The sequence below is a fragment of the Cyanistes caeruleus genome, chromosome 28, assembly GCF_971803275.1.
Source record: "Cyanistes caeruleus chromosome 28, bCyaCae1.hap1.1, whole genome shotgun sequence".
In the NCBI taxonomy this organism is placed as follows: domain Eukaryota; kingdom Metazoa; phylum Chordata; class Aves; order Passeriformes; family Paridae; genus Cyanistes; species Cyanistes caeruleus.
Window position 1 is genome coordinate 4,834,361 of NC_141728.1, and position 285,811 is coordinate 5,120,171.

At 48.2% G+C, this 285,811-nt stretch overlaps 6 protein-coding genes and 1 pseudogene across 8 annotated transcripts in view; 3 read left to right on the forward strand and 4 right to left on the reverse strand.

Moving 5' to 3' along the window:
* The first annotated feature begins 1,851 nt into the window (after nt 1–1,851).
* On the forward strand, nt 1,852–6,718 carry LOC111944814 (serine/threonine-protein kinase pim-1-like; annotated as a pseudogene).
* Nucleotides 6,719–26,404: 19,686 nt separating this feature from the next.
* On the reverse strand, nt 26,405–37,994 carry LOC147649093 (uncharacterized). Its single transcript, XM_086865001.1, has 8 exons — nt 34,152–37,994; nt 32,375–32,728; nt 31,163–31,462; nt 29,617–29,804; nt 29,093–29,213; nt 27,800–28,454; nt 27,391–27,504; nt 26,405–27,020 (listed from the first exon to the last, which is right to left on the reverse strand). Exons 1-6 carry the CDS (start codon nt 34,663–34,665, stop codon nt 28,384–28,386), a joined length of 1,548 nt encoding a protein of 515 aa, XP_086721127.1. The 5' UTR covers nt 34,666–37,994; the 3' UTR covers nt 26,405–27,020; nt 27,391–27,504; nt 27,800–28,383.
* Nucleotides 37,995–79,773: 41,779 nt separating this feature from the next.
* On the reverse strand, nt 79,774–191,569 carry LOC147649094 (uncharacterized). 2 transcript variants are annotated; one of them, XM_086864982.1, is made up of 11 exons: nt 190,946–191,569; nt 189,065–189,117; nt 182,706–183,349; nt 180,990–181,343; nt 179,778–180,077; nt 178,230–178,417; nt 177,709–177,829; nt 176,418–177,068; nt 176,009–176,122; nt 175,411–175,638; nt 79,774–80,104 (listed from the first exon to the last, which is right to left on the reverse strand). In XM_086864982.1, the coding sequence occupies exons 3-8, from the start codon at nt 183,217–183,219 to the stop codon at nt 176,998–177,000; spliced, it is 1,548 nt and encodes a 515-aa protein (XP_086721108.1). In that variant the 5' UTR covers nt 183,220–183,349; nt 189,065–189,117; nt 190,946–191,569; the 3' UTR covers nt 79,774–80,104; nt 175,411–175,638; nt 176,009–176,122; nt 176,418–176,997. The 2 variants fall into 2 exon arrangements, with proteins under 2 accessions (XP_086721108.1, XP_086721106.1); XM_086864980.1 differs by lacking the exons at nt 189,065–189,117; nt 190,946–191,569 and having other exon boundaries at nt 180,990–181,463; nt 182,706–183,245.
* On the reverse strand, nt 82,517–89,273 carry LOC147649095 (uncharacterized). Its single transcript, XM_086865040.1, has 5 exons — nt 88,723–89,273; nt 86,939–87,292; nt 85,727–86,026; nt 84,179–84,366; nt 82,517–82,666 (listed from the first exon to the last, which is right to left on the reverse strand). The coding sequence occupies exons 1-5, from the start codon at nt 89,234–89,236 to the stop codon at nt 82,535–82,537; spliced, it is 1,488 nt and encodes a 495-aa protein (XP_086721166.1). The 5' UTR covers nt 89,237–89,273; the 3' UTR covers nt 82,517–82,534.
* On the forward strand, nt 129,268–138,701 carry LOC111944065 (uncharacterized). The gene is made up of 8 exons (XM_086865021.1): nt 129,268–129,860; nt 131,289–131,642; nt 132,555–132,854; nt 134,215–134,402; nt 135,895–136,015; nt 136,647–137,307; nt 137,603–137,716; nt 138,087–138,701. The coding sequence occupies exons 1-6, from the start codon at nt 129,347–129,349 to the stop codon at nt 136,715–136,717; spliced, it is 1,548 nt and encodes a 515-aa protein (XP_086721147.1). The 5' UTR covers nt 129,268–129,346; the 3' UTR covers nt 136,718–137,307; nt 137,603–137,716; nt 138,087–138,701.
* On the reverse strand, nt 175,086–237,343 carry LOC147649096 (uncharacterized). 2 transcript variants are annotated; one of them, XM_086864995.1, is made up of 9 exons: nt 236,740–237,343; nt 234,959–235,312; nt 233,745–234,044; nt 232,197–232,384; nt 230,596–230,716; nt 229,294–229,955; nt 228,885–228,998; nt 227,875–228,514; nt 175,086–175,143 (listed from the first exon to the last, which is right to left on the reverse strand). In XM_086864995.1, the coding sequence occupies exons 1-6, from the start codon at nt 237,251–237,253 to the stop codon at nt 229,885–229,887; spliced, it is 1,548 nt and encodes a 515-aa protein (XP_086721121.1). In that variant the 5' UTR covers nt 237,254–237,343; the 3' UTR covers nt 175,086–175,143; nt 227,875–228,514; nt 228,885–228,998; nt 229,294–229,884. The 2 variants fall into 2 exon arrangements, with proteins under 2 accessions (XP_086721121.1, XP_086721120.1); XM_086864994.1 differs by lacking the exon at nt 175,086–175,143 and having other exon boundaries at nt 227,819–228,514.
* A 45,241-nt stretch (nt 237,344–282,584) lies between these two features.
* LOC147649097 (uncharacterized) overlaps nt 282,585–285,811 on the forward strand; it is an 8,196-nt gene continuing 4,969 nt past the window's right edge. Inside the window, exons 1-3 of the mRNA XM_086865019.1 lie at nt 282,585–283,188; nt 284,529–284,882; nt 285,795–285,811. The exon at nt 285,795–285,811 is cut by the window's right edge and continues 283 nt beyond it. Of these exons, the coding sequence (XP_086721145.1) occupies nt 282,675–283,188; nt 284,529–284,882; nt 285,795–285,811 (885 nt within the window). The 5' untranslated portion in view covers nt 282,585–282,674. The remainder of the gene's footprint in view (nt 283,189–284,528; nt 284,883–285,794) is intronic.

Sequence of the window (285,811 nt, forward strand, 5' to 3'; positions counted from 1 at the left end):
ACTAAGAAAATTACTTATTTCTTGCTGTGAGATATGGATTAGAACAAGAGCAAAACAGGCATACAACTTAAAAGGGAAAAAAAAAGAAAGTTTATTGACAAACTACAATAATAAGAACACCAGAATAAACTTCCAGAAAAACCTTTCCATCCCCTATCTACCCACTATTTCCTTGTTCACATGACAACAGAGACAAAAAACTCTGGAACTTTGATGGTTAAAACAGTCCCAATTCTTGCTACCGCCTCTTCACCAGTCTTTATAGAGAAACAGAAGTTTGTTCCTGTTAATTTATGGAGTTTCTCACAAGAAAACTATTTTTGTTATAGTTTTCCATTGCCCTAATGTTAGCTGCCCAGAGCTGCTATTATTAGAGTTCACTCCTCCCATTTTCACATCCCTCTGAAGTGTGTATGGGCCATGAGTCTAGGGATAACATTTTTAATGATAAGTTATTCAAAGGGAAAAAAGTCTTCATCATCTGTTTCTGTGAGCTTCACCAGAAAACAGTTTTCTCATTGCCTCTCAAGGCTTCAAATCTCCCAGCACTTCACTATACCATAATTACTCTACTTTTTACTCAAATTTACACTTTGAACACTTTATTCCTCCCTAGATACTGTATCATGAATTAAAGGAGTTCTTTTCAGGACTTCATTGTCCATCTCCATAGTTTTAACAGAAAGATATTTCAGCTTAATTAAAGCATCTTCTTAATTCTCTACCTTTCCTGAAGCTTATTTTCTTTCCTGTCACTGGTAGTTTATAAAGTCTCTTTTCATGTTGATTACTCTCTTTTTCTCTCTCTGGATAAAAAGATTAATCCGCAAGTCTCATCTGGGTAATGAAAGAGTTAAAATCTTGCCCAGGCTTTTGTAGCTGGTTCGGTGATCTCTGCTGAGCAGGAGCTGGAGCTGTCTGTGATAGAAGGTTCCTCATAGCTGCTCTGGAGAGTGTGGCTGTCTCTGCTTGCTGCAGGTTCAGAGCCCCTTTCTTCACTCGGCAGTTTCTAGTGAATTAGTTACAGCAAAACCTGCAGCCGAGCCAGAGATCGGCTCGGCCCGGCCCGAGGAAAACCTTCCCCAGGCCCCCCCATCTCCCGGCCGGGAGCCGCAGCAGGCCCGGCCCCATCCCCACCCGGCCGCATGGCCTGGGCAGGGAACGGGAGGCCTGGAGCTCTGCCACCCTTCACAGCCAGGAAACAAAGAGAACTAAAGTGCCCTGACTTTACATCTTAAGGTAGGGTTCACAAGTTGATCTCCCTTTTCAATGGTTAAAATTGCTGTCAATTCCCAGTAATGACCAATAATTGGTCAGGAGAAGAGACTCCTTTCAGTCCCCAGCAACTTCAACTTCCTTAGCTCTCACAACCACCTTAAATGTAAAGTCACCTCATGACACAGGGAGAGAGTCTCCCCCTGATTTCTTTACTCGCTTGATAAGACTCAAATTCCTGAAGAAAATCAGTGAACCCCACAAACATCTGCTGGCTGGAAACCAGAGTGAAGAGAAACCTCATCACTCAGCCAGCCAGGCCACTCCAGGAGCTTTGAGTCAACATTTTTTTGGCCCAAATTCTGCCTTTCAGCGCCGAAACTCCCCCTTATGGGTCTAAACTTCCCAAATTCCCCTGTTTTGGTCCAAACTTCCCATTTGGGCACCCAAATTCCTATTTTGTAGGCCAAATTTCTCCCTTTTAACACCAAATTTCCACTTCTGGGTCCAAATTTCCCATCTGGGCACTCAAATACCTATTTTTTCTCCTTTTAATTCCACTTTTTGGGTCCAAATTTCTCACCTGTGAAACAGAGAAATTAAGAATTAGAAAGAAATGCTTGACTAAAAGGAGTGTCTGACAAAAACCATACCCTGACACCCTAATCCACAAGAACAGGAGAAAGAGCCAGACTGCAAGATGAGATAAGGAGCTGGAATACACAAACAAGATGCAAAGACAAAGGCACCACAAGATAAAGGAGATTCCTCGGACCCTAAGCCGGAAGAAATGGATTTGAAGTCCCAATAAGCAGCCAAAGGACTGAAAGGGGAACGGGGCTAATTGTAATATGAAGTGAAGGCAGGCGGGGTTAGGAAATTAATATGTATTAGGCGTCTGGTGTAAACCTAGTCTGTAAAGGATAAAAAGGGAAAACCCAATCAAAAAGGTGTGCATGCTTTTGGAGGAGATATCCCCATGCACCTCAGCACTGAATAAATTCATACCTGCTCTTATAACTACTCTGCGAGTTATAGGGTTCCTTTTATTCCGCACTTCAAAATTAATTCAAAAACTTCAAATGAAACCTATGCTGTAGCTGTTACCATGTCTGCAAAGGGCCCTTGCAGATAAAACAACTGAGAGCAATTTCTATATTTTGAATTGAACGGAAAAGGGTGAATTGTTGCAGTAGTGTCACAGTGCAGCTGGTCTGGACTGGCCAAAGAAAATCTAGACGTAAGTCAAATCTAGTCTGGCTAGCCTCATTTATGTGTGAACCACTGCACACCACTGGCCAGGAGGCTGGGCAGGGAAAGAAGCATCAGCCAATGGCTTTCTAGCCTGGGAAATTTGAACTGAGTATTTAAGTGAGTTGTAAATAATAAATGAGGCTGTTTGTCTCATGAGCACCTGGAGCGTGAGTTGTGCATTCTTTGTCTCCCCATCCACGACCATCACGTTACACACTGCCACTTCTTCCCAAAGCTCCTTCCAGACAGCATCTGCTACAGACACATCCCCCACTGCCATCCCTTGGCCAGGGGCCTCGTGGCTCATGCCAGACCCTTCTTCATCCCAAGGAAGCCTCCTCCCAGGAAGGGGGGAGCCCCCCCAGCCCAGGATTCTCCAGCTCAGCTCCCCTAGTGCCAGGCCTCCTTCTGAGCCCCACATGCCCTGAGCCAAGTGGGGATTGGTGGCCATCATTGGTGGCCACAGCAACCACAAATAAATTGAGGTTCAAACATAGGATAAGAGAGAAAGGGCCAGCAAAGCCTCAGCTCGTGGCATGAGGAGAGCAGACTTCAGGCTGCTCAGGGAACTGGTACGCAAGGGCCCCAGGAAAAATGTCATTGAGTGTGCTGGGCTCCATCATTGCTGGTCACTTTGGAAACATCACCTCCTGTGGCTGCGATGTGCCACAGTTGTCCTGGCCACAGCACTGTGGCATCATTGCCTTGTCGCTCTACAACACGGGCCAGCAGCCACAGCTGCCAGTGCAGTCGCGATGGGACGTGCCGGAGTCATGAATGACGGTGTTGTCCTGATGACTGTGCTTGTCCTGCTGCTGGCCGCTGTGGCTGTCTGCTGGGCTGTTGGCCACGGGCAACCACGGAGGCAGTAGACATGGAAGCCAAAGCAGAGCAAGCGCTGCTGGGTCTGGCCTAGAGGCTCACGGAGGAAGCGAGGAGCCTCTGTGGCTCCGAGATACTCCAGGCCCCTGGTGGCCCCTGGCAAGTGGCCACGTGCTCCTGCGATCCCTCTGGACAGCTCCTGCAGCTGGGGCTCCTGCATGGCAGTGGCCCAGGAGCTGCAGGAACTGATGCTGCTGCTCTGGGATCGCAATGGGACGTGTGTGCCGCTCTATCCTGGGACGTGGCAGGCACCCTGGAGAGAACTGGAGGAGCTGGTGAACCGAGGCCACCTGGCCTGCTGTGGCTCGTCTGGCTCCTCCAGAAGCCTGCATCACCCCAAGAGGCTGCTCCCAGGAAAATTCTCCAGCCCTGGGAAAGCCTCAAGGCCTGCAAGGATGGCACACCAGCAGAGACCCACCATCCAGGCAGGAACGTCAGGCTGTCAGAGAGCCTCCATTCTGCCAGGAGCCTCTGCTATCCCTGACAGCCTCCATCCCTCGCAGAGGCTCAGGGAGACCTGTCAGCCTGCAAAAGGTGCAGAGCCCACGGACAGTTCTTCCAGCTCCCTTGGACTCACAGACTTCAACAAGAAGGCTACAACCCTGACCATTGATGTGGCCAGCGAAAGCCCAGAAGTCCAAGTGGGAGCCCAGCCCAATCCAGGGGAGCCTTCTCAGGAGCAGCTGGCGGAACAGCAAGCATCCTGGAAGCAGCAGTTGTCATCCCACAGCTGCCAGAACACTGTGCAAGTTGTGCCAGCTGGCAACAGCCTAAGCCTGGTGGTGGAGACGACCCTCAAAACACCAAGGAGGTTCCTCCATCTCCAGGAAGCTGCCCCAAGACAGCCCTTGACTACCGCCAAGGCCTTTCTAAGAGCAGGTGAGATCTCCTGAGGAGCTGTCTGAGGCTGGCCCAGTGCTCTTGAGGGACACCCCAGGCCAGGCCATGGCCTCTGAGAGCAGCCCAGTCCCTGGCTGTTTGCAGTGCCAGTTCTGATGGCACGGCTTCAAAAACCCGTCTGGTTTGCAGCTGCTCCTGTGCTCCCCCTGTGCAAAGCTTTGGGCTGTAGCCCCGGCCGTTCTCAACAGCAGAGTCCAGCCCACAACGCCGGGGACAGTGACGGTGCCATCCAGCCACACTGCACTGCGGCTCCTGCAGCCTCTGCGTGCTCTGCTGTCCCAGCTCTGCTGTCCCAGCTCTGCTGCTCAACAGCCCGACGGCTGCAAGGCGGTGGCCACTGCTCGGCAGGCAGCAGGAAGCAGGTCAGAGCAACATGAGCCACACTGGCCCAGCCCGCTGCACTCAATGTGGGCATTTGGGGAGGTTCCTGGGCACAAGGCTGATGGCTCGCTCTTGGTGGCAGGGCAAAAGAAGAAGCTGCAGGAGCTGTACCAGCTGGGTCTGCAGCTGGGGAGTGGTGGCTTCGGCACCGTTTTCTCAGGCATCCGCCTCTCGGATGGGAGCCCTGTGAGTGGCCGTGATGGCCGGGCGTGCGAGGAGGGTGAGGGATGGGGCGGGGCAGGACTTGAGCTAAGCCTCTCTCTCTCTCTCAATGGCTTGCAGGTGGCTATTAAACGCGTGGCTCGGGACAGCGTCCTGCAGTGGGACGAGCTGGTGTGTGAGCGGGGGCCAGCAGGACAGAGCGGGGCACGGCTGGCAGGGATAAGCCCGGGCTCCCGGGAGTGGGAGGCGGTAGATGGCTGGGGGAGCGGGCATGGGCTCAGCGTGCAAGCCATCGGGGCATTGTGGGCCCAGAGATGCCAAACATGGACAGTAGGGCCGGGCAGGGGGCACCTCCAAGCAACCTCTGGGCAGGAGGAATGCCAAGCAGCAGGGAGTCTGCCCAAGAGGGCACTGGGGCATCCCAGGCAGGAGGCAGCACAGCCACAGCTTGGCAGAATCCGGCTTGCTGGAGGCATTGTCTCTTCCTCACAGCCCGACGGCACCCGTGTTCCCGTGGAGATCGTGCTCATGAAGAAGGTGGGCTCTGGCTGCCACAACATCGTCCAGCTCCTCGACTGGTTTGAGCTGCCTGACAGCTTCCTGCTGGTGATGGAACGTCCGCAGCCATCTCAGGATCTCCTACACTTCCTGCTGGAGCAGGGCTTCCTGTGTGAGGAGATGGCACGCTGGCTTTTCTGCCAGGTGCTGGGGGCCATGCGGCACTGCACTGCCTGCGGCGTCCTGCACCGAGACATCAAGCTGGAGAACCTCCTGGTGGACCTGGAGAGCGGCGAGCTGAAGCTCATTGACTTTGGTTGCGGCACCTTTCTCCAGGAGCAAGTCTTCACGCAATTTGCCTGTGAGCCCACAACCCGGGCCCTGCTCCCAGTGCCAGGCACTGCACGGCCCCATTCCCTCCTGGGCTGCAGGCTGCATCCTTCAGCTGGCTGCTGGCTGCCCTTTGGCAGCAGATGCTGTGCCCCAGGAGCTGGCTGCTGGCCCTGCCCACAGGGGCGGCTGCAAAAGCCAGCTCCTGGCCCCTCAGCTTAGCAGGCCCACAAGGGCTTGGGCTGCTCTGCTGGCCTTCTTTGCCTTGCAGAATGGTTTCTTGGCTTTGGCCAGTTGCCTGGGGGATGTGGGGTGGCCTCGGGGAGAAGTTGTGTCCACCGCTGCAGCTCCTGCCTCTGCCAGGAGGCGGCCACCAGGCGCTGAAAGCCAGCAGCCTGCATGTGGACAGTGCCAGCCATCTCCCCTAGGAACACACGCGTACAGCCCACCCGAGTGGATCTGCCTTGGCATCTACCATGGCCATTCAGCGACCATCTGGTCCCTGGGCGTGCTGCTTTATGTCATGGTGTGTGGTAACCTCCCCTTCCAGGAGGACCGTGACATCAGGTTGGGGCAGCCCTTCTTCAGGCAGCAGATCTCTCCAGGTTGGTATCTGGCCTCAAGTAGGCAGACTTTTGCAGATGGCAGCATGCAGCCCAGCATGGCCCTCACCCAGCTCCACAGGACATGGATCTGCCCTCAAGAGCTGGCTGCAGGAGGTGGCCCGTGCAACTGAAGGAGGTGCATGTGTCCCAGCGTGCCACTCTCCCACACAGGGCAGAGTCCCTTGGGAGGCTGGCGCAGCTCTGAGCACACGCAGCGCGGCCCGGGCCCTGTGGGCGCCATCAGCAGCTGAGCAGGAGCCTTCTGAAAATGACCAGCACTCTCTGGCTTCTCTCCCCAGAGTGCCAACATCTGATCCGCTGCTGTTTGTCCAAGCACCCCGCGGACAGGCCAGAGCTGGAGGAGATCTTGCGCCACCCTTGGGTGCGGGGCCGGCGTTTCTGATGCCTTGCTGGAGCCTCTGCAGCACCCACTTCCTGAATCCCATGCAGGACTGAGGACCCAAAAAATAAAACCATAAACCATAAGCATATTCTAGGCTGTCAAGTCTGGTTCTTGTTAGCAACTTCAGCTAAAGAGACCTCTTGGGAAAAGGGGTGATCAAAGGCACTCCCTTCAGCCTTTGTCAAGCTTTGGATGCCTTTCCTCCAGGATGGTACTTTTGCGTCTTCAAGCACAGGCTGTAGTACAGCTAGGAGGGTGTTTAACAAGCCAAGAAGTGCAACAGTGAAACAACAGCTGCCCTTTCAAACTGTCCAGCTTCTTGGTGTCTTCTGAAATGAAACTAGGGCTGTGTGTGCATTCCAAGGGCCAGTGGGTGGCAGGAGCCGAGATGTTCCTCTGCTACCAAAGCTGTGCTTCTGGAAGCATCAAAACTTCCTTTCTGATTGAGCCCTGATGAACTCTTCCTCTTTCTTCCCCTCAAATGGGAGGCAGGGCTGGGCCTTTGACCAGCTGGCTCCACAGCTACCTAAGTCATGCACATGGAGCTCAAGGGAAATGTTGAGATGCTGGAGTCACTCCCATGGTGCTGGGTTCCGTGCACTTCCCCAAAATATCTTCCTCTGCCATAAAAACAACTCATAGAGATGGAAAGTGCAGTAACTATTCTAGTCACAGGAAAGAACCCAGTTGCCTGCCCTGGCCCTGGGGGCAGGCGCCATCTACTAAACCTGTGCCACCTTCTGTCTACTGCACTCACCTACCAAAACAGGTGTCAGGAAAATTAATCCACAAACACCAGAGGTTTATATCCAAAAAGGAGACAGAGGAGTCCTTTTTCCTTTATTCGAATCAAGAGAGAGGCCATGGGGCATTCCCCTGGGGTCTCTCAAATTTTTGGAGGGCGCAGCCTCCTTTTTATCCTAATTCCCGGCCGCTTGTCCCTTCTCTCTTTCCCCACAGGCTGAGGTACTTGACAGGTACAGACTGCCCGGAACGCCTGATACCTGCCATACCTTCCCCGCAACCCCCAATGCATAATCCCTTCTTCATTCTTTACTTTTATGGAATTCATAGTGTCCTTTCAGTGCCTCTTTGATCTTTTAGTGGAATCCATCCCATTGTTTCTGTTGTCTCTCACTGATAGCTGCTTCTTATCTATCTCATTAGGGACTTTTGGATTAGGTTCTTTTTCCCTTGGAACTGAAGATTGATGAGAGGGAGGCAGTTTTCTCTTGTTCAGTCTCAGTTGTTTATTCTTTTCTTACCAGCATTACAAGGTACAAGGAGCTATGTGCACTATGATAGAAAAGGGTAAAATGGCTTACAAAGATCCTCTTCAAGGTATTTTATATGTCCATTTACCCAATTAACAGATGTCAACTCAATTATTTTTCTTAGTGACCCAATGGCCCAACACCTGTGCGCTGCACTGTGGCATTTTTTACCCAATCACTTACTACTACCCAAAAACCCCTCGGAGAAGAACATGAAGAAGAAAGGAGAAGGACAAGAGACAACACCCTAAATCCTCCATCTTGTCTCCTGTTCTCTAAACTACTTTTTCACCCAGTGATTTAAGAAACTTTCTAATCTACACACTTACACTTTTCCTATCTAACTTTAACATTTGTTTTCATGTATCACCATGAAAACATGCTCATGAATTTCATGTCATATGAAATTCAGTGTTTCTTTGACTCCTAGAACTAAGTATTAGAAACAAGGGCACACACTCTGTATCTCAGACTCCAACAAGTCCTAAGTTTTGTTCCATACCCACCAATTCACTTTGTCTGCTTCCATTCTACTACTGCTTGCAGTGTTCCATACCCCTGGATCTGTTTCATTTTCAGAGCCTCCCCACTTCATGCACCAAGGGGTATCTGCCATATCTTGGAATTTCTGAAGCACTCACTGACCATGCACTGTTCCACGCTTCAGCCCGATCCTTTCTTTCCTGTCTTTCATACTTCCATTTTGACACTGGAATCTTTTCTTTAATAACCTTTGCTATCTCTTCATAACACTATCCATAATTCCCTAATCTCCCATACCAGCCTAGTTTTGCTTCATCCTTTCCTCCATTTTCATGACAATGCCATAGAGATGAAGACTTTGGCTTCACAGCATTTTCAAACACTGTCTTCTTTTGGTACTCGTAATCTATTTGCAATACACAGCTCACATTTTCACTTTTATTCTTTTGTATTTCAGGAAATTTTGATGTTATAATTCCCCAACTTATTAGGTCTCCTGGTGCCTTTGGTATTGGCAGACAGGCAGTTATTTTGCTGGTGTTTTGCATGTTGGCAAAATCTTGAATTAATCCAATCACCACATTTTCTGCCTGGATAGTATTAGAGACTTCTATCACTTGTGTTTCTGGCTGCACCCCCACATCCCTCTTCATTCTAAAATGAAGAGTTGTCAGCTGATCCTTTTGCATTTCACATCTCAAGGTAACATTGATTCCAACTGATGGCACTAAAGGCCATCAAATAATCACCATTACAGTCACTAGCAACCTAGACATTTGAAACAATCAAACCCGCTTTATCTGCAGCTCTGTTGGCCCTACAGTTTGTGCAGTCCACAGTGCAGGGGAAACCTTCTTCACTCTGGTGTAATGTATGCAGGGATCCAGTCCAGCTCCTTTGACTGCTGTCAAGGTAGTTAACAGTACCTGATAGGGTCCATTCCACCTTTCTTTTCATGGTTCTTCCTTCCAGCTTTTACCGTACACTTCATCTCCCGGGGGATGCCATGAACTGGAGTCTCAAGAGTCAGCGGCCTATTCCACACAAGGGTGCTCCAAAGTCAAGCTAGAGCTTTTCCAAGAGACAGAACATAATTCTACACCTCTTGCTTCCCTGTAACATGTACATTTGGATTAGGTTCAGGGGATTCCTAGGGTTTCCCATACAATATCTCATAAGGACTGACTGACATCCCGCTTCGAGGCTTTATCCAAATCCTCAGCAGTGCTATTGGTAAAGCTTGTGGCCACTGCAATTTAGCTTCTTGGCATATTTTGCTGATTTGCCTCTTCATGGTCTGATTCATCCTCTGTACCTGTCCACTGGATTGGGGTCTCTATGGTGTATGGAGATCCCAAGATATTCCCTGCAACCTACTCATCTCTCCCACTGCCGTGGCTATCAAATGTGGTCCCCTCTCTGATGATATTCCTAGAGGCACCGCAAATATTGGAATGATTTCTTGCAGTAACCACTTGACTGTCTCCTTTGCTTGATTTGTGTGACAGGGAAGAGCTTCTGGCCATCCTGAAAATGTGTCAGCCCCTACCAATAGATATTTATATCCTCGAGTTCTTGGTAATTCTACAAAATCTTCTTGCCAATAATTTCCTGGTTCTACTCTTATCCCAATTTTCCTCAATTGTGCCTGTCGTCTAGCCACTGGATTGTTCTTCAAGCAAATTTCACATTTTGACATTACTGATTTTGCCATTGTTAACATCTGTACTGAAATTAAATTTAGTTTGACCAATTTCACCAATGCCTCTGCACCCCAATGACATTTGTTCTGTTTAATTTGTAGAACTTCTCTCATTCTCAAGGGGGGTACCACTACTTGTCCCTGTGTAGTCACCTACCATCCTTCTGAATTCTTCTGTGCATTCAGTGAGCATCCCAATTTCTCATCCTCTATTGAATATTTTGGTTCTGGAGGTAAATTGAATTGAGATACATGAGTTTTTAAAGGTATCAATGCCATTGCAGTTTGCACTTCTCGAGCAGCTTGTCGGGTTGTCCAGTCTGCTTTCTGATTTCCCTCATGAATTTTGGAGCTTCCTGACTGGTGAGCTTTACAGTGCATGATTGCTACTTGCTCAGGCTTTTGTACCGCTTTTCTTAATTGCAGGACTGCATCTTGATGTTTAATGTGTGTGTTTTGGGAAGGCAGCAGTCCTCTTTCTTTCCACAGTGCCCCATGTACATGCACCACTCCAAAAGCATATTTTGAATCAGTCCAGATATTTACTTTCTTCCCTTCACTCAGCTCTAATGCCCTGGTTAAAGCAACCACTTGTGCTCGTTGGGCAGATGTGTTTGCTGGCAAGGCCTTTGCCTCCACCACTGCACCTGTTGTTGTTACTGCATATCCAGGGTATCTGGTCCTATTCTCCACAAAACTGCTTCCACCTGTAAACAGCTCCCAGTCTGCCTGTTCCAGTGGGACATCTTTCAGCTCTAGCTGAACAGGTGTGTTCTATCACTGCCACACAATCGTGTTCCAATGGGCCTTCTTCAGTTGTGGTACCTGGGAACAAAGCTGGATTCAAGAGGGTAGTTGTCTTTAGTGTGACATCATCCTGCTCAGTCAGGATTACCTGCAATTTCATCACCCTGCTTGGAGATAGCCAATGGCTCCCCTTTTGTTCTAAAACAGTGCTCAGCATGTGTGGCACACAGACATCTATGTGTCTACCCATCGTGAGTTTCCTAGTTTCTTGTGGCAGCATCACGGTGGCTGCAACTGCCCCCAGGCACGAAGGCCATCCAGCACTCACGTGGTCAAGTTATTTGGAGAAGGAGCTTACCAGCCTTTTCCAGCTTCCCAAACCTTGGGTCAGCACTCCCAGTGCTAGGTGCAGTCTTTCATGCACAAACAGCTGAAAATCTTTGGATAGGTCAGACAGTCCTAATGCTGGAGCTGTTGTCAATGCCTCCTTCAGTTTGAGGAAGGTCTCCTTCTGTGGTTTGCCCCAGGTAAACGGCTGTGTCTTGTGGGCTTCATTCAGGGGTTTTGCAGTTAGTCCATAGTCCATGATCCACAGGCAGCACCATCCGCACATCCCGAGGAAGACTCGCAGCTTCTGCAGGTTCTGGGGTTCTGGAATGGCACAAATAGCTTGAATATGATCAGTATCCAGCTTTCATTGCCCTTGTGAGATTTCACATCTCAGGTAAATCACAGTCTGCTGGGCAATTTGTGCCTTCTCTTTAGACACCTTATATCCTCTCATACCAGCTGATTTAAAATTTCAATTGTTACCTTTATGCAGGTTGTCTTTTCCTCTGTAGCTATCAGTATATCATCAACATACTGTCACAGCAGGTATTGCTCCCTCGGAGATTTCCCATTCTCGGTCCAAATCTCCAGCTCGTTAACCAGCTGGCTTCCAAATAGGGTTGGACTGTTCTTGTATCCTTGTGGGAGTCGCGTCCAGGTGAGCTGGGTTTTCCTTTCATTTTCTGGATTTTCGCATTCAAAGGCAAACAGTTTCCTACTTTCTTTGTCAAGGGGTATGCAGAAAAAGGCATCTTTTAAATCAATTACAGTAAACCATTTCTATTTCTCTTTCTCTTTCACAGATGTTAACAATGTGCAAGGATTAGCTACCCCTGAGTAAATATCTTTAGTTATTCCATTTATTGCTCTCAAATCCTGTACTAGTCTGTACTCACCATTTGGTTTCTTCACTGGAAATATTGGTGTATTAGATTCTGATTCACATTCTTCTATAATTTGCTACTTCAAAAACTTTTCAATAATCTTTACTATTCCTTCTCATGCTTCCACCTTTATAGGATACTGTTTAACTTGTACAGCTTTTGCTCCTTCTTTTAATTCTACATGTACTGGTTGTGCCAATTTAGATTTTCCTGGTATGTCTGTTTCCCATACAGAGGGAATTACTGCATCCTCTATTTCCGAGGGATAGCAAGGACTGGTTTTTCTTTTATCATTAAAATTTGTCCTGTCTTTGATTCAGGTATTTTCATTCAGATTTCCCCTTTTAGAACTTTTCCCGTTCTACCCAGAACCGGAGCAAGCTGTGACCGAGTCCGATGGGACACCAGTGTCGCTGATTTATTATCATATCCCCTGCTACTGCTATCCTCCTCCCCAGCATTTTTCACATTTCCTTGTATCACGGTTAGATCTTGATCATCTCCCGGAGAAGAAGGATCAGGTGAAGGCAGTAGAGAAGGATAAAGAGGGAAAGGTGAAGTAGGATTAGGTGAGATAGGGTTGGATGAAATAGGATTGGGTGAAGTGGGGGCAGACGGAACAGAATTGGGTTCTTTTGGTTCTGCTGAAACCACTTGTAAATCAACATCCATCTCTTACCCCTGACACAAATTTACTTTTAATGCCAAGTGCTCTAAACAACTTTTCCTTTTATACAAACCTCACATTTATCACTCACACATGCCTTAACTGCCATCAATCCACACTCAGCCTGCCATTCTGGCTTGTCTCTCAAATAGAAAAACAAATCTACATATGGAACTTCATCCCATTTTCCCTCTCACTTACAGAAAAACATCAACTGTAAAATGGTGTTATACTGCAAAGATCCATTTCTCAGCCACTTTTCCCCACTGTCTGGGTCGTATCCTGGCCACCATGTATTACAATAATCAATCAACTTTACATAAACCTTGCCCAAAGTTACCCTGTTTCCAATGTGCCAATAAGCCCCCCAAAGGAGAAGTACGTGCTATAGGGGCATTGCCACCTCAAATCCCTTTAAGCTTCTCCATGTTACAGTTACAATACACCACACACCACTGCTGCCGAACCTGCAACGCTTTCGCACTTGTCTGACAGACGGCGCCTGGGCAATGCCAGGAATTCCTCCAGCCCAACCCTGCGGAGATTTCGCTGCGTCTTATCGGCAGGCACCAGAGCAGACCGAAAAGCACCTCACCTCTCTCAGAGGGACGTTGTGAGCAGAGGAGACGCTCACGGCCGGATGGGCTCCCCGAGAATCGCTCGGTGCCGGCTGGAGCGTGATCGGGTCATGAACTCGCTCAGCAGCACTCACAGGGTCCCATCTGGGTCACCAAAATGTCAGCGTTCAGGAACACACATAATCACAGATTGATTATATGCAGGTGCCTTATTGAAGTGTGTGGGAACTAGGGGTATCAGCAACCCAAATCTAGCTCCATCGTCTTTGTCCAAAGTGCACGTATTTATACAATTTCAGCTGTCGCAGTGATCACTATAAGAACCTTATCAATATTGCTTCATTAATATTGCATCATTAACTTGATCGATATTGCTTCATGATAGTTAGCTCATCCTTGTACGAACATGTACAAATTTTATCTCTAGGTGGGTATCTTGGAAACCCCAAGCACCAGTTCCTGTTACTGTAAAGATTTTAGCTTGCTAGACCATCCCTAATACCAAACATTCTTGTGGCCTAATTCTACATGATTTTCAGAAACATTATTCAGAGACATTTAACCCCACAGTAACAGAAGGACTAAGGATCCACTGTGACACTGCAGAGCCCAAAGAACCAAGGATCCACTGTGGCTCCATGGAGTGTCATGGAACCGTGGAGACCATTGTGACACTGCAGGGCCTCATGGAACCATTCTGACACAAAGCTGGCTGGGAGTGTGGATGTGCTGGAGGGCAGGAGGGCTCTGCAGAGGGAGCTGGACAGGCTGGATGCAGGGCCCAAAGCCAACAAGGTGAGGTTGAACAAGACCAAGTGCCGGCTCCTGCACTTTGGCCACAACAAGGCCTGCAGTGCTCCAGGCTGGGGCCAGAGTGGCTGGACAGCGGCCAGGCAGAAAGGGAGCTGGGCCACTGATGGACAGCAGGCTGGACATGAGGCAGCAGTGTGCCCAGGTGGCCAAGAAGGCCAATGGCCCCTGGCCTGGATCAGGAATGGTGTGGCCAGCAGGAGCAGGGCAGGGATTCTTCCCCTGTGCTGGGCACTGCTGAGGCCACACCTCGAGTGCTGTGTCCAGTGCTGGGCCCCCAATTGAGGAAGGCCATGGAGGGGCTGGAGCGTGTCCAGAGAAGGGCAACAAGGCTGCTGAGGGGTCTGGAGCACGAGTCCTGTGAGGAGTGGCTGAATGTGGTGGGTTTTAGCTCTAGCTAAAATCACCAGAGTACTTCCTTCTTTCCTGCTGTGAGATATGGATTAGGAGAAGGGCAAAACAGGCTTAAAACTTAAAAGGAATAAAGAAACTTTAAGAACAGGTCTACAAGAATAAGAAACAAGAATAAAACTTCTAGAAACCTTTCCTCCCCCTACCCAACTTTTCCTTTCCCAAGTGACACGGCAGAGACAAAACCTGGGATGTTAAAGCAGTGCCAACTCTACAACAGTCTTTTCATCAGTCCATGCAGGGAGAGGAGTTTTCTCTTGTCATGACATGGAGAGTTCCCCACAAGAAAGAGTTTTCTCGTGCCTTTTCATTTCTACAAATGTCAGTCACCCAGGCACAAACTCTGCCTTCTCCTCCCATTTTCACACCACTCAGAGGTGTGTTCATGGGCCAGGAGCTCAAGGGGTATTATTTTAAGGATGACTTATTCAAAGGCGAAGGTTCTTTTCATCTCTGAGAACAGAGGTTTTATTCTTCTCTCTGTGGGGGCAAAGGGTCTTCATCAGCTCTCATCTCCCTCTCTCTCTGTTCAAGCTCTCATGGGATCACAGCTACTCCACCATCTGCTTGGCTTCATCAATGGATACCTTTGCCCAGATCTACACCTTGAATACTTCAATTCCCCCCATACTCTTTCATGAATTAAAGGTGTTATTTTTCAGAACATTATTTTTCATCTCCATGGCCCTAACAAAAGACTTTGGTAATAATAATTTCACCTTATTAGAGCATCTCCTCATCACCTTCCATCTGAGGCTTGATTCCTTCTTTCACTGACCTTGATGTTTCACGTTGTCTTTTTCCGTGTCACTTGGTTCTTTTCTTTTCCTGGAGAGAGGATTAAAGTCTGCAGGTCTCCTGTGTGTAGTGCAAGGGTTAAATGTGTCCCAAGCCATGGCAGGCAGTGGTGGTGTGGGATTTCAGGTGTGGCTGGTGCCAGCTCTCAGGAGCTGTCTGTGCGGGCCGGGGGGCAGGGGGGGTGTTGGCGAGTGTCATCAGCCGTGGCCTGGCCCAGCCTGGGGGCCGGGGGCTCCCCTGGGAAGGGCTTTGGCCACCCCGCTGGAACGGGACCCGGAGGGCTTCCCGGGAAAGCCAGCACCGCAGCAGAGCCTGGCCTGGCCTGGGGGGGATCCCGCAGTCTCCATCTCCCCCCGGGAGCAGCTGGGCTCCGGCCCAGCCCCCCCCAGGCCGCACAGGCCACGGGGGAGCGGGGCCAGCCACACCACAGCTCTGCTGCCTTTCAAGGCTGCAAAGAAAGAGACCAGTTCCTGGCCTTGGGGGTTTAAAAGGTGGCATTCCCAAAGGTGAAGTTACTTTTCAGTGGTGCAGAATGCTGTCAGTTGTCAGAACTGGCCAGCTATTGGCTTGATCTCAAGCACAGAAGGAACTCCCCACAGCCTCTCTCAGAGGAATCACTGCTGTGGGTGTTTCCCTCTTCTTTCCCTAAATGCTAAACTACCACACCCTTTGACCATAACATAATTCTCATAACTCACAGCTGTCAAGGCCTTATTTAAAACCAAAAGTGTTTCTCCAGTATCATCCAAAAATTCTACTTCTTTTTCTTTTTTGCCTCAGTTTCATTTTTATAAGCAGGGCATCTGCTGGGGTGGATTCTCCAGGTCCCCTTCAGTCTTCTTGCAGATGTTTGACTGCAACCACCCCTCCTTTCCCTTCTTTCTTTTGGCCATCTCACTTCCACTTTGGACACTCATTTTTCCAGTGGCCAAGTTCTCCACAGTACACACATTGGGCTCTACCCAGTCGAGACAGGCCTCGTTTGGGTGGTCCTTGTCTGTGCTTTCCTTTCCCTTTTCCTTCCTCCTGTACCACTGCTACTAGCTTCTCCATTTCTTGCTTATATCCCTCTTCTCAATTGCTGAAAACTCTCCATGCCTCTTCCAATAAGGCTTCTAAATTTCACCCATCTGCCCCCCAAAGCTTTTGGAGTTTACACCTCATGTCCCCCGTGGATTGTTCCAGAAATAGATGAACTAGCTGCTGTATTCCTACTTCAGAGCCCGGCTCCAGTGGTGTGTGTCTGCGCATGGCGTCCTTCCAAGGATCTGGGAATTCCCAGGGAGATTCCCAGGGACCTTGTTTGATTGCATATAAGGCTGCCCAGTTCATGGTTTCAGGTCCAGCCCTCTCCACTCCCTTCACTCTCCACTCCTGGCAGCTTTCTGACTTTCTCCTTGCACTCGACTGGTTTGGATCCCATGGTGGGTCCTGGAGAGGAAAGTATTCTTTTCCATCCATTTGTAATGTTTTATAATGGTCCTTTGCCAGGTGCCCTGCTGGTTTTAGAACCAATTGTTTCTCAGTTTTGGTTAATGCATCTAATAACAATTGTGTGTCCCTTCAGTCTGGGTTATGTTGTTTGACTATATATCGTAAACATTTGGCAGTGTTTACTGGGTCACTTGGATAATTCTTTGTGACCTTTTCTCAGGCCTCTGTGTTGAGAGGAGAATAGGGTTCCTTAACTACCATTGTCCCTTCTGGTCCTATTGCTTCCCACAAGGGTGCCTGTAGTCCCTGCTTTCTGCTCCGGGATGCAATCGGGCTACCTGGGGGTGTTGGGGCTGATGCCCCCTTAAAGCTGTCGGGAGGAGGTGGAGGGGAAATGGAGCTTGCAGGTGTGGAGGGGGCAGAGGGGCAAATGGAGCTTCCAAGTGCACCTCTTCCTCCTGCTGCCTCCTAAAGGGAGGGCTGATTAAATGAGTACAGTTCTGTTCTTGCTGGGCTGCTGCTGGATAGGCCTTACTCAACCTGGTGCACCTCTGGCCGAGGCTGCAGCTCCAACAGCACCGTTTGAGCTTCCCTTTGTTGGCCTGATTTTCTTTCTCAAGGGCCAACACCAAAGGATCAGAGGGGGCTTTGATCCCACAGTCCCTCTGCCATTCAGGGTTATTCCAGAGGGAGAAAAACATATCACAACCCAAAAGCTCATCCCACTTCCCCTGGTGTCTTGTCGCTATCCAGCTCCCCGATGGGACCCCTCTGTCCCACCCCCTGTGGAGCCTGCTCGTCTCTGGGCACAGGCGGCGGAGGGGGTCCTGGAGTGGATACAACACGGACTCAAAGTATCTAGACACAGGAGGCTCAAACTTGCTGGAATAATCCCGGGTTTATTGTCTGTCGTCCATCCGGGGCAAGAGAGAGAGCGAAATGCTCTGGATCTTATCTCTTATACCAGGGGGCAGGGGTGATTAGGGGATGCAGGGAGGTCACAGCCAATGGGAAGGGGGGGGAGGGAAAGAAGGTTTTCAGGTAGGAACTAACATTACACAAACCAGAGGTGAGTTTTACCCTTGGGAGGTACCAAGATTTCTAGATGCACTACAACACCTCACCCTTTTCTGTTATACAAAGATGAGAAACATGGATTTGAGTAAGAGGTAGGTTATTTTAAAAAAGAAAAAAAGGAAACAGAAATTTTTTAAAACATATTCGCAGCCAAAGTATGCAGGTCAGGGGCTAGAGAGGTTTCTTTTTGCTCTCTTCAGCGGCGTCTTCTCTTGGAAGCGACAGCCACTTGCTTCTCTTCTCTTCTTGCTGGTGCTGGATTCTTTGGAATAAAAGGTTTTACCCATTTCTGAGGGATCCATCGGGGGCCTGAAGGGGTGGATACACACGCGTAACCTCGCCCCCAGGTGACAAGTTCATAGGGGCCTTTGGTTTGCCAAGTTTCAGGGTCCCTGATTAACACCGGTGGATGCTGTGACAATTTAAACTGATCACCACTGTTAAAATGCCGAGTTACAGGAGGATTCATGTTTTCAAATGAACAGTTTAGGAAATTAATAGTAAATAGAGCTTTACATAGTTTCTGTTGGGGAGACATCCACACTGCTTCGCTACCTTGCCTGGCTAGGACTTGTTTGAGCGTCTGGTGTGTACGCTCAATTACAGCTTGACCTGTGGGGGAGTGGGGGATGCCGGTTTTATGTTCCACTCCCCACTGCTGGACAAATTCCAGGAACTCCTTGGATTTATACGCTGGGCCATTATCTGTTTTAATTTCTTTAGGGATTCCCAATACAGAAAAGGCCTGTACTAAGTGCTGTTTAGCATGCACAGACTTTTCTCCTGCATGAGCAGAGGCATACACCGCTCCTGAGTATGTATCAATACTCACATGTACATACTTAAGGCGACCAAAACTGGGAATATGAGTGATATCTGTTTGCCACACTTCACAGCTCTTAAGGCCTCTGGGATTAACCCCGATGCCTAATGATGGCACTGCCTGGAGCTGACAATTGGGACAGGTAGCCACGATGGCTTTGGCCTGATTCCGTGTCAGCTGGAACTGACGAATCAGTCCTGGCACATTTTGATGATATTGTTGGTGACTTATTTTTGCCTGCTGAAACACATCAGAGAGACATACCTTTTCGGCTGGGGCAGCAAGGGAATCAGCCTTCCGGTTCCCCTCAGCGATTTCACCTGGCAATGGGGTGTGCGATCTTATGTGCATCACATAGAAAGGTTGTTCTCTATTCGAGACCAAGTAAATCAGTCTTGAAAGCAATCTAAAGAGATGTTCGTTCTCAATGTCCTTGAGAACTGCCTGTTCCGCTCTGGACACCACTCCTGCTACGTAGGCTGAGTCAGTAACCAAATTAATTGGTTCTGAAAATTTTTCAAAGGCTCTCACGACCGCTGCTAGTTCAGCTATCTGGGGTGACCCCTCTACAAACTCAACATCAGCTTCCCAAAGCTGAGTCTGTGGATTTCTCCAAGTCATCACCGACTTGTTGGATGTCCCAGATGCATCAGTGAACACTGTGAGAGCTTTGAGTGGCCTCCGGCTCCTTTTCTCACGAGGAATGAGATGGAATTCCTCATGAAACAATTTGTGTGATGGTGCATGAACTGAAATTTGCCCACTATAGCTGTCCAGAGCTAACTGGAGGTTAGCATTGCTCTGCAGCAGATGCTCAAACATCTCTTTGGTCAGTCTCTCAGGGGAGTTTTTCCCTTCTCCAGAGAGCCTGACTGGGAGGTGAATACACATAAAGTCACAACCTGCCAGTTCCCGCAGCCTTACCCTGGCCTTTTGAATCAGCTGAGCCATCAGCTCTTGTGGCTTGGTGATAGTCTTGGGTCTTTGATGGGAGAGGAAGACCCATTCTATTATTAAGAGTGGGTCTCTCTGCCCTTCAGCCCATTGGAATATTAACCCATGTAGGTGTGGCAATTTTCCCAGGACAATAAATTTGAAAGGCAGCTCAGGTTTGAAGCGGTGTGCCTGTCTTTCTGTCAAGGCCTTTTGTGCCTTTTCAATTACAGTTTTCGCTGCTGGAGTTAGCACTCTGGGAGACAGTAACTCTCTCTCCCCTTTTAATAAATTGAGTAGGGGGCCCAGGTCTTCATTGATGAGACCTAGCCAGGGTCTGACCCAGTTTAGTGACCCGCATAGAGAATGAAGATCTGCTTGAGTTTTAGGATTACCAATAATTTCCAATTTTTGTGGAACAACAGTCCGTGCTGTAATTTGCAGGCCCAGATATTTCCAAGGTGGCATCCTCTGAACTTTGTCTTCCTGCAATTGGAATCCAGCAGAGGTTAAAACTTTAACCACTAGGTCAAGGGTATCTTTCAGTATGTTGTTATTGGGACAGCATATTAAAATATCGTCCATATAATGCAAAATGATAGCCTCTCTCTTTTCAGCACGCACTGAGGACAGCAATGACCCCACATACCACTGGCAGATGAAGGGGCTGGCTTTCATCCCCTGAGGTAATACTGTCCAGTGGTACCGTTTCATTGGGGCTTCCCTGTTAATGGTAGGAATGGAAAAGGCAAACCTTGGTGCATCCTCTGGATGCAGGGGAATTTGAAAAAAGCAATCTTTAATATCCAGTACTGCTAGTAGCCAATCTTGTGGTAGCATGGTTGGGGAGGGCATTCCTGGTTGGAGAGATCCCATGTCTTGTATTTTTTTGTTTATTTCTCTTAAATCTTGAAGGAGACGCCATTTATCTTTCCCTGGCTTTTTTATTACAAACACCGGGGAATTCCAAGGGCTGGTTGTTTCTACTATGTGTCCCTTAGCCAATTCTTCTTCCACTAATTTTTCTAGCGCCCCAAGTTTTTGTTTGCTGAGAGGCCACTGGTTCACCCAAATTGGATCATTATCTAGCCAAGATAATTTTTGGACAGGACGCTCTACAGTGGCCTCTATCAAAAATCCTGAGGTGTCTCAGGAATATTGAGTTTTACCCCCCACTGCAACATGGTATCTCTCCCCCACAGGGGGCACTTGTAGTCAATTACAAAAGGTCGGACACTAGCTATCCTACCATCAGGACCTTCGATCTGGACGATATTTCTAGCAATTTTTGCCAGTTTCATCCCTCCAACACCTTGTATTTTTCCTGCCACTGGTTGTAGTTCCCAGTGTGAGGGCCACACCTTTTCCGGTATGATGGTCACATCTGCCCCAGTGTCAATTAACCCTTCTACATGGAGATGTTCTGATTTATGTGTTAAATTGCATCCTATAATTGGCTTGTTTTCACCCACTACTTCTGCCCAGTAAACTCCCGGTGCTTTGTCATCTACTGGGACTTCTGTTGGAACAGGGATTACCTGGGCTATTACCTGCCCTTTGTCTATATAGAAAGGGGGTTGGGGGCACCTAGCTAAGAGAGTGAGGTGTGTTAGGCCTCCCGTGATTGTCATGGGAGCCACCTCAATCTCTATTGGTGTGTGTGCTGTGTCTCCAATAACAAAATACCTACTATCCAGTCCAGCCAGGTCTTGTGAATTATCCTGCAAATCTACTCCAACAACAGTCCAGCGGTCAGATCTGAAACAAAAAGCTTTAGAAGTTACAAGTCTGAATCGCTTTTGCGGTTGCCAGACCTTATTAGGCAAACGTTTTTCACAATTATAGTTTTGCAGTTTTTCACCCCCCTTTTCCCTTTTTATTAAAGGACAGAGATTCGTTTCCACTTCATTTATGTCTGCACGCTGAGTGGATAAGCGCTGTGATGTAAGTTTTTTGGCAAGCTGGTATCCATGTGTTTCTGTTGTTTTAAAGGACAGTTTTTAGCAAAGTGTCCTGGTTTTCTGCAATAAAAACAAATTCGCTGTTACTGGTCAGGCGTCATCTGTTCATTCCTTGTCTCAGATGAAACTGCAGCAACAGGTCTTGGGGTGGTCCAGGGAGGTCTCTTTTCCTGCGAAAACATCTCTGCTTTCCTTGCACAGGCTGCTGACATCTGTGCAAGGGTTGGAGGGGGATCCACAGGCAAACCTAAAATGACTCTACGGCAAGATTCATTAGCATTTCTCTGAGCAAGTTCTTTGATTAACTCTGTCTGTACCACGGGGTCTTCTACCTGACGGGAGACTTGTTCTCTTAATCGGTCTAAGAATTGCAGGAATCCTTCTGAGGGCAGTTGTTTTACATTAATATAACTGCCCTTAGTGTCAGCTGTAGGTAGTTGTGTGAAAGCCTTTTCTGCAGCTGTAGTGATTTTATCTATCACAGCTTTTGGCAATGCCCTAGTTTGGTCTTCAGGTTTTTCCCATACTCCTTCACCACATAAATGCTCTAAAGTAATAGGATTATTTAATAAATCCACATATTGGGGATTAGTTTTTAATAATTCCACCAGTATGTTTTTTAGAAACCGCTTCCATGTGTTTTCCCATAATTCAAATTCAGATGGTGTAAGCAAACACTTAAAAAGATCTTTAATATCTGTAGGAACTAAATCATTTGAAGTTAATGTTGTTTTAACAATGCTTTTAAATATTTCACTATTACGGCCAAATTCTCTTTGTACTTTGCAAATTTCTTTTTTGTCTTGGTATGAAAACGGTTTGTAAGTACGGTTTTGTGGTCTCATTCCAGTAAAAGTGACAGGAGCAACAATGGGGAAAAAGGCTGAATTAAAACCATTTTGTTTTCCATCCCCAGTTGTATTGACCTGGGAGGGGGGAGAGGCTTGTCCTGCTCGGACATCGGGGAAGCCCATATTCCCCCATCCCCCAGGGGCACCATGTGGCTCCACACTGGGAGCAGGCTGTGAGGTTCCACCTCTCCATCCCCCGGGGCGTCCCCCGGGGCCATGAGGGCAATTTGCAGCAGCACAACCACACCCGCCTTTGGAATGTGGTGAGGCAACCTCACCTCCCTGCTCGGTCTCGGCCCCGCCCCCCGGACCGTGGGAACTGGGCGGGGCCCCGCCCCTCAGCCCCCACTCGGCCCCGCCCCCCAGACCGTGGGAACTGGGTGGGGGCCCGCCCCTCAGCCCCCACTCGGCCCCGCCCCCAGCCCCGCCCCCACAGGAGCCGGGCGGGGGGGCGCTCCCCCCCACGCCGGGCCTCGGGGTTCCACCCCCGCGCATGTCGGGTCTCGGGTTCTCCCCCCCTGCCATGCCGGGTCTCGGGGTCCCACCCCCCCCCACACCGGGCCTCGGGGTCTCCCCCCACCCCATGCCAGGCCCGGGAGGCTGGCACCCCCCCATCGGGGGGCAGAGCCGGGACACCCCTCTCCCTGCTCCTCTGCAGGAGCAAGGGGTGTAACTCTCTCCCTCCCTGCTCTTCCTCCCCACGGGACAGGGGCCGGAGGAACAGGGAATAGGGTTACAGCCTCGGGGGGCAGGGTCACAGGGTGGGGCCAGGCAGGGCTGGGGGGGATTATGGGTAGGAGAAAGGGGATACACAGGAGGATTCACCATGTGGCCGGGTAACACGTGGCCAGCGCCATCTTGGCTCTCAGCCATGTGGGGATAGAAAGATACATTTTCTGTAACACTGACAGGGTATAGGGAGGGAGCCTTGATGGCTTGTGAGGCAGGACTGGGTGACTGAGAGAGACACACCGGATTAGAACTTGTATTGTTTGTCTCGGGTATCTTTTCTATTGGGGGAACAGAGGTTTTGGGGGAAAAGTTAGGAAAGTTAGGTTCTTGTTTGTCTTCCGTTTTTATTTCTCTGTTAACTAATTCTTTTCGAATTAAAAGAAAAACTGGGAGGAATTTCAGGGCCGATTTGTCTCCTCCTTCTATTTTTAAGGTTAATGAATTTCCAATTTCATCCCAGGCAGTTACTGAATCTAATTTTAACAATTCGATCTGTTTACTTTGCTGAGTCAAATATGATACAAACTGTTTTATCTTATGTTTTGAAATTTTTACATTTGTGGTTTTTAAAAAATTCTGTATTTGTTGTGTATGACTCCTTTCTTGTGTGCATAGCCGGGATCCCATTTTTGGAGGTCACAGCAGCTCTGCACACAATCTGTCTATTTTCCCTACCACAGAAAACAAGGTTGCACCAAAAGGATTACAATTAAACTCACACTGTACAAGCAGCAGGGAGAATTCCCTCTCCCACCCCCGCTCCGTCTCTGCCCACGGCTGGGGGAACCCCACACGCTCGGGTCTGCTGCCGCTGGGAAGGAGTTACACGGAACACAGTCCCCCGGGGTCTGTTTCACTCTCCACCCCTCCCAGCCCGGTGTCCGATTTCAATCTTACCTTTTTCTGTCGTTTTCTGGCGGTGGAAGGATACTTGTTGCCCTGGAATCGGTCCTCTGGTGCTGGAGGATTTTCGACTCCTTTTCAGAAACTTTTTTGCTGTATTTTTTTTTAACTGCATCCAAAGTCTCCAAAGAACGGCTCACCCTGGCTCCGATAAGCCTTTAACGTGGGCTTGTTCAGCCCCAATGGTCGGGCGCCACTCTGTCACAATCCAGCTCCCTGATGGGACCCCTCTGTCCCACCCCCGTGGTGCCTGCCACTGGTCTCTGGGCACAGGCGGCGGAGGGGGTCCTGGAGTGGATACAACACAGACTCAAAGTATCTAGACACAGGAGGCTCAAACTTGCTGGAATAATCCCGGGTTTATTGTCTGTCGTCCATCCGGGGCAAGAGAGAGAGCGAAATGCTCTGGGTCTTATCTCTTATACCAGGGGGCAGGGGTGATTAGGGGATGCAGGGAGGTCACAGCCAATGGGAAGGGGGGGGAGGGAAAGAAGGTTTTCAGGTAGGAACTAACATTACACAAACCAGAGGTGAGTTTTAACCTTGGGAGGTACCAAGATTTCTAGATGCACTACAACACAGGATCAATGGGCATTGCTGCTATTTGCATGCCTTAGACAACAGAATGGATGAATCGGATAAAACATGGGATGAGACAAGGCAGAAATAAGAGCCCCATTCTTTTACATCATATTAAATATCCTCATTTTTTCCACCAATCTTTCCCTAGACAATTCCCCCCAAACAATTGATCCCAGCAAGAAGCTTGAAGGATAGAATTCCGTGTTTGAACCGCTACATGTGCCACTTGCTTCATTTCTGCTGCAAAGTTTCTTATGGTTTCTCCATCGTCATCTCTTTCTACACAGCATTCAGATTCATTGAACTTGCTGCAGACTCCCCGTTCTTCTGCTAACAAGTAGTCCAAAGCAATTTGCTTCTGATACACAAATGCTTGCATTAGTGAATGCTGTTTAGCTGATAACTCGAGAGCATCAGAATATGATTTGATACAATTTCTACCATGGCTTGAAGTCTTCCTAGTCGGTTGAATAGGTAAATTGGGCTCCTGTATCCCCAGCTCCCGTCTTGAGCCCAAGTTGCTGGGCTATTGCCAAGCTCTTATCCTCTCTGCAGGCCACTCATCTTGTCCCCACTTCTGATTCCCTCCTGCTTTTGGAAACTCAAGATTCAGCTCTCTTTTTTCTCTGCCCAGGCTCTCATCTAGGGGTGCTCCTAATAGTTTACTTTTGGACTTTGGGAGCAAAAAGGAGGGTCAAATCATTCCCAGAGTGCAGGATCCTTTCTACCTGCAGGGTAATTCACTGGATGCTTTTTCCCCACATATCCAGTATATTCCATCAGGTGCTTTCCATTGGTCATTTACAGTTTCTGCTTTATCCCAGGAATTCTTTAAGCTTTTGAAAGATCGGTAACCATTAGCTCCAGGACTTTTGTGCCAACATAATTTGATCTGATCGTTCCAATCACAATTTGTCTTTTTTTATTTTGTTTGACTCCAGTATCCAGTGGGGGTTTCTGGTTGCCAGGCTTTGGTGTTGTTCTTTGAATTCACTGTTCAAGTGAATGTGCAAGGAGTATATCCTACTACTTCAGTATATCTTTTTCCTTCCCTGCTGATACCAACAGTTCCAATTATTTGATGATCTAAAACCCACCCTTGGGGTCATTTTGATGTTTTGGAAATTTAGGTATGATTCCGTTTTAGAAGTTGCTCTGGAGCTAAGCTCTCACCTTTCCATGGCCATTTCTCAGCTGATTTCAGCCCTCCACAAATCCAACAATTAGATCATCCTAATTCTGTAGCCAGAATTCCCTGTGGGAAGGACATCTTCCACTCCCACAGCAAGGCAAGTGAAGGGGAAAGTGCAATCTCTCTTTCCTGGAAGGTGTTCAGCTTTGAACAAACTAGTTTTGCTGAAGATGAGCCCAGGCAGTAGTGAGTTAGAGCATTTGATCCAACTCCCAGAGTATCCTCACATCTGTTTGGACACAATTTCTCTTTGTTTTTTCATGGTGAATGCTTTCTCCTGCCCCGCTGCCTCCTGCTTGGAGTTGTACGCGCAGCAGAGTCCCAGAGTTTTCTCAGCAGGCCTGTGCAGCGAGTTCTGAGCCAACGTGTGGCTCTGCTGCCATCCCAAATCTGCGCTTTCCTTGCCCAGCCGGAGCGCAAGTGGGGCATGTGCTGGGCGTGGCTGGAGATTTTCATCACCAAAATCCTCCAGCGTCAGGGCATTTCCATCTGCCCATTGCTTTGGAGAGCACAAATCACAAACCACCCATCTCAGCTGATAAATGTCATTGCTTGCAGATTGCTGCAGCCGCACAGCTGAGCTACAAATACACATGAATCCATTTCAGTTGAAAAATGTCATTTATTACAAATTGCTACACCTGCGCTGACAATACACAACTATCAAAATCTCCATTAAGTTCAAAAAAAGTCATTTATTATATTAGCACAATAGTGCCATGTAAAAATATACAAATACCAATTTCAGTTAGCAAAAGCTTCACTTATTGCTAACCTCAACAAGTCAATATAGACAAAGATTAATGAGGTGTTTAACAACTTAATTTATTACAGATTACAACAAGCTTACAGCCCATATAGAAATACAAAATTATCAGTGTCCCCCTCTAAATAACCCTGTACTAAGAATTCGATAGACAGAATTATACAACTATAACTCGTCATACATGTTTAAATAGAACTAAATACCTCTAGATATACATATAGAACAATCTACAGATGGAAATACAGATTAAATATTACATATTTCACACAATATATATACATATAGATATATAAAACAAAACTATCTAAAAATATACAAATGTCACTGTCCCAGTCTAAATATCCATACAACTACATTTGAACAAATCAGCCGCCCCATCTTCAAAGCCTCTCCCTCAGTGTTTTCCTGCCATGCAGAGCAGCTCTCCTGGACAGGGACAGCAGATGGGACATCTGGGAGGCAAAGGGAAGAGCGAGTCAGTGCTGGGACCTTTCCCTTGGCAGCAGCTGCACTTCCAGCAGGGAAGCGAAAATCTCCGAGCCTCCCCAGGAGGGTTGGCAAGAACAAGCAGGCCGAGCGGGCCAGCGTGTGGCGAGCGCAGGCGCGGCGGGACTGTCCTGCAGCCCCCGGCAGCCCGGCACAGCTCCCGGGCCCTGCCGGCACAGCTGCCTTGCCCAAGGACAGCCCCTGTGCCGGCCGGGGCAGCAGCGCTGAGCAGCCCCAGCACGGGCAGGGGCCGCTCCTGCCCGGCCGGGCAGCGCCCACGGCCAAAGCCCACGCCACCCTCAGCCCTGCCCGGCCTCACCGGCCCTGGGGCCTCACCCAGGCTCTCGCGTGGCCCCAGCACATCCCTGCTCACTGCTCTTGCTCCAGGCCTTCAGCTTCTCCCTGCTGGCTCCTCTCAGTGTCTTCCTGTCCTCAAGCTCTTCAGCACAGCTGTGGTGGCAAAAGTGGAGGCTCTGGAATTGGTTGCAAGGCCTGGCAGAGCTGCAGTCCCTGAGCTCCGTGTGCTCCCTCCTGGCCCCCTCCATCCCCTCAGCCCCGCCGTCCTCTCGGCAAAGCCCCAGCCCCCTCTTCAGTTTCTTGGGCCTCTCCCAGGCCTCTCCCCCCGCTCAGTCCCTTCTGAGCCGTTGTGTCCCCTCAGAGCCGGCACAGCCCTCAGCCCGTGCCTCTGTCACCTCCGTGCCACCATGGCCCTCTGCTCCCCCACAGCCCTCAGTGCCCCTCACACCTCAAGGTTTGCAAGGTCCCTTCAGCATCAGCGCCTCCTCAGCCCCCTCAGTCTCAGCGTCCTTCAGCAGCTCCTCACAGGACAGTGCCTGGGGCCAGCGGCAGCTCCCACCGCTCCAGGGACAGCCAGGGCTGCAACTGCTGCTCCGCCTGGCCCGGCCCCAGCTCGGACCCAGCACAGGGGGACACAAGGGGCACAGCGGGAAAAACAAGAGATGAAAAAGGCAGCCAGGGGGGAAAGAGGGAAAAATGCAGCCTAGGCCTACACAGCTCCATCTATGGACCTCTACATCCATATAACTCATAGCTAAATAACTATGCACATTTAGAAATGTAACTGTGTGCATAGAAATGTTACTCTCTACATATAGAAATACAAATTTGAAAATCTATAAATCTAACTGTATACATAGAAATAAAATCCTATCTCATCCATACGATACATACAAACTCTACAGATGTAGAAATAGATACACCTATAAATACAGCTCTATCAATCTATACATGTAACTATATAGATAAATAAATCAAGATAAAAAATCTCTAACTACATCTATAAACAGAGGGATGCCACCTGCCCGATGGTCACAGGCTCTCCCTCTGATCCTTCTTCCCACGCAGGGCAGCCCTTCTGGCCAGGTAGATCACATGGATATCTGGCAAGGAAAGGCAACTCTCAGTCAATGCTGGCCTCCGTGTAGCTTTCCCTTTGCAAGTAAACTGTCCTGCTAGCAAAGGCTGTCAAAGATGGCCTGAAAGGCACACTCTCACTTGAGAATTTGAAGCCTGCTCTTTCAAGAAGAGGGATCCTTCCAAGTTTTCCAGTCTTGTGAAGTTTTGAAGTACGCCAATCAATTCACAACACTCCCAGTGCAAATGGCACCCCCGAGAGCTTGAAACACAGACAGTGCCAGCTGCCACAAAGAAGCCCAGCCTTGTTCTTTCTCTGGGCTGACGCAGAGACGTCAGTCCTCACTGCAGTGGCTGAAGCTGAAGGCTGCTGTGAGCTGGGAACCAATTGGGACATGCAGCTTGGTGACACAACTGCCAACAGCTCAGGTTTCTTGCCGGCTCTCTTGCCACAGCAGAGGACTCGGTGTCAGAGCCTCTGGAAAAGCATGGAGGGGCAGGGCTCGGGGAGCTTGTGCCAGTGCAGGATTGGAACTAAAGGCACCAGGAAGCACCAACCCTGCTGCAGACAAGAACTCAACTCTTCTGATCTCCCTTCCTGCCAGAGGCAGGCTCAGAGCAGCTGTCTCCCATCTCTCTAAAGCAGGCTGGGCTCACTCCTTACCAAGCTCCTCGGGCTCCTGGCAAACGTTCACACAGCTCCTGCAAGCAGGCAAAGCTCCCTCTGCTGCAGCCTTGTTCACAGCCTCCCCTCCTGAAGAGCCACAGGCAACACTAGCATTGACCTGAAAAGAAAAACAGAAAGAAGGAAATGCAAAGATCAACCAATAGATTCTGCAGGGGTACAATCAGAGCCTGCCAGATTTCCTTCTGTGCACCAACAAATTGCTTTTGAAAACTGGTATATACGCGGGAGTTTGCAGAAGAAAAAGGCTCATCGCGCTTGGCAAGAAGATATGGGCAGTTCTTCCCAGAAAAAGGAGCATCCAAACCTGGCAAACACCTCTCATTCTCACTTAAGGGCTATCTCCCCTTTTCATTCCCTCTTCCTTAGCAAATCTTGCTTGAACAAGCAAATCCTTCCGTGTCCATTCACAGCTGAATTCAAGAAGCCTTTGCTTCTCAGCCATGCAACAACATTCAGAAGCTCTCAGTCCAGCCCCTCTCATCCCTGTCCAATGGAGTTACCTGAGCAGAGGGAGACCTTTCAGGCACAGATGGTGAAAGCATCTCCTCCAGTGTCTCCAGAACAAGGTCCAGATCCAGCGGTGGCAATTCCTCTTCCCCAGGAGTACTCCAGACCCAGCTTGGGGCTCTCCATGCTGCATAACCAGCACTGCCAGCTGGAGCACTGGGGACTGAAGTGCCTGGGGCAGCTGGAAGAATCCAAAAACATCGGTGAGGCTCCAAAATGAGGCTTTGGGACGCAGAGCTTTATTGCTGCCTTGGATCAAACATCACAGGAAGCGCACAGCAACCTCAACTCCAGAAAGGTATTAAAAACTTCCCAGGGAATTGGAAGAGTGAGCTGTTCCCCTTCAAAAGTATTATCCTAATCAACGTGTACATAGATTAAAGTATGGCTTGGGAAACTGATCTAGACATACACACAGACATAATCACCTTGAATCACAGCCTTTTGCATCTTCCCAGCAGCATTGGCATTTGGCTGCTTGAGTTTCTCATCACAAGAGACCACAGAAAGTGCATTCACCCAGGAAGAGGCCAGAGGTGCAGATACACATGCTAAACTTCAATTGCGAGTTTATTCTAAGGAACAACCATGGAGGTGAGGCCATGGTCTGCAGCTGCAACTGTTCTGGGGACTCCCAGCGTGCACTGAAATTTCATAGCATTATTTGCGGGAGAGACTGTTGGAAATGGAAAATCTGCAGCCTTAGAAAAAGCCTGGATTGATGGAGTGATGAAAGTACACAGACATTAGGTAGAGTAATTACAAACCTATGTTCTTACAATTGCAAGTAAGAATATGCCTAGAGTAAGTAAGAAATTATATTAAGTAAAATAGTTGGAGGTATAAAGTGTAATAGTGTAATTTAAAGTAAGTTAGAGATCTAGGAACTATAACAGAAGTGTGTGTGAATACGTGACCTGTTAGCTCGTTGGTTAAAAGACAGACGCAGTGTGGCAAAATCAAGTAAAGGTGATAAGAGCTTAATAAGTGAAAACAAACTTGGTGTCAACTGTCTACTGGACTAAAAAGTTATATATTGCCATGCGGAGAAGAAACTCGTAACTTCCTCGAGCTGTGGTTGACTTGCTGCCTGTAAATCTCACGCCTCGGGACTGATCTCTTATTGGGCTACTTAAGCAATAAATCATCTCAAAGCACGGTGGTGCCATCCCTTGTATTTCATCTCAACAAAAGACAATCTGTAAACTCTGCAATATCCCATCAGAGTCCTAGTTTGGCTTCATCCAAAGAAAAATGGGAGTTCACCTGACTCCGACCAGTGGTGGAGAAATGTTCTTTGCCTCGTCCTTTGACCTCTACACAGAGGCTGCCTGGAAAATGGCCAGAACATCCTCCAAATCTGCAACAAGAACGGGAAAAGCAGTCAGAGATTGTTTTGATATTCATGATCCTGCTTCCTAGTACCCTTGACACCTGATTGTCACAATCAAATGGACACGTGACAGAGCACGGTGGCAAAAAACTTCAGTCACTTTTTGTGATCTTTCTGAAAAGCCAGGGGAGAAACACATTCCGTACCTGATGGGATGTTGGCTGGCAAGTGCTGCTCTGGAGAAGTGCAGCTGCTGCTCTCTGGAGAGGCCGCAGAAGTGCTTTGATGGTGCGCAGGAAATGCTGGAGTCATGAGCTCTGGCTGGAATTGAAATTTGTGTGTGCCTGGCTGGCCTGATGAAACCCCAAGTCCAGATGCAGCAAACATTTTCTTGGCACGTGCTGGGGAAGCTTCACGCCCTTGAGGGTCTGGACTTGTCCTGGAAGGGCCTGGAGGCAGCTCTGAATCCTCAGGTGAGGCAGCACTGCGCTTCTGGCACCAAGGAGCTGTGCAGCAGGGAGGGAAGAAGAAAGGAAGCAAAGGGAAGGCTGGGTCACTACAGCTCCTCAGCTCTGTTTCCCTTGGCAGCAACTGTACTTCTCCCAAGGAAGACAGAAGCTCCCATCCTCCCAAGTAGGGTGAGAAGGAGAAAATTCCCCACATGTTCTGAAGCTTTGCAACAACCAATTCCTTGTCTACTCAGCTCTCCCGTACTTATTCATCTGTCTGGGAAAAGTGTCCCGCCGCCATTCCTGGGCAGGAGGCAACTGCCAGAAAGCCAGCTGCCAGCTCTTCTCCCTTCTGCTCCAAAGGCACACAACAACTTTAGAATCCCAGCCTTCCCTATCTCCCCAGCAGCTTTTAGATTTGGCTGCTTGAGTTTCTCATCACAGAAGGCCACAGAACGTGCATTCACCCAAGAAGAGCCCGCATCTTCAGGCACACACTGAGAAATTCAACTGGGAGTTTATTCGAAAAGCAACCTTGTAGGTGAGGCCATGTTCTGCAGCTGCAGCTGTTCTGAGGCACACAGAGCTCATTTCAATGGCACGGCCTGATTTGCAGGGCAGCCAGTCTGAAACATCTGCAATATCCTATCACCGTCCTAGTGGGACTTCATTCCAAGAAACAGGGGAGTTCACCTAACACTGACCACTTGTCTGGCGGGCAATATTTTTCACCCTGCCCTTGCACCTCAGCAGAAAGGCTGTCTGGAAAATGCCCAGAACAAGCTCCACATCTGCAGGAAGGACAGGAAGAGCAGAGAATACTTTGGCATTCACAGTCCCACTTCCTAGTACACTTTCTCCGTGATTCTCACTTGAGATCTAGCCATGACAGAGGACTCAGGGAAAACACTTGAAAGGCTCAGTTGCCAGGAACTATTGGAAAAGGAAGGGTAGAAACTCTTTCCCTACCTGATGGGTGGCAGGCTGGGCTGTGCTGCTGAGAAGATGAGCAGCTGTTGCTCTGTCCAAGGGCCCTGCAAGCAGCTTCAGGGTCGACTGGTGTGAGGCGAACCATGAGCTCAGGATGGCGTTTCAGGTCCAGGCGAACCAGTGGAACCATGAGCTTGCGGAGATTAAATCTCTGGATGAGCTCTCTTGATGGTTCCACTGGTGAAGCCCCAGCAAGTGCAGAGGTGGCACAGACTTTCTTGGCAGGTGCTGGGGAAGCCTCACTCTCCTGAGCACCTGCACTTCTCCTGCAAGGGCCTGGAGGCAGCTCTGAATCCTCAGGTGAGGCAGCATCGCGCTTCTGGAGCAAGGGAGCTGTGCAGCAGGGAGGGAAGAAGAAAGGAAGCAAAGGGAAGGCTGGGTCACTACTGCTCCTCAGGTGTGTTTCCCTTGGCAGCAAGTGTGCTTTTGTCAGGGAAGACAAAAGCTCACCTCCTCCCAAAACAGGGTGAGAAAGAAAAATATCACCACATGTCTTGGGGGGTTTGATGCCTATAGAACTTAAGTCAAACTTACAAGCTGCTTCTATAGGTTGAGTTAGAAGATATCAATAGAACCTGATAGATCTGTATCACCAGATATCAATAGAACCTGAATCATAATTTCATGGATCTATTTAACCTGATAGAGACTAGTATAACCTGTACTGGCTAGTATATGTTTAATTGGTTGCTCAGTGCTGGAGAGAGGGGAAAAAAAATGAAAATCTCATCAGGTGGTCAGTTTCAGAGAGAGGTCGGTACAGTACTAATGAAAAATTAGCAAACGTCAAGCCAATTAGCCACAAAATAAAGCAATTAGACTGGTTAGGACCAGACAGACCAAGGAACACCGTAGCTGTGCATGATCTGAAGAAAAAGTTGAAAAGTTCAGATGCAAAGATGACTTTGGAAGCCTTCGTCAAAGACCCCCAACGACCCCCAAATTGGGGAGGCACAAGCACAGTGAAAAAGAACTATCTATAGCCATGAGATTATACTATGTAAATTCGTTCCAGAGTCTATAATATACATTATAATATATTACATACGATCAATACAATACATTATATTACATTATAATATACAGTATAATATGTGTATATTAGTTCCATATGTTATAATGACATAGTAACACCAAGCAATAATTACTAAATATATCACAGCAATTGAGAAACGTGGATGAATTAGGAGAAGAAATCCTCCTCACCTCCAGCACTGAAATAAACAACTCTACACACAGGGGTGTATGGGATTTTATTCACTTTGCAACAAGCAGCTCCCTGTCTACTGAGCTCTCCCCTATCCGTTCAAGCCTTGGCAGGAGGCAGCTGCCAGAAACCCAAGTGCCAGCTCTTCTCCCCTCTGCTCCAAATGGGACACGAGGCTCCCTCTCCCGCTGGGGCTGAGCACGCCCAAGCCCTCGGCTCAGCCGCACTCCCGGAGAGCTCCCCGAGCGTCCCAGGGCCGCGCAATGAGCAGCGCCAGCCACGGCACAGGGCCGGGCCGGCTGCCGGCCGAGCGGGCCAGCGTGTGGCGAGCGCAGGCGCGGCGGGACTGTCCCGCAGCCCCCGGCAGCCCGGCACAGCTCCCGGGCCCTGCCGGCACAGCTGCCTTGCCCAAGGACAGCCCCTGTGCCGGCCGGGGCAGCAGCGCTGAGCAGCCCCAGCACGGGCAGGGGCCGCTCCTGCCCGGCCGGGCAGCGCCCACGGCCAAAGCCCACGCCTCCCTCCGCGCCCGCAGCTCCCACCCCGTCTCACCGGCTCTGGGCGGCTGCCCGCTGGGGAAGGCGGGCAGCGACCGCTCCGTGGGGAGCCGCTGGAGGCGGCTGGGCTGGCGGCTCCGCACCTCCAGCCCCGCCGCCAGTCTCTGCCTGTTGGCCCTGGTCAGGCGTTTGATGCGGAGCAGGAGCTCGGGGCGGTCGCGGCGGAAGTTTGGGTTCATAAAGTGCAGCCAAGCCCCGGCATCGCCCGGCACAGCTGAGCCAAGCCATGCCGGCACCTTTTGGAAGCCGTAGAGGTTGAGCTGGCGCACGAAACTGCCAAAGTGCGTGGCTTTGAAGGAGTCCGGGGCCGCCCCCGCCCCCTGCCCCCCCCCTCCGTGGGCGCCGGCCGGGCTGAGCAGCTCCCGCTCGAAGAGGAAGCGGTCGATGAGCAAGCCCTGGGCCTGGCTGTCCCAGCGCACGGAGCGGACGCGGGGGCTGTTCACCAGGCGCCACAGCTTGGCGGGGAAGGTGCTGGCATTGAGTCCGGCGGGCAGCGGCAGCTCCGCCATGGCACCGATCTGTCTCCGACTGGCGCCGCAACGGCCGCGGCGCAACGGCCTGAGGGGGGCGCTGCGTTCGGCCCCGCGCGCGCCCGGCGCGGCCCCGGCGCGGGCCGGACTCGGCGAGGACGAGCGGGGCCTGAGGGGAGATAAGGCCAGGTAAGAGCAGGTGAAAAATGCATGTGGGAAACGAGAAATTACATAGGAATTCCACTAATTGACAAAGTTTCTTACTGTAATAAATGGAATTGATTTTTGCTAACTAAATTGCACCTGTTATTCAAGTTATTTTTAGAAACAAATGTCAGGAAAATTAATCCATGAACGCCAGAGGTTTATGTCCAAAAAGGAGACAGAGGAGTCCTTTTTCCTTTATTCCAATAAATATTTGACCCAATGACCCAACACCTGTGCGCTGCACTGCGGCATTTTTTACCCAATCACTTACTGCTACCCAAAAACCCCTCGGAGAAGAACATGAAGAAGAAAGGAGAAGGACAAGAGACAACACCCTAAATCTTCCATCTTGTCTCCTGTTCTCTAAACTACTTTTTCACCCAGTGATTTAAGAAACTTTCTAATCTACACACTTATACTTTTCCTATCTAACTTTAACATTTGTTTTCATGTATCACCATGAAAACATGCTCATGAATTTCATGTCATATGAAATTCAGTGTTTCTTTGAATCCTAGAACTAAGTATTAGAAACAAGGGCACACACTCTGTATCCCATATTCCAACACCAGAGTGAGCTAGTGAGGAAAATGCCTGGCCTGGCTGGGCAGGGAGCTTTTGCAGGAACTCAGGAAAAAGATGAGGGTGCATCACCTTTGGACAGAGGGACAGGCAACTCAGGAAATGTTTAAGGATGTCATTAGGTCCTGCAGAAAGAAAAGTAGAGAGGTGAAAGCTGAATTAGAGCTTATCCTGGATGCTTCTGTGAAGGAGAATATATCACATCTCACGGGAGCTGATCTGGCTCTGTCACTGGGGCCTGCACAGGAGTGGGTCACACCCCAGGAGCAGGATGAGCCCAGCTGTGACTAGAGTACTCTACGGGTTTTAGCTGTCACTCTGCTCTGAGGAGGCAAGGACAAGAGGGAGGTCTTTTGCATGGGATAATAGAGGATTTATTGCTCTGGGGAATCTTGGGGGCAAAAGACAGAAAATGCAAGCGTGCAACAGCTGAAATAGGGAGGTGGTTCAAAGGGAGGGTCCAAAGCATCAGCTAATCAGAGATATCCTGGGGAGGGTAAAAGGCAGGGTTCACAAAATCATCATCCAATTGGGGCCCAAAGCACCAAGGATCCACTGTGACACTGCAGGGCCCAAAGAACCAAGGATCCACTGTGACTCCACGGAGTGTCATGGAACCATGGAGACCATTGTGACACTGCAGGGCCTCATGGAACCATTCTGACACCAAGCTGGCTGGGAGTGTGGATGTGCTGGAGGGCAGGAGGGCTCTGCAAAGGGAGCTGGACAGGCTGGATGCAGGGCCCAAAGCCAACAAGGTGAGGTTGAACAAGACCAAGTGCCGGCTCCTGCACTTTGGCCACAACAAGGCCTGCAGTGCTCCAGGCTGGGGCCAGAGTGGCTGGACAGCGGCCAGGCAGAAAGGGAGCTGGGCCACTGATGGACAGCAGGCTGGACATGAGGCAGCAGTGTGCCCAGGTGGCCAAGAAGGCCAATGGCCCCTGGCCTGCATCAGGAATGGGGTGGCCAGCAGGAGCAGGGCAGGGATTCTTCCCCTGTGCTGGGCACTGCTGAGGCCACACCTCGAGTGCTGTGTCCAGTCCTGGGCCCCCAATTGAGGAAGGCCATGGAGGGGCTGGAGCGTGTCCAGAGAATGGGAACAAGGCTGCTGAGGGGTCTCGAGCACAAGTCCTGTCAGGAGTGGCTGAGGGTGGTGGGTTTTAGTTCTAGCTAAAATCACTAGATTACTTCCTTCTTTCTGTGAGATATGGATTAGGAGAAGGGCAAATCAGGCTTAAAATTTAAAAAAAAAGAACTTTATGATCAGGTCTACAAGAATAAGAAACAAGAATAAAAGTTCCAGAAACTTTTCCTCCCCCCCCCACCCAACTTTTCCTTTCCCAAGTGACACGGCAGAGACAAAACCTGGGATGTTAAAGCAGTGCCAACTATACAATAGTCTTTTCATCAGTCTGTGCAGGGAGAGGAGTTTTCTCTTGTCATGCCATGGAGAGATCTCCACAAGAAGCAGTTTTCTTGTTGCTTTTCATTTCTACAAATGGCAGTCACCAGGGCACAAACTCTGCCCTCTCCTCCCATTTTCACACCACTCAGAGGTGTGTTCATGGGCCATGAGCTAAGGGGTTTTATTTTAAGGATGAGTTATTCAGAGGCAAAGGTTCTTTTCATCTCTGAGAATAGAGGTTTTCTTCTTCTCCCCCTGGGGCCAAAGGGTCTTCATCAGCTCTCATCTCCCTCTCTCTCTGTTCAAGCTCTCATGGGATCACAGCTACTCCACATCTGCTTGGCTTCATCAATGGATACCTTTGCCCAGATCTACAGCTTGAATACTTCAATCCCCCAATACTCTTTCATGAATTAAAGGAGTTATTTTTCAGAACATAATTATTCATCTCCATGACCCTACCAAAAGACTATTTCAGCATATTAGAGCATCTCCTCATTCTCCTTCCATCTGAGGCTTGATTCCTTCTTCTACTGACCTTGATGTTTCACGTTGTCTTTTTCCGTGTCACTTGGTTCTTTTCTTTTCCTGGAGAGAGGATTAAAGTCTGCAGGTCTCCTGTGTGTAGTGCAAGGGTTAAATGTGGCCCAAGCCATGGCAGGCAGTGGTGGTGTGGGATTTCAGGTGTGGCTGGTGCCAGCTCTCAGGAGCTGTCTGTGCGGGCCGGGGGGCAGGGGGGGTGTTGGCGAGTGTCATCAGCCGTGGCCTGGCCCAGCCTGGGGGCCGGGGGCTCCCCTGGGAAGGGCTTTGGCCACCCCGCTGGAACGGGACCCGGAGGGCTTCCCGGGAAAGCCAGCAGCGCAGCAGAGCCTGGCCTGGCCTGGGGGGGATCCCGCAGTCTCCATCTCCCCCCGGGAGCAGCTGGGCTCCGGCCCAGCCCCCCCCAGGCCGCACAGGCCACGGGGGAGCGGGGCCAGCCACACCACAGCTCTGCTGCCTTTCAAGGCTGCAAAGAAAGAGACCAGTTCCTGGCCTTGGGGGTTTAAAAGGTGGCATTCACAAAGGTGAAGTTCCTTTTCAGTGGTGCAGAATGCTGTCAGTTGTCAGAACTGGCCAGTTATTGGCTTGATCTCAAGCACACAAGGAACTCCCCACAGCCTCTCTCAGAGGAATCACTGCTGTGGGTGTTTCCCACTTCTTTCCCTAAATGCTGAACTACCACACCCTTTGACCATAACGTAATTCTCATAATTCATAGGCATCAAGGCCTTATTTCAAACCAATTAAGTTGCTCCGGTATCAACCAAAAATTTTACTTCTTTGTCTTTTCCCCCAGCTTCATTTTTATAACCAGGGGGTCTGTTGGGGTGGACTCTCCGGGTCCTCTTCAGTCTTCTTGTGGATGTGTGACTGCAACCACCCCTCCTTTCCCTTCTTTCTTTTGGCCATCTCACTTCCACTTTGGACACTCATTTTTCCAGTGACCAAATTCTCCACAGTTCGCACATTGGTCTCTACCCAGTTGAGACGGGCCTCGTTTGGGTGGTCCTTGTCCATCCCTTCCTTTCCCTTTTCCTTCCTCCTGTACCACTGCTACTAGCTTCTCCATTTCTTGCTTATATCCCTCTTCTCAATTGCTGAAAACTCTCCATGCCTCTTCCAATAAGGCTTCTAAGTTTCACCCATCTGCCCCCAAAGCTTTTGGAGTTTCCACCTCATGTCCCCCGTGGATTGTTCCAGAAATAGATGAACTAGCTGCTGTATTCCTACTTCAGAGCCCAGCTCCAGTGGTGTGTGTCTGCGCATGGCGTCCTTCCAAGGATCTGGGAATTCCCAGGGAGATTCCCAGGGACCTTGTTTGATTGCATATAAGGCTGCCCAGTTCATGGTTTCAGGTCCAGCCCTCTCCACTCCCTTCACTCTCCACTCCTGGCAGCTTTCTGACTTTCTCCTTGCACTCGACTGATTTGGATCCCATGGTGGGTCCTGGAGAGGAAAGTATTCTTTTCCATCCATTTGTAATGTTTGATAATGGTCCTTTACCAGGTCCCCTGCTGGTTTTAGAACCAATTGTTTCTCAGTTTTGGTTAATGCATCTAATAACAATTGTGTGTCCCTTCAATCTGGGTTATGTTGTTTGACTATATATCATAAACATTGGCAGTATTTACTGGGTCACTCTGATAATTCTTTGTGACCTTTTCTCAGGCCTCTTTGTCAAGAGGAGAAAATGGTTCCTTAACTACCATTGTCCCTTCTGGTGCTATTGCTTCCCACAAGGGTGCCTGTAGTCCCTGCTTTCTGCTCCGGGATGCAATCGGGCTACCTGGGGGTGTTGGGGCTGATGCCCCCTTCAAGCTGTCAGGAGGAGGTGGAGGGGAAATGGAGCTTCCAGGTGTGGAGGGGGCAGAGGGGCAAATGGAGCTTCCAAGTGCACCTCTTCCTCCTGCTGCCTCTTAAAGGGAGGGCTGATTAAATGAGTACAGTTCTGTTCTTGCTGGGCTGCTGCTGGATAGGCCTTACTCAGCCTGATGCACCTCTGGCCGAGGCTGCAGCTCCAACAGCACCGTTTGAGCTTCCCTTTGTTGGCCTCATTTTCTTTCTCAAGGGCCAACACCAAAGGACCAAAGGGGACTTTGATCCCACAGTCCCTCTGCCATTCAGGGTTATTCCAGAGGGAGAAAAGCATATCACAACCCCAAAGCTTATCCCACTTCCCCTGGTGTCTAAGGAAAACCATGAACTGCTATAGATGTACAAAACGCTCGCAGTGAGAGAATTCTCCAGGGTCAAGCTGTTCAGGTATAAGCAATTTATTATTTGGGTAGAGGGAGGAAGAGACCCGTTTCTGCTGCCAGCCTCGGCGTACACGTGGTCAGGGAGGGAGAGAGACTGGAGAGGGGAGAGCAAGAGCCAGGGGTAAGAGAGTGGGGAGGACAAGAGAAGAGAGCTTAAAGAGAGAGAGGGGGGAACAAAAGAGTGAAGTTCTTGTTACAATACATTATATCCTTTTCAATAGTGAATGTTCTAATTCCCAATAACCAACCAATGCAAGATACGCCCACTAAAGAATTTTCATATAGTCTTTATGAATTACTACATTACCATACAGTGTTACATTTCAAACTGTAAAAGCATTTCAAATTCCTCTCTTCCTGCTTGACTTCTTGATTCTCTGTCTGCAGAAGGACATTGTTTCATCAACAGGGATTCTCCTTTAGCTGGCTAAGCTATTGTTCTGTGGTTATACACTAACTAGTACTCGGCATCTTATGACTCAAAGCAAGCTTTCATTTCTATTTCCATTCTAGGCTTCATATTTTCAGAATCTTTTGCTAAACAATCATATTCATAAGGTTTCCCTGTTTCATCCTCCCCAACAAACTGCAGCAGGGTGTTGTACTCTGCTGTGCTACTGGGGGCCACCTTGCTCCGTCATCCAGGCGATCCAACAGCCACCAGTGAGAACAATATTTTATTGAACTCTTTTTGTTCTCAGTTGCAGGAGATGGGTTCAGGAATCAAGAGACAACTCAGTATGAGGTAGCTACTTGTTCCACTTTATTGCAGTTTCAGCTACAGTTTTATAGTATTTAGTAAGGTAACACGCCACACTTGTTCTATTATGATTGGATAATTGCCATTATTCACGCATCAGTTTCCACATTAGTATTGGTCCAGCTCATGACACCCGAGCTCCATAAGGTACTTTTAGCAGAACTCATAAGATACATTAATCAGGCTATATAAGATACATTTAGTGGGCTTCACAAGATCCATTTTGCAGATTTCACATTCACATCCTATTCACTGCCACAGTAGCACTTAGTTTTCCTTTGATCTTTAGCACAATGTTGTGCCAAGGACTCACGCTAACTCAAAGTCAGGGTTGTGCAGGCCTTCCAGGGAGCAATGGCCACGAGAAGCAAGGCATTCTTTGACACTCAGTGTCCCCGTGCTTGTGATTTCTTTCCAATGTGCTAAGACACATAAGACACATAAGGGCTGGCTCTCAGTACTCTTTGCTCTGTGCTGCCCCCATTATCTTCTCCTTCTTGTCTTATCCCATTTCTACCCAAATTTTTCCTCCCAATTTCTCACAGTCTTTTCCCACTCTTCTTTGTGCACAGCCCAAGTCTGAAGCACAAAATGGGTCCTTCCACACACAGGCTTTAAGATCTCAGGCTCACAACCAACCTGTCCTCACTCACACTGCGGGCACCCCCTGGGCTGTTGGGCAGAAGAGCAGTGCCAGCGTGGTGCACAAACCTTACACTGGAATAATACCCATGCAAAATGTTGTCCCTGTTGTGAGTGAAACACCCCAATAGCACAAATACACACTATTGCTGGCATCCCTTCTGTCCCTTCTGGCATTTCCAGATCTTTAGGAGAGGGCTGTTCCCAGTCCAAAGCTGTGATCTTTCCGGCAGAAGTTTGATAAACTCCCTCTAATAACACCCGCTCGTTCCCTCTGTCTGTCCAGTGGTGCCCTGGGTTTACAAACTCCCAAGGGTCCAGACCAAACCTCTGGGGCAGAGGTAGTCCTTTAATTTGCCTTGCCAGGCTTGTAGCGTTCTTTGAGCCCTTCCATCACTTGTTATGACTAATAAGATTGAACACCCAGCGTATCCAACACAGAAAGCGAAGGAAAGTTACCAGTGTGCTGGGATTGTAACTTATGACACAAGAGAGCAGTATTGCTACAGAAATACACACAAATCACTAAAAGCTCTGCAAAAATACACAAATGACTGCTGAAAATCCTACAGTGAAAGAGAGAAAAACCCAGAACTATACTCTTAACATCATGCACTACACTTCCAATTGTTTTAACCAGGTCTCAGCCACCGTCTCAGTCACTCACACACAACCAAAAGTCTGGACATAACACACTTCACCAAACAGCAGCATTAACACAGGGGTTCGTTCCAGCCACCCCCAGAATTGCCAGTGGCCAATCCCTTTGGTCAATGAACCCCCCTTTGCCGGCCCCAGCCGGTCCCCTCCTGCCGGCCGCGCAATCAGCCCAAGCGGTCCCTGCACCGCTCACTGACCCATGGTCACTTGCAAGCCCACCTTACCCCAGCAGGGACGAGGCTACGCGCAGGGACGTCTCCCTGCGGCTCAGCAGCAGCAGCCCTTTAGTCCAGACCCCCCGAGGCTGGATTATAATACAAACCCTTTGATCCACGGGCAGCAGGTTCCTCGTCTATCCCTGCGCTGAGCGCACCAGTTGAGGAGTACCCCGAGAAGATCCCGGGGCGCGCCTTGGGGAGTCCATCCCCCGTGTGCTCCCACAGGGGGATAGAGAGGACTCCTGCCTGGCTCCCCAAACCTGACACATGGAAAGACTCTAAAACTGCAGGAGTTTGAAAGTGGGTTTGATTATTTATTATTGATAGGTGCCAGGCACACGGGGGATTGATCCTCCAAAGACATGTGCAAACGTCACAAGGTGTACATACTCTTATTTATCCCCCAAGGTATTACATATGCATAGGATTGCACAATGTGCTTCATGAATATTAATTTCTTGGCCCCTCCCATTTCCATTCCATATGGTAATGAGCTCCACACCCCTCTGGGCATGCGCAGTTCACTCTGGTGGTCACTGAGGGGTCTTCAGGGATGAAGGCTCTGAACTGTCCAAACCCCTGGGTCAGCTCTGTCCAGCTCAGGAGCCTGAGGGCCTCTTTCATCTCAGTGTTTTATCTTTCCTAGATCACTAAGTTAAAATAGATGTTATAGCCACTCTACAGTGGAGTAAATAATTCTGATTAAGACTCTGTTGTCGAGTCATAATCCTAATCAATCTTATCTATATGTATATAAATACTTCTGCTTTGCTGTTCATTTTGAGAGACAAAGTTGTACAAAGGTTCAATTCCACCTGTATAATCCTTTACACAAAAATCCTTTGCAAATCCTGGGGCTGGGACTGGATCCAGCCACTCCCAGGCTCCTCTCACAGAAGGAGTTTAGAAAGCCTGGGGGTCCTGGCTTGGGGGATCTTGGGGTGTAATTGGGGTGTTGGGGGTCCTTTCTGCACCTGGTGACCCAACAGCAGCTTCTCTAATAACCTTTGCCTGAAGCTCCCACTGTGCCCATGACAGGAGCCCCTGGCAGTGTCGGTGACATCCCGGCTCTTTGGCAGCCTGGGCACTGCTGGGATGTCACCCTGGAGCCCCTGGCAGTGTCAGTGACATCCCGGCTCTTTGGCAGCCTGGGCAATGCTGGGATGTCACCCTGGAGCCCCTGGCAGTGTCTGTGACATCCCGGCTCTTTGGCAGCCTGGGCACTGCTGGAATGTCACCCTGGAGCCCCTGGCAGTGTCGGTGACATCCCGGCTCTTTGGCAGCCTGGGCACTGCTGGGATGTCACCCTGGAGCCCCTGGCAGTGTCGCTGACCTCACTGTTCTTTAGCAGCACAGGGATGTCACCACTGGACTCCTGTGACTGCCTGTGACTAATTGGCTCCTTGGTAGTGTGGAGACACCTCTGTTGTCACCCTGGAGCCCTGGGACTGTCACCTCACGACCCTCAGGAAGATGAAGGAGCCCTGGGATGTCACCAAGGAGCCCCTGGGACTGCACGTGAGCTCACAGCTCTTCAGCAGCCTGGAAAGCCTGGGATCTGTTCATTCCTGCTCTGCTGAGGATGGATCCTCAGCAACTTGGAGGGAGGTTCCCTGATGAGTTTTACTTCTCCAGAGGCTTGTTCCGTCTTCAGCTCTTCACTCCAGGAATTCAGTCCCAAAAACTCATTAAGAATTCAAATCTTAATGCTCTAACAAAACAATTCCCTGGGAATAATTCAATGTTAAGTCTTCAGTTCTGCTGTAGTTAATTATACAGATTTCAGAAGTGTATTCAAACAGAATATACTGTATTATTAATACAGCTGAGGTTTTTTTTATCCTATTTAGTTTTCTGTTTATAGATTGATATCAGCAATCTCCAGTTGATATAGATCCTGAGCACCTCCTAAATCACTCTGAACAGATGTGAAAATCAAGTCCCTTGATGGCTGACAATCCATCAGCCTTTGTCCCTAAAGCCCCCCCTCTCAGGGCTGGGGTCTCATCCAAGGCCTGGCCCCCAGAGCAGCTGAGGAATGGAGCCACATCCAGGGGTGTCCCCAGGGCTCAGGGCTGGGGCCAGCTCAGTTCAATCTCTTTATTGCTGCTCTGGCCCAGGGCACCCAGGGCCCCCTCAGGCAGCTGCCAGGGGAGCCCAAGCTGGCTGGGAGTGTGGCTGTGCTGGAGGGCAGGAAGCTCTGCAGAGGGATCTGGGCAGGCTGGAGCCATGGGCCCAGCACAATTGGATGAGGTTCAGCAAGGCCAAGGGCCGCGTCCTGCCCTGGCCTCACAACCAGCCCAAATCCCTGGCCGTGCACTGGCCCTGATCTCCACAGCCTGGCCTGTTCCCTTCATCCCTGCATTGCCAGGGACTCTGTGGGACACGGCAGCTCTGCTGTGCCCATGGAGGGAGCTCCAAGTGCCACCACTGCACTGGGAACCACAACTCAGCGCCTTTGTGTCCCTTGGGGCTCAGCAACTGGGGAGACTCAGAGGCACAGCAAGTTTCTCTTCATGGCCAACAGAAAAAATGGAAACGTGATACAATTTGAAAAACATCAAAACTCTTCCCTCAGCAATGTGAGACAACCCAACAGCATCTGACGTGCCCACTATCCACCAGGGATATCCATACAAAACCATTTTTAGAGAAAGGTAATTGTAAGAGCCATAAACACAATTAAGATGTTTCATGATGAGTTATTTGAAGTTCTGAAAGACTGGGCAACTCCCTGAAGCTCCAAGTGTGAAGCCACTCAGTTGAGAGCCATTGGAATGCCCAGAGTGCAGCTAGAGGAGGAAGTCTGGGAGCAATGGGAAGGACACAGATGCAGCTGCTCTCGTTAAGAGATGTCCTTAGACACGGCCATTTAAACAGGAGAGATGGAAACTCGTGAATGAGGAAGAACATGAAATAAGAGACAGAATATTGGTAACACAAATTGAGGGGAAGATCAGTGTTCCTTCTCTTGACATGGTACAATTCCAGGTGGGAAAACTTTGACATTATTTAGAAGTACTCAACTGACCCAGCTGATGAGATGTGCTCGTGCCCTCACAAGCTGCATGCCGCCGTTCCTCGGTAGGGCAGCCTGGCTCGAGGACGACACAGCGGCTCCCTCAAGCCCACTCGGACCATATGCACACAGACACCAATGTGGTGCATGGCAAAATGGCGTTTTTTAGGTAGCTGTTCTGCTTCTTATTCCATAAGTTGGCAGCGTCACTTCTGCCTGCTCCCGTCGAGCACTGACCGGGACGAGAAGGGTAGGAGGGAGAGAGGGGGGGGAGGCACGCCCTGTCTCCTCGTACAGCACGAAATCTTCCAATCGGTGAGTCTAACTCCCTGAACTTCTCCACATTTCCCCCCCTTCCCATGATGTATTAAAAACTATCTAAAGTGGTAAACTTTAAGAACTACAAAGGGGACTAAAATTAGCACTATAAATTGCAACAGGTAGCACTGTTATAAGAATTGGAACTGTTAGTTGCTGAAAGCCTAAAACACAGTTAAAAGGTGATGAATGTCCAAAACTTTTAAAACTGAAACTTAAAGTAACTGCTGGCATTGGACTAACATAACATTAACTGTTTCTAGGCGTCTTTTGATAAAAGCTGTTAGTTTGTTTAACACACAGGGTCCAAAAGTCAAACTAAGACTAGCATTGAAATAGGTCCAATCAGGGTGGATATTAGGGTGGTCTGCCACGGGGATTGGTTGAACCAGGATTTGAACCAGCTTTGTTGGGCTTCTCTCTCTGCCTTCCGTCAGGTCAGTCTTTCTCGTAGTTCCGCCATGGTGTCACTCACAACTTCGGTGTGGTGTGCATAGAAACAGCACTCTTCTTTCAGGGTGAGGCAGAGGCCTCCTTGCTGCATGAACAGAAGATCAAGACCCCGCCTGTTCTGTAAGACAACCAGAGAGTGAGGAGACTGATTTTTCTAGAAAGGATATAGATTTTTTGATCCTTTGCAGATATTCGTCTACAGTCATCTGTAATTGTGAAAGACTCCGACTCTGGGTTACCAGGGCTGAGACACCAGTGGCTGTGTCGGTCACTCCTAGTCTGAGCAACATTGCTATTGATAGTCCTGTTAGCAGCTCTCTTTTCTGAAGGTGGCTGGCCTGCTCAAGGTATTGGTTCATTTCTTCTCCGGAATGGTATAGGACCCTGGGGATGACAGCAGCTAGCACACAGAAGTCAGCCGGAGCGTTCAAGTTTTCGGTAAAAACACATGGGCTTTTGCAGCCCAGTGCAGTGGCAAACCCATGTGCTGGACAAAGGGGCGATTGCCCATTTCTTGGATCTGTCTGTTTGTATGGTAGTTGCACAAACCTCTTCGTCAGCGGTGGTTGTTTCGCCCAAGCACACCCCCCGCCCGGTCATGCGACTAATAGTGATCCTACAAGATGGTGATCCGCCGCGGCATTGGAGCGGGGCCTGAGCGCTGGACCACAAAGGTAAACTGTTAAGAGCTACAGCCTCATAGAAGGGGGGTTGTGTATCATAGCATAGCCAACAAGACTGTGTAGCATTGGGGTTAGATTGATTTAAAGGCAAAAAGGTAGCGTCTAGCATTTGGTAAAGCGAATGAGAAGCGGTTGCTCTAGATTCGTTGGGAGAAGATTCCTGTTTAGGCAATGGGTACAAATTGTTGAATTGTGAGTTTTCTGACTGTACTACAATGTTGGGCCAACTGCTTTAGGCCTCACAATTGGGAGCTGGATAATTTGTACCACTTCGCTGGGATCTTTGCCTGGCTTATTCAAGAATACTGACCACATTCTTCCTGTGGTCCAACTTGCGTCAGCTGGCTGTAAGACCTGCATGATCATCCGATGACAGACCTTAGACCGGTCATCGTAAAAGCCATAAAACACCTGTCCTATGAAATTAAAACTAGGCTGCATACAGCCCATAGGACCCCAAGTTACCTGCAGAAATTCATCTGCTCTTGGTGGTGCCCACCTGTTACTCAGGACTATTGTTTCACACCCCCAATAGCCGCAAAACCAATGTCCTAGCTGGTAACAATAGTCTTTGCCAGGCTTGGAGGCTAAACACCACACCAGTATGACTGCTACAGCTCAGAACGAGGATGGATGTCATGTGTTACCACGCTGGGGAAAATATCTCGAATGAGCACAGAAAACCTTGGGGTGCCTGCTGTAGTGACTTCTTGTATTACTCTATTGTTCACGGGATCGCGAAGAGCCCATCGGTATGGCTGATGGAAATTGGGATCAAACCTGGCTTGTGCCACAATCAGTGGCCACAGGACCAGGATTGCACAACAGTACCAGGGTTGCATGGATTTTACCAGGGGTGAACTCCAGGAAGTGGCCAGGGTGTTTGCAGGCTCGTTCTTCATTTTCTCCGCTCTGGAATACAGGTTATAGCAGCGTCCAAGGGAGTAGTCCTGTAAATAGAAACTCAACATTTCCATTAGCATCACCTTGTGTATTCAATTTAAGGTCTGGCTTAATGGATTTCAGAGGACACCATTTAATCTCGCCTAATCTTTTTTAACGGCAGCATACCCATGTCTGGCTAGGACCAATTGCCACCCCCACTCCCATTTACCTAGCTCATTTTTGATGGTAACTAGCGGGCCTTCTAGCGCTTGGGTAGCCCAATGTTTCTGGGCAGGGCTACTTTTACTGTCTCCTCTAGAAAACTGATTTAATGCTAATAGGGCAGTGGCTAACAAGCATGCTTGATCTTTGGCCGGAATGGCGCTGGAAAAATTTTCTGACTTAGCCAGCACCTCTAGTTTTGTCTTCAGCACCTGGTTGGCACGCTCAACTATGGCTTGACCAGTGCTGTTATAAGGGATATCGTGGACTAAAGTGATGCCCCATTTAGAAGCAAACTCTTTCGTGGAACTAGAGACGAAATTTGTTCCATTATCAGTTTTTATACAGCTCAGGATGCTGAGCCATGCCATGGCCGTCAGCCAATGTTGGATGGTCACTTGAGAGTTGCTTTTCTGGTGCTGCGTAGCCACGATCATTCCGCTATAGCTGTCAACGGTTACGGCTAGCCAGGCTTGGGGCTTCAGCAGTTAACAAAGTGTAAAATCAGTCTGCCACAGTGCTGAGGCCATGAGGCTTCTAGGGTTGATTCCACAGGACCATAGCAATGCTTTTTGGCAATGGGAGTACGTGGCTATTATATGTTTCACGTCGGTGGCAGAAATTCCACATTTCTTGACTAGCACCTTGGCCCTGATGTGGAGTAATTCGTGAAGTTGGTGCGTGTCCTTGAGGGTCCACAACCCCTTGGTGGCAGAGTCCACTTTATCATTTCCGGCTTGAAAGAATCCTTTAATAGGGTCATGACTGTTAATGTGGATAACAGATATGGTGCCTTTCCTGGAATACAATGCTTTTTCCAGCATTATGGCGGTTGTGGACATTGCTACTCCTGGCCCTGACATGGACAAAGTTTGGCCACAGACATTGAATCGATGTTGAGGTGCTCAGTGGTGAACAGTCTGCATGCCAGGACCACGGCTGACGCCTCTAGCTGTTGAACTGAAAGATTATAATAAGTCATCTTTACGCAGTGCCACTGCTCTTTTGACTGCCACACTACGGCTGCAGTCGAGGTAGTTGAAGATGCATCAGTGAAAACCATTGGTCCTGGTAAGGGCCAGTCCTTGATTTTCTGTGGAAGGTCGATGTCTATGATTGTTAAAAACCGTGTCCAAGGTGGTTTGATGGCATACCGAATCTCCCCCCCAAATCCTGTAAGGGCTAGGGCAAAGCACTCTAATACCGCAGGTGACTGTGCTGGGATCTGTTTACGAACAGGTAGGTATATGGTGGATGGCTCAATACCAAGATGACTCAGAGCAAGTTTTCTGCCCCTTGCGACCAAATTAGCAAGGCGCTCAACTCCGGGGGAGAACGTGCATGATGGCTTTCCCAGCACTACCCATTGTATCGGCCGAGCCTTATCGGGGGGCCCTTGGGCTAATGCTCCCACTCCCCCTCCTGGGAAACGCTAGAAAGCGTGCTTATGTGTATCTGTTGTTCGATGTAGTCTAGGGAGCTAGTTGCCTCCGGTGTCAAAGTTTTCCATTCCCATGGGTGCTTTCCTTTCAGGAGACCGCACAGAGGGGCCATGACCTTGGGGGGTACCAATACAATATTGCAGAGCCACTGTAAGGATCCTACTAATTGCTGCATGTTGTTGAGGGTTTGAATGTCTCTCTTGATTTTTATCTGGGGGGAGGGGGTATGTAATAGTCTGTAATTCCGACCCCCAGAAAGGTCACACATGGTCCTCTTTTTATTTTGGCGGCAGCAATCCCGAATCCTTTCACTTCCAGTGCTGCTGAGATGGCTGAAATAAGTTGTTCTACTTGGGTCACTGATGGGTGAGTGACTAGGATGTCATCCATATGTTGTATGATGGTTGCAGCTGGGTCACTACTCCGAACCAGTGTCAGCACTCGGTCGACTGTGATCTGGCAGATGGTGGGCGAGTTGACCATGCCTTGAGGTAACACTTTCCACTGGAAACGCAGGTTTGGACGCTGGCCATTTGGGAACATGATGGAGAAAGCAAACCGTTTCCTGTCTTCTTCATGCAGCGGTATCGAGAAAAAGCAGTCTTTAATGTCCAGCACTGCGCAGGGCTGTCCCTGCGGTATCATTGAATTCATAGGTAACAATGTCTGTACAGGGCCCATGGGTTCGATTGTTTTGTTTACTTCCCGTAAGTCATGCAACAGGCGAAAACCCTTGCCCGATCGCTTCGGGATGACAAAAACTGGGGTATTCCATGGGCTTGTGTAAGGTTCAATATGATCATGTCGCAGCTCGCGCTCAACTAACGTGAGAAGGGCGGTCATTCGAGGCTTGGAGAGGGGCCACTGCACGACCCACACTGGGTCAGACGAATTCCATGTCAGCTTGATTGGCGGGAGTGGGTCTTTGGCAGTGGCCCTTAAGATAAATTTGTCACCTTAACTCTCAGCTGGCTCAACGCATCTCTTCCTAGCAGGGGCGGAGTCTTTGGCAGGACATATGGGAAGATAGTGATGGTTTTTTCAGGCCCTTTCTCGGCGTGGATTGTAATTGCAATTAGCTGAACACTTTTCCGTGCCCAGGATGTACCCCCAACTCCACCCACCATAGCAGCCTCTTCTAATTCCCAGCATGTAGGCCAGTGGGTCTCTGAGATAACCGTGACATCCGCCCCGGTGTCAATTAAAAATGGAACGCTGATGGTGACAAGGTTCGGGGAGTGTGTCCAAGGAGGTGTAGGGAAGTCATAAAGACACTAAATCCCCCAAACCACAGGAGGGTTATCACAGTTTACAGCCATGGCCACCCAGGGGCTGGGGTGCTGGGGGCTGGTCTAGCCTTTTGAGGCATGAAGGGGTCCGCCTGGGCCGCTGGCATCGCTGCAAAATTGGCTGCTTCTCATGGAGGCATTGGGTTTGGAAGGTCCCCACCCCAGGGTGCGACGTAGTTGGGCCGCTTCACATTCCAAGTGGGAGGGGGCTGCACGCAGCCCGACTGCCCCCTCCCCTCCCTCCCCTTCCCGTTTCCTTGAAAATTGGAACTTCAGTCTTTAGCAAAATGACCCTTTTTCCCACAAGCCCAGCAAGGCCCCCTGGGTCGGGTCTGGCGGGGGGGATGTGAGGGGCATGTAGGAGGAGGTTTCTCTGATTGGGGACAGTTGATTGCAGCATGGCCCGACTGACCACAGTTAAAGCAAGCCATGTCGTTAACGACTGCCGTCTGCACAACTGCCTGAATTGTGGCGAGATGTTCTTCCCTCGCAACATGTTTGGTCATGTCGGCGACGCTGGCTCCGGCCGGTAGGACCGCAAAATTTCTTTGGCGGTTGAATTGCACTGTTGGCGAAGGCATTCTGCTACGACCTGGCCTTTCACTTCAGCCGGCAGGGCCGAAGAGTCAACCGCTGCCTGCAAACGGTCTGAAAATTGAGTGAAACTTTCGCTCTTGCTCTGTCTTATAGTAGACCATGGGGATGGTTTGGCAACAACTCTGCAGGCTGAGCAGATAGCTTCTCTAGTGGCTCGGGTGGTTGCCATGATTCCTGGGCCCGCAGGCCCTCGGCTTGCACTTGGGGGGTGAGCATGTTTGGGTCCATGCCCATCAGGCACTGAAGGTTGGAGCCATGAAATGGGTGATCTGCTCCGGTTACTAAAGCTAGCTGCTTTTTCGCAATTTTCCTCCCACTCTTGCTTAAAAACAATCATCCCTGCCCCATCAAAAATCAATCTGCAAGTCTGTTTGATGTCAAAAGGTAACATGTCATCTCCCCTGAAAATGCCATCAATGAGGGTGGAGACCACTGCTGAATTAATTCCTTTGTCTGCAATAGCCTTAATGACAGCCTGTATGTCTTTGGAAATATGTTCTCTGATTTCCGCCTTGCCCTCCTAATCGGACCGGAAACGCCAGTTGGGCCAACAGGGCCCAAGCGGCACAGGAGATTCTTATCTTTTTCCAATCAGTAAGGGGGTTTCCTATGATTCGCCCTTTACTCGCGGAGGTGAGGGGGAGTTGCCTCTTAACTCGATATGCCCTTGTTACTTCCCTCTCCGTATCAGAGCTTGCTGTGGACCCGCCATCTGACCACCCGCCCTGACTGGTGTCTGAGTCAGAGCCAGAAGTCGACTGACTCGACATTTCCGGACTCCAGCATCTTTTTTCTGGGCTCCGGCCCTGCCTACCTCCCCTTTCGGGAGTGGAGCATTTCTTTTGCCTCGACTCGCCCCGCCTCCTGCTCACGGGGGTTCTGGCCATATAAAAGTATGTTTTTCAACGGGCACCCTGATTGGCTCTTTTTCTTTCACACGCATCCTCCCCCTTGGCCCAGCCGACCTCAGCGCCCCCCACCATGCAAATTTCCACCTCCAGTCGCTTGCGCAAGCTCGCGATGTCCATCGGTTCTGCCTCTCCCCCACCACCTGCTTTCTCACTCCGCCCTCCCTCTTGGTATTCGGCGCCATATTGTGGTGCGTAAGGCGGAAGCCTTTCTAAAACTTTTGACTCCAAGTCAGCTTTGGAGCGGCCAGTCTTGACAGCCTGATCGCCTCAAGGGGATCGAGCCTGTTCCGGCATCCCCATGGGAGTGCCAGGGCTTGGAGAGGGTATGGAGCACGCCTGCTCTTGTGAGGGCAGGGACTCAGTAGGGTCACAGTCAGCTGCCTGCGTGGCTGCCCCAACCCCCAATTTTGGGGTGATTCGGAGGCACATTTGCACGGCCTTCCATGTTTCCTGTTCCTGCAAAGCTTTCCGCAATGCGTATACAACCCTCCCCCATGATTTGAGCGATTTCCCACTGCCCGAGGACATAGTGTCCTCTGTGAGGGCGTCAGTGCACTTTCTCCATACTTCAGGGTGGAGTAAATCCACCGGATCGATAGCTCCTACCTGCATCAATCTTGTAACTGCAAGGATAAAATCCTTGGGCTTGTAGTCGATCCCCCACTGCTTATGTACCTGAGTTACAACCTTCACGAGCGCCTCCATTGTCGCCGTGGGTCCGGGAGCATCCTCCCCGCCGGGCTGGTCCCACCGCTCCAGCCATCGTTCACTCGTCCAGGTGATTCCCATCTCCTGGGTGATCATCCTGGGTTTTGGCACCATTTGAAGCCATTAAACCAGCAGGGCGGCCTGGCTCGAGGACGACACAGCGGCTCCCTCAAGCCCGCTCGGACCATATGCACACAGACACCAATGTGGTGGATGGAAATACGGCGTTTATTAGGAAGCTGTTCTGCTTCTTATTCCATAAGTTGGCAGCGCCACTTCTGCCTGCTCCCGTCAAGAACTGACTGAGACGAGAAGAAGGGTAGGAGGGAGAGAGGGGTGAGGGAGGCGCGCCCTGTCTCCTCGTACAGCACGAAATCATTGGATCCATGAGTCTTAACTCCCCGCATTTCCCCACAGCTGCAGGTGCCCTACAGCCCTGGAGGGCTCCAGTCCCATCTGCTCTGCTCCAGTCTCAAACAGGGACCAGCACTGTCCCAGGATCATCAGAGAGCTGAATGGGAAAGGATCTCAGCAAGTCTGGAGCCCAAGGTGTCAGCAAGAGGCCCAGAGCAGGTGGTTCAAGGCTTGATTTGGTGTGGATTGGCAAACGGCAAAGAACAGGGAGGGGGCAGCATGTCAGCACCTGGCTGAGGCCGTGGGAACAAAGGTTTCCTGCTGTCGTGGCTGCTGTCCCCTCTTTCCCCTTGCCCCCATTGTCTTTTGTCTCTGGCCAGCCCCCGGTGAAGAGCCTGGCTCTGTGTTCTCCATCAGCTCCTGGGTGGCAGTGCCAGGCTGGGATGAGGAGCCCCTGAGCCTTCCCTGCTGCGGGCTGGACAAGCCCAGCTCCCTCAGCCTCTCCTCACAGCCCAAGGGCTGCATCCCCAGCTTGGAGGCCCTGGTGTGAGCCTGCTGCAGCTGCCAGACATCTTTCCTGCCCTGGGGAACCCAAGCCAGGCCCCAGGGACCGGGATCATGCATGTCCTTGATGTCCTGCTCACACAGCCCCGGCCCCTTGTCCCCGTGCCAGGCTCTGGGCTGGATCCTGTGCAACATCCTTAGGCTGTGGCTCCAGGAGCACCGGGGGGACAGCGGGGGACAGGGGACCCCACTGGGCATGGACAGTGTTGGACTTCTCTGGGGGGGTCAGTGTGAGGGGGGGCTGGGGCAGAGTGACCAACGCAGTGACCTCACACAGCCCCCTGTGATGTCACAGCCTGCTCTGTGACGTCACACAACTGCTCTGTGATGTCACAAACCACTCTGGGATGTCACACAGCCACATTGTAATGTCACATGTTACATGTAATGTAATGGTTCTGTGATGTCACAGCCAGCTCTATGATGTCAAATCCAAATCTGTGACGTCACAGACATTTCTGTGATGTCAGATCTCCATCCTGTGATGTCACAGCCTGGCCTGTGACATCACACAACTGGTCTCTGATGTCACAAACCACTCTTTGATGTCACAAAGCCACATTGTTATGTCACAGCGAATTCTGTGATGGCCTGCTCTGTGATGTCACACCTCCCCACTGTGATGTCACAGCCAGATTTGTGATGTCACATCCACCTCTGTGATGTCAAAGACAACTCTGTGATGTAACAGCCTGCTCTGTGATGTCACGTAACTGATGTCTGATGTCACAAATCACTCTGCGATGTCACAGAGGCACATTGTAATGTCACATCCTGCTCTATGATGTCACAGCCTGCTCTGTGACGTCACACAACTGGTCTATGATATCACAAACCTCTCTGATGTCCCACAGCCACATTGTAATGTCACAGCCACCTCTGTGATGTCACAACCTGCTCTGTGATGTCATAGCCAACACTGTGATGTCACAGGTATGGACTGTGATGTCACAGCGCATTCTGTGATGTCACAGCCAGACCTGTGATATCACAACCTGCTCTATGATGTCAGATCTCTATCCTGTGATGTCACAGCCTGTTCTGTGATGTCACAAACACCTCTGTGATGTCACAGCCAAATCGGTGATGTCACAACCTGCTCTGTGATGTCACAACCTGCTCTGTGATGTCACACAAATCGTCTATGGCGTCATAGTGTGTTCAGTGATGTCACAGCCAGCCTTGTGATGTCACAGCCTGCTCTGTGACATCACACAACTTGTCGATGATGTCACAGCGTATTCTGAGATGTCACAGCCATCTCTATGATGTCACAGCCTGCTCTATGATGTCATACCTGCACCCTGTGATATCACAGCCTGCTCTGTGATGTCACACAACTGGTCTCTGATGTCACAAACCACTCTGGGATGTCACACAGACACATTGTAATGTCACAGTCTGCTCTGTGACGTCACAACCGACTCTGTGATGTCACAGCTATCTGTGTGAAGTCACTGCCTGCTCTGTGACGTCATACAATTGGTCTCTGATGTCACAAACCACTCTGTGATGTCACACAGCCACATTGTAATGTCACAGTGAATTCTGTCATGTCACAATTTACTCCATGATGTCACAGCACATTCTGTGATGTCACAGCCATTTCTGTGATGTCATAGCCTGCTCTGTGACATTACAGCCTGCTCTGTGATGTCATAGCCTCTTCTGTGATGTCACACTCTTTTATGTCACACAGCTGGTCTGTGATGTCACAAACCACTCTATGATGTCACACAGCCACATTGTAATGTCACACCCTACTCTGTGATGTCACTGCCTGCTCTGTGACGTCAGACCTCCACCCTGTGATGTCACAGCCAGATCTGTGATGTCACAGAGACAGCCCATGATGTCATAGCTGCTCAGTGACCTCACAGAACCGACTCTGTGATGTCACAGCCCACTCTGTCACCTCATGTCACCAGATGATAAATTGTCTACCCCAGGTGAGCACACACTGCTCCTTCTCCAAGCTGTAGTGGTTTAGATTTGCCAATTTCTTTTTCCTGGCCAACGCACCAAATAAATGTTGTGGTTGTAAAGCAGTAACTAAAAAATCACTAGAAAACTTACTTATTTCTTGCTGTGAGATATGGATTAGAACAAGAGCCAAACAGGCTTAAAACTTAAAAGGAATAAAGAAAGTTTATTAACAAAACTACAAGAATAAGAAAACCAGAATAAACCTCCAGAAGACTCCTTTATCCCCCACTACCCACCATTCCCTTGTTCACATAACAACATAGGGACAAAAAACTTTGGAACTTTGGTGTTTAAAACAGTCCCAATTCCTGCTAGAGTCTTTTCATCAGTCTTTGTAGAGAAACAGAAATCTTCTTCTGCTAATTTATGGGGTTTATCACGAGAAAACTATTTCCATTATAGTTTTCTATTTCTTTGATGCCAGCTGCCTGGAAATCCTGTCCTCAGTTCACTCCTCCCATTTCACATCACTCTGAGGTGTGTTATGGGTCAATGAGTCTAGGGATGTCATTTTTAAAGATGAGTTATTCAAAGGCAAAAGTTCTCTTCATCTGTCTCGGTGAGCCTCCCTGGAAACAGTTTTCTCATTGCCCCTCAAGGCCTCAAATCTTCACTTCACTCTGTTTCAGCATCTCACTGGAACAGAGTTTTTGCTCAAAATCCACACTTTGAACTACTTTATTCCTCCCTATAGACTCTGTCATGAATTAAAGGAGTTTTTTCAGAACACTATTGTCTATCTCCATAGCTCATCTTATAGCTATCTTAAAGGCAAAGTCACCCCATGACACAAACCCACTGGCCCATGGACACCACACAATGCCCATGGTAGAAGGAGGGGAACTGGAAGTTCTCCAGCCTCAGTGTCCTGCCAGCTCAGCCAGGCCCACTGGAACATTGGGCTCCAGCCCCAGCAGGGACCAGCAGAGAGACCCCAGCACAGAAGAATGCATGTGCAAAGGGGAGGGGAAATATGTTCATCATTTTGGGCTCATGATTACCATATGTCTGTTTAGTCTGGGACAATCAATGAATGGGGGTGTGCAAAATACAGAACAGAAACAGAAACTTCCCTGTGCTCAGCATGCCCGGCTTTGGGAGGAGCTGTCCCCCCGAGCATCCGGCCACATCAAGAATGCTGCTTCTCAATGCTGCATTGGTGCTGAGGAGTTTTGATTTTAGGGAATTTTGGGCACACTCCCAGTGCCAAGGAAAGCTGTGTCTCCTGCTGTTCACAGACAGAGAAGGGCTGCTGGGAGATGTGGTGGTCAGAGGCTGCCTGGGGTACAGTGACCATGGAATAATGGAGTTTTCAATATTCTGGGACAGAAGGAGGGGCAGCAACAAAACTTCTACACTGGAATTATGGAGGGCAGACTTTGGCCAATTCAGGATGCAGATTTGGGCAGAACTGAATCAGGTACTGATTTTTGTAAGGGAAACAGCCCTTAAAAACAAAGGGGTCCAGGAAGGATGGACACACCTCAGGAAAGTAAACTTAAGGGGGAAGGAGCAGCCTGTCCCTGTGTGCCAAAAGATGAATGAGTGAGGAAAATGCCTGGCCTGGCTGGGCATGGAGCTTTATCCAGGAACTCAGGGAAAACCATGGACACATCACCCTTGGACAGAGGGGCAGGAAACTCAGGAAATATTCAGGGATGTCTTTAGGTCATGCAGAAAGGAAATGAGAGAGGTGAAAGCTCAATTAGGACTTAACCTGGCTGCTTCTGTGAAGGATAATAAAAATAATGTTACCAATATATTAATGGCAAAGGAGATTAAGTAAGGACATCCTCCATTCCTTATTCGGGGGGATAAGGCTACCAAAGATGAGGAAAAGGACTATTGGGATCAGAGCACACAAGGCCAACTGAGTGATGTTAGAAAAGGTATTTTATTGCATAGTCCATCAGTCTCAGGCAAGGGTGAGACACTTAAGGTGTTACATTCAACACCATCACCTCAGAAACCACCTAAATTCTAGTTACAATATCTTTTATACACTTTTTAACCAATCAAGAGGTCACACAAAAGCTCAGCAGCATCTTCAGAAACCAATCATCAATTGCTTCGTCTCACACGATGCTGCTGCAATGTGTCTTTTCTTATCCAACCATAGAACACTACAGAAACTTACATTGCTGTATCTGTAATTCCTTACTGACTTTAGAACATTTTGTATGTGAAATTTCAATATCTCTATTATCCTAATTAACATATTTATTCACTTCTAGAAAGCATATTTCTAGTTTCTGAAAGCATGTTTCAAACATATTTCTACTTAAATTACAAGCTCCTATTCTTAATTCATGTCTATACAGCTTCATTGCTCTAAAGACCCAAGCCTTCCCCGTGGTCTCAGGTCAAACTCTGTGTCCATCTCTGTCTCTGGGCCTGTATGCTCAAGGCCCTGAGAGCTCTCTGTGCCTGCATTTCCCACACAGCCCAGCTTGGGCTCCCCTGGCAGCTGCCTGAGGGGGCCCTGGGTGCCCTGGGCCAGAGCAGCAATAAAGAGATTGAACTGAGCTGGCCCCAGCCCTGAGCCCTGGGGACACCCCTGGATGTGGCTCCATTCCCCAGCACTCCTCGCGCCTGCCCATCCAGACAGATTTTGAGCCGGGGAACAGATGCTGCAGAGGCTGTTGGATCAAGTTGCTGGGAGCAATCCCAGCAGTTTGGGATTAGTGCAGCTGTGGCTCTGCACAAGAGAGCTCTTCAGCCACTTTCTCTCTTTTCCTCCCTCTGGCCATGGAGGCAGCTCGTGACTTCAGCGTGTGCCTCGTGTGTGCAAAGAGCAAATCTGGGCAGAATCGGGGCACGGAGCCTTTGGGGCATCTTGGCACCTGTGCTGGGCACAGAAGATGTTTTCCATTGCACTGAGACTGTCTGCTGTGCAAAGTGGATTGAATATCCAGCACAGGAATGACTTTTGTTTGGATGGAGCTGTGCCTTCCCTTGCTTTGTTTGCTGACAAGGAATGAACATCCCTCTGTGTCTGGGGCAGCTCCTTCTGCAAGGAAAGCAGGTGGGAGTTGGAGCCAAGGAGCTGAAAGCTGCAGGCACAGCCTGGAGGGGAGGGAGCTCAGATTTGCACAAGGCTGCTCTGAGTGCCAGGGCTTGGATGAGGGAATTGGTGGCGTGGGGGTAGGGACAAAGTCTGATGGATTGTCAGCCATGAAGGGTCTTGATTTTCACATCTATTCAGAGCGCAGGAGGAGGTGCTGGGGATCAATATCACCTGGGGATTGTTGATATCAGTGTATAAACAGGAAAAGAATAAATGGGGGAAAAAATCCTTCTCTCTCTGTATTTTTTTAAAATGAAATATGTTGTTACAAATGGAGTGAAAGTTTCACCAGGTCCTGCCTATGCTCAGGTTTCTGGCAGTAGCTCTGTTTCAGGCCACCTGCATCTTAAACTGCTCTTGCTCCCAAGTTCTTTAGAATGGCCCATTAGGTCGAATAGAAAATGAATTATTTACTGAATGAACTCAAGATTAACAGACAAGAGACTTTAGACAGACTGCTTCCTCCACAGGATAACCCAAAGAAGTGCTAGTGGATACAAACACAGTGCACAATCAAGTTCCCTATATTACAGCTCGTGAAGAGCTGGCACAGATTAGGAGTCAATGGAACTCAGCACCCAATTGATGGTGGAGCACACCTGGAGCCCTTTCTTTCCCTCAGCTTCCAGAAAGGAAGCACCAAGATGCATCCAGGCTTGGCACAGAAGCCCTGCCCGTTTCCAGGGGCGATGCAGAAGAGTTGTGCTTTGTGCAAGTTTTGTGTAGCTTTTCTAGTTTGTAAAGTGAAGTGTGTGTCAGTCCAGAATCCAAGGCTCATCTCCCTTCAGGCTGCTCTCAAGGCAAGATGTTTCTGGGCAGCTGGGAACTGCAGCTCCCTGGCAGCAGAGAGAAGTCAGGACAGGACAGATGTGCGGCCTGGGTTATCTCCCCAGTTGCTGTGAGGGGGAGATGCCCTGAGTTATGGCCCCAGCTGCTGGACAGAGCAGAGGAGCCCTTCTGTGGCCCAGGGGAAGTCCTGCTCCAGGAACCTCCTGGAACCAAGGGGCCCTTGTGACATTGGGATGCCTGATGGAGCCAAGGGACCATGGTGACACCAATGAACCTCCTGGAACCAAGGGGCCCTTGTGACACTTTGGAACTACAGAGACCATTGCTGAGGACGGAACCTCATGGAACCAAAAGCCCATTGTGACAGATCAGGGCCTGGTGGAACCAAAAAGAGCATTGTGACACCGTGGGGCTCCAGGGAGCCAAATATCCACTGGGACAGTGCAGAACCTCCTGCAACCCAGGGGCCTCTGTGCCACTGCAGGGCCTCAGTCAAGGAGTGCAAAGGTCTCAAACATTCCTTGCAGGGTTCTGCCTTGGGGAAGGGGAACCTCCTTGGTGGCACCTTGGGCTGGCACACACTTGAGGAGTGCGTCTGTTTTCAACAATGGAACTTAGGAGTGTCAGATTGCTTAAAAAAAAAGGGAAAAACCTCTCTTTCCTGAGTACAGGCAGCTCTCCAAGCAAAGCAGGTCCCAGGTGAGGGAGGACACAGAGGATGGGCTTGGGGAATGTGGAGCAAGGTTGTCCACACTGGCTCAAACCTTGTCCTGGGGTGACTTTATGATACTGGTATCCCCAGTTGTCTGGTTTATGTTATGTATTAAGTTCTGCACCTTTAAGACTGGCTCTGAGAGCGAAGGAGGGGGAAGAAGAAGTGCACAGTTTTTGTTAGAAAAAACATCACTCCCCCACACCCGGCTTCTGGACTGTGGTGTCTGTAGAATGGATACACTGCAGGACAGAGCTTCTCTCTGGATTTTAGTTAGTTTTAGTTAGTTGAGGCAGAGGAGTTCCCTGGATCTTTGTTTCCTTTTTTTCCTAGATCTGTGCAAACCTGCTCTGGACTGAAAAACACCCAGACAAACCCCGGGAGCTCACGCCTGTGGCCCACCGGGGCCTGGGCCTCGGCACTTTCCAGCGCTGGAGGGACTGATAAGAACCTGAGCGAGCCGAGCTACACCACATGAAAAGGACTTTTCTTCCTGGATTTGCCATCCCATCGAACAGTGAGAGGTTTTATTATTTAATATTATTCAATTTCTGTTAAATAAACAGCTTTTTCCACTTCTCTCCAAAGAAATTTTTTTTTCCTTTCCCGGACCAGTTTAGGGGGGAGGGGTCATTTGAATTTTTTCTTTCCTGGAAAAACCCCCATTTAGAGTTTTTCTTGCAAATTTGCCCTAAACTAGGACAAATACAGTTCTTGGCGCTCAGCGCGTGGAAAGAGAAAGTGTAAAAACCTGTAGTGATTACTGATTGTATTTTGGTTGTACTTACTCTGTATTGGGATAAAGCAGTCAGTAGCCGTGTTGTTTGGATGCATAATATCTCTCGGGGTGGAGGCCTTCATGTGGATCTGCTCCCTAGAATTTTTTGAAATTTTTATACCTGTCTTTTGCCTCTTTTACAGTAGAGGGGCACAGATTAGAATGGTTATTGTGCTGGGCTCGGTGATAATTATTTATAGGAAGTTCATAAAACTACTGAAGTTTCTGCCAGGTGTGTTTGGCTTCTGGTTTCTTCGACCGACCCTGCCTCCCAGTCCCAGTAGCACATTTTGGGAGTTTATTGGTAATTGCACCCAGTTTGTTAGAGGAAGAGCAGGGGATGAGGCTTTTCAGCCTTTTCTTTCCTTCTTCTCCTTTGAATCTCTTATGTCCCTCTTTGAGAATACCCAGTTTCCCCTGAGTGTTAAGGATACCACTTTCCTGCTCACTTTCCTGGTAGTTCAGCTGTTGAGCTTCCTCTATATGATCTGCAACTTCTCTAGAGTGAGGGCTGAGATATCCAGAGGAGCCAACGAGACCCCTGCCCCAGAAGTAGACTCAGGTGTGAGAAATCCTGAGTGGTGTAGAGAATGGGAGAGAATGGGCCAGACTCTGAAGAAATTTTCTGATCCCCCAGCCTGGGAATTTTCACGTGAACAAATTTAGAACCCAGATGAAGTAGGGAAATATCTGGAAGAGAATTGCTATGATGATTCTAAGGAGAAAAATCTCATTGCAATAAACTGGGCCCTAGCGTATGCTTATGGCACGGTGCTAGATACTGTAGGGCAGGGAGATAAATCAGCAGCTACCCCAGTGACTCAGGCTAAACCAGACAGTGAGCCCAAGCCACCAGCCAAACCAGACAGTGAGCCCAAGCCAGCAGCCAAACCAGACAGTGAACCCAAGCTAGTGTCTGTTGCTCCTACCACGAGAGGCATGAAATTCAAAACCAAAACCCATCAGCCAGTAGATGATGATAATGGTGATGCGGGGGAAGGACCCTCAAGACCAGCAACTGACCAAAAATCAGAAGGCACTGGTGAGCCTTTCTCCCTGAAGGACCTTCGTGGCCTGAGAAAGGAATACACTGGATGACCTGATGAGTCTATAATTAGTTGGTTAGTCCGTCTGTGGGATGCTGCAGGTGAGGCTACAGTTCTGGATGGCACTGAAGCGAGGCATCTGGGATCCCTGTCACACGATCCGGTTATCGACCAAGGAATGATGAGGGGGGCTGACCCTTAGAGTCTCTGGAACGGGTCCTGAGAAGTGTGGCACAAAGATATCTGTGTGCAGACGATCTCTATATACAGCAAACTCGTTGGAAGACCATAGAACAAGGGATTCAGCGCTTGAGAGAAATGGCAATAGTAGAGATTGTCTTTGTGGGTGACTTAGGTACTAGAAATCCAGACTTGGTGCCATGCACATCTGTGATGTGGCGAAAACTTGTTGGACTTGGGCCACAAGAATACACTTCTGCTTTAGCAACAATGAAGTGGAATGACAGGGAGGAGACTGTGCTGGATATGGTGAAGAAGCTCTGAGCATATGCAGAGACCGTGCATGGCCCCATACAGGCAACAATTGCAGCTGTGGGAACACGTATGCAAAACTTCCAAGACAAAATGGAGGAGAAATTCAAGAAACTCAGGGAGGACCTTCTTCCAGTCTCGGCAGTACAGACCAGGAGCCCTGGTACACAAAGCAGAAGTTCTCCAGATAAAGAAAAAAAGCTACGAGCTGAGCTGTGGTTTTTCCTACGTAACTGTAGAGAAAACATAAAAAAATAAGATAAAAAATCTACTGTTGCTCTGGCAAAAAGGATGCTTGAATTAAAAAACAGCAAAACTCAGAGAAGATATTTCACCAAAAAAAAAGCCGCTCCAGTAGCCTGTAGTCAAACTTCCAAGTATGATGATGATGATGATGATGATGATGATGACATGTCTGATTCCCTTGAAGGAACATCCAAGACATATACCCAGGAAAAGAAGGATAACCAGGCTTAGAGGGGCCCTGCCTCTAGCCCGGCAGAGGCTAGGGAAAATTGAGTCTTTTGGACTGTATGGATTCATTGGCCTGGCACATCAGAACCACGAAAATATGAGGCCTTGGTTGACACTGGTGCGCAGTGCACGCTAATGCCATCAAGATATGTGGGGGCAGAATCTGTTTCTATTGCTGGTGTGACAGGGGGATCACAGGACTTGACTTTAGTGGAAGCTGATGTGAGCCTGACTGGAAATGAGTGGAAGAAACACCCCATTGTGACAGGCCCAGAGGCCCCATGCATTTTGGGCATAGACTTCCTCCAAAGCGGGTATTTTGAGGACCCAAAGGGACTCAGGTGGGCATTTGGGATAGCAGCTGTAGAGACAGAGGGCATCAAGCAATTGAACACCTTGCCTGGACTGTCAGAGAACCCATCTGCAGTAGGACTGCTGAAGGTGGAAGAACAGTGAGTACCAATTGTCACCTCAACGGTGCACCGTCGGCAGTATAGGACAAATCGAGATGCTGTGATCCCCATCCACAAGATGATCCGAGAGCTGGAGAGCCAAGGGGTGGTCAGCAAAACCCACTCACCCTTCAACAGCCCCATCTGGCCTGTGCACAAGTCTGACAGAGAATGGAGATTGACTGTGGACTATTGTGCATTGAATGAAGTGACTCCACCTCTGAGCGCTGCCATGCCAGACATGCTGGAGCTCCAGTACGAGCTGGAGTCCAAGGCAGCGAAGTGCTACGCCACTATTGACATTGCCAATGCATTTTTCTCCATTCCCCTGGCAGCAGAATGCAGACCTCAGTTTGCCTTCACCTGGAGGGGAGTGCAGTACACCTGGAACCGACTGGCCCAGGGGTGGAAGCACAGCCCCACCATCTGCCATGGACTGATCCAGGCTGCCCTGGAAAAGGGTGAGGCTCCAGAACATCTACAGTACATAGATGACATCATTGTGTGGGGGAACACAGCAGCAGAAGTGTTTGAGAAAGGAGAGAAAATCATCCAGATCCTCTGGAAGCTGGTTTTGCCATCAAGAAGAGCAAAGTTAAGGGACCAGCTTGTGAGATTCAGTTCCTGGGAGTAAAGTGGCAAGATGGATGGCGTCAGATTCCTACTGATGTCATCAACAAGATCACTGCAATGTTTCCACCAACTAATAAGAAGGAAACACAAGCTTTCTTAAGTGCCATAGGGTTTTGGAGAATGCGTATTCCTGAATACAGTCAGATTGTGAGCCCTCTTTACCTGGTCACCCAGAAGAGGAATAATTTCCACTGGGTCCCTGAGCAGCAACAAGCCTTTGCTCAGATCAAGCAGGAGAGCGCTCATGCAGTAGCCCTTGGCCCAGTTAAGACAGGACCAGATGTGAAGAACGTGCTCTACTCTGCAGCTGGGAGCCATGGTGGGTCCTGGAGCCTTTGGCAGAAGGTGTCTGGTGAGACTCGAGACTGACCATTAGGATTTTGGAGTCGAAGCTACAGAGGATCTGAAGCCAATAAGACCCCAACAGAAAAAGAAATTTTAGCAGCCTATGAAGGAGTCCAAGCTGCCTCAGAGGTGATTGGCACTGAAGCACAACTCCTCCTGGCACCCCAACTGCCAGTGCTAGGATGGATGTTCAAGGGAAAGGATCCTTCCACCCATCATGCAACCAGTGCCGCACGGAGCAAGTGGATTGCTCTTATCACACAGCGCGCCCGTATTGGTAAACTGAATCGCCCTGGGATTTTGGAGATAATTACAAAGTGGCCGGAAGATGAAAACTTTGGTCTCACTGATTAAGAGGAGCAGGAACAAGTGACACGGGCTGAAGAAGCTCCACCGTACAACCAACTGCCAGCAGAAGAAACGCGCTATGCTCTGTTCACTGATGGTTCCTGTCGCATCGTAGGGATGAACCAGAAGTGGAAAGCAGCCGTATGGAGCCCCACACGACAGGTCGCAGAGGCCACTGAAGGAGAAAGTGGATCAAGTCAACTTGAGGAACTCAAAGCTGTTCAGCTGGCTTTGGGTATTGCTGAAAGAGAGAGGTGGCCAAAGCTCTACCTCTCCACGGATTCATGGATGGTGGCCAATGCTCTGTAGGGATGGTTGGAGAGATGGAAAGAGGCTAATTGGCAGCATAGAGGAAAACCAATTTGGGCTGCTAAAGAGTGGAAAGATATTGCTACCAGGATAGGGAGACTACCAGTGAAAGTCCGCCACATAGATGCCCATGTCCCCAAGAGCAGAGCTAATGAGGAACACCAAAATAATAAGAAGATAGTTCAGGCTGCAAAGATACAAGTGTCAAAACTAGATTTGGATTGGGAACAAAAGGGAGAGTTGTTCCTAGCCCGATGGGCTCATGATGCCTCAGGCCATCAGGGTAGAGATGCCACCTATAAGTGGGCACGAGACCGAGGGGTGGATTTAACCATGGACAGCATTTCTCAGGTTATCCATGACTGTGAGACGTGTGCCACAATCAAGCAGGCCAAGCGGTTGAAGCCCCTCAGGTACGGTGGGCGGTGGTCCAGATACAAGTATGGGGAGGCCTGGCAGATTGACTACATCACACTGCCCCAAACCCGCCAAGGCAAGCGCTACGTGCTCACAATGGTAGAAGCCACCACGGGATGGTTGGAAACCTACCCTGTGCCTCATGCCACTGCCCGGAACACCATCCTGGGACTTGAAAAGCAGGCCGTTTGGAGGCATGGCACCCCTGAGAGGATTGAGTCAGACAATGGGACTCATTTCAAGAACAGCCTTATAAATAGCTGGGCTAGGGGACATGGCATTGAGAGGGTGTTCCATATCCACTACCATGCACCTGCTGCTGGGAAAGTGGAGAGGTACAATGGACTGTTAAAAACCACCTTAAAGGCACTGGGTGGAGGATCTTTAAAAAACTGGGAGCAACATCTAGCAAAGGCCACCTGGTTAGTCAACACCAGAGGTTCCACCAACCGAGCAGGTCCTCCCAGTCTCAGTCTTTACAATTAGTAGATAAAGTCCCAGTGGTACATGTCAAAGATCTGCTAGGGAGGACAGTTTGGGTCAATTCTACCTCAAGTACAGACAAACCCATTTGTGGGGTTGTCTTTGCTCAAGGACCAGGTTGTACATGGTGGATAATGCAGAGAGATGGAACAACACGATGTGTACCTCAGGGAGACCTGATCATTGGGTAAAAGGTTATTGCCATTGTCTGTACCTTAAACCACGCAGACATGAAATAGAAGGAAATGTGTAAGTCTTGAAGGTATGAGCAAGTGAAAGATGGTGTTTTGAGTGAGTGAAATGACAGAGTGGGGAATCCTGCAGCTCTCCAGCGTGAGGCCTAGATTCAATATCTTTGTGTGAGACGTGACAAGAGTATGATAGATATATTGCTTGCATTTTTTGGGTGGAGCAGAGAAGAAGTTTTTATGTATGTAAATGTGTATGTAAATGTGTGCAGATTTAGAATGTTAATTTTGGCAGTAAGTTGACGCTATGGGGATAAGAGGTGGAATGTCCTGGGTTGATTGTGATGTTAAATTGTATCCCCATTCATCCATCCAGCCCAGACACAGGTTTTGTATTCTTAAAATTTCATCTAAGAGTAAAAGTGAGTGGAAAAGAAGCACTGAGTCTGGTATCAGAGACTGTACCTGCTCCCCCTGCATCGGGAGTTTTGACTACAGCACAGACAGACAAGAAAAGACAGATCACCTTGGCTTTCCAGATCCTTGGAAGGACGCGATGCACAGACACACACCACTGGAGCCGGGCTCTGAAGGAGGAATACAGCAGCTAGTTCATCTATTTCTGGAACAATCCACGGGGGACATGAGGTGTAAACTCCAAAAGCTTTGGGGGGCAGATGGGTGAAACTTAGAAGCCTTATTGGAAGAGGCATGGAGAGTTTTCAGCAATAGAGAAGAGGGATATAAGCAAGAAATGAAGAAGCTAGTAGCAGTGGTACAGGAGGAAGGAAAAGGGAAAGGAAAGCACAGACAAGGACCACCCAAACGAGGCCCGTCTCAACTGGGTAGAGACCAATGTGCGAACTGTGGAGAAATTTGGTCACTGGAAAAATGAGTGTCCAAAGTGGAAGTGAGATGGCCAAAGTGAACAAGGGAAAGGAGGGGTGGTTGCAGACGCACATCCACAAGAAGACTGAAGGGGACCCGGGGAATCCACCCCAGCAGATCCCTGGATATAAAAAAGAAACCATGTGAAAAAGAAAATAAGTAGAATTTTTGGTTGATACTGGAGCAATTTAATTCGTTTTAAATAAGGCCTTGATGCCTATGAATGATGAGAATTATGTTATGGTCAAAGGGTGTGGTAGTTTAGCATTTAGGGAAAGAAGTGGGAAACACCCACAGCAGTGATTCCTCTGAGAGAGGCTGTGGGGAGTTCCTTGTGTGCTTGAGATCAAGCGAATAGCTGGCCAGTTCTGACAACAGACAGCATTGTGCACCACTGAAAAGGAACTTCACCTTTGTGAATGCCACCTTTTAAACACCCAAGGCCAGGACCTGGTCTCTTTCTTTGCAGCCTTGAAAGGCAGCAGAGCTGTGGTGTGGCTGGCCCCGCTCCCCCGTGGCCTGTGCGGCCTGGGGGGGCCTGGGCCGGAGCCCAGCTGCTCCCGGGGGGAGATGGAGACTGCGGGATCCCCCCCAGGCCAGGCCAGGCTCTGCTGCGGTGCTGGCTTTCCCGGGAAGCCCTCCGGGTCCCGTTCCAGCGGGGTGGCCAAAGCCCTTCCCAGGGGAGCTCCCGGCCCCCAGGCTGGGCCAGGCCACGGCTGATGACACTCGCCAACACCCCCCCTGCCCCCCGGCCCGCACAGACAGCTCCTGAGAGCTGGCACCAGCCACACCTGAAATCCCACACCACCACTGCCTGCCATGGCTTGGGACACATTTAACCCTTGCACTACACACAGGAGACCTGCAGACTTTAATCCTCTCTCCAGGAAAAGAAAAGAACCAAGTGACATGCAAAAAGACAGCGTGAAACATCAAGGTCACTAAAAGATGGAATCAAGCCTCAGATGGAAGGAGAATGAGGAGATGCTTTAGTAAGGTGAAATATTCTTTTGGTAGGATCATGGAGATGAATAATTATGTTCTGAAAAATAACTCCTTTAATTCATGAAAGAGTATTGGGGAATTGAAGTATTCAAGCTGTAGATCTGGGCAAAGGTATCCATTGATGAAGCCAAGCAGATGGTGGAGTAGCTGTGATCCCATGAGAGCTTGAACAGAGAGAGAGGGAGATGAGAGCTGATGAAGACCCTTTGCCCCCAGGGAGAGAAGAAGAAAACCTCTATTCTCAGAGATGAAGAGAACCTTTGCATTTGAATAACTCATCCTTAAAATAAAACCCCTTTAGCTCATGGCCCATGAACACACCTCTGAGTGGTGTGAAAATGGGAGGAGATGTCAGAGTTTGTGCCCAGGTGACTGCCATTTGTAGAAATGAAAAGCCACAAGAAAACTGTTTCCTGTGGAGAATTCTCCAATGCATGACAAGAGAAAACTCCTCTCCCCGCACAGACTGATGAAAAGACTATTGTATAGTTGGCACTGCTTTAACATCCCAGGTTTTGTCTCTACCATGTCACTTGGGAAAGGAAAAGTTGGGTGTGGGAGGAGGAAAAGTTTCTGGAGATTTTATTGTTGTTTCTTCTTCTTGTAGACCTGACCATAACGTTTCTTCATTCCTTTTAAGTTTTAAGCCTGTTTCGCCCTTCTCCTAATCCATATCTCACCGCTAGAAAGAAGGAAGTTCTCTGGTGATTTAGCTGGAGCTAAAACCCATCACACTCAGCCACCCCTGACAGGACTTGTGCTCCAGACCCCTCAGCAGCCTTGTTGCCCTTCTCTGGACACGCTCCAGCCCCTCCATGGCCTTCCTCAATTGGGGGCCCAGGACTGGACACAGCACTCGAGGTGTGGCCTCAGCAGTGCCCAGCACAGGGGAAGAATCCCTGCCCTGCTCCTGCTGGCCACCCCATTCCTGATGCAGGCCAGGGGCCATTGGCCTTCTTGGCCACCTGGGCACACTGCTGCCTCATGTCCAGCCTGCTGTCCATCAGTGGCCCATCTCCCTTTCTGCCTGGCCGCTGTCCAGCCACTCTGGCCCCAGCCTGGAGCACTGCAGGCCTTGTTGTGGCCAAAGTGCAGGAGCCGGCACTTGGTCTTGTTCAACCTCACCTTGTTGGCTTTGGGCCCTGCATCCAGCCTGTCCAGCTCCCTTTGCAGAGCCCTCCTGCCCTCCAGCACATCCACACTCCCAGCCAGCTTGGTGTCAGAATGGTTCCATGAGGCCCTGCAGTGTCACAATGGTCTCCACGGTTCCATGACACTCCGTGGAGTCACAGTGGATCCTTGGTGCTTTGGGCCCTGCAGTGTCACAGTGGATCCTTGGTGCTTTGGGCCCCAATTGGATGATGATTTTGTGAACCCTGCCTTTTACCCTCCCCAGGATATCTCTGATTAGCTGATGCTTTGGACCCTCCCTTTGAACCACCTCCATATTTCAGCTATTGCACACTAACATTTCCTGTCTTTTGCCCCCAAGATTCCCCAGAGCAATAAATCCTCTATTATCCCATGCCAAGGACCTCCCTCTCGTCCTTGCCCCCTCAACTTCCAGAGGAACACTTCCCTGTGGAGGACTTTCCTGCAGCCCCTGTCCAGTGGACCAAAGGAGGGTGAGTGTACCCCAAGTTAGGCTGAGGGTGCTCACAAGTTGTGGGAAGGGTGCATTGCTCCCCGGGGGTGCTGGAGGGGGGGCCACAGGCCAGGATAGTTGGCTGTGGAAAGCACCCTGTCCCTGAGACTGGCCCTGGAACTTTGATCTTTAGTTTGTTGTTTCTTTTGCTGAAGGAGAGGGTGGATTTTTGTTGTGCCGGCAGCTTAACATCAAGGAAAATGGGTGTGAAATTGTCAGCACAGCAGAGAGGGATCTATTTTCAAATTTTGGGTACCCTGCAGGGTGGTGTAATAAGTGGAATTAATTTGTGCTAACTAAATTGTAACTGTTATTAAAGTTATTATTAGAAAAAATCAAAGGAATCAGTGTTACAAGGCAGATGCACCCCTTTACAGATGTTACATATTAAAATCAAGGTACAGGATGTATTTTGGAAGATAAGTGATGTCCCAAGAGAAAAATGGCCTTGAGATGGACAAAATTAGAACGACTTTAGGCATTGGCCTAAAAATCAGTAAATATCAAACTAATGAGTAGACTTACATAACAACGCTTAGTACACATGCACAAACCTGAAAGGTTATCCAAAGGACAATGAGGAAGAGGAGAAGCCTTCACCAAAAGACCACCAAAAGAAGACTGAAGACCCCCTAGCAAGTGGAGCATGTGCCGTGAAGAATAGTGTCGTAAAATCAGAAAAATCAGTGTCGTTCTGATTGGGAACGGCTATAAAGAACGTCATGGACTCTCAAGGGAGTTTCAACATGAGAATTCTCTGGTTTATTACTTCAGGCCTGTTTTATAGACTGGTACGTGGAAAGTACAGAAAAGAAACTCTTATTGGTTAACAAAGTGCTACATCACCATCATTGGTCAGTGGGGCTCACCACCCCCCTGACTCCCTCCTGCAAGGAGAACAAGAGGACAGACAAACAGCACCTGGCAGTTGTTTTCTGTCTCTGAGGATTGTTTTGAAATCCTCCTATGAAATTCCCAGGCTAGCTTCTCAGGCAGGACTGAGAGGCCATGGGCCTGCAGTTTCTGCAGCTCCTTGCAGCCTGTTCCAAAGCTAGCATCCATAATTCACCCTTTCTGTTAGAAAAAATAAAAAAGCAGTGTTTGTTACATCCTGCTGGGCCCTTGCAGGAGAGAGAACAAACACAGCTCAAGAGGTTTCTTTACTAGAACTTTGAATGGATGCTGATTTAGAATTTTGGTTTACGTTTTGATGTTTAAGAATTGTCTTCCTTGCAAGGACTTGATGGTTGAGTCTAATATTTCTAATTCAGTGAATTAGTACACACACTATATAAAACACTGTTAGTCTGTTTAAACTGACAGTCTAACATGTCAATAGAAAAGTTTGAAAGAACACCAAAGTGATAAAAACAATGCACAATGCAATTTATGATGCTTTGATCCCCCCTTCTCATTTCTTTTTTTTTTTTTTTCCATTAGATTTTCTTCTCAAATATAATTGAGGGGCTTTTGAGGGATTTATAAGGTTTACATGGTGGTTGTTGTTGTTCGTCGGGTTTTTTGACTGGATTGTGTTGAATGAGGAAGTTTATGGAGGTTTTACTAAGGATGGATAGGATGTAGACTCGTTTTAGGATGATTTTTGGCTGTTATAACAGTAGTTCATGAATTTCAGGAGGTTCAGGGAACTCGAAGTTACCATCTCCTCGCGGCTGGTTGTCAGCTCTGTAAACACAAGACTGAAAAGGTACAAGGTGAGTAAATTTGGGTCCCGCAGGGGTTGCAGGACTTTGGCTTGGCTCAGGTCGCTGGAGGGCTTCTTGCCCTGTTTCTCTCCCCCGCCACATTTATGGGTGTGGGGGGGGGGGGGGGGGGCACTGGTAGAACTCGGATCGGGAGCGCAGCACGGTTCGCTCTTCTCCCCTCCCGCGCCTCCCCAAGTTGCTGCTAAGTCGCACGCACTGGTATTTCCCGCAACTAGCTCAGTCCACAGGTGGTCCCCTACTGACCACCAAATCTCAAGGTCAAACACATCATTCACAGTCATAGCAAACTCCTGCGCTTTCACTCAGTGGAACAAAGCGCGTATATCTTCTTCAGGAACAGAGAGTCTCATGCTCAGCAATTCAGGAACACAGAGTCTCATGCTCAGCAAGGCATTTTGCTATGCAAGGCAGACCAGCTGCTCGTTAGTTAAATTACAGTTCTCCATTATGAAAACTTTATCTTGGCGGCTCCGCGAATGCAGTAATGCACACGCTATCGGCTCTGACCCGGGACTTCGAGCTCTGCTTCACCAAGACAGCCGTTCCAAGCCCGCTCACTGGCAGGCTCTACTATCCCGTTGGTTTCCAGAACCAGCTTCCTCTAGGAAAGCCCGGGAGAATTCCACTTACCCCTCTAGGGGGAAGGACTGGCTTTTTCCCGCTCGCTACTTACCCTAAGGGGATTAGCAGGTGTCATCATGTCAGTTGCTTTCTGACCTCGGGGGTCGGCTGCACATTACGTCGGGTTACTGGACCTCGCGGGTCGGTTCAACACCACGTCGGGGTCACCATATATCGTTCCAATTGGGAACGGCTAGGAAGAACGACACAAACTCTCAAGGGAGTTTCAACACAAGAATTCTCTGGTTTATTACTTCAGGCCTGTTTTATAGACTGGTACGTGGAAGGTACAGAAAGGAAACTCTTATTGGTTAACAAAGTGCTACATTGCCATCATTGGTCAGGGGCACACTACCCCCCTGACTCCCTCCTGCAAGGAGAACAAGAGGACAGACAAACAGCACCTGGCAGTTGTTTTCTGTCTCTGAGGATTGTTTTGAAATCCTCCTTTGAATTTCCCAGGCTAGCTTCTCAGGCAGGACTGAGAGGCCATGGGCCTGCAGCCTGCTCCAAAGCTAGCATCCATAAATCAGAAATAGGAGGAAACTTATGGCAAATATGAATGAATATGTATAAGCATACAGTATACAAGTTTCGCTTGAAGTGCTTTGTTTTGTAGGTGAGGCAGGGTGGGAAGCCTCCGTACCCCGGTCAGTTCTGTATGTGAGGTGGGGTAACAAGCCTTCCCCATAACCCGGTTTATTTTTGCTTATGCTTTAATCATACTTAGTTACTGGAAAATTATATATATATAAATTATAATTTTTTACTAAATTGTATTCTTTTACTACACTATATTCTTTTATACCAAATTCCTATTCAATTTACTAAATTGTATTAATTTTTAATTAAACTGTTCTTAGCTCAAGGGACCTAGTTGTCAAAATTCTAATTTCATTTGTCATAAATGATTAGCCAATTTGATTAGTAAAAAGAAGAAATTTATTCTAGAGTCAAATTACAATCATCAAAAGGAAACCATAAGCAAAAATCAGTTTGATGCTGTGCCAGGCGAACAGCACCAGGTGAGACAGGGAGGAGGCTCTGCAGCACTTCCCCACCCTGCTTCACAAACTGCAACTGTCCCAAGGTGCTTTTTATATGTTTTCAGGCTCATCAGGGCACCTTTGGAATACACTGCTTGCCGACAAATATTCATGCTGTTTTGGGCGTATATGTTGTCATTTCATCAGGTTTCTTGGAAATACACTTCTTGCAGATGAATATTTATGAGTGCATATCGTTCTAATCTTATGGGACGGAGGTTTCTTGGAGATATGCCCCTTGCAGATGAATATTCATGTTGGCCTTGATGCATGTCACTAGAATCTCGTCAGGGAAGGTTTCCTGGAAATATGCCAGGATTCTTATCAGACAAGATTACAACTTTTGCCCGATTTTATTCATGCTATGGATCACAGTCCCCCCGCTTTCTTTATGAATTAATTAATTTGTGCTTTTAGGATAAATTTGGATACAGTTCACTACTTTCATAATCAGTATTTACAAGGAATAATTTTTGATAAGATTGGTTATTTTAGTATTTGATTCTTTTGTTTGGGTGCTTAATTGTACATCAATGCAGGTGCCTATTGTATCCTGAGCTATATTTTGGCTGTGCAGTAGCTTCATGCTACTTGTCAAATAGTTGTGTCTGAGCTTTAAATCTGGCCTGAGGTTCAGCAGCTCTGCTCTCTTTCTTTTCTTTCAATTCCGTTCTTCTAGATATTTTGGGTATTCCCTTGGATTGGCCAGTTTTTATTGGAGCTAACTCAGGATCAATGGGCATTGCTGCTATTTGCATGCCTTAGACAACAGAATGGATGAATCAGATAAAACATGGGATGAGACAAGGCCGAAATAATAGCCCCATTCTTTTACATCGTATTAAAGTCCTCATTTTTTCCACCAATCTTTCCCCAGACAATTCCCCCCAAACAATTGATCCCAGCAAGAAGCTTGAAGGATAGAATTCCATTTTTGAACCGCTACATGTGCCACTTGCTTCATTTCTGCTGCAAGGTTTCTTATGGTTTCTCCATCGTCATCTCTTTCTACACAGCATTCAGATTCATTGAACTTGCTGCAGACTCCCCGTTCTTCTGCTAACAAGTAGTCCAAAGCAATTCGCTTCTGATACACAAATGCTTGCATTAGTGAATGCTGTTTAGCTGATAACTCGAGAGCATCAGAGGTGTGATTTGATACAATTCCTACCATGGCTTGAAGTCTTCCTAGTCAGTTGAACGGGCAAATTGGGCTCCTGTATCCCCAGCTCCCGTCTTGAGCCCAAGTTGCTGGGCTATTTCCAAGCTCTTACCCTCTCTGCAGGCCACTCATCTTGTCCCCACTTGTGATTCCCTCCTGCTTTTGGAAACTCCAGATTCAGCTCTCTTTTTTCTCTGCCCAGGCTCTCATCTAGGGGTGCTCCTAATAGTTTACTTTTGGACTTTGGGAGCAAAAAGGAGGGTCAGATCATTCCCAGAGTGCAGGATCCTTTCTACCTGCAGGGTAATTCACTGGATGCTTTTTCCCCACATATCCAGTATATTCCATCAGGTGCTTTCCATTGGTCATTGACAGTTTCTGCTTTATCCCAGGAATTCTTTAAGCTTTTGAAGGATCAGTAAGGATTAGCTCCAGGACTTTTGTGCCAACATAATTTGATCTGATCATTCCAATGACAATTTGTCTTTTTTTTTTTCTTTGACTCCAGTGTCCAGTGGGGGTTTCTGGTTGCCAGGCTTTGGTGGTGTTCTTTGAATTCACTGTTCAAGTGAATGTGCAAGGAGTATATCCTACTACTTCAGAATATCTTTTTCCTTCCCTGCTGATACCAACTGTTCCAATTATTTGATGATCTAAAACCCACCCTTGGGGTCATTTTAATGTTTTGGAAATTTAGGGATGATTCCATTTTAGAAGTTGCTCTGGAGCTAAGCTCTCACCATTTCTCAGCTGATTTCAGCCCTCCACAAATCCAACAATCAGATCATCCTAATTCTGTAGCCATCTCTTGTATTAGATCTACAAAAAGGTTCTTGTTTGAGGTAGGTAGGTAGGTTCCAATTACCATACTAGTTACCAAGTTCTAACTCTTCCTATGGTTCATTTAATGCTTTTAGCTGTTCTTGTTCTATTTTTTTTTTTTGCCTCTGCCTTTTTTTTCTCTGATTCTTGAGCTGTCTGTTTTCATTGACTTTCTGGATCTACTCCTTCTCCATCTCTTGCAGACCAGAAAGTTGTACTGTATCATAAGCAAATTCGCTCATCATTACTGTCGAGAAGGTTAGTTATTACGGGCTCATTGCTGAGAGAACCTATTTGACCATATTTCAGATTTTCTCCAACCCAATACGTTTTCCCTCCCATCCTACACACTTTTGGTTGGCTGTGATGATGGCATATTGCACTAATTTGAGAATGTGCCATAAGCATTGATTCCATTCTCCCTCTGATCCATACTGCATGCTTACATTTGTTCCAAGTGGGAACAACAGGCTCTAATCCAGCAGCTCATTTGTGTCATGCATGGGCCAGGATTTTCTTCCTTTCTGCTGTAGATTGCACCTCTAACCACTGATTTTTAGCTGTCACTCTTGGGTCATGGCAGGTTACTCTTTTTTTGATTTGGCACATTTGATACCGAGTGTGGTTATGCTCACACTCCCCTATTTTGCTGCCCATTTTGCAGTCCTAGTGTGTGCCATATGCCAGGGTTTCTGTGAGCCTTTGTTTTTCCAGGGTGTTTTTAAAACACTGCCTACAGTCTTGGGTTGAGCTTTGCTTCTCAACACTGGGGTAACTCCTGGAGAGCAGACTGATAGTTCTGCCCATGATCAGACTCAGAACCACCAGGGTTCCCCACACATGTACTCCTGTGCCTCTGCCTATGCCCACAGGGTTGCGGCCTGCGGCGAGGGAGTTCATCTTCTCGGCAGCAGGGCTATCCTTCAGGGGATCCATGGCTGGAATCAGCTGCAGATTTTCTCTTAAAGGCATCCCACCCTGATCTTTTGACTGCATCAGCATCACAGGGTACATTGTTTGTTCACCAACACTCAGTTAGAAGCACTTGTGCCTTTGATCTCAGTTTCCCTCTTCCCCCTTCTTGATCCAATCCATACCACTCCAGGGAATCTAATTCCAATATGCCCAAGTTAGTAGTGACCACTCATGAATTGCTGGTTCTAGAGGTTTCTTCTAGCCAGCCCACTGGACAAAGCCCTTTCTTTTCCTTTTGCTCTCAAACCAGAGACTTAGATGGAATGGTATAATAGAAATATGTTTCCCTGTTGTCTATCAGGATGGGTGTGAAGTGCCACCACATCCAGATAGCACGGCACTGATTTCACTTCCACCGTGCAAATGACTTGCAGGAGCAAGTGAAGTAAATTCTGTGCTGGAACAGTGAAGTTCTATCACACTAAATCAGGGGGATGTCTCAAGGGTTTTATACCAACTTTGCACCTAAGTTGGTGCTAAAGAAGTTTCTAAGGTCCAACATAGACCTAAGGTTTGCACAGCAGAGTTTAGGCTGACAGCTAAGGGAGCATCAATTCCATGGTCTTTCCAAGCCAAAAGACTGATGAGAAATGTTGGTATTCCTGCTCTCCTTGGCTGTTTACACTATAGCAACATATTGGATGAGATTTTGGAGTTGCAGCTCTGAATTGTGGCCAGATGAAGACACATGAACGGTTGTGCATTTTTCGTTGTGGAGGTCAGTATCAGTGTAGCTGCTTCTGATAATCCAAAAAGCTCTTTCAAGATACTTCTTCAAAGAAATGTCTTTTCATTCTTAACTGCACAGCCTCCTTCAAGATGTACAGCCAAAATGTTATCTGGATTGTCTTTTCACAAGGACAGGAAACTCCCCCTTGAATCAGCCTGAATTGACAATTCTCAGCTGTATGAAAGAATTTCACTTAGAGTCTGCTGTAAATAAGTGATTTTTGTGCAATGGGGTTGAGAAAGGACAAACCTGAATGAACAAGAGTGGTGTTTGTTAGCGACACCATTACTCATCACACACTTTAAACAACCCATCCCATCAAGCCCAAACCTAATATGGCTCCTTGTTAAATATTTCTGATGGATTACATATCCCCGTGTGAAGAGGGAACAAGGATTTAAAGCCAGTCTTTATGCATCTATAAGCATTGGACATGAACATTGCATATTCAGGATGAAAACCAAATATCACCTGTACAGGGGAAACACTGCAGTACCATGAATACACTTCTGCCATCAGATTCACAGGCAGCTTAACCAGCTCTGTGCTTGGCTATTGTGCAAATCACCTGTTCTGGCATCTTTTGGGGCACTGAACCAGGGAAAATCACCCATAAATACTGCAGGACCATGAAAATCTCTCCAGATACAAACTAGTCTCCAACACGGGACTACAGAAACCTCCAATAATGTGGTGGAGGGACCCAAGTTGACTGTGTGCTCTTTGTCATGATGGGCTTGTAATTGAGACTCAGAGAGGAACTTGAGTTGGAAGGGACATTGGAGACCCTGTAGATCTAGCCCCTCTGCCATGGGCAGGGACACTTTCCACTAGATCAGGTGGCTCAGAGCCTGCCCAAGCTTTGGCAAATATCCAAGGGCACCTTGTTCTTTGTTTTACAAGGTCCTATTTCCATGCTCCTATTCCCAGATGGCTCCAGTCTCACACAGAGCATTGCTGCCTTGGTCACTCCTATCTCCACAAGCCAGCAGAGCTCCTATTTTGGATGGCTCTCACTGCTCCCAAGGCCCCAGGGACGGCTCCTGCCTTTCCTCCTTCCGCTTTCCCTTCCAGGATCAGTGATGTCCTGCCACTTCCTCCATGGCTGAGACAACAACAAGAGATAAGGGACTGAGGATGCCGCTTCTGACAGAGACTTGGTGACACTCAGCTGAGGATTTTCTTCTCTTGCCTAAGAGAACTGTCAGGCTGCCTATCCAAAACTCCTCCTGCTTGGAAAGGGGCTGGTGTGAGCAGCAGGAATTGTTGTTGGCTGGAACATCTCAAAGAGCTGCACAAAAGAAGTGTTTTGTGGAAGGCCGCCAGCTGCCCTTTGTCAGCAGCACAAGGTGGGAAGGTCCCCTTTGAATGCCAGCCCTGCACAAGGACAGCCTTCTCCAGTAGCCACAACACCTTTCAGGCTTTCGGGCTGGCCTCGTCCCTCACTCTGGAGGAGCAGCTTGCTGTTGGAACTCACCCAGCCACAGTTTCTGCCTGCATTACCGTGTCTTCCCACCAACAGCCCCGGAGACAGCACTACATAGAGGCTCCTTGGAGTCAGAAGCACAGAGTGTGTGCCCTTCCCTTTGATAGCTGGCTCTGACATCCAAGAAAGCACTGCATTTCATAGAACACCATGAAAACAACTGTTACAGTTCAATAGAAAAACTAGGAGTGCAAGTGTGTCAATTAGAAAGCTTTCTTAAGTCACTGGGTGAGAAAATTGAAATGGAAGGTTAAAGCTAGTTTAAGAAAGAAGAGGCAAGATGGAGGAATTAGGGCGTTGTCTCCTTTGCCTTCTTCATCTCCTTCTTCATCTTCTTCTTCTAGAGGTTTTTGGGTAGTAGTAAGTGATTGGATAAAGAATGCCGCAGTGCAGTGAGCAGGTGTTGGGTCATTGGGTCACTAAGAAAAATAATTGACTTGGCGTTTGTTAATTGGGTAAATGGACACATAAAAAACCTTGAAGATCTTTGTTAGCCATTTGGCACCTTTCTATATCTTAGTGCACGTAGCTCCTTGTACCTTGTATGCATGTAATGCAGATAAAAGAAGAATAAACAACCGAGTGCGAACAAGAGAAAACTGCCCCTCTCTCATCAGTCTCAGTCCAAGGGGGAAAAAGAAGCCAAGCACAAGTGTCTCATCAGGACAGAGGCTCAATCTCCAATCAAAGGGGACTTTGTTCCAGCTTTTCCCTTGGAGCAGCGTGCAGCAAGCACACCTGGGCCTCATTCAGGTCTCTGTGTGGGCTGGCAGGCAGCTTCTGTTGGGAATTTAAAGCTTTTCCTCTACTTTCCACAGCAAATAAGGGACCTCACCCAGCTGCACCAAAGCCCAAATTTCACTCCAAAAAGAACCATTTGCATTTTCCTCCATTCCAGCCCTGAAGAGAACAAACTTCACTTGCGGGAGCTGGCGGCACGGTGTCCTCCAAGCCCGTTCATGAGTAGGACAATATTGCAGGGGAAGAGCGGCAAAGCCAAAGTTCACTGATGCTTAGGAAGCTTTGCAAAACCTTCCCACCTGTGCTGGTGTTGCACCCTCCTGAGCTCCTGGAGCCCTCACTCACCTCAGGCGCAGTTTGGACAGCAAGGGGATGGTTCAGTTTGTGCCAGGTGGGGACAGGAGAAGGGAAGACTTTGCACACACTGTCACCAGGGCAGGGCTCTTTTCCTTTATGGTGCCACGCGGTAGCACATAATCTTTGATTTCATGGGAGTGAGGGAGGTGCTGAAGGGCAAAAATTCCCTGTGGGAAGGACATCTTCCACTCACACAGCAAGGCAAGTGAAGGGGAAAGTGCAATCTCTCTTTCCTGGAAGGTGTTCAGCTTTGAACAAACTAGTTTTGCTGAAGATGAGCCTAGGCAGTGGTGAGTTAGAGCATTTGATCAAACTCCCAGAGTATCCTCACATCTGTTTGGACACAATTTCTCTTTGTTTTTTCATGGTGAATGCTTTCTCCTGCCCCGCTGCCTCCTGCTTGGAGCTGTACACGCAGCAGAGTCCCAGAGTTTTCTCAGCAGACCTGTGCAGCGAGTTCTGAGCCAATGTGTGGCTCTGCTGCCAGCCCAAATCTGCGCTTTCCTTGCCCAGCCTGAGCGCAAGTGGGGCATGTGCTGGGCGTGGCTGGAGATTTTCATCACCAAAATCCTCCAGGGTCATGGCATTTCCATCTGCCCATTGCTTTGGAGAGCACAAATCACAAACCACCCATCTCAGCTGATAAATGTCATTGCTTGCAGATTGCTGCAGCCGCACAGCTGAGCTACAAATACACATGAATCCATTTCAGTTGAAAAATGTCATTTATTACAAATTGCTACACCTGCGCTGACAATACACAACTATCAAAATCTCCATTAAGTTTAAAAAAAGTCATTTATTATATTAGCACAACAATGCCATGAAAAAATATACAAATACCAACTTCAGTTGGCAAAAACTTAACTTCCTGCTAACCTCTACAAGTCACTATAGACAAAGATCAATGAGGTGTTTAACAACTTAATTTATTACAGATTACTACAAGTTTACAGCCCATCTAGAAATACAAAAATATCAGTGTCTCCCTCTAAATAATCCTGTACTAAGAATTCGATCGATAGAATTATACAACTCTACCATTTTATACATGTTTAAATAGAATTAAATACCTCTACAAATACATCTATAACAATCTACATATGGAAATATAGATTAAATATTACATATTTCATACAGTATATATACATATAGATATATAAAACAAAACTATTGGAAAAGATACAAATGTCACTGTACCAATCTAAATATCCATACAACTGCATCGGTACATACACATGTAAATATTCACTTAATTATCCCTGTCTGTGTGCAAGGCCATCCATCTCTAAACAGAGCTATAATCAGAGGGATCCCAGCCGCCCCATCTTCAAAGCCTCTCCCTCAGTGTTTTCCTGCCATGCAGAGCAGCTCTCCTGGACAGGGACAGCAGATGGGACATCTGGGAGGCAAAGGGAAGAGCGAGTCAGTGCTGGGACCTTTCCCTTGGCAGCAGCTGCACTTCCAGCAGGGAAGCGAAAATCTCCGAGCCTCCCCAGGAGGGTTGGCAAGAACAAGCAGGCCGAGCGGGCCAGCGTGTGGCGAGCGCAGGCGCGGCGGGACTGTCCCGCAGCCCCCGGCAGCCCGGCACAGCTCCCGGGCCCTGCCGGCACAGCTGCCTTGCCCAAGGACAGCCCCTGTGCCGGCCGGGGCAGCAGCGCTGAGCAGCCCCAGCACGGGCAGGGGCCGCTCCTGCCCGGCCGGGCAGCGCCCACGGCCAAAGCCCACGCCACCCTCAGCCCTGCCCGGCCTCACCAGCCCTGGGGCCTCACCCAGGCTCTCGCGTGGCCCCAGCACATCCCTGCTCACTGCTCTTGCTCCAGGCCTTCAGCTTCTCCCTGCTGGCTCCTCTCAGTGTCTGCCTGTCCTCAAGCTCTTCAGCACAGCTGTGGTGGCAAAAGTGGAGGCTCTGCAATTGGTTGCAAGGCCTGGCAGAGCTGCAGTCCCTGAGCTCTGTGTGCTCCCTCCTGGCCCCCTCCATCCCCTCAGCCCCGCCGTCCTCTCGGCAAAGCCCCAGCCCCCTCTTCAGTTTCTTGGGCCTCTCCCAGGCCTCTCCCCCCGCTCAGTCCCTTCTGAGCCGTTGTGTCCCCTCAGAGCCGGCACAGCCCTCAGCCCGTGCCTCTGTCACCTCCGTGCCACCATGGCCCTCTGCTCCCCCACAGCCCTCAGTGCCCCTCACACCTCAAGGTTTGCAAGGTCCCTTCAGCATCAGCGCCTCCTCAGCCCCCTCAGTCTCAGCTTCCTTCAGCAGCTCCTCACAGGACAGTGCCTGGGGCCAGCGGCAGCTCCCACCGCTCCAGGGACAGCCAGGGCTGCAACTGCTGCTCCGCCTGGCCCGGCCCCAGCTCGGACCCAGCACAGGGGGACACAAGGGGCACAGCGGGAAAAACAAGAGATGAAAAAGGCAGCCAAGGGGGAAAGAGGCAAAAATGCAGCCTAGGCCTACACAGCTCAATCTATGGACCTCTACATCTATATAGCTCTAACTAAAGAACTATGCACATTTAGATATGGAACTCTGTGCGCATAGAAATGTTACTCTACACATATAGAAATGCAAATTTTAAAATCTATAAATGTAACTGTATACGTAGAAATAAAATCGTATCGTATCCAGAACTACACATACAAACTATATAGATGTAGAAATAGATACACTTAGAAATACAACTCTATCAATCTATACTTGTAAACTATATGGATAAAGAAATCAAGATAAAAAATCTCTAACTAGATCTATAAACAGAGGGATGCCACCTGCTCGATGGTCACAGGCTCTCCCTCTGATCCTTCTTCCCACGCAGGGCAGCCCTTCTGGCCAGGTAGATCACATGGATATCTGGGAAGGAAAGGCAGCTCTCAGTCAATGCTGGCCTCCGTGTAGCTTTCCCTTTGCAAGTAAACTGTCCTGCTAGCAAAGGCTGTCAAGGATGGCCTGAAAGGCACACTCTCACTTGAGAATCTGAAGCCTGCTCTTTAAAGGGAACAGGGATCCTTCCAAGTTTTCCAGTGTGTGAAGTTTTGAAGTACGCCAATCAATTCACAACCCTCCCAGTGCAAATGGCACCCCCGAGGGCTTGAAACACAGACAGTGCCAGCTGCCACAAAGAAGCCCAGCCTTGTTCTTTCTCTGGGCTGACGCAGAGACGTCAGTCCTCACTGCAGTGGCTGAAGCTGAAGGCTGCTGTGAGCTGGGAACCAATTGGGACACGCAGCTTGGTGACACAACTGCCACCAGCTCAGGTTTATTGCCAGCTCTCTTGCCACAGCAGAGGACTCGGTGTCAGAGCCTCTGGAAAAGCATGGAGGGGCAGGGCTCGGGGAGCTTGTGCCAGTGCAGGATTTGAACTAAAAGCACCAGGAAGCACCAACCCTGCTGCAGACAAGAACTCAACTCTTCTGATCTCCCTTCCTGTCAGAGGCAGGCTCAGAGCAGCTGTCTCCCATCTCTCTAAAGCAGGCTGGGCTCACTCCTTACCAAGCTCCTCGGGCTCCTGGCAAACGTTCACACGGCTCCCGCAAGCAGGCAAAGCTCCCTCTGCTGCAGCCTTGTTCACAGCCTCCCCTCCTGAAGAGCCACGGGCAACACTAGCATTGACCTGAAAAGAAAAACAGAAAGAAGGAAACGCAAAGATCAACCAATAGATTCTGCAGGGATACAATCAGAGCCTGCCAGATTTCCTTCTGTGCACCAACAAATTGCTTTTGAAAACTGGTATATACGCGGGAGTTTGCAGAAGACAAAGGCTCATCGTGCTTGGCAAGAAGATATGGGCAGTTCCAAAAAATCCCCCTCCCCACCTCCAGTCTGCCCTTCCTCAACAAGAAATCTACCCATGCAATGGGTCTGCATATTAAATGAAAGAAGAGAAATTCTTTGGCAAAGTTGTAGAATAAGATGCAAAAAGGCCTGTGCCAATGCAGAAACTGAACACCCCGGGCCAGTCTGGGAAGAGACAAGACTGAAGAAAAAAGGAAATCCAAAGTCCAAGGGGGAATCTGTCAAACACAAGGACTAATGGGCCCTGGTTGAACTGCTCTTCAACACAGGAGGAGCCCCTGGGCTTCAAGGAGTCCTTAACCATTTCATGGCCAGCACCAACCTTGTCCTTCTCACCAATCACACAAGTCATGGCGCCTCAAAACCAAGACATCTGCCCCCTGAAGACTCCACGGCTCACACACTTAATCCCTTCTTAACAAGGAGCTCTGGGCCCCAGAGGCCTTCAACTGTCCAAAACACTGACTTCTCCAACATGCTCCAAGAGCTGTCAAGGCTGACAAGGCTGTTGAGCGTGGGGATGACACTCAAGCCATGGAGTGGGCGCTAAGGATGGAGTCCTGCTAGCTCCTGGCACAGGGATGTGCTTTTGCCACCACAGCCCGAAGCACAACAGTCTCATGCAGGCTGCAGCTTTGCAGGGACTGTCTGGCAACACACATCTCTTCTTCCCACAAGGTGACTGAGCTCTGGAACATGGAGAGCAAGACTGGCCAGTTTGCCCAGCTGAGCATTTCCCAGCTGGAAACTGGACTGCAGGCACCAGGTTCCTGAGAGGGCAAGACAGCTGCAGCTCCAGCCCATCCCCACACACAGCTCTGGCAATGCCCATCCCCACACACAGCTCTGGGAATGCCTACACGCACAGCAGGGCTCACACAGCAGCAGCAGCAGCTGCAGGAGCAGCTGCAGCCCAGCCCTTGCTTTGCCTTGGCCTTCCAGCCCAAGAGAGGCAGAGCCCACATCTGCTGCTGGCACCTCTTGCATGCCCTTCCCACTCTGCCTTCAGTGGCAATTCTGCAAACGCTCTTATTTCCCATCAAACAAAGCCTGCTAGAACCCACCAAGCTTCCACTTCCTCCCCACAAATGCCCCTGCACCAGGGATTCTTCCCAGAAAAAGGAGCATCCAAACCTGGCAAACACCTCTCATCCTCACTTAAGGGCTATTCCCCCTTTTCATTCCCTCTTCCTTAGCAAATCTTGCTTGACCAAGCAAATCCTTCCGTGTCCATTCCCAGCTGAATTCAAGAAGCCTTTGCTTCTCAGCCATGCAACAACATTCAGAAGCTCTCAGTCCAGCCCCTTTCATCCCTGTCCAATGGAGTTACCTGAGCAGAGGGAGACCTTTCAGGCACAGATGGTGAAAGCATCTCCTCCAGTGTCTCCAGAACAAGGTCCAGATCCAGCGGTGGCAATTCCTCTTCTCCAGGAGTACTCCATACCCAGCTTGGGGCTCTCCATGCTGCATAACCAGCACTGATAGCTGGAGCACTGGGGACTGAAGTGCCGGGGGCAGCTGGAAGAATCCAAAAACATCGGTGAGGCTCCAAAATGAGGCTTTGGGACGCAGAGCCTTATTGCTGCCTTGGATCAAACATCACAGGAAGCGCACAGCAACCTCAACTCCAGAAAGGTATTCAAAACTTCCCAGGGAATTGGAAGAGTGAGCTCTTCCCCTTCAAAAGTATTATCCTAATCAACGTGTACATAGATTAAAGTATGGCTTGTGAAACCGATCTAGACATACACACAGACATAATCACCTTGAATCACAGCCTTTTGCATCTTCCCAGCAGCTTTGGCATTTGGCTGCTTGAGTTTCTCCTCACAAGAGACCACAGAAAGTGCATTCACCCAGGATGAGGCCAGAGGTGCAGACACATGAGCTAAACTTAAACTGCGAGTTTATTCTAAGGAGCAGCCATGGAGGTGAGGCCATGGTCTGCAGCTGCAACTGTTCTGGGGACTCACAGCGTGCACTGAAATTTCATAGCATTATTTGCGGGAGAGACTGTTGGAAATGGAAAATCTGCAGCCTTAGAAAAAGCCTGGATTGATGGAGTGATGAAAGTACACAGACATTAGGTAGAGTAATTCTAAACCATTGTTCTTACAGTTGCAAGTAAGAATATGCCACGAGTAAGTAAGAAATTATATTAAATAAAATAGTTGGAGGTATAAAGTGTAATAATGTGATTTATAAAGTAAGTTAGAGATCTAGGAACTATAACAGAAGTGTGTGTGAATACGTGACCTGTGAGCTTGTTGGTTAAAAGACAGACGCAGTGTGGCAAAATCAAGTAAAGGTGATAAGCGCTTAAGAAGTGAAAACAAACTTGGTGTCAACTGTCTACTGGACTAAAAAGTTATATATTGCCATGTGGAGAAGGAACTCATAACTTCCTCGAGCTGTGGTTGACTTGTTGCCTGTAAATCTCATGCCTCGGGACTGATCTCTTATTGGGCTACTTAAGCAATAAATCGTCTCAAAGCACAGTGGTGCCATCCCTTGTATTTCCTCTCAACAAAAGACAATCTGTAAACTCTGCAATATCCCATCAGAGTCCTAGTTTGGCTTCCTCCAAAGAAAAATGGGAGTTCACCTGACACCGACCAGTTGTGGAGAAATGTTCTTTGCCTCGCCCTTTGACCTCTACACAGAGGCTGCCTGGAAAATGCCCAGAACATCCTCCAAATCTGCAGCAAGGACGGGAAAAGCAGACAGAGATTGTTCTGATATTCATGATCCTGCTTCCTAGGACCCTTGACACCTGATTGTCACAATCAAATGTACACATGACAGAGCACCGTGGCAAAATACTTCAGTCACTTTCTGTGATCTTTCTGAAAAGCCAGGGGAGAAACACATTCCCTACCTGATGGGATGTTGGCTGGCAAGTGCTGCTCTGGAGAAGTGCAGCTGCTGCTCTCTGGAGAGGCCGCAGAAGTGCTTTGATGGTGCGCAGGAAATGGTGGAGTCATGAGCTCTGGCTGGGATTGAAATTTGTGTGTGCCTGGCTGGCCTGATGAAACCCCAAGTCCAGATGGAGCAAACACTTTCTTGGCAAGTGCTGGGGAAGCTTCATGCCCTTGAGGGTCTGGACTTGTCCTGCAAGGGCCTGGAGACAGCTCTGAATCCTCAGGTGAGGCAGCACTGCGCTTCTGGCACCAAGGAGCTGTGCAGCAGGGAGGGAAGAAGAAAGGAAGCAAAGGGAAGGCTGGGTCACTCCTGCTCCTCAGCTGTGTTTCCCTTGGCAGCAACTGTACTTCTCCCAAGGAAGACAGAAGCTCCCATCCTCCCAAGTAGGGTGAGAAGGAGAAAATTCCCCACATGTTCTGAAGCTTTGCAACAACCAATTCCTTGTCTACTCAGCTCTCCCGTACTTATTCATCTGTCTGGGAAAAGTGTCCCGCTGCCATTCCTGGGCAGGAGGCAACTGCCAGAAAGCCAGCTGCCAGCTCTTCTCCCTTCTGCTCCAAAGGCACACAAAAACTTTAGAATCACAGCCTTCCCTATCTCCCCAGCAGCTTTTAGATTTGGCTGCTTGAGTTTCTCAACACAGAAGGCCACAGAACGTGCATTCACCCAAGGTGAGCCCGCATCTTCAGGCACACACTGAGAAATTCAACTGGGAGTTTATTCGAAAAGCAACCTTGTAGGTGAGGCCATGTTCTGCAGCTGCAGCTGTTCTGAGTCACACAGAGCTCATTTCAATGGCACGGCCCGATTTGCAGGCCAGTCAGTCTGAAACATCTGCAATATCCTATCACCGTCCTAGTTGGACTTCATTCCAAGAAACAGGGGAGTTCACCTAACACTGACCACTTGTCTGGCGGGCAATATTTTTCGCCCTGCCCTTGCACCTCAGCAGACAGGCTGTCTGGAAAATGCCCACAACAACCTCCACATCTGCAGGAAGGACAGGAAGAGCAGAGAATCCTTTTGCATTCACAGTCCCACTTCCTAGTACACTTTCTCCGTGATTCTCACTTGAGATCTAGCCATGACAGAGGACTCAGGGAAAACACTTGAAAGGCTCAGTTGCCAGGAACTATTGGAAAAGGAAGGGTAGAAACTCTTTCCCTACCTGATGGGTGGCAGGCTGGGCTGTGCTGCTGAGAAGATGAGCAGCTGTTGCTCTGTCCAAGGGCCCTGCAAGCAGCTTCAGGGTCGACTGGAGTGAGGCGAACCATGAGCTCAGGATGGCGTTTCAGGTCCAGGCGAACCAGTGGAACCGTGAGCTTGCGGAGATTAAATCTCTGGATGAGCTCTCTTGATGGTTCCACTGGTGAAGCCCCAACAAGTCCAGAGGTGGCACAGACTTTCTTGGCACGTGCTGGGGAAGCCTCACTCTCCTGAGCAGCTGCACTTCTCCTGCAAGGGCCTGGAGGCAGCTCTGAATCCTCAGGTGAGGCAGCATCGCGCTTCTGGAGCAAGGGAGCTGTGCAGCAGGGAGGGAAGAAGAAAGGAAGCAAAGGGAAGGCTGGGTCACTCCTGCTCCTCAGCTGTGTTTCCCTTGGCAGCAACTGTGATTTTGTCTGGGAAAACAAAAGCTCACCTCCTCCCAAAACAGGTTGAGAAAGAAAAATATCACCACATGTCTTGGGGGGTTTGATGCCTATAGAACTTAAGTCAAACTTACAAGCTGCTTCTATAGGTTGACTTACAAGATATCAATAGAACCTGACAGATCTGTATCACCAGGTATCAATAGAACCTGAATCATAACTTCATGGATCTATTTAACCTGATATAGATGTCTTTCTATGCATTGTGGTGGCTAGTATATGGTTAACTGGTTGCTCAGTGCTGGACACCCAGGAAAAAAAAATTAACACCTCCCCAGGTGGTCAGTTTCAGAGATAGGTAAGTATAGTACTAATGAAAACTTAGCAAACGTCAAGCCAATTAGCCACAAGATAAAGCAATTAGACCGGTGAGGACCAGACTGACCAAGGAACACCACAGCTGTGCATGCTCTGAAAACAAAGTTAAAAAGTTCAGATGCAAGGACGACTTTGGAAGCCTTCGTCAGAGACCCCCAATGACCCCCAAACTGGGGAGGCGCAAGCACAGTGAAAAAGAACTATCTATAGCCATGAGATTATACTACGTAAATTCGTTCCAGAGTCTATAATATACATTATAATATATTACATACGATCAATACAATACATTATATTACATTATAATATACAGTATAATATGTGTATATTAGTTCCATATGTTATAATGACATAGTAACACCAAGCAATAATTTCTAAATATATACCACAGCAATTGACAAAGGTGGATGAATGAGGAGGAGAAATCCTCCTCACCTCCAGCACTGAAATAAACAACTCTACACACACGGGTGTATGGGATTTTATTCATTTTGCAACAAGCAGCTCCCTGTCTACTGAGCTCTCCCCTGTCCGTTCAAGCCTTGGCAGGAGGCAGCTGCCAGAAACCCAAGTGCCAGCTCTTCTCCCCTCTGCTCCAAATGGGACAGGAGGCTCCCTCTCCCGCTGGGGCTGAGCACGCCCAAGCCCTCGGCTCAGCCGCACTCCCGGAGAGCTCCCCGAGCGTCCCAGGGCCGCGCAATGAGCAGCGCCAGCCACGGCACAGGGCCGGGCCGGCTGCCGGCCGAGCGGGCCAGCGTGTGGCGAGCGCAGGCGCGGCGGGACTGTCCCGCAGCCCCCGGCAGCCCGGCACAGCTCCCGGGCCCTGCCGGCACAGCTGCCTTGCCCAAGGACAGCCCCTGTGCCGGCCGGGGCAGCAGCGCTGAGCAGCCCCAGCACGGGCAGGGGCCGCTCCTGCCCGGCCGGGCAGCGCCCACGGCCAAAGCCCACGCCTCCCTCCGCGCCCGCAGCTCCCACCCCGTCTCACCGGCTCTGGGCGGCTGCCCGCTGGGGAAGGCGGGCAGCGACCGGTCCGTGGGGAGCCGCTGGAGGCGGCTGGGCTGGCGGCTCCGCACCTCCAGCCCCGCCGCCAGTCTCTGCCTGTTGGCCCTGGTCAGGCGTTTGATGCGGAGCAGGAGCTCGGGGCGGTCGCGGCGGAAGTTTGGGTTCATAAAGTGCAGCCAAGCCCCGGCATCGCCCGGCACAGCTGAGCCAAGCCATGCCGGCACCTTTTGGAAGCCGTAGAGGTTGAGCTGGCGCACGAAACTGCCAAAGTGCGTGGCTTTGAAGGAGTCCGGGGCCGCCCCCGCCCCCTGGCCGCCCCCTCCGTGGGCGCCGGCCGGGCTGAGCAGCTCCCGCTCGAAGAGGAAGCGGTCGATGAGCAAGCCCTGGGCCTGGCTGTCCCAGCGCACGGAGCGGACGCGGGGGCTGTTCACCAGGCGCCACAGCTTGGCGGGGAAGGTGCTGGCATTGAGTCCGGCGGGCAGCGGCAGCTCCGCCATGGCACCGATCTGTCTCCGACTGGCGCCGCAACGGCCGCGGCGCAACGGCCTGAGGGGGGCGCTGCGTTCGGCCCCGCGCGCGCCCGGCGCGGCCCCGGCGCGGGCCGGACTCGGCGAGGACGAGCGGGGCCTGAGGGGAGATAAGGCCAGGTAAGAGCAGGTGAAAAATGCATGTGGGAAATGAGAAATTACATAGGAATTACACTAATTGACAAAGATTGTTACTGTAATAAATGGAATTGATTTTTGCTAACTAAATTGCACCTGTTATTCAAGTTATTTTTAGAAACAATTGTCAGGAAAATTAATCCACAAACGCCAGAGGTTTATGTCCAAAAAGGAGACAGAGGAGTCCTTTTTCTTTTATTCCAATAAATATTTGACCCAATGACCCAACACCTGTGCGCTGCACTGCGGCATTTTTTACCCAATCACTTACTACTACCCAAAAACCCCTCGGAGAGGAACGTGAAGAAGAAAGGAGAAGGACAAGAGACAACATCCTAAATCTTCCACCTTGTCTCCTGTTCTCTAAACTACTTTTTCACCCAGTGATTTAAGAACCTTTCTAATCTACACACTTACACTTTTCCTATCTAACTTTAACATTTGTTTTCATATATCACCATGAAAACATGCTCATGAATTTCATGTCATATGAAATTCAGTGTTTCTTTGACTCCTAGAACTAAGTACTAGAAACAAGGGCACACAATCTCTATCTCAGACTCCAACATCTGCCCCTCTCTTTTTTTAAAAAAAACAATAAAAATAATCAACCCAAATCTTTTCTTGGATTACTTTTCAAGAAGGGTTATTTTTCTTTCACTCATGCTTTAACAAATGAGGCTTTACAATATTAATTTTCCCACTCTTTCACTTGAAACCCAAAGTCCATTGCTCTTGCATGTGGGATCCAAGCTGTTCAGCTGTCAGCTGTGTCTTGATACAGTTCACATCTGCGTGCTCGCTCTTCTGCTCTTTGGGCTGTCTGCTTGTCTCTGCAGCTGAGGAGTTTCCATGTTCTTTGCTAGGAAGTTACTTCTGCTTTGAACCTGTGAATACACAAACATAGACTTTCCTCCAAATTATTAATTGAAATTAATTTTTAATCTTACTTCTGAACTTTTGTCCAGGACCAAAGAATTCTCTCTCAACTTTGCTTGAGTACTGTTAGAACAATACCTGATAATTGATGGAATTGGCTTTGTAACAGACTTGTTTAAAAAGGACTGTTCAAGAATTATTTGTAATAGATATAAGATCTTTACACTTTTTCCAAAAATTTAAGATATATAAGGTTTTTATACTTCTGAGGCATAGCCTTGGTTCCCCCCACCCTTTCTTATTTTTTGTAATTAAGTAAGGTATTTGCATTTTTTTGTTATGACAATGAAAAGCCATCAAATTGAAACACTTGCACATGTATACACATAGGAAATAACATTTTTACAGAAATCAAAAACTTTTGAAGAAGCTGCATAATTAATATTATGCAATATTAAACTTATCTGAATAATTTGTAACATGAATTGCTGAATATACGAAATATATACTCTCATCCCAGAGTCTGCCACAGCTGATAAATCAATGGAAGACTGGAAAATCATGTCTTGATAACAATTTTCCAAGCTCACTGTAAAATCCAGCTGCTATATTAATTCATTAATTGCCAAGTCAAATTGACCTGAATATTGTTTTGATGCTGAAAACTTCTGGGTTTATTGGTAAATTCTTTATCCAGCTAATGTGAGGGCTTGGCCAGAGCCTTAGGCCTCATCTGGAAAGATGTCTCTTAAGTCATTTTCAAAGCAAGGGGTTTAAGAATAGCAGCCATAAGATGCTTAAAACACTGTAAATTTTTAAAAGGCATTTGTATAAAACAAATGATCAGATGTCTTAGGTAATTGACTAATTCAACCATTCAGCAGTTAATTTAATCTGAAGTTTCTTTCATAACACTTAACTTTCAACCATGACACTGTTAGCGTTCAGGATCACACATAACCACAGATTGATTATATGAAGGTTCTTTATTATATTATATATATTATATATATATATTATATTATATATATTATATATATATATATATATTATTTATATGAAGGGCTCTGGGTGTCAGGGGTACACATACCCAAATCTGACCCGATTTGCTTTGGAGTTGAACATGTTTTATACACTTTCATTATAAATCTTACATATTAATTATTAAAATTACATTATTCTATTGTATGCATTGTTTTTATCCAAGCATGGATTTCTCCTGATCCCCCCTAGATCCCTAACATTGTTCCTCATGTTCTTTAAACAATAATTATATCTAATCACATCTAACAATTGTAATATTTATCATATACTGACTACACAGGTGCAGTTTGACCTGATCTTTAGCAAGCACAAGGCCTAACATTTCTCAGGGCCTACTTTTCCCAGGGCTTTCCAAACCTAACTTTCTTTCTAAGTCTCCGAATTTTCTAAGATTTTAGAACCTTTTACTATCATTCCACCCTTTGAAAGCATTTTCACTTCACTATAAGTGCAAATGTTTTCACTTGATAGAGTCCTTTGTTTCTGAGTTGATACTTGGTGTTCTTCAAATCCTTGATTGATGTAAACACTGTCCTGGATGTTGTCACGAACTGGAGAACCAGAGGATGGAGGGTGTGGGTCTCGTGTCAGTGCCTTTATTATTTTCTGGTTCCAGGATGTTTTCTTCTGTATTTCTCCTTTTAAAATGCTGTAAACTAACCAAATTGCTAAAAATACAATTAGTAAGATTATCACACTCTCAATGATAGATTTAATCCATGAACGCACATTCTACCCTAACCCTTTGAAGATTTTGCCTAATCAACATGTAGTCAAATCCTTTTGCTCTTCCTGTGCTCCATGCTCTGTTTGTTGCAACTGATTGATGTCATATTCTACATCTTCAGTTACATTTGGGATGTGGATGCAGCATTGATCAATCTATCCCTTAAAAAAAACCACACACTCCATGTTCTTTCAGGAGTAGCAAATCTAAGGCAAATCGATTTTGTAAAGTCATTTTTGTGATGGCTTGTAATTGTACATTTAGTTTTTTAAATCTTTCCCAGGTGACTTTTGCTAGTCTATTTACCTGACCTGTTTCTCTATTCTGATAATTTGCTATAGGACCGAGCAAAGACTCTAGGGCCCACCTAAATCTCACTTCACTAGATGGTTCTTGCTAAGTGTCATCTTGATTCTATTCCTATCTTAATCCTTCCTAGCTGTGCCTGTGTCTAGCCACTGAGTTGATTTTGCCATTGTTAGCATCCGTACCGAGATTAATTTTTGCTTTAGCAATTTTACCAATGCCTGTGCACCCCAAGGACATTTGTTCTGTCTAATTTGTAGAACTTCTCTCATTATCAAGGGGGTTAACACTATTTGTCTTTGTGTAGTTACATACCACTCTTCTGAATCCTTTTGTGCATTTAGCAAATGTCCCAGTTTCTCATCTTCTATTGAATATTTTGGTTTTGGAGGCAAATTAAATTGAGATACATTAATCTTTAAAGGTATCAATGCCATTGTTGTTTGCACTTCTCGAGCAATCTGTCGGGCTGTCCAGTCTGCTTTTTGATTTCCCTTTACTCAATTCTAGTGTTCTGGTTAAGGCAACCAGTTCTGCCCTCAGGGCAGATGTATTTGCTGATAATGCTTTTGCCTCCATTATTGTACTGACTGTTGTAACCGCATATCCAGTGTATCTGGTCCTGTTCTCCACCAAGCTGCTTCCATCTGTGAATAGCTCTCACTCTGGTTGCTCCAGTGGGTTGTCTTTCAGGTCTTCTCTTGCTGAATAGCTGTACTCTATTACTTCTACACAGCCATGCTCTAATGGGCATTCTTCAGTTGTGGTACCTAGGAACAAAGCTGGATTCAAGAGGTTAGTTGTCTTTAGTGTGACATCATCCTGCTCAGTCAGGATTACCTGGAATTTCATCATCCTGCTTGGAGATAGCCAATGGCTCCCCTTTTGTTCTAAAACAGTGCTCAGCATGTGTGGCACATAGACATCTATGTGTCTACCCATCGTGAGTTTCCTAGTTTCTTGTGTCAGCATCACGGTGGCTGCAACTGCCCCCAGGCACGAAGGCCATCCAGCACTCACGTGGTCAAGTTGTTTGGAGAAGCAGCTTACCAGCCTTTTCCAGCTTCCCAAACCTTGGGTCAGCACTCCCAGTGCTAGGTATAGTCTTTCATGCACAAACAGGTGAAAATCTTTGGATAGGTCAGGCAGTCCTAATGCTGGAGCTGTTGTCAATGCCTCCTTCAGTTTGAGGAAGGTCTCCTTCTGTGGTTTGCCCCAGGTAAACGGCTGTGTCTTGTGGGCTTCATTCAGGGGTTTTGCAGTTAGTCCATAGTCCATGATCCACGGCACCACTCTACCATCTCAAGGAAAACTTGTATCTCAGGTAGGTTCAGGGATTCTGGAATGGCACAAATAGCTTGAATATGATCAGTACCCAGCTTTCATTGCCCTTGTGAGATTTCACATCCCAGGTACATCACAGTTTGTCGGGCAATTTGTACCTTTTCTTTAGACACCTTATAACTTCCCATTCCCAGCTGATTTAAAATTTCAATTGTTACCTTTCTGCAGGTTGTCTTTTCCTCTGTAGCTATCAGTATATCACCAACATACTGTCACAGCAGGTATTGCTCCCTCGGAACTTGCCCATTCTCAGTACAAATCTCCAGCTCTTTAACCAGCTGGCTTCCAAATAGGGTTGGACTGTTCTTGTATCCTTGTGGGAGTCGTGTCCAGGTGAGCTGGGTTTTCCATCCATTGTCTGGATTTTCCCACTCAAAGGCAAACAGTTTCCTACTTTCTTTGTCAAGGGGTATGCAGAAAAAGGCATCTTTTAAATCAATTACAGTAAACCATTTCTATTTCTCTTTCACAGATATTAACAACGTGTAAGGATTAGCTACCACTGGGTAAATATCTTTAGTTATTCCAATTATCGCTCTCAAATCCTGTACTAGTCTGTACTCACCATTTGGTTTCTTCACTGGAAATATTTGTGTATTAAATTCTGATTCACGTATTTTAAAATTTGGTACTTCAAAAACTTATCAATAATCTTTACTATTCCTTGTCGTGCTTCTGCCTTTATAGGATATTCTTTAACTTGTACAGCTTTTGCTCCTTCTTTTAATTCCACATGTACTGGTTGTGCCAATTTAGATTTTCCTGGTATGTCTGTTTCCCATACAGAGGGAATTACTGCATCCTCTATTCCCGAGGGATAGCGGGGACTAGTTTTTTTTTATCATTAAAATTTGTCCTGTCCTCGATTCAGGTATTTTCATTAAAAGTTCCCTGTTCTCAAAAGTTATTACTGCATCAAGTTTTGCTAATAAATCTTGTCCTTCAAAGTTGAATTGGACACTCAGACATATATGAAAATTCATGTGTTAAATCTTTGTTTCCAAATCACAAATCCAGGGGTTGCAGGAATGGTCGATTCTCCTCCTTCCCTGTGGCTCCAACTATTGTTGCTGTTTTGTCTTCAATTTGCCCTTTTAGATCATTTAGCACAGAATATGTAGCCCCTGTATCCACCAGAAATTTTACTTCTTTATCTCCCAATTGTATAGTTACTAAAGGTTCCTGTATTGGTTTTTGTTCCGATTCTAGTCAGCTGCTGTACTCCCCCAGCACCATTAATTTCAAAGTGGCTTGATTCTGGTTGAACTGATTGCCCTGGTTAAACCGATTCAGGCATTCATTTTTCCAGTGCCCCTCTTGTCTGCAATAAGCACATTGATTTAACCCTAATCTTGGCAAAACCCATCTCCCTTGTCCTCTGCCAAGTCCGCCCCTCCCCAGTCCACGACCACCTCTGCCATGTCCTCTGAAACCTGGATTCTCTCTTCCTTGGATCACTGACAAAAGATTTTGCTGCTGCTTTTTACTAGCTTCTTTTTCTCTTTTATTGTATACTTTCCAAGCCACTTCAAGAAATTTATTCAAATTCCTTAAGTCGTCTCCATCTAACTTCTGCAATTTTCCCCTAATATCATCCTGTGACTGCCCAAGAAAAGTGAGAGCAAGCTGAACTTTCGCTTGTTCTGTTTCTAGTTGAAGATCTGTATCCTTTCTCACTGCCTCCTTAAGCCTTTCAAAAAATGCAGCAGGGGATTCTTTCTTTTCCTGTCTTACCTCATACAATTTAGACCAATTCATAGCCTTAGGTACAGCATTCCCAACCCCTGTCTGGAGCCACTCTTGATATCTCTTCAGCCTCCGCATGTCCCCAAAGGCATTGGGATCCCACCCTGGATCCTCGGTCAGAAAGTTCTCATCCAAAGTCCCGGTCACCACCCTAATTCTGAGATCTTCTCTCACCTTCTCCTTGGCTGCTCTAAGCATCATCTCTTTCTCAGCAGAGTCCATTAAATTATCCAATATTACTTGTATATCTTCCCAATCTGCATTCTGAATTTTCATAATCATTTTTACCACCCCTGCTACTTTATCAGGATTTTCTCTATAAGTTCCAGCTGGCTGTTTCCAAATTATCAAGTCTGCAGGGGAGAAAGGCACTTTTACAAACACCAGCCCCTCTACTCCTACTCCTTGTCTCAAGGGGGCAATCACAGTCCGCCTTTGTCTGCCCAAATCTTTTCCCGTTCTGCCCAGAACCGGAGCAAGCTTTGACCGAGTCCGATGGGACACCGGTGTCGCTGATTTATTCTCATCACCCCCACTACTGCTATCCTCCTCCCCAGCATTTTTCACATTTCCTTGTATCACAGTTAGATCTTGATCATCTCCCAGAGAAGAAGGATCAGGTGAAGGCGGTAGAGGAGGATAAAGAGGGAAGGGTGAAGTAGGGTTAGGCGAGATAGGGTTGGGTGAAATAGGATTGGGTGAAGTGGGGGCAGATGAAACAGAATCAGGTTCTTTTGGTTCTGCTGAAACCACTTGTAAATCAACATCCATCTCTTTCCCCCGACAAAAACTTTCTTTTAAGGCCAAGTGCTCTAAACAACTTTTTGTCCTTTTACACAAACCTCACATTTATCACTCACACGTGCTTTAACTGCCATCAGTCCACACTCAGCCTGCCATTCTGGCTTGTCTCGCAAATAGAAAAACAAATCAACATATGGAACTTCATCCCACTTTCCCTCTCACTTACAGAACAACATCAACTGTAAAATGGTGTTACACTGCAAAGATCCATTTCTTGGCCACTTTTCCCCACTGTCCAGGTCATATCCTGGCCACCATGTATTACAATAATCAATCAACTATACGTAAATCTTGCCCAAAGTTACCCTGTTTCCAATGTGCCAATAAGCACCCCAAAGGAGAAGTACGTGCTATAGGGGCATTGCCACCTCAAATCCCTTTAAGCTTCTCCATGTTACAGTTACAATACACCACACACCACTGCTGCCGAACCTGCAACGCTTTCACACTTGTCTGACAGACGGCGCCTGGGCAATGCCAGGAATTCCTCCAGCCCAACCCTGCGGAGATTTCGCTGCGTCTTATCAGCAGGCACCAGAGCAGACCGAAAAGCACCTTACCTCTCTCAGAGGGACGTTGTGAGCAGAGGAGACGCTCACGGCCGGATGGGCTCACCGAGAATCCCTCGGTGCCGGCTGGAGCGTGATCGGGTCATGAACTCGCTCAGCAGCACTCACAGGGTCCCATCTGGGTCACCAAAATGTCAGCGTTCAGGAACACACATAATCACAGATTGATTATATGCAGGTGCTTTATTGAAGCGCGTGGGAACTTGGGGTATCAGCAACCCAAATCTAGCTCCATCGTCTCTGTCCAAAGTGCACATATTTATACAATTTCAGCTGTAGCAGTAATCACTATAACAACCTTATCAATATTGCTTCATTAATATTGCATCATTAACTTGATTGATATTGCTGCATGAGAGTTACCTCATCCTTGTATGAACATGTACGAATCTTATCTCTGGGTGGGTATCTTGGAGACCCCAAGCACCAGTTCCTGTTACCGTAAACATTTCAGCTTGCTAGACCATCCCTAATACCAAACATTCTTGTGGCCTAATTCTACATGATTTTCAGAAACATTATTCAGAGACATTTAACCCCACAGTAACAGAAGGACCAAGGATCCAGTGTGACACTGCAGGGCCCAAAGCACCAAGGATCCACTGTGACTCCACGGAGTGTCATGGAACCGTGGAGACCATTGTGACACTGCAGGGCCTCATGGAACCATTCTGACACCAAGCTGGCTGGGAGTGTGGATGTGCTGGAGGGCAGGAGGGCTCTGCACAGGGAGCTGGACAGGCTGGATGCAGGGCCCAAAGCCAACAAGGTGAGCTTGAACAAGACCAAGTGCCGGCTCCTGCACTTTGGCCACAACAAGGCCTGCAGTGCTCCAGGCTGGGGACAGAGTGGCTGGACAGCGGCCAGGCAGAAAGGGAGCTGGGGCACTGATGGACAGCAGGCTGGACATGAGGCAGTAGTGTGCCCAAGTGGCCAAGAAGGCCAATGGCCCCTGGCCTGGATCAGGAATGGGGTGGCCAGCAGGAGCAGGGCAGGGATTCTTCCCCTGTGCTGGGCACTGCTGAGGCCACACCTCGAGTGCTGTGTCCAGTCCTGGGCCCCCAATTGAGGAAGGCCATGGAGGGGCTGGAGCGTGTCCAGAGAAGGGCAACAAGGCTGCTGAGGGGTCTGGAGCACAAGTCCTGTCAGGGGTGGCTGAGTGTGATGGGTTTTAGCTCTAGCTAAAATCACCAGAGTACTTCCTTCTTTCTAGCGGTGAGATATGGACTGGGAGAAGGGCAAAACAGACTTAAAATTTAAAAGGAAAAAAAAAGATTAAGAACAGGTTTACAAGAATAAGAAACAAGAATAAAATCTTTCCTCCCCCTACACCCAACTTTTCCTCTCCCAAGTGACACAGCACAGACAAAACCTGGGATGTTAAAGCAGTGCCAACTATACAATAGTCTTTACATCAGTCTGTGCAGGGAGAGGAGTTTTCTCTTGTCATGCCATGGAGAGTTCTCCACAAGAAACAGTTTTCTTGTGGCTTTTCATTTCTACAAATGGCAGTCACCCAGGCACCAACTCTGCCCTCTCCTCCCATTTTCACACCACTCAGAGTTTTGTTCATGGGCCATGAGCTGAATGCGTATGATTTTAAGGATGAGTTATTCAAAGGCAAAGGTTCTCTTCTTCTCTGAGAACAGAGGTTTTCTTCTTCTCACCCTGGAGGCAAAGGGTCTTCATCAGCTCTCATCTCCCTCTCTCTCTGTTCAAGCTCTCATGGGATCACAGCTACTCCACCATCTGCTTGGCTTCATCAATGGATACCTTTGCCCAGATCTACACCTTGAATACTTCAATTCCCAATACTCTTTCATGAATTAAAGGAGTTATTTTTCAGAACATTATTATCCATTTCCATGGTCCTACCAAAAGATTATTTCAGCTTATTAGAGCATCTCCTCATTCTCCTTCCATCTGAGGCTTGATTCCTTCTTTTACTGACATTGGTCTTTCACGTTGTCTTTTTCCGTGTCACTTGGTTCTTTTCTTTTCCTGGAGAGAGGATTAAAGTCTGCAGGTCTCCTTTGTGCAGTGCAAGGGTTAAATGTGGCCCAAGCCATGGCAGGCAGTGGTGGTGTGGGATTTCAGGTGTGGCTGGTGCCAGCTCTCAGGAGCTGTCTGTGCGGGCCGGGGGGCAGGGGGGGTGTTGGCGAGTGTCATCAGCCGTGGCCTGGCCCAGCCTGGGGGCCGGGGGCTCCCCTGGGAAGGGCTTTGGCCACCCCGCTGGAACGGGACCCGGAGGGCTTCCCGGGAAAGCCAGCAGCGCAGCAGAGCCTGGCCTGGCCTGGGGGGGATCCCGCAGTCTCCATCTCCCCCCGGGAGCAGCTGGGCTCCGGCCCAGGCCCCCCCAGGCCGCACAGGCCACGGGGGAGCGGGGCCAGCCACACCACAGCTCTGCTGCCTTTCAAGGCTGCAAAGAAAGAGACCAGTTCCTGGCCTTGGGTGTTTAAAAGGTGGCATTCACAAAGGTGAAGTTACTTTTCAGTGGTGCAGAATGCTGTCAGTTGTCAGAACTGGCCAGCTATTGGCTTGATCTCAAGCACAGAAGGAACTCCCCACAGCCTCTCTCAGAGGAATCACTGCTGTGGGTGTTTCCCACTTCTTTCCCTAAATGCTAAACTACCACACCCTTTGACCAGAACATATTTCTCAGAACTCACAGGCATCAAGGCCTTATTTAACACCAATTAAGTTGCTCCAGTATCAACCAAGAATTCTACTTCTTTTTCTTCTTTCCCTAGTTTCATTTTTATAACCAGGGGGTCTTTTGGGGTGGACTCCCTGAGTCCCCTTTAGTCTTCTTAAGGGTGTGCGACTGCAACCACCCCTCCTTTCCCTTGTTTCTTTTGGCTATCTCACTTTCACTTTGGACACTCATTTTTCCAGTGACCAAATTCTCCACAGTACACACATTGGTCTCTACCCAGTCGAGATGGGCCTCGTTTGGGTGGTCCTTGTCCATGTTTTCCTTTCCCTTTTCCTTCCTCCTGTACCACAGCTACTAGCTTCTTCATTTCTTGCTTATATCCCTCTTCTCAATTGCTGAGAACTCTCCATGCCTCTTCCAATAAGGCTTCTAAGTTTCACCCATCTGCCCCCCAAAGCTTTTGGAGATTACCCCTCATGTTCCCCATGGATTGTTCCAGAAATAGATGAACTAGCTGCTGGTATTCCTACTTCAGAGCCTGGCTCCAGTGGTGTGTGTCTGCGCATCGCGTCCTTCCAAGGATCTGGAAAGCCAAGGTGATCTGTCTTTTGTTGTCTGTCTGTGCTGTAGTCAAAACTCCCAATGTGGGGGAAGCGAGTACAGTGTCTGATAACAGACTCGGTGCTTCTTTTCCACTCACTTTTACTCTTAGATGAAATTTTAGGAATACAAAACCTGTGTCTGGGCTGGGTGGATGAATGGGGATACAATTTAACATCACAATCAACCCAGGACATTCCACTCCTTATCTCCATAGCGTCAACTTACTGCCAAAACTAGCATTCTAACTCTGCACACATTTACTTAAATAAAAACTTCTTCTCTGCTGCACCCAAAAAATGCAAGCAATATATCTATCATACTCTTGTCACATCTCACACCCAGCTACTGAATCTGGGCCTCACGCTGGAGAGCTGCAGGATTCCCCACCCTCTCATTTCACTCACTCAAAACACCATCTTTCACTTGCTCGTACCTTCAACACTTACACATTTCCTTCTATTTCATGTCTGCGTGGTTTAATGTACAGACAATGGCAATAACCTTTTACCCAAGGATCAGGTCTCCCTGAGGTACACATCGTGTTGTTCCATCTCTCTGCATTATCCACCATGTACAACCTGGTCCTTGAGCAAAGACAACCCTACGAATGGGTTTGTCAGTGCTCCAGGTAGAATTGACCCAAACTGTCCTCCCTAACAGACCTCTGACATGTAACACGGGGACTTTATCTACTAATTGTAAAGACTCAGACTGGGAGGACCTGCTCGGTTGGTGGAACCTCTGGTGTTGACTAACCAGGTGGCCTTTGCTAGATGTTGCTCCCAGTTTTTTAAAGATCCTCCACCCAGTGCCTTTAAGGTGGTTTTTAACAGTCCATTTTACCTCTCCACTTTCCCAGCTGCTGGTGCATGGTAGGGGATATGGAACACCCACTCAATGCCATGGTCCCTAGCCCAGCTGTTTATAAGGCTGTTCTTGAAATGAGTCCCATTGTCTGACTCAATCCTCTCAGGGGTGCCATGCCTCCTAAGGGCCTGCTTTTCAAGTCCCAGGATGGTGTTCCAGGCAGTGGCATGAGGCACAGGGTAGGTTTCCAGCCATCCCATGGTGGCTTCTACCATTGTGAGCACGTAGCGCTTGCCTTGGCGGGTTTGGGGCAGTGTGGTGTAGTCAATCTGCCAGGCCTGCCCATACTTGTATCTGCACCACCACCCACCGTACCTGAGGGGCTTCAACTGCTTGGCCTGCTTGATCGTGGCACACGTCTCACAGTCATGGATAACCTGAGAAATGCTGTCCATGGTTAAATCCACCCCTCGGTCTCGTGCCCACTTATAGGTGGCATCTCTACCCTGATGACCTGAGGCATCATGAGCCCATCGGGCTAGGAACAACTCTCCCTTTTGTTCCCAATCCAAATCTATTTTTGACACTTGTATCTTTGCAGCCTGATCTACCTTCTTATTATTTTGGTTTTCCTCATTAGCTCTACTCTTGGGGACATGGGCATCTACGTGGAGGACTTTCACTGGTAGTCTCCCTACCCTGGTAGCAATATCTTTCCACTCTTTAGCAGCCCAAATTGGTTTTCCTCTACACTGCCAATTAGCCTCTTTCCACCTCTCCAACCATCCCCACAGAGCATTGGCCACCATCCATGAATCTGTGTAGAGGTAGAGCTTTGGCCACTTCTCTCTTTCAGCAATATCCAAAGCCAGCTGAACAGCTTTGAGTTCTGCAAGTTGGCTTGATCCACTTTCTCCTTCAGTGGCCTCTGCGGCCTGTCGTGTGGGGCTCCATACGGCTGCTTTCCACTTCTGGTTCATCCCTACGATGCGACAGGAACCATCAGTGAACAGAGCATAGCGTGTTTCTTCTGCTGGCAGCTGGTTATATGGTGGAGCTTCTTCAGCCCTTGTCACTTCCTCTTCTTCTTCATCTATGAGACCAAAGTTTTCACCTTCAGGCCAGTTTGTAATTATCTCCAAAATCCCAGGGCGATTCAGTTTACCAATACGGGCGCGCTGTGTGATAAGAGCAATCCACTTGCTCCGTGTGGCACTGGTTGCATGATGGGTGGAAGGAACCTTTCCCTTGAACATCCATCCTAGCACTGGCAGTTGGGGTGCCAGGAGGAGTTGTGCTTCAGTGCCAATCACCTCTGAGGCAGCTTGGACTCCTTCATAGGCAGCTAAGATTTCCTTCTCTGTGGGAGTGTAGTTGGCTTCGGACCCTCTGTAGCTTCGACTCCAAAATCCTAATGGTCGGCCTTGAGTCTCACCAGACACCTTCTGCCAAAGGCTCCAGGACAGACCATGGCTCCCAGCTGCAGAGTAGAGCACGTTCTTCACATCTGGTCCTGTCCTGACTGGGCCAAGGGCTACTGCATGAGCGCTCTCCTGCTTGATTAGAGCAAAGGCTTGTTGCTGTTCAGGGCCCCAGTGGAAATTATTCCTTTTCCGAGTGACCAGGTAAAGAGGGCTCACAGTCTGACTGTATTCAGGGATATGCATTCTCCAAAACCCTATGGCACTTAAGAAAGCTTGTGTTTCCTTCTTATTTGTTGGTGGAGACATTGCAGTGATCTTGTTGATGACATCAGTAGGAATCTGATGCCATCCATCTTGCCACTTTATCCCCAGGAACTGGATCTCTCGAGCAAGTCCCTTAACTTTGCTCTTCTTGATGGCAAAACCAGCTTCCAGAGGATCTGGATGATTTTCTCTCCTTTCTCAAACACTTCTGCTGCTGTGTTCCCCCACACAATGATGTCATTAATGTACTGCAGATGTTCTGGAGCCTCACCCTTTTCCAGGGCAGCCTGGATCAGTCCATGGCAGATGGTGGGGCTGTGCTTCCACCCCTGGGGCAGTCGGTTCCAGGTGTACTGCACTCCCCTCCACGTGAAGGCAAACTGAGGCCTGCATTCTGCTGCCAGGGGAATGGAGAAAAATGCATTGGCAATGTCAATAGTGGCGTAGCACTTCGCTGCCTTGGACTCCAGCTCGTACTGGAGCTCCAGCATGTCCGGCACGGCAACGCTCAGAGGTGGAGTCACTTCATTCAATGCACGATAGTCCACAGTCAATCTCCATTCTCTGTCAGACTTGTGCACAGGCCAGATGGGGCTGTTGAAGGGTGAGTGGGTTTTGCTGACCACCCCTTGGCTCTCCAGCTCTCTGATCATCTTGTGGATGGGGATCACAGCATCTCGATTTGTCCTACACTGCCGGCGGTGCACGGTCGAGGTGGCAATTGGTACCTGCTGTTCTTCCACCTTCAGGAGTCCTACTGCAGATGGGTTCTGCACACAGTGTCAACCAAGGCCTCATATTTTCATGGTTCTGATGTGCCAGGCCAATGAATCCACACACTCCAAAAAACACGGTTTTCCCTAGCCTCTGCCTGGCTAGAGGCAGGGCCCCTCTAAGCCTGGTTATCCTTCTTTCCTTGGGTATATGTCTTGGAGGTTCCTTCAAGGGAATCAGACATGTCATCATCATCATCATACTTGTCAGTTTGACTACAGGCTACTGGAGCGGCTTTCTTTTTGGTGGAATATCCCCTCTGAGTCTTGCTGTCTTCCAATTCAAACATCTGTTTTGCCAGGGCAGCAGTAGATTTTCCATCCCAACTTTTCATGTTTTCTCCACAGTCACGTAGGAAAAACCACAGCTCAGCTGATAGCTTTTTCTCCCTATCTGGAGAACTTCTGCGTTGAGTACCAGGGCTCCTGGTCTGTACTGCCGAGACTGGAAGAAGGTCCTCCCTGAGTTTCTTGAATTTCTCCTCCATTTTGTCTTGGAAATTTTGCATACATGTTCTCACAGCTGCAATTGTTGCCTGTATGGGGCCATGCACGGTCTCTGCATATGCTCAGAGCTTCTTCACCATATCCAGCACAGTCTCCTCCCTGTCATTCCGCTTCATTGTTGCTAAAGCAGAAGCGTAATCTTGTGGCCCAAGTCGAACAAGTTTTCACCACATCACAGATGTACATGGCACCAAGTCTGGATTTCTAGTACCTAAGTCACCCACAAAGACAATCTCTACTATTGCCATTTCTCTCAAGCGCTGAATCCCTTGTTCTATGGTCTTCCAACGAGTTTGCTGTATATAGAGATCATCTGCACACAGATATCTTTGTGCCACACTTCTCAGGACCCGTTCCAGAGACTCTAAGGGTCAGTCCCCCTCATCATTCCTTGGTCGATAACCGGATCGTGTGACAGGGACCCCAGATGCCTCGCTTCAGTGCCATCCAGAACTGTAGCCTCACCTGCAGCATCCCACTGATGGACTAACCAACTAATTATAGACTCATCAGGTCATCGAGTGTATTCCTTTCTCAGGCCACGAAGGTCCTTCAGGGAGAAAGGCTCACCAGTGCCTTCTGATTTTTGGTCAGTTGCTGGTCTTGAGGGTCCTTCCCCCGCATCACCATTATCATCATCTACTGGCCGATGGGTTTTGGTTTTGAATTTCATGCCTCTCGTGGTAGGAGCAACAGACACTGCCTTGGGCTCACTGTCTGGTTTGGCTGCTGGCTTGGGCTCACTGTCTGGTTTGGCTGCTGGCTTGGGCTCACTGTCTGGTTTGGCTGCTGGCTTGGGCTCACTGTCTGGTTTGGCTGCTGGCTTGGGCTCACTGTCTGGTTTGGCTGCTGGCTTAGGCTCACTGTCTGGTTTGGCTGCTGGCTTAGGCTCACTGTCTGGTTTAGCCTGAGTCACTGGGGTAGCTGCTGATTTATCTCCCTGCCCTACAGTATCTAGCACCGTGCCACAAGCATACGCTAGGGCCCAACTTATTGCAATGAGATTTTTCTCCTTAGAATCATCATAGCAATTCTCTTCCAGATATTTCCCTACTTCATCTGGGTTCTGAATTTGTTCATGTGAAAATTCCCAGGCTGGGGGATCAGAAAATTTCTTCAGAGTCCGGCCCATTCTCTCCCATTCTCTACACCACTCAGGATTCCCTACACCTGATCTACTTCTGGGGCAGGGGTCTCGTTGGCTCCTCTGGATATCTCAGCCCTCACTCTAGAGAAGTTGCAGACCATACAGAGGAAGCTCAACAGCTGAACTACCAGGAAAGTGAGCAGGAAAGTGGTATCCTTAACACTCAGGGGAAACTGGGTATTCTCAAAGAGGGACATAACAGATTCAAAGGAGAAGAAGGAAAGAAAAGGCTGAAAAGCCTCATCCCCTGGTCTTCCTCTAACAAACTGGGTGCAATTACCAATAAACTCCCAAAATGTGCTACTGGGACTGGGAGGCAGGGTCGGGCGAAGAAACCAGAAGCCAAACACACCTGGCAGAAACTTCAGTAGTTTTATCAACTTCCTATAAATTATTATCACCAAGCCCAGCACAATAACCATTCTAATCTGTGCCCCTCTACTGTAAAAGAGGAAAAAAGACAGGTATTAAAACCTAAAAAAATTCTAGGGACCAGATCCACATGAAGGCCTCCACCTCGAGAGATATTATGCATCCAAACAACACGGCTACTGACTGCTTTATCCCAATACAGAGTAAGTACAACCAAAATACAATCAGTAATCACTACAGGTTTTTACACTTTCTCTTCCCACGTGCTGGGCGCCAAGAACTGTATTTGTCCTAGTTTAGGGCAAATTTGGGAGAAAAACTCTAAATGGGGGTTTTTTCCAGGGAAGAAAAAATTCAAATGACCCCTCCCCCTCTTAACTAGTCCGGGAAAGGAAAAAAATTTGTTGGAGAGAAGGGGAAAAAGCTGTTTATTTAACAGAAATTGAATAATATTAAATAATAAAACCTCTCACTGTTTGATGGGATGGCAAATCCAGGAAGAAAAGTCCTTTTCATGTGGTGTAGCTCAGCTCGCTCAGGTTCTTATCAGTCCCTCCAGCGCTGGAAAGTGCCGAGGCCCAGGCCCCGGTGAGCCACAGGCGTGAGCTCCCGGGGTTTGTCTGGGTGTTTTTCAGTCCAGAGCAGGTTTGCACAGATCCAGGAAAAAAAGGAAACAAAGGTTCAGGGAACTCCTCTGCATCAGCTAGCAAAAACTAACTAAAAACCAGAGAGAAGCTCTGTCCTGCGGTGTATCTGTTCTGCAGCCACCACAGTCCAGGAGCCGGGTGTGGGGGAGTGATGTTTTTTCTAACAAAACTGTGCACTTCTTCTTCCCGTCCCTTCGCTCTCAGAGCCAGTCTTAAAGGTGCAGAACTTAATATATAACATAAACCAGACAATTGGGGATACCAGTATCATAAAGTCACCCCAGGAAAAGGTGTGAGCCAGTGTGGACAACCTTGCTCCACATTCCCCAACCCCATCCTCTCTGTCCTCCCTCACCTGGGACCTGCTTTGCTTGAAGAGCTGCCTGCACTCAGGAAAGAGAGGTTTTTCCCTTTTTTTTTTTAAGCAAGCTAAAACTCCTAAGTTCCATTGTTGCAAACAGACGCACTCCTCAAGTGTGTGCCAGCCCAAGGTGCCACCAAGGAGGTTCCCCTTCCCCAAGGCAGAACCCTGCAAGGAATGTTTGAGACCTTTGCCCTCCTTGACTGAGGCCCTGCAGTGTCACAGAGGCCCCTGGGTTCCAGGAGGTTCTGCACTGTCCCAGTGGATATTTGGCTCCATGGAGCCCCACGGTGTCACAATGCTCTTTTTGGTTCCCCCAGGCCCTGATCTGTCACAATGGGCTTTTGGTTCCATGAGGTTCCGTCCTCAGCAATGGTCTCTGTAGTTCCAAAGTGTCACAAGGGCCCCTTGGTTCCAGGAGGTTCATTGGTGTCACCATGGTCCCTTGGCTCCATCAGGCATCCCAATGTCACAAGGGCCCCTTGGTTCCAGCAGGTTCCTGGAGCAGGACTTCCCCTGGGCCACAGAAGGGCTCCTCTGCTCTGTCCAGCAGCTGGGGCCATAACTCAGGGCATCTCCCCCTCACAGCAACTGGGGAGATAACCCAGGCCGCACATCTGTCCTGTCCTGACTTCTCTCTGCTGCCAGGGAGCTGCAGTTCCCAGCTGCCCAGAAACATCTTGCCTTGAGAGCAGCCTGAAGGGAGATGAGCCTTGGATTCTGGACTGACACACACTTCACTTTACAAACTAGAAAAGCTACACAAAACTTGCACAAAGCACAACTCTTCTGCATCGCCCCTGGAAACGGGCAGGGCTTCTGTGCCAAGCCTGGATGCATCTTGGTGCTTCCTTTCTGGAAGCTGAGGGAAAGAAAGGGCTCCAGGTGTGCTCCACCATCAATTGGGTGCTGAGTTCCATTGACTCCTAATCTGTGCCAGCTCTTCACCAGCTGTAATATAGGGAACTTGATTGTGCACTGGGTTTGTATCCACTAGCACTTCTTTGGGTTATCCTGTGGAGGAAGCAGTCTGTTTAAAGTCTCTTGTCTGTTAATCTTGAGTCCATTCAGTAAATAATTCATTTTCTAATAGACCTAATGGGCCACTCTAAAGAACTTGGGAGCAAGAGAATTTGAGATGAAGGTGGCCTGAAACAGAGCTACTGCCAGAAACCTGAGCATAAGGCAGGACTTGGCTAAACTTTCATTCCATTTGTAACAACATATTTCATTAAAAAAAATACCGAGGGAGAAGATATTTTTGCCCATTTATTCTTTTCCTGTTTATGCACTGATATCAGCAATCCCCAGTTGATATTGATCCCCAGCACCTCCTCCTGCACTCTGAATAGATGTGAAAATCAAGACCCTTCATGGCTGACAATCCATCAGACTTTGTCCCTACCCCCACGCCACCAATTCCCTCATCCAAGCCCTGGCACTCAGAGCAGCCTTGTGCAAATCTGAGCTCCCTCCCCTCCAGGCTGTGCCTGCAGCTTTCAGCTCCTTGGCTCCAGCTCCCACCTGCTTTCCTTGCAGAAGGAGCTGCCCCAGACACAGAGGGATGTTCATTCCTTGTCAGCAAACAAAGCAAGGGAAGGCACAGCTCCATCCAAACAAAAGTCATTCCTCTGCTGGATATTCAATCCACTTTGCACAGCAGACAGTCTCAGTGCAATGGAAAACACCTTCTGTGCCCAGCACAGGTGCCAAGATGCCCCAAAGCCTCCGTGCCCCGATTCTGCCCAGATTTGCTCTTTGCACACACGAGGCACACGCTGAAGTCACGAGCTGCCTCCATGGCCAGAGGGAGGAAAAGAGAGAAAGTGGCTGAAGAGCTCTCTTGTGCAGAGCCACAGCTGCACTAATCCCAAACTGCTGGGATTGCTCCCAGCAACTTGATCCAACAGCCTCTGCAGCATCTGTTCCCCGGCTCAAAATCTGTCTGGATGGGCAGGCGCGAGGAGTGCTGGGGAATGGAGCCACATCCAGGGGTGTCCCCAGGGCTCAGGGCTGGGGCCAGCTCAGTTCAATCTCTTTATTGCTGCTCTGGCCCAGGGCACCCAGGGCCCCCTCAGGCAGCTGCCAGGGGAGCCCAAGCTGGGCTGTGTGGGAAATGCAGGCACAGAGAGCTCTCAGGGCCTTGAGCATACAGGCCCAGAGACAGAGATGGACACAGAGTTTGACCTGAGAGCACAGGGAAGGCTTGGGGCTTTACAACAATGAAGCTGAACAAACATGAAGTAAGAATAGGAGCTTGTAATTTAAGTCAAAATATGTTTGAAACATGCTTTCAGAAACTAGAAATATGCCTTATAGAAGTGAATAAATATGTTCAGTAAGATAATAGAGATTTTGAAGTTTCACATATAACCTGTTCTAAAGTCAGTAAGGAATTACAGATACAGCAATGTAAGTTTCTGTAGTGTTCTATGACTGGATAAGAAAAGACACATTGCAGCAGCATTGTGTGGGAGGAAGCAATTGATGATTGGTTTATGAAGATGCTGCTGAGCTTTTGTGTGACCTCTTGATTGGCTAAAATGTTTATAAATTACTTTGTAACTAGAATTTTGGTGGCTTCTGAGGTGATGGTGTTGAACGTAACACCTTAAGTGTCTCACCCTTCCCTGAGACTGATGGACGATGCAATAAAATACCTTTCCTAACATCACTCAGTTGGCCTTGTGTGCTCTGATCCCAATAGTCCTTTTCCTCATCTTTGGGAACCTTATCCCCCCCGATAAGGAATGGGGGCTGTTCTTACTTAACCTCCTTTGCCATTAATGTATTGATAACATTATTTTTATTTTCCTTCACAGAAGCAGCCAGGTTAAGTCCTAATTGAGCTTTCACCTCTCTCATTTCCTTTCTGCATGACCTAAAGACATCCCTGAATATTTCCTGCCCTTCTGTCCAAGGGTGATGTGTCCATGGTTTTCACTGAGTTCCTGGATAAAGCTCCATGCCCAGCCAGGCCAGGCATTTTCCTCACTCATTCGTCTTTTGGCACACAGGGACAGGCTGCTCCTTCCCCCTTAAGTTTACTTTCTTGAGGTGTGTCCATCCTTCCTGGACCCCTTTGTTTTTAAGGGCTGTTTCCCTTACAGAAATCAGTACCTGATTCAGTTCTGCCCAAATCTGCATCCTGAATTGGCCAAAGTCTGCCGTCCATAATTCCAGTGTAGAAGTTTTGTTGCTGCCCCTCCTTCTGTCCCAGAATATTGAAAACTCGATTATTCCATGGTCACTGTACCCCAGGCAGCCTCTGACCACCACATCTCCCAGCAGCCCTTCTCTGTCTGTGAACAGCAGGAGACACAGCTTTCCTTGGCACTGGGAGTGTGCCCAAAATTCCCTAAAATCAAAACTGCTCAGCACCAATGCAGCATTGAGAAGCAGCATTCTTGATGTGGCCGGATGCTCGGGGGGACAGCTCCTCCCAAAGCTGGGCATGCTGAGCACAGGGAAGTTTCTGTTTCTATTCTGTATTTTGCACACCCCCATTCATTGATTGTCCCAGACTAAACAGACATATGGTAATCATGAGCCCAAAATGATGAACATATTTCCCCTCCCCTTTCCACATGCATTCTTCTGTGCTGGGGTCTCTCTGCTGGTCCCTGCTGGGGCTGGAGCCCAATGTTCCAGTGGGCCTGGCTGAGCTGGCAGGACACTGAGGCTGGAGAACTTCCAGTTCCCCTCCTTCCACCATGGGCATTGTGTGGTGTCCATGGGCCAGTGGGTTTGGAGAAGGAGCAGTGTGTGCTCACCTGGGGTAGACAATTGATCATCTGGTGACATGAGGTGACAGAGTGGGCTGTGACATCACAGAGTGGGTTATGTGAGGTCACTGAGCAGCTATGACATCATGGGCTGTCTCTGTGACATCACAGATGTGGCTGTGACATCACAGGGTGGAGGTCTGAGAACATAGAGGTGGCTGTGACATCACAGGGTAGAGATCTGACATCATGGAGTGGTTTGTGAAATCAGAGATCAGTTGTGTGACATCACAGAGCTGACTGTGACATCACAGAATTCGCTGTGAAATGACAATGGGGCTTTGTGACATCACAGAGTGAACTGTGACATCAGAGATGAGTTGTGTGATATCACAGAATAGGCTGTGACATCATAGAGCAGCCTGTGACATCATAGAGTAGGCTGTGATATCACAGAATACGCTGTGACATCATAGACAAGTTGTGTGACATCACATAGCAGGTTGTGACATCATCAATTTGGCTGTGACATCACCATGTGGCTGTGTGACGTCACAGAGTGGTTTGTGACATCAGAGACCAGTTGTGTGACATCTGAGATCTGGCTGTTACATCACAGAACTTGCTGAGACATCATAGTCCATTTCTGTGACATCACAGAGCAGGTTATGACGCCAGAGAGGTGGCTGTGACATTACAATGTGGCTTTGTGACATCATCGACCTGTTATGTGATGTCACAGAGCTGGCTGTGACACCACAGTGTGGAGGTGTGACATCACGGGGTGGAGGTGTGACATCACAGATTTGGCTGTGACATCACAGAGCAGGTTGTGACATCACAGAGGTGGCTGTGACATTACAATGTGGCTGTGTGACATCCCAGAGTGGTTTGTGACATCACAGAGCAGTTGTGTGACGTCACAGAGCAGGCTGTGACATCACAGGGGGCTGTGTGAGGTCACTGCGTTGGTCACTCTGCCCCAGCCCCCCCTCACACTGACCCCCCCAGAGAAGTCTAACACTGTCCATGCCCAGTGGGGTCCCCTGTCCCCCGCTGTCCCCCCGGTGCTCCTGGAGCCACAGCCTAAGGATGTTGCACAGGATCCAGCCCAGAGCCTGGCACGGGGACAAGGGGCCGGGGCTGTGTGAGCAGGACATCAAGGACATGCATGATCCCGGTCCCTGGGGCCTGGCTTGGGTTCCCCAGGGCAGGAAAGATGTCTGGCAGCTGCAGCAGGCTCACGCCAGGGCCTCCAAGCTGGGGCTGCAGCCCTTGGGCTGTGAGGAGAGGCTGAGGGAGCTGGGCTTGTCCAGCCCGCAGCAGGGAAGGCTCAGGGGCTCCTCATCCCAGCCTGGCACTGCCACCCAGGAGCTGATGGAGAACACAGAGCCAGGCTCTTCACCGGGGGCTGGCCAGAGACAAAAGACAATGGGGGCAAGGGGAAAGAGGGGACAGCAGCCACGACAGCAGGAAACCTTTGTTCCCATGGCCTCAGCCACGTGCTGACATGCTGCCCCCTCCCTGTTCTTTGCCATTTGCCAATCCACACCAAATCAAGCCTTGAACCACCTGCTCTGGGCCTCTTGCTGACACCTTGGGCTGCAGACTTGCTGAGATCCTTTCCCATTCAGCTCTCGGATGATGCTGGGACAATGCTGGTCCCTGTTTGCGACTGGAGCAGAGCAGATGGGACAGGAGCCCTCCAGGGCTGTAGGGCACCTGCAGCTTGTGAGGTGCACGAGAACATCTCATCAGCTGGGTCAGTTGAGAACTTTTAAAAAAGGTAAAACTTTTCCCGCCAGGAGGAAGCAGGAATATCCTGGAATAGTACAATGTCAGGAAAAGGAATACTGATCTTCCATTTGTGTCACCAATATTCTATCTCTTATTTCATGTCCTTCCTCATTCAGGAGTTTCCACCTCTCCTGTTTAAATGGCCGTGTCTAAGGACATCTCTTAACGAGAGCAGCTGCATCTGTGTCCTTCCCATTGCTCCCAGACTTCCTCCTCTAGCTGCACTCTGGGCATTCCAGTGGCTCTCAACTGAGTGGCTTCACACTGGGAGCTTCAGGGAGTTGCCCAGCCTTTCTTTCAGAACTTCAAATAAGTCATCATGAAACATCTTAATTGTGTTTATAGCTCTTACAATACCCTTTGTCTTTATCTAAAAATGTTCCTGTATGGATATCCCTGGTGGACAGTGGGCATGTCAGATGCTGCTGGGTTGTGTCACATTGCTGAGGGAAGAGTTTTGATGTTTTTCAAATGGTATCACGTTTCCATTTTTTCTGTTGGCCATGAAGAGAAACTTGCTGTGCCTCTGAGTCTCCCCAGTTGCTGAGCCCCAAAGGACACAAAGGCGCTGAGTTGTGGTTCCCAGTGCAGTGGTGGCACTTGGAGCTCCCTCCATGGGCACAGCAGAGCTGCCGTGTCCCACAGAGTCCCTGGCAATGCAGGGATGAAGGGAACAGGCCAGGCTGTGGGGATCAGGGCCAGTGCACGGCCAGGGATTTGGGCTGGTTGTGAGGCCAGGGCAGGACGCGGCCCTTGGCCTTGCTGAACCTCATCCAATTGTGCTGGGCCCATGGCTCCAGCCTGCCCAGATCCCTCTTCAGAGCTTCCTGCCCTCCAGCACAGCCACACTCCCAGCCAGCTTGGGCTCCCCTGGCAGCTGCCTGAGGGGGCCCTGGGTGCCCTGGGCCAGAGCAGCAATAAAGAGATTGAACTGAGCTGGCCCCAGCCCTGAGCCCTGGGGACACCCCTGGATGTGGCTCCATTCCTCAGCTGCTCTGGGGGCCAGGGCTGGGATGAGAGCCCAGCCCTGAGATGGGGGGCTTTAGGGACAACGTCTGATGGATTGTCAGCCATCAAGGGACTTGATTTTCAGATCTGTTCAGATCTGAAAGGTCTTAGGAGGTGCTCAGGATCAATATCAACTGGAGATTGCTGATATCAATATATAAACAGAAAAAAACAACCTAAATAGGACAAAAAATACCCCTGCACTATTTAAAAAATATAGTATTTTCTTTTTGAATATTCTTTTGAAATGGGTACAATTAACCACAGAAAATTGAAGACTTAGAAATTAATTATTCCCAGGGTCTTGTCTTGTTGGAGTGATTTGAAATCTTAATGAATTTTAGGGACTGAATTCCTGGGCTGAAGAGCTGAAGACTGAACAAGCCTCTGGAGAAGTAAAACTCATCAGGGATCCTCCCTCCAAGTTGATGAGGATCCATCCTCAGCAGAGCAGGAATGAACAGATCCCAGGCTTTCCAGGCTGCTGAAGAGCTGTGAGCTCACGTGCAGTCCCAGGGGCTCCTTGGTGACATCCCAGGGCTCCTTCATCTTCCTAAGGGTCGTGAGGTGACAGTCCCAGGGCTCCAGGGTGACAACAGAGGTGTCACCACACTGCCAAGGAGCCAATTTGTCACAGGCAGTCACAGGAGTCCAGTGGTGACATCCCTGTGCTGCTAAAGAACAGTGAGGTCACCGACACTGCCAGGGGCTCCAGGGTGACATCCCAGCAGTGCCCAGGCTGCCAAAGAGCCGGGATGTCACCGACACTGCCAGGGGCTCCAGGGTGACATCCCAGCAGTGCCCAGGCTGCCAAAGAGCCGGGATGTCACCGACACTGCCAGGGGCTCCAGGGTGACATCCCAGCAGTGCCCAGGCTGCCAAAGAGCCGGGATGTCACAGACACTGCCAGGGGCCCCTGTCATGGGCACAGTGGGAGCTTCAGGCAAAGGTTATTAGAGAAGCTCCTGTTGGGTCACCAGGTGCAGAAAGGACCCCCAACACCCCAATTACAGCCCAAGATCCCCCAAGCCACGGCCCTCAGGCTTTCTAAACTCCTTCTTTTAGAGGAGCCTGGGAGTGGCTGGATCAAATCCCAGGCACAGGATTTGTAAAGGATTTGTGTGTAAAGGATTATACAGGTGGAATTGAACCTTTGTACAACTTTGTCCCTCAAAATGAAGAACAGCAAAGCCGAAGTATTCATATACATTTAGATGTGATTGATTAGGATCATGACTCAACAGAAAGGTCTTAATCAGAATTATTTACTCCACTGTATAGTGGCTATCACATATATCTTAACATAGTGCCCTAGGAAAGAAAAAACACTGAGATGAAAGAGGCCCTCAGGCTCCTGAGCTGGACAGAGCTGACCCAGGGGTTTGGACAGTTCAGAGCCTTCATCCCTGAAGACCCCTCAGTGACCACCAGAGTGAACTGTGCATGCCCAGAGGGGTGTGGAGCTCATTACCATATGGAATGGTGATAGGAGGGGCCAAGAAATGAATATGCATGAAGTAAATTGTGCAATCCTATGCATATGGAATACCTTGGGGGATAAATAGAGAATGTACACCTTGTGACGTTTGCACACGTCTTTGGAGGATCAATCCCCCCTGTGCCCGGGCACCTCTCAATAATAAATAATCAAAGCAACTTTAAACTCCTGCAGTTTTAGAGTCTTTCCATGTGTCAGTTTTGGGGAGCCAGGCAGGAGTCCTCTCTATCCCCCTGTGGGAGCAGACGGGGGATGGACTCCCCAAGGCGTGCCCCGGGATCTTCTCGGGGTACTCCTCAACTGGTGCGCTCAGCGCAGGGATAGACGAGGAACCTGCTGCCCGTGGATCAAAGGGTTTGTATTATAATCCAGCCTCGGGGGCTCTGGACTAAAGGGCTGCTGCTGCTGAGCCGCAGGGAGACGTCCCTGTGCGTAGCCTCGTCCCTGCTGGGGTAAGCTGGGCTTGCAAGTGACCATGGGTCAGTGAGCGGTGCAGGGACCGCTTGGGCTGATTGTGCGGCCGGCAGGAGGGGACCGGCTGGGGCCGGCAAAGGGGGGTTCATTGACCAAAGGGATTGGCCACTGGCAATTCTGGGGCTGGCTGGAACGAACCCCTGTGTTAATGCTGCTGTTTGGTGAAGTGTGTTATGTCCAGACTTTTGGTTGTGTGTGAGTGACTGAGACAGTGGCTGAGACATGGTTAGGACAATTAGTAGTGTACTTTGTGACATTAAGAGTGTACTTTTGCTTCTTCTACTTCATTGCAAGATTTTCAGCAGTCATTGTGTATTTTTGCAGAGCTTTTAGTGATTTTTGTGTATTTCTGTACCAATACTGCTCTCTTGTGTCAAAAGTTACAATCCCAGCACACTGGTAACTTTCCTTCACTTTCTGTGTTGGATACGCTGGTTGTTCAATCTTATTAGTCATAACAAGCAGTGGAAGGGCGGAAAGAACGCTACAAGCCTGGCAAGGCAAATTAAAGGACTACCTCTGGCCCAGAGGATTGGCCTGGACCCTTGGGAGTTTGTAAACCCAGGGCACCACTGGACAGACAGAGGGAACGAGCGGGTGTTATTAGAGGGAGTTTATCAAACTTCTGCCAGAAAGATCACAGCTTTGGATTGGGAACAGCCTTCTCCTAAAGAACTGGAAATGCCAGAAGGGACAGAAGGGATGCCAGGAATGGTGTGTTGTGATGGATTGGCATTTAAGAAACAAAGGGAAACACCAAAGGAGTTTAAAGCTGCTGGAGGCTGATGGGAGTTTTTTCTCCTGGGCAATAACTGGCCATTTCTAAGAAATGACAGTAGTTCTGACCATTGACAAGTGAGATCAACCTTTGAACACCACCTTAAAACCTCAGCCCAGGAATTCCTTGTTCTCTTTGGTTTCCAGCTTTGAAGAGGTAACAGGGCTCCGGTTCAGCCTCCTCCCCCCAGGCCGGACAAGGCCACGGGAGGGGAGCGGGGCTGGCAAGAGTTGTGCGGGTCCCGGGAAGGATGGAGACTGTGAAGTGTCAGGAGCCCTTTCTCAGAGGGTTCTCTGAGCCTTGTACAGCGGGGCTGCCGGGCCAGGCCAGTTCCTGGCTCTGCTGCAGTTTCTGCCGCTGCTGAGTTTCACCAGAGACTGCCGAGGAAGGGGAGGGAAAGATATTGACCTGCAGCGTGCTGAGATAATGGCCACACTCTCCAGAGCAGCCATGGAAAAAGTCTTCCATCGCAGACAGCCCCAGCTGCTGCAACAGCAGAGATCACGGGACCATCCACAAGGCCTGGGCAAGATTTTAACCCTTTTCACTACCCAGATGAGACTTGCAGATTAATGCTTTTTTCCAGAAAGAAAGAAAGAGAGAGATAGATCAACATGTAAAGAAACAACTTAAACTATCAAAGACAGTGAAGAAAGGAATTTAGCTTCAGATGGGGAGTGAAATAAGGAGATCCCTTAATAAGCTGAAATATTCTTTTGTTAAAGCTATGGAGATGGACAATAGTGTTCTGGAAAAACTCCTTTAATTCATGAAAGAGTAATTTAGGGGGAATAGAATATTTCAAAGTGTAGGTCTGAGCAAAAGGTGAAGTAGTTGTGGTCCCATGAGATACTGAAACAGAAGAGAAGTGATAGCTGTTGAATATTTGTGGCGCTTAAGAGACAAAGAGAAAACTTCTATTTCCAGAGATGCTCACAGAGACAGATGAAGAGAACTTTTGCTTTAGAATAACTCATCCTTAAAATGACACCCCTTGCCTCATTGGCCCATAACACACCTCAGATTGCTGTGAAATTAGAGGAGAGAGCTGATGGCAGAGTTTTCTGGGCAGCTGGCATCAGAGAAACAGAAAGCTATGAGAAAATGATTTTCTTGTGAGAACCTCTATAGATTAGAAGAAAAAAACTTCTTTTTCTTTACAAAGACTGATGAAAAGACTATAGCAAAGTTGAGACTGTTTTAACCACAAAGTTTTTTTTGTCTCTGTGTTGTCATGTGAACAAAGAGAATGGATGAGTAGTGGGGACAAAAGGGTTTGTGGAAGATTTATACTCATTTCTCATTCTTGTAGTTTTGTTAACTTTCTTTATTCCTTTTAAATTTTAAGCCTGTTTTGTTCTTTTTTCTAATCCATATCTCACAGCAAGAAATGAATAAGTTTTCCAGTGATTTTTTAGTAAATGCTTTAAAACCACATTTATTTGGTGCATTGGCAGGGAAACGAAATTGGCAAATCTAAACTACTACATTTGTATTTGTGCTCTTGGGGTGTTTCACTCACAACAGGGACAACATTTTGCGTGGGTATTATTCCAGTGTAAGGTTTGTGCACCACGCTGGCACTGCTCTTCTGCCCAACAGCCGAGGGGGTGCCCGCAGTGTGAGCGAGGACAGGTTGGTCGTGAGCCTGAGATCTTAAAGCCTGTGTGTGGAAGGACCCATTTTGTGCCTCAGACTTGGGCTGTGCACAAGAAAAGAGGTAAAAGACGGTGAGAAATTGGGAGGAAAAATTTAGGTGGAAATGGGATAAGAAAAGGAGAAGTTAATGGGGGCAGGACAGAGCAAGGAGGTACCGAGAGCCAGCCCACTGGGATGTGTCTTAGCACACTGGAAAGAAATCACAAGCCCTGGGGGCACTGAGAACAAAGAGTTCAATAAAATATTGTTCTCACTGGTGGCTGTTGGATCCCCTGGATGACGGTGCAAGGTGGCCCCCAGTAGCACAGCAGAGTACAACACCCTGCTGCAGTTCATGCTTTTCCTTAGACACCAGGGGAAGTGGGATGAGCTTTTGGGTTGTGATGTATTTTTCTCCCTCTGGAACAACCCTGAATGGCAGAGGGACTGTGGGATCAAAGCCCCCTCTGATCCTTTGGTGTTGGCCCTTGAGAAAGAAAATGAGGCCAACAAAGGGAAGCTCAAACGGTGCTGTTGGAGCTGCAGCCTCGGCCAGAGGTGCATCAGGCTGAGTAAGGCCTATCCAGCAGCAGCCCAGCAAGAACAGAACTGAACTCATTTAATCAGCCCTCCCTTTAGGAGGCAGCAGGAGGAAGAGGTGCACTTGGAAGCTCCATTTGCCCCTCTGCCCCCTCCACACCTGCAAGCTCCATTTCCCCTCCACCTCCTCCCGACAGCTTTAAGGGGGCATCAGCCCCAACACCCCCAGGTAGCCCGATTGCATCCCGGAGCAGAAAGCAGGGACTACAGGCACCCTTGTGGGAAGCAATAGGACCAGAAGGGACAATGGTAGTTAAGGAACCCTATTCTCCTCTTGACACAGAGGTGTGAGAAAACCTCACAAAGAATTATCAGAGTGACCCAGTAAACACTGCCAAATGTTTACAATATATAGTCAAACAACATAACCCAGACTGAAGGGACACACAATTGTTATTAGATGCATTAACCAAAGCTGAGAAACAATTGGTTCTAAAACCAGCAGGGGACCTGGCAAAGGACCATTATAAAACATTACAAATGGATGGAAAAGAATACTTTCCTCTCCAGGACCCACCATGGGATTTAAATCAGTTGAGTTTAAGGAGAAAGTCAGAAAGCTGCCAGGAGTGGAGAGTGAAGGGAGTGGAGAGGGCTGGACCTAAAACCATGAACTGGGCAGCCTTATATGCAATCAAACAAGGTCCCTGGGAATCTCCCTGGGAATTCCCAGATCCTTGGAAGGACGCCATGCACAGACACACACCACTGGAGCCGGGCTCTGAAGTAGGAATACAGCAGCTAGTTCATCTATTTCTGGAACAATCCACAGGGGACATGAGGTGTAAACTCCAAAAGCTTTGGGGGGCAGATGGGTGAAACTTAGAAGCCTTATTGGAAGAGGCATGGAGAGTTTTCAGCAATTGAGAAGAGGGATATAAGCAAGAAATGGAGAAGCTAGTAGCAGTGGTACAGGAGGAAGGAAAAGGGAAAGGAAAGCACAGACAAGGACCACCCAAACGAGGCCCGTCTCAACTGGGTAGAGACCAATGTGTGTACTGTGGAGAATTTGGTCACTGGAAAAATGAGTGTCCAAAGTGGAAGTGAGATGGCCAAAAGAAACAAGGGAAAGGAGGGATGGTTCCAGTCACACATCCACAAGAAGACTGAAGGGGACTCAGGGAGTCCACCCCAGGAGACCCTCTGGTTATAAAAATGAAACTCAGAAACAAAATGAAAAGAAGTAGAATTTTTGGTTGATACTAGAGCAACTAACTTGGTGTTAAATAAGGCCTTGATGACTGTGAGTTATGAGAATTATGTTATGATCAAAGGGTGGGGTAATTTAGCATTTAGGGAAAGAAGAGGGAAACACCCACAGAAGTGATTCCTCTGAGAGAGGCTGTGGGGAGTTCCTTCTGTGCTTGAGATCAAGCCAATAGCTGGCCAGTTCTGACAACTGACAGCATTCTGCACCCCTGAAAAGGAACTTCACCTTTGTGAATGCCACCTTTTAAACCCCCAAGGCCAGGAACTGGTCTCTTTCTTTGCAGCCTTGAAAGGCAGCAGAGCTGTGGTGTGGCTGGCCCCGCTCCCCCGTGGCCTGTGCGGCCTGGGGGGGCCTGGGCCGGAGCCCAGCTGCTCCCGGGGGGAGATGGAGACTGCGGGATCCCCCCCAGGCCAGGCCAGGCTCTGCTGCGCTGCTGGCTTTCCCGGGAAGCCCTCCGGGTCCCGTTCCAGCGGGGTGGCCAAAGCCCTTCCCAGGGGAGCCCCCGGCCCCCAGGCTGGGCCAGGCCACGGCTGATGACACTCGCCAACACCCCCCCTGCCCCCCGGCCCGCACAGACAGCTTCTGAGAGCTGGCACCAGCCACACCTGAAATCCCACACCACCACTGCCTGCCATGGCTTGGGACACATTTAACCCTTGCACTACACACAGGAGACCTGCAGACTTTAATCCTCTCTCCAGGAAAAGAAAAGAACCAAGTGACACGGAAAAAGACAACGTGAAACACCAAGGTCAGTAAAAGAAGGAATCAAGCCTGAGATGGAAGGAGAATGAGGAGATGCTCTAATAAGCTGAAATATTCTTTTGTTAGGGCCATGGAGATGAATAATTATGTTCTGAAAAATAACTCCTTTAATTCATGAAAGAGTATTGGGGGATTGAAGTATTCAAGCTGTAGATCTGGGCAAAGGTATCCATTGATGAAGCCAAGCAGATGGTGGAGTAGCTGTGATCCCATGAGAGCTTGAAAAGAGAGAGAGGGAGATGAGAGCTGATGAAGACCCTTTCACCCACGGAGAGAAGAAGAAAACCTCTATTCTCAGGGATGAAGAAAACCTTTGCCTTTTAATAACTCATCCTAAAAATATTACCCCTTGGCTCATGGCCCATGAAAACACGTCTGAGTGGTGTGAAAATGGCAGGAGAGGGCAGAGTTTGTGCCCAGGTGACTGCCATTTGTAGAAATGAAAACCCACAGGAAAACTGTTTCTTGTGGAGAACTCTCCATGGCATGACAAGAGAAAACTCCTCTCCCTGCACAGACTGATGAAAAGACTATTGTATAGTTGGCACTGCTTTAACATCCCAGGTTTTGTCTCTACCGTGTCACTTGGGAAAGGAAAAGTTGGGTGTGGGGGGAAGAAAGGTTTCTGGAGGTTTTATTCTTGTTTCTTATTCTTGTAGTCTTGTTCTTAAAGTTTCTTTATTCCTTTTAAGTTTTCAGACTGTTTTGCCCTTCCTAATCCATATCTCACAGTAAGACAGAAGGAAGTACTCTGGTGATTTTAGGTAGAGCTAAAACCCACCACACTCAGCCACTCCTGACAGGACTTGTGCTCCAGACCCCTCAGCAGCCTTGTTGCCCTTCTCTGGACACGCTCCAGCCCCTCCATGGCCTTCCTCAATTGGGGGCCCAAGACTGGACACAGCACTCGAGGTGTGGCCTCAGCAGTGCCCAGCACAGGGGAAGAATCCCTGCCCTGCTCCTGCTGGCCACACCATTCCTGATGCAGGCCAGGGGCCATTGGCCTTCTTGGCCACCAGGACACACTGCTGCCTCATGTCCAGCCTGCTGTCCATCAGTGCCCCAGCTCCCTTTCTGCCTGGCCGCTGTCCAGCCACTCTGGCCCCAGCCTGGAGCACTGCAGGCCTTGTTGTGGCCAAAGTGCAGGAGCCGGCACTTGGTCTTGTTCAACCTCACCTTGTTGGCTTTGGGCCCTGCATCCAGCCTGTCCAGCTCCCTCTGCAGAGCCCTCCTGCCCTCCAGCACATCCACACTCCCAGCCAGCTTGGTGTCAGAATGGTTCCATGAGGCCCTGCAGTGTCACAATGGTCTCCACGGTTCCATGACACTCCGTGGAGTCACAGTGGATCCTTGGTTCTTTGGGCCCTGCAGTGTCACAGTGGATCCTTGGTCCTTCTGTTACTGTGGGGTTAAATGTCTCTGAATAATGTTTCTGAAAATCATGTAGAATTAGGCCACAAGAATGTTTGGTATTAGGGATGGTCTAGCAAGCTGAAATGTTTACGGTAACAGGAACTGGTGCTTGGGGTCTCCAAGATACCCACCCAGAGATAAGATTCGTTCATGTTCGTACAAGGATGAGCTAACTCTTCATGAAGCAATATCGATCAAGTTAATGATGCAATATTAATGAAGCAATATTGTTAAAGTTGTTACAGTGATTACTTCTACAGCTGAAATTGTAGAAATATGTGCACTTTGGACAAAGACGATGGAGCTAGATTTGGGTTGCTGATACCCCTAGTTCACACACACTTCAATAAAGTACCTGCATATTATCAATCTGTGATTATGTGTGTTCCTGAACGCTGACATTTTGGTGACCCAGATGGGACCCTGTGAGTGCTGCTGAGCGAGTTCATGACCCAATCACGCTCCAGCCGGCACCGAGGGATTCTCGGGGAGCCCATCCGGCCGTGAGCGTCTCCTCTGCTCACAACGTCCCTCTGAGAGAGGTAAGGTGCTTTTTGGTCTGCTCTGGTGCCTGCCGATAAGACGCAGCGAAATCTCCGCAGGGTTGGGCTGGAGGAATTCCTGGCATTGCCCAGGCGCCGTCTGTCAGACAAGTGTGAAAGCGTTGCAGGTTCAGCATCAGTGGTGTGTGGTGTATTGTAACTGTAACATGGAGAAGCTTAAAGGGATTTGAGGTGGCAATGCCCCTATAGCACGTACTTCTCCTTTGGGGTGCTTATTGGCACATTGGAAACAGGGAAACTTTGGGCAAGATTTACGTAAAGTTGATTGATTATTGTAATACATGGTGGCCAGGATATGACCTGGACAGTGGGGAAAAGTGGCCAAGAAATGGATCTTTGCAGTGTAACACCATTTTACAGTTGATGTTGTTCTGTAAGTGAGAGGGAAAGTGGGATGAAGTTCCATATGTAGATTTGTTTTTCTATTTGCGAGACAAGCCAGAATGGCAGGCTGAGTGTGGATTGATGGCAGTTAAAGCATGTGGGAGTGATAAATGTGAGGTTTGTGTAAAAGGACAAAAAGTTGTTTAGAGCACCTGGCATTATAAGAAAGTTTGCGTTAGGGGAAAGAGATGGATGTTGATTTACAAGTGGTTTCAGCAGAACCAAAAGAACCTGATTCTGTTTTGTCTGCCCCCACTTCACCCAATCCTATTTCACCCAACCCTATCTCGCCTAACCCTACTTCACCCTTCCCTCTTTATCCTCCTCTACCGCCTTCACCTGATCCTTCTTCTCTGGGAGATGATCAAGATCTAACTGTGATACAAGGAAATGTGAAAAATGCTGGGGAGAGGATAGCAGTAGCGGGGGTGATGAGAATAAATCAGTGACACCGGTGTCCCATCGGACTCGGTCACAGCTTGCTCCGGTTCTGGGCAGAACGGGAAAAGATTTGGGCAGACAAAGGCAGACTGTGATTGCCCCCTTGAGACAAGGAGTAGGAGTAGAGGAGCTGGTGTTTGTAAAAGTGCCTTTCTCCCCTGCAGACTTGATAATTTGGAAACAGTCAGCTGGAACTTGTAGAGAAAATCCTGATAAAGTAGCACGGGTGGTAAAAATGATTATGAAAACTCAGAATCCAGATTGGGAAGATATACAAGTAATACTGGATAATTTAATGGACTCTGCTGAGAAAGAGATGGTGCTTAGAGCAGCCAAGGAGAAGGTGAGAGAAGATCTCAGAATTGGGGTGGTGACAGGGACTTTAGATGAGAACTTTCTGACCGGGGATCCAGGGTGGGATCCCAATGCCTTTGGGGACATGCGGAGGCTGAAGGGATATCAAGAGTGGCTCCAGACAGGGGTTGGGAATGCTGTACCTAAGGCTAGGAATTGGTCTAAATTGTATGAGGTAAGACAGGAAAAGAAAGAATCCCCTGCTGCATTTTTGGAAAGGCTTAAGGAGGCAGTGAGAAAGGATACAGATCTTCAACTAGAAACAGAACAAGCGAAAGTTCAGCTTGCTCTCACTTTTCTTGGGCAGTAACAGGATGATATTAGGGGAAAACTGCAGAAGTTAGATGGAGAGGACTTAAGGAATTTGAATAAATTTCTTGAAGTGGCTTGGAAAGTATACAATAAAAGAGAAAAAGAAGCTAGTAAAAAGCAGCAGCAAAATCTTTTGGCAGTGATCCAAGGAAGAGAGAATCCAGGTTTCAGAGGACGCGGCAGAGGTGGTCGTGGACTGGGGAGGGGCGGACTTGGCAGAGGACGAGGGAGATGGGTTTTGCCAAGATTAGGGTTAAATCAATGTGTTATTGCAGACAAGAGGGGCACTGGAAAAATGAATGCCTGAATCGGTTTAACCAGGGCAATCAGTTCAACCAGAATCAAGCCACTTTGAAATTAATGGTGCTGGGGGAGTACAGCAGCTGACTAGAATCGGAACAAAAACCAATACAGGAACCTTTAGTAACTATACAATTGGGAGATAAAGAAGTAAAATTTCTGGTGGATACAGGGGCTACATATTCTGTGCTAAATGATCTAAAAGGGCAAATTGAAGACAAAACAGCAACAATAGTTAGAGCCACAGGGAAGGAAGAGAATCGACCATTCCTGCAACCCCTGGATTTCTGTTTTGCAAACAAAGTTTCAACACATGAATTTTCATATATGCCTGAGTGTCCAATTCCACTTCGAAGGACAAGATTTATTAGCAAAACTTGATGCAGTAATAACTTTTGAGAACAGGGAACTTTTAATGAAAATACCTGAATCGAGGACAGGACAAATTTTAATGATAAAAAAAACTAGTCCCTGCTATCCCTCGGGAATAGAGGATGCAGTAATTCCCTCTGTATGGGAAACAGACATACCAGGAAAATCTAAATTGGCACAACCAGGACATGTGGAATTAAAAGAAGGAGCAAAAGCTGTACAAGTTAAAGAATATCCTATAAAGGCAGAAGCACGACAAGGAATAGTAAAGATTATTGAAAAGTTTTTGAAGTACCAAATTTTAAAATACGTGAATCAGAATTTAATACACAAATATTTCCAGTGAAGAAACCAAATGGTGAGTACAGACTAGTACAGGATTTGAGAGCGATAATTGGAATAACTAAAGATATTTACTCAGTGGTAGCTAATCCTTATACGTTGTTAACATCTGTGAAAGAGAAATAGAAATGGTTTATTGTAATTGATTTAAAAGATGCCTTTTTCTGCATACCCCTTGACAAAGAAAGTAGGAAACTGTTTGCCTTTGAGTGGGAAAATCCAGACAATGAATGGAAAACCCAGCTCACCTGGACACGACTCCCACAAGGATACAAGAACAGTCCAACCCTATTTGGAAGCCAGCTGGTTAAAGAGGTGGAGATTTGGACTGAGAATGGGCAAGTTCCGAGGGAGCAACACCTGCTGTTACAGTATGTTGGTGATATACTGATAGCTACAGAGGAAAAGACAACCTGCATAAAGGTAACAATTGAAATTTTAAATCAACTGGGAATGGGAGGATATAAGGTGTCTAAAGAGAAGGCACAAATTGCCCGACAAACTGTGATGTACCTGGGATGTGAAATCTCACAAGGGCAATGAAAGCTGGGTACTGATCATATTCAAGCTATTTGTGCCATTTCAGAATCCCAGAACCTACCTGAGATACAAGTTTTCCTTGAGATGGTAGAGTGGTGCCGTGGATCATGGACTATGGACTAACTGCAAAACCCCTGAATGAAGCCCACAAGACACAGCCGTTTACCTGGGGCAAACCACAGAAGGAGACCTTCCTCAAACTGAAGGAGGCATTGACAACAGCTCCAGCATTAGGATTGCCTGACCTATCCAAAGATTTTCACCTGTTTGTGCATGAAAGACTACACCTAGCACTGGGAGTGCTGACCCAAGGTTTGGGAAGCTGGAAAAGGCTGGTAAGCTCCTTCTCCAAACAACTTGACCACGTGAGTGCTGGATGGCCTTCGTGCCTGGGGGCAGTTGCAGCCACCGTGATGCTGCCACAAGAAACTAGGAAACTCACAATGTGTAGACACATAGATGTCTGTGTGCCACACATGGTGAGCTCTGTTTTAGAACAAAAGGGGAGCCATTGGCTATCTCCAAGCAGGATGATGAAATTCCAGGTAATCCTGACTGAGCAGGATGATGTCACACTAAAGACAACTGACCTCTTGAATCCAGCTTTGTTCCTAGGTACCACAACTGAAGAAGGCCCATTAGAGCATGGCTGTGTAGAAGTAATAGAGTACAGCTATTCAGCAAGAGAAGACCTGAAAGACATCCCACTGGAGCAACCAGAGTGAGAGCTATTCACAGATGGAAGCAGCTTGGTGGAGAACAGGACCAGATACACTGGATATGCAGTAATAACAGTCAGTACAATTGTGGAGGCAAAAGCATTGTCAGCAAATACATCGGCCCAGAGGGCAGAACTGGTTGCCTTAACCAGAACACTAGAATTGACTAAAGGGAAATCAAAAAGCAGACTGGACAGCCCGACAGATTGCTCGAGAAGTGCAAACAACAATGGCATTGATACCTTTAAAGACTAATGTATCTCAATTTAATTTGCCTCCAAACCCAAAATATTCAATAGGAGATATGAAATTGGGACATTTGCTAAATGCACAAAAGGATTCAGAAGAGTGGTATGTAACTGCATAAAGACAAATAGTGTTAACCCCCTTGATAATGAGAGAAGTTCTACAAATTAAACAGAACAAATGTCCCTGGGGTGCACAGGCATTGGTAGAATTGCTAAAGCAAAAATTAATCTCGGTACGGATGCTAACAATGGCAAAATCAACTCAGTGGCTAAACACAGGCACTGCTAGGAAGGATTAGGATAGGAATAGAATCAAGATGACACTTAGCAAGAACCATCTAGTGAAGTGAGATTTAGGTGGGCCCTAGAGTTTTTCCTCAGCCCTATAACAAATTATCAGAATAGAGAAACAGGTCAGGTAAATAGACTAGCAAAAGTCACCTGGGAAAGATTTAAAGAACTAAATGTACAATTACAAGCCATCACAAAAATGACTTTACAAAATCGATTTGCCTTAGATTTGCTACTCCTGAAAGAACATGGACTGTGTGGGGTTTTTTTTAAGGGATAGATTGATCATTGCTGCATCCACATCCCAAATGTGACTGCAGATGTAGAATATGACATCAATCAGTTGCAACAAACAGAGCATGGAGCACAGGAAGAGCAAAAGGATTTGACTACATGTTGATTAGGCAAAATCTTCAAAGGGTTAGGGTAGAATGTGAGTTCATGGATTAAATCTATCATTGAGAGTGTGATAATCTTACTAATTGTATTTTTAGCAATTTGGTTAGTTTACAGCATTTTAAAAGGAGAAATACAGAAGAAAATGTCCTGGAACCAGAAATTAATAAAGGCACTGACACAAGACCCACACCCACCATCTTCTGGTTCTCCAGTTCGTGACAACATCCAGGACAGCATTTACATCAATCAAGGATTCGAAGAACACCAAGTATCAACTCAGAAACAAAGGACTCTATCAAGTGAAAACATTTGCACTTATAGTGAAGTGAAAATGCTTTCAAAGGGTGGAATGATAGTAAAAGGTTCTAAAATCTTAGAAAATTCGGAGACTTAGAAAGAAAGTTAGGTTTGGAAAGCCCTGGGAAAAGTAGGCCCTGAGAAATGTTAGGCCTTGTGCTTGCTAAAGATCAGGTCAAACTGCACCTGTGTAGTCAGTATATGATAAATATTACAATTGTTAGATGTGATTAGATATAATTATTGTTTAAAGAACATGAGGAACAATGTTAGGGATCTAGGGGGGATCACAAGAAATCCATGCTTGGATAAAAACAATGCATACAATAGAATAATGTAATTTCAATAATTAATATATAAGTTTTATAATGAAAGTATATAAAACATGTTCAACTCCAAAGCAAATCGGGTCAGATTTGGGTATGTGTACCCCTGACACCCACAGCCCTTCAATAAAGAACCTTCATATAAACATTCTGTGGTTATGTGTGATCCTGAACGCTAACAGTGTCATGGTTGAAAGTTAAGTGTTATGAAAGAAACTTCAGATTAAATTAACTGCTGAATGGTTTAATTAGTCAATTACCTAAGACATCTGATCATTTGTTTTATACAAATGCCTTTTAAAAATTTACAGTGTTTTAAGCATCTTATGGCTGCTATTCTTAAACCCCTTGCTTTGAAAATGACTTAAGAGACATCTTTCCAGATGAGGCCTAAGGCTCTGGCCAAGCCTTGACTTTACCTGGATAGAGAATTTACCAATAAACCCAGAAGTTTTCTGCATCAAAACAATATTCAAGTCAATTTGACTTGGCAATTAGTGAATTAATATAGCAGCGGGATTTTACAGTGGGCTTGGAAAATTGTTATCTGGACATGATTTTCCAATCTTCCATTGATTTATCAGCTGTGGCAGACTCTGGGATGAGAGTATATATTTCATATATTCAGCAATTCATGTTACAAATTATTCAGATAGGTTTAATATTGCATAATATTAATTATGCATCTTCTTCAAAAGTTTTTGATTTCTGTAAAAATGTTATTTCCTATGTGTATACATGTGCAAGTGTTTCAATTTGATGGCTTTTCATTGTCATAACAAAAAAAACAAATACCTTACTTAATTACAAAAAAAAAGAAAGGGGGGGGAACCAAGGCTATGCCTCAGAAGTATAAAAACCTTATATATCTTAAATTTTTGGAAAAAGTGTAAAGATCTTATATCTATTACAAATAGTTCTTGAACAGTCCTTTTTAAACAAGTCTGTTACAAAGCCAATTCCATCAATTATCAGGTATTGTTCTAACAGGACTCAAGCAAAATTGAGAGAGAATTCTTTGGTTCCAGTCAAAAGTTCAGAAGTTCAGAAGCAGTATTAAAAATTCATTTCAATTAATAATTTGGAGGAAAGTCTATGTTTGTGTATTCACAGGTTCAAAGCAGAAGTAACTTCCTAGCGAAGAACATGGAAACTCCTCAGCTGCAGAGACAAGCAGACAGCCCAAAGAGCAGAAGAGCGAGCACGCAGATGTGAACTGTATCAAGACACAGCTGACAGCTGATCAGCTTGGATCCCACATGCAAGAGCAATGGACTTTGGGTTTCAAGTGAAAGAGTGGGAAAATTAATATTGTAAAGCCTCATTTGTTAAAAGGTGAGTGAAAGAAAAATAACCCTTCTTGAAAAGTAATCCAAGAAAAGATTTGGGTTTATTTTTTTTATTGTTTTTTTTTAAAAAAGAGAGGGGCAGATGTTGGAGTCTGAGATACAGAGTGTGTGCCCTTGTTTCTAATACTTAGTTCTAGGATTCAAAGAAACACTGAATTTCATATAACATGAAATTCATGAGCATGTTTTCATGGTGATACGTGAAAACAAATGTTAAAGTTAGATAGGAAAAGTGTAAGTGTGTAGATTAGAAAGTTTCTTAAATCACTGCGTGAAAAAGTAGTTTAGAGAACAGGAGACAAGATGCAGGATTTAGGGTGTTGTCTCTTGTCCTTCTCCTTTCTTCTTCATGTTCTTCTCTTAAGGGTTTTTGGGTAGTAGTAAGTGATTGGGTAAAAAATGCCGCAGTGCAGCGCACAGGTGTTGGGTCATTGGGTCAAATATTTATTGGAATAAAGAAAAAAGGACTCCTCTGTCTCCTTTTTGGACATAAAACTCTGGCGTTTGTGGGTAAATTTTCCTGACAATTGTTTCTAAAAATAACTTGAATAACAGGTGCAATTTAGTTAGCAAAAATCAATTCCATTTACTGCAGTAAGAAACTTTGTCAATCAGTGGAATTCCTATGTAATTTCTCGTTTCCCACATGCATTTTTCACCTGCTCTTACCTGGCCTTATCTCCCCTCAGGCCCCGCTCGTCCTCGCCGAGTCCGGCCCGCGCCGGGGCCGCGCCGGGCGCGCGCGGGGCCGAACGCAGCGCCCCCCTCAGGCCGTTGCGCCGCGGCCGTTGCGGCGCCAGTCGGAGACAGATCGGTGCCATGGCGGAGCTGCCGCTGCCCGCCGGACTCAATGCCAGCACCTTCCCCGCCAAGCTGTGGCGCCTGGTGAACAGCCCCCGCGTCCGCTCCGTGCGCTGGGACAGCCAGGCCCAGGGCTTGCTCATCGACCGCTTCCTCTTCGAGCGGGAGCTGCTCAGCCCGGCCGGCGCCCACGGAGGGGGCGGCCAGGGGGCGGGGGCGGCCCCGGACTCCTTCAAAGCCACGCACTTTGGCAGTTTCGTGCGCCAGCTCAACCTCTACGGCTTCCAAAAGGTGCCGGCATGGCTTGGCTCAGCTGTGCCGGGCGATGCCGGGGCTTGGCTGCACTTTATGAACCCAAACTTCCGCCGCGACCGCCCCGAGCTCCTGCTCCGCATCAAACGCCTGACCAGGGCCAACAGGCAGAGACTGGCGGCGGGGCTGGAGGTGCGGAGCCGCCAGCCCAGCCGCCTCCAGCGGCTCCCCACGGACCGGTCGCTGCCCGCCTTCCCCAGCGGGCAGCCGCCCAGAGCCGGTGAGACGGGGTGGGAGCTGCGGGCGCGGAGGGAGGCGTGGGCTTTGGCCGTGGGCGCTGCCCGGCCGGGCAGGAGCGGCCCCTGCCCGTGCTGGGGCTGCTCAGCGCTGCTGCCCCGGCCGGCACAGGGGCTGTCCTTGGGCAAGGCAGCTGTGCCGGCAGGGCCCGGGAGCTGTGCCGGGCTGCCGGGGGCTGCGGGACAGTCCCGCCGCGCCTGCGCTCGCCACACGCTGGCCCGCTCGGCCGGCAGCCGGCCCGGCCCTGTGCCGTGGCTGGCGCTGCTCATTGCGCGGCCCTGGGACGCTCGGGGAGCTCTCCGGGAGTGCGGCTGAGCCGAGGGCTTGGGCGTGCTCAGCCCCAGCGGGAGAGGGAGCCTCCTGTCCCATTTGGAGCAGAGGGGAGAAGAGCTGGCACTTGGGTTTCTGGCAGCTGCCTCCTGCCAAGGCTTGAACGGACAGGGGAGAGCTCAGTAGACAGGGAGCTGCTTGTTGCAAAGTGAATAAAATCCCATACAACCGTGTGTGTAGAGTTGCTTATTTCAGTGCTGGAGGTGAGGAGGATTTCTCCTCCTCATTCATCCACCTTTGTCAATTGCTGTGGTATATATTTAGAAATTATTGCTTGGTGTTACTATGTCATAACATATGGAAGTAATATACACATAGTGTATATTATAATGTAATATATATTATGTTTTGTATGTATCATATTTAATGTATTATAATGTATATTATAGACTCTGGAACGAATTTACGTAGTATAATCTCATGGCTATAGATAGTTCTTTTTCACTGTGCTTGTGCCTCCCCAATTTGGGGGTCGTTAGGGGTCTTTGACGAAGGCTTCCAAAGTCGTCTTTGCATCTGAACTTTTCAACTTTGTCTTCAGAGCATGCACAGCTACGGTGTTCCTTGGTCTGTCTGGTCCTAACCAGTCTAATTGCTTTATTTTGTGGCTAATTGGCTTGAGGTTTGCTAAGTTTTCATTAGTACTGTACTGACCTCTCTCTGAAACTGACCACCTGGTGAGATTTTCATTTTTTTTTTCCCGTCTCTCCAGCACTGAGCAACCAGTTATCCATATACTAGCCACCACAATGCATAGAAAGACGTCTATATCAGGTTAAATAGATCCATGAAGTTATGATTCAGGTTCTATTGATATCTGGTGATACAGATCTATCAGGTTATATTGATATCTTCTAACTCAACCTATAGAAGCAGCTTGTAAGTTTGACTTAAGTTCTATAGGCATCCAACCCCCCCAAGACATGTGGTGATAGTTTTCTTTCTCACCCTGTTGTGGGAGGAGGTGAGCTTTTGTCATCCCTGACAAAAGCACAGTTGCTGCCAAGGGAAACACAGCTGAGGAGCAGGAGTGACCCAGCCTTCCCTTTGCTTCCTTTCTTCTTCCCTCCCTGCTGCACAGCTCCCTTGCTCCAGAAGCGCGATGCTGCCTCACCTGAGGATTCAGAGCTGCCTCCAGGCCCTTGCAGGAGAAGTGCAGCTGCTCAGGAGAGTGGGGCTTCCCCAGCACCTGCCAAGAAAGTCTGTGCCACCTCTGCACTTGTTGGGGCTTCACCAGTGGAACCATCAAGAGAGCTCATCCAGAGATTTAATCTCCGCAAGCTCACGGTTCCACTGGTTCGCCTGGACCTGAAACGCCATCCTGAGCTCATGGTTCGCCTCACTCCAGTCGACCCTGAAGCTGCTTGCAGGGCCCTTGGACAGAGCAACAGCTGCTCATCTTCTCAGCAGCACAGCCCAGCCTGCCACCCATCAGGTAGGGAAAGAGTTTCTACCCTTCCTTTTCCAATAGCTCCTGGCAACTGAGCCTTTCAAGTGTTTTCCCTGAGTCCTCTGTCATGGCTAGATCTCAAGTGACAATCACGGAGAAAGTGTACTAGGAAGTGGGACTGTGAATGCCAAAGTATTCTCTGCTCTTCCTGTCCTTCCTGCAGATGTGGAGGTTGTTGTGGGCATTTCCCAGACAGCCTGTCTGCTGAGGTGCAAGGGCAAGGCGAAAAATCTTGCCCGACAGACAAGTGGTCAGTGTTAGGTGAACTCCCCTGTTTCTTGGAATGAAGTCCAACTAGGACGATGATAGGATATTGCAGATGTTTCTGACTGACTGGCCTGCAAATCGGGCCGTGCCATTGAAATGAGCTCTGTGTGCCTCAGAACAGCTGCAGCTGCAGAACATGGCCTCACCTACAAGGTTGCTTTTAGAATAAACTCCCAGTTGAATTTCTCAGTGTGTGCCTGAAGATGCGGGCTCACCTTGAGTGAATGCACGTTCTGTGGCCTTCTGTGATGAGAAACTCAAGCAGCCAAATCTAAAAGCTGCTGGGGAGATAGGGAAGGCTGTGATTCTAAAGTTTTTGTGTGCCTTTGGAGCAGAAGGGAGAAGAGCTGGCAGCTGGCTTTCTGGCAGTTGCCTCCTGCCCAGGAATGGCAGCGGGACACTTTTCCCAGACAGATGAATAAGTACGGGAGAGCTCAGTAGACAAGGAATTGGTTGTTGCAAAGCTTCAGAACATGTGAGGAATTTTCTCCTTCTCACCCTACTTGGGAGGATGGGAGCTTCTGTCTCCCTTGGGAGAAGTACACTTGCTGCCAAGGGAAACACAGCTGAGGAGCAGTAGTGACCCAGCCTTCCCTTTGCTTCCTTTCTTCTTCCCTCCCTGCTGCACAGCTCCTTGGTGCCAGAAGCACAGTGCTGCCTCACCTGAGGATTCAGAGCTGCCTCCAGGCCCTTCCAGGACAAGTCCAGATCCTCAAGGGCGTGAAGCTTCCCCAGCACGTGCCAAGAAAGTGTTTGCTCCATCTGGACTTGGGGTTTCATCAGGCCATCCAGGCACACACAAATTTCAATTCCAGCCAGAGCTCATGACTCCACCATTTCCTGCGCACCATCAAAGCACTTCTGCGGCCTCTCCAGAGAGCAGCAGCTGCACTTCTCCAGAGCAGCACTTGCCAGCCAACATCCCATCAGGTACGGAATGTGTTTCTCCCCTGGCTTTTCAGAAAGATCACAAAAAGTGACTGAAGTATTTTGCTGCAGTGCTCTGTCATGTGTTCATTTGATTGTGACAATCAGGTGTCAAGGGTACTAGGAAGCAGGATCATGAATATCAGAACAATCTCTGTCTGCTTTTCCCATCCTTGCTGCAGATTTGGAGGATGTTCTGGCCATTTTCCAGGCAGCCTCTGTGTAGAGGTCAAAGGGCAAGGCAAAGAACATTTCTCCACAACTGGTCGGTGTCAGGTGAACTCCCATTTTCCTTTGGATGAAGCCAAACTAGGACTCTGATGGGATATTGCAAAGTTTACAGATTGTCTTTTGTTGAGATGAAATACAAGGGATGGCACCACCGTGCTTTGAGATGATTTATTGCTTAAGTAGCCCAATAAGAGATCAGTCCCGAGGCGTGAGATTTACAGGCAGCAAGTCAACCACAGCTCGAGGAAGTTACGAGTTTCTTCTCCGCATGGCAATATATAACTTTTTAGTCAAGTAGACAGTTGACACCAAGTTTGTTTTCACTTCTTAAGCTCTTATCACCTTTACTTGATTCTGCCACACTGCGTCTGTCTTTTAACCAGCAAGCTAACAGGTCATGTATTCACACACACTTCTGTTATAGTTCCTAGATCTCTAACTTACTTTATAAATCACACTATTACACTTGATACCACCAACTATTTTACTTAATAGAATTTCTTACTTCCTCTAGGCATATTCTTACTTGCAACTGTAAGAACAACAGTTTAGAATTACTCTACCTAATGTCTGTGTACTTTCATCACTCCATCAATCCAGGCTTTTTCTAAGGCTGCAGATTTTCCATTTCCAACAGTCTCTCCCACAAATAATGCTATGAAATTTCAGTGCCCGCTGGGAGTCCCCAGAACAGTTGCAGCTGCAGACCATGGCCTCACCTCCATGGTTGCTCCTTAGAATAAACTCGCAGTTTAAGTTTAGCATGAGTGTCTGCACCTCTGGCCTCTTCCTGGGTGAATGCACTTTCTGTGGTCTCTTGCGATGAGAAACTCAAGCAGCCAAATGCCAAAGCTGCTGGGAAGATGCAAAAGGCTGTGATTCAAGGTGATTATGTCTGTGTGTATGTCTAGATCAGTTTCACAAGCCATACTTTAATCTATGTACTCGTCGATTAGGATAATACTTTTGAAGGGGAAGAGCTCACTCTTCCAATTCCCTGGGAAGTTTTTAATGCCTTTCTGGAGTTGAGGTTGCTGTGTGCTTCCTGTGATGTTTGATCCAAGGCAGCAAAAAAGCTCTCCGTCCCAAAGCCTCATTTTGGAGCCTCACCGATGTTTTTGGATTCTTCCAGCTGCCCCGGGCACTTCAGTCCCCAGTGCTCCAGCTGGCAGTGCTGGTTATGCAGCATGGAGAGCCCCAAGCTGGGTCTGGAGTACTCCTGGGGAAGAGGAATTGCCACCGCTGGATCTGGACCTTGTTCTGGAGACACTGGAGGAGATGCTTTCACCATCCGTGCCTGAAAGGTCTCCCTCTGCTCAGGTAACTCCATTGGACAGGGATGAGAGGGGCTGGACTGAGAGCTTCTGAATGTTGTTGCATGGCTGAGAAGCAAAGGCTTCTTGAATTCAGCTGGGAATGGACACGGAAGGATTTGCTTGTTCAAGCAAGATTTGCTAAGGAAGAGGGAATGGAAAGGGGGGATAGCCCTTAAGTGAGGATGAGAGGTGTTTGCCAGGTTTGGATGCTCCTTTTTCTGGGAAGAATCCCTGGTGCAGGGGCATTTGTGGGGAGGAAGTGGAAGCTTGGTGGGTTCTAACAGGCTTTGTTTGATGGGAAAGAAGAGAAGAGCATTTGGAGAATTGCCACTGAAGGCAGAGTGGGAGGGGCACACGAGAGTTGCCAGCAGCAGATGTGGGCTCTGCCTCTCTTGGGCTGGAAGGCCAAGGCAAAGCAAGGGCTGGGCTGCAGCTGCTCCTGCAGCTGCTGCTGCTGCTGTGTGAGCCCTGCTGTGCGTGTAGGCATTGCCAGAGCTGTGTGTGGGGATGGGCTGGAGCTGCAGCTGTCTTGCCCTCTCAGGAACCTGGTGCCTGCAGTCCAGTTTCCAGCTGGGAAATGCTCAGCTGGGCAAACTGGCCAGTCTTGCTCTCCATGTTCCAGAGCTCAGTCACCTTGTGGGAAGAAGAGATGTGTGTTGCCAGACAGTCCCTGCAAAGCTGCAGCCTGCATGAGACTGTTATGCTTCGGGCTGTGGTGGCAAAAGCACATCCCTGTGCCAGGAGCTAGCAGGACTCCATCCTTAGCGCCCACTCCATGGCTTGAGTGTCATCCCCACGCTCAACAGCCTTGTCAGCCTTGACAGCTCTTGGAGCATGTTGGAGAAGTCAGTGTTTTGGACAGTTGAAGGCCTCTGGGGCCCAGAGCTCCTTGTTAGGAAGAAGGGATGAAGTGTGTGAGCCGTGGAGTCTTCAGGGGGCAGATGTCTTGGTTTTGAGGCACCATGACTTGTGTGGTTGGTGAGAAGGACAAGGTTGGTGCTGGCCATGAAATGGTTAAGGACTCCTTTAAGCCAAGGGGCTCCTCCTGTGTTGAAGAGCAGTTCAATCAGGGCCCATTAGTCCTTGTGTTTGACAGATTCCCTCTTGGACTTTGGAATCCCTTTTTTCTTACGTCTTGTCTCTTCCCAGACTGTTCTGGAGTGTTCAGTTTCTGCATTGGCACAGGCCTTTTTGCATCTTCTTCTACAACTTTGCCAAAGAATTTCTCTTCTTTCATTTAACATGCTGACCCATTGCATGGGTAGATTTCTTATTGAGGAAGGGCAGACTGGAGGTGGGGAGGGGGATGTTTTGGAACTGCCCATATCTTCTTGCCAAGCGCGATGAGCCTTTGTCTTCTGCAAACTCCCGCGTATATACCAGTTTTCAAAAGCAATTTGTTGGTGCACAGAAGGAAATCTGGCAGGCTCTGATTGTATCCCTGCAGAATCTATTGGTTGATCTTTGCGTTTCCTTCTTTCTGTTTTTCTTTTCAGGTCAATGCTAGTGTTGCCCGTGGCTCTTCAGGAGGGGAGGCTGTGAACAAGGCTGCAGCAGAGGGAGCTTTGCCTGCTTGCGGGAGCTGTGTGAACGTTTGCCAGGAGCCCGAGGAGCTTGGTAAGGAGTGAGCCCAGCGTGGTTTAGAGAGATGGGAGACAGCTGCTCTGAGCCTGCCTCTGACAGGAAGGGAGATCAGAAGAGTTGAGTTCTTGTCTGCAGCAGGGTTGGTGCTTCCTGGTGCCTTTAGTTCAAATCCTGCACTGGCACAAGCTCCCTGAGCCCTGCCCCTCCATGCTTTTCCAGAGGCTCTGACACCGAGTCCTCTGCTGTGGCAAGAGAGCCGGCAAGAAACCTGAGCTGGTGGCAGTTGTGTCACCAAGCTGCGTGTCCCAATTGGTTCCCAGCTCACAGCAGCCTTCAGCTTCAGCCACTGCAGTGAGGACTGACGTCTCTGCGTCAGCCCAGAGAAAGAACAAGGCTGGGCTTCTTTGTGGCAGCTGGCACTGTCTGTGTTTCAAGCTCTCGGGGGTGCCATTTGCACTGGGAGTGTTCTGAATTGATTGGCGTACTTCAAAACTTCACAAGACTGGAAAACTTGGAAGGATCCCTGTTCCCTTTAAAGAGCATTCTCAAGTGAGAGTGTGCCTTTCAGGCCATCTTTGACAGCCTTTGCTAGCAGGACAGTTTACTTGCAAAGGGAAAGCTACACGGAGGCCAGCATTGACTGAGAGTTGCCTTTCCTTCCCAGATATCCATGTGATCTACCTGGCCAGAAGGGCTGCCCTGCGTGGGAAGAAGGATCAGAGGGAGAGCCTGTGACCATCGGGCAGGTGGCATCCCTCTGTTTATAGATATAGTTAGAGATGTTTTATCTTGATTTATTTATCTATATAGTTACCAGTGTAGATTGATAGAGTTGTATTTACAGGTGTTTCTATTTATACATCTGTATAGTTTGTATGTTTAGTCATTTATGGATACAATAAGATTTTATTTCTATGTATACAGTTACATTTATAGATTTTAAAATTTGCATTTATATATGCGTAGAGTAAGATTTCTATGCACACATAGTTCCATTCCTAAATGTGCATAGTTCTTTAGTTAGAGCTCTATGGATGTATAGGTGCATAGATTGAGCTGTGTAGGCCTAGGCTGCATTTTTGCCTCTTTCCCCCTTGGCTGCCTTTTTCATCTCTTGTTTTTCCCGCTGTGCCCCTTGTGTCCCCCTGTGCTCGGTCCAAGCTGGGGCCGGGCCAGGCAGAGCAGCAGTTGCAGCCCTGGCTGTCCCTGGAGCGGTGGGAGCTGCCGCTGGCCCCAGGCACTGTCCTGTGAGGAGCTGCTGAAGGACGGTGAGACTGAGGGGGCTGAGGAGGCGCTGATGCTGAAGGGACCTTGCAAACCTTGAGGTGTGAGGGGCACTGAGGGCTGTGGGGGAGCAGAGGGCCATGGTGGCACTGAGGTGACAGAGGCACGGGCTGAGGGCTGTGCCGGCTCTGAGGGGACACAACGGCTCAGAAGGGACTGAGCGGGGGGAGAGGCCTGGGAGAGGCCCAAGAAACTGAAGAGGGGGCTGGGGCTTTGCCGAGAGGACGGAGGGGCTGAGGGGATGGAGGGGGCCAGGAGGGAGCACACAGAGCTCAGGGACTGCAGCTCTGCCAGGCCTTGCAACCAATTCCAGAGCCTCCACTTTTGCCACCACAGCTGTCCTGAAGAGCTTGAGGACAGGCAGACACTGAGAGGAGCCAGCAGGGAGAAGCTGAAGGCCTGGAGCAAGAGCAGTGAGCAGGGATGTGCTGGAGCCACGCGAGAGCCTGGGTGAGGCCCCAGGGCTGGTGAGGCCGGGCAGGGCTGAGGGTGGCGTGGGCTTTGGCCGTGGGCGCTGCCCGGCCGGGCAGGAGCGGCCCCTGCCCGTGCTGGGGCTGCTCAGCGCTGCTGCCCCGGCCGGCACAGGGGCTGTCCTTGGGCAAGGCAGCTGTGCCGGCAGGGCCCGGGAGCTGTGCCGGGCTGCCGGGGGCTGCGGGACAGTCCCGCCGCGCCTGCGCTCGCCACACGCTGGCCCGCTCGGCCTGCTTCTTCTTGCCAACCCTCCTGGGGAGGCTCGGAGATTTTCGCTTCCCTGCTGGAAGTGCAGCTGCTGCCAAGGGAAAGGTCCCAGCACTGACTCGCTGTTCCCTTTGCCTCCCAGATGTCCCATCTGCTGTCCCTGTCCAGGAGAGCTGCTCTGCATGGCAGGAAAAGACTGAGGGAGAAGCTTTGAAGATGGGGCGGCTGATTTGTTCTTATGCAGTTGTATGGATATTTAGACTGGGACAGTGACATTTGTATATTTTTAAATAGTTTTGTTTTATATATCTATATGTATATATATTGTGTGAAATATGTAATATTTAATCTGTATTTCCATCTGTAGATTGTTCTATATGTATATGTAGAGGTATTTAGTTCTATTTAAACATGTATGACGAGGTATAGTTGTATAATTCTGTCTATCGAATTCTTAGTACAGGGTTATTTAGAGGGGGACACTGATAATTTTGTATTTCTATATGGGCTGTAAGCTTGTTGTAATCTGTAATAAATTAAGTTGTTAAACACCTCATTAATCTTTGTCTATAGTGACTTGTTGAGGTTAGCAGTAAGTGAAGCTTTTGCTAACTGAAATTGGTATTTGTATATTTTTACATGGCACTGTTGTGCTAATATAATAAATGAATTTTTAAAACTTAATGGAGATTTTGATAGTTGTGTATTGTCAGTGCAGGTGTAGCAATTTGTAATAAATGACATTTTTCAACTGAAATGGATTCATGTGTATTTGTAGCTCAGCTGTGCAGCTGCAGCAATCTGCAAGCAATGACATTTATCAGCTGAGATGGGTGGTTTGTGATTTGTGCTCTCCAAAGCAATGGGCAGATGGAAATGCCCTGACGCTGGAGGATTTTGGTGATGAAAATCTCCAGCCACGCCCAGCACATGCCCCACTTGCACTCAGGCTGGGCAAGGAAAGCGCAGATTTGGGATGGCAGCAGAGCCACACGTTGGCTCAGAACTCGCTGCACAGGCCTGCTGAGAAAACTCTGTGACTCTGCTGCGCGTACAACTCCAAGCAGGAGGCAGCGGGGCAGGAGAAAGCATTCACCATGAAAAAACAAAGAGAAATTATGTCCAAACAGATGTGAGGATACTCTGGGAGTTTGATCAAATGCTCTAACTCACCACTGCCTGGGCTCATCTTCAGCAAAACTAGTTTGTTCAAAGCTGAACACCTTCCAGGAAAGAGAGATTGCACTTTCCCCTTCACTTGCCTTGCTGTGGGAGTGGAAGATGTCCTTCCCACAGGGAATTCTGGCTACAGAATTAGGATGATCTAATTGTTGGATTTGTGGAGGGCTGAAATCAGCTGAGAAATGGCCATGGAAAGGTGAGAGCTTAGCTCCAGAGCAACTTCTAAAATGGAATCATACCTAAATTTCCAAAACATTAAAATGACCTCAGGGGTGGGTTTTAAATCATCAAATAATTGGAACAGTTGGTATCAGCAGGGAAGGGAAAAGATAGACTGAAGTAGTAGGATATACTCCTTGCACATTCACTTGAACAGTGAATTCAAAGAACAACACCAAAGCCTGGCAACCAGAAACCCCCACTGGATACGGGAGTCAAACAAAATAAAAAAAAGACAAATTGTGATTGGAATGATCAGATCAAATTATCTTGGCACAAAAGTCCTGGAGCTAATGGTTACCGATCTTTCAAAAGCTTAAAGAATTCCTGGGATAAAGCAGAAACTGTAAATGACCAATGGAAAGCACCTGATGGAATATACTGGATATGTGGGGAAAAAGCATCCAGTGAATTACCCTGCAGGTAGAAAGGATCCTGCACTCTGGGAATGATTTGACCCTCCTTTTTGCTCCTAAAGTCCAAAAGTAAACTATTAGGAGCACCCCTAGATGAGAGCCTGGGCAGAGAAAAAAGAGAGCTGAATCTTGAGTTTCCAAAAGCAGGAGGGAATCACAAGTGGGGACAAGATGAGTGGCCTGCAGAGAGGATAAGAGCTTGGCAATAGCCCAGCAACTTGGGCTCAAGACGGGAGCTGGGGATACAGGAGCCCAATTTACCTATTCAACCGACTAGGAAGACTTCAAGCCATGGTAGAAATTGTATCAAATCATAGCTCTGATGCTCTCGAGTTATCAGCTAAACAGCATTCACTAATGCAAGCATTTGTGTGTCAGAAGCGAATTGCTTTGGACTACTTGTTAGCAGAAGAACGGGGAGTCTGCAGCAAGTTCAATGAATCTGAATGCTGTGTAGAAAGAGATGACGATGGAGAAACCATAAGAAACCTTGCAGCAGAAATGAAGCAAGTGGCACATGTAGCGGTTCAAAAATGGAATTCTATCCTTCAAGCTTCTTGCTGGGATCAATTGTTTGGGGGGAATTGTCTGGGGAAAGATTGGTGGAAAAAATGAGGATTTTTAATATGATGTAAAATAATGGGGCTCTTATTTCTGCCTTGTCTCATCCCATGTTTTATCTGATTCATCCATTCTCTTGTCTAAGGCATGCAAATAGCAGCAATGCCCATTGATCCTGAGTTAGCTCCAATAAAAACTGGCCAATCCAAGGAAATACCCAAAATATCTAAAAGAACAGAATTGAAAGAAAAGAAAGAGAGCAGAGCTGCTGAAGCTCAGGCCAGATTTAAAGCTCAGACACAACTATTTGACCAGTAGCATGAAGCTACTGCACAGCCAAAATACAGCTCAGGATACAATAGGCATTACCTGCACTGATGTACAATTAAGCACCCAAACAAAAGAATCAAATACTAAAATAACCAATCTTATCAAAAATTATTCATTGTAAGTACTGATTATGAAATAAGTGAACTGTATCCAAATTGATCATAAAAGCACAAATTAATTAATACATAAAGAAGGCAGAGGGACTGTGACACATAGCATGAATAAAATCGGGCTAAAGTTATAATCTTGTCTGACAAGAATCCTAGCATATTTCCAGGAAACCTTCCCTGACGAGATTCTAGTGACATGCAGCAAGACCAACATGAATATTCATCTGCAAGGGGCATATCTCCAAGAAACCTCCGTCCCATAAGATTAGAACGATATGCACTCATAAATATTCATCTGCAAGAAGTGTATTTCCAAGAAACCTGATGAAATGACAACATATATGCCCAAAACAGCATGAATATTTGTCGGCAAGCAGTGTATTCCAAAGGAGCCCTGAAGAGCCTGAAAACATATAAAAAGCACCTTGGGACAGTTGCAGTTTGTGAAGCACGGTGGGGAAATGCTGCAGAGCCTCCTCCCTGTCTCACCTGGTGCTGTTCGCCTGGCACAGCCCCAAACTGATTTTTGCTTATGGTTTCCTTTTGATGATTGTAATTTGATTCTAGAATAAATTTCTTCTTTTTACTAATCAAATTGGCTAATCATTTATAACAAATGAAATTAGAATTTGGACAACTAGGTCCCTTGAGCTAATAACAGTTGAATTAAAAATGAATACAATTTAGTAAATTGAATAGTAATTTGGTAGAAAAGAATATAGTTTAGTAAAAGAATACAATTTAGTAAAAAATTATCATTTATATATATGTAATTTTCCAGTAATTAAGTATGATTAAAGCATAAGCAAGAAATTAACCGTTTTATGGGGAGGGCTTGTTACCCCACCTCACACACAGAACTGACCGGGGTACGGAGGCTTCCCACCCTGCCTCACGTACAAAACAAAACCCTTAAAGCTAAACTTGTATACTGTATGCTTACACATATTCATTAATGTTTGCCATAAGTTTCCTCCTATTTCTGATTTTTCTGATTTTACGTCACTATTCTTCACGGCACATGCTCCACTTGTTGTTAGGGGGTCTTCAGTCTTCTTTTGGTGGTCTTTTGGTGAAGGCTTCTCCTCTTCCTCGTTGTCCTTTGGATAAACTTTCAGGTTTGTGGGTGCGTACTAAGTGTTGTTATGTGAGTCTACTCATTAGTCTGATATTTACTGATTTTTAGGCCCAATGCCTAAAGTCATTCTAATTTTGTCCATCTCAAGGCCATTTTCCTCTTGGGACATCACTTATCTTCCAGACTACATCCTGTACCTCAGTTTTAACATGTAACATCTGTAAAGGGGTGCATCTGCCTTGTAACACTGATTCTTTTGGTTGCTTCTTATAATAACTTTAATAAGAGTTACAATTTAGTTAGCACAAATCAATTCCATTTATTACACCACCCTCCAGGGTACCCAAAATTTGAATATAGATCCCTCTCTGCTGTGCTGACAATTTCACACCCATTTAGCTTGATGTTAAGCTGCCAGCACAACAAAAATCCACCCTCCCCTGCAGCTAAAGAAGCAACTTAACAAACTAAAGATCAAAGTTCCAGGGCCAGACTCAGGGACAGGGTGCTTTCCACAGCCAACTATCGTGGCCTGTAGGTTCATGGCCCCTCTCCAGCACCCCCGGGGAGCAATGCACCCTTCCCACAACTTGTGAGCACCCTCAGCCTAACTTGGGGTACACTCACCCTCCTTTGGTCCACTGGAGAGGGGCTGCAGGGAAGTCCTCCTCAGGGAAGTGCTCCTCTGGAAGTTGAGGGGGCAAGGACGAGAGGGAGGTCTTTTGCATGGGATAATAGAGGATTTATTGCTCTGGGGAATCTTGGCGGCAAAAGACAGAAAATGCGAGCGTCTAACAGCTGAAAAAAGGAGGTGGTTCAAAGGGAAGGTACAAAACATCAGCTAATCAGAGATATCCTGGGCAGGGTAAAAGGCAGGGTTCACAAAATCATCATCCAATTGGGGCCCAAAGCACCAAGGATCCACTGTGACACTGCAGGGCCCAAAGAACCAAGGATCCACTGTGACTCCACGGAGTGTCATGGAACCGTGGAGACCATTGTGACACTGCAGGGCCTCATGGAACCATTCTGACACCAAGCTGGCTGGGAGTGTGGATGTGCTGGAGGGCAGGAGGGCTCTGCAGAGGGAGCTGGACAGGCTGGATGCAGGGCCCAAAGCCAACAAGGTGAGGTTGAACAAGACCAAGTGCCGGCTCCTGCACTTTGGCCACAACAAGGCCTGCAGTGCTCCAGGCTGGGGCCAGAGTGGCTGGACAGCGGCCAGGCAGAAAGGGAGCTGGGGCACTGATGGCCAGCAGGCTGGACATGAGGCAGCAGTGTGCCCAGGTGGTCAAGAAGGCCAATGGCCCCTGGCCTGGATCAGGAATGGTGTAGCCAGCAGGAGCAGGGCAGGGATTGTTCCCCTGTGCTGGGCACTGCTGAGGCCACACCTCGAGTGCTGTGTCCAGTGCTGGGCCCCCAATTGAGGAAGGCCATGGAGGGGCTGGAGCGTGTCCAGAGAAGGGCAACAAGGCTGCTGAGGGGTCTGGAGCACAAGTCCTGTCAGGAGTGGCTGAGTGTGGTGGGTTTTAGCTCCAGCTAAAATCACCAGAGTACTTCCTTCTTTCTTGCTGTGAGATATGGATGAGGAGAAGGGCAAAACAGGCTTAAAACTTAAAAGGAAAAAAGATAATTTAAGGTCAGGTCTACAAGAATAAGAAACAAGAATAAAACTACCAGAAACATTTCCTCCCTCTACCCAACTTTTCCTTTCCCAAGTGACACGGCACAGACAAAACCTGGGATGTTAAAGTAGTGCCAGCCATACAATAGTCTTTTCATCAGTCTGTGCAGGGAGAGGAGTTTTCTCTTGTCATGCCATGGAGAGTTCTCCACAAGAAACAGTTTTCTCGTGGCTTTTCATTTCTACAAATGGCAGTCACCCAGGCACAAACTCTGCCCTCTCCTCCCATTTTCACACCACTCAGAGGTGTGTTCATGGGCCATGAGCTCAAGGGGTTTTATTTTAAGGATGAGTTATTCAAAGGCAAAGGTTCTCTTCATGTCGGTTCGATTGGGAACGGCTAGGAAGAACGACACTGGACTCTCAAGGGAGTCACAACACGAGAATTCCCTAGTTTATTGCTTCAGCCCTGTCTTATAGACAGATACGTGGAAAGTACAGAAAAGAAACTCTTATTGGTTAGCAAAGTGCTACATTACCATCATTGGTCAGGGGCACACTGCCCCCCTGACCCTCTCCTGCAAGGAGAAACAAGAGGCTGCAAAACAACACCTGCAAGGCTGTTTAGTGTCCCTGAGAATTGTTTTAATTCCTTCTCATATTTTTCCCAGGATACTTTCTCAGGCAGCCTGAGGAGCCATGTGGCCTGCAATTTGTACAGGCACTGTGGTTCAGATTTAGCATCCATAATTCACCCTTTTCTGTTAGAAAAAATAAAAAAGGCAGTGTTTGTTATATCCTACTGGGCCCTTGTAGGATAGAGAACAAACACAGCTCAATAGGTTTCTTTGCTAGAACTTTGAATGGATGCTGATCTAGAATTAATCTAGAATTTTGGCTTATGTTTTGGTATTTAAGAATTGTTCTCCTTGCAAGGACTTGATGGTTGAGTCTAATATTTCTAATTCAGTGAATTAATACACACACTATACAAAACACTATATACAACATTGTTAGTCTGTTCGAATTGACAGTCTAACATGTCAATAGAGTAGTTTGAAAGAACACCAAAGTGATAAAAACAATGCACAATGCAATTTATGCTGCTTTGATCCCCTCTTCTTATCCTGCTTTTTTTTTTTTTTTTTTTTCATTGGATTTTTTCTTTAAATATAATTGAGGTGTTTTTGAGGGATTTATAAAGTTTACATGGTTGCTGTTATTGTTTATCGGGTTTGAACTAAGGATGGATTTCAGGAAGGTTCAAGGAACTTGAAGTTACCATGTCTTCGCGGCTGGTTGTCAGTTCTGTAAACACAAGACTTAAAAGGTACAAAGTGAGTAAATTTGGGTCCCGCAGGGGTTGCAGGACTTTGGCGCGGCTCAGGCCGCTGGAGGGCTTGTTGAGGTATTTCTTTAGGTTAGTGCAGAAGGACCCGGCAGAGGGCCTGCCGCTGTCTTTCTCTCTTTCCGCCACCTTTATGGGTGCGGGGGGGGCGCTGCTAGAGTTCAGATCGGGAGCGCAGCACGGCAAGTGCTCTCTCTCCCTCCCGCGCCTCCCCGCTGGAGCGCGGGGGGAGCGCAAGGGTGAGCGCAGCCGAGCACGGAGGAAGCGAGGTGGGTGCAGGGCTAGCGCGTCCCGTGCACGCGCGGGGCGAGCAAGGTTCGCCGGCCCCCCCCGCCGCTTTTTCGCTGGTACTTCGGACGCGTGCGGGGCGATGCCCGCCACGGGCCTGGCCCCGGCCCCAGATCTGGGCTTGAGCTTGGGTTTTTTCGGGGTTCTCGCGGCCGGCCGGCGGCCGGCCGAGCTGCGGCCGGTGGCGGCGGGCAGGCGCAGGGGGAGTGAGGTTGTTGCTCTCCCTCCCCCCGCCGCTCCTCTGCCGGGGGCAGCCGCGCGCCCCGCCGCGTTGGTACCAGGGGGATTGGTTCGCGCATGCGCGGGGCGAGCGAAGCCGCTGGTCCCCCCCGCCGCTACTCTGCCGGGGGGAGCCACGCGCCCCGCCGCGTTGGTACCGGGGGTATTGGTTCTCTCGGACCCCCCGGCGGCGGTGGCCCGCGCGCCAGGCACTGGGGGGGCTGAAGAGAGGCCCCTCTGCTGGCAAAGCCCGCGCGCCGAGCTCCGCGGATGGCGGCCGCTCAAACCTCTCTGGAGAGGGAGATCTCTGGGCCGCAGATTGCTCTCGCTCGCCGCCAAAGTCTTCCGAGGGTCCGGGCAGAGTTAAAAGAGCACTATGCAGCTCATCCATGGTCTTATCTCCCAGTTTCTCATCTTGTACAAAGGAGGAACTTTCGGCATCAAAGTTTTTCATCCCAGTTTCACTGTCCTCAGACTGGCTCCATTTCAGCGCTTTAAAAAGCACTCCCCAGGTGGCTGCTAGGCTACACACGCTGATATCTCCGTTAATGAATTCTGACCATAAATGGTTCTCTACCAACAGCCAAAGTTCGAGATCAAAGGCATTGTCCATAGTTATATCAAAACCTTGCTCTTTCACCCACTGAAATAAAGCGCGCATGGCATCTTCAGAAACACTGAGTCCTATGCGGGGCAGGGCATCCTGCCATGCAAGGTAGGCAAGCTGTTCATCAGCTGAAGTGCAGTTCCCCATTTTGAGGACTTTATCTTGGCGGCTCCGTGAATGCAATTATGCACACGCTATCGGCTCAGAATCGGGATTTTGAGCTCTGCTTCACCAAGATGGCCATTCCAAGCCCGCTCACTGGCAGGGCTCCACTATCCCGTTGGTTTCCAGAACCAGCTTCCTCTAGGAAAGCCCGGGAGAATTCCACTTACCCCTCTAGGGGGAAGGGCTGGCTTTTTCCCGCTCGCTGCTTACCCTCAGGGGATTAGCAGAAGTGACGTCGGTTGCTTTCTGACCTCGGGGGTCGGCTGCACTTTACCGGACCTCGGGGGTCGGTTCAACATCACGTCGGGCGGTCACCAGATGTCGTTTTGATTGGGAACAGCTAGGAAGAACGACACTGGACTCTCAAGGGAGTCACAACACGAGAATTCTCTCTAGTTTATTGCTTCAGCCCTGTCTTATAGACAGATACGTGGAAAGTACAGAAAAGAAACTCTTATTGGTTAGCAAAGTGCTACATCACCATCATTGGTCAGTGGCTCACAACCCCTCTGACTCCCTCCTGCAAGGAGAAACAAGAGGCTGCAAAACAACACCTGCAAGGCTGTTTAGTGTCCCTGAGAATTGTTTTAATTCCTTCTCATATTTTTCCCAGGATACTTTCTCAGGCAGCCTGAGGAGCCATGTGGCCTGCAATTTGTACAGGCACTGTGGTTCAGATTTAGCATCCATATCTCCTGTTTGTAATTCTTGTTCTCTTAAGTCTGGGTGTATTTTTGTTTGCAATTCTAGAACTTCTCTGCAGTCATGTATTAATCCCTCCCCTGGGTCTCCATATAGAAACTGAGCAGGGCTTTGTACATTTGTCACTTTTAGTTCCAGTTCTGGGGAAGTTATCAAAATACCCTCATATTTTAATATTTGGCTATCATTCAACCATTTTTCAGCTTTCTGATCAAGAATTCCCCTAATATTGTGGGGGGTGTATACTTCTAGCAGTGCTCCAAAGGTTACCTTTTGGGCTTCTTCCACTAACACAGCAGTTGCTACCAGAGCTTGTAAGCATGTTGGCCAACCTTTACTAACTGGATCTAAGAACTTGGAGTAATATCCCACAGGTTTTCAGCTTTCTGCTCAATCTTGGGTCAACACTCCATAAGCCGTTTGATTGGCTATATTAACAAATAATTGAAAAGGCTTATCTGAGTCAGGAAGGCTTAGTACAGGGGCCTGCAATAGTGCTTCTTTAACTTGCTCAAAGCTTTCCTGGCCTTTTTTAGTCCATTTCAGGTGATTTGTGGTTAATTATTCTTATAAAAAATTCACTTTTTCACTAAACCCTTCTATCCACTGCCTACAGTGCCCCAAAAGACCCAGGAACTGTCTTATTTCTCTTTTAGACTTTGGGGTCCCATGTTTACAATTTAGTAAAAGAAGGTACAATTTAGTAGATATATTCAGGTATATATTTCTATATATATGTGAGTATAATTGGCGAGTGGTTACAAATGGTTAAGGCATAAGCAAAACTGACCAGGGCACGGGGGGGGGCTTCTCACCCTGCCTCACGTACAAAACAAAGCACTTCAAGATGAACTTGTATACTGTATGCTTTTACATATTCATTAATGTTTGCCAGAAGTTTCCTCCTATTTCCAATTTTTCTGACTCTAAGTCACTTTTCTTCACAACACATGCCTCACTTGTTCTAAAGGGGTCTTCAGTCTGTTTTGGGGTCTTTTGGCAAAGGCTTCTCCTCTTCCTCGTTGTCCTTTGGATAACCTTTCAGGTTTGTGTGTGTGTACTAAGCGTTGTTATGTAAGTCTACTCATTAGTCTGATATTTACTGATTTTTAGGCCCAATGCCTAAAGTCATTCTAATTTTGTCCATCTCAAGGTCTTTTTCATCTTGGGACATCACTTATCTTCCAAACTACATCCTGTACCTCAGTTTTAACATGTAACATCTGTAAAGGGGTGCATCTGCCTTGTAACACTGATTCTTTTGATTGCTTCTAATAATAACATTAATAACAGTTACAAATTAGTTCACACAAATCAATTCCATTTATTACACCACACTCCAGGGCACCCAAAATTTGAAAATAGATCCCTCTCTGCTGTGCTGACAATTTCACACCCATTTTCCTTGATGTTATGCTGCCAGCACAGCAAAAATCCACCCTCCCCTGCAGCAAAAGAAACAACTTAACAAACTAAAGATCAAAGTTCCAGGGCCAGTCTCAGGGACAGGGTGCTTTCCACAGCCAACTATCCTGGCCTGTAGGTTCGTGGCCCCCTCCAGCACCCCCGGGGAGCAATGCACCCTTCCCACAACTTGTGAGCACCCTCAGCCTAACTTGGGGTACACTCACCCTCCTTTGGTCCACTGGACAGGGGCTGCAGGGAAGTCCTCCTCAGGGAAGTGCTCCTCTGGATGCTCGAGGGTTATCACTTCCTCCCCCAAGAGCCAGTGGAGAAAAACCGCTGTGCTGCACTCGGAGGCAGCTGAGGGCCAGAACTTGTTGGATAAAATCCACAGTTCGTCCGTGGGGTCCATTCACAGGGCCCACGTTGTGCACCAGCTCTCGCTTCTCACCGGAGCTGATCTGGCTCTGTCACTGGGGCCTGCACAGGAGTGGGTCACACCCCAGGAGCAGGATGAGCCCAGCTGTGACTAGAGTACTCACTCTACAGCTTCTGGCTGTCAGTCTGTGCTCTTAGGAGGCAAGGACGAAAGGGAGGTCTTTTGTATGGGATAATAGAGAATTTATTGCTCTGGGGAATCTTGGCGGCAAAAGACAGAAAATGCGAGCGTCTAACAGCTGAAAAAAGGAGGTGGTTCAAAGGGAAGGTCCAAAGCATCAGCTAATCAGAGATATCCTGGGGAGGGTAAAAGGCAGGGTTCACAAAATCATCATCCAATTGGGGCCCAAAGCACCAAGGATCCACTGTGACACTGCAGGGCCCAAAGCACCAAGGATCCACTGTGACTCCACGGAGTGTCATGGAACCGTGGAGACCATTGTGACACTGCAGGGCCTCATGGAACCATTCTGACACCAAGCTGGCTGGGAGTGTGGATGTGCTGGAGGGCAGGAGGGCTCTGCAGAGGGAGCTGGACAGGCTGGATGCAGGGCCCAAAGCCAACAAGGTGAGGTTGAACAAGACCAAGTGCCGGCTCCTGCACTTTGGCCACAACAAGGCCTGCAGCGCTCCAGGCTGGGGACAGAGTGGCTGGACAGCGGCCAGGCAGAAAGGGAGCTGGGGCACTGATGGACAGCAGGCTGGACATGAGGCAGCAGTGTGCCCAGGTGGCCAAGAAGGCCAATGGCCCCTGGCCTGGATCAGGAATGGGGTGGCCAGCAGGAGCAGGGCAGGGATTGTTCCCCTGTGCTGGGCACTGCTGAGGCCACACCTCGAGTGCTGTGTCCAGTGCTGGGCCCCCAATTGAGGAAGGCCATGGAGGGGCTGGAGCGTGTCCAGAGAAGGGCAACAAGGCTGGTGAGGGGTCTGGAGCACAAGTCCTGTCAGGAGTGGCTGAGTGTGGTGGGTTTTAGCTCTAGCTAAAATCACCAGAGTACTTCCTTCTTTCTTGCTGTGAGATATGGATTAGGAGAAGGGCAAAACAGACTTAAAACTGAATCGGAATAAATAAACTTTATGATCAGGTCTACAAGAATAAGAAACAAGAATAAAACCTCCAGAAACCTTTCCTCCTCCCACACCCAACTTTTCCTTTCCCAAGTGACACGGCAGAGACAAAACCTGGGATGTTAAAGCAGTGCCAACTGTACAATAGTCTTTTCATCAGTCTGTGCAGGGAGAGGAGTTTTCTCTTGTCATGCCATGGAGAGTTTTCAACAAGAAACAGTTTTCTTGTGGCTTTTCATTTCTGCAAATGGCAGTCACCTGGGCACAAACTCTGCCCTCTCCTCCCATTTTCACACCACTTAGAGGTGTATTCATGGGCCATGAGCACAAGGGGTATATTTAAAGGATGAGTTATTCAAAGGCAAAGGTTCTCTTCATCTCTGAGAACAGAGGTTTCCTTCTCTCCGTGGGTGCAAAGGGTCTTCATCAGCTCTCATCTCCCTCTCTCTCTGTTCAAGCTCTCATGGGATCACAGCTACTCCACCATCTGCTTGGCTTCATCAATGGATACCTTTGCCCAGTTTCATTTTTATAATCAGGGGGTCTGTTGGGGTGGACCTTCCGGGTCCCCTTCAGTCTTCTTGTGGATGTGTGACTGCAACCACCCCTCCTTTCCCTTCTTTCTTTTGGCCATCTCACTTCCACTTTGGACACTCATTTTTCCAGTGACCAAATTCTCCACAGTACACACATTGGTCTCTACCCAGTTGAGACGGGCCTTGTTTGGGTGGTCCTTGTCCATCCCTTCCTTTCCTTTTCCCTTCCTCCTGTACCACTGCTACTAGCTTCTCCATTTCTTGCTTATATCCCTCTTCTCAATTGCTGAAAACTCTCCATGCCTCTTCCAATAAGGCTTCTAAGTTTCACCCATCTGCCCCTCAAAGCTTTTGGAGTTTACACCTCATGTCCCCCGTGGATTGTTCCAGAAATAGATGAACTAGCTGCTGTATTCCTACTTCAGAGCCCGGCTCCAGTGGTGTGCGTCTGTGCATCGCGTCCTTCCAAGGATCTGGGAATTCCCAGGGAGATTCCCAGGGACTTTGTTTGATTGCATATAAGGCTGCCCAGTTCATGGTTTTAGGTCCAGCCCTCTCCACTCCCTTCACTCTCCACTCCTGGCAGCTTTCTGACTTTCTCCTTGCACTCGACTGATTTGGATCCCATTGTGGTTCCTGGAGAGGAAAGTATTCTTTTCCATCCATTTGTAATATTTTATAATGGTCCTTTGCCAGGTCCCCTGCTGGTTTTAGAACCAATTGTTTCTCAGTTTTGGTTAATGCATCTAATAACAATTGTGTGTCCCTTCAATCTGGGTTATGTTGTTTGACTATATATCATTAACATTTGGCAGTGTTTACTGGGTCACTCTGATAATTCTTTGTGACTTTTTCTCAGGCCTCTGTGTGGAGAGGAGAAAATGGTTCCTTAACTACCATTGTCCCTTCTGGTCCTATTGCTTCCCACAAGGGTGCCTGTAGTCCCTGCTTTCTGCTCCGGGATGCAATCGGGCTACCTGGGGGTGTTGGGGCTGATGCCCCCTTAAAGCTGTCGGGAGGAGGTGGAGGGGAAATGGAGCTTGCAGGTGTGGAGGGGGCAGAGGGGCAAATGGAGCTTCCAAGTGCACCTCTTCCTCCTGCTGCCTCCTAAAGGGAGGGCTGATTAAATGAGTACAGTTCTGTTCTTGCTGGGCTGCTGCTGGATAGGCCTTACTCAGCCTGATGCACCTCTGGCCGAGGCTGCAGCTCCAACAGCACCGTTTGAGCTTCCCTTTGTTGGCCTCATTTTCTTTCTCAAGGGCCAACACCAAAGGATCAGAGGGGACTTTGATCCCACAGTCCCTCTGCCATTCAGGGTTATTCCAGAGGGAGAAAAACATATCACAACCCCAAAGCTCATCCCACTTCCCCTGGTGTCTAAGGAAAAGCATGAGCTGCTATAGATGTACAAAATGCTCGCGGTGAGAGACTTCTCCAGGGTCAAGCTGTTCAGGTATAAGGAATTTATTATTTGGATAGAGGGAGGAAGAGACCCGTTTCTGCTGCCAGCCACAGCGTACATGTGGTCAGGGAGGGAGAGATTGCAGAGGGGAGAGCAAGAGCTAGGGTGTCCTAGTTTAGGGAAAATTTTGGAGAAAACTCTAAATGGGGGTTTCCCTAGGGAAAAAAATTCAAATGACCCCACCCCCCGCAACTGATATGGGAAGGGAAAAAATTTTCTTGTATTTTCTAGTATCATAACGTCACCTCAGGACATTCCACCACTTATTTTCGAATCGTTAACTTATTATCAAAATTAATATATATATTTTAACTCTACAGCACATACAGTATATACAGAGAAGGGCATTCATTTATGATTCTTATTCAACAATCAGATCTCCTGGAGGTACACATTGTGTTATTCCATCTTTCTGCATTATCCACTATGTGCAACTCAATCTCTGAGCAAAGACAACTTCACGAATGGGTTTGTCTGCACTTGAAGTAGAATAGATCTAAACTGTCTTTCTTAATAAACCTTTGACATGTACCACTTGGACTTTGTCTCCATCTACTATATGCAGGGGCTCAGATTGGGCTGGGCCTGCTCAGTTGGTGGAACCTCGGGCTTTAACTATCTATGTGGCCTTTGCTAGATGCTGCTCTTGATTTTTGAAAGACCTCTCACTCAACACTTTCAAGGTAGTCTTTAACAGTCCATTGTACCTCTCCACTTTCCCAGCAGCAGGTAGGGGATGTGGTACACCCACTCAATGCCGTGGTCCCTAACCGAGGTGTCTGTAAGGCTGTTCTTGAAATGAGTCCCATTGTCTGACTCAATCCTCTCAAAGGTGCCATGCCTCCAAAGGACCTGCTTTCCAAGTCCCAGGATGGCGTTCCGGGCAGCGGCATGAGGCACAGGGTAGGTTTCCAACCATCCCATGGTGGCTTCTACCATTGTGAGCACGTAGCGCTTGCCTTGGCGGGTTTGGGGCAGTGTGATGTAGTCAATCTGCCAGGCCTCCCCATACTTGTATCTGGACCACTGCCCACCGTACCTGAGGGGCTTCAACCGCTTGGTCTGCTTGATCGTGGCACACATCTCACAGTCATGGATAACCTGAGAAATGCTGTCCATGGTTAAATCCACCCCTCGGTCTCATGCCCACTTATAGGTGGCATCTCTACCCTGATGACCTGAGGCATCATGAGCCCATTGGGCTAGGAACAACTCTCCCTTGTGTTGCCAATCTAAGTCTATCTTTGACACCTCTATCTTTGCAGCCTGATCCACCTGCTCATTGTTTCAGTGTTCTTCATTAGCCCGATTCCTGTGGACATGGGCATCTACATGACGGACCCTCACAGATAGTTTCTCTACCCTAGGTAGCGATATCTTTATTCATCAGCAGCCCAGACTGTCTTTCCTCTGTGCTGCTAATTGGCCTTTTTCTACTTTTCTAGCCATCCCCACAGAGCATTAGCTACTATTCATGAATCAGTGTTGAGGTAGAGCTTCAGCCACTTCTCTTTTTCAGCAATGTCCAGGGCCAGTTGAACAGCTTTGAGTTCCGCAAGTTGACTTGATCCACCTTCTCCTTCAGTGGCCTCTGCGACCTGTCGTGTGGGGCTCCATACGGCTGCTTTCCACTTCCGGTTCATCCCTACGATGCGACAGGAACCATCAGTGAACAGAGCATAGCGTGTTTCTTCTGCTGGCAGCTGATTGTACAGTAGAGCTTCTTCAGCCCGTGTCACTTGTTCCTGCTCCTCTTCATCAGTGAGACCAAAGTTTTCATCTTCCAGCCAGTTTGTAATTATCTCCAAAATCCCAGGGCAATTTGGGTTTCCAATATGGGTGCGCTGTGTGATGAGGGCGATCCACTTGCTCCATGTGGCATTGGTGGCGTGGTGGATAGAGGGAACCTTTGCCTTGAACATCCACCCCAGCACTGGCAGTCGGGGTGCCAGGAGGAGTTGTGCGTCTGTGCCAATCACTTCTGAGGCGGCTTGAACTCCTTCATAGGCAGCTAAAATTTCTTTCTCTGTGGGAGTGTAGTTGGCTTCGGACCCTCTGTAGCTTCGGCTTCAGAATCCCAGTGGTCGGCCTTGAGTCTCCCCAGGCACTTTCTGCCAAAGGCTCCAGGACAAGCCATTGTTCCTGGCTGCAGAGTAGAGCACGTTCTTCACATCTGGTCCTGTTCTGACTGGGCCAAGGGCTACTGCATGAGCGCTCTCCTGCTTAATTTGGGCAAAGGCCTTTTGTTGTTCAGGACCCCAATGGAAATCATTCTTTTTTCGGGTGACCAGGTAGAGAGGGCTCACGATCTGGCTGTACTCAGGAATGTGCATCCTCCAAAAACCTATGGCACCTAGGAAAGTTTGTGTTTCCTTCTTGCTGGCTGGTGGAAACATTGCAGTGATCTTATTGATGACATCAGCAGGAATCTGACACCATCCATCTTGCCACTTTACTCCCAGGAACTGGATCACTCAAGCAGGTCCCTTAACTTTTTTCTTCTTGATGGCAAAACCAGCTTCCAGAGGATCTGGATGATTTTCTCTCCTTTCTCAAACACTTCTGCAGCTGTATTTCTCCAATCAATGATTCCAAGTATGTACTGTAGATGTTCTGGAGCCTCACCCTTTTCCAGGGCAGCCTGGATCAGTCCATGGCAGATGGTGGGGCTGTGCTTCCACACCTGGGTCAGTCGGTTCCAGGTGTACTGCACTCCCCTCCACGTGAAGGCAAACTGAGGCTGGCATTCTGCTGCCAGGGGAATGGAGAAAAATGCATTGGCAATGTCAATAGTGGCGTAGCACTTCGCTGCCTTGGACTCCAGCTCGTACTGGAGCTCCAGCATGTCTGGCACGGCAGCGCTCGGCAGTGGAGTCACTTCATTCAATGCACGATAGTCCACAGTCAATCTCCATTCTCTGTCAGACTTGTGCACAGGCCAGATGGGGCTGTTGAAGGGTGAGTGGGTTTTGCTGACCACCCCTTGGCTCTCTAGTTCTCGGATCATCTTGTGGATGGGGATCACAGCATCTCGATTTGTTCTATACTGCCGGCAGTGCACCGTTGAGGTGGCAATTGGTACCTGCTGTTCTTCCACCTTCAGGAGTCCTACTGCAGATGGGTTCTCTGATAGTCCAGGCAAGGTGTTCAATTGCTTGATGCCCTCTGTCTCTACAGCTGCTATCCCAAATGCCCACCAGAGTCCCTTTGAGTCCTTAAAATACCCGCTTTGGAGGAAGTCTATGCCCAAAACGCATGGGGCCTTGGGGCCTGTCACAATGGGGTGTTTCTTCCACTCATTTCCAGTCAGGCTCACATCAGCTTCCACTAAAGTCAAGTCCTGTGATCCCCCTGTCACACCAGCAATAGAAACAGATTCTGCCCCCACATGTCTTGATGGGATTAGCGTGCACTGTGCACCAGTGTCCACCAAGGCCTCATATTTTCATGGTTCTGATGTGCCAGGCCAATGAATCCACACAGTCCAAAAGACACGGCTTTCCCTAGCCTCTACCTGGCTAGAGGCAGGGCCCCTCTAAGCCTGGTTATCCTTTCCTTGGGTATATGTCTTGGATGCTCCTTCAAGGGAATGTCATCATGTCATCATCATCATCATCATACTTGGCAGTTTGACTGCAGGCTACTGGAGCGGCTTTCTTTTTGGTGGAGTATCCCCTCTGAGTCTTGCTGTCTTCCAATTCAAACATCTGTTTTGCCAGAGCAGCAGTAGATTTTCCATCCCATCTTTTCATGTTTTCTCCACAGTCACGCAGGAAGAACCACAGCTCAGCTCGTAGCTTTTTCTCCCTATCTGGAGAACTTCTGCGTTGAGTACCAGGGCTCCTGATCTGTACTGCTGAGACTGGAAGAAGGTCCTCCCTGAGTTTCTTGAATTTCTCCTCCATTTTGTCTTGGAAGTTTTGCATACATGTTCCCACAGCTGCAATTGTTGCCTGCATGGGGCCATGCACGGTATCTGCATATGCTCAGAGCTTCTTCACCATATCCAGCACAGTCTCCTCCCTGTCATCCCACTTCATTGTTGCTAAAGCAGAAGCGTATTCTTGTGGCCCAAGTCGAACAAGTTTTCGCCACATCACAGATGTACATGGCACCAAGTCTGGATTTCTAGTACCTAAGTCACCCACAAAGACAATCTCTACTATTGTCATTTCTCTCAAGCGCTGAATCCCTTGTTCTATGGTCTTCCAACGAGTTTGCTGTATATAGAGATCATCTGCACACAGATATCTTTGTGCCACACTTCTCAGGACCCGTTCCAGAGACTCTAAGGGTCAGCCCCCCTCATCATTCCTTGGTTGATAACCGGATCGTGTGACAGGGACCCAGATGCCTCGCTTCAGTGCCATCCAGATCTGTAGCCTCACCTGCAGCATCCCACAGACGGACTAACCAACTAATTATTGTTGGCTTGGGTTCACTGTCTGGTTTGGCTGCTGGCTTAGGCTCACTGTCTGGTTTGGCTGCTGGCTTGGGCTCACTGTCTGGTTTAGCCTGAGTCACTGGGGTAGCTGCTGATTTATCTCCCTGCCCTACAGTATCTAGCACCGTGCCATAAGCATACGCTAGGGCCCAGCTTATTGCAATGAGATTTTTCTCCTTAGAATCATCATAGCAATTCTCTTCCAGATATTTCCCTACTTCATCTGGGTTCTGAATTTGTTCACGTGAAAATTCCCAGGCTGGGGGATCAGAAAATTTCTTCAGAGTCCGGCCCATTCTCTCCCATTCTCTACACCACTCAGAATTTCTTACACCTGAGTCTACTTCTGGGGCAGGGGTCTCGTTGGCTCTTCTGGATATCTCAGCCCTCACTCTAGAGAAGTTGCAGACCATATAGAGGAAGCTCAACAGCTGAACTACCAGGAAAGTGAGCAGGAAAGTGGTATCCTTAACACTCAGGGGAAACTGGGTATTCTCAAAGAGGGACATAACAGATTCAAAGGAGAAGAAGGAAAGGAAAGACTGAAAAGCCTCATCCCCTGCTCTTCCTCTAACAAACTGGGTGCAATTACCAATAAACTCCCAAAATGTGCTGCTGGGACTGGGAGGCAGGGTCGGGCGAAGAAATCAGAAGCCAAACATACATGGCAGAAACTTCAGTAGTTTTATCAACTTCCTATAAATAATTATCACCAAGCCCAGTACAATAACCATTCTAATCTGTGCCCCTCTACTGTAAAAGAGGGAAAAGACAGGTATCAAAACATAAAAAAATTCTAGGGACCAGATCCACATGAAGGCCTCCACCCCGAGAGATATTATGCATCCAAACAACACGGCTACTGACTGCTTTATCCCAATACAGAGTCAGTACAACCAAAATACAATCACTAATCACTACAGGTTTTTACACTTTCTCTTCCCACGTGCTGGGCGCCAAGAACTGTATTTGTCCTAATTTAGGGCAAATTCGGGAGAAAAACTCCAAATGGGGGTTTTTCCAGGGAAGAAAAAATTCAAATGACCCCTCCCCCCTAAACTGGTCCGGGAAAGGAAAAAAAATGATTTGGAGAGAAGTGGAAAAAGCTGTTTATTTAACAGAAATTGAATAATATTAAATAATAAAACCTCTCACTGTTCGATGGGATGGCAAATCCAGGAAGAAAAGTCCTTTTCATGTGGTGTAGCTCGGCTCGCTCAGGTTCTTATCAGTCCCTCCAGCGCTGGAAAGTGCCGAGGCCCAGGCCCCGGTGGGCCACAGGCGTGAGCTCCCGGGGTTTGTCTGGGTGTTTTTCAGTCCAGAGCAGGTTTGCACAGATCCAGGAAAAAAAAGGAAAAAGAGGTTTAGGGAACTCCTCTGCCTCAGCTAGCTAAAACTAACTAAAAACCAGAGAGAAGCTCTGTCCTGCAGTGTATCCATTCTGCAGACACCACAGTCCAGGAGCCGGGTGTGGGGGAGTGATGTTTTTTTAACAAAAACTGCACATTTCTTCTTCACCCACCTTCGCTCTCAGAGCCAGTCTTCAAGGTGCAGAACTTAATATATAACATAAACCAGACGACTGGGGATACCAGTATCATAAAGTCACCCCAGGAAAAGGTGTGAGCCAGTGTGGACAACCTTGCTCCACATTCCCCAACCCCATCCTCTGTGTCCTCCCTCACCTGGGACCTGCTTTGCTTGGAGAGCTGCCTGCACTCAGGAAAGAGAGGTTTTCCCCTTTTTATTATGAAGAAATCTGAAACTCCTAAGTTCCATTGTTGAAAACAGATGCACTCCTCAAGTGTGTGCCAGCCCAAGGTGCCACCAAGGAGGTTCCCCTTCCCCGAGGCAGAACCCTGCAAGGAATGTTTGAGACCTTTGCACTCCTTGACTGAGGCCCTGCAGTGTCACAGAGGCCCCTGGGTTCCAGGAGGTTCTGCACTGTCCCAGTGGATATTTGGCTCCATGGAGCCCCACGGTGTCACAATGCTCTTTTTGATTCCACCAGGCCCTGATCTGTCACAATGGGCTTTTGGTTCCATGAGGTTCCGTCCTCAGCAATGGTCTCTGTAGTTCCAAAGTGTCACAAGGGCCCCTTGGTTCCAGGAGGTTCATTGGTGTCACCATGGTCCCTTGGCTCCATCAGGCATCCCAATGTCACAAGGGCCCCTTGGTTCCAGCAGGTTCCTGGAGCAGGACTTCCCCTGGGCCACAGAAGGGCTCCTCTGCTCTGTCCAGCAGCTGGGGCCATAACTCAGGGCATCTCCCCCTCACAGCAACTGGGGAGATAACCCAGGCCGCACATCTGTCCTGTCCTGACTTCTCTCTGCTGCCAGGGAGCTGCAGTTCCCAGCTGCCCAGAAACATCTTGCCTTGAGAGCAGCCTGGATTCTGGACTGACACACACTTCACTTTACAAACTAGAAAAGCTACACAAAACTTGCACAAAGCACAACTCTTCTGCATCGCCCCTGGAAACGGGCAGGGCTTCTGTGCCAAGCCTGGATGCATCTTGGTGCTTCCTTTCTGGAAGCTGAGGGAAAGAAAGGGCTCCAGGTGTGCTCCACCATCAATTGGGTGCTGAGTTCCATTGACTCCTAATCTGTGCCAGCTCTTCACGAGCTGTAATATAGGGAACTTGATTGTGCACTGGGTTTGTATCCACTAGCACTTCTTTGGGTTATCCTGTGGAGGAAGCAGTCTGTTTAAAGTCTCTTGTCTGTTAATCTGGAGTCCATTCAGTAAATAATTCATTTTCTAATAGACCTAATGGGCCATTCTAATGAACTTGGGAGCAAGAGCAATTTGGGGTGCAGGTGGCCTGAAACAGAGCTCCTGCCAGAAACCTGAGCATAGGCAGGACTTGGCTAAGTGTTCACTCTATTTGTAACAACATATTTCATTCCAAGAAATACAAAGAGAGAAAATTTTTTTCCTCATTTATTCTTTTCCTGTTTATGCACTGATATCAGCAATCCCCAGCTGATATTGATCCCCAGAACCTCCTCCTGCACTCTGAATAGATCTGAAAATCAAGACCCTTCATGGCTGACAATCCATCAGACTTCGTCCCTACCCCCACGCCACCAATTCCCTCATCCAAGCCCTGGCACTCAGAGCAGCCTTGTGCAAATCTGAGCTCCCTCCCCTCCAGGCTGGGCCTGCAGCTTTCAGCTCCTTGGCTCCAACTCCCACCTGCTTTCCTTGCAGAAGGAGCTGCCCCAGACACAGAGGGATGTTCATTCCTTGTCAGCAAACAAAGCAAGGGAAGGCACAGCTCCATCCAAACAAAAGTCATTCCTGTGCTGGATATTCAATCCACTTTGCACAGCAGACAGTCTCAGTGCAATGGAAAACACCTTCTGTGGCCAGCACAGGTGCCAAGATGCCCCAGAGCTTCCGTGCCCCGATTCTGCCCAGATTTGCTCTTTGCACACACGAGGCACACGATGAAGGCACGAGCTGCCTCCATGGCCAGAGGGAGGAAAAGAGAGAAAGTGGCTGAAGAGCTCTCTTGTGCAGAGCCACAGCTGCACTAATCCCAAACTGCTGGGATTGCTCCCAGCAACTTGATCCAACAGCCTCTGCAGCATCTGTTCCCCGGCTCAAAATCTGTCTGGATGGGCAGGCCCGAGGAGTGCTGGGGAATGGAGCCACACCCAGGGGTGTCCCCAGGGCTCAGGGCTGGGGCCAGCTCAGTTCAATCTCTTTATTGCTGCTCTGGCCCAGGGCACCCAGGGCACCCTCAGGCAGCTGCCAGGGGAGCCCAAACTGGGCTGTGTGGGAAATGCAGGCACAGAGAGCTCTCAGGGCCTTGAGCATACAGGCCCAGAGACAGAGGTGGACACAGAGTTTGACCTGAGAGCACAGGGAAGGCTTGGGGCTTTACAACAATGAAGCTGTACAAACATGAAGGAAGAATAGGAGCTTGGAATTTAAGTGGAAATATATTTGAAACATGCTTTCAGAAACTAGAAATATGCTTTCTAGAAGTGAATAAATATGTTAAGTAAGATAATAGAGATTTTGAAGTTTCACATATAACCTGTTCTAAAGTCAGTAAGGAATTACAGATACAGCAATGTAAGTTTCTGTAGTGTTCTATGGTTGGATAAGAAAAGACACATTGCAGCAGCATCGTGTCAGACAAAGCAATTGATGATTGGTTTATGAAGATGCTGCTGAGCTTTTGTGTGACCTCTTGATTGGTTAAAAAGTTTATAAAAGACATTATAACTAGAATTTTGGTGGTTTCTGAGGTGATGGTGTTGAATGTAACACCTTAAGTGTCTTAACATTCCCTGAGACTGATGGGCCATGCAATAAAATCCCTTTTCTAACATCACTCAGTTGGCCCTGTGTGCTCTGATCCCAATAGTCCTTTTCCTCATCTTTGGGAAACTTATACCCCCCAATAAGGAATGGGGGTTGTCCTTACTTAACCTCCTTTGCCATTAATGTATTGATAACATTATTTTTGTTATCCTTCACAGAAGCTGCCAGGTTAAGTCCTAATTGAGCTTTCACCTCTCTCATTTCCTTTCTGCATTACCTAAAGACATCCCTGAATATTTCCTGAGTTTCCTCCCCTCCCTGTCCAAAGGTGATGTGTCCATGATCTTTCCTGAGTTCCTGGAAAAAGCTCCATGCCCAGCCAGGCCAGGCATTTTCCTCACTCATTCATCTTTTGGCACACAGGGACAGGCTGCTCCTTCCCCCTTAAGTTTACTTTCTTGAGGTGTGTCCATCCTTCCTGGACCCCTTTGTTTTTAAGGGCTGTTTCCCTTACAAAAATCAGTACCTGGTTCAGTTCTCCCCAAATCTGCATCCTGAATTGGCCAAAGTTTTCCCTCCACAATTCCAGTGTAGAAGTTTTGTTGCTGCCCCTCCTTCTGTCCCAGAATATTGAAAACTCGATTATTCCATGGTCACTGTACCCCAGGCAGCCTCTGACCACCACATCTCCCAGCAGCCCTTCTCTGTCTGTGAACAGCAGGAGACACAGCTTTCCTTGGCACTGGGAGTGTGCCCAAAATTCCCTAAAATCAAAACTGCTCAGCACCAATGCAGCACTGAGAAGCAGCATTCTTGATGTGGCCGGATGCTCGGGGGGACAGCTCCTCCCAAAGCCGGGCATGCTGAGCACAGGGAAGTTTCTGTTTCTATTCTGTATTTTGCACACACCCATTCATTGATTGTCCCAGACTAAACAGACATATGGTAATCATGAGCCCAAAATGATGAACATATTTCCCCTCCCCTTTCCACATGCATTCTTCTGTGCTGGGGTCTCTCTGCTGGTCCCTGCTGGGGCTGGAGCCCAATGTTCCAGTGGGCCTGGCTGAGCTGGCAGGACACTGAGGCTGGAGAACTTCCAGTTCCCCTCCTTCCACCATGGGCATTGTGTGGTGTCCATGGGCCAGTGGGTTTGTGTCATGGGGTGACTTTACCTTCAAGATAGCTATAAGATGAGCTATGGAGATAAACAATAGTGTTCTGAAAAAACTCCTTTAATTCATGACAGAGTATATAGGGAGGAATAAAGTAATTCAAAGTGTGGATTTTGAGCAAAAACTCTGTTCCAGTGAGGTGCTGGAACAGAGTGAAGTGAAGATTTGAGGCCTTGAGGGGCAATGAGAAAACTGTTTCCAGGGAGGCTCACAGAGACAGATGAAGAGAACTTTTGCCTTTCAATAACTCATCTTTAACAATGACATCCCTAGACTCATTGACCCATACACACCTCAGAGTGATGTGAAATGGGAGGAGTGAACTGATGACAGGATTTCCAGGCAGCTGGCATCAAAGAAATAGAAAACTATAACGGAAATAGTTTTCTCGTGAGAAACCCCATAAATTAGCAGAAGAAGATTTCTGTTTCTCTACAAAGACTGATGAAAAGACTCTAGCAGGAATTGGGACTGTTTTAAACACCAAAGTTCCAAAGTTTTTTGTCTCTATGTTGTTATGTGAACAAGAGAATGGTGGGTAGTAGGGGATAAAGGAGTTTTCTGGAGGTTTATTCTGGTTTTCTTATTCTTGTAGTTTTGTTAATAAACTTTCTTTATTCCTTTTAAGTTTTAAGCCTGTTTTGCTCTTGTTCTAATCCATATCTCACAGCAAGAAATAAGTAAGTTTTCTAGTGATTTTTAAGTTACTGCTTTACAACCACAACATTTATTTGGTGCGTTGGCCAGGAAAAAGAAATTGGCAAATCTAAACCACTACAGTTTGGAGAAGGAGCAGTGTGTGCTCACCTGGGGTAGACAATTGATCATCTGGTGACATGAGGTGACAGAGTGGACTGTGACATCATGGGCTGTCTCTGTGACATCACAGATTTAGATGTGACATCACAGGGTGGAGGTCTGACATCACAGAGCAGACTGTGACATTACAATGTGGCTGTGTGACATCACAGAGTAGTTTGTTACATCAGAGACCAGTTGTGTGACATCACAAAGCAGGCTGTGAGGTTACAGAGCAGGCTATGACATCACAAGGTGGAGGTCTGACATCATAGAGCAGGCAGTGACATCACAGAGTAGGGTGTGACATTACAATGTGGCTGTGTGACATCATAGAGTGGTTTGTGACACCAGAGACCAGTTGTGTGACGTAAAAGAGAAGGCTGTGACATCACAGAGCAGGCTGTAATGTCACAGAGCAGGCTATGACATCACAGAAATGGCTGTGACATCACAGAATGTGCTGTGACATCATGGAGTAAATTGTGACATCACAGAATTCACTGTGACATTACAATGTTGCTGTGTGACATCCCAGAGTGGTTTGTGACATCACAGACCAGTTGTGTGATGTCACAGAGCAGGCTGTGACATCACAGGGGGCTGTGTGAGGTCACTGCGTTGGTCACTCTGCCCCAGCCCCCCCTCACACTGACCCCCCCAGAGAAGTCCAACATTGTCCATGCCCAGTGGGGTCCCCTGTCCCCCGCTGTCCCCCCGGTGCTCCTGGAGCCACAGCCTAAGGATGTTGCACAGGATCCAGCCCAGAGCCTGGCACGGGGACAAGGGGCCGGGGCTGTGTGAGCAGGACATCAAGGACATGCATGATCCCGGTCCCTGGGGCCTGGCTTGGGTTCCCCAGGGCAGGAAAGATGTCTGGCAGCTGCAGCAGGCTCACGCCAGGGCCTCCAAGCTGGGGATGCAGCCCTTGGGCTGTGAGGAGAGGCTGAGGGAGCTGGGCTTGTCCAGCCCGCAGCAGGGAAGGCTCAGGGGCTCCTCATCCCAGCCTGGCACTGCCACCCAGGAGCTGATGGAGAACACAGAGCCAGGCTCTTCACCGGGGGCTGGCCAGAGACAAAAGACAATGGGGGCAAGGGGAAAGAGGGGACAGCAGTCACGACAGCAGGAAACCTTTGTTCCCATGGCCTCAGCCACGTGCTGACATGCTGCCCCCTCCCTGTTCTTTGCCATTTGCCAATCCACACCAAATCAAGCCTTGAACCACCTGCTCTGGGCCTCTTGCTGACCCCTTGGGCTGCAGACTTGCTGAGATCCTTTCCCATTCAGCTCTCGGATGATCCTGGGACAATGCTGGTCCCTGTTTGAGACTGGAGCAGAGCAGATGGGACAGGAGCCCTCCAGGGCTGTAGGGGACCTGCACCTTGTGAGGTGCACGAGCACATCTCATCAGCTGGGTCAGTTGAGAACTTTTAAATAATGTCAAACTTATTCCACCAGGAGGAAGCAGGAATATCCTGGAATAGTACAATGACAGGAAAAGGAATACTGATCTTCCTTTCAATTTGTGTCACCAATATTCTGTCTCTTATTTCATGTTCTTCCTCATTCAGGAGTTTCCACCTCTCCTGTTTAAATGGCCGTGTCTAAGGACATCTCTTAACGAGAGCAGCTGCATCTGTGTCCTTCCCATTGCTCCCAGACTTCCTCCTCTAGCTGCACTCTGGGCATTCCAATGGCTCTCAACTGAGTGGCTTCACACTTGGAGCTTCAGGGAGTTGCCCAGTCTTTCAGAACTTCAAATAACTCCTCATGAAACATCTTAATTGTGTTTATAGCTCTTCCAATTCCCTTTGTCTTTATCTAAAAATGTTCCTGTATGGATATCCCTGGTGGATCGTGGGCACGTCAGATGCTGTTGGGTTGTCTCACATTGCTGAGGGAAGAGTTTTGATGTTTTTCAAATGGTATCACGTTTCCATTTTTTCTGTGGGCCAAGAAGAGAAACTTGCTGTGCCTCTGAGTCTCCCCAGTTGCTGAGCCCCAAAGGACACAAAGGCGCTGAGTTGTGGTTCTCAGTGCAGTGGTGGCACTTGGAGCTCCCTCCATAGGCACAGCAAAGCTGCCGTGTCCCACAGAGTCCCTGGCAATGCAGGGATGAAGGGAACAGGCCAGGCTGTGGGGATCAGGGCCAGGGCACGGCCAGGGATTTGGGCTGGTTGTGAGGCCAGGGCAGGACGCGGCCCTTGGCCTTGCTGAACCTCATCCAATTGTCCTGGGCCCATGGCTCCAGCCTGCCCAGATCCCTCTGCAGAGCTTCCTGCCCTCCAGCACAGCCACACTCCCAGCCAGCTTGGGCTCCCCTGGCAGCTGCCTGAGGGGGCCCTGGGTGCCCTGGGCCAGAGCAGCAATAAAGAGATTGAACTGAGCTGGCCCCAGCCCTGAGCCCTGGGGACACCCCTGGATGTGGCTCCATTCCTCAGCTGCTCTGGGGGCCAGGGCTGGGATGAGAGCCCAGCCCTGAGATGGGGGGCTTTAGGGACAAAGGCTGATGGATTGTCAGCCATAAATGGTGATAGTAAAAGACTCTAAAATCATAGAAAATTTGGAGAGTGAGGAAGAAAGTTAGGCTTGGCAAGCCTTGGGAAGAGTGTTGAAAGTAGGCCCTGGGAAATGTTAGGCCTTGTGCTTGCTAAGATCCTGTGAAACTGTACCTGTGTAAGCAGTATATGGTAAATGATACAATTGATAGATGTGATTAGATATAATTATTGTTTAAAGAGTAATGAGAAACTATGTTAAAGGTTTGAGGGGTATCACAAGAAATCCATGCTTGGGTAAAAACAATGTATACAATAGAACAATGTAATTTTAATAATTAATATGTAAGTTATACAACAATAGAGTATAAAAACATGTTCAGCTCAAAACCAAGACGGGTCAGATTTGGGTATGTGTCCCCCTGATACCCAGAGCTCTTCAATAAAGCACCTTCATATAATCATTCTGTGATTGTGTCCCTGAATGCTAACAAAGGGACTTGATTTTCAGATCTATTCTGAGTGATTTAGGAGGTGCTCAGGATCAATATCAACTGGAGATTGCTGATATCAATATATAAACAGGAAAACAAAACTAAATAGGATAAAAAAACCTCTGCATTATTTAAAAATAAAGTATATTCTTTTTGAATACACTTCTAAAATCTGTATAATTAACTACAGAAGAATTGAAGGTAGGAAATTAAATTACTCACAGGAGGTAGTCTTGTTGGAGCAATTTGAAATGTTAATGAATTTTTGGGACTGAATTCCTGGGCTGAAGAGATGAAGACTGAACAAGCCTCTGGAGAAGTAAAACTCATCAGGGAACCTCCCTCCAAGTTGCTGAGGATCCATCCTCAGCAGAGCAGGAATGAACAGATCCCAGGCTTTCCAGGCTGCTGAAGAGCTGTGAGCTCACGTGCAGTCCCAGGGGCTCCTTGGTGACATCCCAGGGCTCCTTCATCTTCCTAAGGCTCGTGAGGTGACAGTCCCAGGGCTCCAGGGTGACAACAGAGGTGTCTCCACGCTGCCAAGGAGCCAATTTGTCACAGGCAGTGACAGGAGTCCAGTGGTGACATCCCTGTGCTGCTAAAGAACAGTGAGGTCACCGACACTGCCAGGGGCTCCAGGGTGACATCCCAGCAGTGCCCAGGCTGCCAAAGAGCTGGGATGTCACCGACACTGCCAGGGGCTCCAGGGTGACATCCCAGCTGTGCCCAGGCTGCCAAAGAGCCGGGATGTCACCGACACTGCCAGGGGCTCCAGGGTGACATCCCAGCAGTGCCCAGGCTGCCAAAGAGCCGGGATGTCACCGACACTGCCAGGGGCTCCTGTCATGGGCACAGTGGGAGCTTCAGGCAATGGTTATTAGAGAAGCTGCTGTTGGGTCACCAGGTGCAGAAAGGACCCCCAACACCCCAATTACACACCAAGATCCCCCAAGCCAGGACCCCCAGGCTTTCTCAACTCCTTCTGTGAGAGGAGCCTGGGAGTGGCTGGATCCAATTCCAGTCCCAGGATTTGTAAAGGATTTTTGTGTAAAGGATTATACAGGTGGAATTGAACCTTTGTACAACTTTGTCTCTCAAAATGAACAGCAAAGCAGAAGTATTTATATACATATAAATAAGATTGATTAGGATTATGACTCGACAACAGGGTCTTAATCAGAATTATTTACTCCACTGTATAGTGGCTATAACATCTATTTTAACATAGTGCCCGAGGAAAGATAAAACATTGAGATGAAAGAGGCCCTCAGGCTCCTGAGCTGGACAGAGCTGACCCAGGGCTTTGGACAGTTCTGAGCCTTCATCCCTGAAGACCCCTCAGTGACCACCAGAGAGAACTGTGCATGCCCAGAGGGGTGTGGAGCTCATTACCATATGGAATGGGGATGGGAGGGGCCAAGAAATGAATATGCATGAAGCACATTGTGCAATCCTATGCATATGTAATACCTTGGGGGATAAATAGAGAATGTACACCTTGTGACGTTTTCACATGTCTTTGGAGGATCAATCCCCCGTGTGCCCGGGAACCTGTCAATAATAAATAATCAAACCTACTTTAAACTCCTGCAGTTTTAGAGTCTTTCCATGTGTCAGTTTTGGGGAGCCAGGCAGGAGTCCTCTCTATCCCCCTGTGGGAGCACACGGGGATGGACTCCCCAAGGCGCGCCCCGGGATCTTCTTGGGGTACTCCTCAACTGGTGCGCTCAGCGCAGGGATAGACGAGGAACCTGCTGCCCGTGGATCAAAGGGTTTCTATTATAATCCAGCCTCGGGGGGTCTGGACTAAAGGGCTGCTGCTGCTGAGCCCCAGGGAGACGTCCCTGCGCGTAGCCTCGTCCCTGCTGGGTAAGGTGGGCTTGCAAGTGACCATGGGTCAGTGAGCGGTGCAGGGACCGCTTGGGCTGATTGCGCGGCCGGCAGGAGGGGACCGGCTGGGGCCGGCAAAGGGGGGTTCATTGACCAAAGGGATTGGCCACTGGCAATTCTGGGGGTGGCTGGAACGAACCCCTGTGTTAATGCTGCTATTTGGTGAAGTGTGTTATGTCCAGACTTTTGGTTGTGTGTGACTGACTGAGACAGTGGCTGAGACCTGGTTAAAACAACTGGAAGTGTAGTGCATGATGTTAAGAATATAGTTTTGGGTTTTTTGTCTTTCACTGTAGGATTTTCAGCAGCCATTGTGTATTTTTGCAGAGCTTTTAGTGATTTGTGTGTATTTCTGTAGCAATACTGCTCTCTTGTGTCAAAAGTTATAATCCCAGCACACTGGTAACTTTCCTTCACTTTCTGTGTTGGATACGCTGTGTGTTCAATCTTATTAGTCATAACAAGCAGTGGAAGGGCTGAAAGAACGCTCCAAGCCTGGCAAGGCAAATTAAAGGACTACCTCTGCCCCAGAGGTTTGGCCTGGACCCTTGGGAGTTTGTAAACCCAGGGCACCACTGGACAGACAGAGGGAACGAGCGGGTGTTATTAGAGGAAGTTTATCAAACTTCTGCCGGAAAGATCACAGCTTTGGATTGGGAACAGCCCTCTCCTAAAGATCTGGAAATGCCAGAAGAGACAGAAGGGATGCCAGCAATAGTGTGTATTTGTGCTATTGGGGTGTTTCACTCACAACAGGGACAACATTTTGCGTGGGTATTATTCCAGTGTAAGGTTTGTGCACCTCGCTGGCACTGCTCTTCTGCCCAACAGCCCAGGGGGTGCCCGCAGTGTGAGCGAGGACAGGTTGGTCGTGAGCCTGAGATCTTAAAGCTTGTGTGTGGAAGGACCCATTTTGTGCCTCTGACTTGGGTTGTGCAAAAGAAGAGTGGGAAAAGACTGTGAGAAACTGGGAGGAAAAATTTAGGTGGAAATGGGATAAGATAAGAAGAAGATAATGGGGGCAGGATAGAGCAAAGAGGTACTTGTTACTACATAACCAAAGAACAATAGCTTAGCCAGCTAAAGGAGAATCCCTGTTGATGAAACAATGTCCTTCTGCAGGTAGAGAATCCAAAGGTCAAGCAGCAAGAGAAGAATTTGTAAAGCTTTTAGAGTTTGAAATGTAACACTGTATGGTAATGTTGTAATTCTTATAGGCTATATGGAAATTTATTAGTGGGTGTATCTTGCAGTGATTTGTTACTGGGACTTAGAACATTCACTATGGAAAAGGATATAATGTCTTGTAACAAGAACTTCACTCTTTTGTTCCCCCCTCTTTCTCTTTAAGCTCTCCTCTCTTGTCCTCCCCACTCTCTTACCCCTGGCTCTTGCTCTCCCGTCTCCAGTCTCTCTCTCCCTCCCTGACCACGTGTACGCCGAGGCTGGCAGCAGAAACGGGTCTCTTCCTCCCTCTACCCAAATAATAAATTGCTTATACCTGAACAGCTTGACCCTGGAGAAGTCTCTCACTGCGAGCGTTTTGTACATCTATAGCAGTTCATGCTTTTCCTTAGACACCAGGGGAAGTGGGATGAGCTTTGGGGTTGTGATATGTTTTTCTCCCTCTGGAATAACCCTGAATGGCAGAGGGACTGTGGGATCAAAGCCCCCTCTGATCCTTTGGTGTTGGCCCTTGAGAAAGAAAATGAGGCCAACAAAGGGAAGCTCAAACGGTGCTGTTGGAGCTGCAGCCTCGGCCAGAGGTGCATCAGGCTGAGTAAGGCCTATCCAGCAGCAGCCCAGCAAGAACAGAACTGTACTCATTTAATCAGCCCTCCCTTTAGGAGGCAGCAGGAGGAAGAGGTGCACTTGGAAGCTCCATTTGCCCCTCTGCCCCCTCCACACCTGCAAGCTCCATTTCCCCTCCACCTCCTCCCGACAGCTTTAAGGGGGCATCAGCCCCAACACCCCCAGGTAGCCCGATTGCATCCCGGAGCAGAAAGCAGGTACTACAGGCACCCTTGTGGGAAGCAATAGGACCAGAAGGGACAATGGTAGTTAAGGAACCCTTTTCTCCTCTCCACACAGAGGCCTGAGAAAAGGTCACAAAGGATTATCAGAGTGACCCAGTAAACACTGCCAAATGTTTACGATATATAGTCAAAAAACATAACTCAGATTGAAGTGACACACAATTGTTATTGGATGCATTAACCAAAACTGAGAAACAATTGGTTCTAAAACCAGCAGGGGACCTGGCAAAGGACCATTAGAAAACATTACAAATGGATGGAAAAGAATACTTTCCTCTCCAGGACCCACAATGGGATCCAAATCAGTCGAGTGCAAGGGGAAAGTCAGAAAGCTGCCAGGAGTGGAGAGTGAAGGGAGTGGAGAGGGCTGGACCTAAAACCATGAACTGGGCAGCCTTATATGCAATCAAACAAGGTCCCTGGGAATCTCCCTGGGAATTCCCAGATCCTTGGAAGGACGCGATGCACAGACACACACCACTGGAGCCGGGCTCTGAAGTAGGAATACAGCAGCTAGTTCATCTATTTCTGGAACAATCCACGGGGGACATGAGGTGTAAACTCCAAAAGCTTTGGGGGGCAGATGGGTGAAACTTAGAAGCCTTATTGGAAGAGGCATGGAGAGTTTTCAGCAATTGAGAAGAGGGATATAAGCAAGAAATGAAGAAGCTAGTAGCAGTGGTACAGGAGGAAGGAAAAGGGAAAGGAAGGGATGGACAAGGACCACCCAAACGAGGCCCATCTCAACTGGGTAGAGACCAATGTGTGTACAGTGGAGAATTTGGTCACTGGAAAAATGAGCGTCCAAAGTGGAAGTGAGATGGCCAAAAGAAAGAAGGGAAAGGAGGGGTGGTTGCAGTCACACATCCACAAGAAGACTGAAGGGGACCTGAAAGGTCCACCTCAACAGATCCCCTGATTATAAAAATGAAACTGGGAAAAAAAAATAAAGTAGAATTTTTGCTTGATACTGGAGAAACACTTCTGGTTTTAAATAAGGCCTCGATGCCTATGAGTTATGAGAATTATGTTATGGTCAAAGGGTGTGGTAGTTTAGCATTTAGGGCAAGAAGTGGGAAACACCCACAGCAGTGATTCCTCTGAGAGAGGCTGTGGGGAGTTCCTTCTGTGCTTGAGATCAAGCCAAGAGCTGGCCAGTTCTGACAACTGACAGCATTCTGCACCACTGAAAAGTAACTTCACCTTTGTGAATGCCACCTTCTAAACACCCAAGCCCAGGACCTGGTCTCTTTCTTTGCAGCCTTGAAAGGCAGCAGAGCTGTGGTGTGGCTGGCCCCGCTCCCCCGTGGCCTGTGCGGCCTGGGGGGGGCTGGGCCGGAGCCCAGCTGCTCCCGGGGGGAGATGGAGACTGCGGGATCCCCCCCAGGCCAGGCCAGGCTCTGCTGCGGTGCTGGCTTTCCCGGGAAGCCCTCCGGGTCCCGTTCCAGCGGGGTGGCCAAAGCCCTTCCCAGGGGAGCCCCCGGCCCCCAGGCTGGGCCAGGCCACGGCTGATGACACTCGCCAACACCCCCCCTGCCCCCCGGCCCGCACAGACAGCTCCTGAGAGCTGGCACCAGCCACACCTGAAATCCCACACCACCACTGCCTGCCATGGCTTGGGACACATTTAACCCTTGCACTGCACACAGGAGACCTGCAGACTTTAATCCTCTCTCCAGGAAAAGAAAAGAACCAAGTGACACGGAAAAAGACAACGTGAAACATCAAGGTCAGTAAAAGAAGGAATCAAGCCTCAGGTGGAAGGAGAATGAGGAGATGCTCTCATAAGCTGAAATAGTCTTTTGGTAGGGTCATGGAGATGAATAATTATGTTCTGAAAAATAACTCCTTTAATTCATGAAAGAGTATTGGGGGATTGAAGTATTCAAGCTGTAGATCTGGGCAAAGGTATCCATTGATGAAGCCAAGCAGATGTGGAGTAGCTGTGATCCCATGAGAGCTTGAACAGAGAGAGAGGGAGATGAGAGCTGATGAAGACCCTTTGGCCCCAGGGGGAGAAGAAGAAAACCTCTATTCTCAGAGATGAAAAGAACCTTTGCCTCTGAATAACTCATCCTTAAAATAAAACCCCTTAGCTCATGGCCCATGAACACACCTCTGAGTGGTGTGAAAATGGGAGGAGAGGGCAGAGTTTGTGCCCTGGTGACTGCCATTTGTAGAAATGAAAAGCAACAAGAAAACTGCTTCTTGTGGAGATCTCTCCATGGCATGACAAGAGAAAACTCCTCTCCCTGCACAGACTGATGAAAAGACTATTGTATAGTTGGCACTGCTTTAACATCCCAGGTTTTGTCTCTGCCGTGTCACTTGGGAAAGGAAAAGTTGGGTGGGGGGGGGAGGAAAAGTTTCTGGAACTTTTATTCTTGTTTCTTATTCTTGTAGACCTGATCATAAAGTTCTTTTTTTTTAAATTTTAAGCCTGATTTGCCCTTCTCCTAATCCATATCTCACAGAAAGAAGGAAGTAATCTAGTGATTTTAGCTAGAACTAAAACCCACCACCCTCAGCCACTCCTGACAGGACTTGTGCTCCAGACCCCTCAGCAGCCTTGTTGCCCTTCTCTGGACACGCTCCAGCCCCTCCATGGCCTTCCTCAATTGGGGGCCCAGGACTGGACACAGCACTCGAGGTGTGGCCTCAGCAGTGCCCAGCACAGGGGAAGAATCCCTGCCCTGCTCCTGCTGGCCACACCATTCCTGATCCAGGCCAGGGGCCATTGGCCTTCTTGGCCACCTGGGCACACTGCTGCCTCATGTCCAGCCTGCTGTCCATCAGTGGCCCAGCTCCCTTTCTGCCTGGCCGCTGTCCAGCCACTCTGGCCCCCGCCTGGAGCACTGCAGGCCTTGTTGTGGCCAAAGTGCAGGAGCCGGCACTTGGTCTTGTTCAACCTCACCTTGTTGGCTTTGGGCCCTGCATCCAGCCTGTCCAGCTCCCTGTGCAGAGCCCTCCTGCCCTCCAGCACATCCACACTCCCAGCCAGCTTGGTGTCAGAATGGTTCCATGAGGCCCTGCAGTGTCACAATGGTCTCCACGGTTCCATGACACTCCGTGGAGTCACAGTGGATCCTTGGTGCTTTGGGCCTGCAGTGTCACAGTGGATCCTTGGTGCTTTTGGCCCCAATTGGATGATGATTTTGTGAACCCTGCCTTTTACCCTCCCCAGGATATCTCTGATTAGCTGATGCTTTGGACCCTCCCTTTGAACCACCTCCCTATTTCAGCTGTTGCACGCTGGCATTTTCTGTCTTTTGCCCCCAAGATTCCCCAGAGCAATAAATCCTCTGTTATCCCATGCAAAAGACCTCCCTCTTGTCCTTGCCTCCTCAGAGCAGAGTGACAGCTAAAACCCGTAGAGTACTCTAGTCACAGCTGGGCTCATCCTGCTCCTGGGGTGTGACCCACTCCTGTGCAGGCCCAAGTGACAGAGCCAGATCAGCTCCCGTGAGATGTGATATATTATCCTTCACAGAAGCGGCAACGTTAAGCTCTAATTCAGCTTTCACCTCTCTTCTTTTCTTTCTGCAGGACCTAATGACATCCTTAAACATTTCCTGAGTTGCCTGTCCCTCTGTCCAAAGGTGATGCACCCTCATCTTTTTCCTGAGTTCCTGCAAAAGCTCCCTGCCCAGCCAGGCCAGGCATTTTCCTCACTAGCTCACTCTGGTGTTGGAGTCTGGGATACAGAGTGTGTGCCCTTGTTTCTAATACTTAGTTCTAGGATTCAAAGAAACACTGAATTTCATATGACATGAAATTCATGAGCATGTTTTCATGGTGATACATGAAAACAAATGTTAAAGTTAGATAGGAAAAGTGTAAGTGTGTAGATTAGAAAGTTTCTTAAATCACTGGGTGAAAAAGTAGTTTAGAGAACAGGAGACAAGATGCAGGATTTAGGGTGTTGTCTCTTGTCCTTCTCCTTTCTTCTTTATGTTCTTCTCTCAAGGGTTTTTTGGGTAGTAGTAAGTGATTGGGTAAAAAATGCCGCAGTGCAGCGCACAGGTGTTGGGTCTTTAGTCACTAAGAAAAATAATTGAGTTGGCATCTGTTAATTGGGTAAATGGACATATAAAAGACCTGAAGAGGATCTTTGTTAGCCATTTTACCCCTTTTCTATCATAATGCACATAGCTCCTTGTACCTTGTAATGCTGATAAAAGAAGAATAAACAACTGAGACCGAACAAGAGAAAACTGCCTCCCTCTCCTCAATCTTCAGTTGAAAGGGAAAAAGAACCTAATCTAAAAGTCCCTAACGAGACACCCAACAGCAAGGGTTCTCTCAGCTGCAGATGACGATCGATGAGGACCTGCAGAGGATTGAAAGATCCATCTTTCTTTTAGAGAAGTCACTGTCCTCACTCTCTGAGGTTGTCTTACAAAATAGATGTGGGCTAGAACTTCTGCTAATGCAGCAAGGAGGCCTCTGTGCCGCCCTGAAAGAAGAGTGTTGCTTTTATGCTGATCACACTGGAGCGGTCAGAGATTCTATGGCTGAACTGAGGGAAAGATTAGCCCAGAGAAATAGAGAGGCTCAACAAGGGTGGTTTGAATCGCTGTTTAACCAGTCTCCGTGGCTGACCAGCCTGGTGTCCACTCTGATCGGGCCAATCGTAATGATCTTACTGGTGCTAAACTTTGGACCATGTTTTAAATAAGCTTGTGTCTTTTGTCAAGAGCCAACTAGAGAGGGTCAACATCCTGTTTGTAGAAAGACAGCAGATGCTCCAAGAATGCACTTGGTCACCGCGTGTGCCTTATGTTTGTTAATGAAACACTGCGGTGTCTATTTAATAAGTCTTTAACCTTTTTACTTAAGTATAGTGCACCTTATATTTTTACTCAAGTCTATTATGTCTACTTTTAAAACTTTTCATAATATAGATAAATTAGATAAAATGATTAAAAACAGATAACGTTAGAACTTACAAGACTAATACACCTCATATTCTAGCAAATTTAGTTAAGCATTAGGAGGGGGGAAATGTGGTCAGCTAGGGCCCGGTGGTCGGAAGATATCGGGATGTAACGGAAAGATGGAGTCACCCCCCTCCTCCATAGTTTATGGTAATGACCCCCGTAATTAGCCAATAGCACCTAGCTGTGATGAAAGCAGATGGGAGTGACACTGTGAACCTAGGTTATAAAGTGTCAAATTCTCCAGCAATAAATGCCATTTTTGCCATCCATCACATTGGTGTTGGGTGCAAATGGACTGAGTGACCTGGGATTGGTCACTGTGCCATTCCTGAACCAAAGATAGAGCAATCTCTCTTTCCTGGAAGGTGTTCAGCTTTGAACAAACTAGTGTTGCTGAAGATGAGCCCAGGCAGTGGTGACTTAGAGCATTTGATCAAACTCCCAGAGTATCCTCACATCTGTTTGGACACAATTTCTCTTTGTTTTTACATTGTGAATGCTTTCTCCTGCCCCGCTGCCTCCTGCTTGGAGTTGTACGCGCAGCAGAGTCCCAGAGATTTCTCAGCAGGCCTGTGCAGCGAGTTCTGAGCCAACGTGTGGCTCTGCTGCCATCCCAAATCTGCCCTTTCCTTGCCCAGCCTGAGCGCAAGTGGGGCATGTGCTGGGCGTGGCTGGAGATTTTCATCACCAAAATCCTCCAGCGTCAGGGCATTTCCATCTGCCCATTGCTTTGGAGAGCACAAATCACAAACCACCCATCTCAGCTGATAAATGTCATTGCTTGCAGATTGCTGCAGCCGCACAGCTGAGCTACAAATACACATGAATCCATTTCAGTTGAAAAATGGCATTTATTACAAATTGCTACACCTGTCCTGACAATACACAACTATAAAAATCTCAATTAAGTTTAAAAAAAGTAATTTATTATATTAGCACAACAATGCCGTGAAAAAATATACAAATACCAACTTCAGTTAGCAAAAACTTCACTTATTGCTAACCTCTACAAGTCACTCTAGACAAAAATCAATGAGGTGTTTAACAATTTAATTTATTACAGGATACTACAAGCTTACTGCCCATATAGAAATACAAAAATATCAGTCTCCCTCTAAATAACCCTGTACTAAGAATTCGTTCGATACAATTATACAACTATACCACTTCATACATGTTTAAATAGAACTAAATACCTCTATATATACATATAGAACAATCTACAGATGGAAATACAGATTAACTATTACATATTTCATACAATATATATACATATAGATATATAATCAGAGGGATCCCAGCCGCCCCATCTTCAAAGCTTCTCCCTCGGTCTTTCCCTCCCATGCAGAGCAGCTCTCCTGGACAGGGACAGCAGATGGGACATCTGGGAGGCAAAGGGAACAGCGAGTCAGTGCTGGGACCTTTCCCTTGGCAGCAGCTGCACTTCCAGCAGGGAAGCGAAAATCTCCGAGCCTCCCCAGGAGGGTTGGCAAGAACAAGCAGGCCGAGCGGGCCAGCGTGTGGCGAGCGCAGGTGCGGCGGGACTGTCCCGCAGCCCCCGGCAGCCCGGCACAGCTCCCGGGCCCTGCCGGCACAGCTGCCTTGCCCAAGGACAGCCCCGGTGCCGGCCGGGGCAGCAGCGCTGAGCAGCCCCAGCACGGGCAGGGGCCGCTCCTGCCCGGCCGGGCAGCGCCCACGGCCAAAGCCCACGCCACCCTCAGCCCTGCCCGGCCTCACCAGCCCTGGGGCCTCACCCAGGCTCTCGCGTGGCCCCAGCACATCCCTGCTCACTGCTCTTGCTCCAGGCCTTCAGCTTCTCCCTGCTGGCTCCTCTCAGTGTCTGGCTCTCCTCAAGCTCTTCAGGACAGCTGTGGTGGCAAAAGTGGAGGCTCTGGAATTGGTTGCAAGGCCTGGCAGAGCTGCAGTCCCTGAGCTCTGTGTGCTCCCTCCTGGCCCCCTCCATCCCCTCAGCCCCGCCGTCCTCTCGGCAAAGCCCCAGCCCCCTCTTCAGTTTCTTGGGCCTCTCCCAGGCCTCTCCCCCCGCTCAGTCCCTTCTGAGCCGTTGTGTCCCCTCAGAGCCGGCACAGCCCTCAGCCTGTGCCTCTGTCACCTCCGTGCCACCATGGCCCTCTGCTCCCCCACAGCCCTCAGTGCCCCTCACACCTCAAGGTTTGCAAGGTCCCTTCAGCATCAGCGCCTCCTCAGCCCCCTCAGTCTCAGCGTCCTTCAGCAGCTCCTCACAGGACAGTGCCTGGGGCCAGCGGCAGCTCCCACCGCTCCAGGGACAGCCAGGGCTGCAACTGCTGCTCCGCCTGGCCCGGCCCCAGCTCGGACCCAGCACAGGGGGACACAAGGGGCACAGCGGGAAAAACAAGAGATGAAAAAGGCAGCCAGGGGGGAAAGAGGGAAAAATGCAGCCTACACAGCTCAATCTATGTTCCTCCACATCCATAGAGCTCTAACTAAAGAACTATGCACATTTATAAATGTAACTGTGTGTGCATATAAATGTTACTCTCTACATATATCTATGCAAATTTGAAAATCTATAAATCTAACTGTATACATAGAAATAAAATCCTATTGCATGCATAACTATATATACAAATGCTACAGATGGATAAATAGAAACACCTATAAATACAACTCTATCAATCTATACTTGTAACTATATGTATAAATAAATCAAGATAAAAAATCTCTAACTGTATCTATAAACAGAGGGATGCCACCTGCCCGATGGTCACAGGCTCTCCCTCTGATCCTTCTTCCCACGCAGGGCAGCCCTTCTGGCCAGGTAGATCACATGGATATCTGGCAAGGAAAGGCAGCTCTCAGTCAATGCTGGCCTCCGTGTAGCTTTCCCTTTGCAAGTAAACTGTCCTGCTAGCAAAGGCTGTCAAAGATGGCCTGAAAGGCACACTCTCACTTGAGAATCTGAAGCCTGCTCTTTAAAGGGAACAGGGATCCTTCCAAGTTTTCCAGTCTTGTGAAGTTCTGAAGTACGCCAGTCAATTCACAACCCTCCCAGTGCAAATGGCACCCCCGAGAGATTGAAGCACAGACAGTGCCAGCTGCCACAAAGAAGCCCAGCCTTGTTCTTTCTCTGGGCTGACGCAGAGACGTCAGTCCTCACTGCAGTGGCTGAAGCTGAAGGCTGCTGTGAGCTGGGAACCAATTGGGACACGCAGCTTGGTGACACAACTGCCACCAGCTCAGGTTTCTTGCCGGCTCTCTTGCCACAGCAGAGGACTCGGTGTCAGAGCCTCTGGAAAAGCATGGAGGGGCAGGGCTCAGGGAGCCTGTGCCAGTGCAGGATTGGAACTAAAGGCACCAGGAAGCACCAACCCTGCTGCAGACAAGGACTCAACTCTTCTGATCTCCCTTCCTGTCAGAGGCAGACTCAGAGCAGCTGTCTCCCATCTCTCTAAAGCAGGCTGGGCTCACTCCTTACCAAGCTCCTCGGGCTCCTGGCAAACGTTCACACAGCTCCCGCAAGCAGGCAAAGCTCCCTCTGCTGCAGCCTTGTTCACAGCCTCCCCTCCTGAAGAGCCACGGGCAACACTAGGATTGACCTGAAAAGAAAAAAAGAAAGAAGGAAACGCAAAGATCAACCAATAGATTCTGCAGGGGTACAATCAGAGCCTGCCAGATTTCCTTCTGTGCACCAACAAATTGCTTTTGAAAACTGCTGTGCGGGAGTTTGCAGAAGACAAAGGGTCATCATGCTAGGCAATAAGATATGGGCAGTTCTTCCCAGAAAAAGGAGCATCCAAACCTGGCAAACACCTCTCATCCTCACTTAAGGGCTATTCCCCCTTTTTCATTCCCTCTTCCTTAGCAAATCTTGCTTGAACAAGCAAATCCTTCCGTGTCCATTCCCAGCTGAATTCAAGAAGCCTTTGCTTCTCAGCCATGCAACAACATTCAGAAGCTCTCACTCCAGCCCCTCTCATCCCTGTCCAATGGAGTTACCTGAGCAGAGGGAGACCTTTCAGGCACAGATGGTGAAAGCATCTCCTCCAGTGTCTCCAGAACAAGGTCCAGATCCAGCGGTGGCAATTCCTCTTCCCCAGGAGTACTCCAGACCCAGCTTGGGACTCTCCATGCTGCATAACCAGCACTGCCAGCTGGAGCACTGGGGACTGAAGTGCCCGGGGCGGCTGGAAGAATCCAAAAACATGGGTGAGGCTCCAAAATGAGGCTTTGGGATGCAGAGCTTTATTGCTGCCTTGGATCAAACATCACAGGAAGCGCACAGCAACCTCAACTCCAGAAAGGTATTAAAAACTTCCCAGGGAATTGGAAGAGTGAGCTCTTCCCCTTCAAAAGTATTATCCTAATCAACGTGTACATAGATTAAAGTATGGCTTGTGAAACTGATCTAGACATACACACAGAAATAATCATCTTTAATCACAGCCTTTTGCATCTTCCCAGCAGCTTTGGCATTTGGCTGCTTGAGTTTCTCATCACAAGAGACCACAGAAAGTGCATTCACCCAGGAAGAGGCCAGAGGTGCAGACACACGAGCTAAACATAAACTGCAAGTTTATTCTAAGGAGCAACCATGGAGGTGAGGCCATGGTCCGCAGCTGCAACTGTTCTGGGGACTCCCAGCGTGCACTGAAATTTCATAGCATTATTTGTGGGAAAGACTGTTGGAAATGGAAAATCTGCAGCCTTAGAAAAAGCCTGGATTGATGGAGTGATGAAAGTACACAGACATTAGGTAGAGTAATTCTAAACCTATGTTCTTACAGTTGCAAGTAAGAATATGCCTAGTGTAAGGAAGAAATTCTATGAAGTAAAATAGTTGGAGGTATAAAGTGTAATAGTGTGATTTATAAAGTAAGTTAGAGATCTAGGAACTATAACAGAAGTGTGTGTGAATACGTGACCTGTGAGCTTGTTGGTTAAAAGACAGACGCAGTGTGGCAAAATCAAGTAAAGGTGATAAGAGCTTAATAAGTGAAAACAAACTTGGTGTCAACTGTCTACTGGACTAAAAAGTTATATATTGCCATGTGGAGAAGGAACTCATAACTTCCTTGAGCTGTGGTTGACTTGTTGCCTGTAAATCTCACGCCTCGGGACTGATATCTTATTGGGCTACTTAAGCAATAAATCATCTCAAAGCACGGTGGTCCCATCCCTTGTATTTCATCTCAACAAAAGACAATCTGTAAACTCTGCAATATCCCATCAGAGTCCTAGTTTGGCTTCATCCAAAGAAAAATGGGAGTTCACCTGACACTGACCAGTTGTGGAGAAATGTTCTTTGCCTCGCCCTTTGACCTCTACACAGAGGCTGCCTGGAAAATGGCCAGAACATCCTCCAAATCTGCAGCAAGGACGGGAAAAGCAGACAGAGATTGTTCTGATATTCATGATCCTGCTTCCTAGTACCCTTGACACCTGATTGTCACAATCAAATGGACACATGACAGAGCACCGCGGCAAAATACTTCAGTCAATTTTTGTGATCTTTCTGAAAAGCCAGGGGAGAGACACATTCCGTACCTGATGGGATGTTGGCTGGCAAGTGCTGCTCTGGAGAAGTGCAGCTGCTGCTCTCTGGAGAGGCCGCAGAAGTGCTTTGATGGTGCGCAGGAAATGGTGGAGTCATGAGCTCTGGCTGGAATTGAAAATTCTGTGTGCCTGGCTGGCCTGATGAAATCCCAAGTCCAGATGTAGCAAACACTTTCTTGGCACGTGCTGGGGAAGCTTCACGCCCTTGAGGATCTGGACTTGTCCTGCAAGGGCCTGGAGGCAGCTCTGAATCCTCAGGTGAGGCAGCACTGCGCTTCTGGCACCAAGGAGCTGTGCAGCAGGGAGGGAAGAAGAAAGGAAGCAAAGGGAAGGCTGGGTCACTACTGCTCCTCAGCTGTGTTTCCCTTGGCAGCAACTGTACTTCTCCCAAGGAAGACAGAAGCTCCCATCCTCCCAAGTAGGGTGAGAAGGAGAAAATTCCCCACATGTTCTGAAGCTTTGCAACAACCAATTCCTTGTCTACTCAGCTCTCCCGTACTTATTCACCTGTCTGGGAAAAGCATCCCGCTGCCATTCCTCGGCAGGAGGCAACTGCCAGAAAGCCAGCTGCCAGCTCTTCTCCCTTCTGCTCCAAAGGCACACAAAAACTTCAGAATCACAGCCTTCCCTATCTCCCCAGCAGCTTTTAGATTTGGCTGCTTGAGTTTCTCATCACAGAAGGCCACAGAACGTGCATTCACCCAAGGTGAGCCCGCATCTTCAGGCACACACTGAGAAATTCAACTGGGAGTTTATTCGAAAAGCAACCTTGTAGGTGAGGCCATGTTCTGCAGCTGCAGCTGTTCTGAGGCACACAGAGCTCATTTCAATGGCACGGCCCGATTTGCAGGCCAGTCAGTCTGAAACATCTGCAATATCCTATCACCGTCCTAGTTGGACTTCATTCCAAGAAACAGGGGAGTTCACCTAACACTGACCACTTGTCTGTCGGGCAAGATTTTTCGCCCTGCCCTTGCACCTCAGCAGACAGGCTGTCTGGGAAATGCCCACAACAACCTCCACATCTGCAGGAAGGACAGGAAGAGCACAGAATCCTTTGGCATTCACAGTCCCACTTCCTAGTACACTTTCTCCGTGATTGTCACTTGAGATCTAGCCATGACAGAGGACTCAGGGAAAACACTTGAAAGGCTCAGTTGCCAGGAGCTATTGGAAAAGGAAGGGTAGAAACTCTTTCCCTACCTGATGGGTGGCAGGCTGGGCTGTGCTGCTGAGAAGATGAGCAGCTGTTGCTCTGTCCAAGGGCCCTGCAAGCAGCTTCAGCGTCGACTGGAGTGAGGCGAACCATGAGCTCAGGATGGCGTTTCAGGTCCAGGCGAACCAGTGGAACCGTGAGCTTGCGGAGATTAAATCTCTGGATGAGCTCTCTTGATGGTTCCATTGGTGAAGCCCCAGCAAGTGCAGAGGTGGCACAGACTTTCTTGGCAGGTGCTGGGGAAGCCTCCCTCTCCTGAGCAGCTGCACTTCTCCTGCAAGGGCCTGGAGGCAGCTCTGAATCCTCAGGTGAGGCAGCATCGCGCTTCTGGAGCAAGGGAGCTGTGCAGCAGGGAGGGAAGAAGAAAGGAAGCAAAGGGAAGGCTGGGTCACTACTGCTCCTCAGCTGTGTTTCCCTTGGCAGCAAGTGTGCTTTTGTCAGGGAAGACAAAAGCTCACCTCCTCCCAAAACAGGGTGAGAAAAAAAAATATCACCACATGTCTTGGGGGGTTTGATGCCTATAGAACTTAAGTCAAACTTACAAGCTGCTTCTATAGGTTGAGTTATAAGATATCAATATAACCTGATAGATCTGTATCACCAGATATCAATAGGACTTGAATCATAATTTCATGGATCTATTTAACCTGATAGAGACTAGTATAACCTGTACTGGCTAGTATATGGTTAATTGGTTGCTCACTGCTGGAGACCCAGGAAAAAAAAATGAAAATTTCACCAGGTGGTCAGTTTCAGAGATAGGTCAGTATAGTACTAATGAAAACTTAGCAAACGTCAAGCCAATTAGCCACAAAATAAAGCAATTAGACTGGTTAGGACCAGACAGACCAAGGAACACCGTAGCTGTGCATGCTCTGAAGACAAAGTTGAAACGTTCAGATGCAAAGACGACTTTGGAAGCCTTCGTTAAAGACCACCAACAACCCCCAAATTGGGGAGGCACAAGCACAGTGAAAAAGAACTATCTATAGCCATGAGATTATACTATGTAAATTAATTCCAGAGTGTATAATATACTGTGTCTATTAGTTCCATATGTTATAATGACATAGTAACACCAAGTAATAATAACTAAATATATACCAGAGCAATTGACAAAGGTGGATGAATGAGGAGGAGAAATCCTCCTCACCTCCAGCACTGAAATAAACAACTCTACACACACGGCTCTATGGGATTTTATTCACTTTGCAACAAGCAGCTCCCTGTCTACTGAGCTCTCCCCTATCCGTTCAAGCCTTGGCAGGAGGCAGCTGCCAGAAACCCAAGTGCCAGCTCTTCTCCCCTCTGCTCCAAATGGGACAGGAGGCTCCCTCTCCCGCTGGGGCTGAGCACGCCCAAGCCCTCGGCTCAGCCGCACTCCCGGAGAGCTCCCCGAGCGTCCCAGGGCCGCGCAATGAGCAGCGCCAGCCACGGCACAGGGCCGGGCCGGCTGCCGGCCGAGCGGGCCAGCGTGTGGCGAGCGCAGGCGCGGCGGGACTGTCCCGCAGCCCCCGGCAGCCCGGCACAGCTCCCGGGCCCTGCCGGCACAGCTGCCTTGCCCAAGGACAGCCCCTGTGCCGGCCGGGGCAGCAGCGCTGAGCAGCCCCAGCACGGGCAGGGGCCGCTCCTGCCCGGCCGGGCAGCGCCCACGGCCAAAGCCCACGCCTCCCTCCGCGCCCGCAGCTCCCACCCCGTCTCACCGGCTCTGGGCGGCTGCCCGCTGGGGAAGGCGGGCAGCGACCGCTCCGTGGGGAGCCGCTGGAGGCGGCTGGGCTGGCGGCTCCGCACCTCCAGCCCCGCCGCCAGTCTCTGCCTGTTGGCCCTGGTCAGGCGTTTGATGCGGAGCAGGAGCTCGGGGCGGTCGCGGCGGAAGTTTGGGTTCGTAAAGTGCAGCCAAGCCCCGGCATCGCCCGGCACAGCTGAGCCAAGCCATGCCGGCATCTTTTGGAAGCCGTAGAGGTTGAGCTGGCGCACGAAACTGCCAAAGTGCGTGGCTTTGAAGGAGTCCGGGGCCGCCCCCGCCCCCTGGCCGCCCCCTCCGTGGGCGCCGGCCGGGCTGAGCAGCTCCCGCTCGAAGAGGAAGCGGTCGATGAGCAAGCCCTGGGCCTGGCTGTCCCAGCGCACGGAGCGGACGCGGGGGCTGTTCACCAGGCGCCACAGCTTGGCGGGGAAGGTGCTGGCATTGAGTCCGGCGGGCAGCGGCAGCTCCGCCATGGCACCGATCTGTCTCCGACTGGCGCCGCAACGGCCGCGGCGCAACGGCCTGAGGGGGGCGCTGCGTTCGGCCCCGCGCGCGCCCGGCGCGGCCCCGGCGCGGGCCGGACTCGGCGAGGACGAGCGGGGCCTGAGGGGAGATAAGGCCAGGTAAGAGGAGGTGAAAAATGCATGTGGGAAACGAGAAATTACATAGGAATTACACTGATTGACAATGATTGTTACTGGAATAAATGGAATTGATTTTTGCTAACTAAATTGTACCTGTTATTCAAGTTAGTTTTAGAAACAATTGTCAGGAAAATTAATCCACAAACGCCAGAAGTTTATGTCCAAAAAGGAGACAGAGGAGTCCTTTTTTCTTTATTCCAATAAATATTTGACCCAATGCCCCAACACCTGTGTGCTGCACTGCGACATTTTTTACCCAATCACTTACTACTACCCAAAAACCCCTCGGAGAAGAACATGAAGGAGAAAGGAGAAGGACAAGAGACAACACCCTAAATCCTGCATCTTGTCTCCTGTTCTCTAAACTACTTTTTCACCCAGTGATTTAAGAAACTTTCTAATCTACACACTTACACTTTTCCTATCTAACTTTAACATTTGTTTTCACGTATCACCATGAAAACATGCCCATGAATTTCATGTCATATGAAATTCAGTGTTTCTTGGAATCCTAGAACTAAGTATTAGAAACAAGGGCACACACTCTGTATCTCAGACTCCAACATCTGCCCCTCTCTTTTTTAAAAAAACAATAAAAATAATCAACCCAAATCTTTTCTTGGATTACTTTTCAAGAAGGGTTATTTTTCTTTCACTCACGTTTTAACAAATGAGGCTTTACAATATTAATTTTCCCACTCTTTCACTTGAAACCCAAAGTCCATTGCTCTTGCACGTGGGATCCAAGCTGTTCAGCTGTCAGCTGTGTCTTGATACAGTTCACATCTGCGTGCTCGCTCTTCTGCTCTTTGGGCTGTCTGCTTGTCTCTGCAGCTGAGGAGTTTCCATGTTCTTTGCTAGGAAGTTACTTCTGCTTTGAACCTGTGAATACACAAACATAGACTTTCCTCCAAATTATTAATTGAAACGAATTTTTAATCTTCTTGCGTCTGAACTTTTGACTGGAACCAAAGAATTCTCTCTCAACTTTGCTTGAGTACTGTTAGAACAATACCTGATAATTGATGGAATTGGCTTTGTAACAGACTTGTTTAAAAAGGACTGTTCAAGAATTATTTGTAATAGATATAAGATCTTTACGCTTTTTCCAAAAATTTAAGGTATATAAGGATTTTATACTTCTGAGGCATAGCCTTGGTTCCCCCCCTTTTTATTTTGTTTTGTAATTAAGCAAGATATTTGGGTTTTTTTGTTATGACAATGAAAAACCATCAAACACTTGCACATGTATACACATAGGAAATAACATTTTTACAGAAATAAAAAACTTATTAAGAAGATGCATAATTAATATTATGCAATATTAAACTTTCCTGAATAATTTGTAATATGAATTGCTGAATATACGAAATATATACTCTCATCCCAGAGTCTGCCACAGCTGATAAATCAATGGAAGATTGGAAAATCATGTCTGGATAACAATTTTCCAAGCTCACTGTAAAATCCAGCTGCTATATTAATTCACTAATTGCCAAGTCAAATTGACCTGAATATTGTTTTGATGCAGAAAACTTCTGGGTTTATTGGTAAATTCTCCATCCAGGTAATGTCAAGGCTTGGCCAGAGCCTTAGGCCTCATCTGGAAAGATGTCTCTTAAGCCATTTTCAAAGCAAGGGGTTTAAGAATAGCAGCCATAAGATGCTTAAAACACTGCAAACTTTTAAAAGGCATTTGTATAAAACAAATGATCAGATATCTTAGGTAATTGACTAATTAAACCATTCAGCAGTTAATTTAATCTGAAGTTTCTTTCGTAACACTTAACTTTCAACCATGGCACATTTTCTTAGAATCCTGGAAACTAAAATAATAAAGATACATTGGAGTAGGCAAATGCAAATCTTCTTAAACAAGGAAAAGAGTAAAAGCCAACAAACAAAAAACTCTGTATAGAAGCAGCTGCATAAGTTATTTACTAAGATGAATCTGTAGTTAGAAAACAAAAAAATCTGAAATGACCCGTGTCTAAAAGGTAATTACACAAAGATATATCAAAATGTGTATAAAGCTGGCTGTAAATACAACGACACTTTATAGATAATGCTCACCATAGAAATCTATAAATTTACATTATACAATGAATAAGTCATCAGTAAGTGTCTGAGGAAATCAAGATAATATTTTTAAAACATTCACGTCTTAGTGACTAAAAATGAATTAAAGTGAAAAACTTTTAATTTTTTTGTAAATAACAATCACTATTTATTTGGTGCAACTTATAGAAAACCAAAACTGCAGAGATTATAACAAACAATAGAACCTACAGTGAAATCAAGGGTGTCACAGACTGCATTCACTGCTATCCACAAGTAGGTGTTCATCAGCATTCTGTCACAGCTGTTTCAGTTGTAGTCATCTTCATCTCTCCAGGAAAATAACTGTGCAGTTTAAACAAATGTCTTCAATAAAACATGAAGGAATTTAAATTTTAAACCATAATTAAAAATAATTAAAAATTAATTATGATAAAAGGAATAACAAAACGTAACGTCAAAAAACACCAAAGTTATAACTTAAGTTAAAAACACTCAAATTTAAACATAGTGAAATTTAACTTTGATTAATCTTATTAACACTTAATCTAGATCAGATGAAAACATGACTTAATCTTACTCTGTTATTATAAAAAAAGGCAACTAAAAGTTTGGTATACACTTCTTTGAACACAATGTAACAGGAACATTGATTCACTATAGAGATTATAGGGATGCAACAAATTTATCACCATTCTATGTTATCTGGTTTTGAGAATAACCCATAATAACTGCAGATGTTCTTAAAAACATCCATTTGTAACAAGAATTTGCTTGGTATATGCTTACATTTGTTAGGATTTTTAGAGTGCAGTTTTACTAGAAAACAAAATACAACACTACAGATTTGGCAAGTTGCTATTCAGCTTTTGTAGTACTTTTCAGAAACATTAAGTCTAACTTTTTAACTAAAATCCAAAATCTAAATTGGTATATATGCTGTTATACATGTATTTGTTTTTTTATAACAAAAAGACTCACATTAAAATTTCTTTATTAAAATTGTCAAAAAACCAAGCAAATGGGTAATATATGGTTAACATAACTTTGAGATTACTGAAGCTGTATTGTACTAAATCCACAATACACTTATTCAAATGAAAGGAAAGGTTAAAAATGAAAGAAACCTGTCATTCAGTCCTTTTTCTGTAGGGTTAATCATATGATCTTTTAACTCAAATCTTGCAGAAATTAACTCTAACTACAGTAATAATACTTGATCACTCTGTATCATACAATGTTACATTATCAGTAGATGTATAGAGAAGATAACATTTTCAAAACTTTCACGTATTGGGAATACTGAAACAGAAGAAAATTCTTTTAAATTTCTTGGGATGCATAAATATCATAATTTTCTATGTTATTCTGTAAAAACAAAACTAGCAGATATCATTAGAAATACAACATCCATATATATTCTATTCTGCAACATTTTTAAACTATTTGATCCACTTTTGAAGGCACTTCAATAGGGGCTTCTTTCTGAAGCTTAACTGACTGCAATCATTTGCAGATTAGCCAGTAATGCATCTTACAATGCTTTTGATTTTTGCCTTTTGGCTATTTTTCTGAAGCCATTCCAGAGATGCTGGACTTTGTATTGCCCTGTCCCGTAACCCCGAGCCCATGTCTGTGGGAGGATTTGTAGAGTGAAAGAACTGTGCATGAGCAGGGCTGTGCTCCAAAGGCTCTTGGCTTTGTGTGGTATCCAGTGAAACCATCTGCTGCGGTGGAGCTGTTGTTTTTCCCAGCTGTTGTTGCTGTGCTGCAGCTGTATTGCAAAGCCAATTCAATTTGAAAAGCGGCGCTGCAGCGCCTGGGGGCGGTGCCGCAGGCGGGGTCTGGAGCTGCGGCGGTGGTTGCGTCACTGCTGACGTCACTTTGACTGACAGCTGTGGCTGCAGGCCCAGCCCTGGCAGGCGGGGCGCAGGGGCCGCCGTGCCCGTGGAGGTCCCGGACCGCTCTGGGTCGGGCCGAACCCTCCCGAACCCTCCCGGGGGGGACAGGGCTGTCCCCTCCACCCCCCTGGGGCCGGAAAGGGACTCGGCTGCCGGCACGCAGGCGGCCAAGGAAGTTTCCCCTCCCTCTTCTGCCTGCAGCAGCGCACCGAGCGCTGGAACAGCTCCGAGAGAGCTCAGACACTCTTGCAAAAGCTCCAAGGCCCCTTTTTGCAGATTCTGCCCGCGTTTTAGAATCGCCACCTCGTCTCTGTATAGTTGTTTCTCTGGGCTTTCAACAGGCTTAGACATTCCCTGTGCTACGGTGGAATTCAGGAAGGCTGCCACAGACTTTACAGCGTTTGGGAACAAGGATTCCGCATCTGACTGGGACAAACCCTTCTGTTTTTCTGGAGCCATCGTGTCCCTTGCCTGAGTTCCAGAGTCCCATTTACTGGCCATGACTTCATAAGGCACTGCAGAAGCCATTAGAAGTTCAGTCGCTGCCTGGTCTCTCAGAGTGGTTTTTTCATATATTCTCACGTTTATCTTCTCCCACAGGCTTGGGGTAAAAATTTTCTGTGAATCCACGTTAGGGAATTCTGCCCGTACCCAGGATAGAAGGCTTTTAAGCTCCTCCGTGGATACAGAGATCGGGTGCTCCTTTACCGTAGCTTCCAAGACAGCCAAAACCTCCCCCTCAGATCTGGACATGTTTCCCATATTTTTGCTCCCTTTTGACGGCTTACCTGACCTCAGGGTCAGCTTTCTCTCAGTTCCTCTATCCGTGATCCATTCCACAGCTCACAGACGTCTGGCTTGGCTTGTCCGCTCCCACCAGCACCGGGATTACCGAGATCTTCTTTTTCCCCTTTCCAGGGAGTTTTCCAGCTTTCTGCTGTCTTCTTTTTGGTTTTGGTTTTTTTTGATTTTGTTTTTTTTTTCCTCAACAGGAACCTTCAGTTCAAAGTGCCCCAAGTTTGGGTGCCATTTGTCTCGTTAAGGACTTTTGGATTAGGTTCTTTTTCCCTTTGAACTGAAGATTAATGAGAGGGAGGCAGTTTTCTCTTGTTCGGGCTCAGTTGTTCATTCTTTTCTTATCAGCATTGCAAGGTACAAGGAGCTATGTGCACTATGATAGAAAAGAGTAAAATGGCTAAGAAAGATCCTCTTGAAGGCCTTTTATATGTCCGTTTACCCAATTAACAGATGCCAACTAAATTATTTTTCTTAGTGACCCAAAGACCCAACACCTGTGCGCTGCCCTGCGGCATTTTTTACCCGATCACTTACTACTACCCAAAAACCCCTCGGAGAAGAACATGAAGAAGAAAGAAGAAGGACAAGAGACAACACCCTAAATCCTGCATCTTGTCTCCTGTTCTCTAAACTACTTTTTCACCCAGTGATTTAAGAACCTTTCTAATCTACACACTTACACTTTTCCTATCTAACTTTAACATTTGTTTTCATGTATCACCATGAAAACATGCTCATGAATTTCATGTCATATGAAATTCAGTGTTTCCTTGAATCCTAGAACTAAGTATTAGAAACAAGGGCACACACTCTGTATCTCAGACTCCAACACCAGAGTGAGCTAGAGAGGAAAATGCCTGGCCTGGCTGGGCAGGGAGCTTTTGCAGGAACTCAGGAAAAAGATGAGGGTGCATCACCTTTGGACAGAGGGACAGGCAACTCAGGAAATGATTGAGGATGTTGTTAAGTCCTGCAGAAAGAAAAGCAAAGAAGTTAAAGCTGAATTAGAGCTTAACCTTGCTGCTTCTGTGAAGGATAATATATCGTGTCAGCCTGGAGCTGATCTGGCTCTGTCACTGGGGCCTGCACAGGAGTGGGTCACACCCCAGGAGCAGGATGACCCCGAGTGTGACCAGAGTACTCACTCTATGGCTTTAGGCTGTCAGTCTGTGCTCTGAGGGGACAAGGATGAGAGGGAAGTCTTTTGCATGGCATAATAGAGGATTTATTGCTCTGGGGAATCTTGGGGGCAAAAGACAGAAAATGTGAGCGTGCAACAGCTGAAATAGGGAGATGGTTCAAAGGGAGGGTCCAAAGCATCGGCTAATCAGAGATATCCTGGGGAGGGTAAAAGGAGGGGTTCACAAAATCATCATCCAATAGGGGCCCAAAGCACCAAGGATCCACTGTGACACTGCAGGGCCCAAAGCACCAAGGATCCACTGTGACTCCACGGAGTGTCATGGAACCGTGGAGACCATTGTGACACTGCAGGGCCTCATGGAACCATTCTGACACCAAGCTGGCTGGGAGTGTGGATGTGCTGGAGGGCAGGAGGGCTCTGCAGAGGGAGCTGGACAGGCTGGATGCAGGGCCCAAAGCCAACAAGGTGAGGTTGAACAAGACCAAGTGCCGGCTCCTGCACTTTGGCCACAACAAGGCCTGCAGTGCTCCAGGCTGGGGCCAGAGTGGCTGGACAGCGGCCAGGCAGAAAGGGAGCTGGGCCACTGATGGACAGCAGGCTGGACATGAGGCAGCAGTGTGCCCAGGTGGCCAAGAAGGCCAATGGCCCCTGGCCTGGATCAGGAATGGTGTGGCCAGCAGGAGCAGGGCAGGGATTCTTCCCCTGTGCTGGGCACTGCTGAGGCCACACCTCGAGTGCTGTGTCCAGTCCTGGGCCCCCAATTGAGGAAGGCCATGGAGGGGCTGGAGCGTGTCCAGAGAAGGGCAACAAGGCTGCTGAGGGGTCTGGAGCACAAGTCCTGTCAGGAGTGGCTGAGTGTGGTGGGTTTTAGCTCCAGCTAAAATCATCAGAGTACTTCCTTCTTTCCTGCTGTGAGATCAGGAGAAGGACAAAACAGGCTTAAAACTGAATAGGAATAAATAAACTTTATGATCAGGACTACAAGAAAAAAAAAAAAAAATGAATAAAAGCTCCAGAAAGCTTTCCTCCCCCTACCCAACTTTTCCTTTCCCAAGTGACACGGCAGAGACAAAACCTGGGATGTTAAAGCAGTGCCAACTATACAATAGTCTTTTCATCAGTCCGTGTAGGGAGAGGAGTTTTCTCTTGTCATGCCATGGAGACTTCTCCACAAAAAACAGATTTTTCGTCAATTTTCATTTCTACAAATGGCAGTCACCCCGGCACAAACTCTGCCCTCTCCTCCCATTTTCACACCACTCAGAGGTGTGTTCATGGGTCATGAGCTAAGGGGTTTTATTTTAAGGATGAGTTATTCAAAGGCAAAGGTTTTCTTCATCTCTGAGAACAGAGGTTTTCTTCTTCTCTCCCTGAGGGAAAAGGGTCTTCATCAGCTCTCATCTCCCTCTCTCTCTGTTCAAGCTCTCATGGGATCACAGCTACTCCACCATCTGCTTGGCTTCATCAATGGATACCTTTGCCCAGATCTACAGCTTGAATACTTCAATCCCCCAATACTCTTTCATGAATTAAAGGAGTTATTTTTCAGAACAGAATTATTCATCTCCATGGCCCTACCAAAAGAATATTTCAGCTTATTAGAGCATCTCCTCATTCTCTTTCCATCTCAGGCTTGATTCCTTCTTTTACTGACCTTGATGTTTCACGTTGTCTTTTCACATGTCACTTGGTTCTTTTCTTTTCCTGGAGAGAGGATTAAAGTCTGCAGGTCTCCTGTGTGCAGTGCAAGGGTTAAATGTGTCCCAAGCCATGGCAGGCAGTGGTGGTGTGGGATTTCAGGTGTGGCTGGTGCCAGCTCTCAGGAGCTGTCTGTGCGGGCCGGGGGGCAGGGGGGGTGTTGGCGAGTGTCATCAGCCGTGGCCTGGCCCAGCCTGGGGGCCGGGGGCTCCCCTGGGAAGGGCTTTGGCCACCCCGCTGGAACGGGACCCGGAGGGCTTCCCGGGAAAGCCAGCACCGCAGCAGAGCCTGGCCTGGCCTGGGGGGGATCCCGCAGTCTCCATCTCCCCCCGGGAGCAGCTGGGCTCCGGCCCAGGCCCCCCAGGCCGCACAGGCCACGGGGGAGCGGGGCCAGCCACACCACAGCTCTGCTGCCTTTCAAGGCTGCAAAGAAAGAGACCAGTTCCTGGGCTTGGGGGTTTAAAAGGTGGCATTCACAAAGGTGAAGTTACTTTTCAGTGGTGCAGAATGCTGTCAGTTGTCAGAACTGGCCAGCTATTGGCTTGATCTCAAGCACAGAAGGAACTCCCCACAGCCTCTCTCAGAGGAATCACTGCTGTGGGTGTTTCCCACTTCTTTCCCTAAATGCTAAACTACCCCACCCTTTGACCATAACATAGTTCTCATAACTCACAGCTATCAAGGCCTTATTTAACACCAAGTAAGTTGCTCCAGTATCAACCAAAAATTGTATTTCTTTGTCTTGTTCCCCCAGTTACATTTTTATAACCAGAGGGTCTGCTGGGGTGGACTCCCTGGGTCCCCTTCAGTCTTCTTGTGGTTGTGTGACTGCAACCACCCGTCCTTTCCCTTCTTTCTTTTGGCCATCTCACTTCCACTTTGGACACTCATTTTTCCAGTGACCAAATTCTCCACAGTACACACATTGGTCTCTACCCAGTCAAGATGGGCTTCGTTTGGGTGGTCCTTGTCCCTCCCTTCCTTTCCCTTTTCCTTCCTCCTGTACCACTGCTACTAGCTTCTTCATTTCTTGCTTATAGCCCTCTTCTCAATTGCTGAAAACTCTCCATGCCTCTTCCAATAAGGCTTCTAAGTTTCACCCATCTGCCCCCAAAGCTTTTGGAGTTTCCACCTCATGTCCCCCGTGGATTGTTCCAGAAATAGATGAACTAGCTGCTGTATTCCTACTTCAGAGCCCAGCTCCAGTGGTGTGTGTCTGCGCATGGCGTCCTTCCAAGGATCTGGGAATTCCCAGGGAGATTCCCAGGGACCTTGTTTGATTGCATATAAGGCTGCCCAGTTCATGGTTTTAGGTCCAGCCCTCTCCACTCCCTTCACTCTCCACTTCTGGCAGCTTTCTGACTTTCTCCTTGCACTCGACTGGTTTGGATCCCATGGTGGATCCTGCAGAGGAAAGTATTCTTTTCCATCCATTTGTAATGTTTGATAATGGTCCTTTGCCAGGTCCCCTGCTGGTTTTAGAACCAATTGTTTCTCCGTTTTGGTTAGTGCATCTAATAACAATTGTGTGTCACTTCAATCTGGGTTATGTTGTCTGACTATATATTGTAAACATTTGGCAGTGTTTACTGCGTCACTTTGATAATTCTTTGTGACCTTTTCTCAGGCCTCTGTATCGAGAGGAGAAAAGGGTTCCTGAACTACCATTGTCCCTTCTGGTCCTATTGCTTCCCACAAGGGTGCCTGTAGTCCGTGCTTTCTGCTCCAGGATGCAATCGGGCTACCTGGGGGTGTTGGGGCTGATGCCCCCTTAAAGCTGTCGGGAGGAGGTGGAGGGGAAATGGAGCTTGCAGGTGTGGAGGGGGCAGAGGGGCAAATGGAGCTTCCAAGTGCACCTCTTCCTCCTGCTGCCTCCTAAAGGGAGGGCTGATTAAATGAGTACAGTTCTGTTCTTGCTGGGCTGCTGCTGGATAGGCCTTACTCAGCCTGATGCACCTCTGGCCGAGGCTGCAGCTCCAACAGCACCGTTTGAGCTTCCCTTGGTTGGCCTCATTTTCTTTCTCAAGGGCCAACACCAAAGGACCAGAGGGGGCTTTGATCCCACAGTCCCTCTGCCATTCAGGGTTATTCCAGAGGGAGAAAAACATATCACAACCCCAAAGCTCATCCCACTTCCCCTGGTGTCTAAGGAAAAGCATGAGCTGCATCAGGGTGTTGTACTCTGCTGTGCTACTGGGGGCCACCTTGCACCGTCATCCAGGCGATCCAACAGCCACCAGTGAGAACAATATTTTATTGAACTCTTTTTGTTCTCAGTTGCAGGAGAGGGGTTCAGGAATCATGAGACAACTCAGTATGAGTTAGCTACTTGTTCCACTTTATTGCAGTTTCAGCTACAGTTTTATAGTATTTGGTAAGGTAACATGCCACACTTGTTCTATTATGATGGGATAATTGCCATTATTCATGCATTAGTTTCCACATTAGTATTGGTCCAGCTCGTGACACCCGAGCTGCATAAGATACTTTTAACAGAACTCATAAGATACATTAAGCAGGCTATATAAGATACATGTAGAGGGCTTCACAAGATCCATTTTGCAGATTTCACATCCAGAATTCACATCCATACTTCACATCCCGAATTCACATCCTATTCATTGCCACATTAGCACTTAGTTTTCCTTTGATCTTTAGCATAATGTTGTGCCAAGGACTCACGCTAACTCAAAGTCAGGGTTGTGCAGGCCTTCCAGGGAGCAATGGCAACGAGAAACAAGGCATTCTTCTACACTCAGTGTCCCCAGTGCTTGTGATTTCTTTCCAATGTGCTAAGACACATAAGACACATAAGGGCTGGCTCTCAGTACTCTTTGCTCTGGCCTGCCCCCATTATCTTCTCCTTCTTGTCTTATCCCATTTCTACCTACATTTTTACTCACAATTTCTCAGACTCTTTTCCCACTCTTCTTTGTGCACAGCCCAAGTCTGAGGCACAAAATGGGTCCTTCCACACGCAGGCTTTAAGATCTCAGGCTCACAACCAACCTGTCCTCGCTCACACTGCAGGCACCCCCTGGGCTGTTGGGCAGAAGAGCAGTGCCAGCGTGGTGCACAAACCTTACACTGGAATAATACCCACGCAAAATGTTGTCCCTGTTGTGAGTGAAACACCCCAATAGCACAAATACACACTATTGCTGGCATCCCTTCTGTCCCTTCTGGCATTTCCAGATCTTTAGGAGAAGGCTGTTCCCAGTCCAAAGCTGTGATCTTTCCGGCAGAAGTTTGATAAACTCCCTCTAGTAACACCCGCTCGTTCCCTCTGTCTGTCCAGTGGTGCCCTGGGTTTACAAACTCCCAAGGGTCCAGGCCAAACCCCTGAGGCAGAGGTAGTCCTTTAATTTGCCTTGCCAGGCTTGGAGCGTTCTTTCAGCCCTTCCACTGCTTGTTATGACTAATAAGATTGAACAACCAGCGTATCCAACACAGAAAGTGAAGGAAAGTTACCAGTGTGCTGGGATTATAACTTTTGACACAAGAGAGCAGTATTGCTAAAGAAATACACACAAATCACTAAAAGCTCTGCAAAAATACACAATGACTGCTGAAAATCTTTCAATGAAGTAGAAGAAGCAAAACTACACTCTTAATGTCACAAAGTACACTACTAATTGTCCTAACCATGTCTCAGCCACTGTCTCAGTCAGTCACACAGAACCAAAAGTCTGGACATAACACACTTCACCAAACAGCAGCATTAACTCAGGGGTTCGTTCCAGCCACCCCCAGAATTGCCAGTGGCCAATCCCTTTGGTCAATGAACCCCCCTTTGCCGGCCCCAGCCGGTCCCCTCCTGCCGGCCGCGCAATCAGCCCAAGCGGTCCCTGCACCGCTCACTGACCCATGGTCACTTGCAAGCCCACCTTACCCCAGCAGGGACGAGGCTACGCGCAGGGACGTCTCCCTGCGGCTCAGCAGCAGCAGCCCTTTAGTCCAGACCCCCCGAGGCTGGATTATAATACAAACCCTTTGATCCACGGGCAGCAGGTTCCTCGTCTATCCCTGCGCTGAGCGCACCAGTTGAGGAGTACCCCGAGAAGATCCCGGGGCGCGCCTTGGGGAGTCCATCCCCCGTGTGCTCCCACAGGGGGATAGAGAGGACTCCTGCCTGGCTCCCCAAAACTGACACATGGAAAGACTCTAAAACTGCAGTAGTTTAAAGTAGGTTTGATTATTTATTATTGACAGGCACCCGGGCACACGGGGGATTGATCCGCCAAAGATGTGTGCAAACGTCACAAGGTGTACATTCTCTATTTATCCCTCAAGGTATTCCATATGCATAAGGTTGCACAATTTGCTTCATGCATATTCATTTTTGGCCCCTCCCATCTCCATTCCATATGGTAATGAGATCCACACCCCTCTGGGCATGCGCAGTTCACTCTGGTGGTCACTGAGGGGTCTTCAGGGATGAAGGCTCTGAACTGTCCAAACCCCTGGGTCAGCTCTGTCCAGCTCAGGAGCCTGAGGGCCTCTTTCATCTCAATGTTTTTTCTTTCCCAGAGCACTACATTAAAATAGATGTTTGTCTTGGTTTACAATTAACAATAGTACAATTTAACATCATAATCAACCCAGGACGATGTTATAGCCACTATACAGCATAGTAAATAATTCTAATTAAGACCTTTCCTAACCAATCTTATTTATATGTATATAAATAATTCTGCTTTGCTGTTCTTCATTTTTGACAGACAAAGTTGTACAAAGGTTCAGTTCCACCTGTATAATCCTTTACACAGAAATCACTGACAAATCCTGGGGCTGGGACTGGATCCAGCCACTCCCAGGGTCCTCCCACAGAAGGAGTTTAGAAAGCCTGGGGATCCTGGTTTATGGGAGCTAGGGGTGTAATTGGGGTGCTGGGGGTCCTTTCTGCACCTGGTGACCCAACAGCAGCTTCTCTAATAACCTTTGCCTGAAGCTCCCACTGTGCCCATGACAGGAGCCCCTGGCAGTGTCTGTGACATCCCGGCTCTTTGGCAGCCTGGGCACTGCTGGGATGTCACCCTGGAGCCCCTGGCAGTGTCGGTGACATCCCGGCTCTTTGGCAGCCTGGGCACTGCTGGGATGTCACCCTGGAGCCCCTGGCAGTGTCTGTGACATCCCGGCTCTTTGGCAGCCTGGGCACTGCTGGGATGTCACCCTGGAGCCCCTGGCAGTGTCGGTGACATCCCGGCTCTTTGGCAGCCTGGGCACTGCTGGGATGTCACCCTGGAGCCCCTGGCAGTGTCGGTGACCTCACTGTTCTTTAGCAGCACAGGGATGTCACCACTGGACTCCTGTCACTGCCTGTGACAAATTGGCTCCTTGGCAGCGCGGAGACACCTCTGTTGTCACCCTGGAGCCCTGGGACTCTCACCTCACGACCCTCAGGAAGATGAACGAGCCCTGGGATGTCCCCAAGGAGCCCCTGGGACTGCACGTGAGCTCACAGCTCTTCAGCAGCCTGGAAAGCCTGGGATCTGTTCATTCCTGCTCTGCTGAGGATGGATCCTCAGCAACTTGGAGGGAGGTTCCCTGATGAGTTTTACTTCTCCAGAGGCTTGTTCAGTCTTCAGCTCTTCAGCCCAGGAATTCAGTCCCAAAAACTCATTAAGATTTCAAATTGCTCTAACAAGACAATTCCCTGGGAATAATTCAATAAGTCTTCAGTTCTTCTATGGTAAATTATACAGATTTCAGAAGTGTATTCAAACAGAATATACTGTATTATTAATACGGCTGAGGTTTTTTTTATCCTATTTAGTTTTCTGTTTATAGATTGATATCAGCAATCACCAGTTGATATTGATCCTGAGCACCTCCTAAATCACTCTAAACAGATCTGAAAATGAAGTCCCTTTCTGGCTGACAATCCATCAGCCTTTGTCCCTAAAGCCCCCCATCTCAGGGCTGGGGTCTCATCCCAGCCCTGGCCCCCAGAGCAGCTGAGGAATGGAGCCACATCCAGGGGTGTCCCCAGGGCTCAGGGCTGGGGCCAGCTCAGTTCAATCTCTTTATTGCTGCTCTGGCCCAGGGCACCCAGGGCCCCCTCAGGCAGCTGCCAGGGGAGCCCAAGCTGGCTGGGAGTGTGGCTGTGCTGGAGGGCAGGAAGCTCTGCAGAGGGATCTGGGCAGGCTGAAGCCATGGGCCCAGCACAATTGGATGAGGTTCAGCAAGGCCAAGGGCCGCGTCCTGCCCTGGCCTCACAACCAGCCCAAATCCCTGGCCGTGCCCTGGCCCTGATCCCCACAGCCTGGCCTGTTCCCTTCATCCCTGCATTGCCAGGGACTCTGTGGGACACGGCAGCTCTGCTGTGCCCATGGAGGGAGCTCCAAGTGCCACCACTGCACTGGGAACCACAACTCAGCGCCTTTGTGTCCCTTGGGGCTCAGCAACTGGGGAGACTCAGAGGCACAGCAAGTTTCTCTTCATGGCCAACAGAAAAAATGGAAACGTGATACCATTTGAAAAACATCAAAACTCTTCCCTCAGCAATGTGAGACAACCCAGCAGCATCTGACGTGCCCACGATCCACCAGGGATATCCATACAGGAACATTTTTAGATAAAGACAAAGGGAATTGTAAGAGCCATAAACACAATTAAGATGTTTCATGATGAGTTATTTGAAGTTCTGAAAGACTGGGCAACTCCCTGAAGCTCCAAGTGTGAAGCCACTCAGTTGAGAGCCATTGGAATGCCCAGAGTGCAGCTAGAGGAGGAAGTCTGGGAGCAATGGGAAGGACACAGATGCAGCTGCTCTCGTTAAGAGATGTCCTTAGACACGGCCATTTAAACAGGAGAGATGGAAACTCGTGAATGAGGAAGAACATGAAATAAGAGACAGAATATTGGTAACACAAATTGAGGGGAAGATCAGTATTCCTTCTCTTGACATCGTACAATTCCAGGTGGGAAAACTTTGACATTATTTAGAAGTACTCAACTGACCCAGCTGATGAGATGTGCTCGTGCCCTCACAAGCTGCATGCCGCCGTTCCTCGGTAGGGCGGCCTGGCTCGAGGACTACACAGCGGCTCCCTCAAGCCCACTCGGACCATATGCACACAGACACCAATGTGGTGGATGGCAAAATGGCGTTTTTTAGGAAGCTGTTCTGCTTCTTATTCCATAAGTTGGCAGCGCCACTTCTGCCTGCTCCCGTCAAGCACTGACCGGGACGAGAAGAAGGGTAGGAGGGAGAGAGGGGGGGGAGGCACGCCCTGTCTCCTCGTACAGCACGAAATCTTTCGATCGGTGAGTCTAACTCCCTGAACTTCTCCACATTTCCCCCCCTTCCCATGATGTATTAAAAACTATCTAAAGTGGTAAACTTTAAGAACTACAAAGGGGACTAAAATTAGCACTATAAATTGCAACAGGTAGCACTGTTATAAGAATTGGAACTGTTAGTTGCTGAAAGCCTAAAACACAGTTAAAAGGTGATGAATGTTCAAAACTTTTAAAACTGAAACTTAAAGTAACTGCTGGCATTGGACCAACATAACATTAACTGTTTCTAGGCGTCTTTTGATAAAAGCTGTTAGTTTGTTTAACACACAGGGTCCAAAAGTCAAACTAAGACTAGCATTGAAATAGGTCCAATCAGGGTGGATATTAGGGTGGTCTGCCACGGGGATTGGTTGAACCAGGATTCGAACCAGCTTTGTTGGGCTTCTCTCTCTGCCTTCCGTCAGGTCAGTCTTTCTCGTAGTTCCGCCATGGTGTCACTCACAACTCCGGTGTGGTGTGCATAGAAACAGCACTCTTCTTTCAGGGTGAGGCAGAGGCCTCCTTGCTGCATGAACAGAAGATCAAGACCCCGCCTGTTCTGTAAGACAACTTCAGAGAGTGAGGAGACTGATTTTTCTAGAAAGGATATAGATTTTTTGATCCTTTGCAGATATTCATCTACAGTCATCTGTAATTGTGAAAGACTCCGACTCTGGGTTACCAGGGCTGAGACACCAGTGGCTGTGTCGGTCACTCCTAGTCTGAGCAATATTGCTATTGATAGTCCTGTTAGCAGCTCTCTTTTCTGGAGGTGGCTGGCCTGCTCAAGGTATTGGTTCATTTCTTCTCTGGAATGGTATAGGACCCTGGGGATGACAGCAGCTAGCACACAGAAGTCAGCCGAAGCGTTCAAGTTTTCGGTAAAAACACATGGGCTTTTGCAGCCCAGTGCAGTGGCAAACCCATGTGCCGCACAAAGGGGCGATTGCCCATTTCTTGGATTTGTCTGTTTGTATGGTAGTTGCACAAACCTCTTCGTCAGCGGTGGTTGTTTCGCCCAAGCACACCCCCCGCCCGGTCATGCGACTAATAGTGATCCTACGAGATGGTGATCCGCCGCGGCATTGGAGCGGGGCCTGAGCGCTGGACCACAAAGGTAAACTGTTAAGAGCTACAGCCTCATAGAAGGGGGGTTGTGTATCATAGCATAGCCAACAAGACTGTGTAGCATTGGGGTTAGATTGATTTAAAGGCAAAAAGGTAGTGTCTAGCATTTGGTAAAGCGAATGAGAAGCGGTTGCTCTAGATTCGTTGGGAGAAGATTCCTGTTTAGGCAATGGGTACAAATTGTTGAATTGTGAGTTTTCTGACTGTACTACAATGTTGGGCCAACTGCTTTAGGCCTCACAATTGGGAGCCGGATAATTTGTACCACTTCGCCGGGATCTTTGCCTGGCTTATTCAAGAATACTGACCACATTCTTCCTGTGGTCCAACTTGCGTCAGTTGGCTGTAAGACCTGCATGATCATCCGATGACAAACCTTAGACCGGTCATCGTAAAAGCTATAAAATACCTGTCCTATGAAATTAAAACTAGGCTGCATACAGCCCATAGGACCCCAAGTTACCTGCAGAAATTCATCTGCTCTTGGTGGTGCCCACCTGTTACTCAGGACTATTGTTTCACACCCCCAATAGCCGCAAAACCAATGTCCTAGCTGGTAACAATAGTCTTTGCCAGGCTTGGAGGCTGAACACCACACCAGTATAACTGCTACAGCTCAGAACGAGGATGGATGTCATGTGTTACCACGCTGGGGAAAATATCTCGAATGAGCACAGAAAACCTTGGGGTGCCTGCTGTAGTGACTTCTTGTATTACTCTATTGTTCACGGGATCGCGAAGAGCCCATCGGTATGGCTGATGGAAATTGGGATCAAACCTGGCTTGTGCCACAATCAGTGGCCACAGGACCAGGATTGCACAACAGTACCAGGGTTGCATGGATTTTACCAGGGGTGAACTCCAGGAAGTGGCCAGGGTGTTTGCAGGCTCGTTCTTCATTTTCTCCGCTCTGGAATACAGGTTATAGCAGCGTCCAAGGGAGTAGTCCTGTAAATAGAAACTCAACATTTCCATTAGCATCACCTTGTGTATTCAATTTAAGGTCTGGCTTAATGGATTTCAGAGGACACCATTTAATCTCGCCGTCTTTTTTAACGGCAGCATACCCATGTCTGGCTAGGACCAATTGCCACCCCCACTCCCATTGACCTAGCTCATTTTTGATGGTAACTAGCGGGCCTTCTAGCGCTTGGGTAGCCCAATGTTTCTGGGCAGGGCTACTTTTACTGTCTCCTCTAGAAAACTGATTTAATGCTAATAGGGCAGTGCCTAACAAGCACGCTTGATCTTTGGCCGGAATGGTGCTGGAAAAATTTTCTGACTTAGCCAGCACCTCTAGTTTTGTCTTCAGCATCTGGTTGGCACGCTCAACTATGGCTTGACCGGTGCTGTTATAAGGGATATCGTGGACTAAAGTGATGCCCCATTTAGAAGCAAACTCGTTTGTGGAACTAGAGACGAAATTTGTTCCATTATCAGTTTTTATACAGCTCGGGATGCCGAGCCGTGCCATGGCCGTCAGCCAATGTTGGATGGTCACTTGAGAGTTGCTTTTCTGGTGCTGCGTAGTCACGATCATTCCGCTATAGCTGTCAACAGTTACGGCTAGCCAGGCTTGGGGCTTCAGCAGTTAGCTAAGTGTAAAATCAGTCTGCCACAGCGCTGAGGCCATGAGGCCTCTAGGGTTGATTCCACAGGACCATAGCAGTGCTTTTTGGCAATGGGGGCACGTGGCTATTATATGTTTCACGTCGGTGGCAGAAATTCCACATTTCTTGACTAGCACCTTGGCCCTGATGTGGAGTAATTCGTGGAGTTGGTGCGTGTCCTTGAGGGTCCACAACCCCTTGGTGGCAGAGTCCACTTTATCATTTCCGGCTTGAAAGAATCCTTTAATAGGGTCATGACTGTTAATGTGGATAACAGATATGGTGCCTTTCCTGGAATACAATGCTTTTTCCAGCATTATGGCGGTTGTGGACATTGCTACTCCTGGCCCTGACATGGACAAAGTTTGGCCACAGACATTGAATTGATGTTGAGGTGCTCAGTGGTGAACAGTCTGCATGCCAGGACCACGGCTGACACCTCTAGCTGTTGAACTGAAAGATTATAATAAGTCATCTTTATGCAGTGCCACTGCTCTTTTGACTGCCACACTACGGCTGCGGTCGAGGTAGTTGAAGATGCATCAGTGAAAAGCATTGGTCCTGGTAAGGGCCAGTCCTTGACTTTCTGTGGAAGGTCGATGTCTATGATTGTTAAAAACCGTGTCCAAGGTGGTTTGATGGCATACCGAATCTCCCCCCCAAATCCTGTAAGGGCTAGGGCAAAGCACTCTAATACTACAGGTGACTATGCTGGGATCTGTTTACAAACAGGTAGGTATATGGTGGATGGCTCAATACCAAGATGACTCAGAGCAAGTTTTCTGCCCCTTGCGACCAAATTAGCGAGGCACTCAACTCCGGGGGAGAACGTGCATGATGGCTTTCCCAGCACTACCCATTGTATCGGCCGAGCCTTATCGGGGGGCCCTTGGGCTAATGCTCCCACTCCCCCTCCTGGGAAACGCTAGAAAGCGTGCTTAAGTGTATCTGTTGTTCGATGTAGTCTAGGGAGCTAGTTGCCTCCGGTGTCAAAGTTTTCCATTCCCATGGGTGCTTTCCTTTCAGGAGACCGCACAGAGGGGCCATGACCTTGGGGGGTACCAATACAATATTGCAGAGCCACTGTAAGGATCCTACTAATTGCTGCATGTTGTTGAGGGTTTGAATGTCTCTCTTGATTTTTATCTGGGGGGAGGGGGTATGTAATTGTCTGTAATTCCGACCCCCAGAAAGGTCACACATGGTCCTCTTTTTATTTTGGCAGCAGCAATCCCGAATCCTTTCACTTCCAGTGCTGCTGAGATGGCTGAAATAAGTTGTTCTACCTGGGTCGCTGATGGGTGAGTGACTAGGATGTCATCCATATGTTGTATGATGGTCGCAGCTGGGTCACTACTCCGAACCAGTGTCAGTACTCGGTCGACTGTCATGCAACAGGCGAAAACCCTTGCCCGATGGCTTCGGGATGACAAAAACTGGGGTATTCCATGGGCTTGTGTAAGGTTCAATATGATCATGTCGCAGCTCGCGCTCAACTAACTTGAGAAGGGCGGTCATTCGAGGCTTGGAGAGGGGCCACTGCACGACCCACACTGGGTCAGACGACTTCCATGTGAGCTTGATTGGCGGGAGTGTGTCTTTGGCAGTGGCCCTTAAGATAAATTTGTCACCTTAACTCTCAGCTGGCTCAACGCATCTCTTCCTAGCGGGGGCGGAGTCTTTGGCAGGACATATGGGAAGATAGTGATGGTTTTTTCAGGCCCTTTCTCGGCGTGGATTGTAATTGCAATTAGCTGAACACTTTTCCGTGCCCAGGATGTACCCCCAACTCCACCCACCATAGCAGCCTCTTCTAATTCCCAGCAGGTAGGCCAGTGGGTCTCTGAGATAACCGTGACATCTGCCCCGGTGTCAATTAAAAATGGAACGCTGATGGTGACAAGGTTTGGGGAGTGTGTCCAAGGAGGTGTAGGGATGTCATAAAGACACTAAATCCCCCAAACCACAGGAGGGTTATCACAGTTTACAGCCATGGCCACCCAGGGGCTGGGGTGTTGGGGGCTGGTCTAGCCTTTTGAGGCATGAAGGGGTCCGCCTGGGCCGCTGGCATCGCTGCAAAATTGGCTGCTTCTCATGGAGGCATTGAGTTTGGAAGATCCCCACCCCAGGGTGCGACGTAGTTGGGCCGCTTCACATTCCAAGTGGGAGGGGGCTGCACGCAGCCCGACTGCCCCCTCCCCTCCCCCCCCTTCCCGTTTCCTTGAAAATTGGAACTTCAGTCTTTAGCAAAATGACCCTTTTTCCCACAAGCCCAGCAAGGCCCCCTGGGTCGGGTCTGGTGGGGGGGATGTGAGGGGCATGTAGGAGGAGGTTTCCCTGACTGGGGACAGTTGATTGCAGCATGGCCCGACTGACCACAGTTGAAGCAAGCCATTACGTTAACGACTGCCGTCTGCACAACTGCCTGAATTGTGGCGAGATGTTCTTCCCTCGCAACATGTTTGGTCATGTCGGCGACGCTGGCTCCGGCCGGTAGGACCGCAAAATTTCTTTGGCGGTTGAATTGCACTGTTGGCGAAGGCATTCTGCTACGACCGGGCCTTTCACTTCAGCCGGCAGGGCCGAAGAGTCAACCGCTGCCTGCAAACGGTCTGAAAATTGAGTGAAACTTTCGCTCTTGCTCTGTCTTATAGTAGACCATGGGGATGGTTTGGCAACAACTCTGCAGGCTGAGCAGATAGCTTCTCTAGTGGCTCGGGTGGTTGCCATGACTTCCTGGGCCCGCAGGCCCTCGGCTTGCACTTGGGGGGTGAGCATGTTTGGGTCCATGCCCATCAGGCACTGAAGGTTGGAGCCATGAAATGGGTGATCTGCTCCGGTTACTAAAGCTAGCTGCTTTTTCGCAATTTTCCTCCCACTCTTGCTTAAAAACAATCATCCCTGCCCCATCGAAAATCAATCTGCAAGTCTGTTTGATGTCAAAAGGTAACATGTCATCTCCCCTGAAAATGCCATCAATGAGGGTGGAGACCATTGCTGAATTAATTCCTTTGTCTGCAATAGCCTTAATGACAGCCTGTATGTCTTTGGAAATATGTTCTCTGATTTCCGCCTTGCCCTCCTAATCGGACCGGAAACGCCAGTTGGGCCAACAGGGCCCAATCGGCACAGGAGATTCTTATCTTTTTCCAATCAGTAAGGGGGTTTCCTATGATTCGCCCTTTACTCGCGGAGGTGAGGGGGAGTTGCCTCTTAACTCGATATGCCCTTGTTACTTCCCTCTCCGAATCAGAGCTTGCTGTGGACCCGCCATCTGACCACCCGCCCTGACTGGTGCCTGAGTCAGAGCCAGAAGTCGACTGACTCGACATTTCCGGACTCCAGCATCTTTTTGTTGGGCTCCGGCCCTGCCTACCTCCCCTTTCGGGAGTGGAGCATTTCTTTTGCCTCGACTCGCCCCGCCTCCTGCTCACGGGGGTTCTGGCCATATAAAAGTATGTTTTTCAACGGGCACCCTGATTGGCTCTTTTTCTTTCACACGCATCCTCCCCCTTGGCCCAGCCCACCTCAGCGCCCCCCACCATGCAAATTTCCACCTCCAGTCGCTTGCGCAAGCTCGCGATGTCCATCGGTTCTGCCTCTCCCCCACCACCTGCTTTCTCACTCCGCCCTCCCTCTTGGTATTCGGCGCCATATTGTGGTGCGTAAGGCGGAAGCCTTTCTAAAACTTTTGACTCCAAGTCAGCTTTGGAGCGGCCAGCCTTGACAGCCTGATCGCCTCAAGGGGATCGAGCCTGTTCCGGCATCCCCATGGGAGTGCCAGGGCTTGGAGAGGGGATGGAGCACGCCTGCTCTTGTGAGGGCAGGGACTCAGTAGGGTCACACTCAGCTGCCTGCGTGGCTGCCCCAACCCCCAATTTTGGGGTGATTCGGAGGCACATTTGCACGGCCTTTCATGTTTCCTGTTCCTGCAAAGCTTTCCGCAATGCGTATACAACCCTCCCCCATGATTTGAGCGATTTCCCACTGCCCGAGGACATAGTGTCCTCTGCGAGGGCGTCAGTGCACTTTCTCCATACTTCAGGGTGGAGTAAATCCACCGGATCGATAGCTCCTACCTGCATCAATCTTGTAACTGCAAGGATAAAATCCTTGGGCTTGTAGTCGATCCCCCACTGCTTATGTACCTGAGTTACAACCTTCACGAGCGCTTCCATTGTCGCCGTGGGTCCGGGAGCATCCTCCCCGCCGGGCTGGTCCCACCGCTCCAGCCATCATTCACTCGTCCAGGTGATTCCTGTCTCCTGGGTGATCATCCTGGGTTTTGGCACCATTTGAAGCCATTAAACCAGCAGGGCGGCCTGGCTCGAGGACGACACAGCGGCTCCCTCAAGCCCGCTCGGACCATATGCACACAGACACCAATGTGGTGGATGGAAATACGGCGTTTATTAGGAAGCTGTTCTGCTTCTTATTCCATAAGTTGGCAGCGCCACTTCTGCCTGCTCCCGTCAAGAACTGACTGAGATGAGAAGAAGGGTAGGAGGGAGAGAGGGGTGAGGGAGGCGCGCCCTGTCTCCTCGTACAGCACGAAATCATCGGATCCATGAGTCTTAACTCCCCGCATTTCCCCACAGCTGCAGGTCCCCTACAGCCCTGGAGGGCTCCTGTCCCATCTGCTCTGCTCCAGTCTCAAACAGGGACCAGCATTGTCCCAGGATCATCCGAGAGCTGAATGGGAAAGGATCTCAGCAAGTCTGGAGCCCAAGGTGTCAGCAAGAGGCCCAGAGCAGGTGGTTCAAGGCTTGATTTGGTGTGGATTGGCAAATGGCAAAGAACAGGGAGGGGGCAGCATGTCAGCACCTGGCTGAGGCCATGGGAACAAAGGTTTCCTGCTGTCGTGGCTGCTGTCCCCTCTTTCCCCTTGCCCCCATTGTCTTTTGTCTCTGGCCAGCCCCCGGTGAAGAGCCTGGCTCTGTGTTCTCCATCAGCTCCTGGGTGGCAGTGCCAGGCTGGGATGAGGAGCCCCTGAGCCTTCCCTGCTGCGGGCTGGACAAGCCCAGCTCCCTCAGCCTCTCCTCACAGCCCAAGGGCTGCATCCCCAGCTTGGAGGCCCTGGCGTGAGCCTGCTGCAGCTGCCAGACATCTTTCCTGCCCTGGGGAACCCAAGCCAGGCCCCAGGGACCGGGATCATGCATGTCCTTGGTGTCCTGCTCACACAGCCCCGGCCCCTTGTCCCCGTGCCAGGCTCTGGGCTGGATCCTGTGCAACATCCTTAGGCTGTGGCTCCAGGAGCACCGGGGGGACAGCGGGGGACAGGGGACCCCACTGGGCATGGACAGTGTTGGACTTCTCTGGGGGGGTCAGTGTGAGGGGGGGCTGGGGCAGAGTGACCAACGCAGTGACCTCACACAGCCCCCTCTGATGTCACAGCCTGCTCTGTGACGTCACACAACTGCTCTGTGATGTCACAAACCACTCTGGGATGTCACACAGCCACATTGTAATGTCACATGTTACATGTAATGTAATGGTTCTGTGATGTCACAGCCAGCTCTATGATGTCACATCCAAATCTGTGACGTCACAGACATTTCTGTGATGTCAGATCTCCATCCTGTGATGTCACAGCCTGGCCTGTGACATCACACAACTGGTCTCTGATGTCACAAACCACTCTTTGATGTCACAAAGCCACATTGTTATGTCACAGCGAATTCTGTGATGGCCTGCTCTGTGATGTCACACCTCCCCACTGTGATGTCACAGCCAGATTTGTGATGTCACATCCACCTCTGTGATGTCAAAGACAACTCTGTGATGTAACAGACTGCTCTGTGATGTCACATAACTGATGTCTGATGTCACAAATCACTCTGCGATGTCACAGAGCCACATTGTAATGTCACATCCTGCTCTATGATGTCACAGCCTGCTCTGTGACGTCACACAACTGGTCTATGATATCACAAACCACTCTGTGATGTCCCACAGCCACATTGTAATGTCACAGCCACTTCTGTGACGTCACAACCTGCTCTGTGATGTCATAGCCAACACTGTGATGTCACAGAAATGGACTATGATGTCACAGCGCATTCTGTGATGTCACAGCCAGACCTGTGATATCACAGCCTGCTCTATGATGTCAGATCTCTATCCTGTGATGTCACAGCCTGTTCTGTGATGTCGCACATCCATATGGTGATGTCACAGCCAAATCGGTGATGTCACATCCAGCTCTGTGACATCACAGCCTGCTCTGTGATGTCACACAACAGGTCTCTGATGTCACAAACCACTCTGTGATGTCACACAGACACATTGTAATGTCACAGTCTGCTCTGTGACGTCACAACCGTCTCTGTGATGTCACAGCCATCTCTGTGAAATCACTGCCTGCTCTGTGACCTCATACAAATGGTCTCTGATGTCACAAACCACTCTGTGATGTCACACAGCCACATTGTAATGTCACAGTGAATTCTGTCATGTCACAATTTACTCCATGATGTCACAGCACATTCTGTGATGTCACAGCCATTTCTGTGATGTCATAGCCTGCTCTGTGACATTACAGCCTGCTCTGTGATGTCATAGCCTCTTCTGTGATGTCACACTCTTTTATGTCACACAGCTGGTCTGTGATGTCACAAACCACTCTATGATGTCACACAGCCACATCATAATGTCACACCCTACTCTGTGATGTCACTGCCTGCTCTATGATGTCAGACCTCCACCCTGTGATGTCACAGCCTGCTCTGTAACCTCACAGCCTGCTCTGTGATGTCACAAAACTGGTCTCTGATGTCACAAACCACTCTGTGATGTCACACAGCCACATTGTGATGTCACAGCCAGATCTGTGATGTCACAGAGACAGCCCATGATGTCACAGCTGCTCAGTGACCCCACAGAACCGACTCTGTGATGTCACAGCCCACTCTGTCACCTCATGTCACCAGATGATCAATTGTCTACCCCAGGTGAGCACACACTGCTCCTTCTCCAAACTGTAGTGGTTTAGATTTGCCAATTTCTTTTTCCTGGCCAACGCACCAAATAAATGTTGTGGTTTTAAAGCAGTAACTAAAAAATCACTAGAAAACTTACTTAGTTCTTGCTGTGAGATATGGATTAGAACAAGAGCCAAACAGGCTTAAAACTTAAAAGGAATAAAGAAAGTTTATTAACAAAACTACAAGAATAAGAAAACCAGAATTAACCTCCAGAAAACTCCTTTATCCCCCACTACCTAACCATTCTCTTGTTCACATAACAACATAGAGACAAAAAACTTTGGAACTTTGGTGTTTAAAACAGTCCCAATTCCTGTTAGAGTCTTTTCATCAGTCTTTGTGGAGAAACAGAAATCTTCTTCTGCTAATTTATGGGGTTTCTCACGAGAAAAATATTTCCATTATTATTTTCTATTTCTTTGATGCCAGCTGCCTGGAAATCCTGTCATCAGTTCACTCCTCCCATTTCACATCACTCTGAGGTGTGTATGGGTCAATGAGTCTAGGGATGTCATTTTTAAAGATGAGTTATTCAAAGGCAAAAGTTCTCTTCATCTGTCTCTGTGAGCCTCCCTGGAAACAGTTTTCTCATTGCCCCTCAAGGCCTCAAATCTTCACTTCACTCTGTTCCAGCACCTCACTGGAACAGAGTTTTTGCTCAAAATCCACACTTTGAACTACTTTATTCCTCCCTATATTCTCTGTCATGAATTAAAGGAGTTTTTTCAGAACACTATTGTCTATCTCCATAGCTCATCTTATAGCTATCTTAAGGGTAAAGTCACCCCATGACACAAACCCACTGGCCCATGGACACCACACAATGCCCATGGTGGAAGGAGGGGAACTGGACGTTCTCCAGCCTCAGTGTCCTGCCAGCTCAGCCAGGCCCACTGGAACATTGGGCTCCAGCCCCAGCAGGGACCAGCAGAGAGACCCCAGCACAGAAGAATGCATGTGGAAAGGGGAGGGGAAATATGTTCATCATTTTGGGCTCATGATTACCAGATGTCTGTTTAGTCTGGGACAATCAATGAATGGGGGTGTGCAAAATACAGAACAGAAACAGAAACTTCCCTGTGCTCAGCATGCCCGGCTTTGGGAGGAGCTGTCCCCCCGAGCATCCGGCCACATCAAGAATGCTGCTTCTCAATGCTGCATTGGTGCTGAGCAGTTTTGATTTTAGGGAATTTTGGGCACACTCCCAGTGCCAAGGAAAGCTGTGTCTCCTGCTGTTCACAGACAGAGAAGGGCTGCTGGGAGATGTGGTGGTCAGAGGCTGCCTGGGGTACAGTGACCATGGAATCATCGAGTTTTCAATATTCTGGGACAGAAGGAGGGGCAGCAACAAAACTTCTACACTGGAATTATGGAGGGCAGACTTTGGCCAACTCAGGATGGAGATTTGGGGAGAACTGAATCAGGTACCGATTTTTGTAAGGGAAACAGCCCTTAAAAACAAAGGGGTCCAGGAAGGATGGACACACCTCAAGAAAGTAAACTTAAGGGGGAAGGAGCAGCCTGTCCCTGTGTGCCAAAAGATGAATGAGTGAGGAAAATGCCTGGCCTGGCTGGGCATGGAGCTTTTTCTAGGAACTCAGGGAAAACCATGGACACATCACCTTTGGACAGAAGGGCAGGAAACTCAGGAAATATTCAGGGTTGTCTTTAGGTCCTGCAGAAAGGAAATGAGAGAGGTGAAAGCTCAATTAGGACTTAACCTGGCTGCTTCTGTGAAGGATAACAAAAATAATGTTATCAATACATTAATGGCAAAGGAGGTTTACTAATGACAGCCCCCATTCCTTATCGGGGGGATAAGGTTCCCAAAGATGAGGAAGAGGACTATTGGGATCAGATCACACAGGGCCAACTGAGTGATGTTAGAAAAGGGCTTTTATTGCATAGTCCATCAGTCTCAGGGAAGGATGAGACACTTATGATTATACATTCAACATCATCACCTCAGAAACCACCTAAATTCTATTTACAATCTCATTTATAAACTTTTTAACCAATCAACAAGTCACACAAAAGCTCAGCAGCATCTTCATAAACCAATCATCAATTGCTTTGTCTCACACGATGCTGCTGCAATGTGTCTTTTCTTATCCAACCATAGAACACTACAGAAACTTACATTGCTGTATCTGTAATTCCTTACTGACTTTACAACAGCTTATATGTGAAACTTCAAAATCCATATTTATTCACTTATAGAATGCAAGCATTTCTACTTGCTGAAAGCATGTGTCAAACATATTTTGACTTAAATTACAGCCTTCTACTCTTACTTTATGTTTGTACAGGTTCATTGTTGTAAAGCCCCAAGCCTTCCCCGTGGTCTCAGGTCAAACTCTGTGTCCATCTCTGTCTCTGGGCCTGTATGCTCAAGGCCCTGAGAGCTCTCTGTGCCTGCATTTCCCACACAGCCCAGCTTGGGCTCCCCTGGCAGCTGCCTGAGGGTGCCCTGGGTGCCCTGGGCCAGAGCAGCAATAAAGAGATTGAACTGAGCTGGCCCCAGCCCCGAGCCCTGGGGACACCCCTGGATGTGGCTCCATTCCCCAGCACTCCTCGCGCCTGCTCATCCAGACAGATTTTGAGCTGGGGAACAGATGCTGCAGAGGCTGTTGGATCAAGTTCCTGGGAGCAATCCCAGCAGTTTGGGATTAGTGCAGCTGTGGCTCTGCACAAGAGAGCTCTTCAGCCACTTTCTCTCTTTTCCTCCCTCTGGCCATGGAGGCAGCTCGTGACTTCAGCGTGTGCCTCGTGTGTGCAAAGAGCAAATCTGGGCAGAATCGGGGCACGGAGCCTTTGGGGCATCTTGGCACCTGTGCTGGGCACAGAAGGTGTTTTCCATTGCACTGAGACTGTCTGCTGTGCAAAGTGGATTGAATATCCAGCACAGGAATGACTTTTGTTTGGATGGAGCTGTGCCTTCCCTTGCTTTGTTTGCTGACAAGGAATGAACATCCCTCTGTGTCTGGGGCAGCTCCTTCTGCAAGGAAAGCAGGTGGGAGTTGGAGCCAAGGAGCTGAAAGCTGCAGGCACAGCCTGGAGGGGAGGGAGCTCAGATTTGCACAAGGCTGCTCTGAGTGCCAGGGCTTGGATGAGGGAATTGGTGGCGTGGGGGTAGGGACAAAGTCTGATGGATTGTCAGCCATGAAGGGTCTTGATTTTCACATCTATTCAGACTGCAGGAGGAGGTGCTGGGGATCAATATGAACTGGGGATTGCTGATATCAGTGCATAAACAGGAAAAGAATAAATGGGAAAAACTAACTTCTCCCTCTGTATTTTTTTAATGAAATACATTATTACAAATAGAGTGGATGCTTAGCCAAGTTCTGCCTATGCTCAGGTTTCTGGCAGGAGCTCTCTTTCAGGCCACCTGCACTGGAAAATTGCTCTTGCTCCCAAGTTCTTTAGAATACCCCATTAGGTCTATTAGAAAATGAATTATTTACTGAATGGACTCCAGATTAACAGACAAGAGACTTTCAACAGACTGCTTCCTCCACAGGATAACCCAAAGAAGTGCTAGTGGATACAAACACAGTGCACAATCAAGTTCCCTATATTACAGCTCGTGAAGAGCTGGCACAGATTAGGAGTCAATGGAACTCAGCACCCAATTGATGGTGGAGCACACCTGGAGCCCTTTCTTTCCCTCAGCTTCCAGAAAGGAAGCACCAAGATGCATCCAGGCTTGGCACAGAAGCCCTGCCCGTTTCCAGGGGCGATGCAGAAGAGTTGTGCTTTGTGCAAGTTTTGTGTAGCTTTTCTAGTTTGTAAAGTGAAGTGTGTGTCAGTCCAGAATCCAAGGCTCATCTCCCTTCAGGCTGCTCTCAAGGCAAGATGTTTCTGGGCAGCTGGGAACTGCAGCTCCCTGGCAGCAGAGAGAAGTCAGGACAGGACAGATGTGCGGCCTGGGTTATCTCCCCAGTTGCTGTGAGGGGGAGATGCCCTGAGTTATGGCCCCAGCTGCTGGACAGAGCAGAGGAGCCCTTCTGTGGCCCAGGGGAAGTCCTGCTCCAGGAACCTGCTGGAACCAAGGGGCCCTTGTGACATTGGGATGCCTGATGGAGCCAAGGGACCATGGGGACACCAATGAACCTCCTGGAACCAAGGGGCCCTTGTGACACTTTGGAACTACAGAGACCATTGCTGAGGACGGAACCTCATGGAACCAAAAGCCCATTGTGACAGATCAGGGCCTGGGGGAATCAAAAAGAGCATTGTGACACCGTGGGGCTCCATGGAGCCAAATATCCACTGGGACAGTGCAGAACCTCCTGGAACCCAGGGGCCTCTGTGACACTGCAGGGCCTCAGTCAAGGAGTGCAAAGGTCTCAAACATTCCTTGCAGGGTTCTGCCTTGGGGAAGGGGAACCTCCTTGGTGGCACCTTGGGCTGGCACACACTTGAGGAGTGCGTCTGTTTCCAACAATGAGACCTCAGAGTTTTAGATTGCTTCAAAATAAAAAGTGAAAAACCTCTCTTTCCTGAGTGCAGGCAGCTCTCCAAGCAAAGCAGGTCCCAGGTGAGGGAGGACACAGGGGATGGGGTTGGGGAATGTGGAGCAAGGTTGTCCACACTGGCTCACACCTCAAGGCACAGCTTCTCTGAGCAGGCCAGACCTCCTGAGGAGAGACCCTGGCTCAATATCAATCACAGAATGCTGCAATCACCTCTGCTCCAAAGAGAGCAGGAATAAAATACATCCTTTATCACAGGAATGTGCATTTCCTAGAAGCTGTTATCAATACATATTATAATATTGGCTTTTCACAAGGATTCAGATGAATGCTGTATGTACCACGTTCCAATGGCTTTGCTGTAACAGTCGATAGAGGATGTTTGAACTGTCTGCTCAGTTGGGATAACTCCAGTGAACAGATGATGGGGACCCTGCTGCTATCAACACTCAGCGGCTGTGCAAAGAAGGAGCCAAGGCCCAAATTCTAAGGGGAGAAGAAGAGGATTAAAACCACAAGCAAGACACAGGCTTGCTGTAAAAAGGTGGAACCAAGGAGTGGCCATGCTAAACAATTCCTGGGAAATGTAAAGTAGTTAATGGAGAAGTTTGAATATGCATAAAATCTATGAATGTGCATCAGGTGATGCAATAGAAATGGGATATAAAGGGTGTTTCCAAAACACCAGGGGTGCTCTTGGCAGAGGGCCAAGCACCCGGCCCTTTTAACCCTTTGCTTTATTGTCTTTGTCTCCCTCTGACTTTCTAATTGAACCTTTCAAAATTGACCAGGAAAGTGAATGTCATTTTTCACAGGTGCCCAGATGGGAAATTGAGACCCAAAAAGCGGAATCTGGCTGGAAAAGGAACAGTTTGGCCTAAAATTGGAGGTTTGAGTAACAAACAGGGGCAGTTTAGACTTAAAAATGGGACTTTAGTTTAAAAATAATGGGAGTCTGAGCCTATAAGGTCAACCCAGGTGAGCCAATGACAGCAGGGAAAACTTTGGTGCAAAAAAGGGAGATTTGGGATGAAAAAGGGGAATTTGGCCCAGCAAAAAGGAGTTTTGGTCCAAAAAGGAGAATTTGGTCCTAAAAAGGAAAATCTGGGTGCCCAAATGGGAAGTTTGGTCCAAAACAGGGGAATTTGGGATCTACTGGGAAATTTGGTCTACAAAAAGCAGAATATGGGTCCAAAACCCAGAAATTTGGGCTGAAAAAAGGAGATTTTGGGGTCCTCAGGTGAGAAGTTTGTACCTGAAATGGGGACTTTTGGCCCAGGAAGGGAGAATTTGGGCTTTAAAAAGGGGGAGTTTGGGTGCAGTGATGGGAAATTTGGATCCCAAATGGGAGTTTTGGTGCTGAAAGGGAGAATTTGGTCCTAAAAAGGGGAAATTTGGGCACTCAGATAGGGTATTTGTACCCAAAGAGAAGAATTTGGGGCCAAAATGGGGACTTTGGTCCCAAAAAATGGAAATTTGGGTGTCCAGATGAGAAATTTGCACCCAGAAAGGGGAATGCAGATCCAAAATTGACAGTTTGGCCCAAAACTGGGGGTTTGAACCACAAAAAGAGACAGTTTGGACCCAAAAATGAGAGTTTGGATTAAAAAAAACAATGGGAGTCTGATGCTAAAAGGTCAACCCAGGTGAGCCAACGGCAGCAGTTTGTGGGGCTAGAAAGGGAGATTTGGTATGAAAAAGGGGATTTGGGGCCAGAATAAAAGGGAGTTTGTGTCCACAAAGGGAGAATTTGGGCCTAAAAAGTGGGAATTTGGGTGCCGAAATGGGAAATTTGGACCAAAAAGGGGGAATTCGGAACAAAAAGAAGAAATTTGGGCACTTTCTGTGAGAAATTTGTACCCAAAAAGTGGAATTGGAGTGAGTAAAAATAGGTATTTATTTGCCCAGATGGGAAATTTGCACCCAGAATTGGAAATTTGGTGTTAAAAGGGAGAATTTTGGCCTAAAAAAGAGGAATTTGGGTGCCCTGATGGGAAGTCTGGACCAAAAGAGGGGAATTTGGGATTTAGTGGGAAACATGGACACAAAAAGCAGAATATGAATTCAAAAGCCAGAAATTTGAACAAGAAAGTAGAATTGGGGTGCCCAAAAAAGGGAAGTTAGGACTCAGAAGGGGGAGTTTCAGCGCTGAAAGAAAGAATTTAGGCCTAAAAAACCAGAATTTGGGTGCTCAGATGGGAAATGTGGACCCAGAAGGGAAAATTTGGCTCCCAAAAGGAACAGTTTTGCCCAAAACTGGGGGTTTGAGCAACAAAAAGTGTAGGAGAGGATGAAACAGGGAAACCATATGAATAGTATTGTTTAGCAAAAGATTCTGAAAATATGAAGCCTAGAATGGAAATAGAACTGAAAGCTTGCTTTGAGTCATAAAATGCTGAGTACTAGTTAGTGTATAACCACAGAACAATAGCTTAGCCAGCTAAAGGAGAATCCCTGTTGATGAAACAATGTCCTTCTGCAGACAGAGAATCCAAAAGTCAAGGAGCAAGAGAAGAATTTGTAAAGCTTTTAGAATTTTAAATGTAACACTCCATGGTAATGTAGTAATTCTTATGGGCTATATGTAAATTCTTTAGAGGGTGTATGTTTTTGTGGTTGGTTACTGGGAATTAGAACATTCACTATGGAAAAGGATATAATGTATTGTAACAAGAACTTCACTCTTTTGTTCCCCCCTCTCTCTCTTTAAGCTCTCCTCTCTTGTCCTCCCCACTCTCTTACCCCTGGCTCTTGCTCTCCCCTCTCCAGTCTCTCTCCCTCCCTGACCACGTGTACGCCGAGGCTGGCAGCAGAAACGGGTCTCTTCCTCCCTCTACCCAAATAATAAATTGCTTATACTTGAACAGCTTGACCCTGCAGAAGTCTCTCACCGTGAGTGTTTTGTACATCTATAGCAGCTCATGCTTTTCCTTAGACACCAGGGGAAGTGGGATGAGCTTTTGGGTTGTGATATGTTTTTCTCCCTCTGGAATAACCCTGAATGGCAGAGGGACTGTGGGATCAAAGCCCCCTCTGATCCTTTGGTGTTGGCCCTTGAGAAAGAAAATCAGGCCAACAAAGGGAAGCTCAAACGGTGCTGTTGGAGCTGCAGCCTCGGCCAGAGGTGCATCAGGCTGAGTAAGGCCTATCCAGCAGCAGCCCAGCAAGAACAGAACTGTACTCATTTAATCAGCCCTCCCTTTAGGAGGCAGCAGGAGGAAGAGGTGCACTTGGAAGCTCCATTTGCCCCTCTGCCCCCTCCACACCTGCAAGCTCCATTTCCCCTCCACCTCCTCCCAACAGCTTTAAGGGGGCATCAGCCCCAACACCCCCAGGTAGCCCGATTGCATCCCGGAGCAGAAAGCAGGGACTACAGGCACCCTTGTGGGAAGCAATAGGACCAGAAGGGACAATGGTAGTTCAGGAACCCTTTTCTCGTCTTGACACTGAGGCCTGAGAAAAGGTCACAAAGAATTATCAAAGTGACCCAGTAAACACTGCCAAATGTTTATGATATATAGTCAAAACACATAACTCAGATTGAAGGGACACACAATTGTTATTGGATGCATTAACCAAAACTGAGAAACAATTGGTTCTAAAACCAGCAGGGGACCTGGCAAAGGACCATTATAAAACATTACAAATGGATGGAAAAGAATACTTTCCTCTCCAGGACCCACCATGGGATCCAAATCAGTCGAGTGCAAGGAGAAAGTCAGAAAGCTGCCAGGAGTGGAGAGTGAAGGGAGTGGAGAGGGCTGGACCTGAAACCATGAACTGGGCAGCCTTATATGCAATCAAACAAGGTCCCTGGGAATCTCCCTGGGAATTCCCAGATCCTTGGAAGGATGCCATTCACAGACACACACCACTGGAGCCAGGCTCTGAAGCAGGAATACAGCAGCTAGTTCATCTATTTCTGGAACAATCCACGGGGGATGTGAGATGTAAACTCCAAAAGCTTTGGGGGGCAGATGGGTGAAACTGAGAAGCCTTATTGGAAGAGGCATGGAGAGTTTTCAGCAATTGAGAAGAGGGATATAAGCAAGAAATGGAGAAGCTAGTAGCAGTGGTACAGGAGGAAGGAAAAGGGAAAGGAAGGGATGGACAAGGACCACCCAAACAATGCCCATCTCGACTGGGTAGAGACCAATGTGTGTACTGTGGAGAATTTGGTCACTGGAAAAATGAGTGTCCAAAGTGGAAGTGAGATGGCCAAAAGAAAGAAGGGAAAGGAGGGGTGGTTGCAGTCACACATCCACAAGAAGACTGAAGGGAACCCGGGGAGTCCACCCCAACCGATCCCCTGGTTATAAAAATGGAACTGTGTGAAAAGGAAAAGAAGTGGAATTTATGGTTGATACTGGAGCAACATACTTGGTGTTAAATAAGGCCTTGATAGCTGTGAGTTACGAGAATTATGTTATGGTCAAAGGGTGGGGTAGTTTAGCATTTAGGGAAAGAAGTGGGAAACACCCACAGCAGTGATTCCTCTGAGAGAGGCTGTGGGGAGTTCCTTCTGTGCTTGAGATCAAGCCAAGAGCTGGCCAGTTCTGACAACTGACAGCATTCTGCACCACTGAAAAGTAACTTCACCTTTGTGAATGCCACCTTTTAAACACCCAAGGCCAGGAACTGGTCTCTTTCTTTGCAGCCTTGAAAGGCAGCAGAGCTGTGGTGTGGCTGGCCCCGCTCCCCCGTGGCCTGTGCGGCCTGGGGGGGCCTGGGCCGGAGCCCAGCTGCTCCCGGGGGGAGATGGAGACTGCGGGATCCCCCCCAGGCCAGGCCAGGCTCTGCTGCGGTGCTGGCTTTCCCGGGAAGCCCTCCGGGTCCCGTTCCAGCGGGGTGGCCAAAGGCCTTCCCAGGGGAGCCCCCGGCCCCCAGGCTGGGCCAGGCCACGGCTGATGACACTCGCCAACACCCCCCTGCCCCCCGGCCCGCACAGACAGCTCCTGAGAGCTGGCACCAGCCACACCTGAAATCCCACACCACCACTGCCTGCCATGGCTTGGGACACATTTAACCCTTGCACTACACACAGGAGACCTGCAGACTTTAATCCTCTCTCCAGGAAAAGAAAAGAACCAAGTGACACGGAAAAGGACAACGTGAAACATCAATGTCAGTAAAAGAAGGAATCAAGCCTCAGATGGAAGGAGAATGAGGAGATGCTCTAATAAGCTGAAATACTCCTTCGGCAGGGCCATGGAGATGAATAATAATGTTCTGAAAAATAACTCCTTCAAGTCATGAAAGTGTATTGGGGAATTGAAGTATTCAAGGTGTAGATCTGGGCAAAGGTATCCATTGATGAAGCCAAGCAGATGGTGGAGTAGCTGTGATGCCATGAGAGCTTGAACAGAGAGAGAGGGAGATGAGAGCTGATGAACACCCTTTGCCCCCAGGGAGAGAAGAAGAAAACCTCTATTCTCAGAGATGAAGAGGAGTTTTGCCTTTGAATAACTCATCCTTAAAATAATACCCCTTATCACATGGCCCATGAACACACCTCAGAGTGGTGTGAAAATGGGAGGAGAGGGCAGAGTTTGTGCCCGGGTGACTGCCAGTTGTAGAAATGAAAAGCCACAAGAAAACTGTTTCTTGTAGAGAAATCTCCATGGCATGACAAGAGAAAACTCCTCTCCCACCACAGACTGATGAAAAGACTATTGTATAGTTGGCACTGTTTTAACATCCCACGTTTTGTCTCTGCCGTGTCTCTTGGGAAAGGAAAAGTTGGATGGGGGAGGAACGATTTCTGGAGTTTTATTCATGTTTCTTATTCTTGTAGTCATGTTCATTAAATTTCTTTATTACTTTTAAGTTTTAAGCCTGTGTTGCCCTTCTCCTAATCCGTATCTCACAGCAAGAAAGAAGGAAGTACTCTGGTGATTTTAGCTAGAGCTAAAACCCACCACACTCAGCCACTCCTGACAGGACTTGTGCTCCAGAACCCTCAGCAGCCTTGTTGCCCTTCTCTGGACACGCTCCAGCCCCTCCATGGCCTTCCTCAATTGGGGGCCCAGCACTGGACACAGCACTCGAGGTGTGGCCTCAGCAGTGCCCAGCACAGGGGAAGAATCCCTGCCCTGCTCCTGCCGGCCACCCCATTCCTGATCCAGGCCAGGGGCCATTGGCCTTCTTGGGCACCTGGGCACACTGCTGCCTCATGTCCAGCCTGCTGTCCATCAGTGGCCCAGCTCCCTTTCTGCCTGGCCGCTGTCCAGCCACTCTGGCCCCAGCCTGGAGCACTGCAGGCCTTGTTGTGGCCAAAGTGCAGGAGCCGGCACTTGGTCTTGTTCAACCTCACCTTGTTGGCTTTGGGCCCTGTATCCAGCCTGTCCAGCTCCCTGTGCAGAGCCCTCCTGCCCTCCAGCACATCCACACTCCCAGCCAGCTTGGTGTCAGAATGGTTCCATGAGGCCCTGCAGTGTCACAATGGTCTCCACGGTTCCATGACACTCCGTGGAGTCACAGTGGATCCTTGGTGCTTTGGGCCCCGCAGTGTCACAGTGGATCCTTGGTGCTTTGGGCCCCAATTGGATGATGATTTTGTGAACCCTGCCTTTTACCCTCCCCAGGATATCTCTGATTAGCTGATGCTTTGTACCCTCCCTTTGAACCGCCTCCCTATTTCAGCTGTTGCACGCTCACATTTTCTGTCTTTTTCCCCCAAGATTCCCCAGAGCAATAAATCCTCTATTATCCCATGCAAAAGACCTCCCTCTCATCCTTGTCTCCTCAGAGCGCAGACTGACAGCCAAAAGCCATAGAGTGAGTATTCTAGTCACAGCTGGGCTCATCCTGCTCCTGGGGTGTGACCCACTCCTGTGCAGGCCCCAGTGACAGAGCCAGATCAGCTCCGGTGAGAAGCGAGAGCTGGTGCCCAACGTGGGGCCCTGTGAACGGACCCCACGGACCAACTGTGGATTTTATCCAACAAGTTCTGGCCCTCAGCTGCCTCCGAGTGCAGCAGAGCGGTTTTTCTCCGCTGGCTCTTGGGGGAGGAAGTGATAACCCTCGAGCATCCAGAGGAGCACTTCCCTGAGGAGGACTTCCCTGCAGCCCCTGTCCAGTGGACCAAAGGAGGGTGAGTGTACCCCAAGTTAGGCTGAGGGTGCTCACAAGTTGTGGGAAGGGTGCATTGCTCCCCGGGGGTGCTGGAGGGGGGGCCATGAACCTACAGGCCAGGATAGTTGGCTGTGGAAAGCACCCTGTCCCTGAGACTGGCCCTGGAACTTTGATCTTTAGTTTGTTAAGTTGTTGCTTTTGCTGCAGGGGAGGGTGGATTTTTGTTGTGCTGGCAGCTTAACATCAAGGAAAATGGGTGCAAAATTGCTAGCACAGCAGAGAGGGATCTATTTTCCAGTTTTGGGTACCCTGGAGGGTGGTGTAATAAATGGAATTGATTTGTGCTAACTAAATTGTAACTGTTATTAAAGTTATTATTAGAAACAATCTAAAGAATCAGTGTTACAAGGCAGATGCACCCCTTTGCAGATGTTACATGTTAAAACTGAGGTACAGGATGTAGTTCGGAAGATAAGTGATGCCCCAAGAGGAAAATGGCCTTGAGATGGACAAAATTAGAACGACTTTAGGCATTGGGCCTAAAAATCAGTAAATATCAGACTAATGAGTAGACGCACATAACAACGCTTAGTACGCACACACAAACCTGAAAGGTTATCCAAAGGACAACGAGGAAGAGGAGAAGCCTTCACCAAAAGACCACCAAAAGAAGACTAAAGACCCCCTAACAACAAGTGGAGCATGTGCCGTGAAGAATAGTGACGTAAAATCAGAAAAATCAGAAACAGGAGGAAACTTATGGCAAACATTAATGAATATGTATAAGCATACAGTATACAAGTTTAGCTTGAAGTGCTTTGTTTTGTATGTGAGGCAGGGTGGGAAGCCTCCGTACCCCGGTCAGTTCTGTATGGGAGGTGGGGCAACAAGCCCTCCCCATAACACGGTTTATTTCTTGCTTATGCTTTAATCATACTTAATTACTGGAAAATTACATATATATAAATGATAATTTTTTACTAAATTGTATTCTTTTACTACACTATATTCTTTTATACCAAATTACTATCCAATTTACTAAATGGTATTAATTTTTAATTAAACTGTTATTAGCTCAAGGGACCTAGATGTCAAAATTCTAATTTCATTTGTTATAAATGATTAGCCAATTTGATTAGTAAAAAGAAGAAATTTATTCTAGAATCAAATTACAATCTTCAAAAGGAAACCATAAGCAAAAATCAGTTTGGGGCTGTGCCAGGTGAACAGCACCAGGTGAGACAGGGAGGAGGCTCTGCAGCACTTCCCCACCGTGCTTCACAAACTGCAACTGTCCCAAGGTGCTTTTTATATGTTTTCAGGCTCATCAGGGCTCCTTTGGAATACACTGCTTGCCAACAAATATTCATGCTGTTTTGGGCGTATATGTTGTCATTTCATCAGGTTTCTTGGAAATACACTTCTTGCAGGTGAATATTTATGAGTGCATATCGTTCTAATCTTATGGGACGGAGGTTTCTTGGAGATATGCCCCTTGCAGATGAATATTCATGTTGGCCTTGCTGCATGTCACTAGAATCTCGTCAGGGAAGGTTTCCTGGAAATATGCTAGGATTCTTGTCAGACAAGATTACAACTTTAGCCCGATTTTATTCATGCTATAGTATAGCATGAATAAATCTATATAGATATATATAATATATAGACAGTCTTTCTTTCTTAATTAATAAATTTGTGCTTTTAGGATAAATTTTGATACAGTTCACTTCTTTCATAATCAGTATTTACAAGGAATAATTTTTTATAAGATTGGTTATTTTAGTATTTGATTCTTTTGCTTGGGTGCTTAATTGTACATCAATGCAGGTGCCTATTGTATCCTGAGCTGTATTTTGGCTGTGCAGTAGCTTCATGCTACTTGTCAAATAGTTGTGTCTGAGCTTTAAATCTGGCCTGAGCTTCAGCAGCTCTGCTCTCTTTCTTTTCTTTCAATTCTGTTCTTTTAGATATTTTGGGTATTCCCTTGGATTGGCCAGTTTTTATTGGAGCTAACTCAGGATCAATGGGCATTGCTGCTATTTGCATGCCTTAGACAACAGAATGGATGAATCGGATAAAACATGGGATGAGACAAGGCAGAAATAAGAGCCCCATTCTTTTACATCATATTAAATATCCTCATTTTTTCCACCAATCTTTCCCAACACAATTCCCCCCAAACAATTGATCCCAGCAAGAAGCTTGAAGGATAGAATTCCATTTTTGAACCGCTACATGTGCCACTTGCTTCATTTCTGCTGCAAAGTTTCTTATGGTTTCTCCATCGTCATCTCTTTCTACACAGCATTCAGATTCATTGAACTTGCTGCAGACTCCCCGTTCTTCTGCTAACAAGTAGTCCAAAGCAATTTGCTTCTGATACACAAATGCTTGCATTAGTGAATGCTGTTTAGCTGATAACTCGAGAGCATCAGAGCTATGATTTGATACAATTTCTACCATGGCTTGAAGTCTTCCTAGTCGGTTGAATAGGTAAATTGGGCTCCTGTATCCCCAGCTCCCGTCTTGAGCCCAAGTTGCTGGGCTATTGCCAAGCTCTTATCCTCTCTGCAAGCCACTCATCTTGTCCCCAGTTCTGATTCCCTCCTGCTTTTGGAAACTCAAGATTCAGCTCTCTTTTTTCTCTGCCCAGGCTCTCATCTAGGGGTGCTCCTAATAGTTTACTTTTGGACTTTGGGAGCAAAAAGGAGGGTCAGATCATTCCCAGAGTGCAGGATCCTTTCTACCTGCAGGGTAATTCACTGGATGCTTTTTCCCCACATATCCAGTATATTCCATCAGGTGCTTTCCATTGGTCATTGACAGTTTCTGCTTTATCCCAGGAATTCTTTAAGCTTTTGAAGGATCGGTAAGGATTAGCTCCAGGACTTTTGTGCCAACATAATTTGATCTGATCATTCCAATCACAATTTGTCTTTTTTTTTTTTGTTTGACTCCAGTGTCCAGTGGGGGTTTCTGGTTGCCAGGCTTTGGTGTTGTTCTTTGAATTCACTGTTCAAGTGAATGTGCAAGGAGTATATCCTACTACTTCAGAATATCTTTTTCCTTCCCTGCTGATACAAACTGTTCCAATTATTTGATGATCTAAAACCCACCCTTGGGGTCATTTTAATGTTTTGGAAATTTAGGGATGATTCCATTTTAGAAGTTGCTCTGGAGCTAAGCTCTCACCATTTCTCAGCTGATTTCAGCCCTCCACAAATCCAACAATCAGATCATCCTAATTCTGTAGCCATCTCTTGTATTAGATCTACAAAAAGGTTCTTGTTTGAGGTAGGTAGGTAGGTTCCAATTACCATACTAGTTACCAAGTTCTAACTCTTCCTATTGTTCATTTAATGCTTTTAGCTGTTCTTGTTCTATTTCTTTTTTTGCCTCTGCCTTTTGTTTCTCTGATTCTTGAGCTGTCTGTTTTCATTGACTTTCTGGATCTACTTCTTCTCCATCTCTTGCAGAACAGAAAGTTGTACTGTATCATAAGCGAATTCGCTCATCATTACTGTGGAGAAGGTTAGTTATTTCGGGCTCATTGCTGAGAGAAACTATTTGACCATATTTCAGATTTTCTCCAACCCAAAACATTTTACCTCCCATCCTACACACTTTTGGTTGGCTGTGCTGATAGCATATTGCACTCATTTGGGAATGTGCCATAAGCATTGATTCCATTCTCCCTCCGATCCATACTGCATGGTCACATTTGTTCCAAGTGGGAACAACAGGCTCTAATCCAGCAGCTCATTTGTGTCATGCATGGGCCAGGATTTTCTTCCTTTCTGCTGTAGATTGCACCTCTAACCACCGATTTTTAGGTGTCACTCCTGGGTCATGGCAGGTTACTCTTTTTTTGATTTGGCACATTTGATACCGAGTGTGGTTATGCTCACACTCCCCTATTTTGCTGCCCATTTTGCAGTCCTAGTGTGTGCCATATGCCAGGGTTTCTGTGAGCCTTTGTTTTTCCAGGGTGTTTTTAAAACACTGCCTACAGTCTTGGGTTGAGCTTTGCTTCTCAACGCTGGGGTAACTCCTGGAGAGCAGACTGATAGTTCTGCCCATGATCAGACTCAGAACCACCAGGGTTCCCCACACATGTACTCCTGTGCCTCTGCCTATGCCCACAGGGTTGCGGCCTGCGGCGAGGGAGTTCATCTTCTCGGCAGCAGGGCTATCCTTCAGGGGATCCATGGCTGGAATCAGCTGCAGATTTTCTCTTAAAGACATCCCACCCTGATCTTTGGACTGCATCAGCATCACAGGGTACATTGTTTGTTCACCAACACTCAGTTCAAAGCACTTGTGCCTTTGATCTCAGTTTCCCTCTTCCCCCTTCTTGATCCAATCCATACCACTCCAGGGAATCTAATTCCAATATGCCCAAGTCAGTAGCGACCACTCATGAATTGCTGGTTCTAGAGGTTTCTTCTAGCCAGCCCACTGGACAAAGCCCTTTCTTTTCCTTTTGCTCTCAAACCAGAGACTTAGATGGAATGGTATAATAGAAACAAATCTGTTTCCCTGTTGTCTATCAGGATGGGTGTGAAGTGCCACCACATCCAGATAGCACGGCATTGATTTCACTTCCACTGTGCAAATGACTTGCAGGAGCAAATCAAGTAAATTCTGTGCTGGAACAGTGAAGTTCTATCACACTAAATCAGGGGGATGCCTCAAGGGTTTTGTACCAACTTTTCACCCAAGTTGGTGCTAAAGAAGTTTCTAAGGTCCAACGTAGACCTAAGGTTTGCACAGCAGAGTTTAGGCTGACAGCTAAGGGAGCATCAATTCAATGGTCTTTCCAAGGCAAAAGACTGATGAGAAATGTTGGTATTCCTGCTCTCCTTCCTTGTTTACAGTATAGCAACATATTGGATGAGATTTTGGAGTTGCAGCTCTGAATTGTGGCCAGATGAAGACACATGAATGGTTGTGCATTTTTCATTGTGGAGGTCAATATCAGTGGAGCTGCTTCTGATAATACAAAAAGCTCTTTCAAGATACTTCTTCAAAGAAATGTCTTTTCATTCTTAACTGCACAGCCTCCTCCAAGATGTACAGCCAAAAGGTTATCTGGATTGTCTTTTCACAGGAACAGGAAACTCCCCCTTGAATCAGCCTGAATTGACAATTCTCAGCTGTATGAAGGAATTTCACTTAGAGTCTGCTGTAAAGAAGTGATTTCTATGCAATGGGGTTGAGAAAGGACAAACCTGAATGAACAAGAGTGCTGTTTGTTAGAGACACCATTACTCATCGCACACGTTAAAGAACCCATCCCATCAAGCCCAAACCTAATATGGCTCCTTGTTAAATATTACTGATGGATTACATATCCCCTTGTGAAGAGGGAACAAGGATTTAAAGCCATTCTTTATGCATCTATAAGTATTGTACATGAACATTGCATATTCAGGATGAAAACCAAATATCACCTGTACAGGGGAAACACTGCAGTACCATGAATACACTTCTGCCATCAGATTCACAGGCAGCTTAACCAGCTCTGTGCTTGGCTATTGTGCAAATCACCTGTTCTGGCATCTTTTGGGGCACTGAACCAGGGAAAGTCACCCATAAATACTGCAGGACCATGAAAATCTCTCCAGATACAAACTAGTCTCCAACACGGGACTACAGAAACCTCCAATAATGTGGTGGAGGGAGCCAAGTTGGCTGTGTGCTCTTTGTCATGATGGGCTTGTAATTGAGACTCAGAGAGGAGCTTGAGTTGGAAGGGACATTGGAGACCCTCTAGATCTAGCCCCTCTGCCATGGGCAGGGACACTTTCCACTAGATCAGGTGGCTCAGAGCCTGCCCAAGCTTTGGCAAATATCCAAGGACACCTTGTTCTTTGTTTTACAAGGTCCTATTTCCATGCTCCTATTCCCAGATGGCTCCAGTCTCACACAGAGCATTGCTGCCTTGGTCACTCCTATCTCCACAAGCCAGCAGAGCTCCTATTTTGGATGGCTCTCACTGCTCCCAAGGCCCCAGGGACGGCTCCTGCCTTTCCTCCTTCCGCTTTCCCTTCCAGGATCAGTGATGTCCTGCCACTTCCTCCATGGCTGAGACAACAACAAGAGATAAGGGACTGAGGATGCCGCTTCTGACAGAGACTTGGTGACACTCAGCTGAGGATTTTCTTCTCTTGCCTAAGAGAACTGTCAGGCTGCCTATCCAAAACTCCTCCTGCTTGGAAAGGGGCTGGTGTGAGCAGCAGGAATTGTTGTTGGCTGGAACATCTCAAAGAGCTGCACAAAAGAAGTGTTTTGTGGAAGGCCGCCAGCTGCCCTTTGTCAGCAGCACAAGGTGGGAAGGTCCCCTTTGAATGCCAGCCCTGCACAAGGACAGCCTTCTCCAGTAGCCACAACACCTTTCAGGCTTTCGGGCTGGCCTCGTCCCTCACTCTGGAGGAGCAGCTTGCTGTTGGAACTCACCCAGCCACAGTTTCTGCCTGCATTACCGTGTCTTCCCACAAACAGCCCCGGAGACAGCACTACATAGAGGCTCCTTGGAGTCAGAGGCACAGAGTGTGTGCCCTTCCCTTTGATAGCTGGCTCTGACATCCAGGAAAGCACTGCATTTCATAGAACACCATGAAAACAACTGTTACAGTTCAATAGAAAAACTAGGAGTGCAAGTGTGTCAATTAGAAAGTTTTCTTAAGTCACTGGGTGAGAAAATTCAACTTGAAGGTTGAAGCTCGTTTAAGAAAGAAGAGGCAAGATGGAGGAATTAGGGCGTTGTCTCCTTTGCCTTCTTCATCTCCTTCTTCATCTTCTTCTTCTAGAGGTTTTTGGGTAGTAGTAAGTGATTGGATAAAGAATGCCGCAGTGCAGTGAGCAGGTGTTGGGTCATTGGGTCACTAAGAAAAATAATTGACTTGGCATTTGTTAATTGGGTAAATGGACATATAAAAAACCTTGAAGATCTTTGTTAGTCATTTGGCACCTTTCTATATCTTAGTGCACGTAGCTCCTTGTACCTTGTATGCATGTAATGCAGATAAAAGAAGAATAAACAACCGAGTCCAAACAAGAGAAAACTGCCTCTCTCTCATCAGTCTCAGTCCAAGGGGGAAAAAGAAGCCAAGCACAAGTGTCCCATCGGGACAGCGGCTCAATCTCCAATCAAAGGGGACTTTGTTCCAGCTTTTCCCTTGGAGCAGCGTGCAGCAAGCACACCTGGGCCTCATTCAGCTCTCTGTGTGGGCTGGCAGTCAGCTTCTGTTGGGAATTTAAAGCTTTTCCTCTACTTTCCATAGCAAATAACAGACCTCACCCAGCTGCACCAAACCCCAAATTTCACTCTAAAAAGAACCATTTGCATTTTCATCCATTCAAGCCCTGAAGAAAACAAACTTCACTTGCGGGAGCTGGCGGCACGGTGTCCTCCAAGCCCGTTCATGAGTAGGACAATATTGCAGGGGAAGAGCGGCAAAGCCAAAGTTCACTGATGCTTAGGAAGCTTTGCAAAACCTTCCCACCTGTGCTGGTGTTGCACCCTCCTGAGCTCCTGAAGCCCTCACTCACCTCAGGCGCAGTTTGGACAGCAAGGGGATGGTTCAGTTTGTGCCATGTGGGGACAGGAGGAGGGAAGACTTTGCACACACTGTCACCAGGTCAGGGCTATTTTCCTTTTTGGTGCCACACGGTAGCACATCATCTTTGATTTCATGGGAGTGAGGGAGGTGCTGAAGGGCAAAAATTCCCTGTGGGAAGGACACCTTCCACTCACACAGCAAGGCAAGTGAAGGGGAAAGTGCAATCTCTCTTTCCTGGAAGGTGTTCAGCTTTTAACAAACCAGTTTTGCTGAAGATGAGCCCAGGCAGTGGTGAGTTAGAGCATTTGATCAAACTCCCAGAGTACCCTCACATCTGTTTGGACACAATTTCTCTTTGTTTTTTCATGGTGAATGCTTTCTCCTGCCCCGCTGCCTCCTGCTTGGAGTTGTACGCGCAGCAGAGTCCCAGAGTTTTCTCAGCAGGCCTGTGCAGCGAGTTCTGAGCCAACGTGTGGCTCTGCTGCCATCCCAAATCTGCCCTTTCCTTGCCCAGCCTGAGCGCAAGTGGGGCATGTGCTGGGCGTGGCTGGAGATTTTCATCACCAAAATCCTCCAGCGTCAGGGCATTTCCATCTGCCCATTGCTTTGGAGAGCACAAATCACAAACCACCCATCTCAGCTGATAAATGTCATTGCTTGCAGATTGCTGCAGCCGCACAGCTGAGCTACAAATACACATGAATCCATTTCAGTTGAAAAATGGCATTTATTACAAATTGCTACACCTGCGCTGACAATACACAACTATCAAAATCTCCATTAAGTTTAAAAAAAGTCGTTTATTATATTAGCACAACAATGCCATGAAAAAATATACAAATACCAACTTCAGTTGGCAAAAACTTAATTTCCTGCTAACCTCTACAAGTCACTATAGACAAAGATCAATGAGGGGTTTAACAACTTAATTTATTACAGATTACTACAAGGTTACAGCCCATCTAGAAATACAAAAATATCAGTGTATCCCTCTAAATAATCCTGTACTAAGAATTTGATAGATAGAATTATACAACTATACCATTTCATACATGTTTAAATAGAATTAAATACCTCTACAAATACATCTATAACAATCTACATATGGAAATATAGATTAAATATTACATATTTCATACAGTATATATACATATAGATATATAAAACCAAACTATTGGAAAAGATACAAATGTCACTGTACCAATCTAAATATCCATACAACTGCATCGGTACATACACATGTAAATATTCACTTAATTATCCCTGTCTGTGTGCAAGCCCATCCATCTCTAAGCAGAGCTATCATCAGAGGGATCCCAGCCGCCCCATCTTCAAAGCCTCTCCCTCGGTCTTTTCCTGCCATGCAGAGCAGCTCTCCTGGACAGGGACAGCAGATGGGACATCTGGGAGGCAAAGGGAACAGCGAGTCAGTGCTGGGACCTTTCCCTTGGCAGCAGCTGCACTTCCAGCAGGGAAGCGAAAATCTCCGAGCCTCCCCAGGAGGGTTGGCAAGAACAAGCAGGCCGAGCGGGCCAGCGTGTGGCGAGCGCAGGCGCGGCGGGACTGTCCCGCAGCCCCCGTCAGCCCGGCACAGCTCCCGGGCCCTGCCGGCACAGCTGCCTTGCCCAAGGACAGCCCCTGTGCCGGCCGGGGCAGCAGCGCTGAGCAGCCCCAGCACGGGCAGGGGCCGCTCCTGCCCGGCCGGGCAGCGCCCACGGCCAAAGCCCACGCCACCCTCAGCCCTGCCCGGCCTCACCAGCCCTGGGGCCTCACCCAGGCTCTCGCGTGGCCCCAGCACATCCCTGCTCACTGCTCTTGCTCCAGGCCTTCAGCTTCTCCCTGCTGGCTCCTCTCAGTGTCTGCCTGTCCTCAAGCTCTTCAGGACAGCTGTGGTGGCAAAAGTGGAGGCTCTGCAATTGGTTGCAAGGCCTGGCAGAGCTGCAGTCCCTGAGCTCTGTGTGCTCCCTCCTGGCCCCCTCCATCCCCTCAGCCCCGCCGTCCTCTCGGCAAAGCCCCAGCCCCCTCTTCAGTTTCTTGGGCCTCTCCCAGGCCTCTCCCCCCGCTCAGTCCCTTCTGAGCCGCTGTGTCCCCTCAGAGCCGGCACAGCCCTCAGCCCGTGCCTCTGTCACCTCCGTGCCACCATGGCCCTCTGCTCCCCCACAGCCCTCAGTGCCCCTCACACCTCAAGGTTTGCAAGGTCCCTTCAGCATCAGCGCCTCCTCAGCCCCCTCAGTCTCAGCGTCCTTCAGCAGCTCCTCACAGGACAGTGCCTGGGGCCAGCGGCAGCTCCCAGCGCTCCAGGGACAGCCAGGGCTGCAACTGCTGCTCCGCCTGGCCCGGCCCCAGCTCGGACCCAGCACAGGGGGACACAAGGGGCACAGCGGGAAAAACAAGAGGTGAAAAAGGCAGCCAAGGGGGAAAGAGGCAAAAATGCAGCCTAGGCCTACACAGCTCAATCTACCGATCTATACATCCATAGAGCTCTAACTAAAGAACTATGCACATTTAGGAATGGAACTGTGTGTGCATAGAAATCTTACTCTACGCATATATAAATGTAAATTTGAAAATCTATAAATGTAACTGTATCCATAGAAATAAAATGTTATCACATCCATAACTAACTATAGATAAAAACAATACAGATGTATAAATAGAAACACCTATAAATACAACTCTATCAATCTACACTGGTAACTATATCAATAAATAAATAATGATAAAAAAATCTATAACTATATCTATAAACAGAGGGATGCCACCTGCCCGATGGTCACAGGCTCTCCCTCTGATCCTTCTTCCCACGCAGGGCAGCCCTTCTGGCCAGGTAGATCACATGGATATCTGGCAAGGAAAGGCAACTCTCAGTCAATGCTGGCCTCCGTGTAGCTTTCCCTTTGCAAGTAAACTGTCCTGCTAGCAAAGGCTGTCAAAGATGGCCTGAAAGGCACACTCTCACTTGAGAATCTGAAGCCTGCTCTTTAAAGGGAACAGGGATCCTTCCAAGTTTTCCAGTCTTGTGAAGTTTTGAAGTACGCCAATCAATTCACAACCCTCCCAGTGCAAATGGCACCCCCGAGAGCTTGAAACACAGACAGTGCCAGCTGCCACAAAGAAGCCCAGCCTTGTTCTTTCTCTGGGCTGACGCAGAGACGTCAGTCCTCACTGCAGTGGCTGAAGCTGAAGGCTGCTGTGAGCTGGGAACCAATTGGGACACGCAGCTTGGTGACACAACTGCCACCAGCTCAGGTTTATTGCCGGCTCTCTTGCCACAGCAGAGGACTCGGTGTCAGAGCCTCTGGAAAAGCATGGAGGGGCAGGGCTCGGGGAGCTTGTGCCAGTGCAGGATTGGAACTAAAGGCACCAGGAAGCACCAACCCTGCTGCAGACAAGAACTCAACTCTTCTCATCTCCCTTCCTGTCAGAGGCAGGCTCAGAGCAGCTGTCTCCCATCTCTCTAAAGCAGGCTGGGCTCACTCCTTACCAAGCTCCTCGGGCTCCTGGCAAACGTTCACACAGCTCCTGCAAGCAGGCAAAGCTCCCTCTGCTGCAGCCTTGTTCACAGCCTCCCCTCCTGAAGAGCCACGGGCAACACTAGCATTGACCTGAAAAGAAAAACAGAAAGAAGGGAACGCAAAGATCAGCCAATAGATTCTGCAGGGATACAATCAGAGCCTGCCAGATTTCCTTCTGTGCACCAACAAATTGCTTTTGAAAACTGGTATATACGCGGGAGTTTGCAGAAGACAAAGGCTCATCGCGCTTGGCAAGAAGATATGGGCAGTTCCAAAAAATCCCCATCCCCACCTCCAGTCTGCCCTTCCTCAAGAAGAAATCTACCCATGCAACGGGTCTGCATGTTAAATGAAAGAAGAGAAATTCTTTGGCAAAGTTGTAGAATAAGATGCAAAAAGGCCTGTGCCAATGCAGAAACTGAACACTCCAGGCCAGTCTGGGAAGAGACAAGACTAAAGAAAAAAGGGATTCCAAAGTCCGAGAGGGAATCTGTCAAACACAAGGACTAATGGGCCCTGATTGAACTGCTCTTCAACACAGGAGGAGCCCCTGGGCTTCAAGGAGTCCTTAACCATTTCATGGCCAGCACCAACCTTGTCCTTCTCACCAATCACACAAGTCATGGCGCCTCAAAACCAAGACATCTGCCCCCTGAAGACTCCACGGCTCACACACTTAATCCCTTCTTTTTAACAAGGAGCTCTGGGCCCCAGAGGCATTCAACAGTCCAAAACACTGACTTCTCCAACACGCTCCAAGAGCTGTCAAGGCTGACAAGGCTGTTGAGCGTGGGGATGACACTCAAGCCATGGAGTGGGCGCTAAGGATGGAGTCCTGCTAGCTCCTGGCACAGGGATGTGTTCTTCCCACCACAGCCCGAAGCACAACAGTCTCATGCAGGCTGCAGCTTTGCAGGGACTGTCTGGCAACACCCATCTCTTCTTTCCACAAGGTGACTGAGCTCTGGAACATGGAGAGCAAGACTGGCCAGTTTGCCCAGCTGAGTATTTCCCAGCTGGAAACTGGACTGCAGGCACCAGGTTCCTGAGAGGGCAAGACAGCTGCAGCTCCAGCCCATCCCCACACACAGCTCTGGGAATGCCTACACGCACAGCAGGGCTCACACAGCAGCAGCAGCAGCTGCAGGAGCAGCTGCAGCCCAGCCCTTGCTTTGCCTTGGCCTTCCAGCCCAAGAGAGGCAGAGCCCACATCTGCTACTGACACCCTCCCACTCTGCCTTCAGGGGCAATTCTCCAAACGCTCTTCTCTTCTTTCCCATCAAACAAAGCCTGTTAGAACCCACCAAGCTTCCACTTCCTCCCCACAAATGCCCCTGCACCAGGGATTCTTCCCAGAAAAAGGAGCATCCAAACCTGGCAAACACCTCTCATCCTCACTTAAGGGCTATTCCCCCTTTTCATTCCCTCTTCCTTAGCAAATCTTGCTTGAACAAGCAAATCCTTCCGTGTCCATTCCCAGCTGAATTCAAGAAGCCTTTGCTTCTCAGCCATGCAACAACATTCAGAAGCTCTCACTCCAGCCCCTCTCATCCCTGTCCAATGGAGTTACCTGAGCAGAGGGAGACCTTTCAGGCACGGATGGTGAAAGCATCTCCTCCAGTGTCTCCAGAACAAGGTCCAGATCCAGCGGTGGCAATTCCTCTTCCCCAGGAGTACTCCAGACCCAGCTTGGGGCTCTCCATGCTGCATAACCAGCACTGCCAGCTGGAGCACTGGGGACTGAAGTGCCTGGGGCGGCTGGAAGAATCCAAAAAACATGGGTGAGGCTCCAAAATGAGGCTTTGGGACGCAGAGCTTTATTGCTGCCTTGGATCAAACATCACAGGAAGCGCACAGCAACCTCAACTCCAGAAAGGTATTAAAAACTTCCCAGGGAATTGGAAGAGTGAGCTCTTCCCCTTCAAAAGTATTATCCTAATTGACGTGTACATAGATTAAAGTATGGCTTGTGAAACTGATCTAGACATACACACAGAAATAATCATCTTTAATCACAGCCCTTTGCATCTTCCCAGCAGCTTTGGCATTTGGCTGCTTGAGTTTCTCATCGCAAGAGACCACAGAAAGTGCATTCACCCAGGAAGAGGCCAGAGGTGCAGACACTCATGCTAAACATAAACCGCGAGTTTATTCTAAGGAGCAACCATGGAGGTGAGGCCATGGTCTGCAGCTGCAACTGTTCTGGGGACTCCCAGCGTGCACTGAAATTTCATAGCATTATTTGCGGGAGAGACTGTTGGAAATGGAAAATCTGCAGCCTTAGAAAAAGCCTGGATTGATGGAGTGATGAAAGTACACAGACATTAGGTAGAGTAATTCTAAACCGTTGTTCTTACAGTTGCAAGTAAGAATATGCCTAGAGGAAGTAAGAAATTCTATTAAGTAAAATAGTTGGAGGTATAAAGTGTAATGGTGTGATTTATAAAGTAAGTTAGATATCTAGGAACTATAACAGAAGTGTGTGTGAATACGTGACCTGTTAGCTCGTTGGTTAAAAGACAGACGCAGTGTGGCAAAATCAAGTAAAGGTGATAAGAGCTTAATAAGTGAAAACAAACTTGGTGCCAACTGTCTACTGGACTAAAAAGTTATATATTGCCATGCGGAGAAGAAACTTGTAACTTCCTCGAGCTGTGGTTACTTGTTGCCTGTAAATCTCACGCCTCGGGACTGATCTCTTATTGGGCTACTTAAGCAATAAATCATCTCAAAGCACGGTGGTCCCATCCCTTGTATTTCATCTCAACAAAAGACAATCTGTAAACTCTGCAATATCCCATCAGAATCCTAGTTTGGCTTCATCCAAACTAAAATGGGAGTTCACCTGACACCGACCAGTTGTGGAGAAATGTTCTTTGCCTCGCCCTTTGACCTCTACACAGAGGCTGCCTGGAAAATGGCCAGAACATCCTCCAAATCTGCAGCAAGGACGGGAAAAGCAGACAGAGATTGTTCTGATATTTATGATCCTGCTTCCTAGTACCCTTGACACCTGATTGTCACAATCAAATGGACACATGACAGAGCACCGCGGCAAAATACTTCAGTCACTTTTTGTGATCTTTCTGAAAATCCAGGGGAGAAACACATTCCGTACCTGATGGGATGTTGGCTGGCAAGTGCTGCTCTGGAGAAGTGCAGCTGCTTCTCTCTGGAGAGGCCGCAGAAGTGCTTTGATGGTGTGCAGGAAATGCTGGAGTCATGAGCTCTGGCTGGGATTGAAATTTGTGTGTGCCTGGCTGGCCTGATGAAACCCCAAGTCCAGATGGAGCAAACACTTTCTTGGCAGCTGCTGGGGAAGCTTCACGCCCTTGAATATCTGGACTTGTCCTGGAAGGGCCTGGAGGCAGCTCTGAATCCTCAGGTGAGGCAGCACTGCGCTTCTGGCACCAAGGAGCTGTGCAGCAGGGAGGGAAGAAGAAAGGAAGCAAAGGGAAGGCTGGGTCACTCCTGCTCCTCAGCTCTGTTTCCCTTGGCAGCAACTGTACTTCTCCCAAGGAAGACAGAAGCTCCCATCCTCCCAAGTAGGGTGAGAAGGAGAAAATTCCCTTCTCATGTTCTGAACCTTTACAACAACCAATTCCTTGTCTACTGAGCTCTCCCGTACTTATTCATCTGTCTGGGAAAAGTGTCCCACTGCCATTCCTCGGCAGGAGGCAACTGCCAGAAAGCCAGCTGCCAGCTCTTCTCCCTTCTGCTCATAAGGCACACAAAAACTTTAGAATCACAGCCTTCCCTATCTCCCCAGCAGCTTTTAGATTTGGCTGCTTGAGTTTCTCAACACAGAAGGCCACAGAACGTGCATTCACCCAAGAAGAGCCCACATCTTCAGGCACACACTGAGAAATTCAACTGGGAGTTTATTCTAAAAGCAACCTTGTAGGTGAGGCCATGTTCTGCAGCTGCAGCTGTTCTGAGGCACACAGAGCTCATTTCAATGGCACGGCCCGATTTGCAGGCCAGTCAGTCTGAAACATCTGCAATATCCTATCACTGTCCTAGTTGGACTTCATTCCAAGAAACAGGGGAGTTCACCTAACACTGACCACTTGTCTGGCGGGCAATATTTTTCGCCCTGCCCTTGCACCTCAGCAGACAGGCTGTCTGGAAAATGCCCAGAACAAGCTCCACATCTGCAGGAAGTACAGGAAGAGCAGAGAATACTTTGGCATTCACAGTCCCACTTCCTAGTACACTTTCTCCGTGATTCTCACTTGAGATCTAGCCATGACAGAGAACTCAGGGAAAACACTTGAAAGGCTCAGTTGCCAGGAGCTATTGGAAAAGGAAGGGTAGAAACTCTTTCCGTACCTGATGGGTGGCAGACTGGGCTGTGCTGCAGGGAAGATGAGCAGCTGTTGCTCTGTCCAAGGGCCCTGCAAGCAGCTTCAGGGTCGACTGGAGCGAGGTGAACCATGAGCTCAGGATGGCGTTTCAGGTCCAGGCGAACCAGTGGAACCGTGAGCTTGCGGAGATTAAATCTCTGGATGAGCTCTCTTGATGGTTCCACTGGTGAAGCCCCAGCAAGTGCAGAGGTGGCACAGACTTTCTTGGCAGGTGCTGGGGAAGCCTCACTCTCCTGAGCAGCTGCACTTCTCCTGCAAGGGCCTGGAGGCAGCTCTGAATCCTCAGGTGAGGCAGCATCGCGCTTCTGGAGCAAGGGAGCTGTGCAGCAGGGAGGGAAGAAGAAAGGAAGCAAAGGGAAGGCTGGGTCACTCCTGCTCCTCAGCTGTGTTTCCCTTGGCAGCAAGTGTGCTTTTGTCAGGGAAGACAAAAGCTCACCTCCTCCCAAAACAGGGTGAGAAAGAAAAATATCACCACATGTCTTGGGGGGTTTGATGCCTATAGAACTTAAGTCAAACTTACAAGCTGCTTCTATAGGTTGACTTATAAGATATCAATAGAACCTGACAGATCTGTATCACCAGATATCAATAGAACCTGAATCATAACTTCATGGATCTATTTAACCTGATACAGATGTCTTTCTATGCATTGTACTGGCTAGTATATGGTTAACTGGTTGCTCAGTGCTGGAGAGACGGGAAAAAAAATGAAAATCTCACCAGGTGGTCAGTTTAAGATAGAGATAAGTATAGTACTAATGAAAACTTAGCAAACGTCAAGCCAATTAGCCACAAGATAAAGCAATTAGACCGGTTAGGACCAGACAGACCAAGGAACATTGTAGCTGTGCATGCTCTGAAGACAAAGTTGAAAAGTTCAGATGCAAAGACGACTTTGGAAGCCTTCGTCAAAGACCCCCAACGACCCCCAAATTGGGGAGGCACAAGCACAGTGAAAAAGAACTATCTATAGCCATGAGATTATACTATGTAAATTCGTTCCAGAGTCTATAATATACATTATATTACATACGATAAATACAGTACAATACATTATATTACATTATAATATACAGTATAATATGTGTATATTAGTTCCATATATTATAATGACATAGTAACACCAAGCAATAATTACTAAATATATCACAGCAATTGAGAAACGTGGATGAATTAGGAGAAGAAATCCTCCTCATCTCCAGCACTGAAATAAACAACTCTACACACACGGCTCTATGGGATTTTATTCCCTTTGCAACAAGCAGCTCCCTGTCTACTGAGCTCTCCCCTATCCGTTCAAGCCTTGGCAGGAGGCAGCTGCCAGAAACCCAAGTGCCAGCTCTTCTCCCCTCTGCTCCAAATGGGACAGGAGGCTCCCTCTCCCGCTGGGGCTGAGCACGCCCAAGCCCTCGGCTCAGCCGCACTCCCGGAGAGCTCCCCGAGCGTCCCAGGGCCGCGCAATGAGCAGCGCCAGCCACGGCACAGGGCCGGGCCGGCTGCCGGCCGAGCGGGCCAGCGTGTGGCGAGCGCAGGCGCGGCGGGACTGTCCCGCAGCCCCCGGCAGCCCGGCACAGCTCCCGGGCCCTGCCGGCACAGCTGCCTTGCCCAAGGACAGCCCCTGTGCCGGCCGGGGCAGCAGCGCTGAGCAGCCCCAGCACGGGCAGGGGCCGCTCCTGCCCGGCCGGGCAGCGCCCACGGCCAAAGCCCACGCCTCCCTCCGCGCCCGCAGCTCCCACCCCGTCTCACCGGCTCTGGGCGGCTGCCCGCTGGGGAAGGCGGGCAGCGACCGGTCCGTGGGGAGCCGCTGGAGGCGGCTGGGCTGGCGGCTCCGCACCTCCAGCCCCGCCGCCAGTCTCTGCCTGTTGGCCCTGGTCAGGCGTTTGATGCGGAGCAGGAGCTCGGGGCGGTCGCGGCGGAAGTTTGGGTTCATAAAGTGCAGCCAAGCCCCGGCATCGCCCGGCACAGCTGAGCCAAGCCATGCCGGCACCTTTTGGAAGCCGTAGAGGTTGAGCTGGCGCACGAAACTGCCAAAGTGCGTGGCTTTGAAGGAGTCCGGGGCCGCCCCCGCCCCCTGGCCGCCCCCTCCGTGGGCGCCGGCCGGGCTGAGCAGCTCCCGCTCGAAGAGGAAGCGGTCGATGAGCAAGCCCTGGGCCTGGCTGTCCCAGCGCACGGAGCGGACGCGGGGGCTGTTCACCAGGCGCCACAGCTTGGCGGGGAAGGTGCTGGCATTGAGTCCGGCGGGCAGCGGCAGCTCCGCCATGGCACCGATCTGTCTCCGACTGGCGCCGCAACGGCCGCGGCGCAACGGCCTGAGGGGGGCGCTGCGTTCGGCCCCGCGCGCGCCCGGCGCGGCCCCGGCGCGGGCCGGACTCGGCGAGGACGAGCGGGGCCTGAGGGGAGATAAGGCCAGGTAAGAGGAGGTGAAAAATGCATGTGGGAAACGAGAAATTACATAGGAATTCCACTAATTGACAAAGATTCTTACTGTAATAAATGGAATTGATTTTTGCTAACTAAATTGTACCTGTTCTACAAGTTATTTTTAGAAACAATTGTCAGGAAAATTAATCCACAAACGCCAGAGGTTTATGTCCAAAAAGGAGACAGAGGAGTCCTTTTTCTTTTATTCAAATAAAGGGAGATGCCATGGGGCATTCCGCTGGGGTCTCTGAAATTTTTGGAGGGCGCAGCCTCCTTTTTATCCTAATTCCTGGCCGCTTGTCCCTTCTCTCTTTCCCCACAGGCTGAGGTACTTGACAGGTACAGACTGCCCGGAACGCCTGATACCTGCCATACCTTCCCCCCCGCCCCCAATGCATAATCCCTTCTTAATTCTTAACTTCTATGGAATTCATAGTGTTCTTTCAGTGCCTCTTTGATCTTTTAGTGGAATCCATCCCATTGTTTCTGTTGTCTCTCACTGACAGCTGCTTCTTATCTGTCTCATTAGGGACTTTTGGATTAGGTTCTTTTTCCCTTTCAACTGAAGATTAATGAGAGGGAGGCAGTTTTCTCTTGTTCGGTCTCAGTTGATTATTCTTTTATAATCAGCATTACAAGGTACAAGGAGCTATGTGCACTATGATAGAAAAGGGTAAAATGGCTATCAAAGATCCTTTTCAAGGTCTTTTATATGTCCATTTACCCAATTAACAGATGCCAACTAAATTATTTTTCTTAGTGACCCAAAGACCCAACACCTGTGCGCTGCACTGCGGCATTTTTTACCCAATCACTTACTACTACCCAAAAACCCCTCAGAGAAGAACATGAAGAAGAAAGAAGAAGGACAAGAGACAACACCCTAAATCTTCCATCTTGTCTCCTGTTCTCCAAACTACTTTTTCACCCAGTGATTTAAGAAACTTTCTAATCTACACACTTACACTTTTCCTATCTAACTTTAGCATTTGCTTTCATGTATCACCATGAAAACATGCTCATGAATTTCATGTCATATGAAATTCAGTGTTTCTTTGAATCCTAGAACTAAGTATTAGAAACAAGGGCACACACTCTGTATCTCAGACTCCAACAAGTCCTAAGTTTTGTTCCATACCCACCAATTCACTTTGTCTGCTTCCATTCTACTACTGCTTGCAGTGTTCCATACTTCTGGACCTGTTTCGTTTTCAGAGCCTTCCCACTTCATGCACCAAGGGGTATCTGCCATATCTTGGAATTTCTGAAGCACACTCACAGACCATGCACTGTCCCAAGCTTCAACCCGATCTTGTCTTTCCTGTCTTTCATATTTCCATTTTGACACTTGCTATCTTTTCATAACACTATCCATAATTCCCTAATCTTCCATACCAGCCTAGTTTTGGTTCATACTTTCCTCCATTTTCATGACAATCCCATAGAGATGAATACTTTGACTTCACAGCATTTTCAAACACTGTCTTCTTTTGGTACTCGTAATCTATTTGCAATACACAGCTCACATTTTCACTTTTATTCTTTTGTATTTCAGGTAATTTTGATGTTCTAATTCCCCAAATTATTGGGTCTCCTGGTGCCTTTGGTATTGGCAGACAGGCAGTTATTTTGCTGGTGTTTTGCATGTTGGCAAAATCTTGAATTAATCCAATCACCACATTTTCTGCCTGGATAGTATTAGAGACTTTTATCACTTGTGTTTCTGGCTGCACCCCCACATCCCTCTTCATTCTAAAACGAAGAGTTGTCAGCTGATCCTTTTGCATTTCACATCTCAAGGTAACATTGATTCCAACTGATGGCCCTAAAGGCCGTCAAATAATCACCGTTACAGTCACTAGCAACCTAGACATTTGAAACAATCAAACCCGCTTTATCTGCAGCTCTGTTGGCCCTACAGTTTGTGCAGTCCACAGTGCAGGGGAAACCTTCTTCACTCTGGTGTAATGTATGCAGGGATCCAGTCCAGCTCCTTTGACTGCTGTCAAGGTAGTTAACAGTACCTGATAGGGTCCATTCCACCTTTCTTTTCATGGTTCTTCCTTCCAGCTTTTACCGTACACTTCATCTCCCGGGGGATGTCATGAACTGGATTCTCAAGAGTCAGCGGCCTGTTCCACACAAGGGATGCTCGAAATTCGAGCTCGAGCTTTTCCAAGAGACAGAACATAATTCTACACCTCTTGCTTCCCTGTAACATGTACATTTGGATTAGGTTCAGGGGATTCCTAGGGTTTCCCATACAATATCTCACAAGGACTGACTGACATCCCGCTTCTAGGCTTTATCTGAATCCTCAGCAGTGCTATTGGTAAAGCTTGTGGCCACTGCAATTTAGCCTCTTGGCATATTTTGCTGATTTGCCTCTTCAAGGTCTGATTCATCCTTTCTACCTGTCCACTGGATTGGGGTCTCCATGTTGTATGGAGATCCCAAGGTATTCCCAGCAAACCCACTCACCTCTCCCACTACTGTGGCTATGAAATGTGGGCCCCTATCTGATGATATTCCTAGAGGCACCCCAAGTCTTGGAATGATTTCTTGCAGTAACCACTTGACTGTCTCCTTTGCTTGATTTGTGTGACAGGGAAGAGCTTCTGGCCATCCTGAAAATGTGTCAGCCCTTACCAATAGATATTTATATCCTCGAGTTCTTGGTAATTCTACAAAATCCTCTTGCCAATAATCTCCTGGTTCTACTCTTACCCCAATTTTCCTCAGTTGTGCCTGTTGTCCAGCCACTGCATTGTTCTTCAAGCAAATTTCACATTTTGACATTACTGATTTTGCCATTGTTAACATCTGTACTGAAATTAAATTTAGTTTGACCAATTTTACCAATGCCTCTGCACCCCAATGACATTTGTTCTGTTTAATTTGTAGAACTTCTCTCATTATCAAAGGGGGTACCACTACTTGTCCCTGTGTAGTCACCTACCACCCTTCTGAATTCTTCTGTGCATTCAGTGAGCGTCCCAATTTCTCATCCTCTATTGAATATTTTGGTTCTGGAGGTAAATTGAATTGAGATACATTAGTTTTTAAAGGTATCAATGCCATTGCAGTTTGCACTTCTCGAGCAGCTTGTCGGGCTGTCCAGTCTGCTTTCCGATTTCCCTCATGAATTTTGGAGCTTCCTGACTGGTGAGCTTTACAGTGCATGATTGCTGCTTGCTCAGGCTTTTGTACTGCTTTTATTAATTGCAGGACTGCATCTTGATGTTTAATGTGTGTGTTTTGGGAAGGCAGCAGTCCTCTTTCTTTCCACAGTGCCCCATGTACATGCACCACTCCAAAAGCATATTTTGAATCGGCCCAGATATTTACTTTCTTCCCTTCACTCAGCTCTAATGCCCTGGTTAAAGCAACCACTTGTGCTCGTTGGGCAGATGTGTTTGCTGGCAAGGCCTTTGTCTCCACCACTGCACCTGTTGTTGTTACTGCATATCCAGAGTATCTGGTCCTGTTCTCCACAAAACTGCTTCCACCTGTAAACAGCTCCCAGTCTGCCTGTTCCAGTGGGACATCTTTCAGCTCTAGCTGAACAGGTGTGTTCTATCACTGCCACACAATCGTGTTCCAATGGGCCTTCTTCAGTTGTGGTACCTAGGAACAAAGCTGGATTCAAGAGGTTAGTTGTCTTTAGTGTGACATCATCCTGCTCAGTCAAGATTACCTGGAATTTCATCATCCTGCTTGGAGATAGCCAATGGCTCCCCTTTTGTTCTAAAACAGTGCTCACCATGTGTGGCACATAGACATCTATGTGTCTACCCATCGTGAGTTTCCTAGTTTCTTGTGGCAGCATCACGGTGGCTGCAACTGCCCACAGGCACGAAGGCCATCCAGCACTCACGTGGTCAAGTTGTTTGGAGAAGGAGCTTACCAGCCTTTTCCAGCTTCCCAAACCTTGGGTCAGCACTCCCTGTGCTAGATGTAGTCTTTCATGCACAAACAGCTGAAAATCTTTGGATAGGTCAGGCAGTCCTAATGCTGGAGCTGTTGTCAATGCCTCCTTCAGTTTGAGGAAGGTCTCCTTCTGTGGTTTGCCCCAGGTAAACGGCTGTGTCTTGTGGGCTTCATTCAGGGGTTTTGCAATTAGTCCATAGTCCATGATCCACAGGCAGCACCATCCGCACATCCCGAGGAAGACTCGCAGCTCATGCAGGTTCTGGGGTTCTGGAATGGCACAAATAGCTTGAATATGATCAGTACCCAGCTTTTATTGCCCTTGTGAGATTCCACATCTCAGGTAAATCACAGTCTGCTGGGCAATTTGTGCCTTCTCTTTAGACACCTTATATCCTCTCACCAGCTGATTTAAAATTTCAATTGTTACCTTTATGCAGGTTGTCTTTTCCTCTGTAGCTATCAGTATATCATCAACATACTGTCACAGCAGGTATTGCTCCCTCAGAAATTTCCCATTCTCGGTCCAAATCTCCAGCTCTTTAACCAGCTGGCTTCCAAGTAGGGTTGGACTGTTCTTGTATCCTTGTGGGAGTCGTGTCCAGGTGAGCTGGGTTTTCCATCCATTGTCTGGATTTTCCCATTCAAAGACAAACAGTTTCCTACTTTCTTTGTCAAGGGGTATGCAGAAAAAGGCATCTTTTAAATCAATTACAGTAAACCATTTCTATTTCTCTTTCTGTTTCACAGATGTTAACAATGTGCAAGGATTAGCTACCCCTGAGTAAATATCTTTAGTTATTCCATTTATTGCTCTCAAATCCTGTACTAGTCTGTACTCATCATTTGGTTTCTTCACTGGAAATATTGGTGTATTAGATTCTGATTCACATTCTTCTAGAATTTGGTACTTCAAAAACTTTTCAATAATCTTTACTATTCCTTCTCATGCTTCCGCCTTTATAGGATACTGTTTAACTTGTACAGCTTTTGCTCCTTCTTTTAATTCTACATGTACTGGTTGTGCCAATTTAGATTTTCCTGGTATGTCTGTTTCCCATACAGAGGGAATTACTGCATCCTCTATTTCCGAGGGATAGCAAGGACTGGTTTTTCTTTTATCATTAAAATTTGTCCTGTCTTTGATTCAGGTATTTTCATTCAGATTTCCCCTTTTAGAACTTTTCCCGTTCTACCCAGAACCGGAGCAAGCTTTGACCGAGTCCGATGGGACACCGGTGTCACTGATTTATTATCAACACCCCCGCTACTGTTATCCTCCTCCCCAGCATTTTTCACATTTCCTTGTATCACAGTTAGATCTTGATCATCTCCCAGAGAAGAAGGATCAGGTGAAGGCAGTAGAGGAGGATAAAGAGGGAAAGGTGAAGTAGGATTAGGTGAGATAGGGTTGGATGAAATAGGATTGGGTGAAGTGGGGGCAGACAAAACAGAATTGGGTTCTTTTGGTTCTGCTGAAACCACTTGTAAATCAATATTCATCTCTTTCCCCTGATGCAAGCTTTCTTTTAATGCCAAGTGCTCTAAACAACTTTTCCTTTTATACAAACGTCACATTTATCACTCACACATGCCTTAACTGCCATCAATCCACACTCAGCCTGCCATTCTGGCTTGTCTCGCAAATAGAAAAACAAATCAACATATGGAACTTCATCCCACTATCCCTCTCACTTACAGAACAACATCAACTGTAAAATGGTGTTATACTGCAAAGATCCATTTCTTGACCACTTTTCCCCACTGTCCAGATCATATCCTGGCCACCATGTATTACAATAATCAATCAACTTTACGTAAATCTTGCCCAAAGTTACCCTGTTTCCAATGTGCCAATAAGCACCCCAGAGGAGAAGTACGTGCTATAGGGGCATTGCCACCTCAAATCCCTTTAAGCTTCTCCATGTTACAGTTACAATACACCACACACCACTGCTGCCCAACCTGCAACGCTTTCGCACTTGTCTGACAGACGGCGCCTGGGCAATGCCAGGAATTCCTCCAGCCCAACCGTGCGGAGATTTCGCTGCGTCTTATCGGCAGGCACCAGAGCAGACCGAAAAGCACCTCACCTCTCTCAGAGGGACGTTGTGAGCAGAGGAGACGCTCACGGCCGGATGGGCTCCCCGAGAATCCCTCGGTGCTGGCTGGAGCGTGATCGGGTCATGAACTCGCTCAGCAGCACTCACAGGGTCCCATCTGGGTCACCAAAATGTCAGCATTCAGGAACACACATAATCACAGATTGATTATATGCAGATGCTTTATTGAAGTGTGTGGGAACTAGGGGTATCAGCAACCCAAATCTAGCTCCATCGTCTTTGTCCAAAGTGCACATATTTATACAATTTCAGCTGTAGCAGTAATCACTATAACAACCTTATCAATATTGCTTCATTAATATTGCTTCAGTAACTTGATCGATATTGCTTCATGAGAGTTAGCTCATCCTTGTACGAACATGTACGAATCTTATCTCTGGGTGGGTATCTTGGAGACCCCAAGCACCAGTTCCTGTTACCGTAAACATTCCAGCTTGCTAGACCATCCCTAATACCAAACATTCTTGTGGCCTAATTCTACATGATTTTCAGAAACATTATTCAGAAACATTTAACCCCATAGTAACAGAAGTGTTACTAACACTGTGACACTGCAGGGCCCAAAGAACTAAGGATCCACTGTGGTTCCACGGAGTGTCATGGAACCGTGGAGACCATTGTGACACTGCAGGGCCTCATGGAACCATTCTGACACCAAGCTGGCTGGGAGTGTGGATGTGCTGGAGGGCAGGAGGGCTCTGCACAGGGAGCTGGACAGGCTGGATGCAGGGCCCAAAGCCAACAAGGTGAGGTTGAACAAGACCAAGTGCCGGCTCCTGCACTTTGGCCACAACAAGGCCTGCAGTGCTCCAGGCTGGGGCCAGAGTGGCTGGACAGTGGCCAGGCAGAAAGGGAGCTGGGGCACTGATGGACAGCAGGCTGGACATGAGGCAGCAGTGTGCCCAGGTGGCCAAGAAGGCCAATGGCCCCTGGCCTGGATCAGGAATGGGGTGGCCAGCAGGAGCAGGGCAGGGATTCTTCCCCTGTGCTGGGCACTGCTGAGGCCGCACCTCGAGTGCTGTGTCCAGTGCTGGGCCCCCAATTGAGGAAGGCCATGGAGGGGCTGGAGCGTGTCCAGAGAAGGGCAACAAGGCTGCTGAGGGGTCTGGAGCACAAGTCCTGTCAGGAGTGGCTGAGTGTGTTGGGTTTTAGCTCCAGCTAAAATCACCAGAGTACTTCTTTCTTGCTGTGAGATATGGAATAGAAGGGCAAATCAGGCTTAAAATTGAATAGGAATAAAGAAACTTTATGAACAGGACTACAAGAATAAGAAACAAGAACAAAACCTCCAGGAACCTTTCCTCCCCCCTGTTGTGGTTTTAAAGCAGTAACTAAAAAATTAGTAGAAGACTTACTTAATTTTTTGCTGTGGATATGGCTTAGAGGAAGAGCAAAACTGGCTTAAAACCTAAAAAGGACTAAAGAAAGTTTATTAACAAAACGACAAGAATAAGAACACTAGAATAAACTTCCAGAAAACCCTTTTTATCCCCTACTACCCACCATTCCCTTGTTCACATGACAACATAGAGACAAAAAACTTTGGAACTTTGGTGTTCAAAACAGTCCCAATTCCTGCTAGAGTCTTTTCATCAGTCTTTGTAGAGAAACAGAAGTCTTCTTCTGCAAATCTATGCAGTTTTCCACAAGAAAGCTATTTCTGTTATAGTTTTCTATTTTTCTGATGCCAGATGCCTGGAAATCTGTCATCAGTTCACTCCTCCCATTTCACATCACTCTGAGGTGTGTATGGGTTAATGAGTCTAGGGATGTCATTTTAAGGATGAGTTATTCAACGGCAAAAGTTCTCTTCATCTGTTTCTGTGAGCTTCCCTGGAAAGCAGTTTTCTCATTGGCTCTTAAGGCCTCAAATCTTCAGCTATTACTTTATCTCACTCTGTTCCAGTACCTCACTGTATCACAATTACTCCACCTTTTGCTCAAAATCCAAACTTTGAACACTCCATTCCTCTCTATATACTCTGTCACGAATTAAGGGAGCTTGTTACAAGACTCTATTGGCCATCTCCATAGCTTTAACAGAAAAATATTTCAGCTTATAAAGCATCTCCTTATTCTCTACCTTTTCTGAAGCTTCTTTTCTTTACTGTCTCTGATAGTTTATAAAGTCTCTTTACATGTTGATTACTCTCTTTTTCTCTCTCTGGATAAAAAGATTAATCTGAAAGTCTCATCTGGGTAAAGAAAGGGTTAAAATCTTGCCCAGGCTTTTGTAGATGGTTCGGTGATCTCTGCCGGAGCAGCGGCTGGAGCTGTCTGCGATGGAAGATTCTTCATGGCTGTTCTGGAGAGTGTGGTCCTGGTCTCAGCCTGCCACAGGTCAAGAGCTTTTTCCTTTCTTTACTCGGCAGTCTCTGGTGAATTTTGTCATGGCAAGAACTGCAGCCGAGCCAGGGACTGGCCTGGCCCGGCCAGAGCCTGGGGCAAGCCCCGCAGGCCCCATCTCCCGGCCGGGAGCCGCGGCAGGCCCAGCCCAGCCCCTGCCCGGCCGCATGGGCTGGGCCGGGGACAGGAGCCAGCTGGAGCTCTGTTACCTTTCACAGCCAGGACACAAAGAGAACAAGAGAGCTCTGACTTTGCATCTTAAGGAGGTGCTCACAGGTTGACTTAAATTTTTAATGGTCAAACCTGCTGTCAATTCTTAGAAATGACCGATAATTGGACAGGAGAAAAGACTCCCATCAGCCACCAGCAGCTTCAACTTCCTTAGCTCCCAAAACCACCTTAAAGGTAAAGCCACCCCATGACAAAATAACAATCACTATTTTTTTTGTGCAACTTATAGAAAACCAAAACTGCAGAGATTATAACAAACAATAGAACCTACAGTGAAATCAAGGGTGTCACAGACTGCATTCACTTCTATCCACAAGTAGCTGTTCATCAGCGTTCTGTCACAGCTGTTTCAGTTGTAGTCATCTTCATCTCTCCAGGAAAATAACTGTGCAGTTTAAACAAATGTCTTCAATAAAACATGAAGCAATTTAAATTTTAAACTTGTTAAAAATTAATTATGATAAAAATAAGTAACAAAACAACGTCAAAAAATACCAAAATTATAACTTAAGCTAAAAACACTCAAATTTAAACATAGTGAAATTTAACTTTGATTAATCTTATTAACACTTAATCTATATTAGATGAAAATATGACTTAATCTTACTCTGTTATTATAAAAAAAAAGACAACTAAAAGTTTGGTATACATTTCTTTGAACACAATATAACAGGAACATTGATTCACTATAGAGATTATAGGGATGCAACAAATTTATCACCATTCTATGTTATCTGGTTTTGAGAATAACCCATAATAACTGCAGATGTTCTTAAAAACATCCATTTGTAACAAGAATTTGCTTGGTATATGCTTAAATTTGTTAGGATTTTTAGAGTGCAGTTTTACTAGAAAAAAAATACAACACTACAGATTTGGCAAGTTGCTATTCAGCTTTTGTAGTACTTTTCAGAAACATTAAGTCTAACTTTTTAACTAAAATCCAAAATCTAAATTGGTATATATGCTGTTATATATGTTTGTTTTTTTAATAACAAAAAGACTCACATTAAAATTTCTTTATTAAAATTGTCAAAAAACCAAGCAAATGGGTAATATATGGTTAACATAACTTTGAGATTACTGAAGCTGTATTGAACTAAATCCACAATACACTTACTCAAATGAAAAGAAAGGTTAAAAATGAAAGAAACCTGTCATTCAATCCTTTTTCTGTAGGGTTAATCATATGATCTTTCAATTCAATTTTAAAAAAATGCATCTTGCAGAAATTAACTGTAACTACAGTAATAATACTTGATCACTCTACATCATACAATATTACATTATCAGTAGATGTATAGAGAAGATAACATTTTCAAAACTTTCATGTATTGGGAATACTGAAACAGAAAAAAAATCTTTTAAATTTTTGGGATGCATAAGTATCATCATTTTCTTTGTTATTCTGTAAAAACAAAACTAGCAGATATCATTAGAAATACAACATCCATATATATTCTATTCTGCAACATTTTTAAACTTTTTGATCCATTTTTGAAGGCACTTCATTAGGGGCTTCTTTCTGAAGCTTAACTGACTGCAATCATTTGCAGATTAGCCAGCAATGCATCTTACAATGCTTTTGATTTTTGCCTTTCGGCTATTTTTCTGAAGCCATTGCAGAGATGCTGGACTTTGTATTGCCCTGTCCCGTAACCCCGAGCCCATGTCTGTGGGAGGATTTGTAGAGTGAAAGAACTGTGCATGAGCAGGGCTGTGCTCCAAAGGCTCTTGGCTTTGTGTGGTATCCAGTGAAACCATCTGCTGCGGTGGAGCTGTTGTTTTTCCCAGCTGTTGTTGCTGTGCTGCAGCTGTATTGCAAAGGCAATTCAATTTGAAAAGCGGCGCTGCAGCGCCTGGGGGCGGTGCCGCAGGCGGGGTCTGGAGCTGCGGCGGTGGTTGCGTCACTGCTGACGTCACTTTGACTGACAGCTGTGGCTGCAGGCCCAGCCCTGGCAGGCGGGGCGCAGGGGCCGCCGTGCCCGTGGAGGTCCCGGACCGCTCTGGGTCGGGCCGAACCCTCCCGAACCCTCCCGGGGGGGACAGGGCTGTCCCCTCCACCCCCCTGGGGCCGGAAAGGGACTCGGCTGCCGGCACGCAGGCGGCCAAGGAAGTTTCCCCTCCCTCTTCTGCCTGCAGCAGCGCACCGAGCGCTGGAACAGCTCCGAGAGAGCTCAGACACTCTTGCATAAGCTCCAAGGCCCCTTTTTGCAGATTCTGCCCGCATTTTAGAATCGCCTCCTCGTCTCTGTATAGTTGTTTCTCTGGGCTTTCAACAGGCTTAGACATTCCCTTTGCTACGGTGGAATTCAGGAAGGCTGCCACAGACTTTACAGCGTGCGGGAACAAGGATTCCGCATCTGACTGGGACAAACCCTTCTGTTTTTCTGGAGCCATCGTGTCCCTTGCCTGAGTTCCAGAGTCCCATTTACTGGCCATGACTTCATAAGGCACTGCAGAAGCCATTAGAAATTCAGTCGCTGCCTGGTCTCTCAGAGTGGTTTTTTCATATATTCTCACATTTATCTTCTCCCACAGGCTTGGGGTAAAAATTTTCTGTGAATCCACGTTAGGGAATTCTGCCCGTACCCAGGATAGAAGGCTTTTAAGCTCCTCCGTGGATACAGAGATCGGGTGCTCCTTTACCATAGCTTCCAAGACAGCCAAAACCTCCCCCTCAGGTTTGGACATGTTTCCCATATTTTTGCTCCCTTCTGACGGCTTACCTGACCTCAGGGTCAGCTTTCTCTCAGCTCCTCTATCCGTGATCCGTTCCACAGCTCACAGACGTCTGGCTTGGCTTGTCCGTTCTCACCAGCACCGGGATTACCGAGATCTTCTTCTTCCCCTTTCCAGGGAGTTTTCCAGCTTTCCGCTGTCTTCTCTCTTTTTTTTTTTTTTTTTTTTCCTCAACAGGAGCCTTCAGTTCAAAGCGCCCCAAGTTTGGGTGCCATTTGTCTCGTTAAGGACTTTTGGAATAGGTTCTTTTTCCCTTTCAACTGAAGATTAATGAGAGGGAGGCAGTTTTCTCTTGTTCAGGCTCAGTTGTTTATTCTTTTCTTATCAGCTTTACAAGGTACAAGGAGCTATGTGCACGATGATAGAAAAGAGTAAAATGGCTTACAAAGATCCTCTTCAAGGCCTTTTATATGTCCATTTACCCAATTAACAGATGCCAACTCAATTATTTTTCTTAGTGACCCAATGGCCCAACACCTGTGCGCTGCACTGCGGCATTTTTTACCCAATCACTTACTACTACCCAAAAACCCCTCGGAGAAGAATATGAAGAAGAAAGAAGAAGAACAAGAGACAACACCCTAAATCTTCCATCTTGTCTCATGTTCTCTAAACTACTTTTTCACCCAGTGATTTAAGAAACTTTCTAATCTACACACTTACACTTTTCCTATCTAACTTTAACATTTGTTTTCACGTATCACCATGAAAACATGCTCATGAATTTCATGTTATATGAAATTCAGTGTTTCTTCGAATCCTAGAACTAAGTATTAGAAACAAGGTGTCGTGGTTTTAAACCAGTAACTAAAAAACTACTTATTTTTTGTTGTGAGATATGGATTAAAACAAGAGCAAAACAGGCTTAAGACTTAAAAGGAATAAAGACAGTTTATTAACAAACTACAAGAATGAGAATACCAGAATAAACTTTCAGAAAACCCCCTTATCTTCTACATCTTAACTATTTCTCTGTACACATGACAACATAGAGAAAAATAACTTTAGGACTTTGGTGGTTAAAAACAGTCTTAATTCTTGCTACAGTCTTTCATCAGTCTTTGTAGAGAAACAGAAGTCTCTTTCTGTTAGCTTACGGAGTTTCTCACGAGAAAACTATTTTTCATCATAGTTTTCTATTTCTCTAATGCCAGCTGCCCGGAAATCTGTCATTAGATCTTCTCCTCCCATTTCACATCTCCAAGGTGTGTATGGGTCACAGAGTTTAGGAATCTTATTTTTAAGGATAAGTTATTCAAAGGCAGAAGTCTTCTTCATTTGTCTCTGTGAGCCTTCCCTGGAAAACAGTTTTCTCTTTGCCCCCAAAGCTTCAAAATCTTCACTTAACTCAATTCCAGCAACTCACAGTATCACAAGCACTCTCTCTCTCTTCTGCTCAAAAGTTACACTTTGAATATCTCATTCCTCCTAATACTCTTATCATGAATTAAAGGAGTCTTTTTATACTATTATTGTCCATCTCCATAGCTTTAACAGAAAGATATTTCAGCTGTAAAGCATCTCCTTATTCTCTCTTTCTTATTTAAACTTAACTCTTTTCTTCACTGTTTTTGGTGGTTCTATGATGTCTCCTCTATGTTGATTGTCTCTCTCTCTGTCTTTCTGAGAAAAGGAGTAATCTGTATGTTTATCCAGGTAGTAAAAGAATTAAAAGCTTTAAGAAAACTGCAAGAGTTCATGGTGTTAAGTTTCAGTCTAGCAGCAAAAACTGAAAACCAAGCTTGGCTGGCCAGCACTGCTTCTCTTCCCCCCCCACCCCTCCACCCCGCGGCCTTGTAGGCCTGGAGAGGGGGGGGAAGGAGGCCGAGACAGAGCCTGCTACCTTGTCCGAAGCCGGAAACCAAAGAGGACAAGAGAATTCTGTCTGTACTTCTTAAGGGGGTGTTTACAAGTTGAATTCACTTTTTAATGGTCAGATCTGCTGTCAATTCTTGAAAATGACCGATAATTGGTCAGGAGGGAAAAACTCCCATCAGCCACCAGCAGCTTCAACTTCCTCTCCCTCCAAGCTGTCTTAAAGGTAAAGCTACCCCATGACACAAGGGCACACACTCTGTATCTCAGACTCCAACACCAGAGTGAGCTAGTGAGGAAAATGCCTGGCCTGGCTGGGCAGGGAGCTTTTGCAGGAACTCAGGAAAAAGATGAGGGTGCATCACCTTTGGACAGAGGGACAGGCAACTCAGGAAATGTTTAAGGATGTCGTTAGGTCCTGCAGAAAGAAAAGTAGAGAGGTAAAAGCTGAATGAGAGCTTAACCTGGCTGCTTCTGTGAAGGAGAATATATCACATCTCACGGGAGCTGATCTGGCTCTGTCACTGGGGCCTGCACAGGAGTGGGTCACACCCCAGGAGCAGGATGAGTCCAGCTGTGACTAGAGTACTCACTCTACAAGTTTTGCCTGTCAGTCTGCTCTCTGAGGAGACAAGGACGAGAGGGAGGTCTTTTGCATGGGATAACAGAGGATTTATTGCTCCGGAGAATCCTGGGGGCAAAAGACAGAAAATGTGAGCGGGCAACAGCTGAAATAGGGAGGTGGTTCAAAGGGAGGGTACAAAGCATCAGCTAATCAGAGATATCCTGGGGAGGGTAAAAGGCAGGGTTCACAAAATCATCATCCAATTGGGGCCCAAAGCACCAAGGATCCACTGTGACACTGCAGGGCCCAAAGAACCAAGGATCCACTGTGACTCCACGGAGTGTCATGGAACCGTGGAGACCATTGTGACACTGCAGGGCCTCATGGAACCATTCTGACACCAAGCTGGCTGGGAGTGTGGATGTGCTGGAGGGCAGGAGGGCTCTGCAGAGGCACCTGAACAGGCTGGATGCAGGGCCCAAAGCCAACAAGGTGAGGTTGAACAAGACCAAGTGCCGGCTCCTGCACTTTGGCCACAACAAGGCCTGCAGTGCTCCAGGCTGGGGCCAGAGTGGCTGGACAGCGGCCAGGCAGAAAGGGAGCTGGGCCACTGATGGACAGCAGGCTGGACATGAGGCAGCAGTGTGCCCAGGTGCCCAAGAAGGCCAATGGCCCCTGGCCTGCATCAGGAATGGGGTGGCCAGCAGGAGCAGGGCAGGGATTCTTCCCCTGTGCTGGGCACTGCTGAGGCCACACCTCGAGTGCTGTGTCCAGTGCTGGGCCCCCAATTGAGGAAGGCCATGGAGGGGCTGGAGCGTGTCCAGAGAAGGGCAACAAGGCTGCTGAGGGGTCTGGAGCACAAGTCCTGTCAGGAGTGGCTGAGTGTGGTGGGTTTAGCTCCAGCTAAAATCACCAGAGTACTTCCTTCTTTCTTGCTGTGAGATATGGATTAGGAGAAGGGCAAAACAGGCTTAAAACTTAAAAAGAATAAAGAACCTTTATGAACAGGACTACAAGAATAAGAAACAAGCTAAAAACCTCCAGAAACCTTTCCTCCCCCCACACCCAACTTTTCCTTTCCCAAGTGACACGGCAGAGACAAAACCTGGGATGTTAAAGCAGTGCCAACTCTACAATAGTCTTTTCATCAGTCTGTGCAGGGAGAGGAGTTTTTTCCTGTCATGCCATGGAGAGTTCTCCACAAGAAACAGTTTTCTTGGTTTTCGTTTCTACAAATGGCAGTCACCTGGGCACAAACTCTGCCTTCTCCTCCCATTTTCACACCACTCAGAGTTTTGTTCATGGGCCATGAGCTAAAGGGGTATTATTTTTGGGATGAGTTATTCAAAGGCAAAAGTTCTCTTCATCTCTAAGAATAGAGGTTTTCTTCTTCTCTCCCTGGGGGCAAAGGGTGTTCATCAGCTCTCATCTCCCTCTCTCTCTGTTCAAGCTCTCATGGGATCACAGCTACTTCACCATCTGCTTGGCTTCATCAATGGATACCTTTGCCCAGATCTACAGATTGAGTACTTCAATTCCCCCTATACTCTTTCATGAATTAAAAAAATTATTTTTCAGGACATTATTATTCATCTCCATGGCCCTACCAAAAGAATATTTCAGCTTATTAGAGCATCTCCTCATTCACTTTCCACCTGACGCTTGATTCCTTCTTTTACTGACCTTGATGTTTCACGTTGTCTTTTTCCGTGTCACTTGGTTCTTTTCTTTTCCTGGAGAGAGGATTAAAGTCTGCAGGTCTCCTGTGTGTAGTGCAAGGGTTAAATGTGGCCCAAGCCATGGCAGGCAGTGGTGGTGTGGGATTTCAGGTGTGGCTGGTGCCAGCTCTCAGGAGCTGTCTGTGCGGGCCGGGGGGCAGGGGGGTGTTGGCGAGTGTCATCAGCCGTGGCCTGGCCCAGCCTGGGGGCCGGGGGCTCCCCTGGGAAGGGCTTTGGCCACCCCGCTGGAACGGGACCCGGAGGGCTTCCCGGGAAAGCCAGCACCGCAGCAGAGCCTGGCCTGGCCTGGGGGGGATCCCGCAGTCTCCATCTCCCCCCGGGAGCAGCTGGGCTCCGGCCCAGCCCCCCCCAGGCCGCACAGGCCACGGGGGAGCGGGGCCAGCCACACCACAGCTCTGCTGCCTTTCAAGGCTGCAAAGAAAGAGACCAGTTCCTGGGCTTGGGTGTTTAAAAGGTGGCATTCCCAAAGGTGAAGTTCCTTTTCAGTGGTGCACAATGCTGTCAGTTGTCAGAACTGGCCAGCTCTTGGCTTGATCTCAAGCACAGAAGGAACTCCCCACAGCCTCTCTCAGAGGAATCACTGCTGTGGGGGTTTCCCACTTCTTTCCCTAAATGCTAAACTACCACACCCTTTGACCATAACATAATTGTCGTAACTCACAGCTATCAAGGCCTTATTTAAAACCAAGTAAGTTGCTCCAGTATCAACCAAAAATTCTATTTCTTTGTGTTATAAATGCAAAGGCAATTTCGGGTTATATAGAAGAGAAAATTTATTATCAAACAATAATAAATTTGAACAACGAGAAAAAACCACAATAAAATAAGCAGCGCAGCGCTGGGTGGACAGGGTCTATACGCAAGGTATAGGTGCTCCCAAATCCACGCCTGAGAGTCCCTTGGCCTGGGTTTTTATAGGAAGTTTGTGTCCCGAGGCCAAATTCCAAGCAGGCACCCTTTGTTAAGAGGTTCTTGATTGTTCGAAGAATAGATTTCCTGGCACTGGATAATAGGGTCCATAGACGTTGGGCAGAGGCTCCTCATATGTAAAGAGGTCCAGGATGTCTTTTTGATATCATTTTGGTCCGGGCCATTAGGGTGGAGTGGTGGCACCCATCCTGGAGCCGATGGCTATCTCGGCTGGCTCCTCTTCCTTTGTCTAGTATTTTCCATTTCTCCAGCACAGGTGGGCAGGGCGGAGATGCTCCGGCTCGGCGATATCTCGGGCCCGTTCCTTTGTTTGTTCAATGGCCCGTGTCCTGTCTATTCTTTCGGGGCTGATGTGCCTGTTTGCGATTGTTATCTGGGTACTTGGCTGCAATCTGTTGCCTCTCGGAGGAGAATCACGACCAGATCCGGAGAAGGACTTATTCCCATTATATGTTATATTTTTATGACATCGCAATCACATATATATTTTAATTATACCTTTACGAATTTTTACTCATAGATTAATTTATTACATTTGTCTTGTTCCCCCAGTTTCATTTTTATAACCAGGGGGTCTGCTGGGGTGGACTCCCCGGGTCCCCTTCAGTCTTCTTGTGGATGTGTGACTGCAACCACCCCTCCTTTCCCTTCTTTCTTTTGGCCATCTCACTTCCACTTTGGACACTCATTTTTCCAGTGACCAAATTCTCCCCAGTACACACATTGGCCTCTACCCAGTTGAGACGGGCCTCGTTTGGGTGGTCCTTGTCTGTGCTTTCCTTTCCCTTTTCCTTCCTCCTGTACCACTGCTACTAGCTTCTTCATTTCTTGCTTATATCCCTCTTCTCAATTGCTGAAAACTCTCCATGCCTCTTCCAAGAAGGCTTCTAAGTTTCACCCATCTGCCCCCCAAAGCTTTTGGAGATTACACCTCATGTCCCCCGTGGATTGTTCCAGAAATAGATGAACTAGCTGCTGTATTCCTACTTCAGAGCCCGGCTCCAGTGGTGTGTGTCTGTGCATCGCGTCCTTCCAAGGATCTGGAAAGCCAAGGTGATCTGTCTTTTGTTGTCTGTCTGTGCTGTAGTCCAAATTCCCGATGCGGGGGGAGCAAGTACAGTCTCTGATAACAGACTCGGTGCTTCTTTTCCACTCACTTTTTCTCTTTGATGAAATTTTAAGACTACAAAACCTGTGTCATTGTTAGGTGGATGAATGGGGATACAATTTAACATCATAATCAACCCAGGACATTCCACCCCTTATCTCCATAGTGTCAACTTACTGCCAAAACTAACATTCTAAATCTGCACACATATACATACATAAAAACTTCTTCTCCGCTCCACCCAAAAAATACAAGCAATATATCTATCATACTCTTGTCACGTCTCACACCAAGCTACTGAATCTAGGCCTCACGCTGGAGAGCTGCAGGATTCCCCACTCTCTCATTTTCCTCACTCAAAACACCATCTTTCACTTGCTCATACCTTCAACACTTACACATTTCCTTCTATTTCATGTCTGCGTGGTTTAAGGTACAGACAATGGCAATAACCTTTTACCCAAGGATCAGGTCTCCCTGAGGTACACATCGTGTTGTTCCATCTCTCTGCATTATCCACCATGTACAACCTAGTCCTTGAGCAAAGTCAACCCCACAAATGGGTTTGTCTGTACTCGAGGTAGAATTGACCCAAACTGTCCTCCCCAACAGACCTCTGACATGTACCACTGGGACTTTGTCTCCATCTACTGCATGCAAAGACTCAGACTGGGCAGGACCTGCTCGGTTGGTGGAACCTCTGGTGTTGACTAACCAGGTGGCCTTTGCTAGATGTTGCTCCCAGTTTTTCAAAGATCCTCCACCCAGTGCCTTTAAGGTGGTTTTTAACAGTCCATTGTACCTCTCCACTTTCCCAGCAGCAGGTGCATGGTAGGGGATATGGTACACCCACTCAATGCCGTGTTCCCTAGCCCAGCTGTTTATAAGGCTGTTCTTGAAATGAGTCCCATTGTCTGACTCAATCCTCTCAGGGGTGCCATGCCTCCAAAGGACCTGCTTTCCAAGTCCCAGGATGGTGTTCCGGGCAGTGGCATGAGGCACAGGGTAGGTTTCCAACCATCCCGTGGTGGCTTCTACCATCGTAAGCACGTAGCGCTTGCCTTGGCGGGTTTGGGGCAGTGTGATGTAGTCAATCTGCCAGGCCTCCCCATACTTGTATCTGGACCACCGCCCACCGTACCTGAGGGGCTTCAACCGCTTGGCCTGTTTGATCGTGGCACACGTCTCACAGTCATGGATAACCTGGGAAATGCTGTCCATGGTTAAATCCACCCCTCGGTCTCGTGCCCACTTATAGGTGGCATCTCTACCCTGATGACCTGAGGCATCATGAGCCCATCGGGCTAGGAACAATTCTCCCTTATGTTCCAAATCCAAATCTAGTTTTGACACTTGTATCTTTGTAGCCTGATCTACCTGCTTATTATTTTGGTGTTCCTCATTAGCTCTGCTCTTGGGTACATGGGCATCTACGTGGTGGACTTTCACTGGTAGTCTCCCTATCCTGGTAGCAATATCTTTCCACTCTTTAGCAGCCCAAATTGGTTTTCCTCTATGCTGCCAATTAGCCTCTTTCCACCTCTCCAACCATCCCCACAGAGCATTTTCCACCATCCATGAATCCATGGAGAGGTAGAGCTTTGGCCACTTCTCTCTTTCAGCAATGTCCAGGGCCAGTTGAACAGCTTTGAGTTCCGCAAGTTGACTTGATCCACCTTCTCCTTCAGTGGCCTCTGCGACCTGTCGTGTGAGGCTCCATACGGCTGCTTTCCACTTCCGGTTCATCCCTACGATGTGACAGGAACCATCAGTGAACAGAGCATAGCGTGTTTCTTCTGCTGGCAGTTGGTTGTACGGTGGAGCTTCTTCAGACCTTGTCACTTCCTCTTCTTCTTCATCTGTGAGACCAAAATTTTCACCTTCAGGCCAGTTTGTAATTATCTCCAAAATCCCAGGGCGATTCAATTTACCAATACGGGCGCGCTGTGTGATAAGAGCAATCCACTTGCTCCGTGCGGCACTGGTTGCATGATGGGTGGAAGGAACCTTTCCCTTGAACATCCATCCTAGCACTGGCAGTTGGGGTGCCAGGAGGAGTTGTGCTTCAGTGCCAATCACCTCTGAGGCAGCTTGGACTCCTTCATAGGCTGCTAAAATTTCTTTTTCTGTTGGGGTCTTATTGGCTTCAGATCCTCTGTAGATTCAACTCCAAAATCCTAATGGTCAGCCTCGAGTCTCACCAGACACCTTCTGCCAAAGGCTCCAGGACAGACCATGGCTCCCAACTGCAGAGTATAGCACGTTCTTCACATCTGGTCCTGTCCTGACTGGGCCAAGGGCTACTGCATGAGCGATCTCCTGCTTGATCTGAGCAAAGGCTTGTTGCTGCTCAGGGACCCAGTGGAAATTATTCCTCTTCTGGGTGACCAGGTAAAGAGGGCTCACAGTCTGACTGTATTCAGGGATATGCATTCTCCAAAACCCTATGGCACCTAAGAAAGCTTGTGCTTCCTTCTTATTAGTTGGTGGAGACATTGCAGTGATCTTGTTGATGACATCAGTAGGAATCTGACGCCATCCATCTTGCCACTTTACTCCCAGGAACTGAATCTCATGAGCAGGTCCCTTAACTTTGCTCTTCTTGATGGCAAAACCAGCTTCCAGAGGATCTGGATGATTTTCTCTCCTTTCTCAAACACTTCTGCTGCTGTGTTCCCCCACACAGTGATGTCATCAATGTACTGTAGATGTTCTGGAGCCTCACCCTTTTCCAGGGCAGCCTGATCAGTCCATGGCAGATGGTGGGGCTGTGCTTCCACCCCTGGGTCAGTCGGTTCCAGGTGTACTGCACTCCCCTCCACGTGAAGGCAAACTGAGGCCTGCATTCTGCTGCCAGGGGAATGGAGAAAAATGCATTGGCAATGTCAATAGTGGCGTACCACTTCGCTGCCTTGGACTCCAGCTCGTACTGGAGCTCCAGCATGTCCGGCACGGCAGCGCTCAGAGGTGGAGTCACTTCATTCAATGCACGATAGTCCACAGTCAATCTCCATTCTCTGTCAGACTTGTGCACAGGCCAGATGGGGCTGTTGAAGGGTGAGTGGGTTTTGCTGACCACCCCTTGGCTCTCCAGCTCTCTGATCATCTTGTGGATGGGGATCACAGCATCTCGATTTGTCCTATACTGCCGGTGGTGCATCGTTGAGGTGGCAATTGGTACTCGCTGTTCTTCCACCTTCAGGAGTCCTACTGCAGATGGGTTCTCTGACAGTCCAGGCAAGGTGTTCAATTGCTTGATGTCTTCTGTCTCTACAGCTGCTATCCCAAATGCCCACCTGAGTCCCTTTGGGTCCTTAAAATACCCACTTTGGAGGAATTCTATGCCCAAAATGCACGGGGCCTCAGGGCCTGTCACAATGAGGTGTTTCTTCCACTCATTTCCAGTCAGGCTCACATCAGCTTCCACTAAAGTAAAGTCCTGTGATCCCCCTGTCACACCAGCAATAGAAACAGATTCTGCCCCCACATGTCTTGATGGCATTAGCGTGCACTGTGCACCAGTGTCAACCAAGGCCTCATATTTTCATGGTTCTGATGTGCCAGGCCAACGAATCCATACAGTCCAAAAGACTCGATTTTCCCTAGCCTCTGCCTGGCTAGAGGCAGGGCCCCTCTAAGCCTGGTTATCCTTCTTTCCTTGGGTATATGTCTTGGATGTTCCTTCAAGGGAATCAGACATGTCATCATCATCATCATCATCATCATCATCATCATCATACTTGGAAGTTTGACTACAGGCTACTGGAGTGGCTTTTTTTTTTGGTGAAATATCTTCTCTGAGTTTTGCTGTTTTTTAATTCAAGCATCCTTTTTGCCAGAGCAGCAGTAGATTTTTTATCTTATTTTTTTATGTTTTCTCTACAGTTACGTAGGAAAAGCCACAGCTCAGCTCGTAGATTTTTTTCTTTATCTGGAGAACTTCTGCTTTGTGTACCAGGGCTCCTGGTCTGTACTGCTGAGACTGGAAGAAGGTCCTCCCTGAGTTTCTTGAATTTCTCCTCCATTTTGTCTTGGAAGTTTTGCATACGTGTTCCCACAGCTGCAATTGTTGCCTTTATGGGGCCATGCACGGTCTCTGCATATGCTCAGAGCTTCTTCACCATATCCAGCACGGTCTCCTCCTTGTCATCCCGCTTCATTGTTGCTAAAGCAGAAGCGTATTCTTGTGGCCCAAGTCGAGCAAGTTTTCACCACATCACAGATGTACATGGCACCAAGTCTGGATTTCTAGTACCTAAGTCACCCACGAAGACAATCTCTACTATTGCCATTTCTCTCAAGCACTGAATCCCTTGTTCTATGGTCTTCCAACGAGTTTGCTGTATATAGAGATCATCTGCAGACAGATATCTTTGTGCCACACTTCTCAGGACCCGTTCCAGAGACTCTAAGGGTCAGCCCCCCTCATCATTCCTTGGTCGATAACCGGATCGTGTGACAGGGACCCCAGATGCCTCGCTTCAGTGCCATCCAGAACTGTAGCCTCACCTGCAGCATCCCACAGACGGACTAACCAACTAATTATAGACTCATCAGGTCATCCAGTGTATTCCTTTCTCAGGCCACGAAGGTCGTTCAGGGAGAAGGGCTCACCAGTGCCTTCTGATTTTTGGTCAGTTGCTGGTCTTGAGGGTCCTTCCGCCGCATCACCATTATCATCATCTACTGGCCGATGGGTTTTGGTTTTGAATTTCATGCCTCTCGTGGCAGGAGCAACAGACACTGGCTTAGGCTCACTGTCTGGTTTGGCTGCTGGCTTAGGCTCACTGTCTGGTTTGGCTGCTGGCTTGGGCTCACTGTCTGGTTTAGCCTGAGTCACTGGGGTAGCTGCTGATTTATCTCCCTGCCCTACAGTATCTAGCAGCGTGCCATAAGCATATGCTAGGGCCCAGCTTATTGCAATGAGATTTTTCTCCTTAGAATCATCATAGCAATTCTCTTCCAGATATTTCCCTACTTCATCAGGGTTCTGAATTTGTTCACGTGAAAATTCCCAGGCTGAGGGATCAGAAAATTTCTTCAGAGTCCGGCCCATTCTCTCCCATTCTCTACACCACTCAGGATTTCCCACACCTGAGTCTACTTCTGGGGCAGGGGTCTCGTTGGCTCCTCTGGAAATCTCAGCCCTCACTCTAGAGAAGTTGCAGATCATATAGAGGAAGCTCAACAGCTGAACTACCAGGAAAGTGAGCAGGAAAGTGGTATCCTTAACACTCAGGGGAAACTGGGTATTCTCAAAGAGGGACATAACAGATTCAAAGGAGAAGAAGGAAAGAAAAGGCTGAAAAGCCTCATCCCCTGCTCTTCCTCTAACAAACTGGGTGCAATTACCAATAAACTCCCAAAATGTGCTACTGGGACTGGGAGGCAGGGTCGGGCGAAGAAACCAGAAGCCAAACATACCTGGCAGAATCTTCAGTAGTTTTATCAATTTCCTATAAATAATTATCACCAATCCCAGCACAATAACTATTCTAATCTGTGCCCCTCTACTGTAAAAGAGGGAAAAGACAGGTATCAAAACCTCAAAAAATTCTAGGGAGCAGATCCACATGAAGGCTTCCACCCCGAGAGATATTGTGCATCCAAACAACACGGCTACTGACTGCTTTATCCCAATACAGAGTCAGTACAACCAAAATACAATCAGTAATCACTACAGGTTTTTACACTTTCTCTTCCCACTTGCTGGGTGCCAAGAACTGTATTTGTCCTAGTTCAGGGCAAATTTGGGAGAAAAACTCTAAATGGGGGTTTTTCCAGGGAAGAAAAAATTCAAATGACCCCTCCCCCCGCAACTGGTTGGGGAAAGGTAAGGAATTTCTTTGTAGAGAAGTGGAAGAAGCTGTTTATTTAACAGAAATTGAATAATATTAAATAATAAAACCTTTTGCTGTTTGATGGGATGGCAAATCCAGGAAGAAAAGTCCTTTTCATGTGGTGTAGCTCGGCTCGCTCAGGTTCTTATCAGTCCCTCCAGCGCTGGAAAGTGCCGAGGCCCAGGCCCCGGTGGGCCACAGGCGTGAGCTCCCGGGGTTTGTCTGGGTGTTTTTCAGTCCAGAGCAGGTTTGCACAGATCCAGGAAAGGAAACAAAGATCCAGGGAACTCCTCTGCCTCAACTAGCTAAAACTAACTAAAAGCCAGAGAGAAGCTCTGTCCTGCGGTGTATCCGTTCTGCAGCCACCACAGTCCAGGAGCCGGGTGTGGGGGAGTGATGTTTTTTTTTAACAAAACCTGAGCGTTTCTTCTTCCTCCCCTTCACTCTCAGAGCCAGTCTTAAAGGTGCAGAACTTAATATATAACATAAACCAGACAACTGGGGATACCAGTATCATAAAGTCACCCCAGGAAAAGGTGTGAGCCAGTGTGGACAACCTTGCTCCACATTCCCCAACCCCATCCTCTGTGTCCTCCCTCACCTGGGACCTGCTTTGCTTGGAGAGCTGCCTGCACTCAGGAAAGAGAGGTTTTTCCCATTTTTTTTTTTTAAGCAATCTGACACTCCTAAGTTCCATTGTTGAAAACAGACGCACTCCTCAAGTGTGTGCCAGCCCAAGGTGCCACCAAGGAGGTTCCCCTTCCCCAAGGCAGAACCCTGCAAGGAATGTTTGAGACCTTTGCACTCCTTGACTGAGGCCCTGCAGTGTCACAGAGGCCCCTGGGTTCCAGGAGGTTCTGCACTGTCCCAGTGGATATTTGGCTCCATGGAGCCCCACGGTGTCACAATGCTCTTTTTGGTTCCCCCAGGCCCTGATCTGTCACAATGGGCTTTTGGTTCCATGAGATTCTGTCCTCAGCAATGGTCTCTGTAGTTCCAAAGTGTCACAAGGGCCCCTTGGTTCCAGGAGGTTCATTGGTGTCCCCATGGTCCCTTGGCTCCATCAGGCATCCCAATGTCACAAGGGCCCCTTGGTTCCAGCAGGTTCCTGGAGCAGGACTTCCCCTGGGCCACAGAAGGGCTCCTCTGCTCTGTCCAGCAGCTGGGGCCATAACTCAGGGCATCTCCCCCTCACAGCAACTGGGGAGATAACCCAGGCCGCACATCTGTCCTGTCCTGACTTCTCTCTGCTGCCAGGGAGCTGCAGTTCCCAGCTGCCCAGAAACATCTTGCCTTGAGAGCAGCCTGAAGGGAGATGAGCCTTGGATTCTGGACTGACACACACTTCACTTTACAAACTAGAAAAGCTACACAAAACTTGCACAAAGCACAACTCTTCTGCATAGCCCCTGGAAACGGGCAGGGCTTCTGTGCCAAGCCTGGATGCATCTTGGTGCTTCCTTTCTGGAAGCTGAGGGAAAGAAAGGGCTCCAGGTGTGCTCCACCATCAATTGGGTGCTGAGTTCCATTGACTCCTAATCTGTGCCAGCTCTTCACGAGCTGTAATATAGGGAACTTGATTGTGCCCTGGGTTTGTATCCACTAGCACTTCTTTGGGTTATCCTGTGGAGGAAGCAGTCTGTTTAAAGTCTCTTGTCTGTTAATCTGGAGTCCATTCAGTAAATAATTCATTTTCTATTCGACCTAATGGGCCATTCTAAAGAACTTGGGAGCAAGAGCAATTTGGGGTTCAGGTGGCCTGAAACAGAGCTACTGCCAGAAACCTGAGCATAGGCAGGACTTGGATAAGCATTCACCCCATTTGTAACAACATATTTCATTTAAAAAAAAAAAAAGAGAGAAGGATTTTTTTCCCATTTATTCTTTTCCTGTTTATGCACTGATATCAGCAATCCCCAGTTGATATTGATCCCCAGCACCTCCTCCTGCACTCTGAATAGATGTGAAAATCAAGACCCTTCATGGCTGACAATCCATCAGACTTTGTCCCTACCCCCACGCCACCAATTCCCTCATCCAAGCCCTGGCACTCAGAGCAGCCTTGTGCAAATCTGAGCTCCCTCCCCTCCAGGCTGTGCCTGCAGCTTTCAGCTCCTTGGCTCCAACTCCCACCTGCTTTCCTTGCAGAAGGAGCTGCCCCAGACACAGAGGGATGTTCATTCCTTGTCAGCAAACAAAGCAAGGGAAGGCACAGCTCCATCCAAACAAAAGTCATTCCTGTGCTGGATATTCAATCCACTTTGCACAGCAGACAGTCTCAGTGCAATGGAAAACACCTTCTGTGCCCAGCACAGGTGCCAAGATGCCCCAAAGCCTCCGTGCCCCGATTCTGCCCAGATTTGCTCTTTGCACACACGAGGCACACGCTGAAGGCACGAGCTGCCTCCATGGCCAGAGGGAGGAAAAGAGAGAAAGTGGCTGAAGAGCTCTCTTGTGCAGAGCCACAGCTGCACTAATCCCAAACTGCTGGGATTGCTCCCAGCAACTTGATCCAACAGCCTCTGCAGCATCTGTTCCCCGGCTCAAAATCTGTCTGGATGGGCAGGCCCGAGGAGTGCTGGGGAATGGAGCCACATCCAGGGGTGTCCCCAGGGCTCAGGGCTGGGGCCAGCTCAGTTCAATCTCTTTATTGCTGCTCTGGCCCAGGGCACCCAGGGCCCCCTCAGGCAGCTGCCAGGGGAGCCCAAGCTGGGCTGTGTGGGAAATGCAGGCACAGAGAGCTCTCAGGGCCTTGAGCATACCGGCCCAGAGACAGAGATGGACACAGAGTTTGACCTGAGACCACGGGGAAGGCTTGGGGCTTTACAACAATGAAGCTGTACAAACATGAAGGAAGAGTAGAAGGCTGTAATTTAAGTCAAAATATGTTTGACACATGCTTTCAGCAAGTAGAAATGCTTGCATTCTATAAGTGAATAAATATGTTCAGTAAGATAATAGAGATTTTGAAGTTTCACATATAAGCTGTTGTAAAGTCAGTAAGGAATTACAGATACAGCAATGTAAGTTTCTGTAGTGTTCTATGGTTGGATAAGAAAAGACACATTGCAGCAGCATCGTGTGAGACGAAGCAATTGATGATTGGTTTATGAAGATGCTGCTGAGCTTTTGTGTGACTTGTTGATTGGTTAAAAAGTTTATAAATGAGATTGTAAATAGAATTTAGGTGGTTTCTGAGGTGATGATGTTGAATGTAACACCTTAAGTGTTTCACCCTTGCCTGAGACTGATGGACTATGCAATAAAATCCCTTTTCTAACATCACTCAGTTGGACCTGTGTGCTCTGATCCCAATAGTCCTTTTCCTCATCTTGGGTAACCTTATCGCCCCCCAATAAGGAATGGGGGCTGTCCTTAGTTAACCTCCTTTGCCATTAATGTATTGATAACATTATTTTTATTATCCTTCACAGAAGCTGCCAGGTTAAGTCCTAATTGAGCTTTCACCTCTCTCATTTCCTTTCTGCATGACCTAAAAACATCCCTGAATATTTCCTGAGTTTCCTGCCCCTCTGTCCAAAGGTGATATGTCCATGGTTTTCCCTGAGTTCCTGGAAAAAGCTCCATGCCCAGCCAGGCCAGGCATTTTCCTCACTCATTCATCTTTTGGCACACAGGGACAGGCTGCTCCTTCCCCCTTAAGTTTACTTTCTTGAGGTGTGTCCATCCTTCCTGGACCCCTTTGTTTTTAAGGGCTGTTTCCCTTACAAAAATCAGTACCTGATTCAGTTCTGTCCAAATCTGCATCCTGAATTGGCCAAAGTCTGCCCTCCATAATTCCAGTGTAGAAGTTTTGTTGCTGCCCCTCCTTCTGTCCCAGAATATTGAAAACTCGATTATTCCATGGTCACTGTACCCCAGGCAGCCTCTGACCACCACATCTCCCAGCAGCCCTTCTCTGTCTGTGAACAGCAGGAGACACAGCTTTCCTTGGCACTGGGAGTGTGCCCAAAATTCCCTAAAATCAAAACTGCTCAGCACCAATGCAGCATTGAGAAGCAGCATTCTTGATGTGGCCGGATGCTTGGGGGGACAGCTCCTCCCAAAGCCGGGCATGCTGAGCACAGGGAAGTTTCTGTTTCTATTCTGTATTTTGCACACCCCCATTCATTGATTGTCCCAGACTAAACAGACATATGGTAATCATGAGCCCAAAATGATGAACATATTTCCCCTCCCCTTTCCACATGCATTCTTCTGTGCTGGGGTCTCTCTGCTGGTCCCTGCTGGGGCTGGAGCCCAATGTTCCAGTGGGCCTGGCTGAGCTGGCAGGACACTGAGGCTGGAGAACTTCCAGTTCCCCTCCTTCCACCATGGGCATTGTGTGGTGTCCATGGGCCAGTGGGTTTGGAGAAGGAGCAGTGTGTGCTCACCTGGGGTAGACAATTGATCATCTGGTGACATGAGGTGACAGAGTGGGCTGTGACATCACAGAGTGGGTTCTGTGAGGTCACTGAGCAGCTGTGACATCATGGGCTGTCTCTGTGACATCACAGATCTGGCTGTGACATCACAGGGTGGAGGTCTGACGTCACAGAGCAGACTGTGACATTACGATGAGGCTGTGTGACATCACAGAGTGGTTTGTGACATCAGAGACCAGTTGTGTGACATCACAGAGCAGGCTGTGAGGTTACAGAGCAGGCTGTGACATCACAGGGTGGAGGTCTGACATCATAGAGCAGGCAGTGACATCACAGTGTAGGGTGTGACATTATGATGTGGCTGTGTGACATCATAGAGTGGTTTGTGACATCACAGACCAGTTGTGTGACATAAAAGAGTGTGACATCACAGAAGAGGCTATGACATCACAGAGCAGGCTGTAATGTCACAGAGCAGGCTATGACATCACAGAAATGGCTGTGACATCACAGAATGTGCTGTGACATCATGGAGTAAATTGTGACATGACAGAATTCACTGTGACATTACAATGTGGCTGTGTGACATCACAGAGTGGTTTGTGATATCATAGACCAGTTGTGTGACGTCACAGAGCAGGCTGTGACATCATAGAGCAGGATGTGACATTACAATGTGGCTCTGTGACATCGCAGAGTGATTTGTGACATCAGACATCAGTTATGTGACATCACAGAGCAGGCTGTTACATCACAGCGTTGTCTTTGACATCACAGAGGTGGATGTGACATCACAAATCTGGCTGTGACATCACAGTGGGGAGGTGTGACATCACAGAGCAGGCCATCACAGAATTCGCTGTGACATAACAATGTGGCTGTGTGACATCACAGAGTGGTTTGTGACATCACAGACCAGTTGTGTGACGTCACAGAGCAGGCTGTGACATCACAGGGGGCTGTGTGAGGTCACTGCATTGGTCACTCTGCCCCAGCCCCCCTCACACTGACCCCCCCAGAGAAGTCCAACACTGTCCATGCCCAGTGGGGTCCCCTGTCCCCCGCTGTCCCCCCGGTGCTCCTGGAGCCACAGCCTAAGGATGTTGCACAGGATCCAGCCCAGAGCCTGGCACGGGGACAAGGGGCCGGGGCTGTGTGAGCAGGACATCAAGGACATGCATGATCCCGGTCCCTGGGGCCTGGCTTGGGTTCCCCAGGGCAGGAAAGATGTCTGGCAGCTGCAGCAGGCTCACGCCAGGGCCTCCAAGCTGGGGCTGCAGCCCTTGGGCTGTGAGGAGAGGCTGAGGGAGCTGGGCTTGTCCAGCCCGCAGCAGGGAAGGCTCAGGGGCTCCTCATCCCAGCCTGGCAGTGCCACCCAGGAGCTGATGGAGAACACAGAGCCAGGCTCTTCACCGGGGTCTGGCCAGAGACAAAAGACAATGGGGGCAAGAGGAAAGAGGGGACAGCAGCCAGGACAGCAGGAAACCTTTGTTCCCATGGCCTCAGCCAGGTGCTGACATGCTGCCCCCTCCCTGTTCTTTGCCATTTGCCAATCCACACCAAATCAAGCCTTGAACCACCTGCTCTGGGCCTCTTGCTGACACCTTGGGCTGCAGACTTGCTGAGATCCTTTCCCATTCAGCTCTCTGATGATCCTGGGACAGTGCTGATCCCTGTTTGAGACTGGAGCAGAGCAGATGGGACAGGAGCCCTCCAGGGCTGTAGGGCACCTGCAGCTTGTGAGGTGCACGAGCACATCTCATTAGCTGGGTCAGTTGAGAACTTTTAAATAATGTCAAAGTTTTCCCACCAGGGGAGACCACGAATATCCTGGAATTTTACAATGACAGGAAAAGGAATACTGATCTTCCCCTTTAATTTGTGTCACCAATATTCTGTCTCTTATTTCATGTTCCTCCTCATTCAGGAGTTTCCACCTCTCCTGTTTAAATGGCCGTGTCTAAGGACATCTCTTAACGAGAGCAGCTGCATCTGTGTCCTTCCCATTGCTCCCAGACTTCCTCCTCTAGCTGCACTCTGGGCATTCCAATGGCTCTCAACTGAGTGGCTTCACACTTGGAGCTCCAGGGAGTTGCCCAGTCTTTCAGAACTTCAAATAACTCATCATGAAACATCTTAATTGTGTTTATGGCTCTTACAATTCCCTTTGTCTTTATCTAAAAATGTTCCTGTATGGATATCCCTGGTGGATAGTGGGCACGTCAGATGCTGCTGGGTTGTGTCACATTGCTGAGGGAAGAGTTTTGATGTTTTTCAAATTGTATCATGTTTCCATTTGTTCTGTTGGCCATGAAGAGAAACTTGCTGTACCTCTGAGTCTCCCCAGTTGCTGAGCCCCAAAGGACACAAAGGCGCTGAGTTGTGGTTCCCAGTGCAGTGGTGGCACTTGGAGCTCCCTCCATGGGCACAGCAGAGCTGCCGTGTCCCACAGAGTCCCTGGCAATGCAGGGATGAAGGGAACAGGCCAGGCTGTGGGGATCAGGGCCAGGGCACGGCCAGGGATTTGGGCTGGTTGTGAGGCCAGGGCAGGACGCGGCCCTTGGCCTTGCTGAACCTCATCCAATTGTGCTGGGCCCATGGCTCCAGCCTGCCCAGATCCCTCTGCAGAGCTTCCTGCCCTCCAGCACAGCCACACTCCCGGCCAGCTTGGGCTCCCCTGGCAGCTGCCTGAGGGGGCCCTGGGTGCCCTGGGCCAGAGCAGCAATAAAGAGATTGAACTGAGCTGGCCCCAGCCCTGAGCCCTGGGGACACCCCTGGATGTGGCTCCATTCCTCAGCTGCTCTGGGGGCCAGGCCTTGGATGAGAGCCCAGCCCTGAGATGGGGGGCTTTAGGGACAAAGTCTGATGGATTGTCAGCCATAAACGGTGATAGTAAAAGATTTTAAAATCATAGGAAATTAGGAGAGTGAGGAAGAAAGTTAGGCTTGGCAAGCCCTCGGAAGAGTGTTAAAAGTAGGCCCTGGGAAATGTTAGGCCTTGTGCTTGCTAAGATCCTGTGAAACTGCACCTGTGTAAGCAGTATATGGTAAATGATACAATTGTTAGATGTGATTAGATATAATTATTGTTTAAAGAGTCATGAGAAACTATGTTAGGGGTTTGAGGGGGGATCATGAGAAATCCATTCTTGAGTAAAATCAATGTATACAACAGAACAATGTAAGTTTAATAATTAATATATAAGTTATATAACGATAGAGTGTAAAAACATGTTCAGCTCAAAACCAAGATGAGTCAGATTTGGGTCTGTGTACCCCTGACACCCAGAGCTCTTAATAAAGCACCTTCATATAATCATTCCGTGATTATGTGTTCCTGAATGCTAACAAAGGGACTTGATTTTCAGATCTATACCGAGTGATTTACAAGGTGCTCAGGATCAGTATCAACTGGAGATTGCTGACATCAATCTATAAACAGGAAAACAAAACTAAGTAGGATAAAAAAAACCCTGCAGTATTTAAAAATATAGTATATTCTTTTTGAATACACTTCTAAAATCTGTATAATTAACCACAGAAGAATTGAAGATATGAAATTAAATTACTCACAGGGGCTAGTCTTGTTGGAGTGGTTTGAAATCTTAATGAATTTTAGGGACTGAATTCCTGGGCTGAAGAGCTGAAGACTGAACAAGCCTCTGGAGAAGTAAAACTCATCAGGGAACCTCCCTCCAAGTCGCTGAGGATCCATCCTCAGCAGAGCAGGAATGAACAGGTCCCAGGCTTTCCAGGCTGCTGAAGAGCTGTGAGCTCACGTGCAGTCCCAGGGGCTCCTTGGTGACATCCCAGGGCTCCTTCATCTTCCTGAGGGTCGTGAGGTGACAGTCCCAGGGCTCCAGGGTGACAACAGAGGTGTCTCCACGCTGCCAAGGAGCCAATTTGTCACAGGCAGTGACAGGAGTCCAGTGGTGACATCCCTGTGCTGCTAAAGAACAGTGAGGTCAGCGTCACTGCCAGGGGCTCCAGGGTGACATCCCAGCAGTGCCCAGGCTGCCAAAGAGCCAGGATGTCACCGACACTGCCAGGGGCTCCAGGGTGACATCCCAGCAGTGCCCAGGCTGCCAAAGAGCCAGAATGTCACAGACACTGCCAGGGGCTCCAGGGTGACATCCCAGCAGTGCCCAGGCTGCCAAAGAGCCGGGATGTCACCGACACTGCCAGGGGCTCCTGTCATGGGCACAGTGGGAGCTTCAGGCAAAGGTTATTAGAGAAGCTCCTGTTGGGTCACCAGGTGCAGAAAGGACCTCCAACACCCCAATTACACCCCAAGATCCCCCAAGCCAGGACCCCCAGGATTTCTAAACTCCTTCTGTGAGAGGAGCCTGGGAGTGGCTGGATCCAATCCCAGCCCCAGAATTTGTCAGTGATTTCTGTGTAAAGGATTATACAGGTGGAATTAAACCTTTGTACAACTTTGTCCCTCAAAATGAAGAACAGCAAAGCAGAAGTATTCATATACATTTAGATGTGATTGATTAGGATCATGACTCAACAGAAAGGTCTTAATCAGAATTATTTACTCCACTGTATAGTGCCTATAACATATATCGTAACATAGTGCCCTAGGAAAGAAAAAACACTGAGATGAAAGAGGCCCTCAGGCTCCTGAGCTGGACAGAGCTGACCCAGGGGTTTGGACAGTTCAGAGCCTTCATCCCTGAAGACCCCACAGTGACCACCAGAGTGAACTGCGCTTGCCCAGAGGGGTGTGGAGCTCATTACCGTATGGAATGGGGATGGGAGGAGACAAGAAATGAATATGCATGAGGCAAATTGGGCAATCCTATGCATATGGAATACCTTGAGGGATAAATAGAGAATGTACACCTTGTGATGTTTGCACACGTCTTTGGAGGATCAATCCCCCCTGTGCCCGGGTGCCTGTCAATAATAAATAATCAAACCTACTTTAAACTCCTGCAGTTTTAGAGCCTTTCCATGTGTCAGTTTTGGGGAGCAAGGCAGGAGTCCTCTCTATCCCCCTGTGGGAGCACACGGGGGATGGACTCCCCAAGGCGCGCCCCGGGATCTTCTCGGGGTACTCCTCAACTGGTGCGCTCAGCGCAGGGATAGACGAGGAACCTGCTGCCCGTGGATCAAAGGGTTTGTATTATAATCCAGCCTCGGGGGGTCTGGACTAAAGGGCTGCTGCTGCTGAGCCGCAGGGAGACGTCCCTGCGCGTAGCCTCGTCCTTGCTGGGGTAAGGTGGGCTTGCAAGTGACCATGGGTCAGTGAGCGGTGCAGGGACCGCTTGGGCTGATTGCGCGGCCGGCAGGAGGGGACCGGCTGGGGCCGGCAAAGGGGGGTTCATTGACCAAAGGGATTGGCCACTGGCAATTCTGGGGGTGGCTGGAACCAACCCCTGTGTTAATGCTGCTGTTTGGTGAAGTGTGTTATGTCCAGACTTTTGGTTGTGTGTGAGTGACTGAGACAGTGGCTGAGACGTGGTTAGGACAATTAGAAGTGTACTTTGTGACATTAAGAGTGTAGTTTTGCTTCTTCTACTTCATTGCAAGATTTTCAGCAGTCATTGTGTATTTTTGCAGAGCTTTTAGTGATTTGTGTGTATTTCTGTAGCAATACTGCTCTCTTGTGTCAAAAGTTATAATCCCAGCACACTGGTAACTTTCCTTTGCTTTCTGTGTTGGATACGCTGGGTGTTCAATCTTATTAGTCATAACAAGCAGTGGAAGGGCTGAAAGAACGCTACAAGCCTGGCAAGGCAAATTAAAGGACTACCTCTGCCCCAGAGGTTTGGCCTGGACCCTTGGGAGTTTGTAAACCCAGGGCACCACTGGACAGACAGAGGGAACGAGCGGGTGTTATTAGAGGGAGTTTATCAAACTTCTGCCGGAAAGATCACAGCTTTGGATTGGGAACAGCCCTCTCCTAAAGATCTGGAAATGCCAGAAGGGACAGAAGGGATGCCAGGAATAGTGTGTATTTGTGCTATTGGGGTGTTTCACTCACAACAGGGACAACATTTTGCGTGGGTATTATTCCAGTGTAAGGTTTGTGCACCACGCTGGCACTGCTCTTCTGCCCAACAGCCCAGGGGGTGCCCGCAGTGTGAGCGAGGACAGGTTGGTCGTGAGCCTGAGATCTTAAAGCCTGCGTGTGGAAGGACCCATTTTGTGCCTCAGACTTGGGCTGTGCACAAAGAAGAGTGGGAAAAAGACTATGAGAAATTGTGAGGAAATATTTAGGTGGAAATGGGATAAGACAAGAAGGAGAAGATAATGGGGGCAGGACAGGGCAAAGAGGTACCGAGAGCCAGCCCACTGGGATGTGTCTTAGCACATTGGAAAGAAATCACAAGCACTGGGGGCACTGAGTGTAGAAGAATGCCTTGCTTCTCGTGGCCATTGCTCCCTGGAAGGCCTGCACAACCCTGACTTTGAGTTAGCGTGAGTCCTTGGCACAACATTGTGCTAAAGATCAAAGGAAAACTAAGTGCTAATGTGGCAATGAATAGGATGTGAATGTGAAATCTGCAAAATGGATCTTGTGAAGCCCACTAAATGTATCTTATATAGCCTGATTAATGTATCTTATGAGTTCTGCTAGAAGTACCTTATGGAGCTCGGGTGTCATGAGCTGGACCAATAATAATGTGGAAACTGATGCGTGAGTAATGGCAATTATCCCATCATAATAGAACAAGTGTCGTGTGTTACCTTACTAAATACTATAAAACTGTAGCTGAAACTGCAATAAAGTGGAACAAGTAGCTACCTCATACTGAGTTGTCTCTTGATTCCTGAACCCGTCTCCTGAAATTGAGAACAAAAAGAGTTCAATAAAATATTGTTCTCACTGGTGGCTGTTGGATCGCCTGGATGACGGAGCAAGGTGGCCCCCAGTAGCACAGCACAGTACAACACCCTGCTGCAGTTTGTTGGGGAGGATGAAACAGGGAAACCTTATGAATATGATTGTTTAGCAAAAGATTCTGAAAATATGAAGCCTAGAATGGAAATAGAAATGAAAGCTCGCTTTGAGTCATAAGATGCCAAGTACTAGTTAGTGTATAACCACAGAACAATAGCTTAGCCAGCTAAAGGAGAATCCCTGTTGATGAAACAATGTCCTTCTGCAGACAGAGAATCCAAAAGTCAAGCAGGAAGAGAGGAATTTGAAATGCTTTTACAGTTTGAAATGTAACACTGTATGGCAATGTAGTAATTCATAAAGACTATATGAAAATTCTTTAGTGGGCATATCTTGCACTGGTTGGTTATTGAGAATTAGAACATTCACTATAGAAAAGGATATAATGTATTGTAAGAAGAACTTCACTCTTTTGTTCCCCCCTCTCTCTCTTTAAGCTCTCCTCTCTTGTCCTCCCCACTCTCTTACCCCTGGCTCTTGCTCTCCCCTCTCCAGTCTCTCTCTCCCTCCCTGACCATGTGTACGCCGAGGCTGGCAGCAGAAACGGGTCTCTTCCTCCCTCTACCCAAATAATAAATTGCTTATACCTGAACAGCTTGACCCGGGAGAATTCTCTCACCATGAGCATTTTGTACATCCATAGCAGTTCATGCTTTTCCTTAGACACCAGGGGAAGTGGGATGAGCTTTGGGGTTGTGATATGTTTTTCTCCCTCTGGAATAACCCTGAATGGCAGAGGGACTGTGGGATCAAAGCCCCTCTGATCCTTTGGTGTTGGCCCTTGAGAAAGAAAATCAGGCCAACAAAGGGAAGCTCAAACGGTGCTGTTGGAGCTGCAGCCTCGGCCAGAGGTGCATCAGGCTGAGTAAGGCCTATCCAGCAGCAACCCAGCAAGAACAGAACTGTACTCATTTAATCAGCCCTCCCTTTAGGAGGCAGCAGGAGGAAGAGGTGCACTTGGAAGCTCCATTTGCCCCTCTGCCCCCTCCACACCTGCAAGCTCCATTTCCCCTCCACCTCCTCCCGACAGCTTTAAGGGGGCATCAGCCCCAACACCCCCAGGTAGCCCGATTGCATCCCGGAGCAGAAAGCAGGGACTACAGGCACCCTTGTGGGAAGCAATAGGACCAGAAGGGACAATGGTAGTTATGGAACCATTTTCTCCTCTTGACAAAGAGGCCTGAGAAAAGGTCACAAAGAATTATCAAAGTGACCCAGTAAACACTGCCAAATGTTTACGATATATAGTCAAACAACATAACCCAGATTGAAGGGACACACAATTGTTATTAGATGCATTAACCAAAACTGAGAAACAATTGGTTCTAAAACCAGCAGGGGACCTGGCAAAAGACCATTAAAAAACATGACAAATGGATGGAAAAGAATACTTTCCTCTCCAGTACCCACAATGGGATCCAAATCAGTCGAGTGCAAGGAGAAAGTCAGAAAGCTGCCAGGAGTGGAGAGTGAAGGAAGTGGAGAGGGCTGGACCTAAAACCATGAACTGGGCAGCCTTATATGCAATCAAACAAGGTCCCTGGGAATCTCCCTGGGAATTCCCAGATCCTTGGAAGGACGCGATGCACAGACACACACCACTGGAGCCGGGCTCTGAAGTAGGAATACAGCAGCTAGTTCATCTATTTCTGGAACAATCCACAGGGGACATGAGGTGTAAACTCCAAAAGCTTTGGGGGCAGATGGGTGAAACTTAGAAGCCTTCTTGGAAGTGGCATGGAGAGTTTTCAGCAATTGAGAAGAGGGATATAAGCAAGAAATGAAGAAGCTAGTAGCAGTGGTACAGGAGGAAGGAAAAGGGAAAGGAAGGGATGGACAAGGACCACCCAAACGAGGCCCGTCTCAACTGGGTAGAGACCAATGTGTGAACTGTGGAGAATTTGGTCACTGGAAAAATGAGTGTCCAAAGTGGAAGTGAGATAGCCAAAAGAAACAAGGGAAAGGAGGGGTGGTTGCAGTCACACATCCACAAGAAGACTGAAGGGGACCCGGGGAGTCCACCCCAACAGACCCTCTGGTTATAAAAATGAAACTAGAGAAAGAAGAACAAGAAGTAGAATTCTTGGTTGATACTGGAGCAACTTAATTGGTGTTAAATAAGGCCTTGATGCCTGTGAGTTATGAGAATTATGTGATGGTCAAAGGGTGTGGGAGTTCAGCATTTAGGGAAAGAAGTGGGAAACACCCACAGAAGTGATTCCTCTGAGAGAGGCTGTGGGGAGTTCCTTCTGTGCTTGAGATCAAGCCAATAGCTGGCCAGTTCTGACAACTGACAGCATTCTGCACCACTGAAAAGTAACTTCACCTTTGGGAATGCCACCTTTTAAACCCCCAAGCCCAGGACCTGGTCTCTTTCTTTGCAGCCTTGAAAGGCAGCAGAGCTGTGGTGTGGCTGGCCCCGCTCCCCCGTGGCCTGTGCGGCCTGGGGGGGGCTGGGCCGGAGCCCAGCTGCTCCCGGGGGGAGATGGAGACTGCGGGATCCCCCCCAGGCCAGGCCAGGCTCTGCTGCGCTGCTGGCTTTCCCGGGAAGCCCTCCGGGTCCCGTTCCAGCGGGGTGGCCAAAGCCCTTCCCAGGGGAGCCCCCGGCCCCCAGGCTGGGCCAGGCCACGGCTGATGACACTCGCCAACACCCCCCTGCCCCCCGGCCCGCACAGACAGCTCCTGAGAGCTGGCACCAGCCACACCTGAAATCCCACACCACCACTGCCTGCCATGGCTTGGGACACATTTAACCCTTGCACTACACAAAGGAGACCTGCAGACTTTAATCCTCTCTCCAGGAAAAGAAAAGAACCAAGTGACACGGAAAAAGACAACGTGAAACATCAAGGTCAGTAAAAGAAGGAATCAAGCCTGAGATGGAAGGAGAAAGAGGAGATGCTCTAATAAGCTGAAATAGTCTTTTGGTAGGGCCATGGAGATGAATAATAATGTTCTGAAAAATAACTCCTTTAATTCATGAAAGAGCATTGGGGGATTGAAGTATTCAAGCTGTAGATCTGGGCAAAGGTATCCATTGATGAAGCCAAGCAGATGGTGGAGTAGCTGTGATCCCATGAGAGCTTGAACAGAGAGAGAGGGAGATGAGAGCTGATGAACACCCTTTGCGCACACGGAGAGAACAAGAAAACCTCTGTTCTCAGAGATGAAGAGAACTTTTGCCTTTGAATAACTCATCCCGAAAATAGTACCCCTTTAGCTCATGGCCCATGAACACACCTCTGAGTGGTGTGAAAATGGGAGGAGAGGGCAGAGTTTGTGCCTGGGTGACTGCCATTTGTAGAAACGAAAACCAGGAAAACTGTTTCTTGTGGAGAACTCTCCATGGCATGACAAGAGAAAACTCCTCTCCCTGCACACAGATGAAAAGACTATTGTAGAGTTGGCACTGCTTTAACATCCCAGGTTTTGTCTCTGCCGTGTCACTTGGGAAAGGAAAAGTTGGGTGTGGGGGGAGGAAAGATTTCTGGAGGTTTTTAGCTTGTTTTTTATTCTTGTAGACCTGTTCATAAAGGTTCTTTATTCTTTTTAAGTTTTAAGCCTGTTTTGCCCTTCTCCTAATCCATATCTCACAGCAAGAAGGAAGGAAGTTCTCTGGTGATTTTAGCAAGAGCTAAAACCCCCACTCTCAGCCACTCCTGACAGGACTTGTGCTCCAGACCCCTCAGCAGCCTTGTTGCCCTTCTCTGGACACGCTCCAGCCCCTCCATGGCCTTCCTCAATTGGGGGCCCAGCACTGGACACAGCACTCGAGGTGTGGCCTCAGCAGTGCCCAGCACAGGGGAAGAATCCCTGCCCTGCTCCTGCTGGCCACACCATTCCTGATCCAGGCCAGGGGCCATTGGCCTTCTTGGCCACCTGGGCACACTGCTGCCTCATGTCCAGCCTGCTGTCCATCAGTGCCCCAGCTCCCTTTCTGCCTGGCCGCTGTCCAGCCACTCTGGCCCCAGCCTGGAGCACTGCAGGCCTTGTTGTGGCCAAAGTGCAGGAGCCGGCACTTGGTCTTGTTCAACCTCACCTTGTTGGCTTTGGGCCCTGCATCCAGCCTGTCCAGCTCCCTCTGCAGAGCCCTCCTGCCCTCCAGCACATCCACACTCCCAGCCAGCTTGGTGTCAGAATGGTTCCATGAGGCCCTGCAGTGTCACAATGGTCTCCACGGTTCCATGACACTCCGTGGAGTCACAGTGGATCCTTGGTGCTTTGGGCCCTGCAGTGTCACAGTGGATCCTTGGTGTTTTGGGCCCCAGTTGGATGATGATTTTGTGAACCCTGCCTTTTACCCTCTCCAGGATATCTCTGATTAGCTGATGCTTTGGACCCTCCCTTTGAACCACCTCCCTATTTCAGCTGTTGCCCGCTCACATTTTCTGTCTTTTGCCCCCAAGATTCCCCAGAGCAATAAATCCTCTATTATCCCATGCAAAAGACCTTCCTCTTGTCCTTGTCTCCTCAGAGCACAGACTGACAGCCAAAAGCCGTGGAGTGAGTACTCTAGTCACAGCTGGGCTCATCCTGCTCCTGGGGTGTGACCCACTCCTGTGCGGGCCCCAGTGACAGAGCCAGATCAGCTCCAGCCTGATGCAATATATTCTCCTTCACAGAAGCATCCAGGATAAGCTCTCATTCAGCTTTCACCTCTCTACTTTTCTTTCTGCAGGACCTAACGACATCCTTAAACATTTCCTGAGTTGCCTGTCCCTGTGTCCAAAGGTGATGCACCCTCATCTTTTTCCTGAGTTCCTGCAAAAGCTCCCTGCCCAGCCAGGCCAGGCATTTTCCTCACTAGCTTACTCTGGTGTTGGGAGTCTGAGATACAGAGTGTGTGCCCTTGTTTCTAATACTTAGTTCTAGGATTCCAAGAAACACTGAATTTCATATGACATGAAATTCATGAGCATGTTTTCATGGTGATACATGAAAACAAATGTTAGATAGGAAAAGTATAAGTGTGTAGATTAGAAAGTTTCTTAAATCACTGGGTGAAAAAGTAGTTTAGAGAACAGGCGACAAGATGGAAGATTTTTGGGTGTTGTCTCTTGTCCTTCTCCTTGCTTCTTTATGTTCTTCTCTTAAGGGTTTTTGGGTAGTAGTAAGTGATTGGGTAAAAGTGCCGCAGTGCAGCGCACAGGTGTTGGATCATTGGGTCACTAAGAAAAATAATTGAGTTGGCATCTGTTAATTGGGTAAATGGACATATAAAAGACCTTGAAGAGGATCTTTGTAAGCCATTTTACCCCTTTTCTATCATCATGCACATAGCTCCTTGTACCTTGCAATGCTGATAAGAAAAGAATAAACAACTGAGCCCAAACAAGAGAAAACTGCCTCCCTCTCATTAATCTTCAGTTCAAAAGGAAAAAGAACCTAATCCAAAAGTCCTTAACGAGACAAATGGCTCCCAAACTTGGGGCACTTTGAACTGAAGGCTCCTGTTGAGGAAAAAAAAAAAAAAAAAAAAAAAAGAGAGAGAAGACAGCGGAAAGCTGGAAAACTCCCTGGAAAGGGGAAGAAGAAGATCTCGATAATCCCGGTGTTGGTGAGAGCGGACAAGCCAAGCCAGACGTCTGTGAGCTGTGGAACGGATCACGGATAGAGGAGCTGAGAGAAAGCTGACCCTCAGGTCAGGTAAGCCGTCAGAAGGGAGCAAAAATATGGGAAACATGTCCAAACCTGAGGGGGAGGTTTTGGCTGTCTTGGAAGCTACGGTAAAGGAGCACCCGATCTCTGTATCCACGGAGGAGCTTAAAAGCCTTCTATCCTGGGTACGGGCAGAATTCCCTAACGTGGATTCACAGAAAATTTTTACCCCAAGCCTGTGGGAGAAGATAAACGTGAGAATATATGAAAAAACCACTCTGAGAGACCAGGCAGCGACTGAACTTCTAATGGCTTCTGCAGTGCCTTATGAAGTCATGGCCAGTAAATGGGACTCTGGAACTCAGGCAAGGGACACGATGGCTCCAGAAAAACAGAAGGGTTTGTCCCAGTCAGATGCGGAATCCTTGTTCCCGCACGCTGTAAAGTCTGTGGCAGCCTTCCTGAATTCCACCGTAGCACAGGGAATGTCTAAGCCTGTTGAAAGCCCAGAGAAACAACTATACAGAGACGAGGAGGCGATTCTAAAACGCGGGCAGAATCTGCAAAAAGGGGCCTTGGAGCTTTTGCAAGAGTGTCTGAGCTCTCTCGGAGCTGTTCCAGCGCTCGGTGCGCTGCTGCAGGCAGAAGAGGGAGGGGAAACTTCCTTGGCCGCCTGCGTGCCGGCAGCCGAGTCCCTTTCCGGCCCCAGGGGGGTGGAGGGGACAGCCCTGTCCCCCCCGGGAGGGTTCGGGAGGGTTCGGCCCGACCCAGAGCGGTCCGGGACCTCCACGGGCACGGCGGCCCCTGCGCCCCGCCTGCCAGGGCTGGGCCTGCAGCCACAGCTGTCAGTCAAAGTGACGTCAGCAGTGACGCAACCACCGCCGCAGCTCCAGACCCCGCCTGCGGCACCGCCCCCAGGCGCTGCAGCGCCGCTTTTCAAATTGAATTGCCTTTGCAATACAGCTGCAGCACAGCAACAACAGCTGGGAAAAACAACAGCTCCACCGCAGCAGATGGTTTCACTGGATACCACACAAAGCCAAGAGCCTTTGGAGCACAGCCCTGCTCATGCACAGTTCTTTCACTCTACAAATCCTCCCACAGACATGGGCTCGGGGTTACGGGACAGGGCAATACAAAGTCCAGCATCTCTGCAATGGCTTCAGAAAAATAGCCGAAAGGCAAAAATCAAAAGCATTGTAAGATGCATTACTGGCTAATCTGCAAATGATTGCAGTCAGTTAAGCTTCAGAAAGAAGCCCCTAATGAAGTGCCTTCAAAAGTGGATCAAAAAGTTCAAAAATGTTGCAGAATAGAATATATATGGATGTTGTATTTCTAATGATATCTGCTAGTTTTATTTATTTATTTATTTATTTATTTATTTATTTATTTCATCATAGAAAATTATGATATTTATGCATCCCAAAAAATTTAAAAGATTTTTCTTCTGTTTCAGTATTCCCAATACATGAAAGTTTTGAAAATGTTATCTTCTCTATACATCTACTGATAATGTAATATTGTATGATACGGAGTGATCAAGTATTATTACTGTAGTTACAGTTAATTTCTGCAAGATTTGAGTTGAAAGATCATATGATTAACCCTACAGAAAAAGGATTGAATGACAGGTTTCTTTCATTTTTAACCTTTCCTTTCATTTGAATAAGTGTATTGTGGATTTAGTACAATACAGCTTCAGTAATCTCAAAGTTATGTTAACCATATATTACCCATTTGCTTGGTTTTTTGACAATTTTAATAAAGAAATTTTAATGTGAGTCTTTTTGTTATAAAAAAACAAATACATGTATAACAGCATATATACCAATTTAGATTTTGGATTTTAGTTAAAAAGTTAGACTTAATGTTTCTGAAAAGTACTACAAAAGCTGAATAGCAACTTGCCAAATCTGTAGTGTTGTATTTTTTTTCTAGTAAGACTGCACTCTAAAAATCCTAACAAATTTAAGCATATACCAAGCAAATTCTTGTTACAAATGGATGTTTTTAATAACATCTGCAGTTATCATGGGTTATTCTCAAAACCAGATAACATAGAATGGTGATAAATTTGTTGCATCCCTATAATCTCTATAGTGAACCAATGTTCCTGTTATATTGTGTTCAAAGAATTGTATACCAAACTTATAGTTGCCTTTTTTTTTATAATAACAGAGTAAGATTAAGTCATGTTTTCATCTGATCTAGATTAAGTGTTAATAAGATTAATCAAAGTTAAATTTCACTATGTTTAAATTTGAGTGTTTTTAACTTAAGTTATAACTTCTGTAATTTTGACGTTAAGTTTTGTTATTCCTTTTATCATAATTAATTTTTAATTATTTTTAATTATGGTTTAAAATTTAAATTCCTTCATGTTTTATTGAAGACATTTGTTTAAACTGCACAGTTATTTTCCTGGAGAGCTGAAGATGACTACAACTGAAACAGCTGTGACAGAATGCTGATGAACAGCTACTTGTGGATAGCAGTGAATGCAGTCTGTGACACCCTTGATTTCATTGGAGGTTCTATTGTTTGTTATAATCTCTGCAGTTTTGGTTTTCTATATGTTGCACAAAAAACAATAGTGATTGTTATTTACAAAAAAATTAGAAGTTTTTCACTTCAATTCATTTTTAGTCACTAAGACGTGAATGTTTTAAAAATATTATCTTGATTTCCTCAGACACTTACTGAAGACATATTCATTGTATAATGTAAATTTATAGATTTCTTTGATGAGCATTATCTATAAAGTGTCGTTGTATTTACAGCCAGCTTTATACACATTTTGATATATCTTTGTGTAATTACCTTTTAGACACGTGTCATTTCAGATTTTTTTGTTTTCTAACTACAGATGCATCTTAGTAAATAACTTATGCAGCTGCTTCTATACAGAGTTTTTTGATTGTTGGTTTTTACTCTTTTCCTTGTTTAAGAAGATTTGCATTTGCCTACTCCAATGTATCTTTATTATTTTAGTTTCCGGGATTCTAAGAAAATGTGTCATGGTTGAAAGTTAAGTGTTACGAAAGAAACTTCAGATTAAATTAACTGCTGAATGGTTTAATTAGTCAATTACCTAAGATATCTGATCATTTGTTTTATACAAATGCCTTTTAAAAGTTTGCAGTGTTTTAAGCATCTTATGGCTGCTATTCTTAAACCCCTTGCTTTGAAAATGACCTAAGAGACATCTTTCCAGATGAGGCCTAAGGCTCTGGCCAAGCCTTGACTTTACCTGGATAGAGAATTTACCAATAAACCCCAAAGTTTTCTGCATCAAAACAATATTCAGGTCAATTTAACTTGACAATTAGTGAATTAATATAGCAGCTGGATTTTACAGTGAGCTTGGAAAATTGTTATCCAGACATGATTTTCCAATCTTCCATTGATTTATCAGCTGTGGCAGACTCTGGGATGAGAGTATATATTTTGTATATTCAGCAATTCATATTAAAAATTATTCAGATAAGTTTAATATTGCATAATATTAATTATGCATCTTCTTCAAAAGTTTTGATTTCTGTAAAGGTGTTATTTCTTATGTGTATACATGTGCAAGTGTTCTACTTTGTTGGTTTTTCATTGTCATAACAAAAAAAACAAATACCGTACTTAATTACAAAAAAAAAAAAAGAGGGGGGGACCAAGGCTATGCCTCAGAAGTAAAAAAACCTTATATACCTTAAATTTTTGGAAAAAGCGTAAAGATCTTATATCTATTACAAATAATTCCTGAACAGTCCTTTTAAAACAAGTCTGTTACAAAGCCAATTCCATCAATTATCAGGTATTGTTCTAACAGTACTCAAGCAAAGTTGAGAGAGAATTCTTTGGTTCCAGTCAAAAGTTCAGACGCAAGATTAAAAATTCATTTCAATTAATAATTTGGAGGAAAGTCTATGTTTGTGTATTCACAGGTTCAAAGCAGAAGTAACTTCCTAGCGAAGAACATGGAAACTCCTCAGCTGCAGAGACAAGCAGACAGCCCAAAGAGCAGAAGAGCGAGCACGCAGATGTGAACTGTATCAAGACACAGCTGACAGCTGAACAGCTTGGATCCCACATGCAAGAGCAATGGACTTTGGGTTTCAAGTGAAAGAGTGGGAAAATTAATATTGTAAAGCCTCATTTGTTAAAACATGAGTGAAAGAAAAATAACCCTTCTTGAAAAGTAATCCAAGAAAAGATTTGGGTTGATTTTTTTTATTGTTTTTTTTTAAAAAAGAGAGGGGCAGATGTTGGAGTCTGAGATACAGAGTGTGTGCCCTTGTTTCTAATACTTAGTTCCAGGAGTCAAAAAAACACTGAATTTCATATGACACGAAATTCATGAGCATGTTTTCATGGTGATACATGAAAACAAATGTTAAAGTTAGATAGGAAAAGTGTAAGTGTGTAGATTAGAAAGGTTCTTAAATCACTGGGTGAAAAAGTAGTTTAGAGAACAGGAGACAAGATGCAGGATTTAGGGTGTTGTCTCTTGTCCTTCTCCTTTCTTCTTCATGTTCTTCTCCGAGGGGTTTTTGGGTAGTAGTAAGTGATTGGGTAAAAAATGCCGCAGTGCAGCGCACAGGTGTTGGGTCATTGGGTCAAATATTTATTGGAATAAAGAAAAAAGGACTCCTCTGTCTCCTTTCTGGACATAAACCTCTGGTGTTTGTGGATTAATTTTCCTGACAATTGTTTCTAAAAATAACTTGAATAACAGTTACAATTTAGTTAGCAAAAATCAATTCCATTTATTACAGTAAGAATCTTTGTCAATTAGTGGAATTCCTATGTAATTTCTCGTTTCCCACATGCATTTTTCACCTCCTCTTACCTGGCCTTATCTCCCCTCAGGCCCCGCTCGTCCTCGCCGAGTCCGGCCCGCGCCGGGGCCGCGCCGGGCGCGCGCGGGGCCGAACGCAGCGCCCCCCTCAGGCCGTTGCGCCGCGGCCGTTGCGGCGCCAGTCGGAGACAGATCGGTGCCATGGCGGAGCTGCCGCTGCCCGCCGGACTCAATGCCAGCACCTTCCCCGCCAAGCTGTGGCGCCTGGTGAACAGCCCCCGCGTCCGCTCCGTGCGCTGGGACAGCCAGGCCCAGGGCTTGCTCATCGACCGCTTCCTCTTCGAGCGGGAGCTGCTCAGCCCGGCCGGCGCCCACGGAGGGGGCGGCCAGGGGGCGGGGGCGGCCCCGGACTCCTTCAAAGCCACGCACTTTGGCAGTTTCCTGCGCCAGCTCAACCTCTACGGCTTCCAAAAGGTGCCGGCATGGCTTGGCTCAGCTGTGCCGGGCGATGCCGGGGCTCGGCTCCACTTTATGAACCCAAACTTCCGCCGCGACCGCCCCGAGCTCCTGCTCCGCATCAAACGCCTGACCAGGGCCAACAGGCAGAGACTGGCGGCGGGGCTGGAGGTGCGGAGCCGCCAGCCCAGCCGCCTCCAGCGGCTCCCCACGGACCGGTCGCTGCCCGCCTTCCCCAGCGGGCAGCCGCCCAGAGCCGGTGAGACGGGGTGGGAGCTGCGGGCGCGGAGGGAGGCGTGGGCTTTGGCCGTGGGCGCTGCCCGGCCGGGCAGGAGCGGCCCCTGCCCGTGCTGGGGCTGCTCAGCGCTGCTGCCCCGGCCGGCACAGGGGCTGTCCCTGGGCAAGGCAGCTGTGCCGGCAGGGCCCGGGAGCTGTGCCGGGCTGCCGGGGGCTGCGGGACAGTCCCGCCGCGCCTGCGCTCGCCACACGCTGGCCCGCTCGGCCGGCAGCCGGCCCGGCCCTGTGCCGTGGCTGGCGCTGCTCATTGCGCGGCCCTGGGACGCTCGGGGAGCTCTCCGGGAGTGCGGCTGAGCCGAGGCCTTGGGCGTGCTCAGCCCCAGCGGGAGAGGGAGCCTCCTGTCCCATTTGGAGCAGAGGGGAGAAGAGCTGGCACTTGGGTTTCTGGCAGCTGCCTCCTGCCAAGGCTTGAACGGATAGGGGAGAGCTCAGTAGACAGGGAGCTGCTTGTTGCAAAGTGAATAAAATCCCATAGAGCCGTGTGTGTAGAGTTGTTTATTTCAGTGCTGGAGGTGAGGAGGATTTCTCCTCCTCATTCATCCACCTTTGTCAATTGCTGTGGTATATATTTAGAAATTATTGCTTGGTGTTACTAAGTCATTATAACATATGGAACTAATATACACAGTATATTATACACTCTGGAATTAATTTACATAGTATAATCTCATGGCTATAGATAGTTCTTTTTCACTGTGCTTGCGCCTCCCCAATTTGGGGGTTGTTGGGGGTCTTTGACGAAGTCTTCCAAAGTCTTCCTTGCATCTTCTTCGCAGCTATGGTGTTCCTTGGTTTGTCTGGTCCTAACCGGTCTAATTGCTTTATTTTGTGGCTAATTGGCTTGACGTTTGCTAAGTTTTCATTAGTACTATACTGACCTCTCTCTGAAACTGACCACCTGGTGAGATTTTCATTTTTTTTTCCGTGTCTCCAGCACTGAGCAACCATTTAACCATATACTAGCCAGTAAAATGCATAGAAAGACATCTATATCAGGTTAAATAGATCCATGAAGTTATGATTCAGGTTCTATTGATATCTGGTGATACAGATCTATCAGGTTATATTGGTATCTTCTAACTCAACCTATAGAAGCAGCTTGTAAGTTTGACTTAAGTTCTATAGGCATCAAACCCCCCAAGACATGTGGTGATATTTTTCTTTCTCACCCTGTTTTGGGAGGAGGTGAGCTTTTGTTTTCCCTGACAAAAGCACACTTGCTGCCAAGGGAAACACAGCTGAGGAGCAGGAGTGACCCAGCCTTCCCTTTGCTTCCTTTCTTCTTCCCTCCCTGCTGCACAGCTCCCTTGCTCCAGAAGCGCGATGCTGCCTCACCTGAGGATTCAGAGCTGCCTCCAGGCCCTTGCAGGAGACGTGCAGGTGCTCAGGAGAGTGAGGCTTCCCCAGCACCTGCCAAGAAAGTCTGTGCCACCTCTGGACTTGCTGGGGCTTCACCAGTGGAACCATCAAGAGAGCTCATCCAGAGATTTAATCTCCGCAAGCTCACGGTTCCACTGGTTCGCCTGGACCTGAAACGCCATCCTGAGCTCATGGTTCGCCTCACTCCAGTCGACCCTGAAGCTGCTTGCAGGGCCCTTGGACAGAGCAACAGCTGCTCATCTTCTCAGCAGCACAGCCCAGCCTGCCACCCATCAGGTAGGGAAAGAGTTTCTCCCCTTCCTTTTCCAATAGGTCCTGGCAACTGAGCCTTTCAAGTGTTTTCCCTGAGTCCTCAGTCATGGCTAGATCTCAAGTGAGAATCACGGAGAAAGTGTACTAGGAAGTGGGACTGTGAATGCCAAAGGATTCTCTGCTCTTCCTGTCCTTCCTGCAGATGTGGAGCTTGTTCTGGGCATTTTCCAGACAGCCTGTCTGCTGAGGTGCAAGGGCAAGGCGAAAAATATTGCCCGCCAGACAAGTGGTCAGTGTTAGGTGAACTCCCCTGTTTCTTGGAATGAAGTCCAACTAGGACGGTGATAGGATATTGCAGATGTTTCAGACTGGCTGGCCTGCAAATCGGGCCGTGCCATTGAAATGAGCTCTGTGTGCCTCAGAACAGCTGCAGCTGCAGAACATGGCCTCACCTACAAGGCTGCTTTTAGAATAAACTCCCAGTTGAATTTCTCAGTGTGTGCCTGAAGATGCGGGCTCTTCTTGGGTGAATGCACGTTCTGTGGCCTTCTGTGATGAGAAACTCAAGCAGCCAAATCTAAAAGCTGCTGGGGAGATAGGGAAGGCTGTGATTCTAAAGTTGTTGTGTGCCTTTGGAGCAGAAGGGAGAAGAGCTGGCAGCTGGCTTTCTGGCAGTTGCCTCCTGCCCAGGAATGGCAGCGGGACACTTTTCCCAGACAGATGAATATGTACGGGAGAGCTCAGTAGACAAGGAATTGGTTGTTGCAAAGCTTCAGAAGATGTGGGGAATTTTCTCCTTCTCACTCTGCTTGGGAGGATAGGAGCTTCTGTCTTCCTTGGGAGAAGTACAGTTGCTGCCAAGGGAAACACAGCTGAGGAGCAGTAGTGACCCAGCCTTCCCTTTGCTTCCTTTCTTCTTCCCTCCCTGCTGCACAGCTCCTTGGTGCCAGAAG

Excerpts from the sequence above, each read along its gene's own strand:
- LOC147649093 (XM_086865001.1), bottom strand. The coding sequence starts at position 34,665 with ATGGCGGAGCTGCCGCTGCCCGCCGGACTCAATGCCAGCACCTTCCCC. Across the intron at positions 31,463-32,374 it reads CCCAGCCTGCCACCCATCAG|CTCCTTGGTGCCAGAAGCGC; the intron begins GTAGGGAAAGAG and ends CCTGCTGCACAG. Across the intron at positions 29,214-29,616 it reads AAAGGTCTCCCTCTGCTCAG|GTCAATGCTAGTGTTGCCTG; the intron begins GTAACTCCATTG and ends TTTTCTTTTCAG.
- LOC147649095 (XM_086865040.1), bottom strand. The coding sequence starts at position 89,236 with ATGGCGGAGCTGCCGCTGCCCGCCGGACTCAATGCCAGCACCTTCCCC. Across the intron at positions 87,293-88,722 it reads CGGGCAGCCGCCCAGAGCCG|CTCCCTTGCTCCAGAAGCGC; the intron begins GTGAGACGGGGT and ends CCTGCTGCACAG. Across the intron at positions 86,027-86,938 it reads CCCAGCCTGCCACCCATCAG|CTCCTTGGTGCCAGAAGCGC; the intron begins GTAGGGAAAGAG and ends CCTGCTGCACAG.
- LOC111944065 (XM_086865021.1), top strand. The coding sequence starts at position 129,347 with ATGGCGGAGCTGCCGCTGCCCGCCGGACTCAATGCCAGCACCTTCCCC. Across the intron at positions 134,403-135,894 it reads AAAGGTCTCCCTCTGCTCAG|GTCAATGCTAGTGTTGCCCG; the intron begins GTAACTCCATTG and ends TTTTCTTTTCAG. Across the intron at positions 136,016-136,646 it reads CCAGGAGCCCGAGGAGCTTG|ATATCCATGTGATCTACCTG; the intron begins GTAAGGAGTGAG and ends TTTCCTTCCCAG.
- LOC147649096 (XM_086864995.1), bottom strand. The coding sequence starts at position 237,253 with ATGGCGGAGCTGCCGCTGCCCGCCGGACTCAATGCCAGCACCTTCCCC. Across the intron at positions 234,045-234,958 it reads CCCAGTCTGCCACCCATCAG|CTCCTTGGTGCCAGAAGCGC; the intron begins GTACGGAAAGAG and ends CCTGCTGCACAG. Across the intron at positions 232,385-233,744 it reads GCCAGCCAACATCCCATCAG|CCGCCCCAGGCACTTCAGTC; the intron begins GTACGGAATGTG and ends GGATTCTTCCAG.
- LOC147649094 (XM_086864980.1), bottom strand. The coding sequence starts at position 183,219 with ATGGCGGAGCTGCCGCTGCCCGCCGGACTCAATGCCAGCACCTTCCCC. Across the intron at positions 181,464-182,705 it reads CGGGCAGCCGCCCAGAGCCG|GAGGTGAGCTTTTGTCTTCC; the intron begins GTGAGACGGGGT and ends CTGTTTTGGGAG. Across the intron at positions 177,069-177,708 it reads CCAGGAGCCCGAGGAGCTTG|ATATCCATGTGATCTACCTG; the intron begins GTAAGGAGTGAG and ends TTTCCTTGCCAG.